This window comes from Poecile atricapillus, chromosome 5 (genome assembly GCF_030490865.1).
Source record: "Poecile atricapillus isolate bPoeAtr1 chromosome 5, bPoeAtr1.hap1, whole genome shotgun sequence".
NCBI lineage: Eukaryota > Metazoa > Chordata > Aves > Passeriformes > Paridae > Poecile > Poecile atricapillus.
Genome location: NC_081253.1, coordinates 32,222,112 through 32,510,469, shown reverse-complemented (window position 1 = coordinate 32,510,469; position 288,358 = coordinate 32,222,112). Strand labels below are relative to the sequence as shown.

The 288,358-nt window shown below is 39.9% G+C and overlaps 1 protein-coding gene across 2 annotated transcripts; it reads left to right on the top strand.

Annotated features, from left to right (window-relative positions):
* The first annotated feature begins 89,945 nt into the window (after positions 1-89,945).
* On the top strand, positions 89,946-242,934 carry ZNF804A (zinc finger protein 804A). Of its 2 annotated transcripts, none has more exons than XM_058840564.1 (4): positions 89,946-90,083; positions 205,352-205,495; positions 234,585-234,715; positions 237,086-242,934. In XM_058840564.1, the coding sequence occupies exons 1-4, from the start codon at positions 89,973-89,975 to the stop codon at positions 240,366-240,368; spliced, it is 3,669 nt and encodes a 1,222-aa protein (XP_058696547.1). In that variant the 5' UTR covers positions 89,946-89,972; the 3' UTR covers positions 240,369-242,934. The 2 variants fall into 2 exon arrangements, with proteins under 2 accessions (XP_058696547.1, XP_058696546.1); XM_058840563.1 differs by lacking the exon at positions 89,946-90,083 and adding an exon at positions 204,473-205,253.
* The last annotated feature ends 45,424 nt before the right edge of the window (positions 242,935-288,358 follow it).

Genomic DNA, 288,358 nt, shown 5'->3' with positions numbered 1-288,358 from the left:
GTGTATGTAACTACAGCCACATATAGATATAACTCTGACATTCCAGTCAGCAAGAGCTTCCACACAGTAGTGGAAGGATAATTTCAGTTAGCAAGCAGAGTTTGAGGCAAAAAAGAAAAAAAGGAAACTCTGAGGGGAACTAACGGGTGAAATGAGAGAGTTTTCTGTAAGTGACTGCTTCCACATGATCACAATGAGATTATGTTTAGTTTCTCAGGAGATATGTCTATGATTAAATTTCACTCCTGAACACCCTGGGTTCAGTGCATGATTGAGTCACCTTGAATCCAATGACCATTTAAATGAGAAAAATCATGTTCAACATAAAAATAATAATTTTTACTTCACGTAACTCATTTATAACGTGCCCCTTTCTGTTACACACTGCTACCAGAAACATTTCAAACTGTTGGAAAATACGTAGGAGTTCAAGTGAGAATGAGATTTTGCTACTTAAGTGTGCAAAAAGTTGAGTACTAATGTTCACAGCATATTTTTTAAGGAGGCTTTCTGTAATGCAGGGCAAGTCTGAGAGAAGGAAATGTTAATTTCAATACACTCTGGCTGGCAAAGGGAGCATCTGGTCCTTAGGTCTGCATTGTGTTTTTGTGGCTTGATCATTCAGTGAGGTGCAATTTTACCTCGGAGTAGTTAAGTATAGCTATGGGGGGAAAAGGTCGTGTTCCCAACATTTACAGGATTTGTTAGAAAATACTGAACAATCTTCTGTCAGGTGCTGAAGGTCACCAAGGTACAGACTAAGCTTTGTGGAGGTCAGAATCTGCCCCTTTCTGAGAAAATTCTGCTTTGAACTGAAAAAGCTTCATTAGAATGTAAGTGGCAAAGCAGAGCAGCCTCCTGCGGTTCATCCCATCCTCGCACAGTGACACACTGAGCTGTTGCTGTGGCAGAGACAGGACCACACTTCATAAGATTAAATCCTGTGATTTTATTTTCTTGTTCTTATATCTCTCTCAGCATAATTGAGTTATGGTCTGAGTTTAAACCTTTACTTTAGTCATAAAAAACAAAACAAAACAAAAAATCCAGAACGAAGTGCAACAAGGCTTGGAATTCTCCAGTCTTATCAAATTTTTATCACTGGCACGAGCAGCTTGAAACACAACCTATTATCAATATCAGGTTTTATTTATCCTTGTGCTAAAACCATTGATGTTATTGATCTGCTGTAGGGCTAATTGCTGCTCTGTGTAATCTAGGAAGTTGTTACATTGCTTTTCTCCATGGCACTGATGTGTTTCAAACTGCAGATCATGAGCAGCATAGTACAAATGCTAATAATTCCTTGGGTGAGATTTTGTGCTGGGGAGATAAGGATAGTTCACTGTCGACTGGGAAGGAAATTCTCACCACCACAGGGTTGTGCTTCTTTCTGGCCCTGTAGGAAATATTTGCATTTCCACCCCTTGTATTAATTTTTAAGAAAAGGGGTTAAAAAGGTTGTCCTGTTGTATTAATATCACTAAATATTTTACTTTACAGCTGTGAAGCTAAGCTGAAGTGAAATGGAGAGCATCTTGTAATGAGTAAAGGCAAGGACTTTATGAAAAATAAGAACTCATTTTGTGTTGAATATAGGGGGTTTTATACTTTTTCTTTTCTGATGCTAACAATGAAATACTTTTTCTTCCTTCCTCCATTTAAGTGATGGTCTAGAGTCACACGAGCAAACCACAGCACTAAGGTAAGTAAATTATAAAACTTGAGATATTCACTACAATCATATGTGGCAAAACCCAATGCAGATTATTGAGTTGTCAGCAGGGAACTCTGAGCAGAGGTGACACTGCCTAAAATGGGGTCCCAGCAAAACCTGAGATTTCTGTACCATTTTATATAAATATGCAGGGTCCAGGCCTGTTTCTGAGAGCAAAGATGGTAATTTTACACATCTGTCTGATGATGATGATGGAAAAGAGATGCATGATGATTATCAAGAGGCAATAGCTGATATCCAAAAGGTTTTTAGCAGTTGACACTCAACTGTTTTAAAAGATGGAAAAGTAGCCTTGAGAAGTATTCCTACGTAGTCAATGCCAAAAAGTTAATATTCATGGAAAAGCCACTACAAAATGATTGCAGCAATGTTTGCAGGTGATTCAGTGGCCAAGTTTTTTTTGTGGGAGGGTGGTTTCTAGATTTCTATCTTGCTGTCTTTCCATGGAGCCAGGGATTGCATCTTGTGCTGTACAGAGGGGAAGAGAAAGGAGGGATTGGCAAAGCAAGGCAGGGAAGGGGGAGGGAAGGTAAGGGAGGGTCAGGCAGGGTCAGGTAAGGGTTGGCTTGGCAAGGAAAGGGTGGTGGAGGCAAGAATAAGGCATGGGAAGGGCAGGTAATGGGTGAGTAATAGGCAAGGGAAGGGGTGAAATGGAGTTAGAGGCTGTAGGGAGGTAGGAGGCTTGAAAGGGTTTGGAGACTGGAAAGCAACATGTGGCAGTAAAAGTGGTGGGAGGCCAAAGAGGTGTGGGAATGAGTGAAAGTGTGTGAGGCAGGGCAAGCAGAGGGCAGAAAATAGTGGAGGCTGAACTGGTGTGGGAGAGTGGAAATCTTATCCTTATGGCAATCTGTGGCTGTGTAATTTAAGGGAAGATTTAAAATAAATTACTGTTTAACTTGTAGAAAATGACTTCATGAGGAATGTGAATAAACAGCTGAAAATACCAAATATTAGTAGCCTATAACTTCCCTTTCAGTTTTCCCATAAAAGGTTAATTATTTTTAATTATTTTAATTACTTTTAATGCAATTATTAAAGGACAACAGGGTACAGGAACGAGGTCAAAGAACTTTTACATCAGTTAGATGCTTTTAGCTCAACAGGATCTGATGAATTTTTCTCTAGGGCATTTCAGGACTAACTAAAGCAATGTCTGCGCTTAAAATTGGGTAAAATCCCAGAGAACTAGAGAAGTCACCAAATAAGCCTTATTTCCAATGACAGATGGAATGCAGAGACTTTCAGGAAATATTAAGCAGGCAGCCTAATTACAAAAAGCAAAGAAAATGCTGTAAATTTAAATAATCCATATGTATATATGTAGAAACTGAGAATAAACTGCTGATATGGAGGTCTGTCAAGAACAAATCATGTCTCTTCTTTGACTGCTCATAGCATGTTTCAATGAAGAGCACATGAGGTGAAGGCACAGTAGCAGATGTAATCAAATTTTGGTAAAGGTTCCTTTGTAGCCATCCATAGCATTTACAAAAACAAGCAATTAGCAATGGGTTTAGGAAAATTGTGTAGAATGTGGCCACTTTATATAAGGGACAGACACTCACTCCTCCCCAAATGAAAATAGGTACCACTATTTTCCTGTGATGATGGAAGGATTTTTTTCTTCAGGGCTTGTTACTGGACAGAAATCTGTGTCCTGTAAGGTAGTGAATCTTGTAGAGTGTCTGAATACATTTTTATTCCATTTCAAAGTTTTACAGTATATAAGAGCTGGTACCTCATTGATTATGAATAAGTAAATTTGCATAATAACTACATACAATAGGATGTATGCCAACCCAAGAGCTGCTATGTCCTGCAGTATAAATGTTCTGCCCTAAAACTTTTTATTCATTTTGCTTTGCTTTTATTGTAGGAAGTCTTAAAAAAAAACACCACAACAGGACAGGCAAATTAATGACAAAACTGGCAAAACACATTTTCCTTCAGTGGTGTTTTGAGAAGGTTCCACACTCCTGGGATTTAGCAGTACTGCCCTTTGCAATCTGTGATTTTCCTGTTTTTGCTATGATAGGTGATTAAAGATCGATTAGGTTTCAATCTGAGCATGGTTTTCAAGTAGATTTGGAAAAAAGCATAAGGCCTCTAGAGTTTGTATCTTCAGTTCCAACTTGAATGCAGGGTTTGCAAAGTCCCTCAGCAGCAAGTTAATATGACCATTCTTTATAATTCTGAAATATTTTTTTATGTCTCATTGCCTGTGGTTTTCATGATGTTTCTGGTTTAATATAGGGTTTTTTTTCCTCTTTTCAAGAGTTCAGTGCCATTGTTGACCTAAAAGCAAATCCCCAGGCTAGTGACCTTAACAAAATCCATGGGCATGCTTGTTCTGGCAGTAAGAAGTGTCCTTTGAGACTTACCTTTTTAATTTTGGATGATGTTTATTACTATTATTATATGCCATAATTGTACTGATTTAATTTCTCTGTGCCTTGGAATGTTACATCATTGGGAAGAAGGCACATTTAGGAGCTGAGTCTGAAGCCGGTTTTCTGTTTTGTAGGAAGTAACAGTTTGCATAAACTGACTTAAAATTTTAACACTCAGATGCTGTGGTCCCAGGAGAAAATTCCTTTACCTGTCTCCTGGGCAGTCAGCTGGACACATCTCCCATGAAGGTGAAAGTGTCTCTGAACAGCCCCTTGGTGTTTTCAAATTTCAATGCAGGACTGGTCTACCAGGATAAGTTTCCTTCCCCTGAGTTTGTGGTTACAACAGGGGCACTACAGCATATCTTTGTAACAGGAAACAAGGTTTAGAAACGAGTATATCTCTTATCTAAACCCACCAGATGCATTATTTCTTTTAGATTAACCTTTTTTACAATGTCTGAAAATTTTTTACCTCTTTCTTAATGGAAGAGATTCTGATGTTCTCAGGAAGAGCAGATTTGTCAAAATAAAAGTAACTTTATTAAGTTCCACTATATAATTATAATATAATTTTAAAAGCTCTGCCAGGCCCCACACAAAGTCCCCAGATCTTTGTCTCTTCTTGTCTTCAGTGATTTAGGACTTGAAGTGAGATTTTAAAAAACTGTTTGTTTTTGAACATTTCTGTGCTGCTCATTAATAAAAAGAAGTTTTGGTAATTAGGCTATGATGACAGAAACTAAATATGCATCAAGGAATCCCATTAATCTCTGAAAATGTAAGTGATCTTTTTAGTAGTGTTTTCATTCACTAATACTAATATCAAATTAATAATATCACACAGTGACTGCCAAGATTCTCCTCTCCTGTGTAAGGGAAGTGGAAAATGGTATTATCAGAATTCTTCTGCCATTTTACAGAAGAAAAGGCTGGAATAAACACACACACAAACCCAAAACCAAGTAAAAAAAATATCAACAAAAACAAAACCAGAAACCCCAAACAAGAAAATTCCCTGAACTTGCATGGTACAGTGGGTTCCAAGAAGCATTGGAATCAATAACCATTGCCCTTGCAATCAGTCCCTCACAGCATACACAGGGCACAATCCATAAACTGCTATTTGCATAGATTGGGAATAAAGTAAGATTTATATTCAACTGGTACTGGCAAGATTAAAAAATCGTGGGCTTCAGATGGCTGACAACAGTAGAACTTCAGAAGGCTAAGAGAAATCCAAAAGGAATTGCATCTTTTAGTGACATTGATACAGTGATGTAAAATAATATTAGAAGCACTGAAATGAAAGGCATAGTTCCCACAGATGTTTTGGAACGTGGCATCCATCATGCTCTGGTGTAGATGTGGGGTGGGAGAGGTTATTCTCAGCAGCCAACTCCGAGAAAACTGCTCTCCCTGGATTTTCTTGCTCATTGAGCTGGAAGAGGATGGCTAAAATGAAGAGTTGCCAAAGTAGCTTTTTAATTAAAATGCAATTCCAAACCCTTTCCTGGAGGAAATTTTCTTTTGTCTTGAGAGGGAATGCAGACCAGGGGAGATAAGCTGAAGCTCATGTTTCTGAGTAGGTTCTTATGTGCAGTTTACTGGATGTCATAAAGCATCCATGCAACAGTAAATTTAATATAACCTTCTAAATTCCTGCTGTCACACAGCCACAGAAGGCCTGAGTTTCAGGTTTTCTGTGGCCTCTTGATGCTTTTGGAGCAGCAAGAAGTGACCCTGTACCAGGCAAAACTGCTGACTGGGGAATATTGCTCTTGGCATAAAGCTGGCAAAACATCTTCATACTTTGCCATGGCAGTCCCCAATTTTCTGTCATTTTAGGAATGGGAGAGGGGAATTAGTCATTGGGATGGAGAAGCCAGGAAGGAGGATTGAAGCACATGTTGTCAGAGATGAGGATGGGATGGCAGATGTGAGACCTAAATTTGTATTGGTGGGAAGCCAGGGCACAACATGCTCCATCTGTTCCTGACTGCATGTGACGCAAGCAGCCATGAACTCTGTATTATTAAGTGCAATTTACCCTCTGGGGCAGGAAATCCCCCTCTCAGGAGAGGAGAATAAAAGGGACAAGACTGGGAAAAAAAAAAAAAAAAAAAAGGATTTTTTGTTTTACATGTTCCCTGGATGCGGAATGAAATGTGCTGAAGGGATGTGAGAGTTTTCCTTGTGGTGTGCAGTGAAAGTTGGGATTATGATCCCTCACAAGAGCAGCAGCATGCAGCTGAAAGCTGTGGGGATCATGCTCGGAGGAGATGACCTTCCCTAGACAGCAGTGAGCTCTCAAGAGTTTGTCAAAATATATCACATGTGTACATATCTCTGCCTGCTGCAGGGGAAAAGCGATTTCTGTCTGTTTTCAGCAAGACTCTTCTGTGTTCGACAAAAAAAATTTCCCCAAGTAGCCTGTCTCTTTGAACACTCCTCAGCTCCCTTCCTATCTCCCAGGCTGCTCTTGGCTGAACTAAAACAAGTTCCATTTAAAACCTATCCAGATTGCATTTTTCTTGTTTTTCCTGAAAGCCTAGACACCTACTGTCCATGGGTAGTGAGTGAGCTGAATTAGAGTCTGTTTATGAGAAACAAAAATGTATGCCATATTTTACAAAATGCTGTGCATGTCCTAATATTTTGCATTGTAGGAGCTTGGCTGCAGTACCTCACAGAAATGTGCATTTCCTTTCCCTGGGAAACAGACTGCCTCATTGGAATAAAGGGGAAATTTATGCTGAGAATATAAAATGCTTCTGTCTATCTTACTGTTTAGCTTAGTTTGAATCAAGACAAAAAGAGCAATGAAAGAAAATTAAAAATAAGGTTTTTGTTACCCCTTGAAGTGACAGAGAAATGCCCAAACCATATAAATTTCAAGATCATGTGATGTCAGTTAATTGACCTGGAGAACAATGCACTACAGGAGAATAGGGTGGTCTTTTTAGGGGTATATAATCAGAAGTTTCTTTAAAGAGAGATAAGTGTCAGGACTGGCTTCGTTCTGCACAAAGACTGAAAATGAAATATTCTTTATTGCTGGAGTCTTATAGAGTTTACAGGAGCATAGAGAAAAAATAATCATCATAAAAGCAAGAAAGAATGATGTGTTTATAAAATGGAAGTGTCTGTAAAAACAGCTGGTAGGTGATGAAAGAAAGAGGTAATAGACAAAAGTATTATTGTTTCAGAAAGAGAGCATGGAGATTGAATTAATTTCTGCTTATTGCCATGGACACAGCTCCTGATCTAAACCTAAAACTTTCACCCCTGCCCTGTGATAAATGCAATGAATTCCTTCAAGTTCTGCCGAATAACAAAGCTCCTGGATGGCAATTAATAAAATGTCCTGAAATTAATTCTGATATATTACAATGGTTCACTACAATTGATTATGTTACTGATCATATAAATATAATTTCCTCTGCTTTATAACAGGAAACTTATTCACTGGAAAAATGGTCCAATAGAAATGGTGTGCCTTTCAGCCTGTTGCTGTGAGCGTGTGGATGGTGATGCAGCTGTATCTCAGAAATAACATAAATGCCCCTGGGATTGTGCATTACACTCAGCTTCAATTGTGTGGTCTTTTGGCTCTTTCCACTACTCTCTATAGCAGTTTGGCAACTTCTTGGAAAGTTCTTGATTAAAGTAGAAAATGGACGTAAGATTCAGAAAGTTTTGATACTTTTTAGTATGTCTTTGATCATCTTGAGGTTCTCATTTGGAGTATCAGTCCTGAGAGAACAGGTGTGTTTGCTTGGCCCCAACAGGACACCTTGCTGTTCAAAAGGAGACTGGGTAAGAGGTAACCATGTAAATCAGAAGGTTTGTCTTTGATGCCAGAGGAAATCTGCAGTTTGTTACTATGCCCACTGCAGAGGCACTTTACTGATTTACTGTAATACAAGGAGCTGCTCCTGCCTGTAACTTCACATGCTCTCTGAAAGCATTCCCACATCCAGGTGGGATCTGGGAATACAGAAGACCCTTGGTGACAGCACCCAGCTCATCCAGAAGTCTCAGAACACGCCACCTCTGAGGGATCTCATCCTGTGGGTGTGTCACGGTGGCCTCATGCCTTTGAACGGGGGGACCTGACTTGTGCTTTTAATTCAATTTGAGGAACCACAACCTGCATGGTCCAACACATTTCCTGAACATCCAGAATGTAAATTACTTTGCCATTGAAGTATTTTTCTTTCCTTCTATTGAAACTTTTGGAATGTCATTTCTGAAATTGGGCTTTCACTGAGTCACAGCCATTTTTCAGTCACCCCAGACTTAGAGGGATTAGCTCGTAATTGAAGCTGCAGAGCCATAACCAGAGGGTAAACTCATCAACCTCGTGCATATATATCTTATTCTATACAGTAATTGATATGCATTTATCAGATGTACCTGGTGGTCTGGGGTGGAGGGGACTTTTGACATTCCTTTTTACTTTCAACTGCAGCAATTTCATACTTATTATTTAAATAAAATAAAAAAAAAAGAGAGCGTTTTCTGTTAATGCAGTCTGTCCTTCTATGCTACCTGACATTAGCTGTAAACTAAGATGGAAGGATTTGAATAAAACAAGCGTGAACATAACCGAATAATAGGTTATTAAATTTGCAGGAAGACAATAGATATTTAAATTAAGGAGACATCAAAAATCTGCATATAAAAATATTTAGCGTAAACTCTACAACGTCTAACAAGATGAGACAAGCAAGAACTCATCAACAGAGGGAGGCTCTAATTGGAGTGGCACAGAAAGGAAGACAAAGAAAACTGGCTTTTCAACCTCAGTTGCTTTTTTTAGGGAATGAAATTTGTCAAGAAACCTAGGAGAAATCTCATTCTGCTGTTTACTGCCCTATCATCAAGGTAACAGAACGAAATGTGTTAAAAGAAAAAAAAAAGGCATTAAAGAAATTCTGCAAAAAGAAACAGCAATCTGGGATAGATGGAAATGCTCCCTGTGAGTCAAATTAAGCCTTAGAGCAGTATAATACTCTCTTACGTGTTATCTTCATTAGCGACTATTCTGCATCCTATTTAGCGAGTATTTCTGTGAGTGGCAGAATGCATGACGCTTGATTTTCTCCAGTGCCATCTGTCGCAGGGAATGTCTAATAATGGTTTAATCTGCTCTGTAAACACTTTTTCAGTGGGAGTATTAATCTGCCTCTCTCTCTCTGCTTGCTTGTTTCATGCCACCTCTTCTGACAAACCTGGGAGCTTCACATCTCTGGTGCTTCTACCCCGTCTCAAATAGGGTTGACCATAACTCCTAGGCATGGCTGGAAAGTTTGGTGTTTGGAGAGTTACAGGGTGGAGAATGATAGCTAATGACAATCTATTAATTTGGATTCCTTAGGAAGAAGGGAATTCTGAGCTAGGTTTAGAAAAGGAAACTTCTGTAACAGGTTTTCTTGCATGCATTTCCAGGAACGTGGTACTTGTGAACAAATGATTGCTAATGCAAAATGACTGCAAAAATTCATGATGCCCAGTTTGACCAGAACTGGCTGACCACATCTTTCTGTGCACTACAGCATTCCATCTGTCGTTAAGAACAAGCACTTATGCTCACAGAAAATGTCCTGCACTTGGGTCACAACCACCCCTGCACAGAGATACAGGCTGGGGGAAGAGTGGCTGGAAAGTGGCTCAGCAGAAAAGGATCCAGGGGTGCTGGTCAACAGTGGCTGAACAAATGAGGCAGCGTGTGCCCAGGTGGGCAGAAGGTCAATGTCCCCTGACCTGGATCCAAAATAGTGTGGCCAGCAGGAGCAGGGCAGTGATTGTCCCTCTGTGCTGGGCACTGGTGAGGCCACACTCGAGTGCTGTGTCCAGTTCTGGGCTCCTCAGTTCAGGAAGAACATTGAGATTCTGGAGCAGGTCCAGAGAAGGACAACAGAGCTGGTAAAGGGTCTGGAGCACAAGTCAGGAGCAGCTGAGGGAGCTGAGGGTGTTTAGCCCAGGAAAGAGGAGGCTCAGGGGAGATTTTATCTCTCCTTACAGCTGCCTACAACTACTGCTCTCTCTGTTACCAGTGACAGCTCCTGAGGGAATGGTCTGAAGCTGAGTCAGGAGAGGTTTATACTGAATATTACGAAAAGGTTCTTCACTTAGAGGATGGTTGAGAATTGAGCAGGCTCTCCAGGGAAATGGTCATGGCACGAAGCCCAGCAACAATTCGAGTCTGGACAATGCACATGGTGTGACTCTTGGGGTGTCCTGGGCAGGGCCAGGAGTTGGACTTCAGGATTCCTGTGGGTCCCTTCCAGCTCAGGATAGTCTGTGATTCTCCTAGGTTCTGGAAAGGTGGGGGTCAGTCTCTTCTCCCAAGTAATGAGCAATAGATGAGAGGAAATGGTCTCGAGCTCTGCCAGAGGCAGTTTAGGTTGGACATTAGGAAAAATTTCTTCAGAGAAAAGAGTTGTCAAGCACTGGAACAGGCTGGCCAGGGAAGCTGCTGAAGCACTATTTCGAGAGGTATTTAAACATTTAGATGTGGCACTTGGGGACATGGTTTAGTGGTGGACTTGACAGTGCTGGCTAACAGCTGGACTCGGTGACCTTAAAGGTCCAACCTTAATGATTCAATGATTCCATAAAGCAATTCCACTAGCTCAAGTGTGGTGGTGTTAATCCTCATTTACATGAGCATTTCTGACAGAAGACAGCAGCCCTCTGCACCTCATCTGAAAATATAATTGCTCTGTGCATTTAGAGATTGATCAGATCCTCCTGGAGTCAAGGAAAGGCCTCCCAGTGATTTCAGGTTTTGGGCACTTGTTAGAGACTTTTCTTTCATTCTGAGCTACAGATAAATAGCCTTAACAGCAATGATCAAGCAGTGCTGGTCCTGTTTAGAAGATGAATTTGCTGGGGAAGAGAAATGAAAGTTTATGTGAGAGGTACTGTAATCTAAAGGATAAACCATTGTTTTCTTAACAGCAGTAGTTATCTCAGTAGACCGCACTTTTATCACTGAATAACAAACCATCTTTAAATCTCTGCTCAAAGTTGGCTGCCACTAAAATACTTGTAATGCTTTGAGCAGGTAGGAAAACATGTTCATTAAGGTCAAGGATCAGAGTCTTCTCTTTGGTAGGGAAATCTCCATCAAGTGAATGTCTCTATTATGATAAAATAAGGAAGTAAACTACAAGAAGGTCATTGACTGTAAGAAGCAATTTTCTAGCTCTTATTGCCTCTGAAACTCTACAGTGTAATTCACAAACAAAAGCATAAATCAACAGCAACCTTTTCCAGCAGGTTAGCGGAGAATGGGGAGAGATGAAGCCACATAACACAGGATATTAAATTGCCATGACCAATTTTCTATAATCATTCTTAAAAGAAAGCAGAACATCTCTCCTTTACAATTACAAAGATATTTTGCAAAATCCTGCATATTTTAGGAGTGTTTCAGAGCATCCAATGTAATAACTCTTTCTGCTGTGAAAAGTATGAGCAAGCAAACAAACAAATGCAAGCACTCATATATATTCCTCTGCCACGCCAGTGAATTTTCCTATCACATGCATGACTGCTCCCTATTCTGGCACTTATTTTATCACAACATTTACAGAGGCTTCTAGGCCATGAACAAGTAGTTTCAAGAAAAGTATGTAGAGGCTGCCATGTCTCATAAATACAATCCATTTTCTTTCATCTCTTGATAGTATTTGCTCACCTCTAACAATTCTGCAGACTCAGCTGTTGGGAGTATTTATAAATTGTATAGGTTTGTATTTCCCAGCGTCTCTCACAGTAAAAATTATCTCAGTGTTTCGATGCCTCTTCGGTGAGAAGCTCTTCTTACAACCCACACAGGCATATATTGTTTGCAATTAAGCTGAATTTAATAGTAGAATCATGACCTTCTGAACTTACATTTAAACTTTGAAAAATTGTTATTTTAATTTCAGGGCTTTGTTAATGTGCTGGAACTACATCAGGGTATCATTGGTCCAAGCTGCTCACACAGGTACCTTCCCCTCTGACAGAGCCCTCACAAATGCCCCAGTCTGTGGGTCATGAGTAGTTTTTATAATGCCACCCATAGTGGCTGATGAAATTTAAAATGAGGGTGTGTTTTGAAGGCTTGGGGTAATTAGTAAAAGAGGAAAACATTTATGCCCATGACATAAACCTGTGATGATTTGGTGGAGCTTCCCAGATAATTAAGGAATATTTTTTGTGTGTATGTACATGTAAGTTTATAATTAATTAATAAAATGTGCTGTAAAATTGTCAGAAATAGAAACTGGCACTTGAGAAGCTGTCAGTGAAGGAGAAATTGAAATGAAAAATAGAATGTAGAATGTAAGTATATTCAGTAGCAGAATCATAGAAAAAATCTACTCCCATATCTTGAAATTAAACTGTATGTCCTCTCTGAATTAATTTTAAGGAACTTTAGGACATTCATAATTAACTTTACCCTTCAGCTTCAAGTGCAATAAGTTACTTTTAGCTGAATATACAATTCTGTTCAATGCCAACATTGGACATGAACATTTTTACCTGGCAGGAAATTGATAACACAAAAAAGCCCAAAATTTGGAGGGAAAACAACAGGTTTAAATCACTGTTTCAGTAAAGTGGCTATAAACAAATTTCAGCCTTATGGAGTAGGGTTGGTCCCCTGCAGCCCCAGGGCTTCTGACAGCCACAGCCCAAAGGATGTGGCAGGGAGAAATATCCCTCTGACATTAACAGCACGTCCAAGGGAGGTATGGTGCTGTTATACTGGTTGTTCATAAAGAATATTTAACATTCTGGAGAGAAAGCAATGCAATAATCTGGAAGAAGCTGCATATGGCATCGAGTGCCAATTAAACCTCAGTCCTGCTGTGCTCCTTTAGACACAGGCAGAGGAGGATGAGGACATGGGATCTGTGGTGTTCTTCCCTCTGTGCCAGCATTGCTCTCTTTCTGTGTGCTCTTTGAATGTTTTGCTCGTCCCAAGTAGCACTCACATTTCCCCCATCTGCTTAACTCATCATTCAAATTACAATTAAGTTCAGAACTCAGTGTCTTGCACACAAAATGGAGTAGCTAAGCAGGAGCATCTTTGCCATACAGAAGTGTTGTCTTCACAACACTTACAATTATAAATAGTCATGTTCAAGTAAGTAAACAAGAGAAGAAGAAATAAATGTTTCCTTCGCATTCCATGAATTTTGCTGTCTCCTTTCTGCTGGGTAAAACTTTGAGAAGGACCTTTATTTCCTGCCAGAGTTTGACTTGGATGTATCTATAAAAGTTCTCTTTTTTGAATCTTTGTTTCTCTTTAAGAACCATTTCAAAAAGGAGGAGATACTTTTTTTTTTTATTTTTGATATAGCTATTCTAGGCAAACAGTTCAGAATACTTCACCTGTGAAATTAAAGTGCAGAAAATAACTAATAGCAGCAAAATACTGTGAGCAATTTTTTTGTTTGTCTAGGACAGAATAGGAAAATTGCAACAAAACCTCAGACAAGCCTATTTCTTTGATATTTGTGATGTATTTTTGTAAGGTAGGGGTTTTAAACCAGCAGCTTGTGGAGTGTGTACAATAATTTTTCTTTTTATCTGAAGTAATCTTATACACAGTCATCTGTGTAGTCTCTGGATAAAACCTTTCTAAATGAAAAGTGATGAAACACAAAACGAGCAAACATTAACAGGGAGACAAAACCTTATAAATGTAAATGATGACTAACAGCTTTTTTTCTTCTAAATATGCTGATTTCATATGTAATTGGAGGAATAATCCATGTTTTAGAAATAATTTTAATATATTTTATCTGTTTGCATTTTAAGTTTGTTTTGTTATGATATTCACTCCTTCTTAAAACTGCCTTTTGCCAATTTTTTTTTTTTTTTTTCTGATAGGACAAGGGGGAATAGCTTAAGCTGAAGGAGGGTAGATTTAGATGAGATACTTGGGAAGGAATCCTTCCCTGTGAGGGTGGTGAGCCCCTGGCACACGGTGCCCAGAGAAGCTGTGGCTGCCCCTGGATCCCTGGAAGTGTCCAAGGCCAGGCTGGAAGGGGCTTGGAGCAATCTGGGATAGTGGAAGGTGTCTCTGTCCATGACAGGGGGTGGAATGAGGTGTTTTTAAGGTCTCTTCCAGCCCAAACCGTTCTATGGTTCTGTGATGTTATTCCACTGCCAGCACTCTGCTCCTCAGTGGTGCTTTTATGGTGGGTCCAGGTGAGGTTCACCTCACTGAATTAAAATTCTTAAAGATCTTTGAAATTTAATTTCCTTGTATATAAATAGAAGGGCATTGCCAGCAGGACCCCTGTTTTCAGCTGAGAATCCCTTCCTGTAAATGATCCCAAGTCTGCATAGCAGTGAGGCCATTTCTCTGGAGATAAGTGAGGCACAGATCCTCTGCTGGCTCTCCAGCAACTCCTGAAGTGCAGTGCACACTGTGAGAAGTGCTTCATCAGTTAGATCAGAAGCACAACTGGGATGCTGCTCTTTGATAAATATTCAAACTTCCTTTGATAAATATGACTCTAAACTTGAGGCTGCTGGAAGAGGCAGGAGGTGCAGGATGGAGGAGGTGCAAGTGGTGATAATGTCAGGGGAACTGAATGTTATTGCAGATAATGGTTTCCTCCTTCTCTGGTCATAAACACAGGGGGACAACAGACACCTTTATCAAAAGGCAGAGTGAGCTCAAATGCCTTTACTTTCATAAAATAAATGTATTTACTTTCATCCTTTTTACTTTTGGATGATGTATTAGTGAGTCTTAACAATTGAACCCGAGTATCTCCAGTACATTAGCAGGTACTTACCCAACTAAGAAAGCTATGTGTTCTAATTTACCCTAGATAATAAAAATTTCTCAGAGAAAGGCAACGTGCTGATTCATTAAAAAAATATGTTTGACTTAGATTTTATTCTAAAGCAACTTTCTTAGCAAATGCAAGTAAGTTCAGGTAGAAATAACAAGTATTTTTGGTGTGTGGCCTCCAGTGAATAGCAATAATTGCAATAAAGCCGTGGTAGAACTTTAGCATGTACTAATTAATTTTGAACTTCACCATTCAGTGAGTAAAGGCTACAATTTGGGTAGGGATGTCCTAGAGTGCTAAGTCTGTAAATTGGTAATTTGAAGCTCATTTCTAATAAAGGAGCTGCTGAACTCCTAGGAATATGTGACACTGTACTCCCAGGTACCAGTCATTGAATAGCATAACTGATTTTCATAACTTTTTCCATCACAAACTGATGGAAAATTATTAGTTCTATGAAACATTTCATACAGCAAAAAAAAAGCTGTTGCATATATATGCACACACCCTCCTTTCTGTGTAAGTGACAGCTTTTATTATTTTATTTCGAATGCTCAAGGTTGCTTTCGGATCTTACAACCACTATTCTTTCAGTCTTGTAAATTATTAAAATTTTTCTCATGATTAGAGGAATGAATTTGAAAAGCAAATCTGTGAGAATAGGAAGAAATGAATATAAAGAGCTTTATTTGAACCTCCATAAAGGTGAAGGGATTTTTTTCCTGTGGACTGAATTACAGCACATTATAACTCAGTTTTTATTGTAAAATCTTTCATATATTTTCGTACTTTTAAGTGAGTGAAGACTGGGGGAGAGAAAAATATAAAACAAAAAAGAGAAGTGGATGAATAGATCTTGATTTATTTTGATTAGTTGTAATTGGACAGTAAAAAAATATAGGATTGACTCCCTTAGCTGGCTATGGTTGAACAAAAATTCGCCATAATATAGAAAACTTGCAGTTCTGTTGCCCTTTGTAATTAGGGGCACTTAAAGATATAGAAAGGATTCAGGGTCATTCTGTTTCTTGGGTAGAATTTAGGTTTTTGAACTGCTGGTGTGTGTTTGGGTCCTCACACTCTCCATAATGAAGAACATTGTTTAGGGTATTATAGATTTTCTTTTACCAATGGAGGAGCTGCTTGAACTCTCACCCCTGATATTCTATGGGGAAAAAAAAGGTGAATTGCAGACTGGAGAAGCAAGGGAGAGGGGAAAAAAGAAGAGTGATGGTGTTCTGATCCTTCCCTGGTAAAACTGACACTATATTTATGGCATGGAGTTCCCTAGCTCCAGGGAGGAGAAAGCCTGCTACTCGCTTGTACACAGAGATCTGTCAGAGGTATTCATCTTGAACTTTGCCCACCTGGTTATTACTGCATCAGGATGAAATATTGGGCATGGCTTTCCTTGTGAACAAGAGGAAAATGAAAAAAAAACCAACAAAAAACAAAACAAAGGAAGGAACAGAAGTAGAATACAAGTTGAGATTTTTCTTACTACATAAGCTCTGTCTGATGTCTCCCATCTCTCCCCCAGAAAATGCAATTTGGAATAGAGTGTATTAAAAAAAACGCTTTAAAGAGCCTTCACAAATTGTGCAGTGCATTTATTTATACACATTTCACCCTGACTCATTACACATCATCATGAGGCTCCCCAGGCTACGCATAGAAAGAAGAGCAGGCATAAATCAAACTGGATGCAGCTCTTCCCTTCAATGATTTTCAGATTCCACCCTACCCACCCCCACCCCATGATGGACACAGAGAACATATTTTTTTCCTTATCACTCACAGAAGGAATATCATTCCTTATATTACCATTTTTGTTATCAATAATAATGATAATCCTCATTGCATATGTAGCTTAAAGCAGGATATAATTGTGGTGATGCAAGCAGTTATTTTTTGCCATTTTTCATCAAATCTCTTGAGAATTTATCTTTCTAGCAAGTAGTTGATATTAAACTTTTCTGTCAACTTTTAAGATGAAAAGTTTCTGCTAAATAATTCTTGAGTGCTTCATCCCTCTGCTTTTCACTCTATGTATGGAAAAGAATACAACCTTTAAAGCATGCAACCCAAATGTATCTTTTTTCTTTTCCTGTGGGGAGAGTATATAAAAAATAAATTCTCTTTGAATAGTCTATTGAAATCAAAATTGAATTCAAAGTCTTCTGAGGAGTTTTTTTTTTGCAATCTGTATCTTCAGTAATTTTAACAAATTCCCTGTGGGTGGTATTCTTTCTGCCTCATTTTAGGCTTATCTCCTGAAACAATCTGTCTAGACTCTTTTATGTTCAATGAAGTGAGAGAGGTTTCCCTGGAGGATGGAGCACATGGTACCTAAGAGAGTGTTCTGCTTTCAATTTCTCCTGAGAGAAACAGGATTCATCCTGTCCCTTGTCAATACAAGGACATTTTCAATATTTCACATTGATGACTGAGTACCTTTTAGTCAAATTTTATTGTCCTTTTGTGTTGAGATTGGTTGCTTTGTTTGGTTTGATTTCCTAATAGAGATGCTGATCTTTTAGGTATTCAGAATGTGTCGTGGAAGGGCTCTGCCTCTGTAAGCCAAGAAGTCAGGGACTCCCCCACGGTCTGTGTGTTTCACCAGATATCTGACAATATGCTTTCAAAGGGCTGAAAAAGCCAAAATTTTGGCCAAAATTTGAGTAAGAAAGCAGTTTTTGGAATGTGACAAAGTAAATAGTTTTGATATGAGAGGGAAATGTCTACCAAGGGCATGAAAGGGAGCTCTTGATGGACCAATATGCAGGATGCTGCTGCTGGGCTTCATCCAAGGCAGAATGAAGTTAGTTACCTTTTTTTACTTATTTATTATTTTTTTTCCTCATTTCTGATGTTGCTCAGTCTCAGTGTGGAAGAAAGTGAAGATTTAATGAAAATGACAGGCAAGGCTGAGGGGAGGTAAGGTCCCCTCTCAAATCCACTAAGTGATGAGTTGAGTCAACATGAGTCAAGATTCAACTTTATTATTTAAAAAGAATTATGTGAGGAGAGAGGAGGGGGAAGAAATGATAAGGGACACCAAAACTGTTCCAAGTGTCCTTTGCTGAAGGAAAGATGATTCTTTCCTGCACAGACATCTCTCAGGACTTGTCTTAGGATGTGTTTGTCCAACAGCTTATGGATCCTGCCAGGATGCTCCCAGCCCACATTTTAGATGTCAGTGGAGGTGAGAATTGAATCTCGCTGTTGTTCAGGTTGGTAAAAATCATCCAAAATTGTAAATATTAATTAACACTGTTCTTCACCCAGTGGATACTCAGCCTGTATAGATCAAGAGGAATTTTTTTCTTATTTCCAAAGACTATTATGAGAAGGGTTCTTTTTCACACCGTTTTATGGTCGTGCTTTAAAAATTTGTTTAATTCTACTTGATCAATGCTGATCTCAGTGCTAAGTGATTTGGGGTTTTTTCCATCTTTACTTTTTTTTTAAGGTAAAAAATACCTAAGCACACTTTCCAAATGGAATGTTGCATTTGTTAAAAGTCTTTGGGTCAAAAATGTTTCTTTTTAATACAAAAATCTGTAAATTGCTACATCTAGCAATTTTGAGAAAAGACAGAATAAATTACAACTCTAGCAGTTTAAAATGTTACAGTAGAATATAAAACAAAAGCAGGTGATCAAAATCTGTAGTTGTAAGGACTTTCATCTTCCTACCAGTAAAAATCATCAGCTTGGGTAATGACAAAAAGAGATTTTTCAGGTTTTATGCAGTACAGTCCCCTCTTCTTTAATTTTTTTTTTCTTATGATAGCATGATTAAAAAAAAAAAAAAATGAATTGAAGTATACTGTATATGAACTTCGAATAATGGTTAACAACCACCTATTCCAGTTGTCCTGCACCACTGAATAACTGAAACATTTTGGAGGAGGACTCAAAACCCCAGGCTTTTTGCTTTGCTCACAACTTTCCCAGCTATTAAGACAGATTGCTTCTTTTTGCAGCTCTGTGGTAGTACTGGCTGTCTCTTTGGTGTACTTTTTGAAAGAATAAATGTGCTCCAAAAGGAATTACTGCCAGGAGGGAGAGTGCTTCTCCTGACAGCTCCTTGAGCCGTCAGCTGGGGGAGAGTTGCTGATCCTGATGCTAATTCAGCTCTCAGGGGTTCAGTCAGCTCCCACTGAGTATCCAGCCCCACGTGAATCTTCAGAAAACAAACAAATAGATGCCTGCACCTAAATTTGGTGACTTGAAGATTGTACAGGAAAACTTTCATGAGAGTTCTTTGGTCATTGATTCCAACTTGCAGCTGCCCACTGGTTCAGGTCAACCTTCTTGGAGAGGCACTGTTGTGTTTTTCAGCACTGTTCCCACAGCTGAACAAGATAGAGCCTCAGTTTATAATAAATCTGTGTAAGTTAGATAATACTAATTTAGATAATTGCTTTAAATTAGGAGGGCACTTTCTAAATTTGCTGATTATATGTAAATACAAAAATATTATTTATATGAAAAAAATAGGAATAAACAGATATAATGAAGAGTTAAACCTATGTATCTGAGGATACAGACCAGGTTTTCTGAAGAAGGCTTTCTGAAAATGCCATTATTTTCACTGGAGAGATCTCTTACAGCATCCACTTCTTGTCTTATGTTAGATCTGGTCCCACCAGTTGTGGTCATCTACTCCCCCATTCACCGTGTTGGTCACTGCTGCTCTGCTTCACAAATGTGTAAGGTCTTAACCATGATGGATATCTAATATCCTTAATGTTCAGTTAAAAACAAAGCACCTCACCCCAGAATGCTTCAAAGTAAATTTCATGTTTTCAAGTACAATTTGGCATACTTTTGGATGATGAAAACCGTACAACTAATTTCTGTTTCTGGAGATAAACATGTGTAGGAAGAATAATTAGGTAATTTTTAAAGGCTGATGGCAGATACTATTAATCTATTTAATTTTGGTTTAATAAACTCAGGTACAACACATGGGTGAGCTTATGCTGCTTGTGTTAAAGTGGTAAATATGAGTATAGCAGTTACTAGACAAATTGTTTGCATTATGTATGTTGTTCTCTACTAAGTGTCTGACATTAGACTGTTGTCATAATTCTACAATTTTTCTCAATGTTATTTAAGTAATAACAATTTTTCTCAAGTTCAAGATACCAAATATTTCATTTCAGCAATTTAAACTGAACAACATATAAATCCTCACTTGTATCTGCAATTTGCTTTGAGCTAGGCACTGTACAAAGTTTTAACATTTCAGTGTATGAAATTTTCTTTGAGAACTTGCAGCCTAGTCATGTAAGGAAGTTATTCAGCTGGCATTAAATATTATTTTTTTTCTTTGCAAGATTAAGTACCAGTTTTCCTCTGGTGTCTTGACAGCATCTTCTAAGGAAACCACTTTTGACAGAGTTTTTGAATCATATTCCCACCAACAGTGGCATAAAAAAGCCATGTAACACTATCTCTTTATACTGTTTAAAAGCCAATGAGTTTCCTCTCTCCCTCTGTGTGATCTGCTCTGTTGTGATGCAGAAAAAACAGTTCACATTTCCCTAATTTTTCAGTGATAAACCATGTTCTATATTGATCAGTAAGAGTCAGCTGGTAGCCCAACAGTAATGTTTTATGTTTTAGTCTGGTGCAAAGAAGAGAAAAATCTTCCAAGTATTTGGTGTTTCTTTAGAAACATTTGGAAATCTGCTGGGAAAGTTGGCACCAAATTTAGTTTGCTAACATTACAGGTAAAGGAGAAAATTGTGCTTGAATGTGTAAAGAAAACAGAGGTTTAATTACTTGCTTTTTGTTGCTGTTGAAATTTAACTTATTGAAACAGCCTATCATTGCTGCAAGTAATGGTGCCTGGAAGGGACTTTCTGTTTTCTTTCCATCATTAAGGGCTGCACAGCTGAGCAGAAGTGAAAAACAGAGCTTTTATTAATCTGTGTTGAAATTCCAAAGAGGTGTATTTCAAGTGTGAGGTTATCCATCTTTTCCTTCGTGAAAACATACTTTTTAAAGGTGCCACTGGGAATGGTATCTACACATGGATATGTGATTTTGGAGCATTGCATTTGAGTTGCATCACATCATAAGGAGTCACTGATTTTCTCAAAATTCATAATTCACTGAAGTTCTGAGAGTGAATCGTGTGAATCTCTTGATCCAACATCTCTCCAGTCCAACAGGTTTTTTTTTGCAGAGTCTGGTCTAAAAAGCAAGTCATTAATATTAACTATGATTTAACTTTGTTTTCCTCTGAAAGTATCTCATTCAAGAGCAGGAACAATATCATGTGAATTGTCAAAAAGTTATAAATAAGCAAATGTTTAATTACATAAAGTTTGAAAAATAGCAGTAATCCAAGTTATTAGCCAATAATAAAAAAAAAAATAGCAAACATTTGCATAACTGAATTATCAGCTAAAATCATACTGTGTTTATCTGTGCCTATGACAAAGTTGATAAGAAATAATAAATAAATTAAAAAACCCCAGACATGCTTTTCGGGAAACCAGAAATACATGTTCCAGAAGCTTTTCCTAGCACAGGCCCTCAGTGAAACTAGATGGTTTTTCCCTTTAATTGAATTTCTCTTTCAATCTGGTTGGTGTTTTGAACTGCTATTTAAAAGCCTCGTCTCCAGGGAAACAAGATCTGTGTTGGGCCGAGAGACTCTGACTGACAAATTACAGTGTGGTTGTAGTCAGGAAAAGTGACTCTGGAAAAATGAGACTGTGGGCTTCCATATTTTTCTTTCTCTGGGATTTCCAGCTGCAGGTGGCTCAGCTGATGTGTCAGGCAGTGACTTTTCCAGCTGCCAGTGTTTTGGGTCCTCATGGGAACAGAGGAACGAGCTCTGCCGTGGTTCTTCCTCTCATTGCCCTGCAGCAGAGCTGCCACACAAAGTGGTGGTGCTACCTGTGGTCTGCAAGGCAAAGTTAATCTGGGTTTTCCTAATTTTTAAACAGGGAGAGGACATTTGTTTGTTTCAAGCCAGCCCAATTCATCCTGATCCTCGGTTAGAACAGTGCGTTGTTTTCACCTTCTGGGACTATAGCTTGGTGCAAGTCTCACACAGAACAGGTTAAGTACATAACATCTTTCTACACAGATCAGCTAGATACCTTAAATAGACTGTTCACCATTTGACAGCGCAGAAGGAATATTTCTCCCATGTGTCTGCGCATATATGAACTAATTTTTTCTAGGAAAACTGTTGGTAGTGTTTCAAAATCAGATAAACCTCATGAGTGGGAGTGTTGCTCAGTAAGCAATGGCACAAAAGTCTGGTTTTTTTCATTGTCTCTCATGATTTTCCCTCTGAGAGAACCATTTATGCAGCTCAGCGAATTATTTTTATAGTTATACTTTTGTATTTCTAAATGTCTTTGATTTTTTTATAAAAATAAATGTTTAGGCCACATACATTACTTTTGGACTAGAATGGCTTGAGACTTTTTATGGTCAAGTAGGATCTCATTCCGTTGCCTTGGAACAGTCAAAAGCTGAGTGAAAAGTGCATTGTGAACTGGACAGGTGAACTTCACCTTCGTGGTTGAAGAGTTGGCAGAGGAGCTTGACCTTTGGTGCAGAGTTCTGCTGGGTATTTTTCATACTGACCTCAGCTCAATAAGTGTTCTGGGCCAGCAGATCAGGGGACTGAATTAATATTAAGCCACCCTTGATTTTCTGCAGAAACAAATGGAAGAGGTTGAGAACTTGCCCTCTGTGTTGTGGGCAGATGAAGTGCAGCTTTGGGCACTAGCTGAGCTCTCCTCATGCAAAGAGGGAATGGTTGGTACCCTGAATGCCTGTGCAGTGGCAGTTGTCTTCTGGAAAATATAATACCTATTTAATAGAGCAATTTTAAATGCTCAGGTTGGGTGAAACTCAATTATACTTAACCATTTCAAGCCAGGAAGCAGATATTTTAATCAAATTCAATGAGCTTTCTTTGTTTTATAAACCAGTTGCAACATATTAATGATAGCAATTCTGTCTCTGTTCCTTTTATTCATTTAGAAATCTATTATCATAAACCCCTTTTTGTTTTATTTTTCAATCAACCACCATCAGACGTTTTATATTTCAAATTTCTTCACATAAGCATACCATTATTCTAAAATGATCCTTTCTGCAGATGAGTGTTGCACTAAAGTTTCCCCTGATTATTACTTTTGACATCAGTACTTTATTGAATTAGCTGTTTCCAATTTAATTATACTTGCTTCATTGTCTAGGTCACCTTTTAAACAAATTCATATCAGTATGAAATTGCTGTTATTACTGAATTGGACTATGATGGCTCTATGCTCATGAAGAGAATTTCTCTTTTGTTCACATTTGGAAAAGTTGAGTTAACAGTAATTTATTAAAATGGTTTAGGAATGTATTATTTCTGCTTGTAAAAGTGGATATAAATAATGTTTTCTTGTTTAGTTTTTTAAAGAATATATGTGAAACGGTATTATTAAGAAATCCTTACTTTAATTACTGTTCACTCCAGAAAGTGAAATGGGAAAGTTTTTATTTCTGAGATATAAAATAAGTGTGAGGGCTCTACAGAACCAAGCAAAGACATTGGTCTTTGAAGGGCATAAGGTGTACAGAACTTATCCAGCTGATGGTAGCACTTTTCCAGTTGATGTTTAAGCTTCCAAGCCTTCCTGATAAACTTGGATGAAAATATCTAGCCACAGTTGTTTTAAGATTAGGTTTTATACTCATATTTGGCATAACAAACACTGGTCATAAATAACTGAACCAAAATGTAGGCGGACAGGTTCAATGATAGATAGAACAGTTATGACAAAATAAATCCTAATTTTAATAAGAACATATTGGTAAATCAGATTCCTTATAAACATCTTTACAATCCCATTATCCTCTCCAATTGGGACATGCTTTTTAACAAGGTTGTATAGAGGATTTAATGACTTGTATTAATAAAACTAATGCCATTTATATTAACTAAAACAACTGTTGCTACCACCAGGTGGTCAACTAAACACTTAATTTTTTTTCTTTCCATTGTGGATGTCATATCTGCAGAGCTTTGGTGCAAACAAAATACAGGTTTATTTTAACATCCATTTTTTGAGGTTGCATGAGTTTGTTTATATATGACTGTTTTTCTTTCTGCACTTTTCATTATAATATTCCCATAGTCAGTATTAAAATTTTAAAGGCTTGGATTTTTTTCATGGCACAAATATATATGAATGAGTTTATATGTATAAATATTTATGTGGTGATGCACATGTGAAAGGGGCCAATCTGATTTTTATTTATGCCTCAACATATGTTATACATGAGGTGAAAATCTGTGTATATTGTGTATCTATATTTATTTTTATTTTATACATACACATAGGTGTACTCTAGGGGCTGTCCTTGTCTTCTCTTTCTCGTCTCTTTTCCCTTCTTTGCTCCCTTTTTTTAATCTCCTTTCTATGGGAACACTTATCTTCCTTTATCAATAAACAGTTTTCACATATAATGCTGCTGCCCTTTATTTTCGCCCAAGGAATCTATCTAAAAGAATTCTGCCCAACTCCCCCTTGTACAGCAGGACAGGACACCATGTAATATCAATTTTTGGAGTGCAGAAGTCAAGAAAGTGCTGGCTTTCAGCTAAGCCTAATTTAGAAGCCAGAAAGATAAAGCTGAAAAGATCTATTATACAAGAGATTAAAAATGAAAGGTAGCCAAGCCAATGAGGATGGGATGTCACATTATAGGGGTGACAGGACTGGGGGGAATGGCTTCCCACTGCCAGAAGGCAGGATTAGACGGAATATTGGCAAGGAATTCTTTCCCCTAAGGGTGCTGAGGCCCTGGCACAGGGTGCCCAGAGAAGCTGTGGCTGCCCCTGGATCCCTGGAAATGTCCCAGGCCAGGCTGGATGGGGCTTGGAACAGCCTGGGACAGTGGAAGTTGTCCCTGCCCATGGCAGTGGGCAGGATGAGATGGTCCCTTCCAACCCAGGCAGTTCTATGGCTCTGTCATTACTGAGATGCTTTTGCATGGTTTTATCCCTCTCAAAGAGGTTGTTCTAAACACTTTTTTTTGTACATTTATGTGGTATAAAATATCCTTTACCTCATGGTATGTCCTTTAGCTCTATGCAGTGGCACGTTCAGATCATCTGCAAAATGATGGCAGGTTAATAGCGAGTGACAGAGTCTGACTGTCCTCCCCTGTGACTGAACTTCAGCATTTTGAGGCTCTGTCCTCTTAGGTTTTGTTTCACTGCCTCCCACATTTATTTCTCAGCAGGAGGGTGTGAGCAAGGCCTGCTCTGCTTTAAGAGACCCAGTCAAATAGATTTGGTGGCACCTGGACTGTGACTTCTGTACCAGAGTAGCCAGGGATGAGCTCTTCTGTGAAAGAAGACAGAACACTTTTTCTTGGTTGCTGGACATGGATTACACAAACCCAATCCATGCTGGGGTTTTTGGACATGTTCATCCCCATGAGAGATGCAGAATAATCTGGCTGAATTATGCTGACCTTCAAAGGAATAAGTGCTTACTCTCATTTAGCTAAAGCCATATGGAGCCTGGCAGAAATTTTCATATGTATTAATGTTTGATTGCCAAAAAATTGCTAAAAAAACTGCTAAAAAAAATCACTTGGGACTGATGTGCACATTATTAACCACTTGATCTTTGGTATTTGCTGTATATCCAATGAGCTGGGAAAACACTTGTTTCTTATGGAGCCATTCTCCATGCTGTCAGAGAGCTGAATCTGAGATAATAGAACCAGCAGCTCAGCAGTATTTCTTGTGCTCAGCTTGAAAAAGATGTTGGAAAAAATGTCGTAGAGTTTTGCAGGAAACTTTGACATTTCATAAACAATAACAACAATGTCTTTGAAAATGTCTCTTCTGAATTCATGAGAAAGTTTGAAGATGGGTGGAAATTTCTTCTAAGGGAAAAAAAATAAACCCAGCATTTAATTTACATTGACACAATTCATTTGACAATTCAACCTTAATAATAGACTAGGGTATGCTGTTAGGTTATGTTATGCCAAATCATATTTTAAGGAACAAAGCCTTTTCAGTCAGCAGCTGCTGAGGTTTGAGGGAATAAATTAGTTTTGGAAACTGCGTGTTAATATTTGTCCAAAGGGAAAGTTGTACAGATCATCTGTTTTCTGGGGCATCTAAAAATATTACATGTTATGAGTTAGAAGAGAAGTAAACTTCAAAATGTTAAAATCTCACGTAGACCAAAAATTCTTCTCATCAGTCAGCCCTGCTCAGTGCATATCTTCTGACATATTTGCAGCCAAAGAAGGGACCATTTATCACCGTCCCAAGTCCTCATGCTAACAGGACTTAAATCATCAGCATCAAGCAGGAGCTGACCAGGTAAGATACAGGAGATACCCTGCACTTAAAAACAACAATAGTGACATCTGCAGACACTTCAAAATCCTAAAGTTCTGTACTGGGGATTAAGAAGTACGAGCTTCACATTCTGTGTGAACAGGGAACTTCCAGCTGATATGGCTCCTGCTTAATATGATCTCTGCTCTTTATGGGAAGAAAGGGACTGCTCTGCCCAGAAAAGTAGAAAATGCACCTGCAAGAGCACTGACCTCACAAGCTGAGTGTGGGGGCTGCTATGGGAAATGGTCTTGGGGCAGTGATACAGCCTGGAGCAAGCTGGAGCACACGGGGCATGGGATTCTTCCTTTTGGATGAGTTTATTTTCTTCCTCTAGCTTCACTCTGAGAGTGCCAGAATACTTTAGTAAAAGGCAGACAATACAGGAAATAACACAAGAGATAACTTGCCAGAGAGTTTGCTAAAGTAATAGATATTGAGAATGAAAATATAACATGCTTTGGAGAATCACACAAGGGTCAGCAGTACCAACCTGGCTTAACACTCACCGATAAATAAGCTGGTTTATGTTGGATTCCCTCATGGGGAGTTTGTTTGGATAAATACTCTAATTTCAGTGATGAAAATATTTAATAAAACATAGTCTTGACTGGATGCCTAGTGTCTTCAGACTTAGGGAGAGATTCAATAAATGAGGCACTGCAACTTTTATTTAGTGTCTTCAGGTGGTAAATTAACTACAAGTAGGCTTCCCTATTGTTCAATGAAAGCAATAAAAGCAGAGGAAGGATTAAAAACAAGACACTAATTTACATCTGAGTAAAGGGGCTAAAGAGTCAGACACCCTATCCTTGGTATATAATAATATTCATATGAAGGCAGAACTTCATAGAAATTAAATTGAACTATAGAGAATATATTTGAATATATGAACAAACTCCTTTATAAATCTATTTTCCATGCCACTAAAACCAGCATGATTTCATTGCTTTACTTTTAGAATATTCTTTGCAACTGAAACTAAGAAGAAATTTGGGGGTTTTAGGGCCCTTCATCTGACTAGCAGATCACCAACTGATGCAGAGAAATGTCTGTCCACTGAAGTCAGCCCTGGCTTGCAGTTAAAGCAGTGGGATAATAGTTTTATGTGGGCTCTCTTTTCCATGATTCATGCTGGACAAGAGCAAAGGGAAAGAAATTCCCTTTGCTTTGCCCTTTGTTTTTGGTGGATGTGTGAGAAGGGGCTTTACAGGGGGGGATTGGCAGCTACAATAAGAGAGAAGATCCAGCCTGGCTGGAAAATGGGTGGGCAAGAGTAGGGAAAAGGTGGAGAGTAAAAGCTGTGCAAAACCACTTTCCAAGTGCCTGGGAAATGATCACAAGCTCCTTCAGGGCTATTTCTGTGCACCTTCAATGCCTGCGAGGGGTGGTGCGACCTCTGCATAGGCCCCCGCTGTGGAGGGAGCCTCACATGAAAGCTCAGCACAGAGCTTTTCCCTTTCTAGGAAGCAGTCTTGGGAAATCTCTGCTCCCCTCAAGCATGTTGCCATGAAATCAAGAGGAGTCCCATTCCTTTGTCTGCTGAGTTCACTGTGAGGAGCACGACAGCATAAGCATCTCTTCCTGGGGAAGCTGAGCTGAAAAACAACGTGACAGACATGGAGAAAGAGGAAGGTGCAGATGGGACCAAGGGGGGCAGGAGAAGATAAAAATACCAAAGTTAGAGAAAGAGACACAATGCCAAGGCTTGTGAGAGTTGGACCATCTGGTTCTGTTGCAGCACCTCTCCATGATCGTCTCCTCTCTTTGCTTCTCTTTGTCAGCAAGAGGAGACAGAAAAGTGAGGTGTAACATGAAGGCTTTGGTGTAAAACAGATGATGAAGTAGCCTGCATCAAGTAAAGCTTGTTTTATTCCCTGTGATTTGCACAGGCTCTCTCAGCAGTGCAGGCTGTGACAGTGATTTGCTGCATGCAGATTTTTCTCTGCAGCAATCGCTGTTTGCAGCCCCTTCCACGTGGAGAAAGTGATGCTGGTGCCTCATGGATAAATTGGGAGTCCCTGGAGCAAAGCTGAGCCTGCTGATGTTTTACATGCCTGTGTCTAGTTCAAGCCAGCTTGCATGACAGCTGGTGACCTCTTCTCCGGAGCTGTGTGACACAGGAAGGCTGAGCCAAGGGGTGCTCCCTGCACCCAGGCTAGTTCAGAGAGTTCATCATGGAATACAAGGCCTTTCACTTCTGGGTTGCCTGTCTTGGTCCAAAACGACAGCGAGAGCTGTGTCTGTATGGCCTGTGTGCTAAAAATGGTTTCTTTTCCTCTGCTCTGCAGTACAGCTGACACATCTTGCAAGGAAGAGTAATGATCCTGTGACACATAAACCAGCCAGAGGGAATTGCTTAGTTTCCACCAGGTCATGATGGACATGGTTTGGCATGTCCAGGTAGGAGCTTGCTATGCCATTGCCTCTTCTGAAGCTCCTCGGGAATAAAGAGCAGCCCTAAGTCTCAGTCAATCTGGCACATTTAATGGGCACTAAATTGACTTGGGAGGGATGGTGAAAAAAGCATTTGGGAAGCATATAATAGATCCAAAATCATCTTCATGCCTGGAACTGGAGTTTCAATGTTTACAACAGAACAGAAATTTGACACGAAGACAAATTTCAAGCAAAACAACCGCGGGGAGAATGTAAGAATTCAGCAAAGCTGCTGGCAGGCTGGTAGGAGATGGGAGTGCTGAGTGCACTCTGAGTTCTGCCTGTGAGTAAAAGTGGAGCCTGCATGGAATTCATGCCATGTCCGTAAGAAGCCCTGCATTGTTTAGCATTTGACATGCAGCATTATAAGGATGGCTGAATGACAGTCACAATAACATGTTGCATTGTTCATAACAGTCAGGTGTCAGCAAAATGGATTGATATCTAATAGGGAGCACTGCAGGATTCAACTGAATGTGGTAAATGTTCTGTAATATCTCTCTGAAGTTTCTTGCATTTTCCTGTGGTGGTACCTGAGAGAAGTAAAAATATATGTGTTAATATAGATATTAAAGATCTAGCAGAGTACAGATACTAAAAAATTCCTGTCTAGGAAGCTCTGTGGGAGCCATATTCTTATTTACTAGTTCCAACCCCTCTTGACAGGATGCAAATTTCTATACTTACGATCAAAATAGTGTTTTCAAAAATGATTAAGGAAAGATGCAACTGCCACAGGGAATGCAGTTCCTTGTTGGGCTGACCATAACCATGTCAAGATTTTAGGAACAAATGGAATTTCTTTAGCCCAAGTCAGTAAAGTTAACAAAAACTTAATATATTTTATAGTGCTACTAACGTGAATTTGCCTTAATAGAATAGGAAAAAAATCTTTGGCCTCTTATTCAAGACTTCTAAAATAGAAAGGCCTTGAGGATAAGAGCTTTGTAGAAAACTCCTTTTCCCCATAAGAATAGTCTGCTGCTGTCATCAAATTCTGCTGCTGACACAGACCCAGATGAGCTGTCCTTGTTTTGGTATTTAGTTCATATATGTTTAAAAATCTGCCAAACTGTCAGTGAAGGTTTTTGTTCAGGCTTTGTGATCAGGCAATGGCACCTTCTTAGTTTAAATCTAAGCAGAAATCTGAACAAACCCCTCCCAGTCACACAGACTCCCTGTCTTGTATGTGAAAGTTAGTTAAGTGATATGAGAAATTTTAAGTATCTTTTAAACACATCCATTTGATCCTCTAACTTGCACATATTGCAGGTGAAATAAAATGTCCAGTGTGTACTCTGGCATTCCAGGAATGTGATTTGATTTGTTTTGTGGTGTGACTTGATCTTACCAAGAGTTCTTTCTTCATAGAGCACTGGCATTTGAATAGGTTTTTTTGGCTTGACTTTGTTCCATACAATCTCTATTGTTGTACAAAGGTATCATTAATTAAAACAATTGTCCTACAGATAGATGCTTTTGTTTGGAAACTGCTCTTGGTAGGGTCTCAGCTTTCACCAGTGTGATGTACATAAAAGATTAGTCTTAAATACAAATTTCTATCTATGGAATTCAATGACTTGATGGAAACACACCCTAAGAAAACCCTGCAATCAGTGGTGATAGCACAGTCTGAATTTCACCTGCAGTAGGTTTGGTCTTGAAATCAATAGCAGAGAACTTTCTGCCCTTGCAGGCATCTGTTGTTGGACAAAGGATTAGGACAATAAATGATTGCCTCATATAATCTCTTTGGATATGCTCTAGGAATGAGTGAGTGCAGAATGCTGTAACCTCTGCTACAGCAGCACAAAAAGCAGACCCAGAACCATGCAAAGAAGTAAAAGTAGTAAAAACTATTGGGTTTGCATGTCCTGGGCAGAGCAGTAAATCTGCTTTGTCTGATGCATAGTTGAGGTAATTAGAGAGCAATCAGCAGTGAACTATGACAAAAGCTGAAAATCAGCATTCCCTGGGGGAACTGTTGGATGTATTTTGACCCATGTATGGATGCACAGACCTGGAATGCTGGGGATAGAGCTTGTTCAATTTTATGTGCTAGGCACAGCTATTTACCTTCATTTAGTGCTTTTCTTGGGGTGGTTTTCAAACCATTTCTGTTTAGGAAGGAGAGCCTTGATTACCATTGATAGTCTGGGCCTTGCTAAGTAAACATGACCTAAGTAAAATATTATGTTTGATAGCTGAGATATTTTTATTGCTGGTTTCTGAATTCTGTCGGTGTGGAAGATCAAAGGAAAATAAAAACTACCTCTTGATTTTGCTTCTCTTACTGGTTTTAAGAATTTGAATATGCTACTCTTGGTGTTACCAGTGATCCTACCTGAATAGAAGAAATAGATGGTTGAGGTGGTTATTGTATTTTGTGATTCTTAAGGTGCTTTTGTAGCAGACTAACTCACTAATAGGGTTAAGGTATTTCTGGGTTGGTCATCCTGGAGAAGAGAAGGCTTTGAGGAGACCTTAGAGCACCTCCCAGTGCCTGAAGGGGCTCCAAGAGAGTTGGAAAGGGACTTTGGGCAAGGGCCTGGAGAAAGAAAACAAGGAGGAATAGTTTTAAACTAAAAGGGGGTAGATTTATATCAGGTATTAGGAAAAAATCCTTCCCTGTGAGGGTGGTGAGGCCCTGGCACAGGTTGCACAGAGAAGCTGTGGCTGCCCCATCCCTGGAAGTGCCCAAGGCCAGGTTGGATGGGGTTTGGAACAACCTGGGATGGTGGAAGGTGTCCCTGTCCATGGCAGGGGGGGTTGGCAGTAAGTGATCTTTAAAGTCCCTTCCAACCCACACCATTCTATGATCATGAAAAAGGGGGAGATTGAGAGAGTCCAAGCTGGATGTGATGTTTTAATAAAGATATCTGTACCAGATGCTACTGGTTCCCCAAAGCAAACTGGATAGATACAAGATATTAAATCAGAGGAACCAATATCGCCCTTTTACCTCTTCTGAACTTTGAAGTTTTCTTTTATCACTGTTATGAAGAAGAAATATTGTTAAGTTCATGGGGGGAAACAGAATTGTTTGTACATCATGAACACAAATGTGGTTTGAGGTTTATATTTTTCCCTCAAAACGACAGCGAGAGGCCTTGCAGATGCATCTTTAAAAGCTCAGAAGTTGAGTTACATGCATCCTAAATAGCAGAAAATTGCAGAAACAGTAGTGTTATGACTTAATGGCTTTGCCTGAATCAGCTCCAAGCTGACACTGCAGATGCCAGAAGAGACTGATTAGTATGAATATCAACACTGTAGCTGAGATTCTCAAAATAACGAACTGAGGAATTGTCAAAGATAGGGCTGGACAAAATACTGGTGAGATTAAAACAATCATTAGTACTGAAATGCTCAACTGGAATAAAAGGGGCCATTAGGGTGCAGCATTAGGGTGCAGCTTCCCATGAAGCCTTAATACCTTTCTGTAATTAAGAAGCCATTTGCAAGCTAAATGCTGGGCAGTGTTATTGTAACTCCCACATCATGTCAGTTAAAACATCATTAACATGTTTGATGCACTGTGAGGTAAATCAGAGATAAACTGTTCAGGTCTAACAACATAAATTTATCATTTATTCTTTTACAGAGTTTGTGTGTGTGTGTCTATTTCCAGTTCCAGCGCTCCATGGGAACACTGTGTTTTTCCCTGAGTTTCCAGTTCACAGTGGTTTGGACTAAAAGTGGGAGGAAAAGGTTCAGTTCTGGGTCCTGCTATAAGCTTACTCAGTGATCCTGTCAGTCATTTTTTTTCCTCCAATAAGTCTGTTGTTTTTATGTGTGAAAAAGAAAAAAAAAAAAGTGATTTCTATATACAGAAATTGGAGTATTAGAGGTTAAAAATGTTGTTATTCAGTTATATCCAGATATATATACACACGCATATGCATGTGTTATCACCCAAATCATTGAGCTTCACACTTTGACAAAGTGTACATCTGTTTCCTACTGCTTTCAACAAGATACTCTCATTTATTAACATAAGAGGAAATGGAAGCAAATTCATTGCTAGTTTTAGCTTAAAATGTTAATCTGATTCCAAGTTTTCCATGGAACATTACTGGTCAAAATATTGAGGGGGTTTAAAATATGTATATACCCACTGGATATTACAGAAAAACTGGAACAAACATTAACAGAAATTAAACACAGATCTAAAGATCTGTGAGTCCCAAAGGTAGAGATCAATAATAAATTAATAAAATAGTTCAAAAGCATGCAGAAGGATAGTTCTTAAATTGATCTTAAAAAGAAAATCAGGGGTTTCAAGTAGAAAGCAAGAGGAAAAGTGGGCTCAGATGGAGACAGCTGTATTTGGTACTGTACTACATGTATTTTAATACAATAAATGTAATGGTTGTTCAGCATGATAGAATAGGGATTAAATGGTACATGTTTCACATGTATAAAAGGCTTTCAAAATGCAGCAGTGTTTCTTAAGTGTAAGCCTTTCTGGTGGCTTTGGATGGAAGAGGATGAAAACAGTTCAGTAGTCTTGAGCTTGAGATTTATTTCTCCATTTAACTTCTTTGTTAATTAGTTCATTTCACTAACTAGCCATTTATGTGATGGATGATTCCTTAAGCAAATGCACCAACAGGCATGCAAGCTTGGAAATAGTTTTAAGAAGATCTGCCAATATTGCAGTTTGAGGTTTCAGGGATTAGTGATTAGCTGATTAATATGTACATTTATGTTCAAAATGATAACAGCCTGTGGTATTGAAGATGTCTGGAGTTCACTGTTAGCACTTGTTTTTTCAAGCTGGAAAATTATCTAAAAGGTACCTAACTTAGCATGTTGTCAATAAATAGGTATAAGGCTTTATATATAACTTGAAATTATACATCAATCACAAAATAGTCAATAGTCAAGGGAAGTAGAGGAGACTATAATTGATTCTAAGAAAATATAGAACAGTGCCCAGATTTACTGTAAAAAAAAGCCAAGTAAGTTATTTTCCCTTTTCTCTGTATCCCAAAAAGTGTTTTTAAACCCCTTTGTCTTTAGGGAGTGAAAACCTGGACCCACTGAAGTCAGTGGGAGTATTGCTATTAAATTCAGCACAACCAGGATCTCACCTTGGGTTCAGGCTCTGGGAGTTCAGCAGGCAGAAGAAATGAAGGCATTTAGCTCTTGATATACGAAATAAATCTTGCCGTGTCAGATTACTGGATTATGGCTGGTTGATGTTAACGAAGACAGGTCAGATCTTTCTGCTGAAAGCCCCCTGATTGCTGTCATTTGAGCCAAACCAAATCACTGTTCCTGACTAGGAACATGGGATTTACAGAGTGTACCTGAGTAGTTGTGATCCCCTGTGAAGTGCATCGGTATGAAAACAGATATTACACAGCAGCACTGATAAAGTTCATGCCTGTAGCTGCTGACAGCCAGAAAAAAAGGTGAGTGTGTTAGGGAAGAAAGGAGATCCTGTCCTATTTTCTCTCATAGTCTTTTCTTCAGCACTCCCTGTTGGAGATGTGGGAAGTAGTTTAAGCAAATGCGTTTGGACGCTGTGTGGCATTTCTTGTCACTATAAGGTTTTGAAAACAACATTCTCCCCTTCCTTCCCTTTTAACTGAAAGTATGAAGTGAAAGAGGAAATATATAAGTCCTGAGTGAGTGAGATAGGCAGCCCTGTTCCCAACACCCTGGATTTGGGGATGCTGTGGAAGTTTTCATGCAGACAAGATGTCAGTATGGCTGAGATATTGCAGCAAGAAAAGCTGCAGAAAGGAATTGTGGTTGATCACTTATTCCTAAAAGTCTTGAGTTTCTAAAACACAGCCCTGTGTCAGCCAGGTGTGGGTCAGGGCTCTTGTAGCACTTGTGTCTACAACTGCCTGTCAAACATGCAATTTCAGTCACATCCTGTACCTGCAGTCCCTAGCATCTCTCTTATTCCAACCACTCCCTTCCCAAACCTGTGTCCTTGCTTTTCTGGCCCATTTGAAACCTGCAGTTCCTCTCCAAATTAGGTGGCAAGAACAGGTAAATGTGAGGTTTGCTGTGTATTCCTCCTGCCCAAGGTTGCAGTTGCAGCTCTCTGTTATGGAATCATGGAGTGGTTTGGGTTGGGAGGGATTTTAAAACTCATTCTATTCCAACCCCTCTGGTGTGGACACCTCTCACTGGAGCAGGCTGCTCAAAGCTCCAGCCAAAATTTTGTAGCTTTTTGATATCAGCATGGGCTGCTTCCTGTATTTCCCAGCACTGTCTTATCCTTAACTTCAGGAGCACTCACCTACCCTAGCTACAAGATGAACTGGAGAGACAGAAGGAAGCAGGGAAGGGCTGTGTGCTGAGCACTGGGGAGGATCTTGTTGGTGAAAGAAGCCTGCACATCCTCTTGGTGCACTGCCTTTCTGGTGAGTGTTAGCTGCTGTCACCAAACTGGGGGCTCCTGCTTGTCTGGGAACATCTCTGATTTGATTTCATGTAAGGAACGAAATACACAAATAACAGAGCTGTGTGAACTCTATATGTACAACTTAGTGCTTTGAGTGAAATGTCCCACAAATAACAAAACAACCGGGGAATCGATAGAGTCCTGCTGCAGTTATGGAATGGGACATTTATTATTGAGTAATGGAAAATAAAGATGCAAATAGGGTTATCTCTGTTCTGATTAGGGTGAGCATGAAACCTGAGTGAATTTGGTGCTTGGGAAAGGAATGGAGTTATGCAGAATACTGAGTTCAGTCCCTGCTTTGCTGTGTGCCCTGAGGGTACCCTGCTTTCAAAGGTGGTGAGGGAAAGAAAAACTATCCAGAAATGGAGTTTGAAACAGGGTAAACCAGAACTCTGGATAATGCAGTTTGTTAGTTTGCAACTCTGCTTTGCACCATAAACCCTAGAATTAGCATTGCTGCTATTTGAGCTAAACTATGGTAGAAGAAATACCTTCTTTTCCTTGACCTTTCTGGAATTATTGAGATGATTTCCTTTTAAGAACATACAGAAAGAAAGGCTATAAATATGGAAATATTCTTATGAACTAAACATATGTTCTTGAATCTAAAATAAATCAAGAATTCGTTGAACTCTTTAGTGCTTCTGTTGAAAATATCAGATTATTTTGGTCCAGACAAAAATTGAACTTAAGGAATTAAATTAAATCAGCATCTCTAAAGTGCCAGATGTCCTATTCATGTATTTTCCTTAAGATATGCATCAAATTTGCAAGTGGATCAGAAGACAATTGTTATATTAAATTCTAACTCAATAAACAGATGCTGAAGGGTTTAAAAAATAATGGATTTTTTCCCCTTTGTGGAGCAAAATTGAAATGATGAAAATGCAGAGTAGTCCCAGGCAGTTTCACATGCTTCTGCAGTTGCAGTATTTCTGATTTTTTCAACATAATAAGTGACAATGAAGTTCTTTTCCTATAGTAAAGGAAATTTATGAATTGCAGAGAATACTAGAAAGAACTTTTAATGAAAATACTGCAATACTAGTATGCTTTTATGGTCATCTATAGATCTCTTTATACATTTTTATGAGATTTACTATTCTGCATTTTTTTATCAAGCTTTTTTGTTTGCTTGTGGAAAAATTAATGCAGATTATTCAAGTTTGAAAGATTTTTTTTCCTTTCCACAAATAACTTTATCTCTTTCTATTGTTAAGAAATACTGTCTAGAAGAAGAGCCTTGTGCTATTGCACTATACAGATAGAACATGGGATAGGAAATAAAGATGATATGGAACAAAAATTTTAAAGCCAATTTGTAAAATAAGCCTCAAGGGATTTGTAAACAGTTTTGCACATTATTTGCTCAGAAGTATCTGTTTTGGATTGTTTCATCATTTTACGGTGTGATCAGTGGAATCTTAGTCCTGATGTAACTTCTTGGAACACTTACACTGTCATCATTCTGTAAGTTTACAGAACATTTCATCCCCAGTGCCAGTCTGAGCGTGATGAAGAGTGTTTGGCATCATCATGGTTTTCTGGATGTGAAAAAGGGCCGACTGATTTATCTGATAGAGCCACTTTGTTTTTTGTATCAATTAATAACTGTTCAAAAGCTCAATCTGAAGCTGATATGTTGAGAAATTAACAGATATACAATCTATAATCCCACTGCATTTGCACTTATTAAAGGCCTGTATGTTATAGATGATGCATTTACCCCTAGAAATCAGTGTGTAGCAAGGGATACCTCAGAGCTGTTGGAATAGATTGTGAAAATACCTGGGAGGAAAGCTGTCCTCCCAATTGCAAAGTCACTCCAGCCCCCTGGCAATATGGATCAGAAAAATGAATCAGGAAATAAAGTACTGGTTGAAAACCAACACTCAGAAAGCAGACGAGGTACCACACAAACAAACTTTGCAAACTTGCAGAGTCCTTGTTCTCTTGTTATTAATAAGGAGCTGTGGAGGTTAATTTACTCTCTCAGTGGTAGTTTTATGTGTTTTCCTACACACACAAGCTCTTTCCTCTTTTCTCTCACTTTGATGGTCTGTGTAACAGTGACAAATCCTTTAAATTCAAGAGTTAAAAGAGAAATACTGTTAAATTCCATGAAAATCTCTGCAGAACTTTTCCTTGGCATAAGTTCCAAGAAAGTCTTTTGTCCTTATAGCAACCTGAGAACAAGACCCATCTAACTTGGGAAAACCCCCCAAAAGCCAACATTGCATGGCCAGTTTTGAGGAATGGATCTTGAGTTTAGTTTTGTTGTGGTGAGTTAAAGAAAGGTTCACTATCAAAATGATTGGCAGAAACTAAACATAAAAAAAAATAAAAAAAATAAGAATCAATGTTTTTTTCCACTGTAGCAAAATCCTATGAAGAAGAGTCTTGCTCTACCTCACCTCAATTCCTCAGGTTGTAGTAGGTACCAAAACTCATGGCTTCTGATGTAATAATGGAATGAAATATCTGCAACAACACAGATGATGAGTTCTAGCTGTGTGAGAGGAATTTCAAAGTAGGTTCTCCTTGATCACTTTTACAAGACTTAAATATTGTCCCACAAGATTAAAATACAGTGGGGTGGGTGTGATGGTGGGGAAGAAAACCAAAACCCCAAAACGCATGTAATTAAACAACCCCAGCCAATAAATGACTGGATAATAAAAAGGCAACAGCTAAGAGAAGCTAATTAAATGCAGTGGGCCTAAAGACTGTTAGCTTTAAAAAAAGTGTGGTGGTGTAGGTAAAATTTCTGTCTTTCATTTTTACCTCTGAGCTTCCAAAAAAAGGATGTCTTGCTGTGGGACACATCAGAGGTAGGTCTGGCTGTGTCAACCATGACCCGACATCATAAACATCAAAATCATCCCATGTAAAATCAGAACAATTGCTCTTTGGGCAATTTCAGACCTGAGAAAACATGGGCTTTAATAAAAGGAAATGTGGTTGTTCCTTTTAAAAGTAAAGTTAGTTCACATTTAGCTGTTTTACACACATAAATGGAATACAGGCACTGAAAAACACCAGGTTTACTGTTAAATGAAACTTTACTGCTCATCCTGTGCTACATAAATGTGACAAGAAGAGAATATTCCCCATGTGTAGTGTCAATTGTGTGATGTTTACAGTCTGTAGAAGCTCATGCACTGTCAGATGGCATCCTTGTGCTTTGTCTCTCCATACCCAGGTGCCATGCTTGGAGAGAGTAGAAAGAGAATTTTAACATTGGTCTTTCTAGGCAGATTTTATCCCCACCATCAGTGGAATGACAATTCAAGACCTCACCAAAAGAACTAAAATAGGGTGGGGCACAAAGAGCAAAGTCTTTTTTTCTCTGTCTTGGAAAGAAAAAAATAAGATAAACAGTAAGTGTTTATCCTCTCTGTTTGCATATTCCCTCATTCTTAGTAAAGGTAATAAAATCATAAAAGCTTGAAAATGGAGGCCAGCTCTTTTAATTTATCCTTCTCTAGTGGCTCCTTACTTCTAATTTCCATGTTTTGAGCTTGCTTAATTAAATCCTGGGCAGGTTACATTATTACACGTAGCCATCATAGATTGTTAGCTAAATGATACTGTAATTTATATATCTTGGGCTGTTTAGGGACGTGTATGGGAAATTAGAACAAAATATGACTACACAGCTTTTATTTGTATGCAAATTTCTGCTATTCTGCATGCAAGCACTAGAATTTCTAACCAGACCAATAATAAAAAATAATTAATGTCAAAGTTATAGCAAGGAACAAGAAATGATCTTGCCTTTGTAGAGTTTTGTGTACAAGTTGATAGAATGTGGGTCTTTATAAATCACTACTTTTGCAATTTTGCCATATTTATATGTACACATATGTATGTATCTGGTTTTTAAACTGGGTGTTCTTATTCCCTGAATAAACATAAAAATCAAGGACTTTTTTTGTCATTTGTTCAACATTCCTTTTTACATGCAATCTTCTGAAGCCCAAACCAAAGTGAAAATGCAGATTAAATTGCCAATTTAGTACAACTGTTGAATTTTGCACATAATTTTTCCATTCTGATTCTGCCCCAGAACACACATTTGTGTACTTGTTAAAGGAGAGCTATGGTTTGAGCCCTAAATAGCCTCAAAAAAGTCCAAAGAACTTCGAAGAACGTGTTCTGTAAAATTCCAAATTAAAACCTGGGCTTCTGTGCACTACCCTCTGAAATGTTCCTCGCTTTTCTCTACAGAAATATCTAAAATGGAGCTACTGAGCACACAGCAGTTCTAAAAAAGCTGTTGCAGCCAAGTAGAAGCACGAAGAATTAGGTTAATATGGATAAGGACATTAAAAAAGCCATGAGTTAATGTATATTTGTGAGTATTAAAAACTTGGCTAGCTTAGGATAAAATGGATGCATTAGATGAAAAATATGGTTTAAAATTGCTGTTTTAGTGCAGGCTTTTAAATTTCTGTAGCTTTAACAAAGATAGAGACAACATCTTTCTCTTTATTGAGGTGGCTTCAAAATAACAGCGGAGTGGCTGGTTTTGACATCTCAAAGTCAGACAAGTTAAAAATATTGCAACTTCCAAAATCTTTGTTCCTCATCTGCAACCAAGAGCTCCTAGGGGAAGTTATGCCTTTAAATGCAGGGATTCTGTAACGGGTGGATAGCATTAGCCAGGCTGTAGTGATAGAAAAAGATTCCCGTAAAAGAATTTGTAATCCCACAGTTTAGGGGCAAAAAAAGAAAAGTCTCATTTGTGTTTGGGTTGTAGCCACAGGAACTTTATATATTCTCTTTAGAATGACCAGGAAAGCCTTGTGTCACGTGGGCTTAGGGCAGATGATCCATGGAACTAAAAGGATGGGAATTTTTTCAGGCAGTAGGGTGGTTGTGGTCCTGGAAATCCTCAATACAAGAAGATAAAACCAATTAGATGTAATTACTCTCCTTAAAGAATTATGCATGTTGCTTGTGTGTGAGTGCTCCTGAAAAGTGGATATTTGAAGTGGAATGGATGATGTTTATAGAATAGCTCAATAAAAATTTTAAATTTCCCAGATAGAAAGTACGGCTTTGGTAAATATATGTCTCTGGATCCTGCCAAGCAGTTTAAAATGGATTATAGGTTCTTAAACATATATATAAACATATATATATATGTATCTATGGAATATGCTAATGGAAGTGTTTTAGCTTCTGGGTTTGGTTCCCATCAAGTCAAGGAACACTTTTAAGTTGTAGGTATAACTTCCAGATGAGTCTTAATATTCAATCTAAACTGGGGCAAAACTGGGTTCTTTCTATGCCATTGGTTTAATAACATGCCAAGTAAAGTTCTGTATAAGTAGAAAGGGGATATCAAAATGTGGTCTGCAGTAAAATGCTTGCAGAGACACTACTTGATGATCTTGGAGGTCTTTTCCACCCCTAGGTTGCCATGATCATCATACAGGGCTTTACTCACTCATTCCAGGTGCACTATTCTATCTTTGCATGTAAACTTGTCCCTTTCAGTAAATCTGCATGGCACATAAACTGTACCATGGTCCTGAGGAAGTATAACAAAATACAGCAGATAGGTGTGAAAACCTTCATGGTTTCATTCATTCACATCATACATATGCATATTTTATTATTTTATATTTATTTATATTTTTGTTATTATATACTATATTTATATTTTATTCTTATATATTTTATTATTCTATTCTATTCTATTCTATTCTATTCTATTCTATTCTATTCTATTCTATTCTATTCTATTCTATTCTATTCTATTCTATTCTATTCTATTCCATTCCATTCCATTCCATTCCATTAATTATATATTATATTAATTATATTATATTATATTATATTAATTATATTATATTATATTATATTATATTATATTATATTATATTATATTATATTATATTATATTATATTATATTATATTATATTATATTATATTATATTATATTATATTATATTATATTATATTATATTATATTATATTATATTATATTATATTATATTATATTATATTATATTATATTATATTATATTATTTTGATTTTAATTTATTATTTATATTTATACTTTATTATACAAAATAATTGTCATCTCTAGGGCAGGGGGCTTAAATGCAGGATCTGTAGCATACCCTCTTTGTGAGCTTTGTTAGACATGAAACATTGGGATTTGGACTTTGGTTTTGGACCTGCTTGTGCCCCTGTGTACAGGGTACATGATTTAAACCATTTGTCATGTGTTTTCCTTCCAGAACTGGAAATAAAACTATAGGTTCATTTTCCAGTATGTGAATGTCTAAAAATCTTATTTAAGCCTTCATCTACTTTTTTTTTTAAATGTCAAAATTAAGTTCTGATTAAGTTGCAATATCTAATGACTGCCTTGGTTATTTGCAAAGTTATTTTCAAATGGATTAACTAAAATAATATAACTTAAAATATGATCTAGATGGTGATTTAATTATAAGATTTCATGTCCCTTTTAAAAACAAGCAGTATATGATTTAATGAAATTATCATATCTATTTGCCTGCAAGCATTTCATTTCAAATTAATCTTTAGACCTGGTGGCTATTATTTTCCCTGTTGTTTCAGAAAACCAGAAAGATATGAACTCGTGTATTCTATTGAATTTTTTGTTATTCCATCTGGCTTTCGAGCTCCCTGAAGCACTAATGAAGGTCAAGGAGTTTCAGAGTGAAATGCAATCCCTTCACCTGGAGTACAGAACCTGCTAGTACAATAATAACAGAAAATATCACTTTCTTTCTAGAGAATATTAGATTGCTTCATAGCTGAAGATCAGAACAAGGATGCTGAAAAATAGAAATGCCTCTTGGAATATGTTCTGGTACTTGAGATTCTAGTGGCTGGTACCTGATGGCTAAAGCTTATTGTTATTTTACTCAGGAGGAACAAAATGATCATAGCAATAGTTAAATGCTGACAGTAAAAATAAAAATAATTAAATGTCTTTCCGTTGTGATCCAATTCTAGCACAGGGAGCTCAGAAGTACCTCTGGTACAATAAAAACCAGATGTAACATGAATTCAAGATGAGTACATATGCATGCCCTAACTTTAGGCTTGCACAAGCATTCAGTGGGGCTGCTTGAGTGCCTGAAGAACAGGATTATATTTGCTTTAATGACCTGCTGGAGCAAAGCAGCATGGCCATCTCTTTTTTAGGATTCATTCTCATGCTTCTGCCCAGCAGGTTCTGCCAAGTGTTGCAACAGTGCAGTGCAAATTGTGGTTTGTTCTTCAGCATCCTGCATCTAGGAAAAAATGCAAAACAACTCATACCTACACAGTTGCCCCTCAGATTTATAGTAATGAATATTAGTTCAATTTCTTTCCAAGAAAATTATGGTCATGGATGAGTTAAAGTTCTGTAAAGCAGAAGTTTTCCACTTATTTCTTCTTTTTTATTGGACAGTGTCATGAAGACACTCTTGAATTTAGAATGTTGTTCCATCAGTGTTCATATTTTTCCTGTTTATTTAGTTCACTGCTTCCACTGCCTGCAGTTGATTCACAGCTCAATAACACTTCCCTATCAGGGGAGCATATGTAGAAATAAAGGGGGGAAAAAGAAAAATGCATTTTAGTCAAAAGATACTTATTTAGGGAAAAGAAAGAATGTAATTAGAAGAAGTCTCGGAGGTCTGCTTCATGTTGGGACTCAAATTCTACAATGCCTAGATAATAGAATACCTTATTTTGCTGCTTTTCTACTCTGTGTTGTGCTTCCCTGCACAGTGCTCATCACTACTGACCTTGCATATATTTTATAATTGTGATGTTCCCTTCAGGTGTGGAATCTTCATCAGGGAAATGGAATGCCTTGCCCATGATCTGAAATCATGTAAAAGTAAAGAGATAGGAGGGATAAACTTTAGAGTGAGGTGTCTGAGTCCTCCTTTCTCCAACAGAGGAGAGGCATGTACAGAGGCTGGGCACAGTGTGCTTGTTGGCTACGAGCTCATTTCTCTGTGCTTAGCAAAACCTTAGCCAAATCTTCAAATTTGGAAGTTGTACAATTGGCAGATGCTGTCATACTAAATGAGGAGGAAATTTTCAGTCTTTATTCTAAAGGCTGCTCCAGTAGTCCCCCTAAATTACATAGAACTACACGGGTATTAAAAGTGTATTTACTATTCTGTCACATTCACTGATAAGACAATATCTATAAAACAGGAAATAAGGAGTTTGAGCAGCATCATTGTAAGAAATGCTGTTCTGGTCTCCTTCCTTTTGCTCTCTTTCCCTTTGTGGCATTTGCTCTGCACATCCTGGGAACACTGTATGCTGTCAGAGTGAAGATCCATTTCACTCAGTAATCCCTTGTTTCTTGAGCTCTCCAGTGCTGGATGCCAGGGAAAGATGGAAACTGGAGATGAGCAGTGCTGTTCTGTTGGAGGAACCTGGCCTGCAGCACACCCTGGCTCAGAGCTTTCCTGCATTAATGGTGGCTCTTTAAAATTTAAGTGTTTAATGGGAGGTATATCCCTGACTCCAGTGGATCCTGGTGCTCACAGTTGTAATGGTAAACACCTTCTCAACAGAACAAGCTCCCCCTCCACGTCCTTCCTTCCCTCTACTTCCCTATACTCCTGCTTTTTAGAAAGTATTTCAGTATTTTAGGGAGTTTCCACGTCTTTGGATGCTTATCTTTTGCTCTTCTTACTTTAAGTCACAAAATTATTTCCTGGTGCCTCATGCTGATGAAATCGGTTGTCCCAGGGAAGAGAGGCCAGGGGGAAGGCTGTGAAAAATGAAGCCTTTATATCCCCACTGAGTGCTTATAAAAGTGAGTGGATAGGATCTTAATAGCTTTTTAAATACTGACCATCTTGTACCCAGCCTTTGATTTTACCTTCGGAGCTGGAAAGCTGATGGCAAGAAATACAGTTCTGATTTACTATATTTAATACACTAAAAGTTATGAAGAAGTTTGCAGAGGGTAAAGCAGTTGCAGAAAGCTGCTCCTTCAGAAGTGTGGGTGCTTATCTGTGCTAATTAAATACAGAGATGGAGGTGTAAATCTGAAGGGCTCAGGATTTGTTCCAGTGCCGTATTTCCCATTTCCATACAACCTAGAAATTGCATTTACACATTTCCTTCAGGCAAATATCCTAAGCACAAGCACATAACGTAATAAACTGCAGATAAACTTCTGTGATACTGGGTTCAAAAGGAAAGAGGAGAAATTAGGTCAGGTATTGGGAAGAAGATCTTCTCTTGAGGGTAGGCAGCCCCTGGCACAGGTTGCACAGAGGAGCTGTGGCTGCCCCATCCCTGGAAGTGTCCAAGGCCAGGTTGAACAGGGCTTGGAATAAACTGGGATAGTGGAAGGTGTCCCTGCCCATGGCAGAGGGTGGAATGGGATAACTGTTAAGGTCTAATCTAAACCATTCCATGATTCTAAAGAGATGTGATTTTAATGTCTTGTGTAAAACTAAATATCACCTTTGTTTTAGAAGTATTTGCATTTGTATGTTGGCACTTTTATCCTCAAAACTGAGAACATAGAAAATTATTTTTAAAAATATTTTTTTCACACACTAGTGAAAGGCCTAAAACTCCCATCCAACTTACTTACCTGAACATAAACTTGCAGGTTTTGATCAGATCAAATATTTATTTTTACCTGCTGAAAAATTTTGAATTTGGATTACTCTGACTACTTTTGCATAATATATAATATTGATTTCCCATAAGTTTATTCCCTGTGTTTTCATCAACTCAAATGTTACAGGTCTAAATGCTTTTGTGGAATTTGACGAAATGTGCAATTCTTCTAAATACTTTTATATACTGGAGTAAAAGACAATGCAGGGTTCATCACTCAGCCTAGGGAAAGAAAAATCTTGCTCTGTGCATACACTTCAGTACTGGTCTTGAGAATTTTCAGAAGAATCTAGTTCAATTTATTACTGACCTTAGTGATGTTTTAGTAGCAATGGTCCAGTTTCAGTATTGTGAAATTTTAGGATTTGTTTTTCAAGCAAGCTGGAATTTACATCTCCCATTGGATTTATAATAATATTCTCACACTGAAATCCTTCTGTTTCGGGCTGGGGGAGAAGGGGAAGAGGAGGAAGCTCTGCAGAAGGTTTGGTCAAGAACCCCAAGCAACTTGTTAGATGTATTTATATTGATGTGTTTTGGGACTTAATAAATGAAATGAATCCACTCTGTTTCAGATGATGGGATGAATATCCTGATGTCCTCACCCAGCACACTCCAGTAGAGTGTCTGATTTACCTGTCTGAGATGATGAGCAGAACCTGAAGGAACTGACAATGTAAATCTTGAGGACCTGTAATTGCTAATAAAAAGGTAAAACCACAGTTTTGCCATAGGTAAGCTTTATATACTTTGTCTCACAACGTGGGGATATTCTGGATGTTGTTTATGGTTGTTGTTTGTTTTTTTAAGGAAAAGGTTTATGGTTAAGTAGAACTAAAAGACCAGCAAGTTGTGATTTTAATTTTTGTTCTGTATATACTTTTCCCAAATCAGTGTTTAAGTGCCAGGTGCTACACTCTTTTTAAGCAGATCTTCTACAATAGAAATTGCATGAATTTTAACTTTCCAGAAGTTTTTGGAGTGGTCCCTATAGTTGCTTCAAAAACATCCATCTGCCTTCCCTCTCCCCAGAAGAAGAGAACTGTATTTCACTGTTTGAATCATTGAGTAACAGCACAGGAAAGCTGTACACCTTATAAAGAGACAGAAAAGTTATGCATTAAAAGAACCCACCTCTGTGAATCTGACCATCCTTCTCAAATAACTTCACACAAGCTGATCTGTAAAATAAAGAAAGAGGAAGAGTTGGGTAATGCTTCCAGAGGGCAGTTTTGTAATGCTGGTGTTGCTGTGCCTTTGGCTGTAGTTTCACTGAAAATGGCCATTCAGTCTGTCCTTGACCCTGAAGGAAATGGCAGGGCTAAAATGGGTGGGGAGAGAGTCACAGCAGGGTGATACTGGCAATAAAATCTGCTGCTTCTGCTAAAACACAGGGTATTTTTTTATCATCATCAGGATTAAAGTATCATTTTTTTGGGGTTAAAATTCATATCTAAATTTATGCAGATTAGTAAAGACTAATAATAATTAACTAATATCCTGAACAACTCACAGCATTGTACAAAACATCTCAGTCCTAATAACTGCTTTAAAATGCCTCTATTAATGCTGTAATTGCAAATGGGCTCTATTTGATTTTATTATAAAGAGCTATCAAAAAGGTAGGGAGGCAGACAAGCAGTCACGCTTTAAAGTCTGGAAATCTTAATTTTTTAGCAATGAGAAGCTCCCCAAAGAAGCCTGATGAGGCTGCCCACACCCTCTGAGCTTCCCATAGCTGCACCAGGCTCTGAGGTCACTGGGTCTGATGTGGGTTGGAGCTGCCTTGCAGCAGATCCCATCACCCTGCCAGCAGCACAGGCTGATTCAGGGAGCATGAAAGAAGTGTTTTGGTGCTGCTTTGGGTCTTAGCTATCATCTTCAACTTGTATTTGTGCCGTGGCTAAACTGCTGTGCTGCTGGTGTGATTTGCTGCTTGAAGTATGTGTGGAGCCGGTTCATTAAGTACAAGCAAATTGCTGAACTGGGCTTTTTTTAGCTGGTTAAAGGCCAGAAAAACAAACCAAAAATGTTCTTTTTGCAGGGAAAGGATTTTAGTGGCTGGTCTGCCATGGCTGTGGACTTTTATTGTGACCTTTCAAATATGACATGAGGAACTGTAGCAGTAACTGGGTGCCAGCACCCCTCTTACCTGCTGCTGGAGCCACCTGGAAGGCAAAAGGCTGACTTGAATGGTTGTGAGCAGGTCAATCGTGTCTGTACTCAGAAATTGTCCTGCAAAGGCCAGGATCCCTGCTCTATGTGTTGTCTGTGAGGTAGCTGGTTCATTGAGAAGGTGCAAGGGAAGGATGAATCATCTCCAAGTCTGCCCCTGAGAATCTCTCTGCCCAGCAAAGGAGCTGAGCAGCTCCCTGTGCTACCTTGGCCTGATGGCAGAGTGCTCCTGCAAAGCACTTTGGGGGGGGAATGTTGTTTTTTTGATATTCTGAGTGGGTGAGACTCTACAGCTGCTCCTTGAGGTGATGTTCCTTTGGTCTGCAGACTGTCGAGCCATACCCAAGGGAAATTCCCTCCATCCTTCTTGCTGAATGTATGTGTTTTCAGGAATGCCAGATCTCTGAGACAAAAAACAACAACAACAAGAACCACCCCTCCCCACCCCCCAAAAAAAACCCCACAACAAACCAACCCCTCAAAAAATACCCAAACAAAACAAAACAAAACAAAACAAGTAAACAAGGAAGTATCTATTTTTTTGGTAGACCATACTCCTCAAAGAAAGGTGGAAGCTTAAGGAAATTTCTCTTGTTAATATGGTTTTATTCCACAGGTGCAATGATTTTGAGGACATCAGGTTACTCATCTTTAAGGCTTGTTGGGCTTTTTTCCCCCCTCAAATAAAATGAAAATATCTGATCTTGTGGATCACCGTGATCTTCAGCCTTGTCTCACAAATTATTGTTCAGTGTGAATTCCAGTGGTGAATTCCTGGATTTATTTGGGATAAATGCCATGCTTGGAGCTGCAGTCACTGCCAGAGCAGGAGTTTAAGCCCTGGATGATTCTGGGGTGAGACACCTGCGATAATGTGAATATTCCTCTTGGGTATGGCAGTAAAGGTTTCCTCAATAAATGGATTTCTGGGAATGTAGTATAAACTTTAATGTCTTGGGCCTACCAACAGCAAATAGTGACAGCAGCTTTTAATACCTTTTACTAGTTTCCCAAGGAATAAATGAAATGCTTGATTTAAAGCATTTGGTTAAATTAAGAATGACAGAAAGAGACAGAATTTCTTGATTCCTTCGTTATCTTGATATGTTTGATGTTAAAGCACTTTGTTTGAAAAATCTATTTTTATTCATGCACAGATTCAAAAAACTTAGAAACTGAAACATTGTTCTCCCTCTGAGAAAATTATTCTTATTGTCATTAGTCTCTTATTGTAAGAATAATGGGGAATATTTTTAGAAAAAGAAAGCAGAGAAAATATACATTCCAGAAAGCAACCAGAAAAAGACCATTTTCTTCTCAGATGTGAGTACTTAATATTATTGTTGTGTTTTTGACTCTGGACCCTGAATTTATTACTTTCTGCCTCATCCCAGAGGATTTGACTTCATTCAGTGAGCAGGACAGATGTTTTTGAGAATGGTATATCTTTTATTTTTGAAAACTTCAGTTTGTGTATGTCTATTTTCTCTAATTAAGGGTGGAAAGTGAGGTTTAATATTTAAACAGTTTAATATACAAATGTCAACATCACTACTTCAAAAAAATATTAGGAAATAATGAATAAATTAATAGCTGTAGGAGGACCTTCAAAAAGCTTAGAGGTGCCAACATTACACTGTCAGGGTGTTTTGAATTCTTCTGTGCAGTTGTATGCAGGTATTTAAAGTACAGAGGTATTTAAAGTTGTGACATGAAGTTCTCTGTTAATGAATCAAGTAATGCAATTAACATTATCCACAGATTGCTCTTATATACAGGAAACCATCTGTAAGAGCATTTGCACTGCAGTGTTATCATTTGGTGTTTAAAATGCTATGAAATTTGAGTGTGGGACTTGCAGATTATACCTATAAATTACATCTGTCCTTCATGAGTGGCTCTGCCTCAGTGCAGAAATATGAGTGCATTTAAAAGGACTCAGAGACTCTGAATTTCCTTACCTCTTATTATTTTAAGTGAAGAAAACTGTAATTTTGCTTGCAGTTCACACTTTTGCCAATCTTGATTCTTTGAGTGGCATTGAGAGCAAAGAGGGAATATAAGCATCCTACTTTTTCATAAACACATCAAAGGAAAGAGTAACGTAAAATGCTGTTTTACAATCATAAAAATCTGCAATAACTGCAACTAAAAATTGTATCTCTCCCTGAAAATGTCAGAGAAAGATTGCTCTAAAACAGCAGCAGCCCATAGGTTGCCCTTGGCATTTGATAGCTTGATGAAGGAAAGAGAGTAGTTTGCACCACTGGCATCCTCCTGCAGAGAACCTGAGGCAATGAGCGATTTCTAGATGGTCTTTGTGACACCTTTTCATGCTGGGCTGTGTTCTAGGAGAGGCAGCCTCTGCTGGAGGCTGTCCTGGTAGGCTGGGCTTTCCTCCCCTCTTGGTAAAGCTCTGCTCTGCTCACCCAAAGGGATGCTGATGATTGGGCAAGCCTTGTGCCTGGCAGGGCCTCTGTGGGAGCTCCTAAGACAATATTTGGCACTGGAAATACTTTCCTGACCTGTCACAAGAGTAGTGAAGAGGATAAAGTAGATTTGGGCTCCTTTTAAGCATACTGGATCATTTCAGGTTCCATGGCCTTTGGAAATCATTCATCCAAAGTATCTCTTCGCCACATTTAGTACAAGATTCTTGGTTACTACTGCAGTGGCAGTTTAGAAAGGCAGCTTTTTTTTGATGTTCTAGGAGTGAACCAGCCTGTTGCAGTCGCTCCTTGCCCACTCTAACCCGAGAGCCACCTGAGTACGCTGTGGGGCTGTTCTTCATTTCAGTGCTTGTGTTCTGCTGAAATTTAGAAAAGTGTCCAAATGAAGTGTCTGCTTCCAAACACTCCCACTGCTGATTGCACCTTTTGATAACACCATTACATCTGGAACCTGAGTTCCAAGCAGGGCCAAGATTAAAGGTGCGATGTAAAATTGTGTCTAAGCCTGTAGTGGATCAGAATAAATTCCCATAAAGCATGGGATTTGGGAGCTATGTGTGTTAGCATCCCCAGTCTTCTCTTGCAAGTCTTACCTCTCTACAAATTGCTTTAAAGTTTTGGGAATTGCTGTTGTTTATACCTGAGAGAACAGGGCGTTTCTTTCTTAAAACACATTAGTTTTGCTAAAAGCCTCTGTTAAAGTATTTTTTAAGATAGAAGAAAGATGATGAATATTTCCTTCATTTTACTGCTTGCTCCGTCCTTCCCCTTGCTTTTCCTTGTAGTGAGGCTCATCAGCTTTCTGGCTGTATGGTAGCAGTATATAGATTTTGGGTGTATTCCATCTTTTTTTCTTTTTTTTTCCCCTTTTTCTCCAGAGACTCTTGGAAAGCACCTGCTAACAATGTTGGGCTGAACTTTGCTGCCATGTTATTTTCAGTCAGACCCCTGAAGGGACAAGGGAGTGGAGTGAGCCACTACCCTGGGCATGTTCTCTGCAGGCAGGTTTTACAGCTGGCTTAAATATTTTGGGAAGAGAGTAGAAAAGAATAAGCACAGAACAGCCAGCTGGAAGTTTTCAGACAAGATCTGGGGTGAGTCAAGGCAGGGCAGCAGTGCCTGTCCTGCTGGATCTGTGTGATCTGAACAGGAATACAGCTCAGAAACCTGGATCTGAGCAGGCCAGTGGAGCTGTGATTTGAACAGGAGACACCAAAGAGAACAGCAAAGCCAAAGCTCCTGGGGACAATTGGGTGGAAAAAAAACATTGCACAGGGGATGGTGGGGCTGTCAGGGTAAGCTGGAATGATCTGGAAGTGAGCCAGGGGAGATGCTGTGTGAGTGAGGTGCTGCCAGAGAAGCTGTGCAGGCAGCAGGGCCAGTCCTGCTGGACAGGATGGAGAGTGGGCTCAGGGGAGCAGCAAAGGTGGGAAGTGGTGATGGGAGCACTCCTGGGCACTGAGGGCTGAACTCTGGGCAGGCAGGTCACAGAAAACAGGGCAGGCTCTGCTGCTGTGGGGGGTTTATGTGTTTATTCCCTTGCAATGAAATTAGAAACTGCTCTGGGGGATTGGACCCAGTGAGACATTGCAAGAGTTCGTGCTGAGGGATCAGGTGTGGGTTACACCTGGCAAATCCACTTGGAGCCAGTGCAGCTTCTGCCCTCCAGCACCACCCAGACACTCCTCACAAAGCACCAAAACAAGAAGCCAAGGGGGTGGCAAAAGTTCTGAAGTGTTAGACAGTCAGGTCTCCAAAGTTTTGTAAGGAATCTTACAAGGGTCTTCTTCAGTATCTTCTGTGGCCATGAATATCCCAAGCTGTCCCCTCCAGGATCTCCTTCCTCCCACAGCTCTTCCCCATCAGAGCTGAAACACAGAAGTATCTGTGTGCTATAAAAATTCAATGTATGCATTCAACAAACTACACCACTTCTTCTGTGGAAGAGGAAAATAAGAGAAGTTTTCTTCATTATTTAAAATAGATAAATTTTTATAGTCTTTAAAAAACTAAACCCAGTTTTTTAAAGACTATAAAAATTTATCTATTTAAAATAATGAAGAAAACTTCTCTTATTTTCCTCTTCCACAGATGAACATTTAGTGTAAACTTAAGTTTTTAGTATTTCAACTGAAACCTGACAAGTTTAACTCAGTTATTTCAGGGAATTCAAATATTTAACTGTTTAATAATGTGTGCCTTTTGTCTTTTGAAACATGACTTCTGTTTTTAACTTTTTAAAAAGAAAATAAAATACAGAACTAGTTCTGGACTTCAGTTTTTACTTTGAGGAATGTAAAATGATTCCTATTTTTACACTAAAAACTTTGCCAGTAGCATGCATATTTTTGATCCGGTTAATTATTTGCTGTTAATATATTTTGAATCAGGATTTTAAAGCATAAATTATGAAGGAAAATATCACTGGAATATAATGCACAATGTTGATGTAAAAATTAATTTATTTCAGGTTGTCAAATTCTATCTTTAATTAAAGTTACTGTATTTGCTCATTTCTGGGAGGTTAAAACCTTCAATGATCTTTTCACTTCTAATGTGGAAGCTCATAACTGTATTATGGAGCTTAGGAAGGTATTACAGAGGTCAGCTGATAAAAATAAATGTAACACATCAATTCTCTCTGGAAAGTTTATTATTCTTTTGAGTAAAATGACTTTTCTTCTCAAATTTTTAAACCAAATCTCTTTGGTTTAGGGTATAAATTCGAAATCAGTTAGTTTTTTGCTTTTTAAAGGTGGGTATACATTGGCATTGTTTTGGTGCACTGCATTTTATTGTGACATATTTTCATCAGATAACCTCTTAAAAGTCTGATTACAACAGTTATAGTCCTGCCTTTGACAACCTAACTGGTATTTTCAAAAGTTTCATATAACGTGTTTTCCTGCAAAGCCAAATGTAAGTCTGGTAATCCTCACTTATCTGCACTTCAGTGTTTTGCATAAGAACATCAGCTGATCTTTTATCTCTGTGTTTTCTCATATGAACTTCAAAAGGAAGTTGATGCAAATATCACAGCAATGTGAAAATGCTCCAGAAATCTCTTGTGCTTGCTTAGTGGGATCTGAAAATTTAATGTGCCTAGGTATAATAATAATAGTAATAACAATAAATATATTAATAATATATATTAATATTTCTTCCTATTATTATTATTATTATTATTATTATAGGCGTTGTTCTGTCTAGGAATTCTTTTCCCATTGTTGAGATAACATGACACAAGCTGGCACAGAGTTTGATTTTGTGTTTGTGTATACCTGGCAATTGTGGCAGTGGATTTGGCTGCCTTTTGCTTGTTGTTTGGAGGGTTTCTTTCTCATTGGCTTGCTTTTGGTGGCATTGCTATAGTTAAAAATCTAATGGAGAGGAAGTTGAAATATTAATAATAAATGTTGGACCTTGTTTTGTTTTCTTGACAAAAGTGCTCCCTGTTTCCAGTGATCTGCTTCCCTGGTGGTATTTCCACTCAATGAAGCAGGTCCCATGTTCTGGGTTCTGCCAGGGCATCGTCCCTCATTTCCATGGCACTTTTGCTGTAGGAGCTGGAATGTTTCAGCAGCCCAGAGCTGCCCTTGAATCCAGAGCTGTGCAGAAAGTTGCCAAGGGTTGGGCACAGAGAAGCTGTTCTCTGGTGAGCGCTGCTGCTGGATCAACCCTTGGCTTGCCCAGACACCAGGGCTGCTGAGTTCCCAGTGAGAAGGTTTTGGATGAGTGCCCTTGCTCCGTGAGGAGTGGGAACACAGCAGCAGTAATTCCTGCAGGGCCAAGGTGGGAGGGTGGTGCTGAAAGGGGTCAGCACCCCAAAGGCTGCACAACTTTGATGCACAGGCATTAAATAAGCAGCAAACAGGACAGAAAAAAATCTGAAAAAAAGAAAGTGATTTATCAGTGTTGAGGAAAGGTGCCCTTGAAAATACTACACAATGCTTGGAGTCTGTTTGTCTTCTACCTGCCTGCTTCTCTTGACTTTTCCTTGAGTTTAGCCAGCTGTTTCTCTTTCTGGCACTAATTTTGGCTGGATGTTCAGATGCCTTAGTGCCATTTCAAATATTCGTCCCTGTACCACTTGTGCTTCATCTCATGCTGTGTAAAAAGCTTTCAGAATGGCTTCCTACAGGTGTTGAATAATTTAGCTGAAAAATGAAACTTGCTGAATGCCACAATCAGTTTTAAGTATATAGAAGAGTTGCTGATAAGAATGACCTTTTCAGAGAAGGACTTTTGAGGAAGGTTCTCTTCATCCCTACAGCTCGCTAGAGATTTCATTTTCCCTTTAAAATGAATAATAAACATTAAGATTATCTTATTGCTGCAGTAATAATAAGGCTTTATAAAGATTGATAATGTTGTTAACAACAAGATTAATAAAAGAATGAGCACTTGATCATCAAATAAAGAAGTACTTAAAAATAGTTTGGACACCAGCACAACTAAAGTTGTCCTGAACTCCAACTTCTCAGGATTTGGCAATTCAGGTTAATAAAACTGTGTAAATGCTGTAGGAAACTCAGCATTTCTCCTTAGAATCTGTGATTCAAGAGTTTTATGATACTCCATGGCAAAAATTCACTGTGAATTAAAAACACAGTTTCTCTGCTCTAATTGTTAATATTTTTAATTTTAAGGAGGAGGGGGTAAATGGTGTCTTAAAATACACATTATAAAGTGTAATGTGGTGAATTTATTATTGTGTTTTGAAAAGTTTGGCCAAATAGCACTTGAAACCAGCCTTCATTAAAAAAAAATTAAAATACTTAAGAGTGCAAATATAAGTCCACAAGCTGACATAATATCTTCTGTTATTATACTTTGGAAAGCAGGGCTGCAACCCACCTGTTTTTAATTGCATATTCATAAATGTAATTCATAATTACATCTTCATAAATGTTCCTGATACATTCAGGTTTTGTTTTTTTTTATATTTCATTTATCCATATTTAGAAAGCAGACTTACCGTTCCTTCAGGGCTGTGCATGACAACAATGCTCATTTTAAAAGCATCTACTTTTAACTCAGCTTTGTATAAAGCTTGCTGCTCTGTGCTTCACTTAGGGAATAAAACAGAAATTAATCTGGAGGAGAAGCTATTCATCGTGAACCTGTCAGCTTCCATAGTATCTTATGGATTTTAAAGAGGTATTTTGAGCTACATTATAAAACAAATAATACCCTTCTTCTGAAGGAGGGGAAAAAAAAAAGTTCTTTAAATAGTGCTGTGTTGTCATGAAATATGTGCTTACATTCAGACAAATCTGCTTACTTTTAATAACACCCATGCTTTTATAATATTCTGCCTTCATGAAATTTCTCAGCGGCCGCTGAAGCTCCGCTGAGGCCTGTGCTGATGGATGGCATCGTGAGGCCAGAGCCAGTTTTACTGGATTTATCTGCCAGATTCCCACTGAATCCATGCAGTGTGATGAAAAGAGCACCTGGAAAAATCCCCTGCTGCCTTTCTTGTAGAGCATCATACATCCAACTCAGCCTTAAAACTGTTGAATAGGTCACTTCCCTGTCTGGGTAACAGCTTTGCTGGACGATAGAACAGGGGGAAAAGATGTCAGTGATGATCTTCCCTGGGGATGCTTTGGGTTGAGGGGTGAAAATCCGATCTGGAGGTGATGGGTGTGAAGAATTTTATTTTTCCAGCCTCCATGCAAAATGAATACCCTTAGGTAGAAAGCTGAACATGCTCTCTTTAGTGTGGGGTAGGAAGTTGTGTGGAGACAGCTGGGATGGGGAGATCTTACAGTGCCACAGCCATCTGGTGACTTTGGGGGGCACACAGCTCTGCCTCTCCCCGAGCTCAGACAGCCACATGGTGCTATCATGTAGTGCCAGTGGGGGCAGATCTGCTGGCTTTTAGATTGATGTTAAATTAAAGATGCTGTGGAGTCAGCCAACTGACCCTTGGGTCAGGAAAGGGAAAAGGAAAGCAGATGAGTTTGTCACCTTGCCACAGGGAAGGAAGTTGTAACTAAAGGTGTAATTCTTGGTGTTTAACATTTTCCTTTCTGCCTTCTTTTTAGTTTTTTCTTGAGGTGTTTTTTTTGGTTTTTTTTTTCAGTTCCTTTTGATTTAGAACTGAACATGAGCAAATAGTAACACCTGGACACAAATGCAGGTAGGAGCAGCCTTGGCTGAGGCTGCCATTCAAGCAGCTGGATGTGGGTTAAATACTTTCTAGGCCATTTTTTATAATGTCTTATCTTCATCTATCAATATAAAGGATGGGTAAAGGCCCTTGCTGGCTTCATTCTCCTGGGTCACCTTATTTTATTTTACAGTGACTTGTGACAGATAGTTATGAGATGAAGAAAGGGAGGTCTTGCTTGTAGCTGTGCTCCTGTCCTGGCAGATGCTCAGAGAGCTCAGGGACAGCAGTGCCAGCTGTGCTGGGAAGGGATCTTTGCTCATGCACCATAATGCATGGGAAGATCTCATTTGTCAGAGTCATTCTGGGTTATTAATTGGGAAATTAATTAATTGGTATGTATTTTCTCCTCTCATTTGCAACCAGAGCTTTTTTCAGCAAAGAATTGTGGTGCTACCCTGAGGCCTGAGCTTGAGCAGGCTGTTTGTAACTACTGAAGTAAACTATTACCTGCAGCTGAAACCAAGTCTAAATCTCTGCTGAAGCTACAAAAGGCAGGGAGGATGTTTCCATGAGCAGTGTATGAGTTACACTGCAGATCTCTGTAGCTAGTTAGGGATGAAGTTGTTGAGAAGAAGAATGTGGTATTTCTTACAACTTTTAAAAAACATTCAGTGCCTTTTCTATTACAAATTTTGTGATTAACACAGTCCTGCAATTTATTTCCAAACTGTAGCGGTGTCCTGGGTTCAGCAGGGATAGAATTAATTTTCTTCCTAGTAACCAGTACAGTGTGTGCTTTGGATTTAGCATGAGAACAAGGCTGGTAACACAGGGATGTTTTAGTTGTTACTGAGCAGTGCTTACACTAAGTTTTTAGGGTAAAAATCAAGGATTTTTCAGCTTTATACCCCTTCCCACCAGTGCAGAGGCTTGGTGGGTACAAGAAACTTGGAGAGGACAGAGCTGGGGAAAGCTGACCCCAGCTGACCCAAGGGGAATCCCAAACCATGCTGAGCAAATAAACCATACTCAGCAAATAAATTAGTGGAAAAGCTGGCAGTGCTGCTCAGGGACTAGGCTTCAGTTAGTTCATAGTAAACAATTGTTTTCATTTGCATCCCTTGTTTTTCTTGGAATTTCTTTACATTTTTGCTATTTTAATTTTCATTGCAATAATAATAATAATAATAATAATAATGATAATAATAATAATAATAATAATAATAATAATAATAATAATAATAATAATAATAATAATAATAATAATTTTATTAAAGTTATGAAGTTGCTTTTAATTCAACCCACGAGTTTTCTTTCAAAGTCTCTTCCCAGATGGGGAAGAGCTTCCCATGGGTTTAACCCCATGCCTTGGGTTAAACCATGACAAGTTTGGAGTGTAAAAGGATGGTTGAATCTGCACTGAAGATGGATGAGAACACCCATCCATGGCTACCAGAGATACAGACACCACATGTCTTGAACATTTTCCTCTGAGTTTTGGGACCAAATCCCCTGTGCTCCTGCTCGGTCGTGGAGCCTGGTGGAAGCTTTAATGGGATTGTGCCCCAGTGAGATCCAGCTGCCTCATGGGGGTGAGCTGCCAGGTTGGGGGGTAGGTGGCACAAAGACAGATTGGGAAAAAGAGCTGGCAAACGTGGAGAAAGTCCTTAGCACTCCCAGCTCAGGGGGTACACCTGCTAGCTTTGGATGCAGTGTGGATACTGTGTAATCCTTAGGAATGCTCAGGTGTGGTGCTGGCCAGCAGTGCTGGTCTCCATTGGAAGGACAAATACTCTTCCTTCCAGTCTGGAGCTGGGTGTTTGTGCTGGCACCAAACCCTGCTGCTGTAATGTGGGATGTGGCTCACAGGATTTGCACAGAAGGCACAGAGCTCAGGAACCAATTCCAACACTGTCGTGTCCCTTCCTTGAGATCAAGATTTATCTTTCTTAGGAGAGACCCAAAGCCTGGATGTGGCTGACCTTCCTGTGACAGCATCTGAGCAGTAAAAGGTTTCTTGGTGTTTCCTTTTGCAGAAACTTCCCCTCCAGCAGTTTTTCTCCTTTCAGCACTCGCTGTGCTGAAGCCCAGTCCCTTTCCACCCTGACCTTCCTCCTGAGCCTGGAGCTACGGCTCTGGAGAGCCCCATGTGCCTGTCTGATGGGAAGTTCTTTTTCTCTCTTATCTGAAATGGTCATAAGACCAAACTCAATCTGGTATTAAAGAGGTGATGTCAAGTAAATTCAGACAAATATTGAAAGACAGTGGCTTTCTCCACGTGCCTGCTATTTTTATTGCCTCCTTTACTACAACAGATGAAGCAAGTAACTAAAGAATCTACTGCTTGTATTTTAGCTCTAAGACTTTGGCTGTAAAACTTCTGGTGGAAATTTTACAACACAATTGAAAAATGATGCAGTTCTCTTAAATAAGAATTTTAGACAGTTGCAACTCTAATGTGTCTGTCTTGCAACTGCTGCTTAATATCACATAAATCAAGTAGCATTATGAGAATGACAGTAATATCAGGGGAGGGACTATGTGCCCAAGTTGCTAGCATAAAGTATTAGAAATAGATTAATCTTATTAAATTTTAATATAAAATAAATTGCATTTGCAATTTATTAAGATTCTCTTCCTGGGCTAATACTCTTCATCTGTAGCATCCCTCATAACTGATCTTTATGCACAGCTTTATTTAATCAACAACCTGGCCAACTGGAAGAAAAGAAACGGAAAAGTGTTTGTGATTGTAACTGTGTATCTCTGAACATTATTTTCATAGACTTATTTGCTCATTTTTTCTTCTTAGATCTCATGCCCTGGACCTCCTGAATTCACAGTTTTCACAATATACATGACCTTTGCATCATCAATGTGAGTAACAGAGCGTCACCTTGAGCTAGGAAAAAGCAAATCAAGTAAAAAGGCATCAGCTGGTCCCAGTTTGGCCATCCTGCACTACACATTGTCCCACACTTGGGACATGTGGGTTTGTAAAAATGATGCTTTTTAGAAGCAGCTTTTCCATCAAGACTCCTCAAGCGTGGAAATGACAGCCCCAGTAAAAAGAACTTCCCAACTGATTCTCATGTGAACACTTTTAACCTGGGAATGGCAGTAATTCCTAACCTGTGATCCCTTTTGGCTGAGGTCCCTGCTGTCTTAACAGGAATTTGGTGGAGTACAAATTTTAAGGTAGGCAAAATCCAGGAGCTGTCAACTCAGTGTGTGGCTAAAGCTCAAAGAGAGCTGATGTGCCACGTGGATTTCCTGCTTTTTGCACTGACAAATGCAGGTTCCTTCATAAGTGGTAGGGCCATGTAAGGAGATCCTCTGGTAATTCTACATTGATCAGTGCAATGGAAAGCTTTACCATCTCAACAGCATTGAGATACGTGGTAAAAGTGAAACGGGTGCCACTTCTTTTCCTAGCTGCAATTGGAAAGACTTTCCACTGTGAGGAATCAGAGTTTATCTCTTACAGAAATTTCCAGGCAGTTTGTGGCTATTTAAAAAATATACTTTTGACTTTTAGTTATAGACTGTACAGAGGAAACATTGATAGGAATGGCTGGATTCAGAGAGTTCCAGTCAGAGCTAAATCTAATTATAAATATTGAAACTCTGATTAAATTTATTTAGCCAGTAAAGCTAAAATCTATCAATACATGTCTCTTGAAAAACACAGTCTTTGAAGGTTTGCATTGGATAATGTCCACTTTTTTTTCAATTTTTTATCATGATCATAGTGTTTTTTTCCAGATGCCCATTTTGTCAGTTCCATCACACCCTGTTTATTTTAACTTATCATATCTCAGGTTAAATCTACCACATTAACTGCAGCGATCACAAACCCTAGTGCCTGAGGCCAGCTGTGAATGCCACTGCAGCAAAGCTGTCACCACTGCTTATCCAGACTGTGCAGAGGGAAAGCCTGCTTGAGATGTGCAGCTCAGACAGTCTAAGTTGTCTTCTTGCCTTTAATCTATTTAATTTTTCACAGTAAAAATATACAGTAGTCATGATCTCATATCTGAGTAGAAGAAATGTGTATTTTCACTCCATTAAAATAAAGGTATGCATGAAGTGCAGCAGTAGAATATCAATGTGTAGATCAGTCACATTTTTCATGAACTTTAGGTAAAAAATTTATGTTCAAGACCAAAAAAAATGCCCATGGCTGCTTATGTCATCCATCTACACCAAAATTTCATATCTTCAGTATTCTCTTCAAAGAGCTTAAAAAAATACTTAATGCTGAAGGTGTAACAGCTACTAAAATTGCCTTCTTGATGTGACTGCAAAAATCCCTGTTTATTTCCTACTGGATCATCTATCCATCCAAAAGCAGCTTATGCCAGTAAAGTTTCATTTGAATACACACTCCTCCTGTTGCTTGAGTTTCAATTGGGCTGATGGAAGGCAGCAGCTCTGTGAGTGCCAGCAACCACATCTATTTTACTTTGCTTAAATTGGAAAACAAGAAAAGAAAGATCTGAGTAACTGAGCAATTCAGAGAAACCTCAATATTGTCTTCAAATACAGTATTGGTTGATAACTTCATACTTCCCTGGTTTTCTTCAGTGTTTGGTTTGTTGCTTTTCTTCTTTTCTGCAGAAATGACCTTCTACATTGAAGGTTGTCCAGCCTAAAAATACGTGTCCTGCTTTTATTTGAGAAACACCTGCTTTGCCCTGGTGCTTAACACCTTATTTAAAAAAAAAAAAAAAAGATAAAACCCTCAAAGAACAAGAACAAGAACAACAAAAAGGATTCACCACTTTTACTTGCAGGAGACAGAACAGCCTGACTTGGCAATATGATATCTGACTTTCTTCCTAAAACTGGTGGTCAATGTTTTCAGTACAGCTATAAATGTTTGCTAGTGCAGCTCCAACATCTACTTTTGGCAGTTTACTTTTTTATGTAAGCCCATATAAATGGGCAATGTAAAATTATTTTGTGATATTAGTACCCATTGACAGAATACAAACACAGAGTGCTTGGTCCAGTGTTTATCAGAGTAAAGTTCTCCTTAGAATGGAAACCTGCAGCTTTTGATCTGAGGGATGAAAACTGTTGTGACATACTGAAGCAATCAGTGGAAAGCCATGTAGAAATTGTCCAGATCATTCTCCTCACCCTCTTCCCACCCAAATGTAAGTGCTTACATTGTAAGTCTCTACACATAAAGCTATCCATGATTTTGATTATTTACAAGGTAGAAAGAGGCAGCCAAATCACTATTTATCTGTAATTGTGTGCTTAGATTCTTGGATTTAATGTGCTCTGCATTTTTTTTTTCCCATTCTTCAATTGTAAAAGTATCCTCTCCTCCTTTGTCCTCTATTTCCATTATTTCACCTGCTTTTTTTCCCCCTGAGAACAACATTGTGCTCCTATTGATATTTGAAGCAAATTATTTGTCTCATTTTCACAGTGTGATTTCTTATGTCTAATAGGAAGAAAAAATTTATTCCTTCTTTGATGTCTGTCTTGCCAAAACATGCAGCTGAAGAACCTTTCCCCTCTCTTTTTCTATGCACCAACCATCTCATTGTGACTCTGTGCCTTTGTTGTCTCTGCAAGACATAACTTAAGTAACATCATTCCACTTCTGGTGACTAATGGTTTCTATTACTAGCTGTTTCTTATTGGTGCCTTATTTCTTTCTTGATGTAGTTATTCAATTCTGTCTGAAACATCTTTCCCCACCGTAAATGAAGGTCTTTTGAGGAGGTGAGGGATGGGAAGAGCAGGTACCACCTTCAGCTTTACCTCTTCCACAGTCTGAATTCCCAGGTCTGGCTGCCTTTTGTGGACTAAGGTAATTAGCCAAAGACCTACTTCACTTTTCATGGAGCATCCTTAGTGTTCCCAGACAAGAGGTGCTGCCTCCTGCCCCAGTCCATGCTGCCACTCCATCCCTCAGCAGCTCCAGTCTGGGAGCCTCGTGTCTGGCTTCAGCTGCAGTGCACCAAATCCAATCAGTGGCTGTAGATCGAATTAGTTTGCACAAGATGACTGCATGATGTGGTTATATCTTTTTCCTGTTCCCAGGATGATTAGGCCACATGTGGGTTTTGTTGTCTTGGAGTTCAGGGCACTCTCTGCACCAGTCCTTAATAAACAGAAGTATTTAAGGATAAAGTGCTGCTGTTTAAATTCCTGCCAGTATTTCATTTTTATTTGAAGTCTGTCTAACAAAGACACTCATGACTTCTGCAAATGGAAGCAGTCACGAACTCATCTGAGGGATCTGTGCAGATCCATCCAGAGCAGCCTGGAACTGTAGCAGAAACCCAGCCTTGACAGCGAGACACGAATGCTTGAATAAGAACAGGAAGTCTGTGGGGAAGGATCAGTAAAATATTGATTTAATTAGTACTGCTAATTTCTTAAACAAGCACACAAACTTTTTAATGAGAAAGCTACAGCTTTTCAGCCTGCTCTTGGTATATTCTGAATAAGACCAAGCTACTGGCATTGCCAGCACTGTAATTTATCTGCAGGACACTTGAATGGTTTGAAAGCAGACAAGGTGTTGGGTACTTCAGGAAAAGAGTAGTCTCAAGATGAGTGTTGTAAAATCAAAAAAATCTAAAGAATTTTCACAAAGTTAATTAATTATAAGTTCTGAAGTGTGTTTTCAAGAAATGCTTTACTGTATTTGGTGATGCTGTGGTTATTGACAGCCTTGGTAATGCAATTAGGCAGCCAGTGAAGCACTGAAACTGAACAATCAAAGGAAGTCACATTAAAAAGCAGAATAAACAGCCTGGTTTTTACCTATGGTGCATTCTGTGGACTGTGGTAATGCTAAGCAGATATGGGTCATTACTGGAGAGCTGAAGAGATAATGGTCCAACTTTAAATCTGCAGATTAGCTCAATTATGATGATGAAAAAGTGAAATCCTGCCAGGGATGAAAGTAGGACTGTATCAGAGTTGGTTCTCAGGTGTAGCTTTGTCCTGCCCTAGTTTGGTTTAGATCGCAGATTAGTAGTTTAGATTGTTCACATATTTTTGTTAAACTGACATTAATTTGACATTAAACAGGTTTCTTGCATTCAAAATTAATGTTTGATTTTTGAGAGTTGATTGTAATAGGACCAAAAGAAATTTATGTGGGAAATAAACATAGCTCAAGATAAATTTATTTTTAAACTTGAATGAATATGCCCTTCCCTTTCCCTCCATTTCCTTTTAAAATTATTTTTATCAATTCTTCAGTTGTATTCATGCATTAATCAGAGTATCCAAAGAATTAATTATTCTGCAAGAACATGGAGACTGTGTGTAAAGTACTCCATCAATTTTGCTATTACATTACACAGATGTACTCTGGCTACCAAGGTTGTATTTTTGGGTTTTTTTTGTGGGTTTTGTTCTTGAATTGCCAATGTTTTTGTTGGTTATTTTGTGAATTGGTAAAAGGATATTGTCATCTGAAAATTTTCACTAATTTTATTTATTTATTTTTTCTTTTTTTATTGTCTACCATGTTAGAAAAAATGCTTTCCATCTAAAAATGACCCAACAAATTAGAAAATGAGAAAGCTTTATTTTTTTTTTCCCCCAGGAAATAAAAGCTTGACATTTTTTAGTGTTGTATCTTTGAAAACAATCTGCCTGTCTGCATAGTTGTGTTCTTTATTGTTTTTATTTAATTTAGGTACAACTTTTAGTTTAATTTATATACAACTGATCTGTTGTCATTCATTTTTCAAAGTTTGCAAGCATCAAGCAGACTCCTTGAAGAATCTGGCTTAGTGGAGTGATATATTTATCACCTGACATGACACATGAAGAGCCCCATGGAAGTATATTGACTGAGACTGCTTTGCAAAGTAGCTTGCTGGCTCTTTCATCAAAAGAGAAGGAAGGAGATGTTATCAAGGTGTTCTGTGGAATAACTCATTAATAAAATATGTTTAAAACCGAATGAGCCCTTCAGTGTCTCTGTAAAGGAGCAACTGTGACTATTTGGGAAAGGGGCATGACAATATTTCTGTTGCTTCTACAATATGTTTCTTGCTAAGGATGTTGACAATTCTAATTTATTTCTGTTCTCTGGAGCATATTCCTTGAGCCAGCAAAACAAGCAGGTGGGGCTCTGGTTTCCTGCAGCATGAGCTATTACTTTAAAGCATTTTGATTTTTTTGTCACTTGTCACCCACATACTGCATTCTGCAGAGGCACAGGAACAAACCAGGGAAGAATTAGGCAATCTTTCATCATTTACAAGCAATGTGATGCTACTCTGCTGTAAGTGCTGGCAGAGAACTGACAGTTTTGAATTGAAGCACGACCCAGGGAGACCTTAGTGCTCTCTTCACTGTTATTAAAACAGGAATACCAAATGCAGTCCTTGATTGCCTGACCTTGAGGGGCTCAGGGATGCTGGGCTTAGCCCAACAGTGATGGGACAGCACCTGGTACCTCTCAGGCTGCTGCAGAAGTGATGAGCCAGAGGTACAGCGCTGAGGATGATGCTGATGCACAGACTGGAGCAGGCAGACACAGCCTGGATGTTCAGTGCATTCACCAGAGCTGCTGGGTACCTCTCGTCTCAGAGTGCAAAATCAGCATTTCTACATGAAAAATACGCCAAGAGGTGTCCTTGACTGAGTTGTTTAGAAGACACTGTTGTCTTAGTGGGAGGGCAGACTTTTCCCTTGTTTTCATTTTTCCTGTTCTATGGCAAGTGTGGCTTCTCTCCATCCCACATTACTGTAATTTCCTTCTCCTGAAGCCAGTGGAGATTTCTTGCAGTTATTCCCATGCTGAGCACCTTTCCCCTGTGTCCCACGCCACCTCTAAGTAAGAAAAAAGGAAAACAATCTATGTTTCTCAGAATGTTTTACTGCCCATTTTCTTTCCTTTAACGTTCCCACTTTAAACCTTTATTGGCTGAGTGGTGTGACCTTAGTTTTTTAGTGAATTTAAACGACCTGATCCCATTAAATTTTGTGATGGTAATTTGAATTTTTATTTTACAGTGTAGATAATCTAAATGTTAAAGGTGGTGTGGGTTTTTTAAAAGTAGGAATGTAAAATGAGTCAAACGGAAGGGTTTTTCCTTAAGAATTAGGTCTGCATAAGTGCATACCAGATAAATATATAAATGCAAGACTGAAATCTATTATAGAGGATGTCAGAGTGATTAAAGTTATCTGGGAAGTTATTAGCAAAATCATCATTACACATATGATATTTTAATTCTAATTTGACCCATTTAAGTGCTGCATTAAAAAAGGTTACACAATGCAAAAATAGGCAAGATACGTCTGCTTGTACTGGATGCTTATTGCCTTCTGTCTTTAAAATTATAAGATAAAGAAATAAGGCAATTCAGATGATCACCCAGTGTTGATTTTTGCAAAGCACAGAGGATAGACACCCTCTTCTGTTGGTATCAGAAACTGTTGGGTGTTTCTGGTGCAAGCACTGAAATTAGAGTAGAATTCTGAAAAACATTGCAAACTTTGTCCTTGTGGATAATGTGCAAACTGCAGTCACTGTCAGCGTCAGCTAGTCTGTAACACTGGAATTGCTGCCTCCAAGAGTGCTTTTCCCTGTTTCTGTTCACATCTTCCTTTTGAATTCCTGATCATGAAATGCCTTAGAGGCATGCATGGAATATTCCAATTTGGATACATGTCTCCAAGCCATAGGAAAAAAAGCAAGGTATTGAATAAAACAAAGCAGTTGGAGACTCCTCACATCAATGTATAGGAAAAAGAATGTGGGCATGTGACAGGTAGAGGGGATTAATAATCTCTTTCTTCTGCAACCCTTGTGTAATCTGTTCTCTGTTAAAAATTCCCCCTGCTTGTTAGCAGGGGAGGTCTGGAGAATACCCTCGCACAGACACAATGCCCAAAAATCTCTGGAAGTATCACACTGGGTGCTGTTCTGCCAGCAACTTTGGAAGGAGCTGGATCATAAAGCATCCTATTTTAAAATATAAGATACTTAGATTTTCAACAGAGTGCAATATTATAGATAAATGTGAAATCTTCCCTAGCATAAATTTTCATTTCTGAATGTGCTGGGATACTACAAAGGAGAGCTTTCACATCTGGAAATGCCATGACATTTAAATGCAAGGGGTGGGAAGGTGAACAAGTAAAGAAGACTTCATGTTTTGGGGAATGGGGAATGAATACTTTTGTAGATTTTTAGTAACTTTTCCGGGTATTTTTAGCACAAAAATTATTTGGCTGGGTTTTCATCAGGACTGTGAAATTTCATAAAGTTATTGAATAGAATATTTCACAATAAGGAATTACTCCCTTTGTTGACCAATGCATTAATATAAAACCATCACAGGGAAGCTGCCCACTGCTGGAACTACTCTCATTATCTGCATAAAATTGGTGCATAATGTTATTCTCCCTTCATATCAGGATTCAAAACAGTGAATAAGCTATGAGAAAAGAATTCAAATATATATTTTTTTTTTGTCAGTGTAGGAGAAAAGGAGGATACCCAGAAAACATTCTCAGGGAAAGTGATAAGGATGACAGCTATTATTACAAGTGCAATTGAATTTGCATCAGTATAGTTTGATGCTGGATTTTCCCCTCCCCTGACTTTGACAGAAGGAGAAGCTGGGAAGTGCTCAGTACTGTACTAAAGATGCCTGGCAAAGCAACAACAGCCAGCAGTCTTACTGCTTATAAAACTGCTCCAGCCACAGTGGTTTTAACTCTTAGTGGTCTCTCCTGAGCATTCAACCCACTTTGTGAAGTGGAAGCTAGGGAAATAGTTCAGTAAAATTGTTACATTCTCAGTACCAGCACTACAGAGCCAGAGAGACCAAAGCCTTTTGGGAAAAGCCCTGGCTTCCTCAGAAGGGATGGATGCTGGAAAAGGTACTCTGGCCTCTGGAGCAGCACTGGGGCTCAGACTCAGTTACATTTTCAGAACCCTGAGTGGGAGGTCATGCTGTGCTGGGGCTCTGTTGTGTCTGTGCTCTCTGTCCTTGGCTCATGATGATAATATTGACTAAACTCCAGTGCCTCTCCTCTGCTTCAGCTGCCACTTAGAGAACTCACTCCAAAGTGCCCTGCAGATCTTGACCAGCATCCCCAAATCTGGCAACTGAGGCTGAGAATTGAGTACTTGGCTCCTATTAGTGTCTTTGTGACTGTAAGGATGTTTGAAGCCAAGTTGAATATATCCTTATGAAGTGCTTCATAAGCTGTGGAAATGTCAGGTTCTTTGACCTTGTTTTTCCTTGTGTAAAAGATAATTAAGGATGGTGGTCCCAGCTCTTGGTGTAGCTCTGTTGATGGCAAATTTGCAGGGATGGGAAGAAGCTAAAATTTTATTTAAATTACGTGGTAATAGTGCAGTAACCTTGGGTGCCTGTGTTGGCTGGACCTCCTCACCATGTGGAACCACATCAAATGGAAATTTTATTTCTCCTCTTTTGCTGTTTTGGGGGAGGAAGCAGTCATTTTTTGGGTACAGTTCATGCTGTATGGCTTCTGCCACTTCCATGTATGGGTTTGTCTCTTTAGTCAAAATTCATGGAAGGCTGTCCTCATACAATATGTAAATCCCAAATGTTTTCCCAAAATTTCATTTTATACCAGCTTTCTTGAAGGACATATCTATACTTAATCTGCAGCTGGCTTGTCATCCTTTAATCATAAAAATAAAAAACTGCTTTCACTGCTGCAAAAATTACCTGTTGTATATAGTGACATAAACAAATGCCTCAAGACAGAATAAATGCTACAATTTTGTTCATCTTTCCTACATATATACCTGTTAAAGTAGAAAATTTTTTAAAGTAGATATGTGCATCTATCCCCAGACAATTAGTTGATTTAACAATTTTGTTGCTGAAGTATCTCAAGTTTCCAGCATGCAATAATTACGTTTGAGTCTCTAGGAAAATGGTTTTATAGTAATGTGGGAAGATTTGGTTATCAGACAGAAGAACAGAAGACTTTTGTTAACACAGAAGAAAGTCACTGACTGCTGGCAAGGTTGTGGAGTAGAAACTGGGAGAAAGATAAATACCAGACTAAAAGACAAATTCCAAAAATACCCATGAATAATAGAGTTTCTGAAATCTCCTGAAATGTTCTTGCAAGTGAAGAAGAAGGTTGTGCAATGCATCGAGTTACTCCTGATTTTATTTTTCCATTTCTGAGTCTATAGGCACAGGCAGGACTCTGTCAGAGGGAATAACAAGAGGCCAAGAGGTGCAAGTAATTTCACATCCTAAAATTGAGGAGATGCATTGTCTCTCCTGTATGCTGGTGTCAAGTGAGATTACCCTGCTCCTAGACCATTCCAGAGAGATGTCTGCCTTCTCCAATTTAGAAACCTAATAGAAGGGATTATTCCATAACCTCTGAGTAACCTTTTCCAGAGTATGCCAGTGGATGAAAAGGGGTACACAGCACAGGTTTTCATCACTGTAAGGGTCTATCCATTATTTTCTGGTGTTTTCTGAATTAAAAAGTTGCAGGCATTTAGAATAGTCCCTTTTTCCCTCTTATCTTACACACTTGATGTGTGTCATTGTCTCATATTCCTTGTTGGCAGTAACAAAGTTGCCATGGGAATATTGACTTGAAAAAATTAGCACTTGCCTTTGGTGATAGAAATATCTGGATGTTAACATTTCTGTGCTTATCTTATGCTATGAAATTTAAATGTCTACAGTAATTAATTCAATTATCGGTTAAAAAATGTGGTTGCTGCTATTACAGCTCAGCATTGCATTTCTCTGGCTGGGAAATGCTTCAGAGAAGTTAATTGGTTGAATGTCCTACAGTCTGATCACTTAACCTGACATTGGTTAAGCATGGCATCAGTGGAGGAAATTTTGTTTTATGTATCTTCTAGAAAAGCTTTAAGGTTTTTCTCTGTATCATCTTAACCTGACCGTAGTTTAACTTCAGCCTGAGACTTTACATCTACAGCAACACCACTTTCATTTTAAAGGGCTTTCCCCAAAATACCCCCATGTCTTTTCATCTTTTTACATTGTGCCAGTCCTTGTTTTCTTCCTGAATTTAATGACAAGCCTCATTTAGAGAAGACAGAAATAAAATGGCAGCATCTGTCTCCTCCCAGATTCGTGGAACATTTGTCCTGGCAGTGCTGGAGTTGCTGCAGAGCAGTCGCTTGTTTGGGCTGCTGAAGGCTGCCCAGACCACCATGGCAATCTGCACTCTTCATTTTCTGTCTCAGACTCATTAAAGGTCTAATAGAAAAAGAGAGATTAATCACTTTGAAGATGAGAGAGCAAAAAAATCCTTGGACCTTAAAAGAGCACAGTGATAAACTGTGACATTGTTGCATGGAAAACTCTCGAGAAGGGGACAGAAAAAAGGGAAATATTTAATTCTTGAGGCTGATTGAAATCAGACCTGTTGGAAATCACCATCTCTTTTAAGGAATGGGTGAAATATGGCAAATGTTCAAGGAACAGTGCCATTTTGTTCTGCTGAACTCTTTCTTAAATCTGGACTGGTGTGTGTGATAGTTCTCTATTTTGTTTTCTGATCCCCAGACTTCACTGAAAAAAAAGAAAAATATTAAAGATTTGTTTAAAACAAACCATCTATATAAAAAAAACACAACTGTTGGGGCACCTCAGGAGCATGTTTGCTGCTGAGGGCTAAAGAAATCTTCCAGACACCTTTGGGAGCAGTTTCCCACTTCAGTCCACAAATACAATTTCTTTCTGCTTGCATGGCTTGCTCTGAAAGCCTGGGCTACAGGATCTCGAGCAGAAAACCTCAGTGGCGTGGGCTAGCATTTGGCTGTGACCAGAGCTGAGCCTAAATTGCTTTAATTAAAGGCTCCTCCAGTGTAAGCTGCCATTAGTATCCATTACTGCAAGATTAAAGCCCGTTTATTAGGTTGTTATTGATGGAATTAAGCCGACTGATCGGGAGCAATTCAGAGCTGAAATAACTGTCATGCAAAGAATGAAACCACTTACTGGTAATATCACAAAATGTATGGATTGGAATGCAATCCCACTTTAACAAAAAGTGGACAGCAAAGACCTATTGCAAAGCTCAAACATTTAATCTGATATAATCTCACGGCCCCTGGAAATGGACAGCTGCTCTTGTAAGGTCGCTGTGGCCATGGGATGCTCCAAAAAATCCTACCAGCTCTGCTGCTACATTGGGGATCATTTCTGGATCAGACATGGCATGCACTTTTCAAGCCACTTCCTCTGCACCAAAATAATTTCCTTGGCCATGGTGGAGGATGAGATGGAGTCCAGCAAGTTCCTGAAGCAAATGCCAAAACTTCAGAGCCTAAGTGCCAGCTGGAGCCCTGAGCTGGCTCAGTGGGGCTGCAGGAGATGCTTTTCCTCAGATGGAAGATGCCATAGGACACAAAGGAGATGCCAGGAGAATGAGATCTGGACTTGGTGCCAACATCACTCAGGCCAGAAGAACAACTTTAATTGGCCTGTCATCCTGTCTGTTCCCTGCTCCTGTTTCCCCTGTGCCATCTGAGGAGACAGAACCAGCCTATCCTTCTTTCTTTAATTGTTCTCCCTTATTCTTCAGAGAGGTCTCTCCTGGTCTAACTGCAGGTGATCTATAATTAAAATGTCATATTCCACACATTTTTTAAGCCATCTGGCCAAGTCTCCAGGACAGAAAAAGGTGGGACTGGGGGTGGGGATATGTTGCACTGAAGGGCTGTTTTCTGCCCGAGCCTAAATCAGGCCGTATGTTACCTCTGGTGATGCAGGGATGCTGTGTGCTTACAAAGAGTTCTGAAAAGCCTTTGCTGGTTCTGACTGCACTGTGCTGACTTTGGTTAGCAGCCCTTCTGGTATGCTTTGGAAAGATAAAATGAAAAAAAAAAACCCAACAAACCTACCCCAAGAAATATACTTCCTTTTTACTGTTCATGGTGATTAATGTGAGTGGCTTTTCACAATCCATTTCCAATTAATTTTAGTGAAGGGAGCTCTGCTGGCCTGTATATGAACTAAACTTCATATTAAAAGATTATTGAAGGGATTGCAAGCTAAGGATTGAACACAGGGCTTAAGCTCCAAACTAGCCATCATGTGAGTCACCAAAAACCACAGTTCCTCCTCAGTGTGAGTCATTCTAATGACACACTTGGAGCTAGTGGAGCTCAGAGCCTAATCCCCTCTGCCACCAGCCTCAGCCGTGCCTGGAAGAAAACAAGGAGAGATCACAGCATGGAACACGCTTCCAGCTCCCAGGTGATGGAGCTGGAAGGGAAATAAATGGGTATTTCAGGGCTTTCCATTTCAGGGCTGGGACTGGGTGAACAGCAGTCGTGCTGCAATCCACTTCAATCCCCTAAAATCAGAGGCACCTTTTGTCTCTGAGAGAAAGAGAGGAAATATTTTGCTCTCCCTGTTTTCAAGCTCCTTTGAATACCTATGGTACAACTTTATCTCATCCTTAGTATGGCAAATAAAACTCTTAGTGCTTATGAGAATGCAGTTATTTGCTGTCCTTGCTGTTGCAGATTTATTATTTTCCCTCTTCCCTGAGCTCTAATGTCCTCTACAAATATAGTTGATGCTGAAGAGAAAGAAAACTTTTTTTTTTAATTTATTTTGATAATTATATCATAGGAAACCCCATGGATGCTGGGAAGAGCAGGAGTTGACAGACAAGCCTTTACAAGCTTAACTGAGAAGCAGAAAGAAGAGGAATGCATTAATCAGCACTGTCTCCTGTAGTTTTTTTTTCTGCTAATGGCCAAGATATGCTATAACTCTAAAATAGCTGATTCATTCTTCCCCTTTTATTCTCAGGATGTGGTGAGAGCTGCAGGATGTGATGCCAAGTGCTGGCTGCTGCCTGTCCTGGAGCTGGAGTGGCCATGGGGAGATGCTGGGATGGTGCTGACTTTAATCCAGAAAGCAGTGACAGAGGGGGAAAAGTATAAAATTTTGTCTTCTGAGGGTATGTGTGTTAGACAAAACCCTTGAGATGGAGAGAGTCTGATGTGAGAAGGGATTTCTGTTGGTTGGTGGGTTGTTTGGTGTTATTTCCTTTAACCCAAGTGTAGCTAGATTTATGATGCTGTCAGGCCCTCAGTCTCTTCTCCTTAGTGCCTTATCCCTGGCAAGTGGTGATGGATACTTCTTCCCTCCTACATTACCCGTATCACATTTGAGAGACTTTTATGAAGACTATAGGGCGAAAAAAGTGGGAAAACATTGTAAGTGGTGTAAAAGTTATATTTGTCTGAGGGAAAATGAATGCTGTTGCTATTTATTTTGAAGCAGCTGGTACCACTTTATTTGCAAGATTTGTGAGAGACGGGGGGGAGAAGAGGTTGCACTTTCACAGCCCTCAGATACAGCTCAGTGGAAGAGAAAGCACATTTGCATCTGCTGGCTGTAGAGGTTTCCAGATGATTTGTTGTGATCCATTCACTGAGTGGAAGGGAAAATGTTATATATAATATATGTGCTTTGGTGCAAATAAAATACAGAAGCTGTTGGTCATCACTAAAGACCCCCACTGGAGTTGAATCTTTAAGGGCTTTGCAGCAGGGCAGTGCTTCCAGGTGATATCAGCACGGCAAAAACATGGATTTAAGGTTTTGGGTTACTGTGGGCATCTGCATGGATTGAAGCCTTCTTTGGGCAAGCAAGGAGTGAAAAAATAAAGGGATGCTTCTTGTAGAACTAATCCAGGGCAGTTGTGACAGCAGTAGAAATGAGATCTCACAGAGGCTGGGCAATAGTAGAGTCTCAGGTGTTGGAGAAAACTCTCTCCTGAGAATTTCTTTCCTGATAATTCTGCAGGTGATTCTCTCTTTGTAAAGCATGTAAATTTGGACCTCTGTAGTGAGAAGAAAGGGATGGAAAGAGGAAATTGTAACTTCTGATGTTAGAGATTGTATAATCAAAGTGATCACTATGTAAGCCTTGCTTTGCAGGTTATTACTGACTATTATTCTGTTGGAAGTCAAAGAGAGGGTGCCTGTATTAGCAAAAAGAGCCCTGATCAGATGGAGAAAAATAAGATAGAAAGACAGAGAGTAGCTATACTGAAATATATAATCCCACAAGTAGAAAAGCATGTTTCACATTTGCCTGCCTGTCAGTCACGTAGCAGTTTAGCTGCTCCGTGGGCCTGGGGGATCATGAGTTAAAGGCTGGCTTCAGCCTGCCAATCTGGCCTCTATCTTGTTAGGACAGACCAAAGCTGCACTTACTGATCCAATTCACCAGTTGATTCCAGAAATGCTATACAGGGATTCATGTATATGGAGCTTTATAGCAGCTTTCTGTATTCCAAACCTCTTAAACCGTATTTTGGTGTCGTTCAGATTTCCCAGTTTGAGAGAAAGGCTGCAAATCTGTCATCAAAGAGCTCCATGTTTCACCAGTCCTTTTGAAAGGAGGAGGAAGATTTGAGTTGAAGGTTTACAAGTCAGAAATTGGGGCTTGGATTGCTTCTGGAGCTCCTTTACATGGCGTTCATTCTCATTAAGAGATTAATTATCATCATCTGACTCTGTACCCTATTTGTAACTTTGGATTATTCATTCTGGATGCATGTGAATTTTTTGGTGAAATTTTAATTCTTTCTGGAAAAGAATGAAGGCAGATTTGAAGATGAATTGCCTGGAAAAAATGTATAGATTTGGCTTTTACAGCTGCCATATTTCAAAATATTCACCTGGATATGGAACAAAAGCAAAAAAAGCATTTAACATCTCTCCACAATTCCTGTTTCTCATCCTTTCCATCAGATGGCATTTCCCAACTCTAGAAAGAGATAGTACATTCTCTGCTGTACTAATTCCATCCAGAGTGAATGAAATTGGTGCAGAGACATTTGCCCCTCTGGCTTTCTCTGTTCTCCCCCTAAAATGCCTCTTGCATAAAAGCATTGTGGTGCACAAGTGGTGAGTGTGCACGCTTTTGCAATGTGTGGACATTAAACCAGCAAGGGATGAAAATGGACATGCTGTGAGATTGGGAAATAGATTTGTATTTCCAAAGGAAGAGAAAAGGGAATTACATTAATAGGACATAATGGCATTGTTTATTTCGGCATTAGTGTTGTATGACTTTTCAGGTACGTGGCAAATTGGCTTTGATTTTTAGCTTTCTTTATATGTTGTGTTACCCCAACAGCACCATGTATTGCAATTGTTTGGAACATGTTTACTAGTAAATACATTTATAGGTCTTATTGTAATGGCAATTATTGCAATAACACTGAGCTGTGAATGAACTGTTGTGTTTAGATGCCCACTGGGATATTGTTCATCCATTCTCCACTAAGTCTTAACTCTCTGCTGTTAGCAAACTTTTTATACTTGAACATCAGGGGATGATCTTGGAGGGGTTTTCTTTGTTTCTAAGTACCATGAAGGAGAAGAGTACAAGTTATTACTGTTTAATAAAATAATAGTTTTTTAATAAAAAACTAAGAGTGGACCACAGAATTCAGGGCAACACTTTCCTCTTTACAGTTGTTCTGCTACTGCTAAGTATTGACTAGCCAGCCAGTTCGATTTTAAATAGAAAATAGCCTTGTGCCAACTAGGAAGGCTCTTCATTAAAATAACAAAGTACAGGGAAGTGGTAGCTAGAAACAGCTTGTTCAGGGGGACCAGGGCCATTTCCAAATAGGCAGAAGGTAGCCCTGAGCAAGATGTGAACAATAAACTGTCAGGAAGTGGTGAAAGGAAAAGGAACGGTGAATTTCACCCATTAAATTTCCTTTCCGATGTGTTTGTAACCTATTTGCCTTTTCTTTTCGCTTTCAGTTGATTTCAATAGTGCACAAAGAAGACTTTTCTGTCACTCAGAGCTATTGTTCCAGAGCCTTGCGGGGGTGGAAGTTGATACAGCATTAACTTATGTCATTAGACTGTACCAGCACTCCCAGCCTGGCACTATTTGCCATTAAAAACACATTTTTGTCAGCAGTAACTGCTTTTCATTAGGAGTGGGGTTCCTGAGTAGATTCTCCCGCTCTTTGGCGAGGCAACCTAAGCTGTATCGGGGTCCTGATGATGTTGCTGTTTCACTCATTTTGCCAGGGGAATTCAAAGATTTCTTTTCTAGGCGGTGTCCGAGCTTGCATGATTCTGTTTTACTTCTCCTTGTGCAAAGCAATCACAGGGAGCATGGCAGAGGAAATTACCAGCATGAGCAGGGAGTTCCTTGAGCAGCAGCTGATCCCTGTGCCAATCAAAAGGGTTTTGCTCTTTTCCTGCCTATGTTTGCAGGGGTCCATGTGTTATTTTGGATCTGTGGTGTGTTATAAAACAAGAGCTTGCCCATAAGAGCTTGACTATGATTTTCATATGCCCCACAGTCTCTTGTCTATAATTTACTAGTATGATAATCATTATAACATCCTTTATAAGATGATACATTGCAATCCAGCAATATATTATAAAAGCATTAATATTTTCTGTGTTCCCTGGAGGTGAAAGTGGTGCAATAGTTACAGATATCAATATATTTGTCATGCATGGACAGAACATATATCTGTGTATCTAAGTTTCCCAGCTGAAAGATGAAGGCTCCTTTCTTGTGGAAACAGGCTGTAATCCTCATTAACTCCAAGAGCAGGATGAGGCAACAAATGTGTTGCCATGTGCTGAAGCAAAAGGCTTTTTTTGTGGGTTTGTAGGATACCAGCACAAACTGTAAGAAATTATATGTCATTGTGTGTGTGGCCTACAGGAATTTCCGAGCTAGAAGGAGGTGGAATAGCAGGGGTGGTCCTTGCAAGCACGTCAAGAGCTTGAATGAAGCTTTCTACATCTAAAGGCTCGGGTTAGAGAGAGGCAAGGATGCTGCACACTCTGTTCCAGAGCCATGAGTCAGTCCCTGTAAGGTCAGTGCTTAGCAGGGCTTGGAGGAATCCTGTAGTAATTAAGCTGAAATCTTTAGTGGAGTTTGCAGCTGCTGCGTTACTGTTGGCAGAAAGCTCATTTCTGAAAATACAGCAGAGAGAGTTGTTATTGTTGTTGTGGGCAGCAGGCACGACTGAATCCCTAAATAACTGATGCCTGTGCTTAGCTGTCTTCCTACTGCAGTGGATTTCCTAATCTTTGCTGGTTCACTTTGCTTCCCAACAGTGACACTGCTTGCTTGCTATTTAAATGCTGTTAATGGTCAATGGCTGGTACTGACTGCAACTCAAACGAAAACAAATGCTGAGGCCTCTGATTTAATTGCTTTCTGATGTACCACACTCTGTCTGTGAAGCAGGTAGCCTCGTTCCTAGACAACCTCTGGCTTAGTCCTGGTTCTAAATCAGTCAGCAAAGCCATCCAGACCTCCAGATTCTGATTCTGCTTGTTACCAGCAGATTTGCATTTATGTATCTTGGTTTCAACAAACTCCTTGAAGAGGTTTTGAGGCTTACTTTCCTCGGTGTGGATCGGTGCTCACTGGCTTCAGTGGGGCCCCTCAGTGGTGTGCATTTAAGGATGTGAGTGTCCTTTCCAGAAGTATGGCCTCATCATTTTTATGGATCTCTAAATTGCAATGTTTGTTGTTGAAGGCAAAACCAGCAACACTATCCCTAATGTAATATTCAACACGTTGTGGAGCTTTAAAAGAAATGGGGAAAAAAGTGGTTTCTGTTAGACCCTATAGGATAAAATGACCCAAAACAGCAAAACCACTCCTAACTGGAAACTTCATCAAAATTATTGTGAAAATAATTTGGCAGAGGGAAAGTAAAGTCTGTACCAAAGCACTGTAAGTTTTCCAGTGGAAAGACATCTTCTGTTGCTGATTTGTATCATATTTTGGGTGGTGATATAGGATGCAGATGGACAGCAGTAAATGCTGCATGCTGCTAATTAAGTTTTAAACATTATTTAAGGAACTTGAGAGAATACATGGCTACCAAATGGAAGATGATTGTTCACTGATAGGATTTGAAAATGAATTTAAAATCCATAACAAAAATTGAGGTATATGCTCTATATGCTTTGTTTTCTACACTGGTTGTGAATGCCCTTGCAAAGCTGTGCAAGGACGACACTATATAAGTTAGGGGTTAAATAACTTTCTTATTATTGTTAATTTAATTTCCATTTGAACTTAAGCCCTTTCACCTTCCCATTCCTGGAGGAAAATAAAATATATTTACCATAATTGAACTGTAGCTTAATTTCTTTAGGTACACAATAAGCCAGTGATCTCTGGAGAATGTGCTTCTGTTCTAAGCAGCTTATGAACAGAGGAAAGCATTAAATAATAACGCAACTTTCAGATATTTATGACTGCAGTAAGATCACCTGACATTTGAGGCTTTATATTTTTAATCTGAAATTGAATTAATTCAGGGTATTTGGTGGTTCTTAAAGTATTCCATGCTTTTTAAAATTATCTATTATATTTTCTCACCTTGTAGCTAAGATGCTTATCTAGTGCTCCACCAAATAAAAGCTATTAGTAAAGTACCTAAACTGTATGTGATTTTCTAGAGCTGATAAGATTTTGGAAAGTAAAGAATTTTACATAATACATACTGGAATTGTTTTTTATTGTACCCACATCAGGCTAAATTACCCTTCTTTACAAAGAAATCTGCATTTGCCTCTACCCAGTGTTGTCACTGGTGTTTCTGATGGTCACTTTTCCACGTTTATGTGTCAGAAGGCAGCTGAGGAAGTTTTTTGGGCTGAGATGTGTGCTCATGGTCAGGCTATGGCAGCCATGGAAGAGCCAGCTGGGATCCAAGGGCAGCCCAGGCATGTGAGTGCTGTTTTTCAGCTGGGCCCTGAGGAGCAGGACTTGACCCTGGCTGTGTGAAGGAAATGCTTGTGCTGATCTCTGGCTGCAGCCTGTGGCACTGTCCCAGCATGACTCCTCCTGGGGACGCTGCTTCTCCAGCACCCAGCAAGGGCTGGGACCACGGGCACCTCCTGCAGCCTTCCCAGCTGGTTTGTGTCACCTCAGGCAGCTCTTCACCCCTGAAATGGGGAGAAATGGTTGTGTAATGTCCCACATGTGTAATAACCTGCCTTGCCATGGGATTGCTCCCGTGATGTGGCACCTGGGTGTGATGATAGAACATCTACATTCTTCATCAGAGCATCCTTTTGAGCTTGTGGGCTGGCAAGAAGCTTCATCAGAATGTTGCAGACAGGAATGCAGGTGTTGAGGCCAGGAGAGGAGTAGCTGGAGCAGAGGGTGCTCGGGCTGAGCCAGTTGTGTTTGTGGAGTTCTGTGACCTTGTGTTTGTGATGTGAAGGTGATGGGAGCCCTACCCCTCATCCTACTGCATGTCTGTGCAGAGCATGTTTGATCTAAAAACTGCTGGAGGCATTGTGAAAACCAGGGGTGGCACCTTGTATGTACCAGCACGTACTGCAGAGACGTGTGTGAGCACAGGAATTTCCCCTGCTGAGCAGGGCTGTGCTCCAGGGACCTCTTCTGAGGCACCAGATGCATGGTCATGTCATGTAAACACGACCCAGACAAGCAAAAAACTGGGCTTGCTGCTCATTAAGCATCTTTATTACAGTGTGTCTGAGTAGTGATGAAATCCAAGTGCTCTGTACATGAGGAATATAAAATAAGGACTGTATGAAGAAATAAATGCTCTTTAATTCTGTTGTCTTGAAAACCAAATAATTAAGGTGATGACAAAGATGGCTTTTACAGTCTACTTTCAGAAAAAGGAGGAAACAACATGCATAATGTTCCCCAAAGGGAAGGACAACTAGATACAAAGTTTTTTAGGAATAATTTTCACAAAACCTTTTCTGGAAAGGTTTTCTCAAAACCTTTCCCAGGAAAAAACAAATCACAGTTATATTCATAGCCTGGATTTTATTTAGTTCCTCACTATTCCAGCATGACTATAGCTCTGGCTGCTCTTAGCAAAGTTAGGAAATGAGTTAAGTTCAGTATTAATATAGGGAGTTACATTTGCAAAGCCAATCAAAAGCTTCACACGGTGTTCCAAGATACCGGAATCCAATTCACAGGATTTGCCAAAGCTCTATTTTTATTTTGTCTTCATCTGATGTTATCAAGGTTGTTCATGTTCCAAAAATGGATGAGTTTAGCAATAGCTAGCAGTTGGTAATAGGAGTCAAGAAGACCAAGGCTTTTAACACATTCAGAATGTTTAATTTCCCCTCCATCTGATGATAATAACTTAACATGTAAAAAGAAAATAACACAAAATTATGTGGATTTAAAAAACCTCCCACGCACCTTATGGAATTAAAATACTGTGTGGGCCTGGAACCACGAGTATGTTCACTAAGTATGATCTCCAGAAGCATGTTATATTTGAGAAAAAAAATTAAATGAAAAATTAATCGTTACTGTTTTATCCAAACACTTCACTTTCCTAATATTTTGCCGTGCCCATTAGGTAATCACCCCATTTATGTTTAACTAAATTGTTTTTCTTAGGGTGGTATCTGTAAAATTTAAATATCTGCTTATACATTTGGGGTGTTTCTATAATTGGAACATAACATTGCAGTAAGTCTTGAAGCATGTCCAAGAAAAGGTCAGGTTTTGCTGAAATTTTTACTTATCTGAAGCTTTTTCACGCCAAAATGGATTTAAGTGTATAGTCAGCAGAGTGTTTCTGTAAGGTGGGGTGATTTTGGTTGGAAGTCTGGCTTCCCAGGGAGAGCTGGCACGGCACCAAGATGTGCAGTGTGCTTTGCAGAGTCACAGAACAGCCTGACGCAGGAGACATACCGGAGATAAGTGTGGGAAATCCTATCTGCTTCATCATCCCAATAGATGTGGAGAGCGCGGAAGAAAGAGCCAAACCCTTCTCAGAGATGTTTCTAGGAAGCAGTGTCATAAATATATACTATAGATGCTTTCTGGGAGCTTTTTTTTAAAAAAGAAAAAAAGCATTGGGGATAGGGCTCAGAAATTGTTAAAACAAGGTGGGATGGCTGCAGTCTTACTCTGTTCAGGGGTACATATGTTAGTGTGTTTTATCAATAATTAGCCTTTTAAAATTTATCTAATTAAAATGTAAGATGGCCATGGAAGACCGCTCCTTTTAATGGCACTCGTAGTGCTGTACAATGAGAGCAGCACATGCTGCTGTACAGCATAGCCACAATAAACAAATCACCCTGTTCTGACTGTTGGGACAGGTATTTTAGATTAGAATAGGAACACAAGGAGGAGAAACTGCAAAACCTGCAGAGCAAAGATGAATCTGAGTGGGGGGGAGCCCTCATTTCCTGTGGCAACTCGACTTAAATTGCTCCCCATTCCCCAGCAGAGCAAGTGCTCCCAAATCCAGAGCACTGCTTGGCTCCCTGCTCCCAGAGGCCCTACAGGGATGCTGAACACACCTGTGTTGTTTGTAAATGCTCTTTATAGCTTCCCTGCAGGAAATATATCACCATGTGAAAAGTACAAAATTTTTGTGTTAAAATGTACTCATTTCCTTGATCAAAAGGGCAACGTTGCTCACAGTGAACTCTTTGGAAACTCTTTGAGTTTATCTGGAAATAACATTGTAGTTGGCAGAGACTAGAAATAGAATGGAGTGTGGGGGATTTAGTAAATATATTTAGGATACAAGAGTCAGGAAGGGGACGCAGAATGACATGGCAAAGATGTACGTGCAAAATCCAAATACATATAAACCAGGTTTTTCTCATAGTGGTGGTGGCTTTAGTAAAGAACCTTTATGACACAGTTAGACTACAGCCAAGGATTAAATTTCAAAGAAATTTAGCAATCGTTTTTGTAGCATGTACACTCTGACAGGTTTCATTCATAAACCTCATCTACCAAGAGCGTTTTACAAGGTATTATTACAGAAGCACTAAAAAGATGCAGTAACTGTGAGGAGCTTTTTGCCAGAAAACATTTCCTGAAGAAGACAGTCATGCACAGCAAACCAGAAATATGCTGTTTTTTAAAAGAGTTGTATATAGAAAGCATCTTCAGGAAGAGGAGAGGGAATGTTATCTTCCTTAGGTATACGCCTGTTAAGATATTTTTATCATGTACTGCAATCTAATGCTAGATCATGTAAGAGGGGCTTTGCACATTCCTTTCTCATTTCTGTTAGGAAATTAAATCCTGATAAGGTTCTATATGATGTCTCTTATCACTCTGTAAAGTAGCAATTTAAAGACCAGAAACACATATGGTTTTTCATCTTTATGATCCAATTTTGACCACTGGAGTTTGTTTCCTGCTGCTGTTTTCAGGAGGGCAGAAAATGCTTTGTCCAAAATCCACTTACTTCTCTGCTGGCCTTCAGTTTGAAGAATGTTCTGTTAAATCCTAAATACGTGGTTGCAATATTGAGCAAAAATTGGCTTCCTGCTAATAAATTAATACAAGGAGTATTTGGGTTTCTCTTGGCTTCCTTGTCAGTTCCTCATGTGAGGGGTGAGTAAACTCCAGATGAGAAATGGTAAGAAACCACACTTGGCAAAATGAAGCAACAGCTACCATCAAAGAATTGACCGCGCTAGAACTGAAGCAATGAGAAACCTGTGGGTGTGAGGAGTGTGTGGCTCCTATAAAAAGCCAGGATGGGCTTGCCAGGCAGGAGAGAGTGCAAGGGCAGCCTGCAGTGCCAGTGGCAGCCCACAGCTCACTGGAGGAGAGCATCCTCCAGTGGAAAACCAGAAGGATGAAGGAGCAGCAGCACAGGTGTGTGCAGACTGTGCCCTCCATCCTTACGCTCAATCTCATCTTCCAGCGCCACTCCCTGAACGTTATTTTTATTCTCAAATACCCTCAGTGAGACAATTTTGTTATACCTCCTGCTTTTCAACCTTTAGAGTGTTATTCCAGAACTAATCCATGTTTTGCTTTCTGAAAATAGCAAGGAGGACATAATGGAGATGAATATCCAATCAAAAAACCTTAAATTGCTGTTTTAAGGGTTGAACTTTGGACATAATCTGCCTGCAAGTAGATTACACTTATGGTCATTTAGATACAAACACACTTTTATAAGAGAATTATTCACTCAGGAAAGTGTGCAGAGGGAATTTAGAGAAGATGTACAAAAATAACTAGGAAGCTCAAGGAATCAATTTATGTTCAAGTATTAAAGTAATGACAATAAAGCTTTACCAGCAGAAGCTACAGACACTTCAGTGTCTTGAGGTAAAGCACGATTATTTATTAAAAAAAGGGAGAGAAACTCTTGAAACTTATTTTATTTCAGTGTTAGATTAAATAATTGATGGTGATTTACAAATGACAAAAGGGTAGCAGCAAAACCATTTAAAAGTGGCAAGTTTAGGTATCATGAGGGAGCGAGGAAATGTCCTGGCAGTGTCTGAATCTACCAGGCTCAGGCTTAATAAATACAAGGTACCAATTCCAAGATGGGCTTCAAAACAAGTAGGGTGGAGGTATTTTTGTTGGTTTAGGAGGTGGTTTGTTTGTTTTGTTGTTGTTTGTTTGTTTTTTCCTGTTTTCCAACCAACTCAAGATCAGCAAATTTAAACATAATGTTTCTTCCAGAGTGGTGATAATTTGAGTACAGATATTTTTTATCTTTCTGCATGTTTTTTTGGTTTGGCTGTTTTTTTACAGTAAATGCATTTTCCTGTAAAGGCTGCAGCACATGGGTTCCCAGGGAATAGTTCAGTTGTGTTTTGACTTTTAAAACATTTTATACTTTCTTTTCCTCTTAACTTCAAGCATTTATAATGCATTAGGGTCACTGGTTCTAGTGGGAGTGCTGATGTTAAGGTTAGTTCAAGGGTAATTGAATATATTTAGGAGGTGTCAGGATAGAAATTCTATAAAAGTAAAGATGCTTTATTTTGAGTGTAGGTCTAGATACTAGATATCTTGTATTAAATTCATGTTTGTGTGGAAAAAAGACAATATACAGTTACAGGAATATGTCATGTGATACTGGAGGGTACATAGTAATAATGAAAGTAGAAAATTAAGCTCCTATCTATCTAAACACACATAAATATATTTATATATATGTATATGCATACATTGTATCATGATTATGTAAAGGAAGTGGAACACAGTCTTTTAAAACTGGAAAAGGTTTATCTTCGGTGACACTTCCCATACAACTGTCACAAGGAATTGTAGATCCAAAAAGCCATGTGAACATAGATGTAGAGTCCAAAAACCATGGAACTAACTTTTTCCACTCTGATAATAAATAAATTATGTCAGAGTGCTCATTATTTTAATTAAATGAATGTGCAGTCATTAATAGTTGTGATACCTCATTCCCCCATCACGCAGACAAGAAGGATTGTTAATTCAGGGCTCAGCAATACAAGAGCAACATAGCTCCAAGGCACCTCAAAAAATCAGGTGAAGGAAAAAACTGTTCATGTTGCTGTATGGACACAGATTTGTAGCTTACCCATGGTAACTGTCTTGATATTATTTTTAATAGTATTTTGCCTTGTCTTCTGATCACACAGGTCTTACAGATACTCAAGGAAATGTGCATTTGGTTAAACTTGGCGTGATTTATATAGCTTGGAGCAATGAGTAAGTTCTTACTTAATTAAATGAATTATGTAGGCATTTTTTAATTGTCCAAATGCCAAACCAGATACACTGGGCTTTGGAACTCCTCCCTATTTTTAGAGCAATACTGACTTTGTTTCTTACCATGCTTTTGTGGGTTTTTTTCCAGGCTAGTAATCTACAATGGACTTGAGCTATTTTGATCTTTAATTAATCATATAACTTATTATAATATTTTAATATTATAATAATGATATATTATTATAATATTATTATATATTATAATAATTAATATTAATCAAATTAAAAACAATATTAATTGTAATATTTTGTGAATTGGATTAAATTCTTTTGATAGTATTTTAACATGACAATTTGTAATCATATTCTTTTGCTACAGCAGACAGATTGGTAAGTCATTAGTTATTAGGGAAAAGAAATGGTTTTAATGAATAAACAGGGCCTTTCAGATAGGAAGCTGATAGTGTCAAGCATCACCCAGGAGGGCCAAAATAAGGACTTCAAGGCTATTACTGGACTGCACATATCTTCCAGTATTTAAATCATAATTCATAAAAAACTGTGTGGTTTTAAAAGTATGGCAATGCATCGTATTATATAATATTAGAAATATCCTTCCCCAGCATGGGTTTAATACTTTGTTTTGGTATTGTTGCAACCAGTGCCTTGTGAAAGTGAACCAGTTAATGCCTGATGTGATTTATGATGCTTTAAGTTGGGAGGTCATAACCATAAATATTGTAAAGGGCTTTGATTTTCAGATTATGCCAAACATTCCCATTTTAAAAAATGGATCTCACTGAAATGTGTAACGCTGGGAAAGTAAACACAACATTTTTAATTTAATTTCCATTCTCTTCTGTGACCATTACAGATCACATGAAAAAGGAAGCCATCACAGCATGTCATATCTTGAACTCGATGAAATGTATTACAATATGAATCTCTGGAGCATTTTTTTCCTCCAGTGGGGCTCTAATTTATACTTGCTCACTCAGGAATAAATAGTGCTATTTTCTGACCTGTCATCTGTCTCACATCAACTCTCTTCATCTTTTACACTGAGAAAATGATGTAGTTGAACTGAATGCTAAAGCAGCAAACTGTGTTAAGATTAATTTTCCAGTCCAGCCCTTAAAATTTTTAGAACTATTCTATTCATCCCTTCATTACTGTGACAGTAGATTTCCAGTGTGGCAAATGCACACACGGGGTAGATGGTACATGTGTACAGAGGGTACAGAATGATTGAATGAACACAGAAATGAGTGATTACTGGGGGTGTTCTGAGTTCTGCTACCAGTTCTGAACTTCCTGATCTCATTACCACCACCCAGTGGAAAAGTCTGGAGCTCCTGGTGTGAACTTCAGCGCTTCTTCCCACAGAAATCCCCAGTGCTTCAGCAAATCAGCCCAAGCTCACCGATGTGAAGTTTCTAATTGACTGTGGAATACTTTTGATAAAATTTTTAGACTCCAGAATTTTTAACTCTGGAAAAAAACTGTGTGCATGCAGACAGGGAAAGTAATCCGTTTGTAATAAGTGGCCACAAATCATCTGCTGTTCTAGATCTCAAAATTTACAATTCACCTCTTTGTGAATTTCCTTTTATCAGGTTTTCCCTTAATGCTTCATTTATTTTCGTTAAAAGTTTTTCATTTTTAAGTACCTTGGAAATGTTGTATTTTAATTTAAAAAAAAATTATTTGGTAAAAATGAAAACTACATTTTGTAGTCAACTGCATCTCCAGAAAAGTAAAAGATGAAGAATGGCTACTTGAAATCTCTTTGGATATTGTTTACAGTGTTCATGTGTTGTTTGCTGAAGATTTTATGCAGCAGTTAGTTGGGAAAAGTCATGGAATGGTTTGGATTGGAAGGGACCTCAAAGACCATTTGAAAAAGACCATCCTAAAGACTCTCCTGCCACATGCAGGGACACCTTCCTCTACACATGGAAGCATTGCCTCTGAGATAAAATCCAGGTTTTTTTCTTATGTTTTTTCATAATTTAATTTCATTCATTCTGTTAGGGTTTGGATTGGATGTTTGGTTTGAATGAATATTGGGAAACTGTAATTCCAGGACAGCCTGTTTCAGGGATTCATTTTCCACTTGCTGGCTCCATTTGATTTTCACATAGACACACTCTGTTTGATAGAGGATTTGCTTCTAAGGCAATGTTTAACATAGCACAGTGAATTGCATTTTCAGCATTTGAAATGGTCAAGAGTGGCTTGTGCAGCCATCAGGTGTTTTCTGGCCTTTGCAAAAATATCCTGCTGTTTAATACTATTATAGTACATCAGTTACTTGTTGGTGTCATATTCAGTATGTCATTTGCGGTTTTATTTAAAATTTTTATTCGTCTGGTGTTTTTTTGTTTGTTTGTTTGTTTGTTGTTTGTTTTGTTAGGAATGGATTAGGGCAGAAAACAAAAAGATGAAGTGTGCATGTTAGGGAAGTTATGCAGCATAAACATTAAGAAGGGAAGATAGAGAGAATGGTGTATTATATCCAGTAACAACACAGTTTTTCCCAGTAAAATCCTAAAGAAGGGGTAATATTGGTGATTGGGAAGAGCAAGGGGTAGAAAAGTGTTTGCATTTCTGAACACAGGAATGTGGTGCTAGGTACAGGTGCTACAGGGATATGTGGAAAGAGGGAGAGGATGATTCTTGGCTGGACAAGCTTTTTCCTGGAGCTCTTCTGAATAAGCAGTGCTATGAAATTATGTGTTTTGGAGGGAGCAAAGCAAAGGAAAAAAAGAGTTTTAATAAATCTTTGCTGCTGCTTTTGAGATTGAGCAGAAACACTAGTTCAAGCCTTCACAGTCCCTGTGACATGACACTGGGGCTGCAGCCCATGATTTGGCTGCGTGCTGCAGGGCTTTAAGGCACTGCTGCCTTTCCTCAGCTCTGTGGTACCAGCTCTCCACTCAGCTCAAGTGCTGGAACAGGGAGCCCACTCTGATATCCTCACCCACCATGAAGGATGTGCTGGGAACTAGGCTACCAGAGTATCCCAGTTTCCTCTTTTTCCTGCTGTTCCACCCCCACAGCTGATGAATGAATGCAGTTGTAATACAGCTTATAATGTACATTACCCCATAATGGCTTTTAAAAGGTACATGGGATACTCCCAGCTTTCCTCGTGCTTAATGCAAGGATGATGAGTGTCTGAAATAGGGAGACACATAAAAAAGGCTAAGTGAAAAGGGAAAAAAAAAATAGGAGCAATACAAGGAAGCTGAAGGTGCAGGAGATGGTAAAAAGGTGTGTCTCAGGCAGCAGATTACTTACAGGGAGATATTCTTAGGATTAAGTGAATTTTGTTGAATTCAATAAGAATTGCTATGGGAACTTAATTGAGTTTCTTGTGACTTGAGCATGGATATTCCTTTCTATCCTTGATGGGTATGTTTCAGGAGAAAGTGAATGATTTCTCAGGATATGTTAGTTTAACATGCTTTAAAACCTGTTAACCAAAAGACAATTGTTTATACTCCTGAATATTTTTTCTGGGTTATGCCAGGACTATTTCATAAATAATGACTATTATTAAATATTAGAATGCAGAATACTGCATATTCACATGGGCAGAAAAACAGTAGAATGCACAAGAATTAGTTTAATTTGTTCACTGGCTTCTAGTTCACAAGTTTCACAGAAAATCTGTCAAATCCATAGCCTGTTTCTTGAGTTGATATTTGCTTATTCCTTATACAGGAACAGTCCTTGGAGATTTTTCCCAAATAGAAGAATAGGAGAATGAATAAATAGGCAGCACTGGTTATTATTATATAGTAGAGATTTGAATAAATAGCATATAAACAGCTGAAACCCAGATACTTACCCAGGAGAACAGGACAGAGATGGAAATAGGGAAGATTGATGGTAGGTGGGAGCCATAGGGTTAGGGACTGATGAAATTAGCAATTTATTAAGAATAAAGTATTTGGGAAGGAAGCAGCATCTTAAGTCCATGTGATCATAATAAACAGAATGAGGCAAGAAAATTTAGGTAAAGGGTTAAGATAGCAAACTATCAGAGATCAATCAAAAAAAAATAGGCCAATGAGAATAAGCAGGACTAGAAAATATGTATTTTGCTTGTTAGCTGTTATTTAGTACTACTTGTCCTTTGTTTATTCTGTGCTTTGGAGGAATCAAGTGGTTTTTAATTGCCTGTTGTTTTTTTCACTCCATTAATAGAGGAGGATAGTGATTTTCATGAGCAGAAGCTATAGCAACTTTTAATGCTGTTGGTCAATTCTGTTTGGTACAAGGCAGAATGAACCTTTGAAACCTGAGCTGTGGGAGTAGATTATTTCTCTGTTGCTACAAGAAGATGTTCCCAAGTGCTTGGACTCTGAAGAAGAGCGTGCAATGAGTGCCTGCATGTCTCTGAAAGGCCAGAGAGCAGCTGTTCAACCCTGAAAGGGCCCAGGTATGGCTGCAGCAGCTGTGAGTAAACGTGTCAGCAATGTGTCTGTGCAAGGATTTCAGAGCAAAAGGCTCCAGTTCTTTGAGATGGTGGATGTGTGGAGCTTCATTCCCAGGCAGGAGGGTCCTCACATATCAGTAATGCTCTATTTAGAACGTGGAAAAAAAAAAAAATTCTAGTCTAAGATGGATTTTATTTATTCCCAGGAAAGAGTTGCCTAATTTTATTTCTTGGATAATTTATGTCTTTTCATTGCTTTATCCTACCTAAACTTCTGACATTTTTGAGAGATAACCACACCCATGATCCTGTCTGAAGTGGGAACCAGGCCTGAAGTGTGCTGTGTTGTTAAATTTATCAGGTATTTATAATATTGACTTGATTTTCACATGGCAACGAACTTGCCAGTTATTTCTAGACGTACACGTACATCCTCATAACCAGAAAAATCGTGTTACTGCGCGTGTACATTATCACACTCTTTTTTTGGCTGTAAGCAGCAAATTCTGATCTCTCACCTGTGTCTCAGCTATCAAAACTTTCCACTTTTGCCCTTTCCATAGTTCCTTCCTAAGTACTGAAAAGGCTAAAGAATGAATGACACCTGTCAAAATTCACTGTGTACGAATGGAGGTAACGATAGAAGATGTTCATCAGAAGGAGGCACATCTCAAAAACTGGGGCTTCCTTCAAGGGTGCAAACACCAGAGACAATAATTTCTGCCAGGGGAGTTTGTATGTGTCCCCATCCTGAATCTTCTGGCAGCAGCTCATCTATTTTGGAGGACAAGATGATAGGACACTGCTATTATGTTGCCAGCAGTAAATGCTGACTAAGGGACATGTTCAGATGTTACATCCTGTTTCTGGGCTGCTTTTCTAAGGTGTTCCCTCTTTTGGCACTGGAAATTTATCCCATCAATTTTGATTTTTACAATCCAGAACAAAGGTAAAGGAGGTTGGGAGACGAGCCAAAAGCGTTTCACACCTCGCATGAGAAAGCTGCAAATCACGGGGATCTTATGGGGGGGAAAAAACCCCAACAAAACAACAAACCACACTAAAGCATCTTTCTAGTAATCACCTTACACTGTGACAAATTCTGGTCCTGGAAGCCAGCTCCGATTTGTGTGCTGCAAAAAGAAAGGAACACTTAGGCTGGCGAAGGAGCAGGGCTGTGCTATAGGTACCTCACGCTGATGTACCTGATGGTTTTTAGTCCGCTTTGCTGGGGGCTTTGTAGAGCTGAGCGAGTACATTATACGGGCGTTGGGGCTGAGGATCGCAGAGTCTGCGCCAGAGCCTGCAAGAAACCATGGTTGTTGTCCTTTTCCTTGCAGCCGCCCCAGCCCTGCGGGGCCGGCTGTGCAGAGCCGCCGCCGCGGGCGGCCCGGGAGCACGGTGAGTATCCGCGGGGAGAGGCGGGCTCCCGGGGAGCGGGAATGCGGCCCCCCGAGGAGGAGGAGGAGGAGGAGGAGGAGGAGGAGGAGGAGGAGGAGGACGGAGGGATGCCATCCCAAGCGCTTCCCGACGCCGTGACCCAGAAGTTTTGCCAGCCCGCTCCCGGCCCCGCAGCTTGGCGGGATGCGGAGGGGATGGTGTGCGGCGGCCGCAGCCCCGCAAAGGGCGGCACGGAGCGAACCCCGAGCGGGGATGAGAAATGAGCGATTTCCCCCAGTCACGCTGTCACGGGTCACAGGAGCCGAGAGCGGCGGCGGCCGATGGAGCCCGGGGAGCGGGGGTGCTGCTGCTCGCCGGGCAGGTGGAGGTGCCTGCGAGTTGCTTGTTAGAGAAACATGTAACAAAAAAGAAAAGGGCGCGGCGGAGGGCGCGGGGGCTGCTCGGAGGATGGGGAGGGCGGGAGCGTCGGGTTGGGGGCGTCGCACCCCGGGCATCTCTCCATGCCCACCCCTCGCCCCCCCAAATCCCAGAAGAATCGCACTCGTCGTCGTCCCCACCCCCGGAAAAAGGAGGGCACACCCCACCTGCGGGGCTCGCTGCGGCTGGGGTGCCGGCTCTGCCCTCTCCCCCCGCCCGTCCCCCTTTACCTGCCGCCGGCCCGTCCGCGGCGGGGGCAGCGGGGCGTGGGGCGGTGGGTGGCGGTGGAGGCGGCGTGTGACAGATGTCCTCCTCTGACAGCGCTCGGTACCAGCCCAGTGGCTCCCTGCCATTGGCTCAGTGCAGCCGACCGGCAAGGCTGCTCGCTATAATAGCACTATGCCTGCCAGCGGCGGCGGCAGCTCGCTCGGCTCCGCCGCGGCCGCCCCGCCGCGCATCCTCCCCCTCCTCTTCCTCCTCCTCCTCCTCCTCCTCCTCCTCCCGCGGCCGTGCCGCGCCTGAGGGGCCGCACCCCCGGCCCCCGCCGGCCCCGGCACCGCCGGCCCCGGCCCTCCCCGCCCAGCCCCTCCGAGCCCGGCCTGAGGAGGCGGCCCCGGCCCCATGGAGTGCTACTACATTGTCATCAGCTCCGCGCACCTCAGCAACGGGCACTTTCGCAACATCAAGGGAGTTTTCCGCGGCCCCCTCAGCAAGAACGGGAACAAAACTCTGGTAATGGCTTCTTCCCTTGCCTCCCCCTTCCTCCTTCTCCTCCTCCGGCTGGCAGCGGCGGCTCCGGGCAGCGGGAGCCCCGGCCGCCCGCCCCTCCTCTGCCGCCGCGGGGACGCGGTGCCCTCGGCTCCCGGCCGGGGCGGGCGCTGCCGTGTCCCCGCAGAGCTGCGGCGGCTGCGGCCGGAGGGACAGCCCGGGGACCCTGCTGGGCGGGGAGCTGCAGGGCCGGGGCTCCGCAGCCCGGGGGAGGTCGGGGAGAGGCGGCCGCCGCCCGGCTGAGCGCATCTCCCGGCGCGGGGGCTCCCCGCTGACCGTCGGCACTGTCCCCACCCCCGAGCGGGGACAGCCGCAGGTCCCGCCCGGACGAGTGCAGGGAGGGATCCCAAACTTGTCTCTTCGCTCCTCCGAGTCGTTTGGGTGCAGAGGTGCGTTTGATCGGGCGCAGCCTGAGAAACCATCCGCGGTTTGGTTTGTTGGCTGCCAAGTTCTCTTTAGAAGCAGAACTCGGGGTTTGACAGGACTCTGAGGGTTGAGGCAGTTTGGCTTAGGTGCTCCGGAAAGTCTGCACGGGCTATTCGGACTGTTTCTGAATCCATCCTCCGTACTTGGGTATCTTCTGTTGGGTTTCCTATGGTTTTGCTGACTTGCTCGAACTCGCTTCGTGCTGTTGCTGAACTTTAATGGAAGAGTGAGGACGCAATAGCCTTGGCAATACATGTGCCTGCTCTGATAAAAAGGATGAGGGATAACGGCAGGCCGGGTTAGCTGCATCACGTAACATCTCAATCACGGCACAACACGGTGTGGACAGATGTCTGGAGAGGAGGATGGAGCTGAAAGAGGGGCTTAGCTACGTTGTTTATCTCTCTCACCCATCACTGACTTATTCTGAAATCCCCTTTGGAGGAGACGGAGCAGAACATACTCACCACATTCTCGTTCCCTCGAATGCACGACCTATATTGATGGGGAATTTACTGAAGTACTTAACATTTGCTAGAGTTGGCAAGCTTGCAATTTCTCCCTAAATAAAGAGATTAAAGCAAGTCTGAGCCAAGTCATAAAAATAGTAACTACTACGAGAGAATCTGAGGCAGATTTTTGGACTGTTTCAAATGTGAAGTTCCTGCTTTCACGTTGTAAATCTTTACAATTTTATTTGCTGTGGATTCTGCATATTTTTCTGTTAGGGATTGCGTTCTTGGAATTTTAAACAAGTATTTGTAGTATCCATGAGATGGCAATATGTGTGTAATATTTCACTGTTACAGTTGCAAACCTAAGACCTACTGCAGAAATATTTGCTGCATTTCAAATAATGGCATGATACATCACCTTCTTCCTACTAACAATTTCAGTAAAGATGCATTTGGCAGGACTGAGAATACTCTGATGTAACTTTTGGACTGTGTATTGTCTTGCAGTTCATAATGGATTCTGCTTCAACAGCATTTTGTTCTTTAATCTTTTCACTTGACCAAAAAAAAAAAAAACAACCCAAAAAACCAAAACAGCCCTGTATTCTCAATATTCCTGATTAATTTATTTACTGGTAAAATTATTTGCAACCAAAATGTTTTGGGAAAGACTGGTGCTAACTTCATATTCAAGTAAAAATAATGGTGTGGGCTCATGATGTGCTCATACTCTGGAAGAAAAAAATGTACTCTGGGAAGAAATTGAACTCAAATCTGCTCTTTTAGTGAGACAGATGTGAGGGGAGACAAGGAGGCATTGGCTATGGGACTGCCGTGAGAAGTTTTTGCTGGGTTGAAAAGGAAGAGTTCTTGATGTTGGCTCTGTGGACAGCAAAATGAAATCCTTCCCCATGGTATAGATGCAGGTATCAAGGCTTGTGTTTCTGTTCGGGCTATTTTTTAATTTGTAGGAGGTAAAGGTACCACTGAGTTGTGATACAGGGCATTACTAGCTCAGACTGATAGTTCTGAGGTGCTGAAGTACATTTCAGTGGGAAAATCAGATGTTTCATTGTTTCAGAGGATTGGTCACTTTCACTGTAAAGAAGCTTCTCAGACTTGGAAGGATGAAAATATTTCTTAGTGTAAGCTAGGATAAGCCTTTAGAAATTCCAGTAAGAACACAGCCTTTTAGTATGCTCTTCCTGTCTTCCATCATAGAGCAAGACTAGGAGAAACAGCAATCTGTAAAGCTAAAAATCAGAATTTTTGAAGCTGCTCTGACTCAGACGTATCTTCCCATTTGCTAAAGCATTCATTGTCTCTTCATCTGAGCTCCAAGTATTCTGAAATCACTGCTTTCTCATAAACCAAGGAGAACCTGAAAACAGCCTCCCTTCATATGGTGCTGAATTGCTTCTGTGCAAAACTTACATTTGTTGAGTTTTGGTTCTCCTTCAGAGTTCTGCCACCACACTCTTGTCTAGAAATAAAGATGAGTGCATGTTTTTCAGCAGAGTTTCACATCATGTAGAAAAGTGAGAAAGGCTGGATCTAGTCAGATGATGTTGTGGTTTCAAGATGATTTTATGTGGTGTATCTTCACACCTGAGCTGCTCAGGTTTCAGGGGAGAAAGCTCCTTGGGTGTTTTCACTGCTGTCCCATCCTGGAGTGACTTGGTATTGCCCTGAAACTCTTTTTTTTTTCTGCCCTGCTCTCCAGGAGAGGTCACTGAGTGATTCTTTTTTCCTGATTGTTTGTCTCTGCTGGTGATCATTATGTGTTTGTCCTCCTCCTGCATCCTGATGCAGGATAAGTCATTTAAAACTTCATGAAGGTTTGGTTCAAAACTCCCAGAATACTGCAGGAGCTGCAGCAGAGCTACAAACCCTTGGTCAGCTGGTAGGGAATATGGAACAGAAAGCTTTGGCCTCCTATAAAAGCTGCTCAGTGGAGAGCATCAGAGAGTTACTTTTTGGTAGAAGAGATGGAACAACAGTGCTTCTGTTGCCTTGGTCTTTCTCTAAGGCACATCTGTCTCTAATGCCTCCTGAGGGGGGGCTTTGAGATGGGTTTTTGAGATGGGGTTATTTGGAAGGGGGAGAGAAGTACTTGAGGCATAAAGATACAAACTAGGAGGAGGATGGGGAAGGCCACAGGTCTGCTCCTCAAGATGAAATACCTCTTCAGGAAAGAAGAAAGGAAAGGCTCATCAGGAAAACCTGAGCTCAGAGAGAAGTGAGAGGCACAAGAGGGAACAAAGGAAAGGGTGGATTTAGGTAACTGAGAAAACAGGTTACTGTAAAAAAAAATTAAAATTAAATAAAATAAGAAAAAAATTGCCTGTGATTGAAACTTTAGTCAGGTGGAGGTAGGAGATGAAGGAATGTGTATCTGCATGGAGTTTTGGGTATCTGATAGCTTTTCCCAGCACTCAGTGCATGTGGTCCCTCCAGCCCTCTGGGTAGCTGCTGGGGTAGGGATCCCTTGCCCAATTAATCTGCTGCTTCTTGTCAGGAAAATAAACCTGAATAACCAGTTGAAGGGAAATGGGCCCCTGTGGAAGAACAGCCTCCAAAGTCTTATTAAAATGTAACTTCAGAAAATGGAGCAGTATGGTTAAAAGAAATTGGTGCTGGTTGTGATGTCAAATAAGGCTTTATCCTCTCCCTCTGCAGTTTCTATTGCCTGAAATATCCTTCAAATATGCACAGTCTGCTAACAATAGCTAATCTGCCACTGGAGTGCTCCATGGCAGCTCTTTGGAAGGTTTTTTTTGTTGCTGGAGTACTGTCTAAGTGAACCAGCTGACATGTGGTCTTTGTGTGGCAGATGGTTTCTGAACAAGAAACTCAAAACTTACCATGTGGGTCAGTACTATGCAATGATGTTTAAAATTTCTAGTGCTCTTTCTGCATTTTCGTGCTTTTTGGTGTTTTAATCGATGAGTATTGGCTTGATTGCTTGGCCATTTCATGTCAGTGTCCGTCCTTGTCCTTGGTGACTCTGAAGTTTTCCCAAGGATGTTCTTTTTTGGCTGTAGCGGTTTATAAAAATTGCTTTGCTACAAACTCTTGGTTTTGCCTGTGGTCCTGAACTTTTAATGCACTTACTCTGTTATTTTTTTAGGCCTTATGTTATCGATGCCAAATTACAGTAGTCTGTCTTTGTAATTCATCTTCCTTGCTGTGGCTGCTGTCTTGCAGTTTATAATCTCAAAAAGTATTGAAACTTGTATGAAAAAAACAGCTTTCTAGAGAGAGAAATCAGTTGTTTGGAGTCAGAACCACAGGCAATTTTTTAAATTCTTAAAATGTCTTTCAGGATGTAAACCCCAAACCATTTTAAAGTATTTAAACTAGTTAATCAATAGAATTTTTGGTTGGTCAGCAAGAGAACTGACTCTTTGATCTTCTGAGCAGCTGGTATGTGGCTGGTGTCTGAGTATCTCCTTTTTCACCTTAAGATATTGCACTGGTGTAAATGGCTTTGTTTTCTTGAGATTTACAGTGGTGGAGGACTGGACGTGTGGGGCTCTTTCATTTCTTTTAACAGGACAAATACATTTTCTCTGGTGGTGATCAGAATGAGTAAGGTCTTGTCACTTGGCTGAGGAGGTCAGGGAAAAGTTTAGACCTCTGTGTGGTATAAATTGCTACTGTAATTCTAGTTTCAAGTGCCTTGGTGATACAGATGGGAAGTAGGTAAGATTAGAAAGGGCCTGATAAGCAGTTGGTTAAAGGACCAAATACACCAAACACAGGAATCTATTTTTGTGACTAACAGTCACCTCTATATGTGCTGAGGTTTATACTTTGGTTAAAAGTATGAATACAGGGGACTCCAGGGGTAGAATGGAAACAGTGGTGCCCAGGTCCAAAGGAGGCAGTCACAAATTATTTAAAACTGGAGTCAAACTCTGAACTCAATGCCATAAAACCTTGCAGAGAAGATCTCATGAATTTCAGGTGGCTACCTTGTAGTACAGCTTTGTGCCTCCTAGCCAGCTTGGTTATGACTGCAGGGATATTCATTAATTAATAAAGTAATTAATTTGTTTATAAGTCCTTTTAGAACTCCTAGGGCGTGCCTCTACTTTTATGAAAACTCCATGGAGTTCAAATACTGTCACACTAGTGCCCTCTGAAAGTGCCATCTGTTGCTCAGGCTGTCTGCTGTCTTTAGCTCCTTTACACTTTGCAGAATATTTTTGTATTCCCACATCTACTAAAGTAAATAGGTTGTAGTGGACATAAAAACGTATTTTATGAGAATTTCTATTACAATTATCCATTCCCTACTACATGAAGAAAGTATTAAACTAAAACATTTCTCTGATGAATTACAACTGCAGTTGTAATTCTGCATGATCAGGATAAATGTCCATTGATTTCAAGCTATCTAGTACACACATAAAATAAACAATACTTACCACAGGTTTATTTTAAACACTGGTAAAATGACATCCTGCAGTTCTGTTTGCCATATTGTATATTACCAGTGGCTGGAGGGTAATTTTTCAATTCTATCTTACACATGCAAAATTTAATGGAACTATTGCAATACACTGTTTTTCATCTTTAATGATGCAGAGTTTGTAGGGTTGAGTTGCTAGGCCAGAGTTGTATTGGTTAAGGGAGAAAAATCACCTGTTACTTTCTTCAGTGGTTATGTTCCCTGTGGATCTGCTAATGCTTTTTTTTGACCTAAGTTCAGAGCTTGAAAACCTTCACATCTTTTCTGTAAGAGAAGCTGAACAGCCCTAACTCATTAAAACATTAAAGCGGCAAAATAAATTCTGCCTAATTTCATTTTAATAATTAATAAACATTACTTAGATCATGATTGAAAACCAACCACTCAGAAGACAACAGAATAGACTGGTAAAGTTTAAGGAGCAATAAAATCATAACTGTGTCCTACTTCTAAAGTCCATTTGTTGGAACTCAGGTGTCTTGGTTTGCTTGTGTGAGGCTGTCTGCAACAGTTCTGGTTCAAAACATTATCAGCAGGCGTGTTTCGGTGAGCTAACAGGAAACTATCATCATTTAAGTGCATTTCCAGAGCCATTCAGAGAGGTGTCAAGGCTCATGCAGCGAGATACAACACTCCTATGTCCATCAGACTCTGTGTGACTCCATCATCTGGTCCAAAAAATAGCAGGAGCTGGAGTCCAGCACGCAGCAGATTTAAATTGGGGCAGCTTCTGCTTCAGAGCTATTACTGAGCAGACTTTTGTACTGTAAAAGCTTATTAAATGCATGGTAAGCTTCAAACACGGTATTCTGTTGAATGTAATTAGACTATTACCATGGTTAAATTAGTACACTTGTTTAGTTTTTTTCAGATCGAGGCCTTAAATAATAAGTCTGAGGAGAGCCTTTGCCTGGAGTATTTTCTGATGCAAATATCCATAGCAATCTCTTAGCTCTGAGATACACAACATTAATTTTAACACGTTGCTCACACTTGGAAAACGGCATTGCTAACATATTGTTTACCATGTTGCTAGCTGGAAAACAGCAAGTTGGCTCCCGTACTTTCAAAACCACAGATATCTTTGAAGTCTTTAAACTAATTAGAATGAGACCTTTCCAAGGTGCAGATTGCAATCCTAAAAGTCTCGCCTTTCCTGTGGGCTCTGGGGAAATTCAGGTTTCTTGACCTTCCTATCAGCAGGGATTCACTGTTGAAAAAGGAGTTAGCTCTGAGTTGTGGGTGCAGAGGACACTGAGTGGGGAGTGGCCTCTTACCTGAGTTCAGTGGGGTTTTGTGTGGGACTTGACTAAGTAGCTGCAAGATCTCTGATGCCCCTATCTGGTGACAATTGCAATATTTCCTTTTCTGAATGGCTTTCAGGCATGTCAACAGGAACAATTATTCTCTGCAAAAATCAAAGCCATTGAACAGATCCATCTTAAAATGTAGGTAGGGATGAGTTTAAAGAATCCCACAAAATCAATCCAGAACATTTTCTATTATTTAATATCTGAATGAAGTTAATAATTATTTTCAAGACAGATTCATTATTGTTGCCTGGTGCTAGTGGAAAGTGAGTTGATTTTTTTGTTTGCTCACTTGTGATTCAATTGTAAACATGGGAGAAGGAGTGAGCCTTCCTTATTTGGCTATATCTGGCCAGTCCCTTAAAAACAAACACTCATCAGACCCTTCTATATTTCCACACATTTTTGGAGTGAGAACAAATGCTTTTCCCCCAGCGTTCTTCAGAGACTGTTACATGATGAGCTGTGACTTACTGTTGTTTAAAAAAAAACCCAAAGTAAACAAAACAACATTTGCTCACAAGGAGACACAATATTTGTCATGTTTAACCTTGTTTGTTCAATGGAGATAAGAAGCTGTCTGAAGGCGTCAGGAAGCAGGAGATTTTTAACTCATAGTGTAATTAATTTATTTTGTTAAAATATATTTGCAGTTCCTTTCCTCTGAGGACTGGCCGAGGCAGGGGTACAGAAGGGGCAGAGGGTTTTGTTTCTCCCTTGGCAGAGGATGTTTGTTCTGAACACTCTGAGTTGTGTGAGAGCATGAATTTCTGTGGGAAACTTGCTCTTTTTTCTTTTTAATTAATTCAGAGAGTAAATCTTCAAATATTTTTAATATGGAATTTTAAATGGGTGGCAGTTACACAGATAGGGGTGTAAAAAAGGAAATGCAGATGCTTTCTTCACAGCTGTAGGAGCAAATCCAGAAGTAATGCCTGGAGAGTGATCTCTGTATCTCCCACCTGCCATTGCTTCCCTGATTGCATGTGATGAAGAACAGGTTTTGTTTTAAAATTCTGCAAATGGCTTGGAGAATGTTGAGAATTGGTTGGAGGAACTGAGATTTTTGTTTGTTTGTGTTTAGAAGCTCATCAACATTCTTGGTTTGTACCAACGACTTAGGACTCGTCAGGCTTTGACTGTGGTGATTTGCATTTTGTAAATGATTTTTTTTTTATGTGTGTGAAAATGATATTTTTAGCAAGGCATCTTTCCCCAAATAGCAAGTGTTCAGGCTACCTCCTCTGGGATCCAGCTGAACTCGAATATTCATGTAACAAGATTTCTCACAGCCAACATATAGCTTGATTGCCTACATTGGCCAAGTCCTGGTCCTATTGTTTTCTTTCAAATTTAGCACTGCACAGTATCTGTTGGAATTTGCCTCTTTGCCTTCTAGAAATAGGTTTCTAGACTTAGGAAAGGAGCTTCTTTTCCATTTAACTGATGGTATACTTACTCAAAAACTACAAACCAGGGTAGGTGTCCCTGCCCATGGCAGTGGGGTTGAAACTAAATAATTTTTGAGGTCAATTCCAGCCCACACTGTTCCATGTTTCTGTGTTCTGATACCTGTGAGATTATAACTGACTATATTGTTTTTCTTTTCTTTTGATAAATACATCTTGATTTACAGAATACAATTGTTTAAATACCTGCAATTTCTAAGTGTTCAATTTCTGCTGCAACTGTTCTTCACAGGAAACCACAATACCCATTACAGAATGAATATAAGCTACTCCTTCATCAAATGGATTTTGATAAAATGTCTGGAGTTAAAACTTGGGGTACACTTGGGTCTGTAAAGGATTATGATGCACAGGGGGTCTGGCCAAGCAGTCCATGAAACAACCTGAGCCTAAATTTATTAAGCAAAAGCAAAATACCTTATTTTTTTTTATATTTTTATTAACTAGTCATTACTGAAATGTATAATTATTTAGTGAAGTTTGCTTAAAGATGTTTAATTGTATTGGATGTTTTGTCTTCCTCTGTTGGAAATAGTTGGCTTTCTCATGAGAGAATATAACACAGACAAAGATGTCCTCAACACCTAAATGCCAGCACCTAAACCTGCCTATCCCAGTTTTGACACTTAGTTCTGAGCCTGTTTATATGAGTATTGAACACTCTTTTGGGTTGGTTTTTGAATTGAAAAAAAAGAGGGCAAAGTAAAGAAGTTGTATACATATCTTTATACCAGAAGTTTTGGGCTTCTTACATACTTGCAGCATAGTACACTGGAGGTTGTAGTCTCCTTTTTTTTTTTTTTTTTTTTTTTTTTAAGTATTTTATTTTTACAAAATACTCTTTTTTATCAAAAAAAAGGTTTTTGCATTTGAGGTTTGCTTAAAAGTAAGACTCTGGAAACTTAATGTCATTGAATAAATAACATTATGCTCTTCTATATGAGCAGTAAACAACTGTTTCTACAAATAAAGCAAGTTTGTTAGCCTTTTTTTTAAAGCAAAATACCTTATATGATGCTAGTTTATGAAGCATTCTTAAAATAGAGTCAATGCTTCAGAACAGCATTATATATATAGGGTAGCAGTGGAATATACTGCTGAATAAATAGGATTTCTCCCTTCTCTGCATTGATATTTCTAATAGCAATGCTAATTTTTTCTGATAGTTTTATGGAAATATTTCATGAGGGAGAAAAATCAAGATAATATTTGCTTGTCCTTCTGCTGTGCAAATGAGCCGGTAAATCATCTGACACCTGTTTGTTTGGCAGATAAGTGAATTTGCATGAACTAGCAGGTGGAATTAAGGATTAGAAAGAGATGAAAGCAGTTTGAAGGGACTGCTTCCAAAGGTCTGTGGAGTTGTAGCCTGTTGTATTAGTAATGCTGAGCAGAGAGAAAAGCTTCCCACCAACAGGATGTCAGAAACACTTGAAGTTTTCTTTATGAAACACCTTGGAATGCTCGTGGGTATGAAAGTGTCGTGGCAATGTAATTAGAAAAGTCCAGCAAAACCTGGTGGCTTCACCACCAACTCCCTGTGGTGATTGTGCCCAGAGTGGACCTGCTTTATAAACAGTGGAGAATTAAAGGAGGAAAAGTGGAGCTTTTCAGTGCTCTGGTGTCTGAAAGGAAACTGCAGCGAGCTGTGTGAAAGAAGCCAAAACAGCCGAGGTATTTAATAGAGAGAAGATGTAGAGCTCCCAAGTGATAACACGTCATTAGTGAATAACATCATGACAGACCTGGAGAAAACCAGGACAAAGGTTTGCCTGGCCTTGTCAGCATCTCCATGGCAGCAGTGGCACTATCTGTGATGTTTGTTCAGGTTCTGGTTCTGGGAAACCAGACAGACTCGGAGAATTTTTGGTCAGTCAGGCTTGTCTTGGAGGCGTGTGATGGGAGGTAACAAGTTCTAGTTAAGAGATGGGAAATCCTGATCAGATACAAGGGAAAATAATAAATTTGAGGGTGGTCAAGCACTGGAAGGAGGTTCTGGGAGGAAAGACTGTGGCATCTCCTTCCAGGGAGATGCCCAAAACTTGGCTTAGCAGCATTAATTTAATTGACTGTGCTTTTAAGCAAAGTATAGGACTAAACGTCCCTCCGCTCTCAGTCAAGGTTCCAATTCCACATTTGATCCGTAGAAGAGTGGCTTTTAATTGTATCCTCTGTGGTGAGGTTCCAGGCATGTCACTGCTGTGCCCTGCTCCCGACCTTTTGGGACTCCTGGGTGCTTCTGGCTTCCCTGGTCCCAGGTGACATCTAACTGGCAGGAGCAGTGCCTGTGCTGATGTTCTCTGGGGAGCTCCAGGTCTGAAACACAGCGCTTGCTTCAGCTCTGAGTAACAAATAAATCAAATGCAACCATTAAATCTACTTAGGATTCCTTTGCAGGGATTCCCGAACTGAGTCATGCCATGTGTAGTCAATGACCCAACTTGTAATTAAGAAAGATGATGGAGTCGGAACTTGTCCAAAACTATTTCATGTTTAGCTCTCACTCTCCACAAATTGTGTGCATTATCAGCAGTATTTTATTGATTACACTTCTTCATATTGAAAATTACTGGAGTAATTTTGGAAAGGCTTTTAAAAGGTACTCAGGAACACAACTGATAGAGAAATTGAATTGTTGTCATTAGAACAGCTTTATGCAGAGGCAAGGAAAACTCAAGCCAAGCATTTTCTAAAGCATTATATGCCACAATCCTTCATCATAGATGGCTTCAAAGAGGGGGAAAATGAGAAACAAGCTATCAACCTTGTCTTGTTCAGCCCACAGAGCTCTTGCACTGTGGGATGGGCGGTATATGCTTCCACAGTGTGAGTATTTCCAGGAAATTGATCAGATATTTTGCATCTTTTCATACAGTGGGTGTGGTATATACTTATTTCACATATTTATATTTTATATGTATTTTTATATTATCATACATATACAATATTGTTAATATATACTCTGTACATTCAAGCCCATTGTTTAACACAGTGGTGTGGCATCATACTAATTTCTTACAGCTCTTGATAGTCGTGGAGAAAACATGATCCTGAAGGAAGGAAGTGCCAGAGTTCTTTATGAGTGGCTGAAATTGCCTTTTCTGTGAGAGGGGCCTTGTTGATTCAGAGTCTCCACTTAGCTGGGGCTGAGCAGAGGAGTAACCTTGGAGAGGTTCCCATAGAGCAGATTGGGGCATCTGAGGATTGTGGATGTCCTCCCTCATCCCCATCAGGGGTAGCAGAAATTTTGAGCTCACTTTGAAGCACCCTGGTCACTGCAGGCCAGGTAGGTAGTGGCTAATGCTGTGTTGTAGCCACGAGATGAATGTTGGATCTATTTTCAAACCAGTTAGTAGAGTAACTAGAACCATGTATAATCACTTCCTTCAAAAAAAACCATAACCAAACCCAAACTTGTCAGAAGTTTTACACATAGTAAACGTGAAAGCTACAATATGGAATAAATTATCAAATGGCTCAAGTTCAGTGTCTTTTTGAAGGCTATGGGGGGGTGTGTTGAGGAAATTGCACTTGTATTTTACACCTGACAAATTGAATTACAGCAACAAATCTGTATAATTACAATTCAGAGACCAGGATTTCTTCTTGGAGTTGGGTAATTAGAAGCAGGACTATGCTTGAAGGTTCAGATTGGATTCTTAGAAAGAGTCCCTTACATGAACATGACCTGAACAGAAATCAGTGTTTTCATCTCCTCTATTTTAAGAATTTTGAATCATAATGCAAAGTGACTCATCCATTATTTCCTCATCTCTTCATCAGCAAGACGCACAAAAAATTATTCCTTTGATTGTTTCCCACCAAATGGGAAATCTTTACAGTTTCTTCTCTTTTCAGCAGGCATTCATAAATCCAATTAACATTAGTGAGTCTCACATGTGTGCATCGAGAGAGAAACAAATGGACCTTTTGTCTCTCCAAGTATGTGTTTAACTGCAGAAAATGAAATTAAGGGAAAGCTTTTGGTGAATCATGGGTTACAAAGCTGGTAGCTCCTGCCTCATTTTGCAGTCGCTAACACATTCCACTGGTTCTCTCTCCCCTGTCAAGGGTCCTTGTAGGAGCTGTAAATGCAGGATGAGCAGTGCTGCTGCTAAGGTGGAGAGCACTATTATTACCTCCAGTTCTAAGATGAATTACTAATAGGTCATGTTTTGAACGGAAAGGCAGGATTGCAGTAGGGTTAATGTGACTGTGCTTCTGTCTCATGACATTACTCCATGGGAACAGAGGTAGAAAAAGTAAAAAATATTAATAGCTCAGTGACCTATAAAAAAGAAATATTTAGTGCCCTTCTTTTGAGGTTCTGTTGTCTCTCTGAAGAACGGGATTGATGTTGCAAGAACTTAGTGACATCTTGTGTTATTTGGCAACATTTCTTATTTACTTACCGGCACTCTTAGAGCAGCTACGACTTTCCCAGTGACACAGGTGGTCTTGATCAAGCTCAATGCTGTTAGGAAGTGAATGGGGTCTTAGAAAATTAAATACTGCCTCTAGGAAAGCATCTGCTCCTGTTGCTGGCAAAACAGTGTAAACACAGGGTATTTTGCTTAATTTAATTCGTTGCCAATTAACACCAACATTTGATTACTGATTTGGGTATTGGGGTTGGGAAAGAAGACTCCAGCTGAGGAAATATTTCCTCGAATTTGGCAGTGCTGAAGTTTGGGGTGGGGTGGGTGGTTCACAGCAGTGCTACAGCCCACCAGAAGTCCCACTGAGGTCCCCCCGCAGTCCCCCACCACCCAAAGCTGCTGTGTGTCCCCAGAACACAGTCACAGCTGACATGTGACAAGGTTCCAAAGAGCTCAGTGCAGTATAAATACACCGAAACCATATGGTCTATCAGAATCATAATATCACTTTGGAGGTTTAGAACTAGCGTGTTTATTAGCTGTAATCACTTCAAAATTTTCATTGAAGTGAACAGCTCCAAGTACTCAATATAGTAGAATTTCCATACAGACCTTTCTGCAGTCTGGTTTGGAATAGAAGTCACCATCATTCAGCCAAAGAAAGAGCATTAGAAGGCTCTTTGAGCATCCCCTGTGTCTGACAGCCATCCAGTAGGATGATGATTATGCTTTGACAGAGCTATAGACTACGAGTGACTCCATATAAGATGATCTAATGTGTACATCTATATGGGATGCTCTGTGCTTTAAAATAACAGTTGTTGGACTTTCCTGCCATAAAGAATTTCCTGAAGCTATTGCTATTTTGCAACTGTGCTTCGTGTTATTTGAAATTAAGCCCGTTTTGTCCTGACTAATTGCTGTCTCTTCGATGGCTACATCCCTCAGATATTTGTAAGCTGTAAGAATCCTCATTACTTGCACCTTTTCCAAGTTTGGCATGTTTAGCTGTTTTTCTTTCTTCATATATCAGTTCCTCTAGTTTTGATATTGGCGTGGCTTTTATTTGAACTCTCTCCAGCATTGCAACACAAATCTATCAAAATGCCTCCCAGTAGTGTGTTTAAAAGGTGAAATTAGAAGGATTCCATGGATGTTGCTAGTGGTTCCTTGGTGTGCAGGTAGCTGGGGGTGGATTGTGCAGTCTGCATTTGTTGTGGCATGTGCTTATTCTATACATAGTCTCACTAGCATCATTGGGACCACTCACTTCATTCTATTCTTATCACTTCCCTATTCCCTCCTCCACTCCTCAGATTCCTTGCCACAAATGCAGTGTTTGGCTGTGGGCAGAGTTTTTAGTTTTCTGGAGTCTCTGCTTGTGCTGTGACTTCTCTGTTGCCTTTGATGCATCCATTAGAATTTTCAACTTCTCAAGGAGGTGCTTTGATAAATTCCGGGTTAAAACACTTGTAAGATAGGCTTGTTTGTATTTTGTAAGAATAATGTGATCCTTGTCAGGAGCTGACAGATTTATTTCCTTCTGCACTATTAATTGCTCTAAGTTGTGTATGTGTGTGGATATATTTGTTCATTCTCTTGTGACAGAAGAGAATTAAACATGAATTACTTCTACACAGAGACATAAGTTTTATTTCTGACCTCTTTGTCTTTTAATCCTTTTCTTCTTTCCTCCTGGTGTGTTTTTTTTTTTTCTCTGTCTGTGGAAAATCTCCTCAGCTTGGTGAGCATTTTGTGTTGTCCTGCCTGGTGCAGACCTCACCTTGGTGGTTCCATTCATTTTGTAGCACAGCTCTTTGACCTCCCAGTCAACTTCAGCTGACTCTCTTCATATGATTTTTTGGGGGATGATCTGAATCCACTGAAGGTTTATTTTTTGGGGGAAAAAACCCAACAACCTAACTAAAACTTGCTACTTTCATGGCAAATATTTTGAAATGCATGCATTTTTGTTGAACTTAGATCTCACTCTTGATTCTCATGCAGTTGTACAATTTAATTTTCTCAATTTTGCCACCCTGACTAGATTGTCATTCTTATCACTTACCTACTGCAACCATCATTTCTTCATAGACTGAATTTTTAAAATGACAGACATAAATTGAATGAAGTTGAGCTTCACAGCAGACAAATGCTAGTCACTCTAAATGCATTTTTACTTCTAAAAAAATATGAGAGCATTCAAAATGTGTGGTTATTTAATCTGAAGAAGCATCTTGCTTTTGCAACATCCATTTCCCATAGATATGCTGTAGACTGCCAGGCTGCAGAAATACACATTATTGTCAACTTTTTCATAATGGGATTAGCTCTTACATCTGCCTGTTCTCTTTCACCCTTCATCACTGCAGGGAAGCACAGGACATAACTCGCTGTGGTTTTGTGTTGCTTTGCTTTGGGGTGACCCATCTGTTTTCTTCTGTTCCCCTTTCTCTGTGCTGGGGGTGAGGACCCTGTAGGGTAGCACAACCATGGTGCTTTCACTCTGGCTAAAATGCCAAGCTTGGCCATTAAAGGAAGGAAAGGAAGCATCATAAAACCTTAAAAGGCAGTGCTTTGATTTGTGGATGAATCGCTGATGAATTTTTACGCATGCTTGAACACTTTAAAAAATGAAATAAAATCCTGGGGTACTAAGATTGCCTGGGGGATGATCATTTTTATGACAGAGCTCTGTATTTGAGAAATACTTGGAAAAAAATAAACAAATCTAGTGATTACTTTCCTTGAAGTCACTGAACACTTGCTTTGAGGAGAAAAAAAAACCCAAAAAAGTTAAACTTTGGTATTTTATGTTTCTTGCTGCTTGATTTCCCTGTTCCATTTCTTTTGCATCAGTGATTTGGAGGACTGGGGGCTGCCTATGACTGTGTTACTTGCAATTGAGAAGATGATTTGTTAAATGCAGTTCTGTTATGGTCCCTGTACTTCTTCATGTCTCTCTGTCCTAAGCTTCTGGTTTGGTTTGCTTTTCTTTTTCATGTACCTTTTTCCATATTTTTGCTTTCTGCCCTAGTGCTTGCCTTTTTTTTGTCTTTGAGCTTTATACCATTTCGTATCCCAGACCTTTCCAAGGTATTTTTCAAAACTGGATCCCATTTTAGCAGTAGATTAACTGCCTTTGCTCAGTCTGAAAATGAGAATTTGAGCTCTGAGCTTTTGTATTGACATTCATGGCTTTTTTGTCAGAAGTAAAGAAGCTTTTTTGATTATGTTGTAAGAAAAGGTCTCTAATACAGTCTTAATTGCTATGCTTGTTAATTTGTTAGACCTGGTACAGATTTAATGATACTGTTGCAGCTGGCATTTAGCTGATTGGAAAAACATGGCAATTTTTGTATTTAGGTGTTGTAAATGAGAGAGTAGTAAAACTGGTTTATGCTACTCTTATTTTGCTGCTTGCAATACTCTCCATTTATTCTTATATTCATGTTGAACAAGCAGGGTGTGATAGCATGACAGTGAAGATACCTCTTCTAGAATTTTCTTTAATGTTATTTTTTGGGTGTGGTTTTTTGGTTTGGTTTGGTTTTGGGGTTTTTTTGGTAGGGTTTTTTATTATTTTTATTTTAATTTTTTTCCTGGACAAGGAGATAATGGCAAAATTGAAGTCTGTTGTTTCAAACTGTTCTTTCTCTTGTCAGGGAACACTTCACTGATTTGAATTCATTTTAGGGTCAGTAAGATGAAGACCTGAGCATTTGCTGCTAACACAAAGATGCAAAGAAGTTATGAAAAAAGGGATTTTGAAGAAATGAGAGGGGATGAGGAAGGGAAGTAGGACTTGGCTGGTAACAGAGAGTATGAATTGCTTCGGTTGCATTGCAAGGAATGCTGAGGTGGGGCCAATGAGGGCAGTGTCCATACTGGAAAGAAAGATGAACTCTTCAGAGAAGTCTCTGACTCTCTGGCCATTTCTTGAACAGATCTCAAGGACCTGTGGCAGGATGTAGCTTTGATGAAGTTAGTTGGGAATTGCTCCTCGTGTTCTACTTGCGAGCTACAAAACGTCAAAAAATGAAGGAGATACTTTGAAGTGTACACTGAAAATTTAAAATCGATTAAACTTTGTGTTTTCTGGAATGCCCAGAGGAAAAACAAGATTGTGAAACTTTAGACTCTTCCTGTCAAATCTCATTAAAGCTGTCTTGATCAGTGTCCCGTTGCTTTTTCCAGCTTGTCTCCCACAAGGGCAGTATCTCCAGATGACAGTAACAATCCAGTACTCTAATAAACATGTGTGGGGTAATTCTGTACACTTGGTGTATTCACACTCAGGTGCTTGCTGTCCTGTGTATGTGCATGGCAAATGGTCAGCTCTGAGCAGCCCAGCACCCTGTGTACTCCTTCATCAAGCTGATGTTCGAGTGTGTAGCAAAGCTAAATGGCTGGAAAGCAGCTGCCTTGTTCAAAAAAACCACTTAGTGAGACATTTACTGAGGAGGTAACATCTTTAAAAATATTTAGTGCCACTCGAAAAAGCAACTTTATGAAATATTTAAGGAACAGCTTCTTTGAGGGGAAAATCTAGCAGTTTTTGTGCAGTAATGTTGCTATCTTTTAATGCTGTGATCACTCAACTGATAGGAAGAACATCTCTTCATTATTTAATACTTAGATCCACTTAGCACCTATAAATACAGTTTGTACTGAAATATATAAATTGTTTAAAAGTGTCAGATATCAGAAGAGAACTGGCTTCCTTACTCTGTATTAGGTGTTAGACTACTAGCTAAATATGTCCAAATTGCTAGGCAGAGATCATGGGCCTTTCTAGCACTTGAACACAGAACTCCTGACTGTCTTCATGTAACCAAAGAATGGCGTTTTTGGAAAGACTCCTGATTATGTAGTGCACATTTCGCCTGCTTAAGCTGTATTAAATGCTAATTTTCACTATTATATTTATTTTTTGTAATGAATGCAATGGTTTTTCCGTTTCCTTTAATGTTGCCTGCTTGTAAATTAAATTTATGCCCTCGTAAATTCATACATGCACTCAAATCCTCTAACATGCAAGCTTTTGTTCGTCTTGAAAACACCTCTTTATCATCAGACTAAAGTCTTATATTTTGAGACCAAGATGTGTACCAGCCATTCCCATCTCATCCTTCCTGAAGCAAAGTGTCTGTTTCACTCATTTTCAGTGTTTGCAACCACATATTACAAGTTGTCAGTAAGTGACAGCTTTTAAAATATGGTACTGTCTTGCTTTTCCAGTAATAAAATGCACTGTAAATGAGATTTCTTCTGTGGTCTGCTCTAACTGGGCAGTGGTGAGTGAGTCATATCCTTGTTTGGATGTTAGTATTTAATATACATTTATATATTTATATATATATGTATATGCCTTTGGTTACTTTAGGTGTATCTGACCCATTGAAGAGCCCAGAGATTGCTCCAGTTTCTACCCACGTGGCCTTCCCTGATCCATGCCAGTGCTTGGGAGTCAGAGGAGGGATCCTGCTGCCTCCTCTGTCAGTAACTGGTGAATGTTAAAGTCACTTGTGGGGCTGCAGGAATGAGCCCAGTGCCCTGGCTCAGCCCTGTGTTATCTGAGAAGTGATGTGCACCCTGATCCAGTGTATCTCAGGCAGGATGATGTGAATGGCCTTGCATTGCCTCCAGTTCAGGGCAGGCACGAGGACAGCTCATGTCTGTAACCTTTGAGAAGTTGGGGCTGCCCATCTGAGCTGTAGGAGCTGCCCTAATGTGGCTTCAATCACGTAGAATTATTTTTGCCAGTGCCTGCATTTATAATTTATTTCAGAGAGAGGCTGTAGTTTGGAAGAGAATCCCCCTTCCCCCTCTGGCACGTGTTGGTGTGATTTGTGTGGCAGGTCTGTCACGGGGGAGCTGGATGAAATGAAACTCTGTGATTCTACCCAAGTGTAAGTTAATCCAGCAGTAAAGGTCCAGACCAATGGCTGCCCTTTGGATAGCTTTGGAACACGTGTGTTAGGTCTAGGAAGTTGGACTGAATCTAATTTGCAGTCCCTGATCTGCTTATGGGACGTGTTTATTTACAAGAGTTGCATCAAGCTAGAGATTCATCCTCTTGTGCAATTTCTTTATAATGTAGATGTGGCCATATGTCTACATATAATGTAAGCTGAGCTATTTCCAGAATCAGGGTTTTACTCTGTAGGATAAAAGTGCAATTAGATATTATGCTTATAATAGTTATAATGTTTCCTTTGCAGTGTATTAGGTGATAAAGCAAGACAAAATTAAAACGTCTAACATTTTTTATTACGTGCTTGCGTGCAAACATTCCCTTTTGCACAGATGCACACAAAGCACACAAAAGTTCTTCCCTGTGTTGCTGGCAGTGTCTGTTTTAGCAAGTAAGGAGGCACAAAAGAAGCAGGACTGTAGAGCAAGAGCAGCAAACCCCCAGTGTGTGTGTGCAGTGATGGACCCGAGGGCATTTCCTTCCTGCTGGCTCTGATCTGCTCCAGAGAGGCCAGCAGCAGGTGTGATGTGCTCAGCACGTCCTGGAGCACATCTTCCAGCTTCACCTGTGTGCTCCAGGACCTCTCCATGGTGTGAACCAACACGTGGCAAATGAGAGCAGTTGGGATGTCCCAAGGCACCTGCTGTGGAAAATAAAGCACTGATGCAGGCACATCTGCTCGTGTGCTCCCTTCTGCCAAACAGTGTTTACTAGAAGCAGGTTTTTCTTTCAGGTGAGAGATGAAAGTATGGGGCAGGTGATGGTATGAAAGCCTGTAATGTCTTTTTTAATTTATGTTTGCAGTTGGGCTTGCTTTTTCTCCAGTAGAATATTCATGTGTCCTTTGAAATTAATTGGTCTGCTCATCAATAAAACCAGTGGGGATCTCATTTAAGCAAACACCCAAGAATTAAGCTTGCAAGAAAAGTTCAAGCAATTCCAAGCATTTGAGAGCAGAATCAGTGCCATGTCTGTCTGTCTTTGTTCCCCTTGAATTGTGTCTTTCTGGCTTCATTTAGGGGTAATTGCATGAATAGGAAGAGCCACACCTTCACTATCCATCCCTGCAGTCCCCAGATCTCTTAGTGATTTTATCTTTAAATAGTTTATCCTTTCCAGTTCACTTTATTGAGTGGAGTTCACAAAACAAACCTCGTGATTTTCACACTGCATATGTTTAATTCCTAATCTCTTTCCATTCAGGATTGTATAAACCAGGTGAAAAACCAGGCACAACCTTTAAAAACATTATTTTAAGATGGAGAAGCATTAAGGGTTTAACTACCTGACACTAGGCAGAATTCATTGTAGAAGTTCAGTAATTAAGTTAAATCACATGGGCTTCAGGGCCAGGAGAGGAGCTTGGCACCTACAGAGCAGAGCTGCTCTCTTGCATTTCCTTAGCAGTTGTTCCCACATCACTGAGTCAAAATAATTTTGTGCCTCTAGCCAGCCTTCTTTTAATCATCTCCCTGGGACCCAGGCATCTGCAACAGCACAGGGAAAAAATGGATTTAGCTTGAGGATTTTAAAATAAATAAATAAATCCAAGGTGCTTCTGCTCTGGGCCAGGAGCTCTGGTGGACAGTGTGGGGTGTGTGAAAGGTGTGACTGCTCCTGCTCTGCCTTGTGCAGATGGGACAGGCTTTCTCCTGGGTGAGCTCTTTGTGTGGCCAGAGAAGTGAGAGCTTCTACTCCTCGTGTGTGTTCTTGTTTCAGAGCCTCCTCCTCGCTCTGCCAGCCTGAGCAGCAAAGGTGTTTCATCAGAGTTGGTGACAAAATGCTTGTTGACTTTAAAGCTCAGGCTCCTTCCTCTTAATGTTGACTGTTTGTGTGAGCCTTTTTTCCATGATTATGTAAAATCTGTGCAAATGTTTGCTTTAGATGATGAAATGTGTACAGCATGAACTTCTGGGATATTACTGCTCACTATTGCTGTAGCAAAATGCTGAGATATGTATAAAAGGCTGCAGTAATTGTTAGAACATTGAAGATTTACTGCATTAAGAGACTTATATTTGTGAAATTAAGGAAGATAATGTATCTGTAGGCTCCTGACTTTTTCTGAGAAAACCAGTAAGTGGCCAGGCTTAGTTTGTGTATAAAAGCATTTTACACAGAGTTTTAAAGATAGCATTTTCCTGTCGAATGAAGTACAGGTCACTTGTACATATTTTGGATTACAAGGTAGCAAGGTTGGTAGGGAGGCATTTTCCTGTTGTTGCTGATGTATAACCTGGGCTGGCAGCTCCCCTTAACAACTGGAAATAACAGCCCTAAGTGGGGTGATTGTTACCTGCCTGTGCCAGCTCCTTCTGTTCAGCTGGCTTTTTGCCCAACTAGAAATTACTCAATAAAAAATGAGTAAAATATATGAGCCTGGAATGATCTTTATAAAATCCTTCCCCAACTACCTTCCTTATTTTACCTTCAACATTTCCTGTTGTTCATTGGATCACTAATATTATCTGTGAAGTTAAAGTTAGGGAGAAAAAAAAAAAAGACCGGCTTTTCTCAATTGTAAAGAAGCAGATCAACCTTATTTTTTAATAGATGTGTAAGGTGAAAGAATAATACACAAATTCTGATATGAACTTGAAGTTTAATAGTGGCATAGCTAGAAACAGTCATTTATGAACCAATAATCTTGATAGAGTGGGGAAAATGTTCAGTTATGAGAATGAGCAAGACCTGAATTTACAGTTCCAGTGACATTCTTTTAAAAGAAAAACCAAACCAAACCCAAACAACTCTTAATTTCTTTTGGCTTTAGTAAATATTGTGTGGGTTATAAATGAACACTTCTAGTGAAAAGCCATCTGTAATGCTGTATATTTCAGAATATTTTGGTAGAAGTGTCACCACTGTGACTGTTTGCTGACACTTGCTAGAAGTGTTCTGAAAACCTGGGGTTTGGTGGCTTTTGTTGTTGTTTGGTTGTTTTTCTTCGTTAGTGTTTTTTGTTCCATTGTGGGTTGGTTTTTTTTTTTTCCCCATTTTCTGTCTCTAGCTTTAGATTTTGATGGAGAAGGACTTGTGGCCGGGCTCACTCTTTACAGGTGCATCTGAGGAAGATGGGTTGGCTGTGAGTCAAGGCGAGCATAAGGACAAGAGCAGTTCAGCACAGCTGGGTGCAGGAGTGGGAAGCCAAGGCTGGAAACAGCCCTTGGCCATGTCCTGGCAGGCAGGAGCGTGAATCTGATGACTCCCAGGCAGGGTGGGAGGGTGCTGCAGCGTCTTTGTTGTGTGACATTGGAGAAACCTTGAGCTGATCTCATTTTCTTTGCCAAAAAGCGGTTTATTAAAAGCACTTTTGTATTGCAGCTTCTTGCGATTCCAATAGAAAAGTCCTGTAATTGAAATGAAGCTGCTTTGGTCTGTATCCTGAATACATCTGTTTGATACTGTTTGAAAGAAAATGGGGGGAGGGGGAAGAAGTGTTAGAGGAGATAATTAGAGAAAAACTAATTAAATGCATTGCTTTGTATTTTTATGATCTCACTTTGGAAAAGATGCATATTAGATATTTTTCACTACTGCCCTCTTCTCTCCTGCTCTCCTCTATTTTGTTTCAAAGATGCAAGTGTTTTATGAAGGATGATTTTAAAATATTTTTTCAATGTTTTGAGATAATTCTAAATATTCATCTTTTCTACCAGTTAGCTGGACTCTAATCTTCTTGAATGCAAATTCTGATTAGGGCATTCAGATAAACCAAAGGCTCAAGATGCATTTAAGCAACGGACTCCATCTGAATTCTATTTGTCTCTCAACCTCTTGAAAATTTCCAGTATCTGTTAAATACTGGGAATTTCTTTGAGAGGATAGAAATTCCCAGTACCTGATCAGCATTTCTGGGTACATCTCTGCAGCTTGATGCCTGGGGTGTGAGCAGCCAAATGCTTGGTGAAGGAGACAGATCCCTCATGCCTCTGTCCAGTACTGCTTAATACTCGTGTCCTTTTTGGTCTCATGGAAAAGCAACAGAGTACACATGCAGGCAGTTCAGCCTGGAAAGCAAATGGGGAGAAATTTGCAATTTTCCATGATGATTTAAAAGCTGCAAAGCTGTGATAAAGTTGCTATTACTGTTCTTTGCATGTAATGTTTGTTGGCAGGGAAAATGTTTCCTACAGACTCCTGCTCCCAAGCTTCTGACACACCTTCAGCCCAGGTGCTCCTGTCTGTAGTCCCACAGGAACACAGCTCTCAGTTTTTAGGGGTAAGAAAGTAAAAAGGAGGAATAGTAAATAACAACTGAAACAACACTCCCTCCCCCAAACCCCAAACAACCCAACCTCCCCAAATTCAACATGATCTTTATATAGAAAACGCAGTGAGAAGCACAAGAGCTCATCAGCTTCTTTATTCTTGTCTTGTTGGTCTGGAGAAGTGGAGAATTTTCCCTTTTCCCTGTGGGTGGATTCTCATCTCAGAGTGAGCCCTGCTCTACCCTGCTGTGGGGAATTTCTTTTGCTTTGACCAGTTCTGCTCTTTGCAGGTTGCTTGCACGGCCTTGGGTTTTTGCTTGGTTTTGGTTTTCCTTCTGTTTTATTTAATTGGTTTATGCTTCTAATTCAAAATCTACCCATGGAGTTTAGGGCGTATAGCATTTATATATGGTAGTTTAAAATTACACCACTTTTCTTTTTTCCCCTCCCTCCAGATCCCTCAGTAATTATAAGAAGGGTAGATTATTTTATCTACAGCTTTTCCAGGCACAGTAATTTAGTCTAGAAGGTCACCTCTTTGCTCCTATTCAAAAATCTGTTTTTGCAACTTTTAACTTTGTATATTCCTGTGGGTATTAGCCTAATAAGAGAAATACAGGGAAAATCATAATGATTTTATAGAGGTCTGCTAAGGATGGAAGAGTTTAACTGTTAAGATAATAACTGTTTTACATTAATGTACCTTACTGACAATTTACAAATAAATCAGCCTGGAAGTAGAATAACCTTAGAAGGCTACAAAGCAGGTTTAAAGTAAATATTCCTGGAAATGCACTGTGTGAGCACAGTCCCACTCATCCCTGACACAGAACTTTGAAAGAGATGCTGGTGCTTTACATTCCTGTCTTTTATTACTACATAATGAACACATAGACACGGTGCACCTCACATGAAGATTTTTTTGTGAGCTGTAGAGGATCACTGCCAATTCTGGCTGGATTACATACACAGACTTTTTATCTGACTTTTATTTTTTATGCCTATCTGAATGCAGTTTCTCTGGAGCACAGTTGGGATGAATTCTGGGCTGGATGACAGACATCTTCAGTTCAGAAGACAGGTATTAGTCAACTTTGGGCAAATACAGCAAGAAGAGAATTCTGCTGTTGGGTGGAAGGTGGCACAGTTCTCTCTCTCTCTAGTTTATCCATCCGTCCTTTGAGTTCTCTGCCAAGCTTAGAAACATGTTTGGATGTAGCACAGATCTCGCTCTTCATTGGAATGTGAAAGGACACCTTTGAGCAGCAGACTTTGTATTGAATCCCACACAGCCTGTCTGTGTCAGCATTAAACTACAGCTGCTGTTTTCTGTTCTGCCAGCAGCACAAATCCAGCATAAAATCCCTTTCACCTGTGTCTCCATAGCTGAGCTAGCCCAGGCTTGAGCTCCAGCGGTGACTCGGTAGCATGCAAGATGGGCATCCACAGACATGGATGAATGCACCTTGGGCATCCCCAGAGATGGATGAATGCATCTTGGGCATCCCCTTTGGAGGACTGGGATCTGCTGAGCCATCCTTGCTTTAAGAGTGTGCAAGGGAATAATTGATTTCTGTGAAGCAGAGCAGGAGAACTGGAAATACCAGCTTTGTCCTTAAAAGGCTCTGGCCCTCATGAACTGTAGCTCACCTTCATCTGTGCTGTGGCCAGCTATCTACCCTGATGAAATCATAAAATACGTGGGGTTTTGTGTTAGAGATCCATAATTACATGATTTTATGTTCGTATCTTACATGCTTTCAATTTTAATAGCTTTTGGAGGCTATTTAAGGGAGTTCTTAAGAAGGCTTTGAGTAGTCAAACTGTTGGATTAGAAGCAAGTACAATGGGAAATAATCAGTATGAGCTACTGAGGTAAGGTGGGGTGGGTGAGAATGGATTGGGGGAGTTGACTGTGTTAGCTGTCATCATTTGGGGAATTAGAAGAAAACGTACAACCATCTGTGTATTTTTTTCAATCACTGTTATTGTTGCACTGGAATAGAAAAGGGTCAGTGTATTCTTTAGGGCTGTTGGAAAGGTGAATTAAAAAAACGACAGCAGTTATTTTTACAGAGAAGAGTGTGGAGATGGCAGGAAAAAGCTGCCTGTGACCTGGCTGGGGATTAAATAGAGCTACAGCACCTCAAGGGAGATAGGGGTAAAGGTTTGGTCATAGGTTTATCCAGAGGGACACTTTCCCAGGAGAGGGAACTACACCTGGGAACAGCCCTGACAGCTTAGCTGGCTGATACTACTGCAGTGCATTGGGCTCATGCTTTCATTCCTGAGGAATTTAAATTCCACTGCACTTAATTTTTAGTTCCTATCAATGCCATAATTTGAAGCAGCCTAAACTGGTTAGTTTATGGTATATATTCACATATTTGATTTAGATTATTATTTAAAGTTTAATGTATCTTAGTCTCTCACAGCATGAACCAACATTTAAAAAAGGATGCAGTTCAAGGAGAAGCTTGTAGTTCCTAGTCAGTCATGGCTCAGGTATCTGTTCTTATGGCTATTAAATGCTGCTTCATACCTCTGACTGGGGAAGGCATTTTGGACTTTGCCTTAGACCTATGTTCTCTTTTCCTCTCCAGTGTTTATTTGTTCCTCTAAGCTTTCTACTTCTAATGTGCTTCTTCTGTTGTGTAAGTCAGCTTTTCCCAAACCCTGGATTTGTGGGGCTGGGCAGACATGTAGAGCTGGCTGTATATCTGGCTTGACAAACCAAAGGAAAAATTACTGAACAGTTCAACTGGGAAATAAAAGTAGTGTCTATTTGGGCAGTTCTTTTTCTTTTCCAGTTCAGGGGAAATCTGACATGGAACACTATTCAGTAACCACACTATTCCCTACTGCTTCCCATATTGCTTATGTAGAGATTTAAAGGAAAATCTCAAAGAATGAAGTGATTTGAACAAAGTATGAAGCAGGATCGTTTTTTCTTCCTCTGTAATCTTAATGTCTGTTAAAACATCCACCACACCGGGGCAGCAGTCAGCAAGCGTAGGTTGTCTGAGCTCCTGCTCCTGTCTCCAGTATGGAATATTTGGCATTCTGGAGGAGACCAGATTTTGATTGCCTATGTGGTTTCTTTTGAGGAACACTCATCTTCTAATCTGGATTAACAAGCAGTTTCTAACTGCTTGGGTTGGTGTGTATGAAGAGAAGAAAAGACAAAAGAAGCGTGTTACCAGCTGATGCTCCTGTCAGCATCTCTGTCTCCAGTGTTCTCACACGAGTCATGAGAAGCATTTCATGGATATGCACATGGTAAATTAGCCATGTCTGCTTATCTGCCAATGGCAGCTCTATGTTTTCAGTTCTCCTATTTCCTCCTCCTCTGGATTGCTGATGTACAAAAGGTAAATTTCTCACTGTAACCTGTGCTTAGAAGGGGGTTTTCAGGCATTATGGGTTAGATTCATTTTCACTCCTCCAAGGTTCACATTGAATGTAAAATCCCTCTCTTGGTGACAGCTGTGATGTTTTGTGCCATTGACTCTTTAGAGTACATGGTGGCAACCTGGTACTGCAGGCTCCAGAGACTCCTTCCATTGCTTTTCTCTCCATCAAGTCCCAAACCTCACTGAGAATGGGCCAGGCTATGAGTGAGAGTATTTGTGTGTATTATTTCATATAGGTTTTAAATGGTGTTAGCATCCTGATAGCCTAACTGATAAAGTGTTGTTTTTTGTTTTTTTTTAATTTTGAGATTAATCAATTATTTTGGTCTTTTTAGAGCTGATTTTAATGGACTAAAGGAAATTTTGTTTCCAAAAAAAAAAAGAACCAACAACAGAAAATTCAGCTTGTCACAGTGTAGTGGATGCCTTAATACAAGAATGGCTTCTGTAATATTATTTAAATGGCTTGAAATAAATAAGTGCATGAGAAAAGCAAAAGTCTTAGGTGAAGTATTTTGCAACATGTGCTTTCTGGCTTAATCATGCCCATCCAGACTCTTGAGGAGGCTGCTGGGATTTACATGCGAGTTGAGGAAGTTCATTATGTACCTAATGACTCTTTCAGGTTTGGTCCTTATATTTTAAAGCAGTTGTTATCCTCTGTAGATCTATAGCGTTGATTTAAACTATTGTGTGACAAATCCCATTAAGGTGATGAGTTTGTTATAATCTGTAATAAATCCTTTTGGAAACGTTGTGATTATCCCTGACGTTCTCTCAGCCGATAGATTCTATCATGCAGTGAAAGTAAATTAGTCTGGTGAGGGAGGGAAAATGAGTAAGAATCTGAAAGTCACGTGTGCAGTAAAACATGCTTGGAGTGTCTAAAGAAGGAATACGAGTATCTTTTGAATGATAACATTCCATCAAGGCTATTAAAAACCAGAGGGAATGTAACTTCTTCTTCTTTTTGCTGTTTGGAAAGGCAGCACTAGACGTGCCCATGGTTTTTGTCCCCGTGCACATTCTCCTGATGTGGAGGGCAGTGTGTATCACTGGCCTGAAATGGTCACTTATGGTCCAGGCCCTGCATGTTGAGAAGATGGACAACTGAATATCTCCATATAAAGAAATCCTGATTTTTGTACATACACATTGTGTATGTGGAAAAGAGCCAGTTAAAAAAATCTGACCTAGGAGAACTGAAGCATCTGGCTACAACATTATTGAGGAAAATGCAGTGCAAACATGGGGAAAAAATGTAGTAATGTAGATAAATTAATTAATCTCTGCATGTCTTGGTAAGAGGCCCAACTTATTTGTAATAAATCTTGGAGCTTTTTCAAGATGGAAGTTCTTTTGAACTGTTAGCTTGTATGCATGTCTGACAAAACCTATAATTAGATTGGCATACTGAGTACGTTCTGGCCTCATCATATTGAGAATGCACAGTGGCTTCACCAGACTGAGGATGGAATAAGGGTTCTATTGAAGTCAATAAAGTATGTATATAAATGTTAGTAGGGTTAGTATTTTATCTAAAATTATGTTACAGAATTGGCTACTAGTAGCTAGTTCGGCATATTACAATTAATTTAAATATTATATTATTGTTTAAGTGACTTACAGATCTTGTATTAAGTACAGATGAGTTATTCATTCCTGTTTTATCTTCCTAAAATAATTACATGGAGAACATTTCCTCCAAAAAAACAAGTCCAGTGTCTACATACACTGGCATTAATTAACATCCATCTGTACTTTATGTGTGGGTAAAATACACGTAGGTGCATATGTATATGTGTGCTTTTTAAGTATGTACAGGTCTCCTGCTCAACTCTTAAGCTTCAGCTCCATAGTTTAGGTTGCATGACCCTGAACTATTGGCACAAATATTTTATTGTTACAGGCCTACCAACATATCAACCTGCTTTGTTCTGCATGGATTAAACCTTTCAATGTTATGTTTTAGTAAAGCTGTTTTGAGTGCTCCTCACTGCTTTAAAGCCAGCAGTGTCAGAAAGCTGCAGGTACATTCCAATGTCCAAAGTATTTATTCTTTCTGCTAAATCATAGAACCCTGAAATGCCTTGGATTGGAAAGGATCATCACCCTGCCATGGGTGGGGGCACCTTCTACTAGTCCAGGTTGCTCAGAGTCTGCTCCAGGATGGCCTTCAACACCTGAAGGGATGTGGCATCCATAAACTAAAATATATATAAAATAAATGTAGTGGTTTTGTTTGCTTATTTGGTTTTCTTTTTTTCAATGAGAATAAATCAGACAGAAAAATGTTTCTGCCATGCAAAGATTATACAGCATTTCAGACTTTGATTTTCTCCTGCTTTAAGTGGTGACCTCCAGACTGTCTGATGAGCAATGAACAGGGCACAGAATAGTCATTGTACTGTATATTTTTTTTTTTCTCTTTGAATTTTAAGTACTAGAAGCAGGGCTGTGTGTAGAAGGGTGAGGGTTAATGTGTCTTTTCCATGATGGCAGTGGGTTAAAGGAGGGAATGGGAGAGAGGAGTGAGGAAAGGCTGAAGAGATGCATGGATGGTTTAATGTTATTTTTAAGGGTGAGTAGTGAAGGGAAAGTCTGCTGTTCCCATAATCTGCCAATTAATTGTTTTCATTGTTTGATTGGAGGTTTACCAGCAGGAGGTGGGAAATGTCAAATAATCAAAACATATTCTCTTGAAATAATATTATTTCTGGTAGGGCTCTGGCCAAAGCCTTCTACCAAACTCCTGTTGCACCATGTGCTCTGGAGCTGGGAGATCCTGTAGAAACTTGTGTTGTGTAGAGAGGTGTTCCAGAGTCTGGCTGGTTCTAGGGTCAAAGCAAAGTCTGCTATTTAAACCAGTAAAAGAATATTCTTACTGAACGTCCTGCTCTTCATTGCATTGTCTTGGAAACAGATCCAAAGCTCCAGAAAATTCCTCTGTAATGTTCCTTTGGGTTTTTTTGAGGATCTTAACTGTCAGAGGATCTTTACTGTCTATTTTTGAAATGTGGTGTCTATTACCACCAATGTTTTTATTTAATTTTCTTATTAGTTTTTTTCTTTTGACAAGGTAGCAGTTCTGTGCCTGGGGCTCCCTGGGAGTTTTCATAACTTGCTTTCTCCAGCAGAACTCAGCAGATACCAGCAACTTTTGTTACAGCTAGTCCTTTTTTAAAAATCATTAGGTTTATGTGTATTAGATTGCATTTTGCCAAACAAACCCTCCAGGATTCTGTGCATATTGAAGTGATGCTAAATACTGATAATTTAGGAGGAGCTGTCATTCTGCTGTATTGTTATACTGCAGCTTCTTAAGAAAAAAAAATAAATTTTGACTATATTCACAATATTTAGTCAAGAACTTTTCCTCCTAATTTTAGGAGGCAATATCTTTCATGTACCCTCTCTCAATCTCTGTTTCTCACTTTCTCTCTCTCACAGTATTTAATTTCTATGCCCTTCCATTTGCAGTTACTGGGTATCTCCTAGAGAAAGAAATGGCCAAGATTACCAGAGCAGTAGGCAGCACTTCCCCAAGATTATTTATTTTTACCCAATTTGCTCTGAGTATTGTTGCAGTTTCTTAAGTCATTTGACCAAAAATTTTCATGTCCTTTGAGAGGAGGAGGCAAGATACTGGGAGAAAAGCTGATGTGTCCTTGAAGATGCCCGTTTGAAAGCCTTTAAAACTCATCAGGCTTTCAATTTCTCAATTGAAAACTCCCAAATTGACCTCTGAGTGTTTCAAAACCAATCTCAGAACACCCAAAATTTCCGAGCATCTTTCACCCTGCCCCATGGAAGGGCAGGTGTTTCATCAGCATTGCTCTCTGGGAAAAGATTCTTGCTGCTCAATCCTCGTTTGTGTCACTGCTAATTGTCAGCATCCCTCACACCCACTCCTGGCTGACTGGATGCTCCTTGCAGCAGTGAGCTGATGGGAGCACCTCGTTAATGGGGGGTTATTTCCTTTGGTGCTATTTTGTTTCATTAGAAGACTTCAGATAATCTAAAATGCAGAAATAAGCTCCATTAGGTAAATGGTGAGTTTGTGACCTTTGTGTCTCTCGGCTCTCTGCTGTTATTTAATCCAGCCACGTTAATAGGTTTGCAGGGCTTCATGCTCTGAATTGCATTGGAAAAAATTCATGTTAATAAATTTGGCCTGTGTGTGAGGACAAACTTTAGGAATTTAGGTGCTGAATTATTTCCAGGTTTACATGACTATTGTGATTGTTACGAGCCTTCTTCACGGCAAAATTATTGTTAATCTTTACAACTTAAATGTTTGGATTCATAAGTGTGACTGAAGTGATGGATTGTCTCTTGATATTTATCCATTCATTTTTAAGGAAGTACTTCCTGAAAATTCCTTTTTACCATCTGTCCTTAAAAACCTAGCCATGCAATGCTAGTTTCAGGCAGCTTGGACATGTCCCTCTCTTAAATTAGTAAATGTGATGGTCTATTTGCTTGTGTAAATATGGATCTGGTAACTCAGCAGCCTTTAGCAGCAGTGGGGAGACAGATGGCCCTCCAGGGATGTTTTGTGTTGTGTGAGGTTCTCCACCTCGTGGTTTGAGGTTCTCCACCTCGTGGTTTGAGGTTCTCCACCTCGTGGTTTGAGGTTCTCCACCCCACGGTTTAAGGTTCTCCACCTCGTGGTTTGAGGTTCTCCACCTCTTGGTTTGAGGTTCTCCACCCCGTGGTTTAAGGTTCTCCACCCCATGGTTTGAGGTTCTCCGCCTCATGGTTTGAGGTTCTCCACCTCGTGGTTTGAGGTTCTCCACGCCATGGTTTGAGGTTCTCCATGCCAGAGTTTGAGGTTCTCCACCTCTTGGTTTGAGGTTCTCCACCTCGTGGTTTGAGGTTCTCCATGCCATGGTTTGAGGTTCTCCACCTTGCGGTTTGAGGTTCTCCACCTCGTGGTTTGAGGTTCTCCACCTCGTGGTTTGAGGTTCTCCATGCCATGGTTTGAGGTTCTCCATGCCAAGGTTTGAGGTTCTCTACCCTGTGGTTTGAGGTTCTCCACCCCACGGTTTGAGGTTCTCCACCTCGTGGTTTGAGGTTCTCCACCTCGTGGTTTGAGGTTCTCCACACCATGGTTTGAGGTTCTCCACCTCGTGGTTTGAGGTTCTCCACCTCGTGGTTTGAGGTTCTCCACACCATGGTTTGAGGTTCTCCACCTCGTGGTTTGAGGCTCTCCACCTCGTGGTTTGAGGCTCTCCACCTCTTGGTTTGAGGCTCTCCACCCCATGGTTTGAGGTTCTCCACCTCGTGGTTTGAGGTTCTCCACACCATGGTTTGAGGTTCTTCATGCCGTGGTTTGAGGTTCTCCACCTCGTGGTTTGAGGTTCTCCACGCCATGGTTTGAGGCTCATCCTGGGCCATGGCTGCTGAAGGCTCTGCCACTGGGTGCTGTTCTTGGATCTGATCCAGCTGGGGTGGAACTCCTGGAGAATAAATATTGCTTGGGAGAGCAGAGAGCTCTCAGAGACCTATGAGATGTGACAGCATTCTGCTTAGCTGATAAATTGCAGTGTAGCAGGAAGGATGCTACAATGAGTATTGATTTCTTTTGTGCATAGAACTCATTTTGCTGCAGCTTGTGAATTGCCTTCATGAGCTGACAATCCATTAAGGATCACTTTGTGTGTCTCTTCCTTCATTATTGCTTCTTTTACTGCTTTCTGCTTTACTGCCTTTAAAATACATTGTCGAGGCAAAAATAAAATAGGTACAGGAGAAACTCTAATAGGAGCAAAGCACTTTGGCTCTTGGTAAATTACTTTATTGAAAAAAATATTTTACTAGGGGACAATCAACAAAGACTAAATAAATTATATGTTAAGGATATCAAGGAGCTAAACACATTATATTAAAATTATTTTAGAGTAGGGTAACTCATCTAATGACCGTAATTTTGTGTCATGAAATGCATCTTTTATAGTAAGGTTGTTGTTCTTTTTTCCCCTAAGTCTTGAAGAACTAAAATACCAGTTTTATGTGGGCATAATTTAATCTTGACCATTCTACATGGCCAGTTGGTGCCTCACATTTTGAATATGTGCCAGTGATACCTTCAGAGATGCAATGCTTGATTTCTTTCATGGACTGGAGGATTGGTGCTTTTTATTCAGAGTAAACAGGGAAGCAGTATGTTCCTCTACATTAACTTTTTGCTACTTCAAGGAGTAAACAGGGAAGTTATATGTTCCCCTACATTAATTTTTTTGCTATTTCAAGGAAGTAGACAAGTTTTGTGACAATAATGCATTAATAGTAAAATAATATTTTTTTGCTTGAAAATGTGGTATTTTCCTTGGTCACGTAATCACACTGATTAGGTTTTGTCATTATGTGAAGCATTGGAATTAAGAATGTCTAGATAAGGCTATCAAATGTAGGAATAGAAAATTAAGAGGACCAGTGTGTTGTGCTCCATTATGGAAAAAAGTGTATTATTTTTGTCACCAAGTTAATTATTTAAGTTATAATAACTTCACATGTGCATTTGTTTTGTATAATTTTGGGGCTGTTTTGTTTGGTATTAAGCAAGTCTTATCCCCCCCTAGATCTCCTTCTGTTACCAGTGTCCCAGTTTCAGGGAAGGATCCTGCCTCTCTGCAGAGTGATTTGTGATGTAGTGGTGGAGAACTCCACTGAGAAGCTGGACTCTGCATTTTTAGGGAACAGATGTTGCTCTTGAATGCTGATTTAAAAAAACAGAGCTAACTTGTCCTGTGGCTATTAAAATTTAGTTTAATGTAGTTAGCTACACGAGCAGGGTGGCTTTCACTTTACAGGATTTTTCTGTTTATCTGGTTTTGTCCCCCAGCTTGGACATTTGTGTGAAGGTCTGATTCATCTGCCTCCTGCAGCTTTTGGCAGGTCCCGAGTTCTCCTGCCAGGAACCTTGGCTGCAGTTCCTGCCAGGAGTTCTCTGCTAGGCAGTGACCACATTAATAGTATCTCCTGGCTCCCAGTGCAGTGCTGCTCCATGATTTCTACCCAAGGGACTCCAGGTACATCAGGCTAAGTTATTTTGTGCAAGTGCTTGGCCAGACTCTTCATACTTCTTCTTTTCCTCCCATCTCTTCTTCCTTACACTTAAGATTTTAGCATTGGCTGATCTCTATCTTCCCATTGCCTCTGGTTAGTGACCTGAGGAGTAAGGTTCTAGTCATAATCTATTAAAAAAAAAATCATAATAATAGTTGAAACCATTTGGAAGCTTTTTTGGTTTGCTTGGAAGACCACAGCAAAGGTACAGAGGTAAAATGAATTCTTGCTTTCCTTAAAACACATGGTATTGTGGGGTGCACTACAGGCCTTCAGCCCCATCTCAGGAGAGGAGAAAGAATGAATTAGATAAGGATTTCCAAGGTGAGATTTTCTAGAATAGATTTAAATCTGCATTTCCAGTATGTCATACAAACGAATTTGGGATTTTTAGTAGCTGTATGAGTGAAGAGAATTGCACATGCTCTCCCAACTGCGCGTGCCAAATCAGGAAAGTTTTACTTTGGTAAATTAGTTGTAATGCAAATAATTTCCCAACTTCTTTACTAAGAAGTAAAGAAGTTTTTTTGTAATAAACCACGCTGTCCTGGTGATAGGATTAAACATTTTAACTACTGCACTGTGGAAGTGGCTCTAACTATACCTGCATGGATCCTTTGAAAACATAATATATTTTTTTTTAAATGCGTAGAAGAGAGCTTGGATGCTGTTTATAAACTCAGCAGCATACTTTTTGTTCTATATTTACATTGACCTGACTTTATTGTCTGGATTTCAGTTAGTTTTGTTTTTCTTTAATAACCACTTTTTGTTCCCTCTGTTGTTTTATTTTTTTATTTTTTTTTTTTTTAGATTTTACTAATGGGAAGAGCTTTTTGTTTTGGGATTTTTTAGTTTTTGGTGGGTTTTTTTGTTTTGTTTTTGTTTGCTTTTTTTTTTTGTGGGGGGATTTGACTTTTATTGGTGTGTACTACTACAGCACTCACTTTTTTTTATTTGTTTAGGGTCAAATCCTTGGCCATGTACATGGAGCATCAAGAGACACAGAAATAAGAGGTTTGTGCCATTTCTGCATCCCATTGAGTGTCAAGGGGGCTGGAGGCACCTGCTCCGTGCTCAGGTCCTGTGTCAGCAGACACCTCATAAATCTCTTCTCCTCCCCTCTGGTCGTCACTCAGGCAGTCAGACTGGGAGCTGGGGTTGGAGTGGGCTGTGATTCCCTTGCAGTCCCCTGGAGATTCCTGTGGAGGATGGTTAAGGAGCAGCTGCTTAATTCTCTTTCCCTCAGCCTGAGCCCTCTGGTGTTTTCCCCTGACCTGTTGGATGTCGTGGGCCAAACTGTGGTCGCTTTTGTAGCGTCATCACGATGAGCTCAGAGCTGTTGAATTCAGTTTTCACTTCTGTTCTCCTGCTGGTGTGTGTTAAATGTGACAGGTTTTGCTGTGTACGTGTGTGTATGTCTTTTGTAACAAATCAGCAACAACTCCTTTGGTGTGGCTTTGGGGAGCTGGGTAATCTCAATATCCCCAATGTGAGCCAAATGTAGTTAAATCCCTGGTTTTGTGCCTAAGTCTGGCATAAACAGATTGGAATAGATTGGAATTGCAATAAAACTGGCATAGATAGATTGGAAGACTGTTTTTTTTTTTTTGGTCTAAAATATGGGATAGCTTGAATTTAATACATGCAGTACACAACTGTTTTAAATAAAAACTAAGAACTGTAAACTCAACATATGAGTATAAAAACTCTACAGTAAGCATAATGCCCCCCCCCCCCCAAAAAAAAACCCAAACAAGAGTCTGTGGTGTGGAATGTGTGTTGCAAGATGCTCAGCAAAATGTTTCAGTCCAGCTTAGTTTTACCAATGTATTTACTAATAAGCAAAGAAGTAGTTGTGTGTTTCTTCACAGTGAGTAAGAGCTTTCTCAAGTAAGAAAGGCAAACTGAACCTTGTGAGGACTTTCAGTGGGCTCTTACAAGCCATATCCAGAAGCTGATGGTGGGCAGAATGAAAAAAAAAAATAAAAGTCTTATTTCAATTGAAAAATTCTTTTATCTTTTGTACTTACCACTTGTCACACAGGCAATCTCCCCACGCCTTTTCCATTTGTACTGACGTGCTGGGTACTGATGTTTCTGGTTTTGTTTGTGCAGAAGTAGTTTCATTATTCAAAACATTAGTACGCTGTCAGTTTAGTTCAGCAGTTTGTGGTCTTCTCCTAATGCCTTTGCTGATTGTTAGACCAGTGCCTCAGCCAAAATCAACATATTTTCATAACATCTGTTACAGTTTATCATTTAGAGGATTGAATCTGGTAACTCCTCAAACTCTTAGGTTAGTTCTTCATTCACAGTGCAATAGTTTCTCTGTCAAACAATTAATAAAAAAACCCTTTAGAAGTGTTTTTTCCACAAAGTCATTCATCTCCCAGTTTCTACTGTTATCAGCTATAAGGTTACAAGGATTATGCAAAGAGAACAAATTACTGATGAAGTATTTGGTGATGTATTTTTTCCTTACAGACATTAAACCTCCTGTAAATTTGGGATTGGCCACTTTTGTTTTTAATATCCCTTTGCCTAAAGGAAACTCACTGCTGAAGGATAAAAGAAAAACAGCTTTAGTACCATGCTTGGATGAAGCAGGTCTGCTTTTGATTTCTATTTATTGGAAATCTTTCTGAGTGTTAGCTTGTCCTTACAATTCCTAACAGGCTCTTTTTTAGGCAGGGATAGACTTTGATGGCTGTGTGTGCCAGTGAGTTGGACATGCAAAACCACCATGTGTGGTGTTTTGTGGCACTTGTGAGAAGGTTGAGGAAAAAGATCACCACAACAGTTTGTTCTGTACAAAACTAAATCCAGCACAGAGCAGTGACTTTCCCCAGGCTCAGCTTTATACACAGCAGAAATGAAGCAGCGTGGGCTTGAACTCCACATCGCCAAATGAAAACGGGAGGTCTAAAGGAAGCAGAGAAATCATATAAAATAACCATTCCAAGGGGAAAAGTACTGATTTCCCTCTGAATGAAAAGAACACAGCAAGGTGAGGCAGGTAATGTGTGTCATTGTGTGAACCTGCTGTTTGGCCAAGGCAGGAGGGTGCCCAGGCCAGAGGAGGGCAAACACCCGAAGCTGTGTGTGCTGGCTCCAGCCAGGACAATCTCCCTGGTCCCCGTGCTTGGATGCCCTGAGATGCAGCCTGGCAGCAGATGGTTGGGACAGGATGTTCTCTGGCACCATCCAGCTGTGCCCTGACTATTTTAGGGGATATTGACACATTACAGTAAAATTCCTTTGAAATTCCCCTTGTTAAATCTATTTTTGTGAGGTGTGCTGTTTGAGATGGACATAGCCAGTTTGAGTAAATAAAATCATTAGCATGAAATAGCAATTAATTTGAGTTTTATTTCGTTTGCCTTGAACTCAGGTTCTGTTCCTAGTAGGCTGATTGCCTTAATTCAGTTTTATACACCAGTAATTTAAAATATTTTGAAGTATAAACTTCCTTTATAGTGTCATGATACTGAGAAGGATTGCAAGAAATGCATAACTAAGAAAAACTTGAAATAATATGAGAACAATAAAAAGGGCAGAGGAATTTTAGGGAAAAGTTATTATTTAAGTAACTTTCAGTAACACACAGTAACATAATTTCAAATATTTATCTCTGAATTGTGGTGATTTGGAATGATTTATCTGTACAGCAGCTAGGTTAATGGGAGTTAATCTTACTTTTTTGCAGTATTTATATTGAAATACTTGTCCTATGTTCTGAAGTTCTTCTGAGCTTTTTAAGTCTACATAGATAATTCAATCCCTTTTACCCATGTGTCAGTTTAGGCTGTGAGGTGATGATTGAAAGTTGGGGATTAAGAAAATATTCAGCGTTACTTGTTCATAACTGTGATAGCCTTATTAAGAGAAAAAGCACCTATAATAGTTGTAATGCTGATTCCATGGTATGAATCAGATGCTGCTCAACTTCCTAGGTCTGTTGAGCTTTATTACTCGGTGTTTGAATTAAAATGTGCAGCTGGTCATTAAGGTGTGTGTGGTCAGGTTTTATTCTGACACCCTTCTGGCAGTGGTTTTTGAGGTGACAGATCCACGTGGGGACTGTGTAGCGATGGCCTGGAATGAAAGAACATGCAAATATTGGAGGAGACCCCCGGGGCTTTTGGCCATGTGAGGCTGCTTTGTGCTTCAGTGAGGATGTTGGCTTTGATTTCTGTGGCTTAGTGGTTTAACCTGGATGCAGGAGATGTGAATGCACCTCATGAATTTATCCTAGACCTTGAACAGGGAAGTTAAAAAGAAAAAAATAAAAAATTTAGATGTGAACACAATTAGTAACTAACAAACCCCCTGAGTTACTTGCAGCTTCAGTTAGCTGTGGTGCAAAAAACCAACCAACCAACCAAAAACAAAACAAAAAAAAGAGAAACATTTTATTTATTTATTTTACATATTTTTGTTTTGTTAGATACATCCATGGGAAAGTAAACTGTCTGTGGCACACTGATTAGTGGAATGGGACCACAGTTTTTGTCTATTGACCTAAGGAGCTAGTCTGGATATACTAAATATACTGAATATACTAAATATAACAGAATATATATACTATATATAACAGTGCAGTGATAATGTTTGCATGGTTGAGTGATGCATATTAAAAAAAATATATATACTGTAAAATAATTGAAAAATAAATGAAAAGTTGTATAGCTACTTTGGTCAACCAGAAGACAGCCTAAATTTGAAATATGACTTCTGTTAGTTTTCACATTCTGAACATCTATCACAAAAAAATCTGTGTGATTGCACATAAATATATACTGATAAGCATGAAGCATCTTTTCCCTTCTCTAATCATTTTTATTTCAAAGCTTAAAAAAATTATTTACAAATTAAGAATAAATGTGCTAAATTTATCTTAAAAACAGGACTTGAATCGTAAGCATCTGAAAAATGATTCCTTTTGAGTGGAAATGAGCTGTGATACAGGCAGCTGTCATTGCTTTTGCTGTAAATTTATTTTCCTAGTGTGGCACTGCATTTACTCTGGAAAATATAGTGTCATCAGGAGTTTCTTCTGGGCAGCCTGAATACAGGTTTCTATTTTTGTGAGCTGTTCTGTACCCCTCTCACCTTCTGGTCCCCTTTTTTGTGGTGGCCAGGTTGTGCACTCCAGGCAAGAGGTGCCATCCACCCTACTCTGCAAAATCTTTATCCTTGTGTGACACTCACCTGCTCTTGTCCCTTGGGCTCTCCCTCCCAGCAAAGCTGCTGGGCAGCAGGGCTTCCTTCCCTCGCCCATCCTGCTGTTCCAGGTGTCCCCTCACCTTTCCTGTGCGTCCTGGTTTAGGATAAAATTTGGGAGAAACCCTCTGAATGGCGTCCCTCCAGGAAACAAATTCAAGCAGCCCCTTCCCCAGCTGGTTCTGGGAAAGATTTCCTTGGAGAAAAGTGGTAAAAAACCTGTTTGTTTAACAGAAATTGAATAATATTAAACAATAAAACCTCTTGCTGATTGAGGAGATGGGAAATCCAGAAAGTCTTTGCTGTGGGCTGTAGCTGGGCTCTCTCAGTCTCTCATCTGTCCCTGTGGTGCTGGAAAGTGCCCAGGCCCTGGTGGGCCACAGGTGTGAGCTCCCTGTGTTTGTCTGGGTTTTCAGTCCAGAGCAGGTTTGAACAGATCTGAGGAAAAAGGCAAAAAGCAGTCCAGGGAACTTCCCTGCCTCAGGCAGCTAAAAACCAGCTAAAAGCAAAGGAGAGCTCTGTGCCGCTGTCTGTCCATGCTGCAGACAGCACAGTCCAGGAGCAGCATGTGGGGGAGTGAGTGCCACTTCTGGACACAAACTGCGGCTTCTTCTTCCCCACTTTGCCCTCAGAGCCAGTCTTAAAAGTGCAGAACTTAATATGTGACATAAACAAGGCAATTTGGGATACAAGCATCATAAAGTCACCCCAGGACACTGTGGAAGGGGACCAGGGTGTGGCTATCCAGGGAGCCACTGTAAAATCAGAACTCCCAGGGATAGGGTTCACAAGTCGTGGTAAATCTTTCGGGTTTCTGTGAAGTTGTAGACCTGATGATAATTCATATACTGTATTGGATAGATGCATGTGTGTTAGTATCACTTTTTTTGTCATAGACCTTAAGAAGTTTGAAATGTCACTTTTTCCCCCATTTCCTGAATGATTTTTTTGAAACAGCTTTGATGAGCCTGTTGGGGGTGGGAATTACGTATTTTGATGTTTTCAAAATATTAATCTGTTGCAAAACAACTGCTAAAATTCTTCATAGTGAGCTCTTCAGTACTAGATAACCCACTTCCAATCTGGACAAACTCATTTTCCACTAATACATGCAGAGCTGCAGCTCCTTTGCATATGATCCATTGGATGTATTTAATGCATAACTCAGAGAGATGCTGGAGATGTCTGGTGGCAGCAGAGTTTCTCCAGAGTCACTCACAAAGGAGAACAGGGCTAGAGAGTCTTGGCAGACAGGAAGGTGCTTGGCCATGTTTTGTCAAATTATTTTAAAATCAAATTATTTAGTTCTTTTTGCATACATTTCAGATCAGTAGAAAGAAGATAAAAAGTGATGCTTTTTGGTTATTTGAGAGATCTTAGAGTGTTCATTTTCTGCCAGAAGACTTGACTGATCGAGAAGTCAGCAATAGCTTTGCTATACCTCCTAAAGGAGAATCTGGATTTGAATCAGTTATCCCACAGGCACATTGCTTTGACAGTTTTAGTTTGTTTTTAGCCAAATCTTCTGATCTTTTTTCTTAGGCTGTGGCTTTCAGTGAAATGACTGTATTACTAAAATAATACAAAATTTACTTACCACAGGTGGTTGTACACCCTTGTTCAAGCAGCCCATTTACTGAATTTACTGGAGAACAAAATCCTTGATAGAATATTTTCCAGGGTTTACAGCATCCTATCAATAATGAATAGCCTCCCCAACAAGTATTTAAGTTCTAATGAAACAACCCAAAAAATATTAATTAATAAATTATAGAGCTGTGTTTTCACAGTTTTAATCTGTTTGCCTTTGGTTTTAGATAAAGACTCCCTGCTGGTTTGGGGTTGTTCTGTTCTGCTTGAGATAATAATCAAATAATGGCTAATTCAATACAATGATCAATTCAGTTGCAGATTAGCGTAGCATTCAGCAGTAAAAATAAATATCCCAAAACTGTACGTACCCAAAGTAGTGTTTAATTCTAATACAAATTGCGCTGGGTGTTTTACAAATTTGCATGGCTTGTTTGCAGTCTCGTGGTCAAACCGAGATAATGAGATCTAAACACTAGGATTTAGGTTTAGGCACAAATAACTCAGTGTCTCTAAAGGCTTTAGGCTGCCTTACATTAATATATGCAGCTCTTAAACTTTGCGACTTCAATCCCTGATAAACGGGATTTTTAAAGTATGAAAAGAGCTTATCATGAAAGAAAGAACACTCAGTTTATTGTTCCAGGTAAAGTCTTTTAGAGGTGATTACTCTCTCACGAAAACATTGTGTTCGGTACTCTTGTGGCACAGGCATCTGTCACTCAAGCAGATGTCACCCCATAAAACTGAAAATGCAACTTCTTTTTCCATTCTCTGTGGATAAGTAAAGCCTTCAGGTTGATATACTCAGTGACATTTGTTTAAGTGACAGATGTTCACGTCTAGTAGTCCTCAACGGGGAGGTGACCTTGTTGTCTTAGTGGGAGTTCTGTGTCAAGTACTGTAATTATTTGTATGCAGAGAATATGTGTGCCTTTATGAAGGCTGAAATTCCTAAGGATCTTTTTGCACTCCAGGCTGCTGTGTGTGCAATGGAGAGGCTTGGAATTAGACAGCAAGGTTGCAGCGTTTGGCTCTAACCTGCCCTAAATAAAACAAGATTAACTCAATGAATTCTGTAGCTGTAAAAAAAACACAGAACACCAGAGCTTTAGAGAATGAGTGCTGCAAGAGCAGGCACAAGACTCAACTTTTTGCGCTTGTGCTTTTCTTCTCAATGGTCTAAATGTTAGGATCAGTCCAATGTGGAGGATTCATTTGCTGAGGAAAGTCAGTAGCTGCATGTACAGAGATGGCAGGCAGAAGGTTTTTAGCCTGAAGAAATGAAATCTCCAAACATTTCTGGCCAGTTTTAACTCCTGGTGCTGTCCTCACCAGGCAGATGTTTAAGCATTGTTTGCACAGAGCATTGTCTAGGAAAGGTGATGGGAGCTTTTTCAGCACGGTGGATTCGTCTCAAATTAGCTTTTGGATGAGTGCATTCACTCAGGGAAAAATAACAGTTCAGATGGTTCTGTCCTCACTGCCGTTGTCTCTGGTAATCATATCAATTTCTGTGCATACATTCTGAATTTAATGCTTGTTATTTGTCATCAAGATATGCTGAGTCTCCAAAATTTCCTCTTTGGACAGGCAATTTCTACTTAACACTTCCTCTTGGGGCATGACTCATCTTCATTCAGTTTCCCCAAGTGATTTATTTCTGCCTCCCTCAGCCCCTGTGTTTTCTAGCTGTTCTTAAACCTGTACCCAAAAATTCTGTGACAAGCAGTCCTAGAACATACCTGCCTGTGGTCTCAAAACTGTCACCTCAGGCTTCCAACTTGATTTCATGCTTACTAATTTTTCATAGTGGAAACTAAACATTAATTTCCTTTTCACCTTCCCTATGTCATTTCATAACATGCAAATCCTGAAGAAGATACCCACACATATTTGGGATTACTGAGATGGGCTTTTAATTGAAAATTCAGAGACAGTGCCTTGAACACCTTGATCTTTACATATGAACTCCTTGCAGCTGTTATTCCCAAGTCTCTGTGAAGCAGTACAAAAGTGGTTTACATTTGTCAATGACGTTTGGGTTGTTGGTTTTTATTTTAAAAGTGAATTAGTTTCATCAGGAGTTTTGCAGTTGAATTGGAAGTGCAGTCAGTATTACCTCTGGCATGTTCAGCAAGGATCTTGGGCTCTTCCTTCCAGGGATTACACTGTGTTAGGGAGAATCTTGGGTTTGGTGATAGGCCAGGAGAATGACTGCAGCAAGAATTCACTGAATTCTGCAGGATGGGTATCTAAGCATAAAAGCAAACAGAATTTTTAATGAAAAAAGAAGGTCAACAAACATCTGTGTAGGAATATGCTCATATTTACTACATGAGTACGTACAAAAATGTGGTAGTCATGACTGCCATAAGAAGATTACACTTCCAAGAGGTAAAAAATGAAAAACAATGTTTAACCATCTGTGTCTGGGTGCTCAAATGAACAGTGGCTTGTTTTGTTTGTTTGTTTGTTTGTTTGTTGTTTTGCTTATTTATTTGTGGAGCTTTTTTTCTGTCTTTTTTCTTTTGGTTTTTTTTTTCTGCTGGACTTAATATTCCTGTGCTTTAATTTCTTGTCAGCAAACTGGGATTAACAGAACACCTCAGAAGAATGGAGTGAAGGTTAATATATTAGCTTTAAGCACTATAGAAAAGCTATTGAGAAAATTAAAATAATGCACTGTCTAACTCTCAATTTGCATTGTGTGCGGTTCCAGGTTTGGTTTTCGCTAATGTGAAAAACAAAATTCACTCTTTAAAATTTTTAAAAGTTGAATAAGGGATAAAAGGGATAAAATCCAGTGCTGGGGTGCTTGGCTATCTGCCAAAAGCACATCCTTAGCTTAAAACAATGTTCTTTATATACTGTTACGTTACAGGGGGTACATGCATAACTCATAAGAGTTTATACATATTTAAACATTCCTTTGAGTTTAGATGTTCTTTTGCTTGGTTTTAACCTTTGACTTGTCTTCATGCCATCTTGTAGATGAAACCAATATATTTTATTTCTTCTCGTGGTTCCACCCTGTTGTTTTTACACTCCCTGATAATGAGGAGTCAGTAAATCAGGTGCTGGTTTTTGTCACTATTATCTTATCACTCAGACAGTCCACAAATGGGAAATAACTGCCTAATTATCTTACACTATTCTCTGAGTTAGTTACATAAAAGCATTTTAACATCACCTAGTCTCTATTTTAATATTATGCTATGGCCTAAGATAAATTTATCAAATTGCTCTTTACTATTTATATAAGATACATGGTGCATACATAAACTAACAGATTATACTGTACCAAAAAACAGTTAAAAGGAAATATAAATTGTACCATATCAACATCTTTGTGATTAATAATAATATGCAAATGTTAACACATCATTTGAAAGCCATTAATATATTGTGTTTTATAACACTTCCCTTTTTGATGCAGCTCACTTGAAGTATGACTTACAAGTCTCAGGCTGTTTGCACATAAAGATTTTGCCCACAGAAAGTTTTGTTGACTTAACAAATCAGTCTTCTTAAGTGAAATTTTAGCCAGTTTTGTTGTAATAAACAGTTCATAGGCCCCAAGATTGTGGTGTTGCCTTGTCATGTGGGAGTTGACTGCAGAATCCAACTTAGCTCTTGTCTATGTATTTTTCATACTAATTCTTCTACTATTTAGCATATAAAAATTCATTTAGTATAGTAAGTTCTCATAATATCTGTTTTCATTATGTTCTTGTTTGTAGATTGCACTGAGGAGCTTCTTAAACAGACAAACAAACCCCCAAACATCCTTTTTTGGTAACAAGACTGTTGTTTCAGAAAAGATGCAAAGTTTCTTTTGGCACTCTTGAGGAATTTTCCCCGCTCTCCAAGGGTAAACCATTAAGAACAATTAAACAAACTAAAAGGAACCCCAAATTTCTGTATATTTATTAGGAACACTTATGAAGATTTGTCATGTACGATTCCTTACAGTTTTCTAAAATATAATTGAAAGTGAATTAATCTTTTATCTTGATGAGAACCAAAATTATTAAAACTAGTCTGAAAATAGACTGCTGGCGCAACAGAATTTGAAGATAGAGATTTTTGATAGCTCCACTATTTTCTTAAGGTATGTTTTCAGTGCAGTACATGAAAAAAATGAAGCATATGGTGTCAACTCAACAATATTTTTAAAGATTTTTTTAGTCCAGACTTATTTTGATGGATCTATATCCTTTTAGTTAAGAGACTGCATTTGTCAAACATATCTTAATAAATTTTATTCACTATAGGAAACATATTCAAGTTAGTGACCTGCAAGTTTTTATATTAGCGGGGAAATTGGTAACTTTTCGCATTCTTGCGTATTTTAAGCTACTGCAGGGACCTGATCTGTGAAGAAGTCTGTGTATACATTTCAACCCAAAGCAGTCTCTCAGGGGAGGATTTTTATCTTTCAGCTGGGTATATGCTCATTGCATGAGTCATCAGCCAGGTGCTGATTTTTTTGACTGTTGTAAATGTATCCTGTTATTTGATTTCTACTAAGAGGGAGAAAGACAACCTCTGTCTTTCTGTACAACTTCACAGAGAAAGAAAACATAAATTGACAAGTACTGAAAATCTTTGATATGGTTCTGCTACTCAAGTTTCTCTACTTTTCTAGGCAGTCTGACCTTATTTTCCACCTCTTGCTTATTTTCCTTTACAGAAGCACAGTATCTGCATTTTCAGAGCATCCTTTACCTTAATTTCCTGTCTGTGCATTTACTGTTCCCTGTCTTATTTTGGTATAATGCTGCCTCTAACATTGTTTTGTTAGAAACATCTCTTTAGCAACTTAGGGAAGAGGCATTTCAAGGCATCAGAAAGCTTTCATATGAATAACCCATTTGAACTTGATCCTGTTCCATGTGTGGTTATCCTTTGCTGTCTGGTTATGTTTCTGAACCTTTTCTGGATTTGATACATTTAAGTATGAGGATCCTTCTTGATGCTAACATGCCAGCTATTTGAAAGCTGTTTTCCATAGCAGATGACTGTACAGAGCCCAAAGAATTTTCAAATCTTCTGTGGATGTATCAATGCTGATAGGAAAGATGGTAAGACAGCTCACAGAAAGAAGATTGCATGCAGTGTGTTGTCTAGAGGTTTGATTCTGCATGGTTTTTAATGATCTGTACATGATTGAATGTTTGTATGTTTTAGTTGCTTGTACTTCACATGTGGAATCCTGGTTTAGCTATTGGGTTTTTTACATGTAGAGATAAAAGTAGAAGGTACAGTGTAGATAATCCACCAAAAAGACATGTTTAAGTTGCCCTGAATATTTTCTCTCTGTCCATGCTCTGCAAAGGCCGGATCCCTGAGCTGTGTGTGTCAGCCCCTAGCCAGAGCTATGTGGCCCTGTGGGAAGGGGAAGGATGTTATTTTTGGCATTTAAGTACCAAACCTTCCAAATAACCATCCTCAGCACCAGTGTGAGTAGCAGAACCAGGGCAGTGATTGTCCCCTTGGCACTTCAGAGGCTGTGTCCCAAATGCTGTGTTCAGGTCTGGGCTCCTCACTGGAGAAAGACACTGAGGTGCTGGAGCGTGTCCAGGAGGGGGGAATGGAGCTGGGGAAGGGTCTGGAGCACCAGGACTGCCTGAGGGGGCTGGGGGGGCTCAGCATGGGCAACAGGAGGTTCCAGGGGGAACTTCTTGCTTTTTATAACTCCCTATAGGGAGTTATAAGGAGCAGGGAACCAGGTGGGTGCCAGTCTCTTCTCCCAGGCAGAAAATGACAGGATGAGAGGAAATGGGCTCTGGTTGTGCCTGCAGAGGTTTGATACTAGGAAAAACTTCTTCTCCAAAAGGATTGTCAAGCAGTGGAACAGGCTGCCCAGGGAAATGGTGAAGTCACTGTCCCTGCAGGTGCAAAGCTGTGGCACCTGGGGACACGGGTTAGTGTGGACTTGGCAGAGTTAGGTTACTGATTGGACTTGATGATCTTAGAGGTCTTTTCCAACCTAAATAACTCTTTGATATTTTCTGAAAATGGTTCTCTTTTCCATCAAATGTTTGTATTTGGATTATTTTCAAAGAGTACTTAAAATCTTTTGGGAAGGTGCCATTTGTTCACTCTTATAATTTTTAATTTCTTCCCATTTTCTCTTAACACAGCATGACTTTTTTAATATGACTCCCCTCCCCTAGCTATGACCAGCTGTGACAAATTATTTTTCATCAGCCTGTGTGGCTTTTGGCAGACCTTTTCTGCAGTCAGTGTATCTGAGGGGATTGCTGCTACATCTATCATGGCATTGCACAGCTCATGGCAGACACAAATACTTATCTCTCAGGGCATTATTTTTTCCCTTTGAATGCCAGTACAGATCTTTGTGATGATTTTAAGATGTGTTTGAGCCTTTAACAGCATCACAAGCAATGCCAAGGTGACTGTTTTTTACCACTCACCCTGACAAAGCAGACTGCAAACATTTCCCAAGTTACTGCTCCAAGCTGCTGCCAGCGCAGTGTCTCTGGTGGTGCCGTGCTTTTGGCTGCAAATACGGTAACATAATAAGGTATAAACTGATATATAATGTAATATGGAAATTCAGGGTACAAAAATGTACCCCTAATCCCACTCTGTAGTGTTCTGCTTTCAGGATGAGGAATGATGCAAGGTCTCCAAGAGGGATACACCCTAAACATCTCACCTTTCCTATATGCATCCTGTCCTGCTCGTTGTGCTTATTCAGTCATGAGGGAGCTCCTCAAGCTTCTCCTCCCAAGAAAGGTCTTGCCTTGTAACTTTTGCTGTAAGTGCTTCCCTCCCATTTTCCTGGATGCTTTAGGAACAGCTCTAGCTTGACAGTAAATTTTTGGGGTAACCTACCAGTAGTGTATAGCAAGTGCTGGGTGCTGTGGGTTAGGTGGAACATTCACAACCCACCCTTGGTGTTCTGCCAAGGGGTGTCGGGGCCCAGTGTGTTTCTGGGGGTGCCAGCTCATGTCTGCAGGAGATGATGGATGCTGCATGTGGAAAGGGGACACAGAGCTTCAGGGAGACAGCCCTGAGCGAGTGCATGCAGCAAAAACCTCTTCACCATCATCCTCTGTACACAGGCTCCAATTATCCTGCTTTGCTGCTAAATCCCATTCGCTTAAAAACCTCACTGCGGGCATGGGGAAAGTAGATTAGGATAATTATTAACCAGGAGTCCTCTGTCCACCTTGCTTCCTCATCTGGAAGAAATTATCCCCTGCTTAAGTTCAAGTGTGTTAATTGCTCTGCAGCATAACAAGCTCTTAATCTTCAGGCTTCTAAAGAAGTGTCCTCTTGTGCCTTCAGATTTTCATCATCTTTAGGCTTCTTTGCCTGCTTTGCGTTGCTTAAAAAAAATAAATTAATTTAAACTCTTGCCAATCTATAATAATAAAGCTTCAGAAAAAAATTCATTATAATTTTTTGTAGGTGATTTGTGAAATAAATATTTACTGAGGGCCGTTCCATTTTAGTGCACTGCAGGTGCTACTTTGAAATTCAGTCTTTGTGTATGGAAATATTGCAGTTCTTTCCACAGATAACTTTAATGAGGGACCAACATTTTCTCTCTAAAATACTTTTTCTGACCTGTCCAACTCCCATTTGTTTTGCGGCCTGTGCAGATATATATTTCTATATTATTTTATATTTATGTAGGTAATCTGCTTAAATTCAGGTTATCCTACTGCAGGCTGTCATGCCAGATAACACTTAGAGTGCCAGAAAAAAAAATAAATATTACACTCCAGTAATCACTGGGATGTGTTTTTAATCTTCTGGATCAGGAGAACAGATTGTGACCACTGACTTTATGTAGCCCTCAGGCTCAGCCATCTAACACAGCCAAGCTGCCCAGGGGTGGCTGTGGTGTGAAATGCTGCAGTGTAAGAGCTGGTGTTGGTGTTTCCTCCGAGTGCTGCGCTGTGTTCTTGGGACACCGTCAGGAATTCAGCTTCTCCAGTGCTGAATGCTGAACTTGCATTCGGCGCTGGAGCTGGAATTCAGCACCAGTTCAGTTTAGCAACATGGCATCAGATTATCTGTGCATTTGCTGCTTGTTTTGTCAAGTGTGTTAGGGTTCTTAAAAAATAAGTGCATCATATTTTAATGTGCCTTTTCTTCAGCAGTAAGTACAGAAATTACATTTAAAGACGGTATTTCTGTAAGCTGACATGATTTGTGAAACTCACGGTCAATTAAACGTTCCAAGCCTATTGTTTGTAAGAGGCTGAGCCAAATTTCTCGTGGTGCTTTGAATCAGAGATGTCTAGCAGTGTTTATGCCTGGGAAGAGCTCAGTCTGCTGGGACACGCTTAGCCAGCCCCCAGCCGTGTTTCCAGGCAGGGCTGTAAACACTGCAGTGTGTTTTACTGCTGCCTGCCAGGGTGTGGGGGCTACGCTAGGGCAAGGCAGGCTGTTAGTCTGCATCTCTCACATCCCTGCATTTGACTCTATTGGAACCTGGTTTAGGATTTTTTTAACGATTCAGCAGTTAAATAACAAAATATATCATTTGTGATGGGGAGGGATTAAAGGAGTTAATGGCTGTGTTTGCTTTCAGAGGCATGTGTGCCTTCCATCAAAATAAATTAGTCTCTCAGGCTTCTGAGGAGAGTATTAGACCTAACATCTTAATATATTCTAAAGCTGTGTGTCTGAGAGAAGTGAATTAAAGGATTTTAAATTTCTAATTACTTGAGATGTAATTAATTTCCTCCTTTTTCTTAAATAAAGTTAGATGAGAAAGTGTGGTTTAAAAAGGCAGAGAGGATGTGAAGAGGAATAACTGTTATCCTTTAAGAACTGCTGCAAAGCACCGAATTAATTTTATTCTGTGCATGACGGATTGCCATAGCAGGGCTTTACAGATACCAAGCCAGTGCTTCATTTCTGTTTGAGAAACATTTTTTTTTTCTTCTTTTTGCTGTTGTGAGGTGTGTAACATGCTGAGGACCAGCGCCTTGGCCTTGCAGAGGGTACCTGGAAAGCTCTGTCCCAGGTGCAAGCCAGCTGCTACCTGAGACCCCTGTGCAGGGATGTGAGACTGCAGCAGAAATAACTCCTGACAGCGCAGCTAACACCACAGTCAGTTATTCTGAGTTGCCCTCTCTGTAAGGGATGACATCTGACTGGGGTTTTGTGGCAGCCCTCAAGATTTATCAGTGCTACCTGATCTCCCCTTTATATCCTGCAGTAAATTTAAGGAATTCACAGCTTCTGACTTCTGTCTGCACTGCTGGCACCAAATGTCAGTTTTACTGAATTTCTCAGAGATGTGTTTGACTACACACAGTTTGGTGAGGAATCCACCCAACAATCCCCTCCGTTTTGACCAATTAAGAGCGCTCTAAAACTAATGAATATAAATTTTGTAAGAAGAGATGCTGCATTGCCTTTAGATACTCTCAGAGCACTGTCAGTATTATCTCTGGGTTGCAGAGTAGCTGAGTGCTGACTAAGGGCTGGAAACCCTTAGGTGCTGCACTCTGCTGCTGCAGTAGTAATTGAAGATCTGTCTGCTAGGATGTGTCTTTCACATCTCAGTGCTTTGCTTTTGGAAAAAGGAAGGTGAATGAAACTTGGTTATGGGGACTGGCAAAATTTTACAGCAGCAGCTTGACAGAAAAACAAAGCCTAGTCATAATGTCGGTAAAAGACATTGGAACCTTAAAAGAATGTGCTCAAATTAAGGTGAATTTCTTAATTTCACATTTTTGTGCCACGAGCATTAACTGTGCGCAGGTATCCAGAAAGTGGAGGTTAGCGGGATCAGATTTGCAGAAGAGCCTTTCCTATCATCCAGAAGTACAAAATCCTCTTTCTTCCCATGTCTCTGGGCTCTCAAGAGAACCCACACTGACCAGAGATGAGATTCTCTCACAAACCCGGGCTGTTTTCCTCAGCATCCTCGTACACAGGTAGTCCCAGCTGCTGGGTGAGATTGTGGCTTTCAACTCTAAGACAAATAAACCCTGTTTATTGACAGCACCTTCCAGGCCAGTCACACCTGCAGTGACCTCAGCCCTGTCTGTGTGCTGGGCTCAGACTTTCAGTGTCTGAGTGTTGTGCTGGAGGGTGCTCGTGCAGAACCACTCCTTCCCAGCTCTGCTCAGGCACAGCAGTGAGGCAGGGTTGCAGTCAGGCATTCTTCAGTCAGTTTTTCAGCAGTATGGTGCTTTATTGGAATTAAAAGCCAAGATGGTGACTGAATTTTTCCTTGCCATTTTTGGGTTCTCTTCAGTGTTCTTTTACAAATAAGAGTTTTTCCCCTCCATCTTGCCACATTTATGTATACCCTGGATAAGTCATCTTCAGAGAATTAGCTGCTCATGCCAATGAGCATGTGAGAGATGCATGTGAAATGTGCTTTTTTGGGTATCTTTTGCTTTGTTTTCTTCTGTGGCTTTCATTTTTTTAGATCTCATGTGACATCACAAGGCTCATCTTAACACCAGGGTAAAGTCCTTGTAAAGGTTCAATTGCCATCCTAAACTGCAAAATAATTCAAGTTATCCACTGAAAGAAATCTAATACATTTCTGTTTTGAAGTGGACAAAGTAACTTACTTTCACTTTGTTTGCAAAAACAGTTTTACACAGCTCTCAGAAACTTTTTCTCCTGTGGCTTTTCATGTGATTTCCTCTGTGGAAAGCATTAGCAGAAAAAAAAAAAAAAAGGAAAGCATTGGGAAAATTAAAAAGTAGCTTACAACAGAAACTAAACAATAGTTTTCAACCACCTTTTATCTTATTAGCTGTTGGTTTTCAATTGGCTTACCTGATATTCATATATACAGAGCCTATAGATCTGGAATCATAGGAATGACAGGATGCTTCTTGCTCCAGAGTCATTCTTTGGGAAACTATCCAAAAGAAAGTGTTCTGCTGTACTGAAATGGAGATTTCTAGCTGGCATCCTGTACTATAATATTTATTTTCTTCCCAGTGTGTTCAGCTCTTATTTCTTGCTAAAGACTTTTCTTCTTTCAAAAATCTTTCTTGTATTTATGCTGCTGTCCACAGCTACTGGGAAACAAGCTATCTGAAAACTTGCAAGTCACTGAAATAAAGCAAGGTTAATCTCCAGTGTTTTTCAGCAGCTCAGTGTCATTGACAGCGTTTATAACCTGCTCCCAAGAAAGACCTAAAGCTTTAAAGGAGCGAGGATGAAAGTGTAACATACCAAAGTAACAAATGCTGCATAATGGTGGGGTTTTCTTTCCCCTTCTTTGCAATACTGCATCTGCAGTCTCAGCTCACTCCAGCAAAATGGCAAAAAGGAAAATGTCCATTTAACAACCTTCCTGCCACCACAAATCTGTATTTGGAAGCATTTCCTTACACAGGATGAAGTGGTAAAATAATTGTCAGAGCTGTTTAGGTCAATATGTCCTCTGCTGGGATGAATAATGATTCCTCCTGAGAGGAACTGTGCTTGCAGGTTGAGAACGTAGGCAGAAGATCTTGACTCTTCCGGTCATAAAAAAGTGTTAAGTTATATTTTGGAATCAGGAGTAATTTTGTCTAAAAGAACTGTGGTTGGGTAGGTTTTTCCATGGTGCTGCAGTGCTGTGCTTCACAAAGCATCAGTTCCACAGTGCAGCTGGGAGCTGTGGCAGTGGTTTGCCTCTTGCAGGGGAGAATGCAGGCACCAAGATTAAATCCCAGGGTGAAGGTGATCAGCAGCAGGAGCAGCACCACAGACACTGATTTTGTGCTGCATTCTCCTCTGTTTGTCACCTGAGGGGGGCCTGACATCTCCAGTGTCACAGATAAGGCAGAGTGGGGCTCTCAGGGCAGGATCTCCATGAGCCAGAGGAGTGCTTGACTGATTCCTTATGAAGCACAGACACCTGGAGCTTTAGGGCCAGGTCCCCTCCAGGAGAAAGAGCAAAGATGATCCAAAGCCTCTCACATCCTGCTGCATCATGTGGGCAGAGACAGCTGGGGTTTGTGACACCTGAGACGTGACTGTGTACCAAAATGCCTCCTGGCATGAGTCTGCTTGGTGAGAAGGGCAGAGGGGAGTCAAATTTCTTGCTTCTTAAATAATTTTGGGCTAATAGAGGAAATGAAGTTGTGCAGTGCTACCAGAACTAAATAATGGTTGAGTGATTGTGCCTGGAGAGCAAACCTGAGGTACCTGGGAGGCATTATTGATGGAAACTGGGTAGTGCTTTCTAACACTTGCAGGTGCTTGGCTGTGCTTCCCATTTGATCTCATCCTTTGTGCAGAGTCAGCATTAGTTTCTCAGAACAGCAATAGAAACTAAAGCTGAATGACACATTGTAGGGAAAAAAACCCTATTTACTGCCAAATTTGCCCTCAAGAGACAAATAATCAACATATTTGTAACCTGGGCCCTATCAAAAGTCTAGATGTAGGCATTGGTACCAGTCACTACGTGTTTCTGTCACGTTGGCCTTCTTTGTATATATAGATATATATATTAAATGTCTCACAGCCTGTGTTTAGTTTTTAGTAGCTAGATATATGCTAATAAAACTCCCCCACACTAAGCAGTTATTTTATTAAATAGCTGAACACTTGGTATATGATGGACTAATTAAGGTGAAGAATTAGGAACCTCACTACTGAGAAAGATAAAATTGCTTTGTCCTTTGTGATTCAGAAATAGAAGTAAAATCAGAAAACCCTAGTTCAGGGCTCTCATGTGATTTGCCTGGGTGGAGAGGCAGATGCAAGTGAAATAAAGGAAAACTGTGTAGCAGGGCAGAAAAGGGGATATTACACAAAGACTGCAGAGCCTGCCATGGCAGGAAGCAGATGAATGCTATAAAGGACTCAAGAAATGTTGTGAAAAACTCCGGGGCACTGCAGAAATAAGCCCTGGAGTCTGTTATTTCTCAGGGAACTATTCCAAGTGATCCAGAGCAGCCAGGGAGAGGCTGCTAACCGTGCACTTGACCTTGCAAAGCCAAGAGTGAGCCAATTGCTAAGTGCCTGAAGTACCCAGAAGGCAAGGAGGCTCGATGGAGGGATGGCTCCTCCAAGAGTCAGTGTGCATCATGTCCAGGAGGGAAGGTGGTGAAGATCCACTCTGGTGCTGCACTTTGAGGTAACTTCAGCCCACTCAGCGCTGAACTTTTGTGGATGAGGAGTGAGGAGCTGGTTTGAGGTGCCACAGGAGGGCCATTTGAATTTTTATCTTTTAAAAACCGTGCAAATCCTGAATTCTGGTATGCTTCAAGTCAGGCCTCAGATGTCAGAATGTGCCCTGCAGATTTTGCATAGTCAGACACTCCATAAATACAGTTCCTGGGGGATGTGTCTACAGAACATTGTAGGAGGAGTTAGAGCACAACCAATAGCCAGGCAAGGCATAGTTCTGTATTCTGCATGTTTTTGGTAGTTTTGCTTTATTTTGGAAAGACACTGGCTGTGGCTGAATATATAAAATTGCTGAATTGCACAGGCAATTATTAGTGTGAAATGAAAAAATTTACCACTGCTGTAATTTTGTGTAATATTTTTTTTGGTTAACATTATTAACATTCTCAGAGTTGCTCAAAGACCTATATCCAAAGTTTTTATCCCCTTTAGAAAAAGGGCAGTTAATTCCTTTGTGCTCAGTGAAGTAGGGACATCTGCAAATTATAGCTCTGGTAGATAATTGCATGTTTTGGGTAGCGCACTGAATGCGAGTAGAAATACAAACTATGTTTAGTGATAAATATATCATCCAAGTCCTGCAAAATAAGCGGACTTTTGTTATTGCCTTCTTAATTGCAAATAGCATAATTGAACTAGTTCTTCTGTTTGAGTCTTTCAGTTCTCTTTTCAGCTTGAAGTGAAATTTGAGGGTAGAAAAAGCCCAGCACTGGGGTTCTTTTGCCCAGAAACTACCAAAGTGCTTCTTGCTCATCAAAAGTATTATTACAATGCTTGTGGTAGCTTTTAGGGGTTGCAGTGTTTTGTAAGCCTGGGTGTTTCCCGCTGTAGTTTCTACTGTGGAACAAATTTCAGTAGAATCGTAACACAGATGTTTAAATAGTGCTAAAATACCTGTGGAAAATTCCTTTATTAGAAGTCAAATGAATTGCAAAATACTCGATAGCTGAAAGTAAATTAAATTTTTTTAAAATTTAATTTAATGTAAGAATTTGTAAGCAATTTTAAAAATATTTTTAAGCAATTAAAAGTATTCAGATTTTAGTGCTTCTCTAATACTGTCTGCATATACATAGCCCACCTAAGGGTGCTGCATGTTGGGTTTTGCTAGCAGAACTGGTGGGTGGTGCATTTGTTTGTAAGGACTTGGCAATATTTAAAAAAAGCAAGCTTTTCTTTTTAACTCCTCTGTTTTGAACTCAGAACACAAGGGGTTTGAAACTTGGCTTTCCTTGAATTATTTATGATGTGGAAGTGCTAGACTGTGTGCTTTAAAAGTAAGTGATAAGCCAGAACAAAAATGGCTGTGGTGTCGCCTTGTCGGCACATCTGCATTTCTAAAGATTAGGCAGAATTTGATAACAGGCTAAAGATTGTTTCATTCTTTGAGAATTCCTTCTCTTCATCTACGTTGTATTTCTGGAGCTGGTATCCATGGCAATTCACAAGGATGCGAATTAGGAGCCGGGCTTGAAAAGGTCTATGAGAGTTCTTATTCAAAAATACTTCACATTACTTTGTGAGTTCATATATTGATTTGAACTGTTGTCAGCAGTGTATTTCAAATTTCCCCCCTCCATGGCTCGTAGATTTTTTAGTTCTGTGGATTTTGGTACCATTTTTGTGACAAGTCTGAAATCCAAATGCATCTGGCTTACACCTGGATGTTTTTACAGCTTAGAACAAAATAGGAATTGGGGTTTAGGTGAGCTGTAATGGCTAAAGATGGTGATTTAAAATCTCAGTGATCTTTTAGTTATGGGGGAGCAGTTTATAAAGTTTAATAAATTTACTCATAACAATATTTAAATTCTAAGCCTCTTCAAAGTCAGGTGTACTAAATCTTGTCTGAGAAGGGGAAAGGATCACACAGGACAAACACTTCCTAATTTGAATTTCAGGTATCTTAGGATCTAAGAGCCTTTGGTGTGAGCCAAGGATTATGATTTACTAAGTCATTATTTCCCCAAGACTGTCTTTTCTTAAAAAAGGATTTATTTGTCTTTTACTTGGAAGTGTTATGAGCTTCTGTGCTGTTCTAACACATTTCTGAGACATTCCTTTAGCCCAACTCAATGATATTTTGGTTTGATCAATAGGTCTGTGTTGCTGTGAAGTTATATTTATTCTCTATTTGAGTTTTCATTAGATACAGGAAATAGAAGTTGTTTCTCTCTTTCCATTATTGTTCTCAGCCATGGGTTTATGCCTTCATCTCCCCTTTCTTGAATTCCTAGTTCCCTTGGGAGCTTGTCTTATGATTTAGCAGCCTGAGGGAAATAAACAAATGTCTGGACTGAGCTTGTTAACTTCTTTACTTGATGTGAAGCATACTTTACAGAAAATTTGTGATTTCTACTCTGATTATTATATTCGGTACTTTTAATATACATTAAATATTTAAGTTAGGGTTATTTTTAAGCTCTTGGCAGAGCTGTATTATGGTCTAAACTTCATCAGCAAATTTAATGCTGAAATTCTTAGGCACAGTAGAAGGAAGAGTATTTCTGGAATGCAGTAGGTCATAGTACTTTGGCTTTTGCAATCTTTAGAAATTGTGTTGGTGCACGTGTAATTTGCTCCAGATGAATTGTATACCTTAGGATATTTTTTAATATATTGTGAAATAAATTTTCTTGAGGAGCTTGGTTGCAAGCCCAGCAAACTCATTCAGTTTTAATTCTTCCATCAAATCTAGGGAGACTAGGGTAGGGTTTGCCTTCTAACCAAATAATTCAGTGTTCTATCATTTTTTCTCTCACCTTTTCTGTATACATTTTTTTTTGTCTTTTCTGTTTTCATGGTCTGTCACAGTCCATTGCACTCACTTAACATCCACACATCACAGACTGTAAATCACAACTGAATTTTCCCCTCAGAGAAAGCTGATGGACGACATTTTGGTTGCAGGTACTTAACTGTTAGTTAAAAATAGATGGATTAATTCTGGAATTTACAGCTATGGCACTGCTTTTTAGAAACAAAAACCCCACAAATGGTTTCTTTTGGGAGATGATTAGTCCTGGAAGTGAATCACAGGATGGCTGAGGTTGGCAGGGACTGGGTGCAATCCTCCCTTGGCCTGCTGGCTGTCATGCAGCTCAGGGTACTGGCAGCCACCTGGGCTGTGAGGACAAGCTTGGTGACCACCAGATCCCGGGGTTTTCCTAAAACTTTGCCAAGTTGTAAGGATTTTCCCATTGCCTCTGTCTAGACCTGATGGTAGAGCACACCCAGGGCTCTGCTCGCTGTAGTCAACAGAAGAGCAGCCCTTCCACACTCAAAGGGAGGAGAGTAAAGGTTTAGGGAGTGAGGATGCATCATACTGAACCTCTGGGGAGTGACACAGCTTGCAGAGATCTTGGAGTTCTCTAAAATCAGCTGACATGAGCACTGCTTGCTCAGTCAGCTCCAGAAGCTGTCTCAGCTTCTCAGCAAAGATTCTTTAGGAATTGCAGGGTTGGACATGGGTAAGAGAACAAAGAGAGATGCCAAGAGGATTGGATCTGTGGAGATTGTTCCTGCTGCTGGTAGATGTGGTGGGCCAGTAAGTAATCTAAATGCATATAGAATGATGCTTGGCATGGCTTGGTGACATTTGCCTCTCCTATTAAATTATTCAAGGGACATTGTTTGTACAGGTCAGCAAACCATTAACCTGAAAGCAAGCTGGTTTTTGTTAAGGTGTATCGAGCTATAAAATATTTTGTAGACATAATTGATTAATCTAAATATTTAGTTGGCTGTGTTTTGGTGTGTTTTGACAGTTAAGTGTTACATGTTTTTTTTTCAGTACTGTGCTATAAAAGAAATCTCACTTTCGTGAATAAATACTTCATTGATTTCCAAGTCATGCAGATTTTCTTGGCTTCTAAAAACGAAGCATTTTTCCTTATTGCATTTTCATTGATTCTTTTAATGTCTTTATAGTTACTTTTTTTTTCCTAATACATCACACAGTACAAAGCACTTCCAACTTTAAAAGTAGCCTTGTGTTCCCTGGAAGTGCTTCTTTATGTAAATCTCTGCTAAATGTTTAGGCTGAAAAAGACCCTGTAACTGGCCCTCTGCCTGAAAAATGATGAAAACTTGATGAAAAACTATGCAGAAAATGTAAAAATGCTTTTCTTGACTATTTAAAAAATAATTTTGATTCACTGCTCTGTTTGGAGAGCACCTGTGTCGGTTGCAGCATCTCTGGTTGCTTTCAGGAGGAGCTTTTGACCTAAGTGTTGTGCATTTTCTTGCCAGTCATTCTGCACTGGGGCTCCCAGTCAGAGTGGCCACAAGCCTTCACTCTGGGGACACCACGAGCCCACACCACTCCCACACATCTCCTCAAGCACCTTTCTTTTCCAAGTCCTGAGTCACAGCTCAGTCACCCAGGTGTTGACTTTAAAGGATGACAATCCTTTAAAACTTCAGGGTTCTCTGACTTTGGGGAGCTGAGGCACAAATAAATGGAGTGGGTGTGATGGAGTGCCTGAAAGAGAAATTTAATGAGAAATAAACTAGGGACGATGCCCATAAACTGTGCACAGTATAGGGGCAAGCTCTAAAGACCAGGACTAGGGCCTGACACAACAGTAGGTCTGAGGGTATGGGCTTAATCACAAACTGGGGTTAGAAATATGCAAAATACTGCAATGAATAATGGCCAGTCAGGGGAGAGAACTGGGAATATTCATAACCTTATACAGGGTGACTTGATTAACATGTTAACTGCCTTAAACCCTTAAACAAGCCCTTCCAAAGGCTTGAACTTAAAGCCTGGTGCTTCAGGGGTGAAGTCTTTCTGTCCCTGCATCCCAGCAGGGCTGACTCTCACACCCAGGACCCCTGAATACCCCTGCAGCTTTATGCTGCAGGCATCTGCTGCCCCAGCAGCAATAAATCTATTTATCTCAGAGCCTCTCCTCCCTAGGTCTTGCTGTCATAGGGCTCTTGGGGAGGCATCCTGCTGCATTTGGGATTCCTGAGCTTACCTGGTGCTGCAGGGTTAAAACTTCATGGATTTTTGTCTTGGGATCAGTAAAAGTCTGAGTAGAAAGTTTAGGAGACTTTCTCTTCTGTAGCAAAAATTCCTTTTCACCACTAGCCAGGCTTTACATATCTATTTGTGCATTCAGTTTAGCTCTGATTTCAGGTGGAGGCTTTATTCCTGTTAACCTATAATTTGCCTAAAATCATCCCTAATGCTGTCCAAATATGCGATTTTATTTAGTACTAATTAAAACATGATTAGAAGCTGATAGCTATGCTGACAAAATGTGTATTTGTCACTTGTGGACTCAACAGAATCGCAAATCCATGTTTTTGCCACTTAGTATTGATAGCACTCTACAGACAATTTAGACATTGTGAAGCCATTCAAAACTGCTCTACTAGACTGACTTATTAAAAACATGTTATCTAATTCAACAGCTCATTGCTTTAAGCAAACCAGCTTAAACCGCTGCGTGTGGCACAGAGCTAAAAAAGAAACCCAAACCAATGAAAGATTAATTTGTTGGGCAGAGTTGGTTGTTTTATTACAAGAGATCTTTGGCATGAAGGAAAGTCTAGCTTTTATTTTCTGTTACTCAGAATAGTAATAAGTTTGTTGCAGTTGATTTTACTCTGCTTTGGTGAGTAGATGTAGAAGATCTCTGGCTTCTGAAGGAATTGGAGAGCTTTCAAGGGTCTTGGAAAACAGATGTTGATTTGGGCTTTAATACATTCAACCTGTGCCTTCCCCAGCTGTTGCACCCCTGTTGGAGGATGGAGAATAACTCATCCTTAGGAGCTGTTATGGCAGGGATGGAATTTCCCAGCCTGCTGTTAATGTGATAAACAGGGATTTTCCTGGCACTAGAGCTGCACATAGCCAGTGTAATCCTCGCAGGATGAATCAGAATTCAACAGGAATGTCCCCAGTAAAGGAGGAAGATTGTGCAGGTGCTGAAGACTATAAAGCAGTATCAAAATACTGAGGAAGATGGGATAGTTATTTGGATTATGCTGGTTGCTTTGAGGTTTTTGGAGTCTGCACTAAGGATGAAATTGTTCTCCACGATTTATAAGCAATATGAGTAACTTTGACATCTAAATACCATAGTGATTTAATGTGCTGGAGGTCACAAAGGTTCTGTTCCACAGATTCAGACACTGAAGTTGTGATGTCTTCCAAAAGTGTCATAGAATCATGAGTGGACTGGGCTGGAAGGGACTTTAAAACTTGTTCCAATTCCTCTGCCACAGGCAGGGACACCTTCCACTATCCCAGGTTGCTCCAAGCCCTGTCCAACCTGGCCTTGAAAACTTCCAGGGATGGGGCAGCCACAGCTTCTCTGTGCAACCTGTGCCAGGGTCTGAGCACCCACACAGGGAAGAATTTCTTCCTAATACCTGACCTAAATCAACACTCTGTCAGTGTCAAGCCATTCCCCCTTGTCCCACCACTACATGCCCATACAAAAGGTCCCTGTCCAGCTCTCTTGTGGCCTCTTTAGGCTCTGGGAGGCTGCAGTATGTGGTCACCATGGAGCCTTCACTTCTCCAGGATGAACAGCCCTGACTTTCTCAGCCCTTCCCTACAGCAGCAGTGCTCCATCCCTCTGAACACCTTTGTGGCCTCATCTTCTCTAGCTCCAGCAGGTCCATGTCCTTCCTGTGCTGGGGTCCCAGGGCTGGATGCAGCAGTGCAGCTGGGGTCTGACCAGAGCAGAGGGGCAGAATCATCTCCCTCAACCTGCTGGTCGCTCTTGATGCAGCCCAGGACATGATTACTTGGGTCAGTTCCTGTGGCCTGTTTAAATTTCTCTGGACTAAAAGACTGTGAAGGAATAGGTCTCGTTTATGGAAAATAGTGGTGGCTGCTGTAGAATCTACAAGTTTGTTTTGTGAACCTATGCATGTACCTGTGAACAATGGACATTTTTAGTAAACTAAATCCATTTATCCACTGAGCCTCCTGGGAAGTGTGTCTGTGACCTGAGGACTGGGCTCTGTATACGCCTCACATTTGTGATGTGGGTTTGTTTTGGGGATTTTTGCTTGGCTGGTTTGTTTTGAATGTTAGCTTTTCTTCCAGAAATAACTAGTATCTATGTCTGCTTTTTTAGAAGTACTTTTCTTGAAACTTTCTGTATCATTAGTAATATGTTGCTGGTTTCTTTCCCCTAAGTTTACTCTCTTGAATGGCAAATGTTTGTTAAAGCTAATAATTGTCTGAATGTAAATAGGGAAACAAGAAACCATTAATCTCAGCAAACCACATTTATATCTTTGGGCAGTACCTCTGATTAATTAGAGTATTTTGAAGTAAGTTTTCATTGCCTTCTCCATAGAAAGGTAGCTTTGTACTTAAAATCCCTTCTGGCTTCATGTTACGGGAAGGGCTTGACCGCCAGTATTGAATGGCTGCTGTTCTTCCTTTGTAATTCTTCACAATTTTCTCATGGGCCGTGTGAGTTGAACACTTAGAAGCTGCTTTTACAGAATGGATAACCTGTTGTCATGAAAAATCTGATTTAAAACTGTTAAATAGATGTGAATGTTGTCCATGAAAATAACAATTAGACTGGAACCTTGCCAGCATCCCTCTCACGGGGTCTGAACCAGACACTTTCGATGGAAGAAACACACAGAAGCAAAAAATCATTTTATTATGTTCTTCCAAAGTCTATTAGTGCTTTAGTGGGCTTTTTCATACTGCTTTTCTAGTAGGAGAAAGAAAATTATTACTCTCTGGAGTTATTCAGCATTGTGGTTTTTGATGGGAAATAGGGGAGGTTAAAATACCATTCTTAGTCTGGAACCTGCACAGACATCTGTGTTTGTACACGCTTGTATCCCTTCAAATTGTTTCTGTCTGCCTCTAAAAATACTGCCATGTGCTCTGTTTGTCGTGCAGAAATGAAATTTTCTCTAATGTCCAACATCATGAAAAATTTGATTAAATATCTTAGGATGGATTTGTCTTTCAAATGTTTGCTATCATTTTAGATTATAATGACTTGCAACAGCAGGCAGAGACATCACCTTCATTGTTTGTCTCTCCTTTTCCCCCTTCTTTCCACTTCCACGTCTCTCCCTTCTATTCTGCTTCCATTTCTACTGTGGTATGATAAACATATCCATGCTCATTATTGGAACTCTGATCTGAGCAAGTGAGTATAAATTTCCCTTTGGCGGAGATTTTGGGTTGATTAACTTAGTCATAAAGGAAGAAGGCCAAATTGCCCTCTGCATTTCCTGGATGGCTGATGAGAGTGCAGTCATTATTGCCTCGTAATTATACTGCAGAAGAACATATTTTGTACTTTCTATATGATCCTGCATTGACAGAATCAGGGCTGTGCTCTTCTTGTCCTGTTTATGCCCATATCACTCACATTTTCTCAACAACAAAAAGAACAAAAAACAAAATAAAACAAAAAATCACAAGGCTATCTTGGTCAGTGCTGCTGACTGCAGAGATGCATGCATTTTGAAGAAAAAAATGTCAGTATTGTGAACAAAATTAACCAGGAGATAACTTTTCTTGGCCAAATGTGGTTCAAAGTTGGCATCAGAAAGTGGTGCAGGTTTTCAAGACTCTGCAGTGTTAAAATTCCCTCTGTAAATCCAGTCTGCTGGTTAGCATTCCTGCCTCTCATACTAGTTCCACTCCTGACTTTTTCTCAGGGCAAATTTGGCAACTTTAATTTGCGGTGCTGAGCTGTAATAGATGTGTTCTGCAGCTTTCACTGAACGCTGATTGCTGTGCTGCTGCTCCCAGTGAGATCACCTCTGAAATATTTGGGAGTATCAGCTGGTGTTCTACATTTCCTTGCAGGCTTTTACCTTGGGCTATGCTGTTCTCTACAGATGTTAGCCCTTGGACATGTTAGATTAAAAACATCAAGTGAAAAACGTGAGGAGCTTGGGATTTAGTGCTGATAATTCAGGAACCAGTAGGATGGCGAGGATAGCTGTGTTATTGCAGCTGCGGGATCCCGAAGCTGATAAAGTACACACACTGAGTTTTCCTAGGGAGTTCATAATTTTGCAAAGCTTTCCTAATGGATTAGATCTGAAACCTGGACTGGGGGGAATCTAGGATGTTAACAAGTCTCCCAATTTTATATCTGACTCATGCTCTTGCTTGGGCTAATGTAGAGTTTCACAGAATTGTGGAATGGTTTGGACTGGAAGGGACCTCAAAGATAATCTTGTTCCACACCCTGCTGTGGGTCAGGGACACCTTCCACTAACCCAGGTTGCTCCAAACCCCTTCCAACCTGGCCTTGGACACTTCCAGGGACGGGGCAGCCACAGCTTCTCTGGGCAACCTGTGCCGAGCCAGGGTCTCACCACCCTCACAGGGGAGAATTTCTTCTTCACATCTAAACTAAACCCCCTGTCTTTCAGTTTGAATCCATTCCCTCTTGTCCTGTCACTACTTGCCCTTGTAAAAAGTCCCCCTCCAGCTTTCTTGTAGGCCATCTTCAGATTTTGGAAGATTGATGTTTAATTTTTTTTGTTTGTTTGTTTTGTTTTAAGTATTTGTCATTCCTGCATTCTAGTACATAAAAGAAACTATTAAGGCTTTTGCCACCTTCCTTTCTACTTCCCAGGAAACCCTGTCATCCTCCTGAAACTTTGAGGATTGCATCAGGCAAATTTAATGGGTGTTGCTTTTTTAATATCTGCTAGAATGTATTTGCAAACCTGTGTGTCTAGAGAAGTACACTCTCACCCTGTGAATTATTTCTTCTCTATAAATACATCTGCATTCGTATGTAGTGTGACAACGCAGGCATGAATGTGTGTCTGCTCATATACATGTGTGCATCCCTGTTTCTGAAAGTGAATATAAAGTCAGGATTCTCCTCTAAAAAAATAAGGTTCTCTTGAAAGTTTTGTAATTTGCCAAGGGATATGGAAGCTTAGTTGCTAATTGCCTCAGAAAGTTAATGGTCTGTGTTTGTGGGACCCTCAGTTTTCAGACCTTTTGAAATTATTGCAGCATAAGGGAAATTACCAGTGTTTTTAGAAGCTTATGTGTGTTAAAAGCATTCTGTAAAGTTGCATTAAGTAGATTATTACACTTTTAAATATGATTTCTGCCCTTTTGAAAATTTTTTATTTCATCCCTTGAATTCAAGAAGCCTTTCTTTCGACTCAGCAGTTGGTAACATTTAATTTTCTGTCATTAAATGTCTTTGGAGATGTGTTGACATTCCTGCTTTTCAGAATAGCATTTTTACTTCCTGTCATCAGCCTGTGTGTTATAAAGCACCATATTAACCTTTCTAGCACATTTAGGTGTTATACAAAATACAATTTTTATGGAGTACTGTGATACTCATTAAAAAAGTCGTGCATATTGTGTGAAAGAATTGTCTGAACACTAAAATTCAATCAAGCCAGCCATAGGTGTATATATCAATAGTTTCAGGGTACAGCACATAATTTTAAGAAACCCTGGGTTGCCTTCAGGAAAAACCCCCAAACCCAGACTCTGGACTGAATAGACTGTGTTGGCTGCCCTGGACTTCTCACAGTTTTGTAAAGGTTTTGTGTTGGGTTGAAAGAGCCAGCAAACACCTAAAGGAAGTGATGGGAGAGAAGAAAAAAGTTCACGTGCAAGACTTCTCACCAAACACTTATTCATGACAGATGGCTCTGATGTGTGAGCAGTCAGAAACAGCAAGGGAACAGGTTTAACTGAGGGCAACACGTGTCCTAAAATGTCATGGACTTGGTAACCACAGAATATTCATTTGTTACAGGGCTTCGTGTGTTTTCACAGCTATTTAAAAGTACCAGAAATTGTCAAAGTGTATTCAATCTCTGCTTACTCCAAACATGTTACATAGTGTGAGTACAGACTTTACTGTGAGGAATTGTTCCAGCTTTGTGGGAGTGTGTGCTGAGGTGATGGAAGGTACCTGGAGCTGGTGTATCTGCACAGAGCTTTAAGGACTGAAGTGTTTAAGTGCTGAAATCCTAGGTCAGGTCCCCATAGCAGTGGCAGTGCAGCACTTTTCGTGCTGCTTTCAGCTGCAGATTCTTCGAGCAGAGGTGATGAGTTCAGATCCTGAGGCACTGGGAGCAAGCTCCACCGCTCCAGGTTTCAGAGCAGATTTGGCTGGCAGCAAGTCAGATGGAAACTGATGATGGAAATTCAGAGACTTACCCTGTTGTTGTCTTTCACTCTTTATATGAGGTCTTTTAAAGTTCCTGCATTCTTAATTTGTGGCAGCCAGCTGAGAATGCTAATGACACTATCTGATGGTGATCAGTGACTTTTTCATGTGTCCTCCTAATCATAACCTTAAAGTGATTCATAAACTCCAAACACTACACTGGCTTTTAGTTCACCAGGCAGTTAATTGTCTAATACATCTGGAGAATAAAAATCCAGCAATCAACCTTTATTCCTGTAATTGTATGACAAAAACAAAGTTAGTGACACGGGGGAAAGAGACTAGTAAAGGCACAGTGTTTGCTAGGCTAGAAAAATAATTAGCAGGATTTATTTTAAACTGAAAGCATAGAGAAATATTTGGGAAACAATATGCAAAGTAGATGAATAAGGGATAAATGTGATTTTTAAAATGGATGTTCACAAGTTTTGACAAGCGAATGGTTCAGAACTCTGGTTCTTTATTCATGTCATATTGAGATAAGGTCAATCTTAAGGTGAATCCAGGCTGGATGGTGCTCTGACCAACCTGCTCTAGTAAAAGTTGTCCCTGCCTGTGGCAGGGGAGTTGGAACTGGAAGATTTTTAAGATCCCTTCCAACCCAAGCTATTCCATGATTCTCTGATAATCTAATTCTTACATTGAAACTGTAAGCTTACATTTTAATTTCTGTTCAGTAACCAGAACTAGAACTTTCTGTCCAAATTCTGGTGGTTATGGTCAGGAAGAAGCCTGACATAATGCACAACCATTATGTTTATTGACATTAAATCCTATTCTTTGTGTCACCTGGCAGTCAAAGTCATCCTATTAAACAAGTTGTTTTCAGTCCAAGAAAGCAACTTACTCTGGATTATTTCTGTTTCTAATCAGTGAAGGTCACAGGCCCCTAACTCTACTTTAGTCCTATTTCTTGATGCTGTTATGTGGTTCAGAGGCATCTGTCTGCTCCTGTTTTCTGTGGGATATAATCTATCTTGTCTGAAGACATATCTACAATCACATTCTGCAGCTGAGGAGAGATTTTGCCAGGCTGTCACAGATGCTGGAGAGAGCAGATCACTGAGAAATTCAGAATATAAAAAAACTCCTCTACGGCATACAGAAGTGGGCTCTGGATTTTGTAATAATAGGTGTGACTGCAGGCTGCTCACTAAGCTTTATTTTCAGGTCCCAGGTGGTTCTGAAAGCAAATGTCAGAGCCTTATTAAATGAGTTAACATTATTGTTTGGCAGAAAAAGTCAAGTGGATTTTTTTTGTTTGTTAGGGGTGTTTTAAAGAATTTTTTTTTTTTCCCCCTGTGTGATTTTGCTTCTCAATCTGAACAGGTTGGCTTCCTTGTGGAAATTTTGCCCTCATTCTGTCTCAGCCTTTGTCGTGGTTGCAAGGGGAAAATGCAGTAATAGGTGTCACAGTTTTGGTGTGATGCAGCTTAAGAGAAGCTGTCTCAGAGACTGCTCTGCAGAGTCTGTGAAATGATCTGACTGTCTTGTGCACACACTTCATGGTACTGTGTCTGAATCAAAGCTTGCAATCTGGGGAGCATCGCTTTTCTGCTCAGATTGCTTCATGTTTAGGAAATACTGGGCAGTACCAAGACAATTGTAAATGCTCTCGGAGCCTTACCACGTGGAAATGGTAATTCCCTCCCCACATCCCTGCTGGTTTATGGAACAGAATGCTGTGGATCTTCTTTCTTCTGAGCATGCTGCATGTGGCTGCCAGCAGGAAAACAGGCTGGCTGGTTTGGTTTTTAAGAAAAGAGGAAGGAGAATGAGGGAGCTTTGTGATGGTGTTACAATGAGTTCATGAAAAAAAACCTTAATTTTTCGAGAAACATACAGATATCAGATAGAAATCTGCAGATACAAATGGGGTTGAGAAAAGCCAATGACTGTAATAAGGAATACAGTCTGGGAAAATTAATTTTGCAGTAAAATACTGTTGGTTTATTGTATATCCATGCTGTCACTGTATTGGTGAATTGCTGCCCTCAGATTTCCTTGATTGAGACAAAGTCAGTGTTGGACACTAGACATTTGTAAGTGGAGAGAAAAGATGAGATATAATAATCCATATTCATGGCCATGAATATTTATGGCAGTGAATTTTGTCATTTGTAAGACAGAAGTATCTATGCAGCATAGCTTTCATCGCTGAATGACGGATTTGATAGATTTCAATGGCTTGTTCTGGACATGCTTGACAGGTTGGGTCTTTTTTGATTCATCAGTAAATACTGAAAAATTAAAAATTTGCAATTTTGCTCCTAGAACATCAGATCATATTGAGGTTTCAGATTAATCCACTCTCATGCAGTGAACCAGTAGTCAGATTGTTGCTTTTGAACATCTGGGATACCTAGTGCTCTTTGCTGTTGCAAATCCCTGATTTTTAGCTAAAAGGGGGGTTTCATGGCTCCTTTCACCTACTTTTCCATGACGAAAAGCTTGTATTTTTATATTGGTGTGTATAAACATATAGCACTTAAGAACAATGAAACACTTTTATCAGATGTGGAGGACAAAAACACAGTGAAAACTGGAAAATGTGGTTGTATTTCAGTGCTAAAAGCAGTGAAAATGGAAATCCTCATGTTCCTTCAATCTCATTCCAAAATCATTCCAAATTATGCAAATCACGTTCACTCAAATACCACTGATACTTAACTTCAGTTATAAATAGAAATATTTTCTATTTATTGAAAGATGAAAAATCCCCCATTTTTAACAAAGAATTACAATAAACATTGTCTTCACTTTATCTTGAACTTGCTTAAAAGGACTGTAGAGAAATTTCCTCTTTATTTTTCTTTCTCCCTTTTAGATTTGTTTTTTCTTGTCTTCCTTAGCAGCTCCATGTTTTTTTGTTTTCTTGTGAATATTAGCACCTAACTAAAACCTAACTTACTGTAAGACAAACCCAAGATTCCTAATAATTAAATTACTTCAGATTCAGATGCAAATTTGACCCAACATACTGTAAATAGTATGGTAAATTTGTATGTAAATCTGTCTTGTATGTAAATTTGGGTCTTAACAAATTTGTTTGAGGAACACTTAATGTTTTTAGTTTATGAATGCTGTAAAGCAGAAGGAAGGAAGCAAATCTTGTAAAAGATGATGCAGGTATTTTGCCTTTATTTTCTTGCACGATTTTAGCCTGTGGCCTAAAGGAGTTTAATCTTTCTGGAGGCATTTGTCTCCTGGCAGAGGTTTTGGTGGATTACAGGATGGGCTAAACAAGAGCAGAACAGCTGAGGAGGAATTGAAGTGCCCAGAGTTTAATAAAGGATGGAATAGGCCCATTGTGAAGTTAAACTTACTTCATATTTGTCTTTAACAAGCACTGTTTATGTGTGTTTAATTAGGTAAGTTAATGACTTAGACTTCCTGATATTTGGGGTATAGAGATAATAGTTGATAACAATTAATTTCCTAACTCCTCCCTAGTGCCAAACAATCTTCAAAGGCTTCAAAGGTTTATCAAATTTGGTGATAGGAACTTGGAATATAAGCCTCAAAAATTGAGCACTGTAAATTTATTTATTTGTTTAATGTGGGAAGAGTGGTTTTTCAGGGAAAAAAGCATAAAGAATACCAAGTTTGGATGAGGAAATCGAGGTAAGTGAACATGCCTCCAGGACATGAGGAGTAATGTTAACATGGTAGCTTAGATCCTCTGGGGGAGCTGTGTTGCAGCAATTTGTTCCTGAATTAAATCCTTAGGCTGCACCTTTAAGTTTCTTACCTGACTGATGAGTAGCAAACATGAGAAAGCAAATCCTCTGCTGCACAGACACTTTGAAGAATGGATTGTGTTGTATAATGTGCCAAATAGGCTTAAACAGATGCTGAACTGGACTGAAGCTGTGGGCAAAGGTGGTCTCTGGTGTCCAGCTAACCCAGCACTTCTCCATCAGCATCTTCCAGAGGAGCTGGTAACCAGTTCAGAGTAGAAAGCTGTGTGAATAATAGTCCTGGGAAATCAACAGCTGCCTAGGCTGCTCTCCCAATAAACCTGTCATACTAATGCTCTGCTCTTTGGGTGTAAACATTCCTTCATCCCTAGGCTTACCTTTCCAGTCAGTGTCCATCAGGGGAGAAGTGTATTTAGGAGATCCCTGCCTTCCTGACAGCCCACACAGGACAAATTTGGCAGCGTTTTTCAGCTTGGTTTTGCTTGTTTTTCATACTTACTTGTGTAAAGTCATTTACATGCCCAGCATCAGGCAGCTCCATCCACAGCGTGCTCTTGCCTGGTCTGAGCATCCTCAGTACCAAGTGGAAATTTATGAGAAATTTGTAGCTTTTAAAATTTTTAATTCACTAAGAAAATCATTAAGTGCTCTGAATTCTCTACTCAGAATTAGTTAAATAAAATGATGCTAAGAGGTGTCCTGTCATTTTCCACATTCAGAAATGGAATAATATATTATACTTCTATGTGCCAGTCTTAGATAGTAATGAAAATATATCGAAAGACTGAAAATAGTATTTCAATCAAAGACTATGAAATATTAATTTTCTTTTGTGTCAGGAATAGAATCCTCTGTGAATAGTTCGATTCTTCCCTTGGATTTCTCTCAGTATCAGGCTAGAAATTGGTGTTGCATCTTATTTTCTTTTCCCATAGTTTAGTATTACATAATGAATGTTTTTGTATAGTTCACTTTGCACACAAATCCAGTGTGTGGATTTTGTCCTTTTACTCTGTGAGGGACTCACTGGAGAGCATAACTCTCTCTTTGTGTGCTGTTTTTAATACTTGTCTCCTTGTTCTAAATGGGTTATTTTTATTAAATCACTTCTTTATCACTTTCCCTGAATGAAATCTACATCCCCCTGAAGTAACTTGACGTCTTAGAATGTACTGAGCTGGAAAGGAGCCACATGCATCATGAGAATCCAGCTCCTGGCCCTGTGCAGGACATCCCAGCAATCCCACCCTGTGCCTCAGAGCTTTTCCTAAATGCTTCTTGAGCTCTGCCAGGCTGGGTCTGTGACTACTTTTACCATCTTTTTAGCCTTATCTTTCACTTTACTTTATTTGGAGTTGAAATGGGTTTATTTTTTTTTTATTTTTAAGCAGCATATTTGACCTGAAAAGCCTGGCTTTGGTGCTTAGAAAAGTGTTGGGAAAAAGGTTTTGTTTTCAAAGATTTTGGGAGATCTTTTTTTTCTTTGCTTTGAACTGAGCAGACCCTCAGAATAATCTTGTCTCTCACCTCCCAACAACAAGAAAAGAATGTATCCTCAATATTTTCTGGTCCCTTGAGGTACCTGCTATTACCAGGGTAATAGCCCTCCCTGCAGCACTAGAGTGCAAGGTCTGCACATCTCTGAGCTCAGCTGCCAGGTAGAGTTATATGTCCTCAAGTGCAGAAATTGAAGTTGAAATAAAGAATTAGATTGTCTCAGACAAGAGTGCAATCAGTGGTGAGAAACCGGGACTATAACTTTCTTAACATAGCTCTCGTGATTTATGTTGGAAGGGAGGTGGATTTAAGAGAACGTGCTGACATGCAGCACTGGTGTTTAGCAGCAGGCGTGGGCTGATCCTCACTTTACAGTTTCCAGCTTCTCTGAGCTGGTCTGTTCCACCACATGTCTGTCTTCTTCCTCCCAAGCACTACCACCAACCTCTTTGTGACCACCCCTCCTGAGAACACCTCAGATGTACTAGAAGTAGTGTCATAAACTTAACGAGGCTGTGAAAGTCCTTTATGAGAGGATTTCTTCAGGCTGCATATTGTTGATGATTCCTGCAGTTTAATACATATCATGCAGAAACTTGTTCTTAAGATGCTCAGAGTCTCCATTATCAAAAATAGACTCGAGGGAAGAAGGTATCGAGGGAGACAGGACAACCTGTCAGCAGCCTCTTAACATATCTGGTGGGAAGTTCTAATTTACCATCAAAGTGGCAGCGACTCACTTGGTGTGAAGTGCCAAGGAGACAGATGGCAATGTTGAAATACTCTCTGTTGTGCCTATCATCAGGTCTAGTAAAAAGAAAACTCAGGAGTAACAACATGTTGTAGAAGAGTAAATAATACTTGCTACCACTTTTTTATAGGGAGTGAGGTTGTTTGTTGGAAGCTGCTGATGTAAAGCTGATCTGGATTCTTTAATATGGATGGAGAAGAAGTATTAGGTAGAAAGACAGGTTTATATTAATGTCTTACTACCTTGGAGCAGATAAATTAAAATTTCATTCCTGTATAAAAATATTAACTTTAATGTTTAAGTTCAGTGGAAGCAAGGAGGGAAGTAAGATGCAGAGTGCTAGTGGGGATAACTTTGCTTTGGCATTGGGTGCCTGCCTCTCTGGCTTTGCTTTTGGTCACGTCTGGCTGATGCTCTGCTTGTACTGTTATATTGGGCTCTAGAGGCAGCAGCCCCTGCTTTATCCCAAGAGGCTTTATAAAAGTAACATGGGCACATGTGAAGTGTTAATTGGTCTATCACCCTTATCTCAGTGGGAAGATGAGGCTTTGCTTGAGAGGAAATATTTGCTTAAGTTTTTCCCTTACAACAGGGACCTAAAAATCAGGATTGAGTTCTGTGCTGTCCCTTCTGGCTCGGTCCATGGATCTGGGCATGTCCCTTTGAACCTCTCTTTTTCAGTATGTGGAATAGTGGTGCAGTGGTACCAGGAGTAACAGCATTAACTGCAGTCATTTTTTCACTGCCCTGATGCACTTGGGTATTTATTTGTAGGTGGCATCAAGTTCCTAAAAGCCGCTATTTGGAGAATGTGGACACTCCTCTACTTCCTCCACATCTTTTTCTAGCTGCTGAGTAGCAGCTTTCTGCTCTGAGTCTTAAAGGTTGATTTCTAACACAGAAGGAAGCAGAAAACTAGGAATTAGCTTGTAGTTTTATAGAAGTATTGCTTATTTCTTTCTTATTGTTGCAAGTTGTCTTAAAAAAAAAGTACTCTCAATCTTTGTAGGACTAGCTTCTCTCTGGATAGACAGGCAAAACAAGGATAATATAAGGTACTTGTAATGATGAAATGAGCTTTGAAGGACACACATCTTAAATAATTATATATGTTAATGTTGATGTTTCTGGTGGCAAGCTGATTTGGTATCTGCATTTCTTTGTCTGGTTTCTAGTCAGGGCAGTGATTCCAGCTGGACTTTTGAAACCTGAAGGAAAAGGCCATGTTAGACCCAAAGACTTCTTTTCCTCTCTGTCCTAATTTCTTCCTGTGCAAAGATACAGAGAGCTACCACTATTTAATTTCAAGTGTTTTTAGATTCCAAGCATATTCTTAATGTAACGTATTGTATGACCTATTTTCCCTACTTCCACAGAAATATTTTTGCCTATAGTTTTGGTCTGTTACACACATTCCAATAAAAATTTAATCTTGTCTTAGGCTGGGTTTTGGGAGGGAGCAAGAAACAGTCCATGAATGTATGCTTGACCCTTAGGAGGGATCTTTGGTTGCATTTCCAGCTTCAGTCAGATGTTAGGGCTTGGTATCTAAGGACTGTAGAGAATCTGACCTGTAACATATTCTGCAAATTAATTTTAGTCCTTCCTTATGGCTTCTTTTAGAGTTACTGAAGATCCACAGGTTGCCTTGTAGGCAGCAGCAGGAGAAAAGCTCCCCTTCCCTGTAAATGTGAAATGTAAAATGCTCCCTGAAAATGAATAGTTTATGGTGTTCCTGGCAAAACACATGTAGTCCCTCAAGATTTCTTTGTTCTCTCCCATCCAAAACAGAAGGAAAAGCACTGGGCAGATAAAAATGGGAGGCATATAGGATGGGTTAGATGCTTGAATTTAAAGACTGGAAGGGGAAAACAAAAGTAAATAAGACAGACTTAAATTATACTTGAATAGCAAAGATTTATGCTTTTCCTTTAAGAAGTGCAGATGTATTAGTAATTCCTATCCCAAGGACATGTATTCCCTGTTAATGATACAAGGCAGATGAAGTGCAGCTAAATGCTTCCCTATTTAGTTTAGTATGTTTTCTATAACCAGGCAAGTAGGACAGAGATGTTCTGCATTATAACAAGCACATCATTAAAATGACAGATGACCATAAAATTAAATCTTGCTGTTCCATGGGGTATTTTTGAATGTTAAGTGAAAGCATCTGCAACTGATTATTTTGTCATTATTAAGCTCAAGCAGTCCAGAACTTTGAGTTTTTAAATGCAAGTTCATCTCTTACATCGTGTATTTGAGATGAAGTAATTAAATAAAAAGATTCAATCTATTTTTAATAACGTAGACTTATCTCACTGATTGATTGTGATTACAGTCTGGGTTGAGATCTTTCTATGCATGTATTGTTTTAATCTAGAGGTCTGTCTGGCAGTCTCATGAGTTCAGTTTACATGGAAGTGTGTTATCACCTATTTTTTCATTTCTAAGCCTGTCTAAGAGCAGCAGATATAGAGGCACAGGAGAATGCATCTGGCCATTACATGTGGGACAGAAAGAAATATTGGGAGATGAGGAGACTGATCTAACACTGAATGAATCTTCCTGTAAACTTGCAAGTCTTTTATTTGCCAAGTGCCTCTAAATTGTGTGAACTTAGCAGCTCCCAAGATGCTATATTGCCTGAATTACATGTGTAAATGGAAAGTTATAAGCCCTGCTTTCAGACTAGTTTGGTGCATGATAACTAGTGTCCAAACAAGAGTTTCTCTTGAAAGCCACTTTTTATAAATACAGCACTAGCTGTAGTGCCTCATCACATCTCACAATGCCTGGCACACAGCAGGCACCCAAATTTACCTGGGTTTGAGAAGCCAGCCACAGGCAGGCTTCATTCTGGATCCATAACTGGTGACTTCCAGATTTCTCTGTTCCTTGATTTTAACTAGTACTTACCAACTCTGATTGGAACCTAGAAGAGCCTGAAATGGAGTATTAAACCCAGAATTGATTCAAGTCATGGGGATGGGATGACTGCATCTTCATACCTGTGTGTATGGAAACTTGAGTTTCCACTAAAGCTAAAATTTTGTAAATGTCACAGGCCTGCATTTAGAAAGCAGCTTGGTTTTTTTTTCTCCTAATGGCTAATTGCATATAACAATAACATTAGTCAGTAGTAATGTCCTTGAGCATTTAATTTCTCTTTACCATTCTAAATGATACTCATCTAATGTGAACACAAGCCTGAAGATGGGTTTTCCACCTGAGAGGCTGTATTGTGTGTGGAAAATGTGGTACAGGGTAATTTATTATACACTGCTAATAAATTTTAATATCTTGTCCTCTGTGTACTACTCTGTCTGTGTAATATAAATATATGTTTCTAGGAAGAAGAAGTCAAAAGTGATGGACCCAAGGAAATGGTAGGTCCAGAGAGCCATTCACTGCTCTAGTATTAATAGGATATTAAACTATGTCAGTTGACTGGGTAGAACTTGCAGTTTAAAAAGTCCAGGTTAATCATATTTTTTTTCCTCTGAGTTAAATATAAAACAATTTTTCTTCCAAGTGCCTACAAAGGCAAAAAAAAGAGATGAACAAAAGAAACCATCAAACCCCTGGAGTGACAGTATAAAATAGGCAGTGTTTTCTGACCTGCTGACCATTTGCTGCTTTATTTACTAGGGCCTATTTGCTATTAAAAAAAAATAAATCTAAAACAGATCAGCAAATTGTCCTGCAACCTCAGATAATCTGTACAACTGAAGGCTACAATTTTAATATTTTACAGCCTTCTTAAAGACATTGTACCTGCAAAACCCACAGCTATAGCAATCAATTGATTGCTAAAAGTTATTATCCCCCTAGGATGCTTTCCTTTTCATATGCGCTAGAACATTAAATTTAAAAATTAGACCTGCTGTGAAACTAACAACAGTCTTCAACTGAAAAATGTCAATCCACTTCAAACAATTTCAAGAAGATCCTATTTTGCCCTTCACTTACCAAAAAAGAAAAGAAAAAAAAATAAAATTGAGTCTGAAGGGGCTGTGCAGCGCATCCTCACCGGAGGCCAGATCCCGCCTGACTGTGGGTGATGGAGACCTTGAGCGTGGCCTTGCCCCTGTGCTGCTTTGCTGCAGCTTCTCAGGGAAGGCTGGGAGGTGACAGTGGGACATTCCCCAGCTCCTCTTGGGAAGGTGACTGGAGCTGAAGGACTTGGTGAAGAGAGCTCCCCACCGAGCATCTTCCTTTCCTCATCCTGCCTGACAGTTTACATCTTTGGTGAGGCTGAGCTGCTGGGTTTTTCTCAGACCTTCTGCCAGCCAGCACAGGATCAAAAATCAGGTGCTGTGTGTGAGAAAACCCTTAGTAACTCTTACAGGTTCGGGGATGTCAGCACCTGTGCCCCGTGCTCTGGAAACTCTCTCAAAGAAGCTGTAAACATTCAGGCTGCCTTAGAGGTACAGCTCTCCAAGAGGGTGAAAAAACAAAGAATTTCACCTGGAATGTCTCTGAGCTGAAGGATGTGTTTTGGAACAGTATAATGGAAAAGGCAGTTGCTAATTAATGAGGGATATTTGTGTGGGTCAGTAGGAAAACAAAAGGTGTTTCTTCAAATTTTGCTGTACCTTTTCCCAGGTTAGCAGAGGTGCAATAGATAATAAAAGAAAGCTCATGCTAAAAGCTTTTAAAGTTTGTATTTTGCCAAGCCTACTTTTGCATGGTATTTTCTTTTCCTTGCAGTGTTATGCCAGTTCTGATTTTGTGCCCTTTCATATTTCACAGTCATTTTATGAATTGCCCTCATCTGCTGCTTAGTTTCAATTGCAGTTGCCATTTTGGTGTCTTGCTAAGAGTTTCCAAATTGCTGTATCAGCTCTCAAAATACTGGACAATCACTAGTCTGACTGAAAAAGGAATTGGAGCATTATTCACCACATTATTTGGGAAGAGAGGAGCTCCACAGCATGCATTGAGGCAGATCCAACTCTGTCTCCTGCAGAAGCCACAGAGCTGCATTTTGTAAGACCATAATAGGTTGTTTATGCTCATTAACTTCAATATTTTGTGCCATTCAGAATAAATCCAAAATCGTTTGAGTTCAAAGTGGAACTGAGATAATTATTATTATTATCATCTATAAGAATTCGAATCAAATTTTCCTTACATTTGGAAGTGTGACTTAGTTCTGGTTGCTTCTCAGCAACATATAAAATTGGTCAAAATTAACTCAGAAACATGTTTAAAAGGAAAAAAAAAAGTCATGTTACAGGCAGTGTGTTAGATTCATCTCAATTAGCTTCAGGCATCTCCAAACTGAGGAGGATTTCAGCTCCATTTCACACGCTCCCAGTGGAAAGTGCCACCCTCCCATTTTAACCATCTCCAGTAAAAAGGGGCCAATGCAGACCTCTGCTACCTTCTAATTTTTCATTAACTGCAGAGGAAGGCTCTGAAATGTGAAGGATAAAAACCTTGTTTGTTTTTGGCTGAAAACCCTGATGTAGGAGCTTTCTAACAGGACAGCGTTCACCTAGAGGAATATAAAAGTTTCCAGTAACTGTGAAAGTCAGACGTGTTTGCAGTAGCAACTTTGCCAGACAGAAAACTGGTTTAGAAAGCAAGGCACATGCACGATTCAAAACAAAAACTCGATATTTGCAGGATGCCAGGCTCTAGCAGTAAAGGGGGAAGCTGGCTTCCTTGGAAATGGGCTTCTTACGAGGTTTGTCATCTTTCCTGCTGACTGTCACTCCTAATTTCCACACTGAGCTGTATTCAATCAGGCCATACAACAAGTACATGGAAGTGTAACAGCTAAATCCTGTGAGAGTTTTCTGCATGGGAGCAGTGAAGGAGGAGAGGTTTAAATAGCAGCACTGTGGAAAAGGGAGATGTGAGGTAAAGTTTGCTATGAATATGGAAGGAACAGCTAGGTTGAAAGTAGTTTTTCAAAATAAAACATTGCAAAAATTAGGTATGTTTGGGAATCATAACAATAATTTTTTTTCAGAGTGAGCAGGTAAAAAAATATATATATAGATATATATATATATATGTATTTTATTTTTAATATTTTTTTTTATTTTGTTTACTCTTTGATGCTAAGCTTAAGATAAATGATGTGTGGTACAGTGCAGTTCTGTCAATGCTGAAGTCAATGTCGGCCCATTTTCATACTGGTTTCTTTGAATGATCAGTCTCACCTTGGCATTTAACTGAGATTCCGATTTTATTAATTTATTTTTAATAGTATTTAGTTCAAAAAATCCAAATAAATGAGAAATTGTTGTGGTTTTTTAACCAGCAGTGCAATTTATCAGCCGTGTTTGTGGAAGTTTATGAAGGCTCATGTCTCTCCTGGTTGGAGAAAGAATTCTGTGGGTCTTAGGAGCTCAATTACTGTCATGTATTTCTTTCTGAGTCCCAGGTGATGCACACTATATTTGTGTGAGAAAAAAATGGAAAAGCTCTTCAGGTTTGCTGCAGCTCATCATTTTGAGTGAGAGTTTTTTGTGATGATGTATGAAAGACATCTGTCATGTGCTGTTATTCATTGCTCATGGGTAATAACAGCAGTACTTTGTATATGTGTAACTGTTTTGATTTAAACTCTCCCAAGTGCTTTATATAATAGACAAATACAAAAAACCTGTCAAGACTTCTGTGACAGCACAACGTTCAGTCTCTAGAAATGGCCACATGCAGTTGCTGAAGTCTAACCTCTAATCCATTCCAGCTCAGATGCTGCCCAAGCTGGTTCATGACAATTTTCAAACCTTTTTCTTTTATACTAATTTTCCTAATCTTCCCTCCAGAGTTTTTAGCATCCACTGCATCCTGTAGCAGTAAGTTCATGGTTTAACTACAGTCTGGGGGAACTCCTTCTCCTTTTTTTTTTCATCCTAAACTGGTCTAGTGCTCATGTCATTAACTGGTGAGTGGTTCCTGTGTTAGAATAATGAATAACTGCTCCCAGCCATCCATCCTCTCCACATTATTCATGTTTTTAAAACAATTTCTCCCTGATTAGAATTGGAATGGCTACACAGATATATGGGATTTACTGTACCTTAAAGCCTTGTTTCATTTTTGTAATATATATAATAATACACATTTTCTATCCAGGAAAACCCTTAAGGCTGGATTTTCTTTATTTCAGCTGAGTAGTTTTCATTCTGCCTCTGCTAAGTAAGCTGCTGTTTACATGAGCACAAGCAGCAGGTAAAGTGGAAAGGAACAAGGTATACATGTGGCTTTTATGCTTGTACAGACCCTCTCAAGATCAGGGAATAAAGAGCTACAAATAATTTACAGCTGAAAAGGCAAAAGTAAGAACATTTGCAGTAAATACTAATTTTTAGCTTGATGTTCCTTTCATGTAAAAATAGCAGAACTTAAGATATCTGCAAAATGTATTGAGTCCAGAACAGAAAGAAATCCTTCAAATACATCTGTATAGCTCGGAGGCCAGATAGACTGTGCAGTTAAATAATGATTGGATTTCATTTATTTACAGGGGATAAACAAGTGCATTTATGCAATGTCTGTAATGAAAATCTTGCCTGTTTAGGAATTAGTGTTGCTTGGGTTTTTAAAATTTTTTTTGTTGTGTGTGTTTTTTTGTCTTGTTTTGCTTTTTTTCTTCACATGATATGTGTAGGATCTGCCATCCAGAGTTAGGGTGATTTTCTTTCTTCTTTGCTGTTTTAAAAAACAGTTTCTCAAACTGTAAAGTAAGTCTTGTATTATGCAAAGAAATGACTATTGAAAAGGAAAATGCACCCTTAGGTAGCATTCAAAAAAGCAATATAATAAGAAAAATGTTTTTGCAACGCCTTGAAGGCCAAGTCTCTCTATATGTTAATAATAAATGCCCCAATTTCCCAGGAATACTATTTTTATAATATAGTTTTCCTGCCTTAGGTTTTATCTAAATAAATTATGCTCACTGTATGCTAAAATTGGAATAGTTTTGTAACATCATGATTGAATCTGTGATAATTTACAGCGTGTCATAGCTTTTCTCTGAAGCATGAGAATCACTTTATCTGTGGTTGTCTGTGGCCTAATGGGATTAACATTGTTTTTTCCAAGTGTGTGCCCTTGTGATCTTCACACAGTGTGGACTTTTGTGGTGTCAAAATGGTTATTCCAGCACTTTGGAATACCTGGAAAAAGCTTGGAGGGGCTGTGCTGATAACAAGAGAGAGGAGCAGTGTTCTTTTCCCAATGTTCAATAATTTTTTTCCTACTGCACACTGGAATTCATTAAAATCAGAATAATTCTTGTGCAGGTTCTATTCTTTTTGTTTCCAGGGAAAATGTGGAATTGGTGGCATGAAGCCACCTATAGCACCTATAGCACAGACCTTTTTGCAAGTCACCAGAAGGACATTTGGATTCATTAATGCAGGTTGCCTTTGGAGCTGGTTTTGTACTCCCCTTTTTCCTGGTCCTTTAATCCAGCTGAGCATGGATGATGTTTCCTGCCCTGACTTAGCATACCGTGTTTAGCTGTTTTTGTAATGGAAAAACCAAAAATGTGTTAGTTGTTGCTTTCATGGTGTTTTCATAACTTCTACAATACCATGATTTAAAAAAAAAATAAATAATGAAATCCTTAATGTCTCTTTCACAGTTCTAAATAAAGCTGTTGTCCTGGTTCAGGACAGCAAATTTTGGGAAGAAAATCTGGGAAGAAAACAAGCATCATAAAATCATCCTTGGACAGCTATAGAAAATTAAAAAAAAAAGAACGAAGTAAATCTTGTAACAAGGAAAATGAAACAAAACAAGAGAAAGGTGTAAAAGACCTTCCCTTTTTAAAAATACCATGAGATAGAATCTCTCTGGCAGTATCAGAAATAATGAAGGTGATATGGAAAGGTGCAGTGTTTCCAATGGTGCAGTTGGTGAGAAGTACAAAATCCTAGCAGGAATTGCTAATGTAATAAATATTATTAGGTGGTGTCCTGTTTTTAGCATTTTATTTATGATATTCCTCCTCCTCATCTATCTTGCCTGGCTTGTCATATTAAAAATTGATAACTGAGGCTTTCCTGAACTTCTGTCTGCCCCAGACCCTCAATGTAGTGAGGTTGTTCTGTCTTTATCCCACCCTAATGAGAATTACTCATTTCAGAAAATCCACTGTAGAACTGGAAAAGAACTTTCCTTTGAAAGCAGCACCCAACTGGCCTCCTGTCCTGTGGGTGGGGAGATATTCTTGACATGAGCTGCTGCACAGAAGAGTACTGGAAAATATGGCATTTGAGATGCAATGTCCCTGGTGGAAGGAAGTTTACTGCATAAGAGGAGCTGGTCTTTCAGAAGGGAAATTTTAGCCAATGAAGCAGTGAAAATAACATATGCAAAGGGAGAAAAAACATTAATTTAGGGCAAAACCAAGATCCTGAAAAACAACATTAATCAATACATCAAAGAAGATGAAAAGAAGGAATGCTTTGTCTTTGTGCAAATGTTAAGTGCCTGCAATAAATAAAAAGTAATGAAATCCCTAATTTATAATACATTTGAACAGGTTGCTAACAATCTAGCCTAATGGGAAAATTCAAGTGATTGAAAGGCTGAAAACATATTTAAGTGGGGAGGGAAGAAGAGGAGAAGTGGTGGCTTAAATATGTGATATCTTTATGGAGTAACTCTCTGGAATGATTCACAGCTAGGTGATGTGGAAAATGGGGATCTAACTCACCATGTGCAGAAGGCCAGCAGCTGAGAGCAACAGGGCCAGTTCCTCCTGTAAAGTTTAGGAAGAAAAATCACTATTATGAGAAACTTCAATTTGTATGATGCTACTGGAATCATGCTGCCTTCTAACTATTGTTTGTGTTTCTTAAAAAAAATAAAAAAAATATATATAATGTACATAAATTTAAATGATTAATCTCCTTCTATGAAATCAGATTTTTAGAGAGTTCTGTGATAGGCCTTATTTTCACAGATAAAGACAAAATTAGTGGTGGTTGAAGTACCAAAGGGAGTAATTAACCAAAGTACAAAAGAACATGCATTAGCTGAACTGTGAGCTGCAAGAATGAATTTAGAAAATCTGTGTGATGTGCATAGATATGTCCATGTGTTCCGGGCACTGAAGGGGCTGCCTTTGAGAACAACTGGGGCACTTAAATAGAGAACTCACTGAGAGCAAGGTATAAAAACAATAAACCAGACACAAAAAGCCAAGGGTTAATTAATGTTAATAAGTAAGAATCAGAATCCAGGAATTGTAGAAAGCTACGGAGGAATGTGTGTGTGTAAACATACACATACACATGTATCTATAGTACAGATGTATATGCATTATCTACATCAAATATATTGTATATGTATAGAAATACACCTCTAAATAAATTAATGGTGAGGTAGGATCAATATTTTAAACTCTTCTCTTTTCATTTGTACCAGAATTTTATATAAAAAATAATAATAATATATATAGATAAAACAAATTAATTGTAACTTTAAATCATGGTTACTTAATTAGTAATAAAAATGGGAAGTGTTTGAATAATGCCATAGGAATGAAAAATAGAAGAGTTTGAGAAGATAATGCAGAAATGTCAGAACTTCTGGGTAAGTATTGGTGTTCTGTACTTGGAAAAGACAGCAGAAGAGCATGACAAGGTCTCATTACAATTTTAACTAAGGATTCTTAATAATGGAGAGTAACACTGGGAATTTTGCAATCAACAGGTCTGAATTGAGAGTTTCTGAGAGTTAGAAAAAATCTGTTTGAATCATGCTCTTGAGTCAATTCTGTTGATTTTTTCTTTTTTTTTTTTGTAGAGTGTTGAGGAAGTTCCAGATGATGGGAAGAAATCTAGTGTTGTGCCAATTAGAGGGTAAATGGAAAGACTCAGATAATTATAAGTCTCTCAGCCTGACATTGATCTCAGGCAAAATAATGGAATGGTTTCTAAAGGACTCAATTAATAAAGAATTAAACAAGGGAAATATAGTTACTGCTAATCAGCCTGGGTTTATGGAAAACAGACCTTGTCAAATTTGCTTGGTATCATTTTTATGGTATTACAAATTTGGCTGATGTAATAAAATTCTGTAGGGTACTGACTGGACACAAAGTATTGATGAAAACCTGTAAAAGCCATGTGCTTATTTAGCAGTGTAGAAGGAAAATGGGTAAATTCAGAGCTTTATGCATTGAAGGATGATGTAAGTTGGAAACAGACACGGGTTTATTTTCTGTTGAGCCAGACACTGTACTTAGCACAGAGCTCTGTCTCCCTGGAGCGTGATGTATCCCACTATTCTTCTCAAAGTAATGAGCACAATCAATTACTGGTAAAAGTCTTTCTGGATCAGATGTTGAACTGTGAGCAGTGTGTTTGGATGCTGTCTGATAGCAAGATTGCAGGTCAGAAGCATAGGTGAGGACTAAAGGGATGTAAGGATGGTAGGTGACAACAAAATCATCTTTCTATTCTTTTCTCATTTTATGTTTCTCTTCAATTGACCAGCTGGGTCCTTTTGTTGATTTCTTTGAGGCTGCCTGTTAATATACATGTACAGCACCCAGCAGGGTCAAGTGCTCTCTGGTACTTCCTAGAAATGGGAACTGTGATGAAGTAATTCTCTTCTGGCAGCCTCTCCTGTTAGAAAAATAACTTCAGAAAGGCTAAAAGAGAACTATTTGTTGTTAGCCTATATGGAGATAAAATTTAACAACCATTTTTACTGAGTCCTACTACAATTTTTTCAATCTCTTCTTAGATAAATCACTGGCTTTGCTTCCCAAGAGTTGGTTCATTAAAAGTAGATCAGAGTATTTTCTTTCATATTGGTTGTTTGTTAGAGCTTCCTGGAAACATTAATTTCTGTTCTTATGAGAATTCAGATCTTGAAGATAGAGCAGAGAACAGAAGGAAACATTCCAGATTTCTATCAGCTGTGACTGATGAAGAGTTGCTGAGCAAAGCTGCAGGAAATTTCCATACATTTGTCGTGCCCACAGGTTTTATGGGAAGTCTGACTGTATTCCTGGAGAGCTTTCATGGGAGTGAGGAGAGGTTCTCCATTAGACAAATCACCTAAAGACCACTTTAGACAGCACATTTCTCATCGTGATGTCAGTTGGGTTTTATTAATACTTCATGCAGAAGTGGAGAACACAGGAATTTTTGAAGCTGGGTCAGCACTTAATGAGCTGTAAATAGGGCTTATCTATATTCAACCCTGTAGTTGCTTGAATAATGAATTTTGAATAATTGACTTCACTTCATGTTTCTTTTAGATTATTTTTTCTTTTTTTCATTTATAAACAATTGACATGCAAATTCTTAAGTCGAAGTAAATAAACATTACATGGTAGAATTCATCTAGGGGAAATAATTTATCCTGAAGTCATTATTTTACAATATTCTGTGGGCATATCCATTTGTAAAAAAGTCATGCATGGAAAAGATCTGGATACCCCTGTGGAGATTCATGAAGTTTAAACCATTTTTATTATAACTTCATGAATTTCTTTCAGAACAAAGGAGTGAAAGAACTACAAAAAGGTGATACACTTCTATTAAAAACATGGTAATTCTCTAGTTAAGATGAACAAAAATACATTAGATTTTAAATTTCTGCAAATTTTAACATTTAGGTACTGCAGGAATTACTGTGAAAACTCCAGTGCCAACTTTAAATGTGTAGCTTGATACCATTGCTCATTTATGTAGACACATTAATTACGTTTTTAGTCCCGATTTCTCTGAAAGGCTTTTGCCAACAGGTTTTGAATCCATTTTAATAAGGTGTGCAAGGTGAGAAAAGTATGAAAGTAATTTTGGATGTGAAAAGATTTTTGTGTAATTTTTTATTAAAGGCAGGAGGTACAGAGGAGTGTGTTCCCTCGCCCATAAATAATGAGGGCTCCTACTCTCCCCCAAAAGTCACAACAATTAAGGGTTTTGTAAAATTGTTCAGATGCAGCAATGAATGAGCAGCCATTGAAACTGAAGGACATGACAGCTAAAACTGAGAGAAGAGCTTGAAGTCATGGGTAATTCAGTATGACAGAATACCAGAATACCGCTGAGGCCAAGAGCGTGATGAAAGAAAAATCAGCGTCTCTGCCTTTAGATCTGCAATTAGAGGAGATGGAATGTGAAAATGGGAGTAACCTCCCCCCACCCCTGCCATTTCTTTAATGAATTTAAAAATAAAAAGTGTAGATAGGAGGAAAAAGAAAATTTCTTAGAAAATGGTTATTTTTCCAGCATCTTTCATGAAATGGTTTTAATGACCTGGAAAAGATCTTTTAGTACTGGTGACCAGATGTTAAATGAAAGATATCGTTGGTCTGCCCTGATGTGTTTGTTCTTCTCTCCCTTAATTTATTTGGGAGATAAGTAGAGAAATTTTAGAAAATGTATAAAACACACAGAATTTGCAATTACAACAAAGAAAAATTTGCATTTAACTTTGCAGTTTATGGTAATAAACTCGTCAATGCCAGTGTCGATTATTGACTTGTAAAGTAGATAAAATATATGTGCAACTTTCAGAGTGCTACTAAAACCTTGGTCATGCAAAAAAAAAGAAAAAAATCTGTGAATGCATCTCCAAATAAATAAAGACAGTTTAAAAATTCCAAGTTTTATGTAATTGCAGTACCATCTTAATCTGGTAAAACTCAGGTGCAATCCTAAATGTAATACATATTTTTCTGGGTTTCACGTATGGAAAATTTGTCAGCCCAATAGGGAGATAATTTTACAAGACAGTATGAATAAAAATAATGTATAGTTTTCCCAAAAATTGTTTCCAGAAATAAATATATCACGGGTATGGGGATGTTCATGCAAAGAAAGGCATCAGCTTTTGTCAAAACAATGTAATGTTCTAAGTTGATTTAGTGATGGTTATAATCAGCAGTAAATTATAATCATGCTAAATGATCAGATTTGGTATGTGTAAGTGCAACACAGAGCAAAAGATACTGCAGGTGTTTGTAAAGTGAATAAAGTACTCTGATAGATTAAAAATGCAGTGCTCAAAGTTTGAAGTGTAATTTTTTTCTCTGTCTTTTATTTTAGTATAATTTTAATAGCTGTCTGGATTTTTTATTTTTTTTGAAAGAGACAAACCTGGCATTATAATTTGGGGATCTGTTTCAGTAGAGTGTAGTGATTATGTGTGTGTGTGTGTGTGTGTCTGGAAACTGTGGGAATAAGGGATCATACTGTTTTAGAAATCAAAATACAGAATTATGCTCTTAATGTTAGAGACATGGGAGAGAGGAGTTAGAAGCGTTGCTGAAGGCAATTATCTAGAGACTTGCTAAACTTAGTGAAGTGTTCATATTAAATATACTAATTCCCCAGGCACTCACTCAGCTCAGGGAAGTTTCCTAGGTTTCTCTACATTAATACTGTTAAGAGGAAAGGCAGGGAAGCCCGGTCAGTTCGGGAGGCTAATGGGAACAGAACGAAGAGAGCGGAAAAGATACCTTCATTTTCTGTTTGTAGAGGATTGAAGACCTTTCTTCTTTCAACTTCTGCATGAGGGAAGGAAGAGAACTTTCCAAAAACACAAGATGAGACCCCCAGTGCTGAATAATGCTGCATTGTGGTGACTGGATGTGCAATGATCCTTATCCCACGGGCCTTTTTGCTTTTGTGTGCTGTCTCCTCTTCCTTTTGAGCAATGCCATCCTCTCTCTTGGCGTTCTCCTGCTCCCAGTTTTTCTGATTTTTTGATTCTTCTTTCTGATTGTCTATTCCTATTTGCCTGTTCTCTCTTTTATTTCATTCTGCCTGAGCATTTGGAAACTAAATGGGTGTTTGCCATCTTAGTATCTCTCGTTTTATTGCTGCGTGGATTGCTTTGGTTTTGGCTGGGCTGGTTTCTCCCCCCTCTACTCTCACACATCTGGAGGAAAGAAAGGGCTTCCCAGAGAGTTTCTGGGAGCATTGCTTTGAGTTTTCTACCCTGTAAATGGATGAAATGCCTGAGCAGTGTTATTTTTCTTCTGGTCCCAGCTGCGGTGTGTAGCTCTTAGGAGAGACTCTGCAGTGCCCACCTCAAAGGCATGTGCCCAGAGCAGACCACCACAGCAATGCTGCTTTATAAAGGATCCTGGGAGTTGTGAGATAACTGCAGTTTCAAAGATGTAATGAAATAGGCTGCATTTGTTCTGTGGATAGGTTTTTCCTCCTGCAGAGTGCTGAAACGCTGAAAGCATAGCTGTTGGTCTAGGCCTGCCTTGTCTGCAAGTGTCTCATGTAAAATAGCTCAGCTAGGACTATGTATGAAAATACACATTATAGGTGAGCCTGTTCAAACCTTTAAGGAAAGTGACAGATGAAAAATTACATATTTCCTCTCTACTGTTTCCTGGCATTTAGATTTATTTGGCTGATGCTACTTGCCTTTATCCATGTTGTCCTAGTGCCTAGGAGCCAAAGAGGTTTGATTTGTGCTGGCAAAAACAGTGTATGAAGAGTAGGTGAAGCAGAGGAAGGGAACACAGACTTTAACTCCTCATCAATGCAAGAGACTTCTGCTTCTTTTCTTTTTCCTAAAATATCATCTGCTTGTGCTACCTCAAACACAGTCTTTCCAAAGGCAGAAAATGTTACTCCTAAACGTCAGAACTTAAATTCATTTATTAATGTTGATTCTGACTTATATTCTGGTTTAGCTAGTTTCAGTTATATACACTTTTTGGGGTCAGCAAGCAACACTAAATAAATATGGGTGTGATTCAGTGAAATCACACTGGACAATGCTGGACAGCAGTTGGACATTGAAAACATCCTTTATGCTTTTTATGAAGATATTGAGGTTTTGTTAAAAGAAAGCATGTTATGAAAGCATGTTAGAGGCTAGAAGGCAAGATTTGGTAAAAAAAGGGTTTTTTTTCTGCAAAGCATAAACACAGTGTAATCTAGGATTCATAAAATCCGTGGAATTTTCCTTCAAAGTATAGTTAAGCCTTTGATGCAACTCTCACCTTAAAAGTTAGAAGCTGAAATTGTCATCTAGATTCTGTATCTGTATTTAAAATTACCTATTATGATTAGTTGCTTGGCATAGCATTATAATTGAAGTATTAAATAAACTGTATAAGTATGCTTCTTTTTATCCATACAGTTTCTTTGTGAGGCTGAGTTTTAAGGCCTGAAGTCTTAACAAATTAATCAGCTTTCCACAGCAAAGCAAACAAAATTTCCTCCCATGCATATTTTAAGTAATCCAGGCTTGGGGGGGAATGGCTCAGTCTTTGGGGATGGTGGCTTCTTTTAATTTCTGTGTAATTCTAAATCCTTGAAACTAGAGATGAGGAGCAGAACAAGAAGTGTTGCAATGCACGGTGTTTTCCTCCCTCCTTTATTAGTCTGTGAAAAGGTCGTGCAAGCAAGAGGCTTTTGTGCTGTGCTGCTCTGGAGTGGAACACTGGGGTATGGTTTGGAGATTTATCACCACACAGGTGAAAATAAATTCCTGTGAAAACTCTGTGGCCTTTGCTTCTCATTGATTGTTTTTGTATAGATAATTTCTTTAGCTCTGTTGTCCCCAAGCAGCTGGAGCTCAAGCTTCCAGGACTCACAGACATTTCCCTGTGCCACACTCAGATAAGCGAGGTTGTAGCCATGGAAGAAATTAATTGGTGAATCTGTAACTTGTGATGTTTCCTTTCCTCTGTATGGTAATTTCTTTTACTGATACAGAGACATTTTTGATAAGACCGTGGAAACCAGATATTCTGAATGTGTTTGTCCATAGCTGCAAGAAGATGAACTGCATGCTACCTGCTAAGCAAGGCAATATACATTTCTTTTTGTAACCTTTTGAAATAATAATTATACCTGCAGCCTAGAGTATTCTAAATTGTGCTGCTATTAGATTTCTTTCTGAATAAAGACCACTTATGCATCCCCTGTGGACCTGATCTTGCAACCAGGTGAATGGTGGTACTCCCATGTGCTGGTTTTGCATTAATTGACATTTGGTGAGGAAGGAAGAAGCCGCCCACAAAGATGATTTTTTCTGGGAGGGGCTGCTAAGAGCTTCCTCTGTGCCTAGCAAAAACCAGTGGCTTTGGCCACTGCCAGCAGAAGCCATTGTGACCACCTGCAGGCCTGGGTGAGATATTGACTATTTCACTGCACAGATGAGAGCTGCAGACCTGGATCCTCTCTTGAGTGAGAGAAAAAAACAGAGTGAAGACACATGGAGGAAAACATGAGGACACAGAAGAATGGGTCAAGTCTCAGATGGAAGGAGAATGAGGAGATACCACGGTACTGATCTGAAAGTTCTTTTGGTAAGGCCATGGAGATGGACTATGATCCACTAAAATATCCCCTTTAATTCATGAGATGGGGGATGGAGTGTTCAAACTGTAAGTGTGAGCAGAGGCATCCGTAATGAAGCCAAGCAGATGTTGAAGGGGCTGTGATCCCATGAGAAGCTTGAACAGAGAGAGAGATAAGAGTGATGAAGACCCTTTGCCCCCAGGGAAAGAAGGGGATCTCTGTTCCCAGAGATGAAGCTGATCTCAGAGATAGATGAAGAGAACCTTTGGTTTTGAACAGCTCATCCTTAAAACACTACCCCATAAGCTGACATGGCCCATGAACTCAGCTCTGGGAAGGCTGTGAAAATGGGAGGAACTTCAGGATTGCAGATTTTCCAGGCTACTGCTCTTTGTGGAAATTAAAAAGCCACGAGAGAACTGTTTCTTGTGGAGAAGACTCCATGGCATGGTGAGAGAAACTCCTCTCCTTACAAGAACTGATAAAAGACTCTTGTAGAGGGGGTAACTGATTTAAAATCCCAGCTTTTGTCTCTACTTCGTCAGTTGGGAAAGAAAAAAAAAACCAGGCAGGGTGAGGAAAAGTGTTCTGAAGGTTTTATTCTAATTTTCTCTCTTTTTTTTTTTTTTTGTCCTGTTAATAAAGTTTTCTTTATACCTTTTAAGTTTTGAGCCTGCTTTGCCCTCCTCCTAATTCATATCTCACAGCAGGAAATGAGTAAATCATTCTTGTAGGTGCACTGGTGATTTTAGCCAGCGCTAAACCATTACATTATTTGGTGCAGTGGCTGGGAAACTCAAATTGGTGAACCTCAACACTACACAAAATTGGTGTTTCTGTGTGGTTTTGAACCAAAAGTGCCCCACCCCATGGGTAATCTCAGTCAGATGGGTGCCCAGCAGTGCAGGGATCAGTCCCAGGGGTCCTAAGCAGCTGGATGCTGATCTACACCTCAGCTACAGCCACAATCTCTTGCTATTGAATAGAATGATGTGAGTCTGAATAGCTTGCAATTAATTCAGTGTGCTGGAGCCAGATGACCAAGATGAAATTCAGCCTTCATTAATGTTTCTGAGCTCTAATTTATACTCTGTATTGCTGTAGCATTTTACTTTGCTTGCAAGGCTTTGCACTGCCAAAACCTGCTTTTCACCATGAGCTCTGAGTCTCCCACTGTGTATCTCCTCTGCTTTGGTTTGGAGAGTTGGAGTGAAAGGCTACTTCATCCTTCATCTGTAGCAGATTTATGATTAGGTTTTAATGCAGTAGCAGGTGTCTTTTGAGCATCAGCAGGTACAGTGTGCTCTTGCTTGAGGGCAGAAATAAAGGTGTTTGGGTTTCAGGTGGAGAGTTGTGCCTTTAAATACCTCTTGTCTCGTTCAGTCTGGAAAAGGGGAGCTTTGGGGTGACCTGACTGCAGCCTTCCAGTACCTGAAGGGGCAAGGAGAAATAGGGACTATTTACAGGAGCCTGTAGTGATAGGACAAGAGGGAATGGATTCAAACTGAAAGTTAGATGGAATATTGGGAAGCAGTTCTTCTCTGTGAGGGTGGGGAGCCCCTGGCACAGGCTGCCCAGAGCAGCTGTGGCTGTCCCATCCCTGGAAGTGTTCAAGGCCAGGTTGGACAGGGCTTGGAGCATCCTGGGACAGTGGAAGGTGTCTCTGTCCATGGCAGAGGGTGGAATTAGATGAGCTTTAAGGTCCCTTCCAGCTCAGGCCATCCTATGATTCTGTGATTCTACTTCTGTCTGAAAAGGTTTTAGATACTGCACTTTTTACAAGACAAACAGTGAAATATCAGTGATTTCTGAGACTACAGGATGCATAATTGTCTCCCATTTAGTTTCCATTAACAAAGCACAGCCACTCACTCTTGTCCTCCAAACCCCAGTTCTCTCTGATACATGCAGGCTCTTTTATATATACACCTGTATTTGGGACTAGAGCTGCAGTATTACTTGTGGGGGTGGAGGAGGGTGTTCAAAGCATTTGGAAGAATTGGAAAAACAGTTAGATTTTACTGACTACACAGATAATAGAGTCACTATCATCGAAGTGGGTATAGATTGGATTTAGCATTTCAGTACTCTGCAGTTTTTCCCTATGTCACTTAAACAGTAGGTGAGAAATCAATGTAGAGTGTTCAGCTGAATTACTCACACAGTCAGAAAATGTTATTTGAGCTGATAATTTTAGCCTGTTTCTCGTTGAATAGGAAAGAGTTAAAAATTGCCATTGAGCAAAAAAACCAGGCATTTGAAGTGTGGATATCTGACCCTGATGTTCTGAAACACAGAGAGTAGAGAGGAAATTGTTCCATGAAATTGGGATGAGTACCTCAGGATGTGGACCTGAGAGGGAAGTTTGGGTCAGTCAGTCAAGTCTTTGCAGAGCAGCATCATTGAGCAGGGCAAGCATTGCATAACTCATATTTTAAACTCAAATATGCTTTTACAAGTAACACTACTGCAAAAAACTTTAAATTCATTCAGCTGCCAAGATTTGCAGTTCTGAGTTAAAAACATGTATGTGAGTTTAAACTTGAGATTTTACCAGTTAGAAATATGCTGTTGGAAGTGGTTATTACTGCATTTGTAAGCCAAGATAAATCTTATACAAAATAAATGACAAAAGACCTTGGTAAGGATCACCTGCAATTTTTTTCTGTATATGGGCATTAATATATTTATTGCAAAATGTAAGTGAATATTGTATTTAAGCAAATTTTTAAAATGAGATACTAAGCATTTTCCCCAGGAAAGAGCTGGCATTTACTAGTCAAAGGCAGCTGACTAGTGTCAGGAAAAATTAATCTACGCTCAGCAGGCTGTTAAAATAACTCCAGTTGCAAGGGGTATCAGGACATGGTTCTACAATTCTTATTTTGAGACAAGTGTTGGCTTCCAGATATTTTTTAGTGTTGGTAGGTCAAGCAGAACTTTTTTGGGTTGCCAAAAACATTTTTAACAGACTTCCAAAGTGAAAATTAACAAGGTGGGTGGACTTAGCTGCCTATAAATAGAAGATCTAATGTATTCAGTGCTCTAAAATATTTTGTCTGGCCAGCAGCTACTGCTCCAGGAATGTGTGGGTGTTATGTAGGTCCTGTCAAGTTACAGACACTCTGGAGAATCAAAAAAACTGCCTCATCTCTAGGCTTGCTAAGGCAACTGAATCCCATTATGTCTCAAGAAAAAACAGCAAGTTTTTCCTCGAGGCAGAGAGGAAAGCTGTTCATTACACACAGTTTAAAGGCGATGATTAATGCCTGACCAGAAGTATTACGCCTTATTATTTCCGATACAGCAGTAAAATGCCAAGAAGGGTGTTTGAAAATGTAAAACATGAATGAGAAAGCAGACTGTTTAAACTGGAGGGCTGTTTCATCATATGCAAGTAGCAAATGCTACTTTTGGTAGACTGCTGTTTGCCCAATGTACTTTGAATGAATACGAGTTTTGCTGATTTCTCAGAGTATATGCTGCATATAAAACAGCTTTGGTTAATCATCATTAGAACACGAAAATGGCATTAAAGTACTTTCTAAGTACTTTTTATGACTTTTCTGCATCTTCCAGAAAACTTGTGGCATAAGCAGAGGTGTAATTAGTTCAAGATGGGATGCAGAAAAGCAGGGGTAGATATTCTGTAGTTAAAGACCTGAAAATGTTTTCCATAAGCTGCTTCTTGTACATTACTGAGAATTGCTCAGCTACCTTTTAAAGTTCTTTAAGGATCATGAAATCAGGGTGATGGAAAGATACTTTCTATGTGTATCATTTGTATTCCTTCCGAATTTGCTACATTATTTATGATGCAGTCTTGAAATTATAGTGATCTTGTATGTAAGGAAGTCTGACATTGTAAATTCAATGAAGATTTACCTGCCTTGAAAAACAGATGAGTAGATGAGTATTCTTCATCATAAATATATTATATATAATCATAGCAAACCAGACATTTCATGAAATGGTGCTCAGTGACTCCAAAGCATTCCCTTTGACTTGACTCAAGCAAACAAAATTACATGTGTTCACACTGACAGTATAAAGAGTGTGGGCTTTAAGAACTCTTAAAATGTATTGTACAGAGGCAGGAATATGTCAAAGATGGATATGTACTCTTTTTCAGTGACTCTGTGGTTTCCATGTGCATTCTTAAAATGTGGAATTTATTACACCCATTTTCATCTAAAAGGAGTGAAACACTTGGTAAACTTTGCTGCACATCTTGGAAATGTGCTAAACACCAACTCTCTGTAAACTGCACTTCCAATTAATGTTATTTTCAGTACACACACAGAACTTGGAGAGCCAGTGTCAAAACACAAGGATGGATCAAAATGCCTGAAACCCGGGAAAACGCTGTATAAAATACCAAAATGAAAAATAATGCGTCAAACACGTCTCTGAGAGCTGTGGCAATGCACAGCACCTGACATGAGACTGGTGTTTCTGCCAGGTATCCCAGACAGGTGAGCACCATTTCACATCTCTCACGTTCCCTTTTTCCTGACCAAGAAACGAGGCCATGTTGCGTGTGAGTGAGTGCAGGCTCCCTCTCTGGGCTGCTGGAGGCTGAAGCTTTCACACTGCATAAAACACTCAAGAATATTTTGCTTCATGTTCTTGTGAGGGCAAAGGGACAAGGTAATTCTTTCTGAGCTGTGGGTCCTGGCTGTTGTCAATGGAGGCAAACTCTGATGCTCTGCAAGTGCTTTTTGAAATTTTTATTGGTATTACATTGTGTTAAAATATTATAATACCGGTAGTATGAATGTGTATTAATGTTCACATTTTCACAAGGGGATACTGCCTTTGATTTGAATGCTTTTGGTAATGTTAGTTCATTCCTTTTGATAAAGGTAGAACCAGGAGCCTTTGTAGAAGAGTTAACTTTTGGTACCCACCACAGAGCCTGTACTTAGTATCTCTTCAATATTTATAATGGGAGAAAAAAGAAGGGGGGAAAAGTTAAAAGTAAGAAGCACTAACGAGAAATTATTCCTAATCATATTACTATTCCTGAGGCATAACAGAATTCTGGAGAAATCAAATTGCAGGATGCAAACCTCGGGTGTCAACTTGTCACTATGTTACATTTAAAGTGGTTATTAAAATCATTATGCTATCAACCTGTGAAGTTTGGGCATACCAAATATAGCAACCTACTTAATTGCTCAGTATTTTGCAGTGAGTGAAAGAAAGGGAGGTCGCAGTGGAGAGAACGGTGTGTTTTCAAGGTACCCTAAAAGGCCATTTTTCCTGTGGAGTAAATGATGCATTTGTTGTTCAATATGACTTTAGTCTTTGAAAATAAAATATTTTATTAGAAATGCAGCTGCCTACATAGCTTGGAAATGGTTTTGTTGAGATCTTCCAACCATGCAGCACAGTGCATATTGATATGACCTGGTAGGTCTAATTGTGTTATTGGCACTGCTGTTCTCTTGGGAAATCAGGTTAAAATGAACTGATATTGCCAGAACCTGTGTCTAGAATACTTAGGGTCAGGTGTCAAAGTCTAAATTCCTATGGGAGTAAAGCTGGAGAAACTCAACTGAACTTCAGGTTTATATTTGTATATGGAGCAACTTGATTCTTGGTTATCATACTGGTAGAGACTGGGCTGTGAAAAGGCTGAAAGGTAGGATAAACCAGTAAATTACAACATTGCTACAGTAACTACATAAAGCAGGCAATGAAAATGTATATCTGGGGAGTGGACAAAAAAGACAAAAACCCAAACTTTCACCAATTAGTTTTGAAGAGCACATTTACTCAAAACGGTGTGTTGCCTCCATAAAAGTGAAGAATGAGGAAAAAATTAATTTCTCCAAATACCATAAAGTTATTTGCTTTATTTCTTTGTATTGTTTGTCTCCATTTCCTTAAAACTGGGATTTTTTTTTTCCTTGTCCTACACCAGGCATAGCATAAGGCTGCTGGTGCAGAACCTCAGTTGGGATGTGGTAACTTCACCACACAGTACCTGATGGCACTGCATTCATTGCACAATCACTGAATTTTCAAGGTGCCATTCAGATTCAGTTTTGGTTTAAGAGCTGGAGGGTAGTTAGTCCTTCTTGTTTACCTGTTACGTTTCTAGATTTTTTTTAAAAATGCAGGAAATTTAGCTGCAAGCACTTAAGTAATTTATTGAGCAGATTTCTACAGCCTGTGGATGTCATCCATCGCAAATTTTCCTGTGTATAAAAAAATCAGAGAAAAGAAAATATAAACTTGATCTCCTTTTTCTCAAATCTAATTTTATGGAGATTAGGCCATTGAGAAACATGACTGGAGGTTAGCATTCACCATTTGTTCTTTTTCCCCTTCTGACTGGCAATTCCTGCTCTGTCACGGTATGATTCATTAAGACAAGCATGTACTCTTCGGTGAAAGATCTGAGTTGAGGAACATGTGCATCATGTCCTCTCCCCAGGATGATTTGTTGAAGAGAATGCAGTTTTTGTCTGCTGAAAGTGTCTGCATGTGCTCCCTCCTTCCATCCTGCCATGGGAGCTGCTGGCAGTGGTGCTGTGGGTGCATCTGTGGGTTTGGGAGGTGTTTGTTGGGAGAATGGACGCTGATATTGCATTAATTAGCACAGCTATTACCAATGTTAGGGTGGGTGCTGATATTGCATTAATTAGCACAGCTATTACCAATGTTAGGGTGGGTGCTGATATTGCATTAATTAGCACAGCTATTACCAATGTTAGGGTGGGTGCTGATATTGCATTAATTAGCACAGCTATTACCAATGTTAGGGTGGGTGCACTGGGAAATTCAGGCACACTGTCCAGTAGGGAAGTAACACGGTATCACCACTCTTGTTTCAGCTCTCCCTGCTTGCCAGTAAGTTGGTCTGGGAGGAGAGCACAATAAGAGATCCTACAGACTATGAAATATCTACTTCCTTCCTTCACTCCCTTGTATCTTTTTTTTCTTTTTTAAATTGAGATACCATTTTCTCACTAGAGGCGTTTATTTTTCCTGTAAGACTTTCTAGTAGAGTTGTAATTATTAGCTGTATAGTCCCTACAAGGAAACTTGATGTACTAACACATACTCCTTTTTGTGTAGAAGACTTTCACCCTCCTGTGAATTTATTATTTAATTTTGGGTTGTCTCTATTTAGAATTAGTTAGCACACGTGTATAAAAGTTATTAATATACCCACTCATCCAAACGAGGGATACTCTCCCTACTGTGATACACCACTGTAATTAATTCAAGCACACATTCAGGAAACTCATGGTCTTATTTGAAGCTAATAAGATATTTGTAACATAAACATAAACTTTTTCCCCTGGAAATCCTGTGCTTTCTTGGCATCTCACTCTTGAAGGCAAACTGTCCTTTTCTATGTGTATGTACAGTCCCGGTCCCAGCAGATGGACCTTACTGGCATTCTGTTCTTACATCAATATAGATGTAAAATATTGTCATTCAGGAAGTGACTGGAGTAGCAGACTTTTCTTATAAAATCTCAGACAAAGTCAGCCCACAATGAATTTTAGCATTTGCCATATGACATCCATTTAAGAAAGCTGATTTGCAGCTTCTGTGAGTAGCTGTCAGAGATAAAACTATCCCTTTATCTCTCAGCTGATACAAAACTTCATTCTAATACAAAAATCATGTGAAGATTATAATTATACCAAGGCAAGTAACTGCAAAAAATTGCCCATCCTCTTTGGAAGGAAGGAAAAAGAAATTCCAGGTTTTGAGAAACTGTTCTAGTGGAAGAGGTTTCTGTGCTGAGGGCAGGGGGTTGCAACGAGGTGATCTTTAAGGTCCCTTCCAACCCAAACCATTTTGTCATTCTAAATTGTGCCATGTTTATGTTTTTTTTTTCATTAGTTTCAAACCATATTTATATTAGTTGTTCGGACTGTACCTAGAAAATCACATAAACTGTTAAAGCCAGCAGGGTTACCTTTCTGTTCCTGTGAAATAAAGGCAGAGTAAAAGGGCATGGCTGAACTGAGTGGGAGTTCAGAAATTCATGGCTGAATTTTCTTGGGAAACAATAGGCAGTGCTGCAGTGGCAATAAAAGACAGGCCTTTGTTGGTATGGCCTGCTTATATGAATTTATGGTTTGGTTATATGAATTTCTAAATTTATTGAGAAAAGGTTCAAATTCACTTCCAAATTGAGGAAAGTGGCTGCTGTGTTGGTGGGTGGGTGCCTGAGGGCTCTCTGGGCTCCTCAGTGCCTTTTGAAGGCTCATTTCTAGGAATCCTGGTATATGTTGAGGCCTGCTGACTTGCAGTGCCACTCTGGTTCTCAGGCAGATGTAATTGAATGTAGCATCTCCTGTTTGCCTTTACTCCTTGTGGTGGTGCTTCCTAGAAGTGTTGGGATAAGGGAGAAAGAAAAAGGACAACAAATTATCCATTTCCTTTTGCCAGTTAATTTCATCTTCTCAAGTTTGGCTCTATCAGCTGTAATTTGATTGCCATGAAGCCTCTCAAAACCTGTTTGCTTTGGAGCAGCAAATGTTCTAATGGAAAACTATTCCTTTAGATTGAGCTTTCAGGATGATGCCTGCCCAGCCTCTCTTGGGCTTTGGTTAGAAACACAAACACAGAATAAATGCCCAAGGTGAGTTTCTGAAGAGTGAGTGTGGCTGGCTGAGGCAAATAGCCCAAGCTGATTATGTGCATCACTTTCTTCCACTGCACTTGACCCCGACACATTTTGCAGCAGACAGGTCCTCCTTATTCCATCACTGCCATGGTTAAAGACAGTGGCCTGTCAGCTTGTTTCTTGCTGAGGTCAAACACATCAAGCACGGTGGGACATCAGCATGATCAGATCTGAATTGCTTGCTGCACCGATTTCCAGCTGTATTGTAGTTTAATATCAAATCTCCTGGTTTCCTTGCAGGTGTAAAAGGCACACTTGGTGTTGGGGGAACAGAGGGGAAAAAAACTGTGAGGAGTTTAAGTTTTCAGTCAGTTAATTACTGATCTGAACTTCCAGACCAGGGAGAGCTGTGTAGGCATGGATTGCAGCCACTTATTGACTGAATTCACTGGAATAGAATAGAATAGAATAGAATAGAATAGAATAGAATAGAATAGAATAGAATAGAATAGAATAGAATAGAATAGAATAGAATAGAATAGAATAGAATAGAATAGAATAGAATAGAATAGAATAGAATAGAATAGAATAGAATAGAATAGAATAGAATAGAATAGAATAGAAGTTATTTCCAAAAAGTTTTTTTGAAAGAAATGTTGGTGATGCAGTAATACAAGCATTGATTATGCCTGTGGAAACACAAAATATTTTTTCAGAAATATTTCAGACAAATATCAGCATTTTAAGACAGCTACATCATTTAGAATGGACTGTTGAGTGAGTTTCGTGGTCCTGTGGGAGCTGTGCACACAGAAATCTGCTGAACAATATCAGTTGTTACAACTTTTGTCTGACTGTAGCCTGGTGCTACATTTGTATATAATAGTAAAGCTCCCAAAACTACAGCTTTTGTCCCAAACATGTAATATTTTAAACAATAAAAGGGGCTGCATATTGAGTCTTAAGGTTGCCTTCAGAAAGCTAAACTCAAGTTTTGTCTTGCTTACTGCTTTTTTTTTAAGCATCACATTGCAGGACACTATTATTGACCTGTTGAGATTATTTTATATATATATATAGAGAGAGAGACTATTATTGACTGTTATTGGCTGTTCTTGTCTTTGGGCTGGGCAGTCTTATAGAAATTAAATATTTTTTTCCAGATATGTCCTTCATATCTAGACAAAGAAATGAACAAAAAATGGTTCTTGAAAATGGGGGTACCATCTGTAGTTCCTTGAGACTGAGCTTTCATATCTTCACTGACTTTGAGGTCTTAACTTTCCCTGGGAGATCTGGTTCTAACAGGTTAGATTCCATAATTTAGAAAAAAATTGCTTCCCAACATAAAAGCTATGCAAACTCCTAAACAGAATTTCATGCATCCAGAGCTGAGAGGAAAATGCAAACATGTGAAGTTTGGAAATTCAACACATCCTGTTGATGGAGACTTTAGAGGAACTTTTTTTGCTTTGATGTATTACTGATTTTATCAGTCCTGATCAAATCTATGATTTATATGCTAAAGAAAGTTAGTATCTGTAGTTCATCAGCACTTTTCTTTCCCTCAGTCTGTTCCCTTTTATTGAGAAGCTTTTCTTTGCTATTAAAAATGGACTGAATCTGTGCTCTGCCAAACAATTGGAATGAGAGGGAGCTGAGAGAACAGTCCTTAGTTCTCCCCTGTTACCTGGATATAAATGGCAGGAAAAATCAGCTTCAATGGGCTTTAGAAAGATGTGTGAAATGAGGGAAGAAAGATTGCCAGGAGACCTTCATTCTGTTGGTTTATGTTTCAGAAAAGCTGCCTGAGAGCCCACCCCTGCAGAGGCTCTGGGAAGGCAGCTCCTTTTTGTGCTTTAATTAGTGGAAAGGTAAATGCTGTTTTCTTGGCAGGTTTTGGCAACTCCTCAGCCTTTCATTCACACTTGTTTTCTGTTGTCATTCTCTAAGAGAGCTGCAGCGTGCTTGGGGCTCCTTTAGAGCCTTGACAGGAAAAGTAACTGATGTCCCAAGCATGGAGCCTCCCACCGTGCTGTGCTTTCTGCCACCTGTAACTTAAATAACTGAATCAAATGGCAGGGATCCTTCAGCAGGAATACAGGAGGCTTGATTACTGTTGTACCAAGTGCTCTTGAATTTTTGCAGGTTCAAAGCATTTTTTCCAGGTACTCTTACAGTTTGTGTTCACGTATTTTAAATGAGGAAATCTGTTCACCCCAAATATATCACTTATCATGTTGCTAATATATGTAGTTCAGTATTATAAACATGGAATAAATCCAATCTGAAGTGCAGTCTTTAAAATTATGTCAAGCTACATCTGTTGAAACGAAATCTGTAAAATTGCTTTTCCATGATGAATGCAGGCATGGACGATTTCTTTTTAAAATAAAGATAAAATTAAAGTTGTTATTTGCATTCACTCTGCTGTTTTCATACGAAAAGCCATGAAAAGACCACAGGGTGATCAACAGTTGGAGTGAGCTGTTGCATGAGTGTAGCTTTTGCAGGGCATCTCTAGCTTGATTCAGGTCAGGTGGGCTGAAATGAAACCATCTGAAGCAAGTCTCATTTTGTGTGGCATTTAACAAGTGTGAGATGATAATTGCTGTCGCTGAAGCATGACTGCTTTTGTAATGAACACTTTCTGCTAGCGGCCAGGGCATATAGCTCTGTGTGTGTAACGCAACATGCTTTAATCTTAAAATAATTAGTAAATTTGCAGTTGAATTTATTGTTCAGCCAAGTTCTATTTCACAGAGGTTCTAGCTTCTACAGTTAAATGATCAGTGTTTGCTTTTAATTACGTAGCACTGGAGAGATCCTGTGAAAAACGAGGTTCACATAATTTTTCTAGAATTTAAAAGTTTAATAAAAAAAAAAGACGATTAGGAGAAAAAAAATAAAGTATACAGATACAGCCGGGTGTCTCTGCATTCAGCCAAGAGAGCACACCTTAGTGACAAAGGATTGTCCCTTAAAAACAGAACCCTACTACATATCCATAAATTCTCATACATATTCAGACATTCTTCTTAGGATCTTTGGTGCTCTTCTGTTTAGTTTTCTCTTGCCCCCTTCCCAATAGATCAATCTTCTTGGCGCCATTGAGATTTACATTCTCTGATACCAGAAATGCAATAAATTCCACCCCCAGAGTTCTGGTCACTGCTGTCTTCATCTGGATAAGACAGTTTACAAAAGAGAAAAAAAAAAGGGTCTCCAGCTATCTTGTTCAGTCTTTGGGTTATACAAACAAAAGTAGTTTTTGTTTTAATGCTATGTCATAGCTTTACCTATGTGTATTATACCACTATTTCTAAGTTTCATTAATAACAGAAATAAAGAAGACTGTATTATTTCAGCTAAATTTTCTAATCTTATACATATAATATTCATTATAATACTTGCGAAAAGCCAATAATATGATATGCATTTATAACAATCCTGTACACCTTTTTTCTGTATACATTTTGCTGTATACATTGCTGCCTACTATCCAAATAGTTCTGTGGGCAATCAGATCTGGAGAGCAGGGGTTTAAATTGCTCAGTGCAGTTAAGTGCTGGCCCAGCACAGTTTGCTCTCTCCCCTGTGCTGTTGTGTCAAATCCCTGTTATCTGATTTTACAGTGGTGTTAATGTGGCTCTCTTGTATTTAGGTGCTATTGCTTGACTTCCTCACCTTTCCATTGATCTCGCCCATGGGTGATGCTGGTGTCACCTTTCTGCTCCTGTCCAGTCAATACCTTCAGCAGTGGATTAAGAGCTACTCCCCTCAGGCTGGAAAAATAAAAAAAAAAAGAGTACAGGAGCATGGCTTTGCTGTGGAAAAGGTACCCCTGTGCCAAGAGCAGAGCTGGTGGGGTGCTCCTTCATGTGTGCCAGGGCTGCAGAAAAGTTGCCAGCTTTCTTCTGACATCAGTAAATGCCAGCATATATGACATGATCCTCCGTTCAAGAATTCTTCCCCCAAACTCAACCTAGTGTTGAAACCCTAAAATGCAAAATTAGGAGTACTAAAGTGTATCTGTATATAAGAAATCTTGTATATATGTCACTTTTGGAGAAGGAACAGGACTTGAAAGTCTAAAATTTCGCATTATGTAAGCAGAGACTGTTTTGAAACATTATTTTAATGTTCCAGAGGTAGGGACCCAAACCATAACATAATAATAAATCATAATAAATACTACTATAATCAAAATAATAAAACACCTGCAACAGAACATTCTCAGTATAAGAAAACCTTTGAAGTGAGGTAAAAAATGCCATGTTTTGTAGGACATAGTTGTTACATTTATTTTCAAGAACATTACTGCCTGTCCTTCTGATATCTTCAGCTCCCCAAAATAAAGACTGAAACAACTAATACTGGTGCCAGGGAGCTCTGAGATCATGCAAGCAGACAAATATTAAGAACTTGCATTTTTACTTTACTGTTGAACTGTTTTTTGTCTGCTACTCCTCTTTGTGTCTCTATTACTTTTAAAAGCTATTTAAAAATGCTTTATTTAACAATTATTTGAATGAAATAAAGAATATTATGATTAGAATCAGGTAGGGAGAGGAAAAGATATTTGTTAATGGAAAAAGTAAAGGCTTTCTGCTGGTAAATATCTTACCAGCTCTTGAGAAAAAATGGTGTAGAGAAGCTTTTTAAAAGGTCAGTGAGTTTCTATGAAATTGTTCTGTTCACATTGCTTTTAAAATTAAGTGTGCAAGGTGAAGATTAAAAGCTGTATGTTCAGTGGCTGGACTGCCGTTCAAAGCAGAAGTCAAACACTGGCCACAGGAAGAGAAAGGAGTAAAAACTTTTGCTTCTTCCCACCACTTTTCCAGGAGCTGTTTTTCACAGCAGTAATTTCATATACACCTCCCTTGGCAAGGTATTTCCAAAAAGCAAGAAGTCTCTAGGTAGAGAATGTACAGACACCATCAACATAATCTGTAAGTAATCTCCTGTAGTTAGTTCTTGATATTTCCTAAAGGAATTCAGCCAGGGAAAACACGTAACTCATCTATCTCATGCTGTGGCACAGGGCTTTGCTGCTTTATTCCAGGTAAAAATCCCATTTTCCTTTCCTGCCAGGAAGGTGTTGGTCACCTGGCAGCCTGGGGTCACCTGGAGCTGGTTTTGGGGAGCATCCCTGGTTGTGGGATGAGTTTGAAGCGATTCTTGCTCTCCATTTCAGCTGCTGCTGTAGGTTTGTATTTCCATGAAGGTGGATGCTGGATTGAGTTGCCCAAAGAAAGGTTTTATTTAAAAAAAAGACATAAAACAATACTTCAACTGCTTTGCTAAAAAGATTGACCAGAATGATTTAAAAACCCAAAGTGATGACCACCATCCCAGCTTCTCTGCATCACTTGCTCACTTGTGATTACTGAGCTGGAAAGCCCAGTTTTAAGGTGGTGGGGATGGGGACACAGTCATGAAAAAAATGCTTCAAAAACCTCACAAACTCAGGATGCAGAAAAAATTACTACAATCAACAGCTTTGTCTCACATTCTCAAGGAAAGAGTCCAAATAAAAGCAGGATACTGCTGAGCATTGATTCTTTTCCATGCATTTTCAGCCTTCTTTTTGAGGACACAAATTGTTTTTCAGTCTGCTAAAATCTGTATTTTTCTACTATTATAGTTAAGGCATTTTTTTAAACTGCAAGATTGCTAACAGCTGCAGCACCTGTTAAAATTTCATATCAACATTAAAGGTTTAGATTAGAATGACCTTTTCTTTTCTTTGTATTAAAATCCCTTCCCTGAAAAATTAGTGTTTTTCTCCAGGTTGCAGGTATTGATTACTAGTGCTGTTATTTATTCATAATTAGAGGTACAAGAAAGCCATTTTTTAAAGCTTGAGCTAAAGCCTTCTGGCATTTTTATTTCAATGTCTTTTCACAATAACCTTCAAAAGCCTGTACATAGAGGAAGTGCACTTTTTAAAGAGCTGTAAGAAAATCAAATGGGCCAAATTGGTATTAATCTGGTTTTCAAATTATGGGCTAACCCACCTCAAAAATGTTGTGGCTGATACAGGAGTGCAGTCAGTCATTTTGCTGGGGCTTTGGACAGTCTCTATATGAAAATGCAGCTTTGATCACAACAGTATCTGCACAAACCCCAGCCAAGAACCAGCTTTGTTCTGATTTTTGATGCTAAAATTACAACTTTCTCTTCAGGAAAGTAATTATTTCTTCCCTCCCCCCCCACTTTCCCCCACTTTTTCCCACTTTTTTTTATGTTACATGAGAAAGACTCGAGCAGCCAAATATTAGAAAGATTAGAAAGAAGCAATTTGGCTTAGAAAGAACTATATAGATTGTGGAGAGTGACAGAAGCTGTCAGTATTGATTTTCTGCCACTTTCCTGTTTGACCTTTTGGATTGCAGCAGGCACTCTTAAGAGGATTTAGCTTGTACCAAATTAAAGATATCACAGAACAATTGCTGACTCATATTGTGGAAGCTGGCTGAGCTCTGCTGCCATCAGTGCAGGGCCATGGTCATTACTTGATTTAATGTGCTCTTGGAGATCAAGTTGTTTGAAAAAATGGAGTTGCCATCTGCTTTATTTTCACACACATGCATGTGTGTGTTTAAACATATTATTTTAAACTTCCTGATGTGAAATTTGACATGCAAAGTGATCAAAGTATACACCAAAAACACTGATAAAACAATGCTTTAAATATACATCTGTAAAAGCTTCTTTTGCATTGTTGAGGATGAAACTGGAACAAGAACCCTAAGTGCTTTGTCTTCATTTAACACCTCTTGGCAACAATTTGACACAAAACTTCAACGTGAGCATCCTCTTCTGAGTACCCTTCCACCCTGTTTGGAGGAAATAAATTGCTTGTCTGGAGTAGTTCAAATACTTTAATCTCTTTTAATATTCATGAAGTATTTTGCCATATGATGGAATTCAGTTTGTAGAAATAGTTATTTTTTCACTGTATGCTCAAAATATATATAATAAACATGGAAAAATAGTAAGTAGATGAATTCCTTTTAATTCTTAGGACAATTTTAAGAAGCAACATGTTAGCATGCAGTTTTTTTGTTTGGTAAACTGCGTGCTAGATTAATGCATTTTAAAGTGGCACAGGAATATTGTGAATGTCTGTGCCGAGTGTTTCTTCTTAAGATAAAGATAAAATTAAAGTTATTTGTGTTCACTCTGCTGTTTTCATACTGAAACCCACAGGAAGACCACAGGGTGATGAGCTGTTGGAGTCAGCTGTTGCATGAGTGTAGCTTTTGCAGTGCATCTTAATCCATACATGAAATGGCAAACCCATGTCACCCTCAATTAACAGAGGAGCAAAGGACTCAAGGGTTTATGTATATTCCAATATATAGAGCCTAATGGAAAAGAAAAGCAGGCTACACTTTGAGGATACTACTCATTAATGTTGTAGTAGCCACACATAAATCTCAAGCCCAGAGGAGGTCAGCCTATGCTGCAGTTGCTTGGTTGTGCCATGCTCTGCTGAAGAAAAAAGTTGGAGATCCAAAGTCTGAGATCCAAAGTCGAAGATCCAAAGTCTAAGATCCAAAGTCTAAGATCCAAAGACCTTTAAGTTTTGGGCATCCATATATTTTTGTCCACTCACCACTACTTAGCACCACTGTTTTGAGCAGGCTGTGCTAAGCTCTGTGTCCAGACTGTCAGATTGTTTTTTTTTACAAATAGCCATATTGTGTTGATATCAATTTTTTGTTGGTTTACTACTAACTGTAGCTAAGCTGGAGTGCTGTTCATGTGACTCCTGAATCAGCCTCCGTGCAGATAGATACTCTTGCTGTGTAACAAAAATGATTCTCAGGTTTAGAAATGCTAATTTTGAATGCTAATTTTGCATACATTCCTCTGATGATTCCTGCTGGGAAGCCTGTTGTGCAGCCACCAGTTTCCATGGTGTGGGGCATTTGTCAGCTGTTTGTTTCTTCCAGGCAACTGGAGTTCATTTTGGGTAAAAAGAGACAATTTTTGGTGGGGCAGGTGTGGCTTAGGACCAAGAAAGAACTGAATAACGCAAGGAATGAAGTATTTGCGTGCAAGAAATTGTTTCCTGTTACCAAATACCTTGAGCTCACCACCAATGCTGGCATCTTCTCAGCATGCACTTGTGTCTAGTGTGTTGAGCCATTCTTTCTCCCTTACAGTCTCTTTTCCTGGTTGTGTCAGAGGATCCTCGAGGCTCAAGGCCATGCTGCTGTAACTGAGCAGTTCACAGCCATTAAACAACTTCTTTGTGAAGACTGAAAAGATCTTTGAATCTGTAGCTTTATGGAAAATGAAAAGTGCAGGCTTGTTTTTTCCTACAGAGCACATGACATTAGGAGGCCTTGATTTTAGTTTTTGATCATTGCATTAATTCCTTTTGGAACTTATACTTTTGTTATTGGCTTTGTTTTCCCCCGTAAAAAGGTTGGTTGCTCTTGGCCATCTCTCTCAGTTGTTCTGCATCTCATGCAACCTCCCTGTTGTTCCCTCATGGCTGCTGTTGGAGCTGGCTGTATGAATTGATTCAGATTTGAAGTAAACATTTTTTTTCCCCCTCTTTTTAAGCTAGATCAGCTTTCTGGTTTGTTTAGATAAACGTGTGCTCCTGTAAACAAGCACTGAGCAGGAGTAGCCAGGCACAAAGAGGAGGCCTTGCTGTTGAGGAGGAGGCACCTGCAAAGCATCACTCCAACTTCTGGGAACTCTAAAACTGTCTTTTTTACTCTTCAGAGTCCCAGGAGCAGAAGGAATCTATAGGCACTTATCTATTAGAAATGGTTGGTGATGTACATGGAATATTTGAAGTTTCAAACCGGACCTGATAGATTTTGCAATGTCCCTGTTTCTGGGAAAAGCCAAATCAAGTGGATTAGCTCTGCTCACAGAGGGTTTGTGGTTTAGCATCTCCTTCTCAGCTAGCTGGTCTGAGCCCTGCAGTGTGTGACAGATTGGCAGAAATAGTCCCTCAGACTTCTCTCAGATCTCAGCCTCTAGTCTGCTCCTGAGCTTTTGTCAGTGTATATTGAAAATGTATTTAAAACCCAATTTCGTCGGCTGACAGCATGACAAGATGTCATTCCCTGAATTTTTGCTCAGCTTCAGGGGCTTTTGACAGCGTTCAGTGCAGAAAAACAGGACAGGAAATGCGACAGTGTGACTCAGGGTGAGTCTAAATGTATCATTTCTGCTAAGGTGTGAGCTTAGGTGGGATATTTTTGTGGAAGCTCTGACTGTTTTGTGGATGCAGCTCGTTTTCCCTGCAGCTCTCAGAATGCAGCTAATGGTCAGGGGCAGCTCTAGATGAGGAGCTGATGATGATGGGCTCTGCTTCACCTCCTCACCTTTGTCTCTCAGGCAGGACTGCTGGCATCACAGCCATTCCCAGCATGGCTCCTGCTGCTTTTCTAAGAATCCCCTTGGAAGTGGTGGCAGTGGTAATCATTTTTAGGTGTTTTCCATCAGTTTGTGTACGGATACTGCATGTCAGGCGCTGGAGTTGGGCTGTCCTCGTGGCAGGGTTGGCTGTTTGCCTGAGTAAGTGGACAGCAAATAAATCTTTCTCGTGTCATTTCAGTTTCTCCCTGTCAGCTTCAGAAGTGTTTGCCTAACCATCTATCTTGACACATGGCTGTACCACAGTCCTTTGTTTTCTCCTAATCTTCTGATACAAAAATGAAAAGTATCAAATCAACAACATTTTTTTTTCTTCTCTCCTGTGGCCAGATGAAGTGAACTTCTTGCTTTTAGGCATGTATGAACCTTAGGTGGTATTTTCTCCATTGTCTTTTACTTTGATTGAAATTATTGACTATCAGCTATCCAGCTGTACAGCCTGAAGTCTTCAAAACAGAAGTATTAGCATTCACATAAAGTAGCTATTCTCACGAGTTGCATCTATTCATACAACTTCTTATACAGCTGAGGGTCACAACAATGATAAATGCTTTGTTTGCCATTTGTTTCTTACACAAAGAGTCAGACAAACTCGTTAAAACTCATCAGGAAAAGATATTTGCCATGGGTTGCTGGCTCCTGTATATAGCACAGATTGCAGTTTTTGCTTCAGCAGCAGCTGCACTTACTCCAATATCCTTTCTTTCCTCCTTATCTTTTTTTTTTTTCCCAACCTGAGATAATACAGAAGTTTGCAATATGTTTTATTATGTTTTCAGAGAGAAGGAAGAGCAGGCCCATCCCATCTCAAAGGTGCTGTGTCTGAGGCTGCTACAAGGTCACTCCTAATTTAGCTAGCATAGATCTGCCAGGGTGAATCAGGACCCCTCTTCTCATTGTTTGGCAGCTTAAAAAAAAAAAAATCTCAGAAATGAAGGAACAGGATCTTCAAAATCTCTTTGTGCATTTGCAAAGCACTGTTCTCACAGTCTCATTTCTCTTTGCCTTGGTAGCATTGCTGCCTTTTCACTTAGACCAAGCGTCCTCATCATGCTCAAATACTGATTGTGAGTGGGATTTTGAATCAACTCAAGAGCAGAATAAAACTTTAGAAGGATTTTTTCAAGTACTGTTCTCTATGGCAAATTTAAACTTAATCCCATTTCCCATTAGGGCAAAGTTTTTCACTGGGTTTCTGAGTAAAAAGATTTATTTGCATTATTTAATGATGCCAAAAGGAGTGACACTTTTTTTCTTTTCTATTTTCCTTTTCTTTTTTCTTTTCTTGTTTCTTTAGATGAAGTGTTCTGACTGTGATAACACTAAGGACTAATTTTAGGAAAATAAATATTTACTGCATCATATTGCATCAGAACACAAATCTTAAGCTCATAGATATTCATAATTAGACAACTGAAGGAGCTCAGGAGAGTAATTCCTAGTGGCTTTTGGGGTTTGATGTGGTTGTGGGGACTTTTTTAACTAGAAGTTCCCACCCTGTACCATGTGTTTTGTTTATTAACCAGATGTCTGTGTAGGGCATGGCTCTTTCCAGTGGGATAAACCCATAGAGAGCATCAGCTGCGTGCCAGAGGAGATTGGCCTGGTTTGCAGCTGGAATTGTTTCCTGTCCACATCCAGGACTTGTTGGGCTGACACAAAGAGCTGCCCAGGAATGTTTCAGAGGTACCCAGGAGTGTTTCAGAGGTACCCAGGGGTGTTTCAGAGGTGCTCAGGGGTGTTTCAGAGGTACCTATGGGTGTTTCAGATACCCAGGGGTGTTTCAGAGGTGCCCAGGAGTGTTTCAGAGGTGCCCAGGAGTGTTTCAGAGGTGCCCATGTGTGTTTCAGAGATACCCAGGAGTGCTTCAGAGATACCCAGGAGTGTTTCAGAGGTACCCAGGAGTGTTTCAGGGGTACCCAGGGGTGTTTCAGAGGTACCCAGGAGTGTTTCAGACGTACCCAGGAGTGTTTCAGAGGTACCCAGGGGTGTTTCAGAGGTACCCAGGAGTGTTTCAGAGGTACCCAGGGGTGTTTCAGAGGTACCCAGGAGTGTTTCAGAGGTACCCAGGGGTGTTTCAGAGGTACCCAGGAGTGTTTCAGAGGTACCCAGGAGTGTTTCAGAGGTACCCAGGAGTGTTTCAGAGGTACCCAGGAGTGTTTCAGAGGTACCCAGGGGTGTTTCAGAGATACCCAGGAGTGTTTCAGAGGTACCCAGGGGTGTTTCAGAGTTACTCAGGGGTGTTTCAGAGGTACCCAGGGGTGTTTCAGAGGTGCCCAGAGCTGAGGTCTATGTCTCAGTGGTGGGCAGGTAAATGCTCATGGCACACAGAGCACATAATGTAGGGCCAGTCGTGATGGATCCCCCAAGCTGTAAAAAGACAGTAAATTTGCATGAGAAGAATTAATGGTCTGGAAAGCCATAGTGAGGTGGAACCACAAAAAGGGTCTGTAAAGAAAAGTCACTGAGCCTGCTGTGGGGGTTTCCAGGAGTGCTGAATTCAGTGGGGCACCGTGTGCTCCTTGGTAGCTCCCAGCTATCACATTGGCTCTGAAAACATCATTGGTTGAATTTAAATATGGCCTGAAATGCCCTCAATAGGACAAATGTAATGCTTGAGTTTTTGAGATGTTGTTTTGTATTTAAATAACTACATATCGGATTTTTTAAAAGTAGAACAGATTGCAGTTTTAACCAGTCATGGGTAAATTGTGTTCTTCAAGGGAATGAAATGAGACAATTAATTCATTGCCAATTATTTCAATTTGTGTATTATATTAATTTTGGCTTTCTTAAAAAAAAAATAAAAAATATAAACAAAAGCAGAAAAGAGAAAAAACAAAAAAAACTGTTTTGAAAGCTTAGAAAAAAAACAAACCAAACAACACTACAGATGATCATGCTAAAAATCTTTCAGAAAAGAAAATTATTACAGTTAAACCAAAGCTAGGGAAGCTGAATGCAATAATCACCAAGAACTCTCATCCTTGAAAACATAAGTATGCAAAATTTCAGGTGTAAGTTGTACCCTAGGTCAATCACGTGCTCCAAATTAAATCTATTTAATATAGGGTCAAATTTTCTGTTTCCCTGATGCCTTGCCCAACTTTACTGGCAATTTTTCCTAGACCAAAAACTAACTTCACCAACTCATTAAAGCTTGACGAGCTCCAGAGCAACTTTTTAATCCAAATTAATAGCAGCCAGTCAATTGGCAGTCAGTTAACCTGTGGTAAAATAAACAAACAACTGGCCCTAACCCTGTCCTTTGCCCTTCCTCAGGTCCTGAAATGCTTATAAAAAGGTGGTGATAACCCTTGGACTGAGGCACAAACACTGACATCTGTTCAGCATTCGGTGTTTATGCTCAAGAGGGGCTTTCAGTCCATCTCCAGGGCTGTGAGTTCTGCAGGGTTCAAAGGCACTTCATTTACTTCCATGTGTCAGTGCAAGAATCAAATAGAGGAGCTTGGTTCTCCCAAAGAGTCTAATTATGTTAGACACTCACCTGTCAATTGAATTAAGTCAAGTAGCTATAAAAATCTTCAGACATCTACATGCCTCCTATAATGAAATTAAAAGCCAAAATGTTTTAAATCCCAGGATGTTTGAAAATCAAAATTCTGCTCTAATTTAAAGTGAGTGACTCGACTATTTAACGTGGAGGAGTAAGGGAGATGAATACCAGGCTACTTCTTCCCTTGCTTATCGTTAAGCAGCGATGAACATTCAGTGAAGAAGATAATATCTGGAGCTAAACCATCTTTCCTTTCTACAGCAAAGCCTCCTTCAGTTCCACTCTGTCAAAAGATTAGTGGTAGAGATGTGGTGGATAAATTTTTCTTCGCTATAACTAGACCTGTGTTTTTCCATAAGCACTGATAAAGAACTCCTTCTTAATACAGCCTCCCAGGCAAAAATGTGTGGCCAGCACTCTCACCTTACAAGTGCCTGCTCTGCCTGCAAGCAGTTTTTATAAAGCACTAGAATAAATAAATAATTCTACAGGCCTGTGCCCAACAGTTAGTTTTAATGGCAGAAAAAACCAATCAAGTGATTTTATGAGCCCTAGTTAAAAGTAATTATACACTAGAAGTGCTTTAAGTGAGTGAGACAGACAAATCTGATAACGAATTGCTGCCTCATTGTAAGCTTCCTTTCCAGTTAATTCAGTCTCACCATTGCAGGACACTGTTCTGCATTGCTTTGCTCTCCACTGAGTCCAGCTTTGGCCCTGTTCTCATCTGTCTCGCTCCATTTAGTGCAGGGGGTGTGGGATTCAGCTGCTTGCATCAGTAGGTGTAGGGCTAGCAAATGTGGTGCTGCAAAATCAGGATGACTTCAGGAAGTAAACAGCACTAATGGGAATAAATTTTGCTATTTCATTCTAATTTCACTGTGTTATTTATCCTAATGCCAGGGTGTTTACCCAAACACAAAGTACTGTCTGTGTGTTTACTGGGAAGCTGAAAAACCAGTTTTATAATAATTTGCACGTCTTCAATAGCATTTTCAAGTATGCATTTTTAGCAGAATACTGATTAGCTCTCCTGTATGTAATAAGTGTTTTGGTAGGAGCTGGCTGTCTGCAGGTAGTCTGGAAGAAAAAATAAAGGTAGTGTGGGTTTTTTTCAGCCTCCAGTGTTGAATTAGTATGGGATACCTCTCCTTTTTGGGCCCATCCCCATCCAGTGCAGTGAAACAGTGGGGTCACTGCTGGAAACACCTCTGCCCAAAAGGAGAATGTCAGGAGGGATCAAGGAAATAGCATTTGTGGCCTTGTGAGTTGTAGTTATCACCTCCTACAACTAATGGGGAAGCTTCAGGTAAGGTAATCAGAAAGACCCAACAATTTTCTTGGTAGTTATTTTCCCAGTCAGCTGTCAGTCTCCTCACTGAAACTCCCTCTGCCCTGCTTGGAAATGAATCTGGCAGGATCAATGAGCAATTTGATCCATGTATTTAACTGTCTTTTGCTCTGGTCTCCCTGCCTTGATAAGGACAGGAACCTTATAAATAATTAGATTTGTTACCAGACTGCACTAATATTATTAATGTATTCTATTTTTTAATTTATTTCTTCAAGTACATCAGTGGATGATGTATAGACTGCTTGCATGAGGAAAAAAAAGTGCTATGCAAAGATATTAAAAAAATTCTATATACTAATACCAAGATTGATAGGAGATGTTAGTAAGTTGTACATTTTATTCCAGAAAACCTGATTCCTTGTGCTGTCTTTATAATACCAAGTAAATATACCAGAAATTAAGGAATCCTTTGTTAATTGTGCTCATGGATGTCACAGTTAATTAACTATTGGGAAGTGTGCTCTTAAGTTGTGGCTGCTTTTTATTTTTTAGTTTTTTTGGTAACAATATATTTTTAGGCTTTTTTTTCATATAAATATAGCTAATGGGAGTTTTGCAAAAATCAAGAGTATTAATTTGATATATTTTTTTTTTTTTTTGGAAATTTCTAAAATACAATTTTGCTTTTTTTGTTTTAGTTATTGCAACAGGAAAAAAAATGCTTTAAATATTTTTTTTTCTGTGAAACAAGGTTACAGTGGAACATCTGTCAGGTCTAATGGGTGCTAATCCAGAGGATCAGACCAGAGCAGCTTAATCCTCTCTGGGATGACTATACCAGTAAATTATCCTGAAGAAGGGGTTTATTTCTGTAATACGCTTTGCTTTGCAGTGACTGCAGGCCTGACCCTTTTAAGTCTACAGTAAATGCAGAATGGCTTACTGCAATAAAAGGAGCTCACATTTATTGTAAAGTAAGAATATTCACACTAGTAATCACCGTGGAATAGATAATGTATTATAATTTCACATTCTTCCCTTTTTTTTTTTTAGGTCTAGCTGACCTTTCTGCAGATAGTACGAGCTTGAAGTGCATGCCATAAAAATATCCCCTTGGCTGAGGCCTGCAGTGAGCTCTCCAAAGTTATCTGTGCAGAGTTCAGCACTGCTGTAGTTTGCCTTTGTCTCTCTCTCTCTCCTGTAACGGGAGCACAAAGTCCAGTCTGGTTTGTGACAGCCCCTTTGTGAATAAAGCCTGCTTTTAATCCAATTTATCAGATGTTTGCAGTAGCATTTGCACAGGCTTAAGGCTTTGGAGGATGGAGAAGATGGATTTAGAGAAATAAAGCTAGCTGATAGATGGGATCACTTATTAGAGATCTTTCATATAAATTATGAAAAATAGCTACAGTGAATTATAGCTCTAGGCTTTCAGATAATATGCCTTTCAGGAAAAATATAATGAAACTAAGTGACACTCAGTTCTGAGTTTTATTACCAGGCTGAATCATAATTCAAAGTTCTTTTAAAACTTCCAGGATGGCTTGCAAATCTTGATGAAAATGAAACCAAGCTTGATGATATTTAACCAGTTTAAGTGAGTTTCTTGGCTGCTACTTTACTCCAGGAATATTCCTCTCCAGGAAGTTTCCAGCTTATTTCTGTCTGCAGTCCATGGCCCGCTGCTCTCAAGGGCCAGGGACTGCAATTTTTTCCTGTCAGTTTTTGGGCAGTTATCCTTCATCAGCACGGGCAGGGACAGGGGAAGGCTCCTCTGCCAAGGCAGAATCGATAGTAAGAGCCTAGCAGGCAGAGAACCAGCAGCCTCTGCTCGCTTTCCAGTCTCTGCTCATCCTTGAAATCAGACTTTCCCCATTCCCAGTGCCAACCAGCAGCAGGAGCAGGTGACTCAGTCCCAACCCAGCCCAGGGGATCCCAGGGCGACAGAGAACCTCCTGGACACCGTCCTCTAAGGGTGTCCTTAAGGGGTTATTTGTGTGTGCATGTGAAATACATGAGGCTGAAGTCTTGAGGTTTGTCCTGAGCCGCTGCTGCCCCTGGAGAAATGGGAAATTTTTTAAGTTGGATGAAGTTTCGTAGCTGCATAGAAACATCTGCCAGCAAAATATTATACAGCAGCAAAGGGTGATAAAGGAGTTGTACAAAAGTGTTAGTTTAGTGCTGCATCATGATTTTTAATAAAAAATCTGAAAAGGAGAGGGTAGAAAACAGTGACTCTGAATGGATTTGTGCATGGCACTGTGGTGTGGCATGTTCTTAGATCTTCTTTTGGAGACTATGGAAAGAGTAAGCAGAGGTGATGAGTGGCCTTGGTGTAAGGAATGCATGAATAAACCAGAACTGTGTCACTCAGGGAGCAATACCTGAGAGAAGGTGTGGTGGGGGTACATGGACTAAACACTGACCCAGTCAGAGGGAATAAAAGGTCTGTATTTATGACCTTTTCCAATATGCAGCAGCTGGAACCAGCAGAATACAGGTGCAAAGCCAAGGGAATGGTGCTTAGTTAAGAGTCACTTTCCTTAGTTGTACAGACCAAAATCTTACAGAGGTTTAAAAGGTTGAACCAATACAGCCATTTACATGTTCCCAAGGTCAAACAGTTCTGGTTCTTGTCATTTACAAGTCCCTTCTCCATGCATGGTTGAGCCCCTTTATTGTATTCCATCCCATCTACTTACATTTAATTTAGATGTGTTGCCATTCTTTACTTACCTTTGAAACTGTGATGTACTATTGTAATGTAAATTTAACCCCGTGCCCAAAAAAAACCCCAGCTGAAGGAATTTAGTGATAGAAACCCTGATATTCTTTGCAGTAAAGTTTTCCATGGAGTTCCATTGTCCCTGCCTCATTAATATGCATTGGCATGCCAAATCTAATTGCATTCAGGTTAGGTTTTGCTATGAAAAAAGTATATTGTTTCAAAAATGGTGCTTTGTGTCAAGGACACCACCAGTGAAGTTACATAACTTTATTCAGGGTATTTCACAACACTAGTAAATCTTACAAAAGTTTCCTTGAGGGTTAAAAAGATCTTTATGAAAAATTATTATTTAATTCACTGTTCTTGTCTTAGGAACCATCACATGGTGTCTTCTTATTTATATATATATATATATATATATATATATATATATATATATATATAAATATATGATGTTCAGTAGTATTCCAGAGTTCCAGTAATTCCCCCATATTCAGATTTTTCTTTTTCATGTTTTAATAAACCCAAATTAGGTGTCCTCTCTTTGTAGATTACAGGATTTATTTTTAAAGTGTTTCAAGGGAAACACTCCTTAGGGTCTTCATGCTATTTCCACTGCTGGCATCGTGGTAATACCTGAAGTGGTTTAAAACCTGTAATCTTTACTAGTTGGTACCAAGAGCTAAGTGCAGAGTTTCCAGGTGAAATTTCTACAGTGCATAAATGTATTTTCAAGTGTGAAGTACCGCTATTTCTTGCAATAAAATGCTAACTCACTTTGGATTTAAATGGAACAGATTTTATGAAACATCACTGTAGAAAAGTGTTAGGAATCTGTGAATTTGTCATGTGTCAGCCAATATTCAAAACACCACTCTCAAGTGACTTGTGTAATTCTATTAATGGACAAAATTTTGGTGAGGGAGTACTTCAGTTTGGGTATGAATCAACAGTGTTTGCTAGCAGCCCAATCATGCTGAAGTGTAGTTAAAGTGCTACTTTAAATAATAACTACTTTCTGGATATAATTTTAATTTTATGACTACTGTTCCTATCTCCTGAGAATAAACAACACTGTTATGAATATATTCTAATCTGATAACATAAATTTTCCATTTTAAAGTCCCCAAAATATATTGGAAGTATATGAGTCGCCAGCTGTGAAAACGGCAAGCAAATAGAGTCTTTTTCTCCCAATTAACTCAGTTTTGGATGTTCTGATTACAATATTATCTTTTATCTTAATCTACCTGAACCAAAGAACTCACAGTGAGTAAGCTTTGAGAAACAAATCCAAGGGGTTTATTTTGTTAAGCAATATTTGACATGTTTGGGATTTTGGACTGAGATTCTATCCCAGGCTTGTCAAAAGCAGGAGCCACTGCACTGAGGTTATCCATGTTCAGTGTTTAACTGGTGTTACACTAATCTGGCATGACAGACCATTTCCATGCTCTTTCACAACAGGCAACATTACCATCAGTTTGTTTAGGGGATTAAAAAGTCTTGTATGTAAATTTTTCATAAATGACGAGCAGAGTTGTATGTGATGCATTGGTTAATGCAGGGTAAGCAGAGATGGGTGTGTCCTGATATGGGATGACAAGCACAAAGTGATGAAGACATTAATTACATCTGAGCTGTGAAAATGTTCCTCATGTTTCATATGTACAGGCACCTAGTGGTTTCTTTAAATTTCTGGGTTTTTTTGTTTTGGTGTTTTGTTCTGGTTTTTTTTAGTAGGCAAACTTTCTTGTAAAAGCCTTATAGCTAAATAATGGCCATTTGTACCTTCACGCTTATTGTGCTTGAGTATATTACTGAGGAGCGAGGCTTGGATCAAAATTAACTTGAAAATAGCCTTCAGCATGATAAATATTTGTATTTAAATGGAACCCAGGGAAATCCTAGCCTCTGACAGAGCCCTGAAGGGGAGCTGGCAACTGTATAGCAAACTGAAGTGTGCAAATCTTCAGCCTAGCAGCAGATCCAGTAAATATGTGCAGTGTAACACAGCAAATATGGGCAGGCTTTTAGTTACAGAGGTATGTAAATGTTTACAAATATGATTAACTGCAGAGCACAAAATCCATTCTCAGCATCAAAGGCAAAACTAAAATTACTTTTTCCTGCCCCCCTCCAGGATTATGCTGAAAAGAAAAACACGATAGCAAAAGCTCTGGAAGATCTTAAAGCCAACTTCTACTGTGAACTCTGTGACAAGCAGTACTATAAACACCAGGAGTTTGACAATCACATTAACTCTTATGATCACGCTCACAAACAGGTAAGAGAAATCTGCTCAGTACTTCAGCTTAGTTTCAGATAGAATAATTAGATAAGCTGTGCTTCAGATGGGCTGGGAAATCACGGTTCAGTTGTCCTCAGATGCGGATTCTGGAAAGCAGAATACGCTGTTTTCTTGGAAACAAATCTCACTGTGGAGATTTTGCAGTCAAAAATTCTGAGGTGGGAAGAAGGAGAAATCTGAACAGTTTAATTGTGAAGAGAAACAGGGAATGATGAATAATAATGAATAATGTGATTAAAATTGTAAATGTGTAATTTCCTTCTTAGGAGTTTAGTTTTTCACAGAAATGCTGTGGTGTACTTCAGACGCGACTCTCTGCAAAACATTTGTTGCAACAGATGTGTATAAGAAACCTGACGTGCTCTTTGGTAAACTTCTTTTTAGTGCAGATACAGCTCTGAAACAGCCTAGGACTGCTTAAATGAGTGCAGGTACGGTTCTGAAATGAGCTATGATTTTATTTCAGTGCACTGTATTAAAGGGTGTCAATGGAAGGATTCTGTGTTTTAGCTTTAAAGCGTCGCTATTTGGGTTTCTATCACTACATGGCATCACTTTAGCTCCAAGTTTTGTGTCTGACTTTGGTGAGATAAAAGCAGTACTTACACAGAATGAGAGAGGCAATGCATCCCAGGGCAACATCCTGATCTGCAGATGTGTTACATCTATTTAATTCAAAAGGAAAGACAGTGCATCTTGATGCCCATGAACATATATGTAATGATAATGTAAAGATATGTAATAACTGTACAGAAAATTCCTACATAGGCCACTTAGCTGGTAATTATTCTGTACCTTTTCTGGTTTTTTATCTGGTGAAATCATACAGTTGTGGATCTGGATTGATTTCTTTTCATTCTAATTGAATCTCCCTTTTTCCTGTTATTCTGCTCAGGTATAGCACAATATATACATGTTTTATATCTGTGTTACATAGAATAATGATTTGCTTTTTCTTTTCTTTAGCACTCATCCCTGAAATATTTCTCTCTCTCTCTCTCTCTCTCACTGGTATTTTTATTTAGCCCATAATTTACACTGTCAGTATGAGTGTTAGGTTTATTTTGGAGAACTGTGAAGATGTGGTCCTCAGCAGCAGCAGCAGCAACCTGTGAGAAGCTGAAGGGAAAGATCCATATTAGATAAGAAATTAGCAGTTAGCTTCATTGCATCCTGTATGTTTATTATGAGTTTTAGTTAAAGTACAGCTGGAACTGATTCTTTAGGTGTTCCATTGATGGACGGCAGGAAAAGAGAAGTTATGAGCAGAGCCTTCCCCACTTGACCTCACTTAGGATTTATATTTAATAATTTTTAGTGCTGTGAGCACTTTGAAATAATGAGAACCTGAAGGCTCCAGTCCTTGTTCATCTACTAAGTATTGATGAAAAATTGATTTTGAAGCTGAGGTCAGGTGTGACACTGAGTAGGAACATTTTTCCAGTGTTTCACATGGTAATTCTTGTTTTTTTTGATGGTTTTGGGCAGGAGAGGGTGGGCACTGTGCCAGCCTCTGATGGAGCATGGCAGATCCTGCCTCTCCATCATTTCTGCAGGGGATCTGTGTGTCTGTGTTTACATGTGGCTCTGTGGATGTGTTTGGTGACACATCTTCTTCCTCTGTTTGACATTCACAAGTCTAATCTCCCTGCTAGGAAACAGAAAAAAATAAATAATACAGTTTTCAAGTAGAAAAAATTGTACGAATGCTTGTTTGGCCAAAGAAAAAATTTTCAGTAATATTACTGTCAAATAAAGCTGTTAATTCCTGAGATAAAACATTGGGTTTAATTCTCCTGGAATATGGTTTTTGTGGTGGCTTCTATTAGTGCTATGAAGAAAAAACATTCCTCTTCCCATATTTTGTGTGTAAAAGGGGGCAGGCAGCATATGCTGCAGCAGAGGCTCACTCTGATTTGCTCTGTTTTCGAGAACTTCACACCAAATGCTTTTTTTGGGTGGTTTTAATGAGCTTGCTGAAGACATGTGCAGGTGCTACTGTTGAATGCTCTGATTTTGTCCTGAGACTTCCTATGTCAGTGGCAGAAGTTCTCCAGCAGTTCAGTAGAGATGAGAGGAGCTAGTAATCTGTCTTTGGATTTTGCTTCTTTTTTTTCTTTTAATTATTTTTTAATTTTTTTTTTTTAATTTTTTTTCTTCTATCACACCTTCCTACAATAGTAGGCAGGTAAGGGGAAGCACTTAGTACAAAGAGTTTCCCATTACCCAAGGACAGTTGTAAGCCACTCTGGTTTCAGTGATCCCAGCACCTGGGAGTGGTTTCTGTATGATCAAATGGATGAAAGCTCTGCCTAAACCTGAGTTCATCCTGCCTTTTCTGAAAAGCCATAGTTAATCCAAATTGTGCAGTCTGTTATTACACCGTCTAAGCCATGGGAGGGTTTGGCAGAGAAAATGTTCCTGACAGCTCCTGTACCTCAGTTCTATTGCAGAAGAATTTCTTTCCATCCATTCAAATGTTGCTAGCACACAAAATTTACAGGATTTAAAGCAGAAGATTTATTATGTGGGTTTTCTCCACTGGCTGGGAGGCCCTGTGCTGTCAGGTGGTGATTGTGTTTTGATTTGCTGTGAATTAACAGCTTCTGAGCACCCACTTTGAGACAGTGTGAGCACCTTCTGAGCAGTCCAGGAAGAAAGCACAGGACTAGGGTAAACCCAGTTTTATTTCCTAGAACCTGAAGGAGTTTAGTGTCTCAAGAGCCCCACTGCTTCTGTTACTGTTTTCCTGTTCTTAGCTTTTACAATATTGTTTGGAGAGCATATCTGTAGCCTTTATGAAATACTCCAGGAACAGCAACTTGCAAGCTGTCAGTGGTAACAGAGAAAAATGAACTCTCTGCTTTGCTTTGAAAGCTTAGAAAAAGAAAAAAAACAAAACAAAACAAAACCCTAACAAAATAAAATGCTGGTGTGTTTAAAAGCAGCAATGTTCTGAGTGCAATACAGAGAGATGAGCAACTGCTATTATTTCGTATAGCAATGAGGGAATTGCTATTTGATAATGATGGCCTCAACCCACAGAAGGTGGGATTTGAGACCCATGCCAGGGCTTTAAAAACACATGTCTGACTCCATGCAGCATTTCCTACACCTCTGGAAGGAGCTCTGTGAGGGGCTGGAAGGCTCCTTGTGGGTTTGATAACGCAGCTCAGGCTCTGGGTGAATGACCTTCAGCTCAGAGCTGCTCGGTGAATTGTGCTGCCTGGTGAAGAAATCTGCAGCACACAGCTCGGTCCCCTGGGCCAGACACTCCTCCAGAGACTTGTGTCACTACAGGGACAAAGAGGGGTTCAAAAGTCTCCATCCCAGAACTTCTGCTTAATCACCTGATGCCACTCCAGCTTGGTTTGCCCTCCCAGGAGGAATATTCCAAACACCAAACAACAACAATAATAGAGAAAGCTGTGATGAAAAAGAAATAGCCCTGATGTATTTGCATCTACAGATGAAAGTACAATCAATTAAGTAAATTGTAAGCAGGAATTTTTCCCCACAGAATCTGAGGTCGTTTCTCAAACTGTTTCTGTCTGGATGAAAATGATCTCTGTACTCTACAAATGTATTTAAAATTGTACTCGGGGAATAACGCACAAATTATGCAGGAAAACTAAATTAGTAGATGTCCCCTTTCCCTATTCCAGACACAGATCTCTCCTGTCTACATTTTTCTACTCTCTTTACATCTTTCTCTTTGCACATTCTTTTGACATCAGTGCCAAATAAGCTGGAGATAATCTCTATTCACATCAGAAAATATCAATCTCTAGTCAGCCAAAAGTCCAAACTTGACTAATTTTCATGTGTTTGAATAAATATTTTGTGGAATATGGGTGGAGAACAAGAAATTTGGAAGTGGAAAGGTGTGATTAGACATAATAATAATATAACCCCCATCCTTTTACTAAATCTGTACCTCCTATGAGTTACAAGGCATGTAAGGTATAAATTAAGAGCAATATAGCACATTTGGGATGCCACTACTCCCAGCAAAGATAATTGGATGTTAGCAGTTGTTTGAGCCTGCAATTTAAAAACAAAGCAGCGAATCCTTGCAGTCATCATTACAGCTCTTTGTAAGAGCTCTCATTGCAGAGTTATCCCCTCTGAAAAAGAAAAACCCCATCTCTTCTCCTTGGCTGGCACCTGCAGAGGGTGCACTGCAGTGCATCTGGCACAGCCCAAGAGTTTGCATCTGTTTGCAGGGAAATGGCACCAGTGCTGGGAAAGTTACACACTTGGTAAAAGTGTTAAATTGACTCTTTGCTGAGAGCCAGCAGTATTTTATGCTGTATTTTTTCAGGCCTGCTTTTTGCAGGTTAGCTCCCCCTTGCATGCAGGTTTTGAAATGCAGAAATAACGATTCCCAAAAAATACCCGTTGTCTTCTAGAGCACTGTGTCCAGAGCTTTGGTGTAGTGCAGGATAAAAACTGAGGAATTTCAAGAATTTTCCTGAAGATTTGCTTCATGAGCAAAAAGGAAAAGGTGGTGCACTGCATGTCAGATTTCAGGCATGTAGGCATCTAATAAGAGATTTTACAAAGTACCTCTGCTGTTCTGGGATGAGGGAAGTGCCCGTACCTTGCATGAGTGAGGGGTGGCTGCATTTCTGCAGGGAGGATGAGGAAGGGCAGCAGGATGCAGATGCAGTGCCAGCCACTCCACCCTCCTGGGGAGAGCGTGAGCCTGGCACTGGATGGAGCTCCCAGTGCCATCTTTTTGCATTCCTTGCAAGTGAAAATAATTATTTGAGATACATTTCAGTATTTCTCTTCTTTATTTTCTTTTTTTTTTTTTTCTTTGAGGCTACGTGACTTCTTATTTTTATATCAGTGACTTTGTTATTTTTAATATAACAGAGTCAGGTCATTTGCAGCTGAATTTTCTGGAATGAAGGAATCATATATTCCTTCTCTTACTTTATCATGTTTCTTATGTTAGAGTTATGTTATACATCTTATGTTGCACATCTTGGTGTGTCCTCGTGGGCAGGCAGTCTTAACTACCCAAGCACAGCAGAAATTTAAACATTTGTGCTTGAATCAATCTTGTGAAGTCCTTTTTTACTTTTACTGCTATCTCAGGATGTAACTTAGCATGTCTTTCTGTTATTTCCTTTTTCTCCCTCAGGAAAACATCCTCATCTTTGTAGCCTTTTTCGATATTAAGGGAACACAAACAAATGTTCAGCTGTGCATTCATATACATAAATGTTTTTGTAATGCACATACAACCCTGAAATGAGCCCCTCCTCCCCCAAACACTCTGTTCTATCACTGTATTTCAGGTTGGTTTGTCTTTTTTTCCATTAAGATTGCATTATTTAACGATCTTTTGTGGTTGGATTGGGGGTTCTGTGGGGTTTTTGAGTTGGTTTTTTTTTAGTGATAATTTTCCTTTTAAGTTTTAAGCACTTGTGCTGGTATTAATGCTAATAAGGGTCATCAGCAGGTCTATTAATTCTAGCTCAGCGCTGCTGGGAGCACTGGAGCTGAGCCTTGTGATAGACTTGATGCTTCCTTTGTCAAGTCCTTTAAATAATAAAAACAAGCAAAAAGCCTTCTGCTGTTGCTGTGAAGAAGTGTCATGTGGCAGAAGAGCCAACATGATAGGAGCCCACTCTGCCAGGAGGGAGGGAGGCAGAGTGAGGATCTCACCCTCTGGGATACGGGATGTGTCCGGATCGTGGCCCCAAGGGGAGCATTTTTGGGAGGATGGGCTGCCCTGCTGGGGGTCACCCCTGCTGCCACATGTTGGGGGATTTGGGGTTGGGTTTGGTGTGGGCAGAGTGAAGAAAATCAGCAGGAACTGGGAGGTTCAGGAAAAGAGGATGTGCAGTTGTGTTGGGACACAAGGTTTGGCTGGTCTGTTAGTAACGTGTCTGCAGAGGAAGGCTGCCAGTGGGAGTCTTTGTTCCACTTTACAGAATGCATTTTAAAATTAAATAGATAAGTTCTGTTCTTTAGGAATATTTTACTATATTTAGGGAGAAGCTTCACACACTCTTTCCTGGATGAAGGAAAAAAAAATTATTTGTTTTCCTTCCAGTTTTTGTATTTTACCTATGGAATTTAATCCCAGCATTTGGCTTCTTGGTGGGTATCAGTGTAACAGAGTGTTCAGACATTCTTTAGCTCAAAACTTGTACTGATGGGTTAGATGAGGATTTTTTTGAGTGAAGTATTAATCCTGCAAAATCCAATTTTGTTGCCAATGAGTGTTCTGTTTTCTCATTACCAAAAAAACAACAAAAAAAAGACATATCACTATGTCCCTGCCATAGTAATTACAAGAGAAAAGATACTGTGTAACTTTTTCTGTTTTCGTGTTTGGGAAATTCGATTCCATAATAATGTTTGATTAACTAATTGACTTTCTTTTTTTTCTGAAGAAGTGTTTTTAGAGCAAACACAATTATATTAGAGGAGTAGATACCCCATCTGTCCCAGTAATAGCCTGCAAACAGAATATTAACCCCATGCACTGACACTGCTGATTCCATGAGGAGTTGTTCTTTACTGCAGGAGGAGCCTTACCCCATGGCAACCCTTCCTCAGATAAGAAGCTTAGTATTTATCCTAAGTTATTTATTACTTTTTTTTCTGGTTATGAGTTATTGCAGCCCTCTAATTTCTGTCCTTTTCGATATCCAGATCAGCCTGGTAACATGAAATTAACTAACATTAAATTTCCATGCAAAATAATTAGGTTTTTTTCAACTGCACATTGCTCATTTATTACTATTTTCCAAATCTAGATGGTCACTTCGGTGAGGGGAAAAAAATGACAGCACCAATGCAAACTGGGAGGGAAGGAGGGAGGGGAGTAAGGGACAGGAGGAAACACTGTTTATTCCATACATCCTGCATGTTCCTCTCCCTGGCATGCATTTATACTGCTGTGTGGCTCATCCTTTTATTTAAAACCCTAATCATATATTTCAGTCCAACTTGATCCTTTTAAATCAGTTCATGAAAATTTCTGCATGCAAGTTAGCAGAACTTGGGGCCAATTTTAAATTTTGATTTACCATATCAGGATCTATCAGGTTCCTGCTGTTTGGCCAGCACTATTGCAAAAGAAAATAATTTCTTCTGTTCATCACTAAGATAAGAATGGACACAATAATTAGGACTTGAAGATAGGAAAAATACAGTTTTTTTAATTCATGATTCTGAGGCATTGTGTGTATTGTAATGCATCTTTTGACATACGGTGTTTGGATGGGGAGAAATGATTAAAAACTTGTACAAGCATAGAGATCAGATGATGGTTTACCTATCAGTCAGGCAATAGATCAGCTAAGCAATTACCTACAAGGAAAATACTGCTCTTTATTTTCCTTTCTGCTTTAACAGAGTCAGTCTTCCACAATTAATTTAAACTTCATTATGGCTGCAAAATTCAAACCAATCAGCAGAATACCTCTTCTGCAGTTTTCAGAAATTCTAGATGCAGTTCCACTGCTGTCCTGAAAGTAATCAAGGAGATGGTAGATTAACTGTAAGTAATGAATGATATGAAAAGCATTTTGTTACTCCATGATTTTGAGCTGTCAAGTGATTAAAAAGAAAGCAAAGGAAAAACTAATACATTCCTAGTAGTGTATTAAATTCTGACCCCTCAAGGTGAATAATTTCTTACAAGATGATCTAATTAGCTGAAATGATTAAGTGGTGTATGTCAGTGGTTAGTACTCTATGCCTGATCCTGCAAAAGCCACCTTGCAGTTTCCTATTTGCTAGCAAAAAGGAGTTTCAGGATATTTTTTTGCCCTCTGGGAGCTCTGCTAGTATTCTCCTTCATGCCCTGCAGTTTGTGCATGCTGGTTTCCATGTGAGATCTCATTCTTTGGGGAGAACTGAGCAACCTTTTCAGTACAGACCACAGTCATTCCTAGGGTAACTATTGCAGCCTTTGCTGATCCTTGCAAAATCAACCCTCCATTCAGCTCAAAAAAAGCTTGTTCTTTTTTTAGTGGTAGCTCTGACCTGTTGCAGCTTCGTGCTGCAATCAGCGCTGCCTTTTGGGAGGAGATGTGACAAGGCAAACCAACTACATGGAAGTGAGAGTGTTTTTTTCTCAGGAGCCATGGCCCTGCTCATCCTGCAGCTGGGGACAGAGGGACAGAGGGACAGAAGGACAGAGGGACCTCTCGGGGCCAGGGGTGAGCTCCAGGTATGAACACTGGGGTTTTATTAGGCACAGTAATGCTGCTCTAGAAACAGTCATCACTTTTGTTCTGGATATTTTAATTTATTTAAAATTTATTAAAATTTATTTTATCATAATTTAATAATTTTGTTTTATGTTTATTTAAAATTTATTAATTTATTTGGTTAAAGAAGTGTCTTCAAGCTGCTAAAGCGCTCTAGGATTGCTCAGTGGAGGCTAAAACATGAACTCATCGTTTTCTTCTCTTTTTTCCCCATGCAGTCAGCACAGTCTTGGCTGCAGAGCCTCTGCTGGCTGGCTCTTGCTTCAGTTTGGATTATTATTAATTAGTGCTCCAACTACAGCAAGGGGCTGAGTGGCTTCTGAATTGAAGCTTTCCCCACCCTCACAGTGCAAAGGAATGAAATGGGAAAGGCCTAAATACGGTGAGCATTTGAAGGGACAGATGAGGAGGCAGGAGTGTGTCTGTTTTGTTTTTGGCACACAGGCAGCAGCCATGCTTTGAGAACATTTCAAGAGCCAATAAAAAGGAAAGTTAGAAATGTGCCCCTGCCTTATCCTGCTTGTGGTTTGGATTGGCTGAGGCTTTTCCTTCATTTCAAGGATCCCACACACTTTTTCCAGTCATACCTCCTGGTTCTCTGTGTTTTCACCCAGTCTTGTTCATGACAAACATCCTTGGGACAAACCTGAATGGTTCTGTAGAGGACTTCTCCCTTTCTTCCAAAGTCTCTGTGTGGCAGAGGAGAGTGGTTCAGCATCACACAGTTGAAAGTGTGATAAAAGTGTGATTGAAATGGTGTCTTTTGGTTGAATGATTGTTAAAAGAAAAGATTTTTAAGGCATTCAATCAGCAGAAGACCATGTAAGTACAAGCACTGTACGTGACCACCTCCCTCTTGGAGAAATCCTTCTTTCCTTGAATTGTCTGTTCCAACAGTAGCTTGCATCTTTTCTTAAATTAGAACTGGCAAGAGACCCATGGTATACTGTAATATAAATTATAAATTACATTAATTCAAGTTCATTCATGATTAATGGAACTACTTTTTAAATGCCTGGCTTCCCTGATAGCACTTACTGTTGTTGTCTTGGTGTGCAGTCTTGATATACATAACGATAACAAGGGAGGACACAAGTAAGCCCTGTACCTGTACCTCACCTTCCCTTTTCCAGCAGTGAAATTCAATAAAATTGAAAAAAAAAAAATTTAATAAAAAAAACCTCAAACTTTTTTAATGCTGAATTTTTAAACTTTATTTTAAACTATTTTTTTTAATTTTTATTTTTAAATTTTAAAGCTGTTAAGTGCTTGCTTGCACTGTCATGTGTATGCCACATCTGGTACAGGATCTCATTGTGCTACATGATTTATAACTACAGAGAGACATATCTTGCTTCTTACAAATTGCTGGTAATGAGAGCTGGAAACCAAGCAAGAGGCTGCCAGCGATGGGGTTACAGCAGCAGCAGAGGTTAGGGGTCATTATTGCAGGCTTCCTTAACACTCACAAAGGGGAAAAATTAGGAAAAAAAAACAAAATAGGGGAATGAAGCATTAAAATGGTGCTTATCAAAGTCACTCTTAGTTGTTTTCACTGTCTTTGCTAAGTCAGGCTCAGGCTGTCAGGAATGGTTCTTCTGTTTTGTGAGACAGAGCCTGCTGCCACCTCTTCTTCTCTCTCATCTCTTCACAGTCCCACTTCTCAGCCCCAGCAGGAGGCTTTTCTTCTCTGCCATTTCAAGACTCATTTCTTGCTTAATGAATCCTTCTTTTCCCTTTTGTTTGGAGGAGAGTACAGCACATGCTGCTGATGCATTACTTCATATTCTTCCCTCCTTTCTGCCCACAGTTTTGCATTTCTGAGGAATACCTAATTAGTACGCTTTGCATCGGCCTAACGCATGGAGTTGGTTAAAAATTATGGATTGTATAATGAGAAATACATTAAAAACATAATCTAAGATAAATTTTATAGTCTAGGTGTGAGCTTTACGTGCTCACTGAGTAAGAACATGTTTGAGTTCCAGCCTGTCTCACATCTGCTTTGCCTGAAAGGCTGACACCTGGTCACTGAGCGCTTGCTGTTTGCCTGGGAGCTCTAGTCTGAGTTACTCCTTTGTGACCAACACCTTCAAGTGGCCAGAACCAAGATAACTGAGTTCAGCTGGGATCAAAAAGAGGAAAAAAAATAAAATAAAAGTCTCTGAGGGGCAGGTGAAATCACTGGGGGATTAGCAGCTAAAAGAAGTACTCTTCAGGGAATATTTACAAGGAGATTTTTTGTGTGCTCAGATGCTTAAAAGTAGGTCAGGCCAGAAGCAGATGTCCATCCATCCCATGCCAAAAGTCCTTCAAGGCATATGTTATATACCAGAGGATATTTTAGGATGCTTTTACTTTTTTCCTAAACTAAATCAAAAAACTCAGAGTGAGGAGGAGTGACTGTCCAAGCAAAGCTTTCATTACAATGAGCAATAGAATTTGTAATGGTGGGAGCTGGGCAGTCTTAAAATGGCTTAAAATGATGATGATGATGATGAAGTGGGGGTTTATTTTGCTTAAATAATGCTAGATAATGTCTTAAATGACAGCTAGTCTTTTTCAAATGTCTCTGCGGGTGGCAGGTTTTCTTTCCAAGCACCGTTTGGGTATCTTGCTTTGGCTCTGCACACCTGCCTGGCTGTGAACAAAGGGAAGCTAGAATAGCTAATGACTCATCCCTGCCTCCTTTCACAGGAAGATCAACAAGGCAAAAATAGTGTTGTATCATTTTCCTTAAGCAATAGAGAAAATAGTGCGTATTAAAAAAGTGCTGGGTCTGGAAGCTTCTCAGTGCCTCAGCGTAAGACATCTAAAAATCCATGTGTGTGTCTCTGTTGGAGAACAGCTTCACAGGCTGCTCATTGGGCTCCAAAATGGGCCAAAATGGGCTCCTTTGCAAATCCCTCCAGCTGCCATCTGATATCTTGACCTGTTATTTATTGTTAAGGCAACTAAGAATATCAAGGTTCAAGCAGTGTCCCTATTTTCTTGGTCCACTGCAGAAGTTGATCAATTCTGCAGGTGAAGAAAACCCAGTCCCTGTTCTGATTTTATTTTTGTTTTGGTTTGGGTTTTTCTGTTGGGTTTTTTGGTTGGTTTTTTTTGTTTGTTTGTTGTTTTGTTTCTTAAGTGGAAGTAAAGAAAAGCAGAAGCAATTTCCAAGCTGAGCTGACTCTTGGGGCGAGGCTGACACAAGCAAGTGAATGGCTGTGCATGCTGTGCCAGGTCTGGGTTTGATGGGGAGTCAGAGCGAGGGGAACAAGGGTGGCTGGGAGGGAGCAGTGCCCTGCCTGGCCTCACTTTTGTGGAGGGGAGAGCTCTTCTTCCCTTGGGAAGTGGCTGCAGCCCTGCCACAGCTGCCCTGGGTAGGTGCCTATCACTCCCTGGATTTTGTGTAGCTGGAGGATGTAAGGAAGTGGGATGGCATCCCCTCCTGAGCTCTTCTGTCTCTCTGAAAACTCAGCTTCTGAGCTTGCTGACATGGTTTTCTAAAGACTTTCCCAGGACAGTAACTGTAAACATAGATATGTGTACATTCTTTCTGTTACACGTCTTGTGATGGGCATCTCTCATGGCCAGTGCAGTGAGAAAGTGTTATCCTGACCACCCAATCCCTGGCTGTGGTCAGAAGCCTATAAATCCTGGGAGGAAAAATAAACTTTCTCTTCTTTTCACCACACCTCTAGCTGTGTCTGTGTGATCTATTCATCTTCAGCAGCAACACTCTTCAAGCTCTCATTCACACATGTGCAGTTTGGAAAAACAAGGAATAAATAAGTAAACCCCACAGAGTTCATAATAAAAAACCTTAAAATATTAGTCACTTCTGGGAGCACAGATGATTTCTGGGGAGTAAACTGCCTGGTATAGTGCTAAGGAAAATATTTTCTTGCACATTTGTAACTGCTGTCATTGACAGTAAAATTGCTTGAAATATAAAATAATGGTAGTGTGTTGCCTACCATGACAAGAACTGTAAGAGGTTTTGACCTTTAGTAGGCTTTAATGGGTGCTCTACAGAGGAACCGACACTTCCATTTATTAACTTGTAATTGTCCTAAATAAATCCTGCTTTCTCCCCATCTAGTGGAATGATGCCTAGGGTATGTTAATTGTGCTGGCTCTTCTCCAGGCCTGACACCTTGACAGCTCTTGTCAGCTTTTAAAAGTTATTCCCCTATGAAAACTATACTAGTTATTCTCCCATAATGGCCTTGCCAGTCATCTCTTCTGTGTTTTTTAATTCTGACATCAAAGTTTGCACTTAACGGTGACCCCTGACAGGAGAGCGTTCTCTAATGATGAGCAGTAGGTCAGTGCTCCCTGTTTTGGAGGAATGTAAAAAAAAATTCAATCCAGCACATTGGTTAGCAAGTGTACACCTGGGACTCCTGCCCTACCAAGGCTCAGGTATTTGCTCTTCATTAAAGAAATGAGGTTGTACAGTAAACTGATTTATTAGCTGTACCACCCAGTGCTCTAATCTCATCAAATCTCACACTGTGCAGGACTAGAGCATCTCATAATTTCTAAAAAAAGGCTGCTAATTAACATTTATGTGCTCCAGGACATGGTGGTGCTGAGACTGGTGGCACATTTTCCTTGTAGTTGGCACTGGAGCAATATAATTGTGCTGATGGAGTTGCTGCCTTAGAGATGTGAACCCGAGACCTTGACCACCACGGTAATTGCAGTTCTCAGGCTGCTTATCAAGGAGAGAGGGTTGTAGCTCCAGCTGTGCACTGGCCAAAATCTAGGCAGGTATTTAGATCACCTCATGTTAATCCCCCCTGCAGCTTCAGCTGGTGGCAGCTGCTTTTTCTCTTCCCATCTTTGGTGCAATTGCTGTGTCAGAGAGCTGCCACTGTCTGAGCCCTGAGCAGTTGTGTTCCATTGATGGTACAGGGCACTCTTCAACCCCAGTGCCTGGAAGAGAATAAATCCCCCACTGTAACACTGTAGAATTGATTCTGACTGCAATTACAGGTTTTGGGTAAGTAAAACTACTACTGTCTGTGTTTGAGTGCTTGAGGCACCAGAAATCACTATTTCTGCATTTGGGTTACGTGTCAGCAGATGAACAGTGCTAATCAGATCACTTTGAAGAGAACACAAGTTAAAGGAGATGCTTCTCCTTCCAATTGCTGAAAGTGGAGTAGCAGAATATTATTTGGGACAGTCTGATGTGTTTTGATGGAGGGTTTTGTTGTTTTCTTCTGATGACTTCTCAATCATGCTCTAGAATCGAAGTTTTTCTTCCTGACTTGGAAAATGGTGAAGTTACAATAATGTGGGGATCAGACAGTAACTAAGAGAGGCCAATAAACTATTGCTCTTCAGTACCTTGACTCTGTTAAGATGGTGTAATTAATGGTTTCGTAATGCTCAGATCCTCAAGAGTGAAAGGCAAAACTGTGAAAATCAGTAGTAACTAGAATTTGCTTTTCATATTCTCTCTGGGCTGAGCCTGCAAAACCAAGCTGCCAAGTCTGGCTTCCCAAATTGCCAGGGCCAGAAACACCAGTTCTTAGCAAATATGACTGTCAGCTCAGATTCTCCCATTCCTTTCAGTATTAAGATAGAGAAATGAAAGACTTTTCCATCCTAAACCCAGTTCAGAGGGCCATTACGACAGATCAGAAATAGCTGAGGAGCTGCACAAGCCAAGAAGGATCAATATTTTAAATTTGAACTGGTATAAAAAGTAACATGACTGAGTCTTTCCTGAATGTCACATCCTGTTGGCTGTTTGCTGGTGGAAGACAGGGTCCTCAGGCTCTTCTCTAGTGTGTCGCTGGCTGGAGGAGTCTTCCAGGCTGGAAGTGGGAGAGGGGCTGGCACCGAGCAGGAATCTGGCCACAGATTGCAGATGTGCTGTGCACAGGGCACCAGCTGGTGTCCTGCAGGTCAGCAGGAATTTCAAACAGCATGATTTATTGTCAGTGCTACTGCCCCAGGCAGGAGTGGGAGTTTGCAGCGTCAGGGCCATGCGTCCCCCTTGTAGGCACATGAGATTCGTTCCACAACATCTGGTAAAAGAAGAGAGCAAGTCACAGCTCTGCTAATGCATCTGCCTGTAAGGCTGTGAGGCTGCTGCCTGTCACTGGATCAGACTCATGACTGCCTGGTGGAGAGCACTAGCTCTGCTTTCAGGAGCCAGAGCTGCTGGGGACTTGGGCTGCTTAAATGTGCATGGGTTTGATGAATGGACTCACCTCGTGCTGCTGTCAGGTGCAGCTGAGTGTGTGTGGTGTCTCAGGGAAGGCTCTGAATATCTGGTGAGGAGCCAAAGATCCAAATTTAGGTTTTGGAGGAATTTGTTCTCACACTTCACCATCTTTACTGATTGAATGAAGATTTAACAGTGCAAAATACTGATATTTTAATGCAAGAGGTACTTTAAAGTATGCAAAAATGATTTAAGCAGTCCTTATATTTTGCATGGAGATAAAATATGTTTTTTCTTCACAAAGGAATTTTTCACCCAGTGTCTGATTATCTTTCTTAAATTTTAGAGGGTAAAAAAAGTGCTGAAACCTTAGTGTAAAATGTAGGTCGAAGTAACTCCATTCAATTTATGCAGCAAAATAAGATTCATGAGAAAAGAAAACTATGGAGCTTTAACCAATTTATTAAAACTGAGTAGCTATTACTTTAGTTTTATTTTCAGTGATTTTTTTAGCAAGTTATTTCCTTTAATACAAATTTGGGCAGTGGGATCAAGAATGAGCTTTAGTTGTCTGCCAGCAGCTCACTTGGGGACCTGCTTTCTCAAAATTTGGGAGACTCCTAGGTGCAGGTTGTGCTGCACAAACCAGGCTCTGCTGCTTCTTTTGCAGAGTGGAGAAATGGGAAATGGCCCTGAAAGAAGCCCCATGTTTGCCTGCCACTTCATCTGAAGAAATATTTTGAGTGATGACACTGAGCTGTTCTCCTGCCTTGTTCTGGGAGTGCTCAGTGACTTTGCTGCTCTCTGTGCCTGTGTTAAGACAGGACAAGATGAAATTGGCCACGGAGGTTGCAGCCCATTCTAAGTCGTCTCAAATCAGAAATGAGATGCAGTTTCAGAGCTGTGCAAGGTTTTTCATGGCAGCTGCTTCCCACTGACTCGATTTTCAGGCAGAGTTTGAAGCACAGGCTGTTTTGTTTGGCACCTTGGGCTGTACAATAAATCTGAGTGAGGGCCAGAAATGGTGAATGGGTCTCCTGCTTTTCTTTGTTTGAAGCCTGTTTGTTCAAATCTTCCTTTAATTGCAGACAATTCTCAGCACTCCCTCTATTATGCATTCACATGTTGAGGTTTTGTGCCACTCTGGTAAGGATGGTTGGTCTTTCAGCTTAAATTCTGCTGAATTGTGCCTTTTACTGTAACTGGAAGACATTTTAATGTGTCTAGGCATAAGGGTAGTCTATAAGTCTTGTTCAGGGGCTGCTTAAGCTTTGGAACATGATGAATTCCCTAAGCCTTTTTCAGTCTCTCTGTGACTATGTAGTTGCATCCTGCACAAGCAGGCAAGAAACAGTTTTGGGGGATGACATTTTGATGAATGAATTTAAGAATTTCATAAAGGATGAGTCACTTTGATGGCATCGAGAGAGAGAGAGAGAATTCCAACAATAAATCCAAAATGCATGGAGAGAAAAAAGTGCTGCTTTTGTAAACCTTTCCTAAGCATCATCTGTGGCAATTTTGCCAAAAAAAGGAGAGGATGAGGAAGGAAAAAACAAGTGTTTTCCTGACTTTTTTTTTTTCCTATCCCAGTCCAGAGGTACTGCAGCAGTTTCTTAAGAAATCTTGAAGCAGGAATGTGGGAATGTTAAGGCAGAAGTAACAATTTGAGCCCAGCCCACTTTAAGGATGTTGTGAAGACTGGGAACAGGTATCTAAAACATCTACATTTCCACAGGAGATAACCTGGGGAGAAAATGGCCACAGTTTTGGTAGGATAGAAGGAAATGTCATTATTTGCCTCTGTATTTCTATAGCTATTTGTAGGAAAAGAAGTACATAAAGAAATTTTAACCCAACTTTGTGAGAAGGTTTTCCTCTGTTCTTCACCAAAAATGCCCATAAGACTTTCTAGAAAGAAAAAGATTTGTGCAGTTGAAAGAATAAAAAGACAAGTACTTTGGTGAATCAACCAGGAAAACAGGGTGATCACACACAGGCTGCTCCTGTCAAATTAAAGACCAACAAAGACACCTGTTTCAATTCAATAGTGTAAATCTTGTGCAAAAGCAGAAAATCTGGTCTGTAAATACTTATTAATTGTGGAGTGCTCTAGCAGTGCTTGTGAGGTGCTTGAGGATGGTGAGAGGTTTGTTTGCAGGGCTGGGAGCTCTTACAATAAGATTATTTTTTTTCTTTTCTTGGCTTTGTAGGAAGAGCAGGCAAGGGTTTCACAGCTCTCATCGATGGTTCTTAGTTGCTGAGTACTTTGTTTCTTTGAGTTTGCAGTAGGGAAAGAGAGGGAGGCACTTTTTAAACTTTTGTAAGCATACAGTTATGTTGACCTTGAGATGATAAAGCTTCTGCTCTTATTTTCCATTTTCTCTGGCAATGCTTTATCCAGAAATACCTTCACATGGAGTACAGAAATTTTAAATCTGTCTTCTGCTGAGATATACAGAAGGTCCACCTAGTTAATTGCCCATTATTTATGTCCCAGATAGATGGCTTTTTATGAGCTATTTTTTCTTCTTTTCATCAAGCCTTGAGCTTATGGCAGTTCAGATTTCAGAGTTCAGTGCTGTAGGTAGTGCTCTGTGCTTTCTTCTTTGGAAATTGGAATTGTATCATGCAAGTGGGATGTATTTCTATCCTTGCTGTGGTTATTGTGAAGAAAAGGTACAACAGGATAATGTCAGTTTTCCTTAGGAATTGCTTTCTGCCTGTAAGACTGTGGACTGAGATTTGGGTACATTTCCTTTCGGTAATGAACTTTACGTTATTAGTTAATTATTGTTTTTCTTAATTTCCTGGTGATTCTTAATCAAGGCCAAATTATCTCCTGATAGGTTCATATCTGACTGAGGTAAAGAAATGTTGCAATGAATTCCTTCTGGGTTATATTGAAACAGAAAGCTGGACCTGCCAAACACCTTCTGGACTTAGGAGGGTGAAAGAAACACCCCCAGCATGCAAAGGCAGGAATTTGTTAGCTTAGCTTGAACAAAAGTCCTAACAGCCTACTGGAAGAATTACTATTAGGCCAATTATGATCATACAGGCACTTACAGTCCAGATTATCTAATTATAAGAGCTCATTCCTGATAATGATACAGATATAATAAGCTTTCTAGTGTCTGATTCTTTCCTAGTGTTAATGGTCCTCCTGAAGAAGAAAAGTGAGGTGTCATTACAAGTTGTCAGCAATGTGAGTTCTTCATGTGGGGGGAGTATGATGTTGGTTTCCTCTTTTCCAGGAAGAAGGTGAAGAGTGTTGATGGTTTCTTTCTCCTCACTCAGGTCTATTTGGGGACATTTTTATGTTTACTAGCACAAATACATGTTCCACTTAGCTGCTGTTTGTCTAGTGCTTCATGATAATGTAGTCAAGTTTGCTATAATTAATAATTTATAGATAATATTTTTTTACATATGTTGGAGGCTTTTTCACAGAATCCCAGAGTGGATCAGGTTGGAAGGGACTACAGTGGGTCATCTGGTCCAACCTCCCTGCTCAAGCAGGGTCATCCCAGAGCACATGGCACAGGTTTGGGATATCTACAGTGAAGGAGACTCCCCAGCCTCTCTGGGAAGTTTGCTCAGTCCTTGGTCACTGTAGAGGAAAGAAGTTCATCCTTATGTCCAGCTGGAACTCTCTGTGCATCAATTTCTGCCCACTTCTCTTGTCCTGTTGCTGGGCATCATGGAGCAGAGCCTGGTCCATCCTCTCACACATCCCTGCAGACACTGGTGGACAGGGATGAGGCTCCTCCTCATCTCCTCTAAAGGCTGAGCAGCCCCAGCTCCCTCAGCCTTACCTGAAGAGAGATGCTCTGGTCCCATCATCATCTCTGTCACCCTCCTCTGGACCCTCTCCAGGAGCTCCACGTCTGTCTTGTCAGGAGAGCCCAGAAATGGACAGAGCACTCTGCATGTGGCCTCACCGTGGCTTCATTTCCTTTTTATCCCTGAACTCACTTTTATCCATATTTTAAAGTTGCATTCCTCTAGCAAGCAGTAATGTAGCATTAGTGAGTTGTTTATAGCTCTGGGATCCTGCTGCCATCCCATTCCTTCCACATTCAAGGCCCCTGCTGTGAACTTGTGCATGTCCTTTTGGGAGTCTCTGTCACAGTCTGTTACAGTCCTGCCTTCCCACAGCAGCCTCCAAGCTGGGCTTTGCTGATAATTAAAGGAACACTTTATTAACATAGCATGGTGGTACACACATCCCTGCTCTGCAGTTACTGACATTTCACTCTGCAGAAGCACTGAGGCAGTAGATACACATAAATACAGAGTTGCTGCCCAACATCTTTATTTTTTTGTTTCATGGTAATGTCAGTGGTGTTTTTCCAGAGTTACTTTACAACAGGCTTAATCTACATCATTGAAACTGAAAACACAAATCACAATACTCATTGATCTTGCCTTGCAAGATGCAGCCTTTATATTTAAGATTTTTTTTTTTTGTAATCTGATGTTTACCTCCAAGGACTCTGTGTGTGTAGTATTGCAGGTTGGCTTAAGGACAACTAAGATTCTGTCTGTGCTACTTTGCTGTGGCTGAGACGTGGCAAAATTTGCAAAGGCTCATTCTTGTCTCAGTTTTCATTGGTCAAATTTATGTTCTTTGAGGAAGCTTGTCATGGTCCTGGGATAATGCTGGCAAGGACCAGATCCTGCTGATGAGAAGCAATTTGTGAGCAGAGGCTTCGAACGGCTCAGTGATCCAATATAAAAATGATGTGAGAAACGGATTATGATTTAGTTCTGACATAAAAACCTAAAAGAGAGCTCACTTTGGGGCAATTCATGTGTCTCCTTCAGCCCATCACTTATTAGTGTATCCTTCAAGAGTTATGGGAAATAACCTTTAGAAGACCAAATTGCAAATATTAATTCCTCATTTTGGTCACTGCACATTGTAGAGAACAGGAAGATTTAAGATTTGGTAGGTTCATTTCAGTCTCTGTGGCAGACTTTCCTAAAATGTCAATAGCCAAAGAGGTGGAAACCAGAAAACATAGACTAAAAATGTCTGTTATCCATTTTTAATTTGCTTGTAGAAAGGGTATTGTGTCCTCCTGCAGCCAGGATGGAGAATCAGAATAGCAGCAGGATCCTACAGAGAGCTTTAGTGCTGGGGACACGGTGACCACAGTGAAAAGCTGATAAATGCCAATGGGCACACTGCTGTTGGAGGGCACTGGAGTGAAGAGCTGTTGGATGGAGTCTCAGAGAACTCAGAGGCGCCAAGTACATCATTCATGCAGAAAACAGCAAAGTGGTCTCCAAAATGAGCAAAAAGCAGCTTTAACAGCTGAGCCGTGCAGTCTGGTGTGCTGATGGGAGTATCCATTTTGTAACCTGATCCCACTGCAGAGCCATTCTAAAGAGAAATCCAATTTTCCCTCTCCAAAGAAGTGTAGAGGTGACCTTCCTCTGAGAGGACTTCTTGGTGAAGAAGTGGTTGCTCCTGTGAAATGGTTTGTGGAATATGAATGCCAATCAGACAAGGATTTTTCCATTAGCTTGGAGCTCGGTGGATAGCTTCTTGAGAAGAAGTGTTGTGGAGCTGTCAATATTTATGCATAGAAAATTGTAACTGGACAGAAAATAAAGTATAAATCAAAATTTCTCATTCAGTGACTGGTGCCCACCTGAAAATATCAGGAAGCAGTGTCTCTTTGAATCAATATTTTGGTTGCAGTAAAGCCAAATTATATGGATATGGATATGCAATGCTCAGAAGGATTATTCTGGATGCATAAACTTTGCTGCTGGAGTGAAAGGAATAGTGGTGATAGTTCTGTGGGACCAGGGAATGGCACCTGGTGTCTGAAGTGATCCACGCTGGTTTGTCCCTGCAGAGCTGGCAAGAGGAGCTGTGGCTGCTCAGGGTACCCCACAGATATGGTCACCTGGGTCTTCCCCTGGGTCTTCCCAGAGGGGTGGAGTTAAGACTTTTTCTCTAACAGTGTTAGGAAGAAACATTTCTTATCAGGATTTACAATATTGCATGTGGTTTTGGTTTGTTTTAGTGTTTTTTTTTTTTAATTAGAATCCAAAATGGTACAGGAGGGTGGGTAACTGGGAAGTGACCCTTAGAGAAGTGATGTGTACCAATCTTGTCTTTAATCTTTGTAACTAAAGAAGCTTTCTTAAGTGTTGCTGAAAACTTGCATGGTGAATTTGAAACCTCTTCTCACCATGAGCTCAGCAGGAGTTTCCCCACTGACTTCAAGAGATGCACAATCAGGCCTAGAATTATTAAAATAAATACCCTTAAAGCAGAGACTCTGTAACCACTTTCCAAATGCAGAAGCCTGTGTCAGCTTCATGCTCTTTTCATTATCTGGTAAAATTATTTTGATAGGTGAGATGCTAATTCTGTATTTCTGTGTTGTTTCCTTTGTGTGTCCTTAATATTTATGGAATATCCAGCTGATTTTTGCTGAAGCTCACAAAAAAATCCCCTGCAGCTTGCAATAAGCCCAGGCTGTTGTTACACACGTGGTTAGTAGATATCACAGGGAAATATTCAGTGTGCAACCCTCAGCAGTTCTGCAGGCTTAAAACAATGATTTTTGCACAATGGCAACGCTGCAGCCATTAAGTCAACTTTAGAAAACATAGTTATCTTAAAACAAAAGGAACAGGAGTGTTAATTTATGCTTCATAACCTGTTATTTCTCAAAGTCCTGGAGCCTTGTTCAGCTGTAAGCCTCGGTGCTATCTGCATCCTGCAGCAGGGGATGCTGGAGAGGAGAAATGCACAGGCACCAGAAGGGTGTCAAAGCAAGTGAGGCTTCTTGTGCTGGGAAGAGCGTTAATCATCCCATAATGAAGTGTGTGTTTGTTTCTGGCAGATAATTTGAGAAAGAAAAGAATATGAGCTAAGAAATTTCTTTTTCCTTCTATTGCTCCTGTGTACATCTTTTGCGGTTACATAATCAAGAGTAATTAGTGAGATATTCATCAAGGATAACTGGCTTTCATTTATCTTACAGATGCAAGTGTGAAAAATATTTAATGTTCTGATTTTCCTCATGATTCTGAAATGGTATGGTTTTCATTAGATTTTGCTTTTCATTTTAAGTTCAAGAGTAATTTATTTTTTCCCAATAAAGTTAGGTAGGAAAATCTAACTTGAGACACCCTACGAGATGCTTTGACACAAGTACATAGTCTCAAAAACTAATTATGTTTCATGAAAAGTTAATCTCAGACTTTATATTAGAAAATTAGAAACAACCAATATGAATTTTCAGTTGTATAACATAATACATGTATTTTATATATATTGGTAGGTTCTAAATGCAAAAGCTGTCTCAACAGTTCTCTTTTGCAGACTCCACAACAAAGTGTACTACTGTGTGCCATAGAAGTGTGCTCATGAGCAACTTAGAGTTGTTTGAGAAAATTTGCATCACATCAATTAATTTAAAGTTAGTGAAAATCTTCTGAGTCGTGAAGAATCTCATCTTCTCATCACCTGCCTCCTGTCAGGCCCATGATGGATGGATAAAGCAATACCAACCTTCCTCTCCTCTTAACTGATCCCCACTGCCTTCCCAGTCTGGGATGATGCTCCAGAAAAAGAGCAGTTCCACATCTACAGAATCAACCTTTTCAGGAATATTATGAGCTCCAAAACTTGCTGTTTTAAAATCCTGCATGTAACTATGTGTGTGTTAGATATCTCCTAATATTAAAAGACCATCAGGAGGGAATGGCTGCAATCTGTGGTAGAAATACAAAGGGAAAAAGGATTACTCACAGCCTGTATGTTATTTGTTGTCATCATTTACAGTGTGGCACAAAGTTGTGGAGCTCTTGGTATTTAAGAAAAGGTTTAAATTTTGAAGCTCAACATGAGACACAAATAGCCATAGGCAGAGGCAGGCAGAAGCAGCTCCTAACTTGGAACAAACTGAGAGTTATTGCTAAGCCAGCAATAGATTAATGTCATTTTTTAAAGGCCTCTTAAAAGGAAGGTGAGTGCCCAGTGTGGTCCATAGGCTGGAAATGTGAGGAGGTAACTCCTGCACAAGACAGAAATCCTACAAATGGTTGTTTGGAAGGAGTTGCTGCTTTCTCACTCCCCAAGATCAGGTAAACCAGGGCTTTTCACATTCAACTCTGGGATTTCTGCAGGGCTGGAGATGCCCCAGTCCCTCTTGCTGGTGTCCTGGTGTCACACCTCCCTGGCAGGAAGCTTTCCCTTACCCTCATCAGCAGCTCCCCATGGAGTGGGTGTGGGTCACTGCTAAAAATACCCCCTTGTTCCTCATCTCTTTCAGGAACCTATCACAGCAATTAATTCCATAGTGGCAGCATGAAAAAGAAGGAAAAAAAATCTATTAATTTCTTCCTTCGCTTACTTCTTCTTTTTAATTTCTCCTTTCTGTGGAAATGACGTGCTTTGTGTAACTTCTGCTAGGGAAGGCCTGCAGCACTAGCAGGGTAAATTCTTTGGGTATTACAGTATTGTTTTCTTGAAGCTTTAATTTTTCCCTCTAATCTTTACAAGAGGAGAATAATAATAATAATAATAATAATAATAATAATAATAATAATAATAATAATAATAATAATAATAATAATAATAATAATAATAATAATTTAGTATTATATTGTTATAATTATATTTCTTATATGCAATTATTATTATTATTAATAATAATGATAATAATAATAATAATAATAATAATAATAAGAAGAAGAAGAAGAAGAAGAAGAAGAAGAAGAAGAAGAAGAAGAAGAAGAAGAAGAAGAAGAAGAAGAAGAAGTTGTAATAAAAAGTATGTAGAATTGAAGACCAGAGGACAAGGGAGAGATGCTGCCCTGTTGTGCTGTGTAAAGGGGTCTCCAGCTGCAAACAGTAAAAAATACATATACTCTCACAAACCACTGAAGACAGAAGGAAACTAAGTGCATTTTACATCTTAGTAAGCAATGTTTTCTAATTTAAATGGCATATTTCATTCCCCATTTGAGCATTTACAGGTGTTACATGAGCTGTGTTCTAGTCAGTTATTATTTATAATTGATGAGGCTCGATCCTCTTTGTGAAAGACTCTAATCTGGTTTGGTGTGACAAGTGTTTATCTGATGAGTTCTTGTCACTCTGCTCTGTTTGCTGCACCATGATCCACAAAAAGCAGCATTATCCCATCTCAGCTAGCAGGGAGTGACTGGCAGCAGTCCTGCAGCATTCAGAGACAGGGGGAATATGCACAGCTTCTACAGTCATCACTGGAAGCTAAGCAGCACTCATGGTAATACTCATTACATATCAAAGAGGTTTTTTTGAAAAACAAATCAAATACAAGCAAAAAAAAATTATATAAATATATTATCATAAAATAAATATATATTTATTAAAAACATGCTTTTTATCATGTACAGATTTAGAGGGAAGAGATTTCTTTAAAAAAAATAAATCCAAATGCCAATTTTGTCCCACTTCCACCACTACCAAGCCATGTTGCCCATGTTTAGGTAATTAGGAAATTTCTGAAGGGCAGGAAGGGGCTGCAGTGGCCTTCCAGCTCCTTTCAGGGTGCAGATGGAGTCATAGAAAGGAGAGGAGCTGGGGAAGCTCCTGCTGGACCTGCAGCATTGAATAGCCCATGTCCCCATGATCCCAGCCTGCTGCTGGCTGGGCAGGTGGAGAAGGAGTGGGCTTGGTCTTTTATTTTGATGAGTTATTTTTAAAAGCTAAAACCACATAAATTAATGATTTAGTGACTACTGAGAATACAGTCATTTCTCCTGATAAAATGAAAAGACAATAAAGCATCCACATTTGATGTCATGGCTGTTAAATTCTGTAATTTTATACTTCCATTGATCAGAAAATGAATTTATGGCCTGTGTATTTTCAGCACTGTAAAAATACACGTAATTTAATTGTTCATCTAAGGTCAAAAGCAAATTAGCATTATAATATCTGAACTGCACTGCTCTAAAATCCCCTGGTAGACATCTTTCTGACTCCTGCAATTATAAAAACTGTTCCCATTGGTTCTTGACCCTGTTAAAGCTGTTCCTAGATAAACTTTGCACGGGTAGTTTATGAGAGCCTGTTTGAATAAGCAGTCCTTTGGTGATGTCTTTGTGCTGGTGGGATTGCTGGTTTTTCTGTGGGATATTTGCACCACAGAGCCTGTATCAATCCTGATGCTTGCTATCATTTCCCCTTTGGTCTCATAAACTCTGTTAAAAGTCTCACTGCTTTTCTTCAGTCAGTTCTGACAACATTAACTTATGTGTTCAAAGTTATAAAATTATTTGAGGCTGGGGGTTTTGCCCCCCCTCATTTTATCACCTTGATGCCATGGTATTCATGTAGGTTGAGTTTCACTAGTCAGCCTTTATGTGTTTTTGCTGTCCTGGGTCTATTTATTAATTAATTCCTTCTCTGTGGTCCATTAGTTTAAAGGGCTATTACTACAAGTGATTGAATCTTGAGTTTAAAAACAAAAAAAAAACCACCAGCAGACACTTTTCTGGGTGACAAAATAATGATGTAAGAGATGCATTTAATGCCATAATGTGTCTTTGAGACATCCTCTTTTTTTGAGAGGATTTGATCCTTGCGGGGATTTCAGGCACCTGGCTCTGGCAGCAGGATCTGGGCTTGTGGTTTTGCTATTATAAAATGCAGGGGAGAATTAGGAAAGTCATGATTAGGAAACCTGGAATTAGGAAAGTTTTTGAAAAGCAGTGTGCTGAAATGAACTGTCTAATATGAAAAGGGTGAAGAGACCAGGAATGGGGTTCCTATTGGTTTTTCTTACAAGGATTCCACTGATTTTTCTTACACTTGTCTTCCACAGCAAGTCTGGGAGCAGCAAAGCTTTATGTCTGTGAGTGAAATGCAGCCACACCTGAGCTTGGAGCTCCTGTGGCCATCTCATGGGTATTTTTTATCTATGCACAGGTACACAGGAGCCTGTAAAAGTCCTGTTTTTCATCTAGACTGATGAGCCTCAGCTCAGCATAATGTACCGAGTGTGCACTAAGATACCTGACTGCCTCTTTTAGAAACAGGTGGAATATTTCTGCTTCAGGCCCTGTGTTATGGTTAGATTTGTTAAAATAATCCAGCTTCTGCCCCAGGGATAGCAGCCAAGTGTCAGGATCACATTACAAGGCTGGAGAATCAGGGTCAGGCTTCCCATCCCTTCAGGCTGGGCAAAATCATTTGAGAGCGACAGCGCCCGTGCTCTGCTCCTCCAGCATGGGGATAATGATGAAGGCATTTGGGTCTCATGGAGAAATGTCATTTAATTATTCATTGTGAACTGTTGGTTGAACTCTGCTGGCTGGGTCACACGTATTTTCAGCTGCTTCATAAGCAGAGGAAAATGCCTGCTAATTATTTGCCTACTGATCCATGGAAAAAACCAAACATAACAGGCATTAAACTAGCTATTGAAGTTAGCATTAGTGAGCAGCTCTGCCACATGAAAAGTGGACAGGAAAAGATGGTTTATAGGTACAAGTCACACTGGTTTTTCTGTTGCTGCTATTTACTTTGAACAACTTTAAGGGGGTCCTTCTGATGCTAAGAATGCACGGACTGATGGAATGATTGGGTGATATCTCATTTTCATTTGCATAATTCAAGTGAAACCAAGGATTTGCAGCTAAGGGCAGCATAAATGCAGTGCCAGCAATCCCGACTGAGTGCAGCATGACTGAGTGCAGTAAGGGAATGCAGGTGATGATAGTTCATCACATGGCTAAAAATACCAAAGTAGGAAACAACTACAGCATCAAAAAAAAAAGAAAAAAAAAATTGAGGGGGATGCAGTTACTCATTTAGATGATCTTTAATTTAAAGGAAATAACATTTTTTCTTAAAACACCAGGTGCTTGTCTTGTGGTTCAGAACTAGATAGAATTCCACTTAGACAAGCATTTTCAGAATAAAGACCTCAGGAGCTGGCAAGGTATAATCTTTGCAGATTGTTAAAGCACTCCATGAAAGACCGAGATACCAGTTGTGAGAACAAAAAAAACCAAAGCCCATTGTGTAAATTGTTCATTTTCTGCTAAGAGCAGTTTTCTGTGCCAGGAAAGGGAGGGTGTATCTCCCAGGAGGTCTGACAGAAGGGGAGCTCTGGGACCAGGAGCTCTCCAGAAGAGCTGAGCACACAAAACTTGTGCCACATCTACCTGTAGCCATCCAAGGAGAACAACTTTATTACTTAAAAACTGAGAATAGGCGTGGAGTGCTGCTAACTTGCAGCAGTAAGAGTAAAGGGTTCAAAATCTGCTCAGACTCAAATCAGTAATTGTAATCATCCCAGTAACTGCAGGAAAGTACTGAAGCTGGGAGGTGATTATGGATTTGTACACACCTCAGCTTCTCCCTTTTAACCGTGTGAGACAGCACCCTATTATCTTCCTTTTGTTCCCTCACTTCTCACCTCTTTCCTTAGCATTAGAGGGGAAAAATACCCTGAAAAAATATTGAGCTCCACAAAACGCAATTAAATCCTCTCTTTAAGTGCCAAGAGCTGGAGGTGAGGAGGGGAAGGAGCAAATTTGGTCTATTCTCTTGTGCTTTGAGTGCTCAGGAGTTGCCTATGAAATGAAGTACTTCAGGTTTCGTGAGTGGCTGGTTGGAAGCAGGGTCAGTATCAAGCTATCTAGGAAAACAGGAGTGCACAGGGGTAAGATATGTTCAACAAAGATGCTCCACATTTCAAGTATTCTTTATCTGGGAAAAAAATATACATCTGGTTTAGAGTGTAGTTATAACCTTATACTGTATTAGCACAATAACACAAATTTTTATCAGTAGAAAATTTTGATGTATAGAAAATATACATGGTGGAAGATGAGATTACATTTCAGATTATTTTTCTCTATCTATCAAGGATATCCAGGCATTTGAAAAACAATGCAAAACTTGAAAATAGAAAGCGGTACTCATTTTTCTGCAAGTTTGTTTTCTCTGCATGTTTCTCCATATTTATTTATTTCCATTGAGTGGACTGCCCAGGTGGTGTTACCATCACCCAAAATGGCAAAAACTAGTGTGAGACTGTCCTGGAATATCTCAAGCTGGTTTGGACCCATAAGGAACATGGAGTGCAGCTGTGTGCCCCTTGCAGAACCCTCTAACACGAAGCCATGTGTCACCAGGAGCCAGCTGGTCCCTCAGCTGGTTTTGCTTCTGCAAATCACTGTGGCCACTGTTCATGGCCAGTCATTAGCCCTGGACACTAGAAAAATAGAAATAGAAAAATAGAAGCTTCTACTGCCACTGCAGGGTTTGATTTACAGCCTTGGAAGGAGCTTGGGTTAATGCAATGATAAAGGCACACAGACATCAAGCAGAGAAATCATCAACTTACATTCCTATAGTTGCAAGTCAGAATATGCCATAAGTAAATAAGAAACTGTATTGGGTAAGATGGTGGAGGGTTTTAAACTGTAGTAGTGTGATTTTATAGAGTAAGCCATGAATCTAGGTGTTATAATAGAAGCACATGTGTGTACATGAGCTAGCAGAGCTTTGGGTGAAGGGCAGGCACAATGCAGCAGAACTTAGCAAAGGTGATAGGTGATAAAGTCAAAATAAACTCTGTGTCAGCTGTCCATTGGACCAAAATGTTGTATATTGCTGTGTAGCAAAGAAACTGGTGACTACCTTTGAGCTAGGGCAGATTTATTACTCCTCCAAAATCTCATGCCTTGAGACTGATGCCTTATCTGATTTATCTGAGCAATAAATCATCCTAACAGCCTCTCTAGTCCCCTCCCTCATTATTTATCCCGACAAGGGGGTAACAAGTGACTGGGTTCTTCCCAGAATTGTGAGATTATGGTTTTGTGAGATGATGTCATGGGACATAATCAGGGCACACTGAGGACCAGTGGGGTCTGGGACCTACTGGAATGCATTTTGCTGACATGAAGAACCAGGGAAGCCCCTGCATATTGTCCTCCTGTGGTATAAAGAAAACAAGATTCCCTTTTTGTGTGGAGAATCAGAGCTGAGCACTTCCATTTCCCTCCAAAGGAGCAGGCTGGAGATAAAATCACATGTGATCCTGGATTACACCTAGGTATCTGTATAGCTGCTGTGTCAGACACCAGTGAGAGCAGGAAACACAGACTCCTTCAAAGGGACAATCTCCCCATTTCAGAATACAAGACTTCTCTGTCCATCACATCCCTTGGAGAGCCCTGCTGGGTCAGGACCCCAGCATCCTGGGCAGAAAAAAATCCAGATTTAACATCATCTGGAGGGGTCAATAGGCTTTTGAGAGGCTTTGCAGAAAAATACCTGGGGTGGTCTCCTTTTTTTATTGGTATCTCAAAAAAGCAGTTATGCTGTGGGGAATGTTTTGGGGAAGAACCGTGAGCAAAATTCTGGGTGAACTTTGCCTCATCCCACTGAGGCTGGTCTTCATCATCACAAAAGCTGTGGTAAAATTTCCTAGGCTGTCTCTAACCCATCTCTGGCATCTCTAGGTATTTTGGTTGTTCCCTTGAAATCCTTAAATTTGTTGAATGGCTAGGTTTGGAATAATTCATGTGGTGACCACTTACCAGCAAGTAACTGTCATTACAATGTTTCTCATCCCAGGGGTTTTTATGTGCATTATGTGGCTGTTTGTTGCAGAGACTGAAGGAACTGAAACAGAGGGAGTTTGCTCGAAATGTAGCATCTAAGTCACGAAAAGATGAAAGAAAGCAGGAGAAAGCCCTTCAACGTTTGCACAAGCTAGCTGAGCTAAGGAAAGAGAGAACGTGGTAAGTCCATAGCTGCTCAAACAGAAAAAAATACCTTTAAATAAGCCCTCCACTGATAGCTGATGCTGTGGGACACAGGAGACCCTTGGCTGTAGCCACACACACACGTTTTTAGGGTGTTTCAGAAGCGTTCTGTGAGCAGTATTTGTTTCACACTGTGTGCAGGAATTGATGTTTAACATTGCTTTTTCAGCTGAGCTAAAATGACACGTATTTCTAGTTTGAAAAAAAGATGTGTTTCATATATATTTCATAAAACTGGGCACTTTGGTTGAAAGCTGAGTGAACTAGGTCATGCATTTGCAGGCTGACACTACTTCATTGATGAGGTGAGGAACACAGTCTGTCTCTCTAGGATGTAACAGATCTCTGCGATTTAGTTTTTAAAATGCTCGCCTGGGAAAGCATCCAGAAACCTAGCTTTAGATCTCAATAGCTGGATTTTTTTCTATTAAAAGGTAAGTGCTCCTTTTCCCCTGCTCAGCAGTGTTTACCTCCCTCTGCAAAAGTGACTCCCTGCTACTCGTACATTTTTAGTATTGTATCTAGGCAAGCTGTTGAAATTAGTACTGAGCTTGCTAGTTGTGACTGAATTCTCAAAATATGACACAGTTCTGACACTGATAAGCCACTGAAAATATATGTACTTGTCACAGTGTAATCTGTGAAGAGAAAAAGAAAGAAAAAAATGTCGATGCTCATGTGCAAATATTTTCTCTTTATTCAGCCTCCACCCCCACAGATGAACTAACAGAGAAGTCCAACCAAGCTGCAGCTCTTGTTCAGAAATAGTCTCTTTGTCCCTAGTTTGGATGGTGGGCAGAGTCCTGAAACAAAGTCTGACTGAGCAGGTGGATGGGGCATGAATGCTGTGGGGTCTGTTTGACAGGAGCAACACAACACCTAACTCTTCAATCCTCTTACCATAACTCATGTGGAGAATCTTTCTCCTCCATGAGTGTTTTAACTCTCCATATTTTATACTTGAGTATATTAGATATCATTCCCCCTAAACATGCTCCAAAACCTGAATTTTGCATATTTCATGAGCAAGAGGAAAGAGGAACTTACTGTTTTCCTTTTTCCATGCTAGTGAAACACAGATTTTTCAAGCCTTTGTTGTTTTTAGATTATTTGGGTTTTTTTTTTAAATATCCTTTTTGCTGGCTCCTGAAGGAGAATTTCTGACCCTAATTTATCTATTTCACAATTGCTATTTATTAACACTGAGCATCCTTACGGGTGTGACATAGACAGACACATAGGATATTTTAAACTGGCATTTTCTAGGCTGGTTTTGTAGAAGTCACTATTTTATTCTGTGAAAGAAAGGATTTTTGTGTGGATTTAAAATATATTTCAGATTTATAAAGAACTGGGCCAGGCAGGAATTCTCATGAGGAATTCCTTTCTCATAAAACCTCTACCTTAATTTCTAGACTTGATGGGGTAAAGTCATTATTCTTCATCTCAGCAATTCTTGGGGTCCGAAATGACACTTGGAAGTTTTACCAATGACTCACCAGCGAGTATTGCCGTGCACTGTAACACAGAGAGATTTGGCTAGAACAAACAAATGGTTTTAACATAGGTCCATTACTCCTAGTGCTGGGCAGTTTCTGTGGATTCTGGAAAATTGTCAGCTTAAACACTTTTTGCATTTCTCTTTGCTTCCTATTAAGTCAAATAGAACAGATGGGAAGAGGGCATGAAATGAAGAACAGAAGTAGACAGTGATAAATTTTTTTCTCAAGAGGGATGAATCACTTTACTTCTGTCAGCTGAAATCCTCTCTCCAGTTTTATTTCTCCATGAAAGAAATTACTGAGATGGTTTGGTTTGTGCACACAAACAGGATGGGAGCTGCTGGGGGGTTGCCTGTAGGCAGAGCAGCAGTCACTGGAATGATGACTATGGGGGAAGTGCTCTATGAAGCACTCTCTGTTTCAATATATTGTGTAGCATGAAGGAATGTAAAACTGCTATCTGTAGTAACAGCGTTGTAACCATGGTGGTCTGCTGGGAGGAGAAGAGAGATTTCTGTGGAGATAGACAGTTTCTCCTTTGGCCAGCCAGTGTGTCCAGGAAAAGTTAACTATTTTGTAGGAATATTAGTCCTTCAGCTGATAACTTCACATGAAGAAGCTAGGAGCATAATATTTATTCATTCTCTTTTTTTTTTTTTTTTTACACCAGATCTTTATTATAAAATTTGGCATTTTTTTTTGTAGTCTAAATGTACATATCCACACAGTCTTCCTCTTTCCTTAAAAAGCTCCTTTAAATACCATTGTAATACCATTGTAATGCCATGTTTCTGTCAGCAGTTCTCTGAACAGTCTTGACTCAAAGTTTTATTTTCCTTCCTAGTGCTCCTGGAAGTGGCCCTATGTTCAAATCCACTACAGTGACTGTGCAAGATGATTGCAATGAAGTCCCCAAAAGCGCTGCCACAGATTCTGCCAAAAGCCAGGATTTCAGCTGTACATTAGTGCACGACATGCAGAACTGCAAAGACATCGCTTCTGTTATTCCTTCCGCTCCTGGGGATGCAGGTGGTCACCAATCCGACGCTAACAAACGCGGAGATCAGGTTCAGAGAGCTCAAGGACACAGAGTCGGGTTCTCCTTTGCTTTTCCTAAGAAAGCAGCAGTCAAACTGGAGTCTTCAGCTGCTGTTTTCTATGAGTTTAATGAGGAAACCTCCATGGAGCATGGATTTAGCAGAAGGAGTAGGTTTGTTCCGGGAACATGTAACCTTCAGTCTCCTTCAGCAGCAGAAATAGTTGTATGCCCTGAGGAGAAACACAACTGTTTTCACCCACTGGTGGAAAAATGCACAGAAACAGCAGAAGCTCCTGAAGCTCAGGAGCCAAAAGAGCTGTCCAGGGAGGAGAGCAGGGTGCTGGAGAGTCCAGCTTTACCTCCTGCCATGTCCCACTCAAAGCAGCCGGTGTCCTCGGGCACGGATGGCCACGGTGGGGATGTGAGTGCCGCTGACTCGGGGGACCAGGCTCTGTCACCCTGTCCCTCTGCAGACACTGCTCAAGCCCTGCCCCTGGACGGCAGCAGGCACGAGCTGCAGGCCAGCAGAGCTCCTGTGCAGGAACCTGGGGAGGATTGCTCCTCTCTGCAGGATGTTGTAGAGGAAAACTATAACGATGGGAACAGTGATCCATCTGCAACTCAAACTGAAATAAAAAATCTGGGGGAAGATGCAGTAGTTCCACCGCCATCTGAAGAAGGCAGTGGAGCCCCAAAAAGCAAACCAGACGTACACAAGAGACCCTGTCAACCCTTTGTTCCTGTTCTTAGCAAATATGGATCAAATATTCTTCAGTGGCCATCAGAAATGTTAATTTACACAAGTACAGATCCGTCAATTTCTTATAGCTGTAATCCTTTATATTTTGATTTTAAGTCGTCAAGTGTAAATGAAAGCCAAGAAAAGCGCAAGCATCAACCAAACATACCTCATTTGCACCATAAAACTGAATCTAACCATATCTTAGTCTCAGATTTTACAAAAAGACCTAATTCAGAGTGTGGTGATTATGAAGTAGAAGTGAATAAAAATGTGTGCAACTATACAATACCCCTGTTAAGTGATGTTTCCCTCTTCAGAAATTGTGACCTTGCAAAAAATCCAAACAAAGTGTCCTTGGATGAGTCATTCGGGATTAGAAAAATAGAAAAGTATCACATATCTCCTAACCCCTTACGACAAAACACTGTGATAGATGAGAAATACAACAAAGTCTGGATCAAAGAAGGCCATGAAAAATGGCTTCACAAAAGCAGAAAACGGAAAAGGAGAAGAAAATTATGTCATTGTCATTATCATCACTGTGGAGACACAACAATAGCAGAAATGGAGATGTCTCCAGTAACTGAAAAAGAAGTTACTTACAGAGACGAAAATAAATATCAGCACTTCCAACATAATGCAGAGAAGTGCAGACATGGTGCAGGAAATAGCTGGTTAAGTGCAGGCGAGGTGCAGCAGTCACAGCCAAAATTTGGCATTGAGAAGGGTCCTAAGAGAGTCATGTCTGCATCAGATCACATACACTGGGACAGAGGCTGGTGTGACTTTTGGAGTGCAAAAAACAGTGGCCAGCACCATGGTTGTAAAAGACCACACAGAAAGAGCAAAGCGAGCTCCCGGAGGCAGGCGAGGCAGCTGGCTCCGAGCTCCAGGAGGCACAGCCTGAGGCACTCGAAAACCTGCTGTAGCTGGAAAGTCAGGAGGTCAAGCTGCTGTAGCCCAGAGCATAAATGTTCAGGACAGTGCAGCGAGGAGAAGGGGCCGAGTCAAAACCAGCCCATAAAGAGAGGTTACAGCCTTCTGACAGAGGAACCCGAGAAACCTCGCCGCAAGAGGAGGCAGCACACCTATTCCTCTTCCTCGGATGAAAGCTCATGTGGACAGGCATTATCAGCAGAGCAATGTATAAGGCAAGGACACGCTTTAGCTACCTACCACAAGGCAAAAGGGAAGCGCAGGAAAAGGAAGACTAGAATCCATCAAGTTTCCCTTGACAGGAGTGCAAAAAGCGAGCCCTCTGAATCTTCCAAAGAAAACTCCGCAAATTCTGTGTTAAATGTTTTGGGGGACTTACTGACTCGAGACAATCTAGAGGAAGCTAACGCAGCTCCCAAAGATGATGGTGATGATAATGCAAAAGATAGGGATGAAACAATGGAGCTGGAGGAAAGCAAGTCTCCTGTAGAAACTGCTGGCCCACAGGTTCTGGAAGATGATAAATCGATGGCGTGCGCAGCGATGGGGAGCGCGCCCGCCACGCGTCCTGAGGTCACCACAAGTTCTGCTGCTGCTGCTGCCCCCGAGCCCAGTGCCACAGCATCTCCTGCCAAACAGGGTGCTCCCCAGGAGGGAAAGAAAAAGGAAAATGTCGACGGTCGTGAAAATCAAGCTCGTTACAAAGTTCCCGTCCCCAGCAGACACTTGGAACCAGCTCCTCCTAAATCCTACCTTTGCCATTACGAGCTGGCCGAGTCTCTACCGCACGAGAAGATGGGTGAGGTGGCGGGCGAGTGGGTGCAGTGCAATCCCGGCATATTTAGCAGCCCCCCGCCCTTGCCCTTCAAAGAAGCACACGTGAACACCTTTCTAAGCACGGAGCAGTTAATAGCCCCCTTCCCCCTGCCCGAGCAGGCGCTGATCCTCCCTCCCGACGGCCGCGAGAAGTTCAAAGAGCTGCCATCGGAGGCCTATCAGCAGGTGATGCCGCTGGCCGGCAAGGTGAAGTTCGCCTTGGCCCCTCCGGCCATGCAGCCCCCGGGCTCGGCGCTGCCGGGGCTGCCGCTGCCGCCGCCGCTGTGCTCTACCTCGGTCACCACCATCCACCACACCGTCCTGCAGCAGCACGCCGGCACCATCAAGCTCCTGCAGCCCCAGCAGCAGCTCCTCTCGCAGCTGCCGGCTCTCTCCAGGGCTCCCTTACCTCAGGTGCCGCTGGGGCCGCGGCTGTGCCCGGCGGGACACGCGGCGCTGCTGGCCCCGGCTCAGCTGCCGCTGCTGCCGCCCTCGCTGCTGCCGCCCGCCCCGCTGGCCTTTCCCCCGCACGGCGTCTTCCCGTCCCTGCTGGCCCCGCACCCCGCCGTCATCCCCCTGCAGCCGCTCTTCTAGCGCACCCACCGCGGGGAAAGGCCTTCAGCTTTTCTCAAAAAAAAAAAAAAGTCCCGCTTGTCTCAAGCTTTGCAGAGCTTGGAGTGATCCCGGGAAAGGAAACCGGTTCAAATGTTCCTCGGGAAGCATTTCCTACAAGGGTAATAATGATGCAACGAACAGATGTTCACGGCGAGTTCAGACCTATACTATTACTAAAGCACTGAATAGTCTGATCCTAATTATGAACTATATATATATGTGAAAATCATGTCTTAGAATATGTATAATGTATATAAAATATATTTATAGTTCTATAACTTATGTTGTAAAGTATTCACTTTTTTGTTTTTTATCTTTGTGTATTTGCACCTATTTAATGTTTAGACAAAGCTGATGCACTATGTTTTGTACTATGTTCTCTGAAACTGTAAATCTAGTGACAAACTATCTCTTGCAATAAATTTTTGTTAACTACTTAAGAATATCTTTCATTATAAGCCTCATGGATGTTGTTCTTCCATGTCCTTCTGCAGCTGAATAGCATCTTCTGCCCCTGCTGTGCTGGGATAACCAGGTTTCCTACATGTCAGTGATTTATCAGGGGGGCTTAGGGGCCAGTACCTGGCGGGCAGCTGTCTCACCAAGGCACAGAGAAAGGGTAATAGATGTGTTTGTGTCGGAGGCTTGATGTCACCGTGACAAATTTTGCCCGCTTGCACCGTGTGCTCACGCTGCTGGCTGGTGGAGCTGATCCCTTTCACACTAAACCACAGAAAGGCAGTGTAACAAATGTAACGCTGGTGAATGGAAGGGGAAAAAAGGCCGGTATTGACAGCAGCTTGGCTTTGAGGGAATATTGCTGGTAGTGGAAGGGTAGAGCCCTGGTTCCACTGAGCGGTTTCTCTGATGGCCCACAGGTCTGTCGGAGAGAGGTTGTTGCTGCTGGGCAGCGTGTGAAGGCAGCAGGAGCACAGGAGCGTGAAGGGGAGGTCAGGAAACCCACCACTGACACGAATTCTTACCTCACCCCCCTACTTCCCGCAGCATTTCACTAAAGAAATAGAATAACACAAATTAGAGATTAATTATAGTAATAATTTACTACCATCGTTTCTAACTGTATTCCAGAGACTTCTCCCTACCTCTGCAGCCTTTTCATTGCTGTCAGACCTCACACAGCTTTAGCTGGTGAAATCTCCTTATTTGCTTTAGCATGAGGTATATCAGACCCGTGCCTGCGACAGTCCAGAATGAAAGCAGAAGTCACTCATCCCTTTGAGTTAAAACAAAGTGTTATCATGTGAGTGAAGCCAAGGATTTGCAGCATGAAGGTTAGTGCTAGAAGTAGGCTTCCATAATAAAAGGTAGGTAGGCTCTCCCAATTAATGACTTCTCTTCACCTTTTTATATACGATAATAAAATCATATAAAGTTGAACTGAAAGAATAGTGAATTTTAAGTATTCTTAATATACATTGCATATTAATAGCTACAGATGTTAACCATTTGCAAAATAATGCTATATCTTACAACATATATATCTGGATCTTATTTTCTGCATCGGTAGCATTAGAACTTACCTGTATCAATATTGCAAGTTTTAGTATAATATTACATTAAAACTGTGGCAAACATCTTGCCACTATGATTTCAGAGCCAGCTGCTCGAGGGACGCGAGCTTCCCATTTAGCAAAGGGCTAAATTATGTTAATAGGCAAAAAGAAAGAGCAGATGAACAGCCAGGTTCTGGAGAGTGTCTGGATCCCCCACCTGAGGCTGCAGCAGGGAGTGGGAGTCAGGGAGCAGCCACCCCTGGAATGCCAGAAGGAAGGTACATTTTCTCCAGCTCTAACTTCAGGTGGATGCCCATTTCTAGTTGTGTGGTACCTGCAAAATACAGGACTACAGGACTTTATGCTCCTTCTTTATCTCAAGAGTGTGCCTGCATAGGGTGTTTGTCTCCACTACCTCCTGTTGGAATCTCCATTGGAAGCGGGAGGGCTGTCCTGGCTGATCTGGGTCCCTTGGCTGACGTGTCCTGGCTTCTGCATTCTGCCCTCCTCTGTGGGAGACAGCACACACACTGCCCTGGGTTCTGATGTCCCATCAAAGACAAAATCCCCCTCATCACAGAGCAGTACATTAAGGAAAAAAAAAAAAAAAGGAAAAGAATCCACATAGGACAGATACGGTTGCACATTCTGGCAGATTAAAAATAGCCAGTTTAAAATTTTCAGTTGCAATGCTCATTGAAAAATCCCATCTGTGAACTTGAAGACCACATTTTTTTCACCAAAATGTTCCAACAGCTTTGAATTCTTCTTTTTCCTTACAATTTAAATTATTTTAGGTTGTTAAACAGTGTTAAGACATTGCACAATTCTTTATTATCTACTGTAATTGCTGTTCAATAGTGTATAAACTATTTAAAATAAAAGAATAATAACCATAAAATGTAATAATTTTCTAATATGGTATTGCCTTTAATGCTAGAACTGTTTGTATATGTGACTTCATATGTAAAAGCAAAAGCAGTATAAAAATAAATCATAAGTTAAGTTTCAAATTGAACACACTAAATTAAATTACCTAATGAAATATTCTTTTGAGTTTCTGTTTTATTCTTAAATACATAACTTCTAGTAAGTTATATAAGGGTAGCTGTTCTTCTTTTGTATATTTTTTCTGGTATTTTAGATTAAATGTGTATTTTTATTCCATAAATTGGTAGTCTGATTTATAAACAAAAACTATTGCAAGTGCTAAATAAGTGAATTTTTATAACTCTAAATAAATTCTACCCAATTCCTCAAATCTAAGTAATTTGCATCTGAATTTACGAATTTGCACAGATCTAGTGTGTCTATGCTCCTGGCCACTTTGCCAGATTTAGAATTTACTGGGATTTCTTCCTAGTGCAGGCAGTAAAAGTGTTGCTCCCAAGGGGCAAGAATTAGACCTTGGGATCAAGCCCTAAGTGAGGTTAGAGATTTTGGTAAGTGGTTTCCCGGAGCAGCTCTGCACAGAAGTGCCTGAAAAGGTACTCTGTTCCATTGAGAGGAGAAGAATATCTTCATTTTGGTCCTTAGAAAGCTGCAGCCGGCCCAGACTGACCATCCTGGGGACATTCCATTTCTCAGGTAACGTGAGCCATAAAATAATGGTCCAGAGGAGCTCTTGGGCATTAAGGAACGTGAACCTTATGTTGTGAGGGACAGTTTGGAGTGACTGGGCTCTTGTCTTGTGTCTCTTGTGTCTGGAAGTACACAGAATTTTGCAAATGTTACCGATATATGCAAAGAATTGGATTGTTGGTTTGGTTTCCTTCACAATCTAGAAGCTACAGGAGCTGTTAATTTCTGGGGAGAAACCACCAGATTTCAGATTCTACATGAGTGAGCAGTGGGCTGTGGCCACGGAAGAAGTCACAGACCTTGGTAAAAGAAACATTTTGTGTGGAGGATTATTGAGTGAGAATGTTTTTTACCTTTCAGTTTAATCAAACAACAATGAAATGGTTATGAAGCAATGCCTTCTTTACCTGAAATGTTAACTTTTTATTAGCTTGCCAACTTTTTGCACTTGTAAAAGAATCCTTTGGGTATGGTGTTGAAACAAAGCTTTAAAAAGCTATTGCAACATCCAATTCTCTTTACTCCTGTACATGATGATGTGCTGCTAATACAACAGCTCACATGGCTATAATTTTTCTGACAAGTTTATTTTCTGTAACTGTGCTTTTCCCTCAAAACACATGTTTTCCATTATGATAATATTTACTTGATATGCTGCGGTTAAAATACAGCTTTAAATATATTTGTTCAGGTTCTTCTTGGTGTGAATTTATGTACAGCTTCTGGCTTTTGGTTTGTGACCACCAAAAGTCATTCATGCTGCAATGCCAAGGGTTTTGCTAACTCCTCCAGATTAAGGCAATACATTATGACCACGTGAATGTATTTTGAAGACAGTTCCTTGTTTGTAAGTAAGGTGGTAAATTTTAATCTGATGGCTATTTTGCTGTGGTGCTCAGAGTCTACATGTTCTAAACTCCATACATTCATTTTCTGCTCTCCAATTACTGTACATTGCCTAAAGGCTTGTGTATGTGTAGCAGTGCACACATTTATGCAATATGCCTGCCAGTTGTAAACTATTACAGCGCTACATTAACGCTCTTTGTTGAAAGTAAAGACATTTTTACTGTATAAAGATCACCGGATATTTTTAAATTAACATGGCTGACTATCTAAATGTGTATGTTATTTCATAGATCACTTTGATTTAGTATTTGCAGCAGGCATGGTTTTGTGCATTATGTCCTTTCTATTTACTTCAGGAACATTATAAAGTTTTCCCTTTGTGACTGAGATTAACAGAGTTTATTGGGATTTGCCTATTTATGAAAACAAACCAGGCTATTTTATTACTTTCCTCTGCAATTAATGTACCAACTTTATGAATTATAAGACACCTTACTTTTGCTTTGAGCTTCTGTTTTATTTTATGGATATTATAAAAGCCTGGGAGAATTTCTACCGAGTCTAAATTTTGACCCGTTAGTGAATTTGTGAAACCAATGGAGTCCATGGAATTTTGCCATTAGTGTTACTGAGGATTTATTTTGGCCAGGAGCATCAGGCCTCTTTATTTATTAAAACTGCCTAACACTTGCTGGTTTCAATTGAATAATAATTCCGTAAGGTGTGACGAGGAGCACAATCCAGTAAAGGAAAATGAATCCATTTTTAATCAGTCTTCTGTGGGAACTGAATAGTACAGATCATACCTGGGACCAGGTTCCTGAATAAACCTGAAGCCCTTGGGAGGGGATGCTGATGGAGTCATCCTACCTTAGAATTACTTTGTGAAGTTTCCCTTTACTTTGTGAAGCTTGTCACACCTCTCTGGGGTCTGTGGAAGGAGCCCCTCAGACCCTGCACTCTCTGTATGGGCATTAAAATCTATTTTTGGGCACCACATCACACCCATCCCTCCATCACTGCCACGCTGCCCAGCCCAGTAACAGTGAGCTGTGACAGTCTCCTACCTCCTTTGTTGTCAACTTGTTGATATAATTAATGACCACAAAGCTATACCTTTACAATTTCTGTTCTCTGAAACATGCACCTTCTAGTCTAATACCAAAGAGGAAAACAGTTCATTGGAATATTGATTTCTCTACCTGTACAGGCTCACTTAGGAATTTTAATAAGTAGGACTACATTAATACAATTTGCAGGTAAAATAATGTGTTGCTAGTCTTTATTTTTGCTGGGATAAGATCAAAATGTGTGAACCCATGTAGAGAAAAACATTAGTAAGCTTCAAATGTGAACCCACGATGAATACAGTAATATTTATGAGAATTAAAGATGGTTACTCTTAAATCAGAACTGGTGTTTGTTTGCTATGAATGAGACTTTTTTTTCCCCCAAAAAGAAGCAGCAAACAGGATAATACTTTTGAAAATACTTGGTTTTAAATCAGCTGGGTAGGACCTGTGTATCTTTCTCATGAGTGAGAAACAGCAAGTAAGTATTGGACATTAAAAATCCTACATGTCATAAGGAAAAATTTTACACTTCTAGTGAAGTCTTACCTTGATTTAATCCAGTGAAACCTGCAGGAAGAATTAGGAGATTCATTTAAATGAATATATTTGCACTACTGTGAATACAGAGAAAGTGAAGCCCAGCTCAGGTCCTAATTTTTTCTTGCAATGTAACTCATATTTAACAGCGTAAGTAATTTGACCCCAACCCTTCTTGCCTGTAACAAACTCTTCTATAAATGGCTTTTATGTCACCAGAGTGCTGGCAAGAGTGACAGTGAAATCTCTCCTCTCGTCTCAAAAATACCTGCTGAAGCAATCACTGTAGGAGATGCTGGAAGGAGGAAATCTGAATTGGACAATGCCTAAATCATACTTTTTCCTTGTAAGTGGAAATGGAACCTTATTGCCTTTTAGTGTTTATAAATCTACAGGTGTGCATGTGTGTGTGTATGTGTGTGTGTTTGTACACATGTACAGGTTACTGGTTTAGGATTCTTCTTTTTTCTAGGCATAGTTAGGTAGCGGTAAAAATATCTTATTAGAAATGTACACAGCAGAAGGGAAGTAATCATTGAAGGGAGGAAAATTGACACAGAATAATAAGGAAAAAAGTGGTTAAAATATAATGAACCCATCTTTTCCTCTTATGGGTGAAGTTGCATGAAGTTATTTTGCCTGCTTTTTTATTGGCTGGCTCTGTTTTGTATCTTTTTACCACAGAAATTAGCTGTGCTTTTTGCCTCAGCTGGTCTGTCAATCCATCAGTGTCAAAAAAAAAGTCAGGTTAGCAGGAGAAAATCTGCATGCAATTTGCTCTTAATAAAGTCCCTTTTCTCTCTGGAGAAATTATTCGTAGAATGAACCCTCAGTGTGCAAAATAAGCCCATTGCTTTCCCTGCCACTGCCTACAGCTGCATGTTTGCTCACATTTTGCTAACTTGTCATTCTCCAGGAGCAGGAGAAATGAAAAGGAAGTTATTTTCTTCCAGTGTCACCAGTTGAGAAGGCTCAGGTCTCCAACTGGGTTTCCTCAGCTCTCTTGGATGTTGGTGCAGTTGCCTGTTCATGGCACAGGTCAGCCAGGACTCTGTTCTTGAAGCCATGGGAGGAAGCCCAATCTGGGATGGGGGGTATTTTGTGATTTATTTTCCATAAAGTGGTGTGGGCCATTGAACGTGTTATTGGTTAATAAAAAAGGCAAAATGCTATTAAGGTTGCAAAAAGCAGATTAAATAGAAGCTAAGTGTTGGGGTGAAATAAAGAATGTCGATCACAAAAAGTTTCACCAGGGAATCATCCAAGAAGAAAAATAATAACAACATTTTATATACAATATAAAATACCTTTGCATAGACAACATCTGTGCAAAAGAAAAAACCAGTCTTGAGTCACCAGTCATGTACTGGGAGCTGAATTTTGGGCAGCAGGTTGTTGAGGGAAGCAGTGTTGTATGGAATGTAGGACAGTATGCACAGGGGCAGCAGGAATTGCTGCTCTGAAGAAGATCTTGCAGGACAATAGAAAGTGGCTTTGCTTTTGGAGGGAAAAGAAAGACAGGGATGAGGGGAGCCAGACCTGCCACTATTCATGGAGCTGGATGGTGGCACAAGGAGATAAAAATGCGGCTGGCTGGAGGGGAGGCACTGCTGCAAGTGTTCTTAAAGGCAGCTGTCATCAACTGCTCAAGCCTGCAGAAATTAGTGATAATTAATCTCTAGAACCCCCCTGCCTCCTTTTATTCAATTATCCTTGGGAGGTACTTCTGCTTTTGACCCCAGGATGGCGAGTGCTGGGCTTTGCTGCCACAGCACTGAGCAGCATTAGCATGGGCGGTGGCGTGCAGGAATCCTGCACTGATGACCTGCAAAGGCTGGAGACACAATCACCTATGTGGAGTGTTTGTCACAGAGAGCAAAATTGCAGGGAAACACGAGTGGGGGCCAGTGCAGCTGCATGGGTAGGAGGTTTTACTTGAGCTGGCAGTGTTCCAGGCTCTGTGTGCTGCTGCTGTGTCGCAGTGTGATGTGTGATATCAAAGCTGCTTCTCCCCATCGTTTTTCATTATCACGCAGGGTTATGAGGCTTAGCGGGGCTGAGAGATGCGATTCGACACGAGCAGCTGCGTCAGCAGGAGTGCCTAAATGTGACACAATTCTCCTCAAACGCTGCAGTTACCAAAACATCCCTCCTTGTGAGATGTTTTTAAATAAAACTACATTAAATAAAAGCGATGGCAGTGCTGAGACCCCTTTCCAGCGAGTGTGGATGTCCGGGGAGCTGGGTAGGACCTGTGTATCTTTCTCATGAGTGAGAAACAGCAAGTAAGTATTGGACATTAAAAATCCTACATGTCATACATTGCTGGTTTGCATCAGCACCTTGCAATGGGGAGGAGCTGTGCAGGGCTAAGCAAGTATTGCCAGCCAGTTCTGAAGCACTGAATTTAATTCTAGCAACAGGAAACCCTAGTGGTCATCAGGGATTCCCTCTGTGTGACCACTCAGCTGTCTGAAATTCAGTGGCCTCGTAGATGGAGAAAGCTCCATAGAATAACTGGAGAGCTTTCTTTTCATCTTTTAAATCCATAATGCATGTATATACATATTGTTAATAATTCATATAAGTGGAGACATCTTGCCCAAGAGCACATTCCCCTGTCACAGGAAATAAATTGTTTAATGATGTCTAGGATAGAAATCAGAGGCTGGCTCTAAATCCAGCTATTACAGAACAGTACTAGACATGCAGCGCACACTTCCATAAACAAATAAATTCATTACAATTTAATAACAGTGGAAATAAAAAGTGTAAGGTAATTTAAATAATTTGCAAAACAGAGCCATATTTTATCCTAAAGCCATAATGCCAAGTACTCACATTCTCAGGAATTCTTGAAAGACTTCAGGGCTGGACTTAAGTGCAAGTAAACAATAAGGTGGAATTTTCATGTTATCATTGTGGCCTAAATTTACAGGGAGGCAAAATTCAGTTTTGTGGTGGTAGTTATCCAAGCCTGGGTGTTCAGATGGAAAAGAGTCTGGGAATGCTCAGTTTGGTGCTGGCTCACTCAGTAGGTTCAGGTGGCATGATGCAGAGTAGTGGCTTCTGGGATTTGACAGCCAAGTTCAGGATCTGCAGAGCCTCCCTGCCACTGAGGAAAGGCAGGGTTTGGAGATACCAGTGGTGCACTGCAGAGGTAGGAAGAAAGGTGAGGAGGAGAAACAGGGCATTAGAGGCTCCAACTGCAGTAGCCTTGCAGATAAATTTTGCAAACTGCCTGCACCCTTTGGTTGTTGGTCAGTTTAAGCACCTTATTTTCATATGTTTTAAAACAAAACAAAAAGTGGGATTTGTTTCATGCTTAGAAGTGGGTAGTAACAGAAGATTCAGTAGTGACTAACTTTTTGTTTTTCTAATCCCAGCAACTGAAATATCCCTTATGATGGTGAGAGCTCACTCAGCTGGGTAGTGTCCTGTCCTGCTGGTGTTTTCCCTGGGAGTGCTTCTCTGCAGTGGATTGCTCCTGGCCATCAGAAACAAACATACCAGGTGACCCAAAGTGCTCATGCTTTAAATATGTTCCATTTTCCCTGCAGTTTGGTGGATCTACAATACACGTGGACCATTTCAGTTGGGTTTTGTGCCAGACTGGGAATTTTTCATGGTGATTCTGTTACAAAGAATTTTGTTCGCTCTGTGGTAGTTCAGCTTCAAATCATTTTTTGCTTCTCCTATTGAATGGTTGCTCTGTTTTACAAGAATGATCATGAGCATCTTCCCCTGGAGCTGAATTAGGTGTTCCTCTAGGTGATGTGCAACTCTTTTATGCTGTGGTAACAACAACATCATCCTGGGAGAGGGGCCCTTTCCTGGTCAATGTTCTATTAAAATAGTAATAAGTTGGTACTGGTTTAACTTGAAATCTGCATATCCTCATCTGCAACAGCTGTATCTGGTTGAGCTGCTCTGAATATGTATTTGTAGCCTGAATATTGGTGATTGAGAGACAGGGACATCTGAGTTGAGATCAGAAGCCAATTTTATTGAATATACAGGGCACTTATATAGGGTTTGACTTGTGTGGCACTTCTGGATTCTGGTTTTGGTAACAATTTCCATTGATTACACATTCCTCATGACATCAGTTACCTGGTAATCATTACCAAGTTTCACAACACATCTTTTGGTCACTTCTACCCCAGGGAGCAGTTATCTGTGTCTGTCTCTCCCATGGTTTCATTAGGCCCAAGATACCAGGCTCATTTATCAGTTCCATTGTGCTCTCTGTTTTATCCCCCATACCTGGGCTCATCTCTCTCAGCGAGTTTTTGATTCTGTGAAGGTTTAGCTCAGAAATCTCAAGCCAGCCTGGATTTTGAATTCAGGATATTCAGGTAGGCCTAGATTTGACAGCTTTGGGGGTCTGACTGAAATTTCTGGAGCCAATAAATGGTTCTGCAGGTTTTTTCTGAGACTGCTGAGACAATTTTTACTGTTCTCTTTCCACAACCCTATCACACTGACCATCAGCCTCACACTCAGCCACTTCCCTGAAGGTTTAACATCCCAAGCATACCATATGTGTGTACTAATAACCACAACAATAAAAATAAAAATAAAAATAAAAATAAAAATAAAAATAAAAATAAAAATAAAAATAAAAATAAAAATAAAAATAAAAATAAAAATAAAAATAAAAATAAAAATAAAAATAAAAATAAAAATAAAAATAATGGGACCTCAGACAATTATTTTCCTAGAAGATCTCACCATACTGGAGAAGATCCTGGAGTAACTAAATTTGGTAATTTAAAAAATGCTGGCTATATTCTTTTTCTTTTAAAGTCTGTGCAATATTTTGCACATTCATTCTCCTTTTGCAAGACAGGGAGATTTTAAGAGGTGCCTTTTTCTTGATGTTTGTCAAAGGGAACTAATTTTTTATTCAATAATACATCTTTTCTTTCAAGTCATCCAGAAATTCTAATATATTTGCTCTGTTATGCAATACAAAAATTACTATTTATACCAATGGATATTTTTTCGGGAAAAAAAAAAAAAAACAAAAAACCACCTTTCTTCTTTGAGGGTTCAAACATGAATTCTAGTTTCCTCTCAACCCTTCTTCTTGTGATGCTCCTTGTCAGATTAATGTGTTTTAAAGCCGTCAGTTGGTACCTGAGCTGTCAAAAAGGAAGATTAAAACCACACCTTGCTTTTGGGGGATTTGTTCTGCATTGCAAAATGCAGAGGAAGAGAGAGAAAACCTTTCCTGCTGACTGCTGGCATGCATCTGAGGCGTGCTGCCTGTGTCATTCTGGTTATGTTTTGGGGTTAGGAAGCAATTTCAGTTACTGTCAGCCTTGGATATTCACACTAGAACAGATTCACGATTGTGAAATGGTTATTATTTTGTGAGGAACAGAATGTACAGAAAGGAAGGGTCATGGGTTTGATTTTTATCTCAGGCACAAACAGGGCGTATGACTCAGACTGGAACTGTTGCATTTGCCTCCTAAAGTAGTGAATACACTCACCTTATACAGTTAATCAGTAGATGAAATATCCTTTTTAAACCTTTTAAGTTACATGAAGTTTTCAGCTAGGAAAAAGAGAAAGACACAATGTTTTTAATCCTAACAAAGTCAATCTGTATTTTTTTTCAGATATCCTTTCAGAAGAAATTACTGTGCAAATCCTCGGTGTATTTTTTACACAAATTGAAATAATTTCTGAGAGAAACACAGAGAATAACCCTTGAGTTCCAGCAGCAAGGAGGCATTCTGCAGCAGCTCCCTTTGGTGCCAGGTTCTGATGAAACCATAAAAAGTGGCCAAGGCCATAAGCACTGCAGAGGTTTGGTTCAACAGTGTTCACCAGTTCCTCTAATCCTGCTTTAAATCAGTTTTTCAGAACCTGGCTCCTATTCTCCTCTCAGACTGAGTAATAAAGTGCATTCAGGGGAGATGATGCACATGAGAAAGTGCTGCTCATTTCACAGGACTTGAAGAATAATCCAGGACTATATATTTCTCTGTTGTTTCAGTTAGTGTTTAAATGATTCAGCCATCATTTTGGCTATGCACTTAATATAGAAGGTGCTTGATTTTGATCTAATATGTGTTCTTAAGACTTTTAAGACTGTTTTTTACAGTTTTTTAAAGTAAGAGCCTATTCCAGTCTCAAGAACCATAAACAACTCACCTTTCTGGATATGGATATATCACCATACCTTGTAGTCAGTTTTTTTACATGGAGCAAAAAAAACAAAACAAAACAAAACAAAAAACTGATGTGGGAAAACAACCTGGAAAAAAACAGTGAAATCAAACAGCAGATCCCAATGCACATATGAAAGATAGGTATATGTTAATGAAAGATAGGTATATGTTAATGAAAAATCAAGCATGTAAAATCCAGATATTAATTTGCCCCTGTGCTTGTTTTGTTGAAATTACAAACTATGCCAATTTTTTCCATTCATGCTGAATACCAATTAGCAAGACAATAAAAAGCCAACTGAAACGAGAGAGACCTTTACTGTTACTGGCAGAATTCACAGGCAGAGTGGTTTCTTTCACTGGGATATAACGAAAAGAACTGGCTTTTTGGGTAAGGTTTTGGCTGCTTGAAGTCAGTAACCCACAGCTCATTTTCAGTGTGTGTTTTTGTAGATGCTGTGTAGGAAATGACAGTCTGACAACAGATGTTTAGAGCTACTGTATTGGATTTTGCTGATAAACAGGCAATATTTTGTTTCTTATAAATAATTGGATCTTATAAAGAATCATTTGCTCAACTTTGATATGTCACACAACTTTCTTGAATTGTTCTTTGGTCTAGTGCAAAATAAGATAGTAAGTGAATTAATTGCAGATTTTTGAAGAAATATTTCTTGTTAGAATGAGCATGATGACCAGTGATTTTCTTTGTGTATGCAATAGGTAATTTCTGTGCACAGATTTCTTCCAGACTGAGAAATGACAACCAAAACTGCACATGAATTTGGAGCAGGTCACATTGACAAAATGTGAAAGTGTGTTCAATTATGCAATCTATAATTTCCCTTTACCCTTCTGTCCCAGGTGGGTGTTGTGTGATGGGATGGAGTACGCCTGGTTACCATAGGAATGCAATATGCAAAGAAGCTTCTAAATAGAAAGCTGTTAATTTAACTAAACTTTTATTTATTTTTTTTTTTATGTCACTGCCTAATTACATTCATCATGCAACATTTAAAAGGCAGATATTTGGAAATAAGCTTCAGCCAGCAAAGTTACAAAGACCCTGAGAAAACACCTTGAGGAAAGGCAAGTGTGTTTCCAGCCGTGTGTAAACGTGCCGCTCAGAGGGGATAAGTGTTTTTATCTCTCTGCTACAACCTGCTCTTACAAGATAGATACAACTTCTTGTCATGGAGCGCGTGCTACTTGATGGGATCTGAACAGGCTCTTCATGCCCACTGCCTTCTACTCTTCATCAGCTCTGCTGTCATGATGAATGTGTTCCCTTGCAGCAACCTTAATTGTTTTTTGAGGGCTAGAAGAGTGATCATAATCGCAGCCGTTGCGAATTTAATTCTGATCTGTAAAGAGACTGCGCTGTAAGCAAACGTTTTCATTTTGAACGCTTAAATCAATGGTTTTCAATTACAAATAGAGAACCCAGTAGCTGGAAATGTTCCTTACCAGAGGGTAGATCCTACCCCTATTAGTCACTCACATTGCCTATTTTTCAGACATTCACAGCTGAAATTTTGAGCTCTGGAAATAAAGGATGTGGTATCTACAAAAAACTTTCCAATTGTGGATGATCTCTAACTAATAGATGAGTACAGATAAAAAAAGCAGGTTAGGTCGCCACTTTCTCTTGAGTGCCTTGCCATAAAATGGCATTTGGGCTATGGCTGGAGTGGATAGTCTCATTTCTGAGACTTGCCTCTTCCCTGTGTTCAAAGTTTGTGTGCCACAGAGGTTTATTTCTACAGCAACGTGCTGCTCGTGTCTTTGTCGTGAGCTGTTGATGTTTATTGCTGTTCCTCCACCCCCAGCTTACAGCAGTGTGCAATTCTTTTGTGCCATGAGGGAACCTGCAGGGGAGCAGCTGCTGATCACAGCAATGCATGAGGAGAAATCCCATGCATTGGAGCCTGGATCAGACACCTGTGTGCTGCCAGGGGTGAGATAAAAATGAGTGGGCACGATCTAGTGACCCAAAACAAAAGCACTTTAATCAGGAGACAATAACAAACCACAACAGCCACTGAGAATGTGAACAAGGCACTAGAAAGGCGAGGGTGAGAGGGCTACAGTAACTTCTATAAACTATGGTAGGGGTGGGGGCTGAAGGAACAGTACCAGCCAGGAGTGAAGATTAGGAATATGCAAATAACTGTGGCAAATGTAAATATTTGTTGTAAATAGCAACAGGGGAAACAAAGAAGTTTCTAGTAACATTAACATAATAACTCCCAGGGGACAATGCAGGTAATATTTTATTCTCCATGACTGAGGGGATTTTTCCTATGGCCTTAAGTCAAAGCTTTCACTGACCCCCAACACCATCTCTTTAAGGAACATAGACAGGAGCATAACTTCATTTAAGCAACTTCACTTAAATTCAGCTTCTCACTGTGAAATTCAGAGAACAGAGACAATAGCAGCAGTAGAAAAAAGATGGAAATTCCCAGTTGAAATAATGTCCAGAAGTTGCATTCACTCAGTGCCAAAGTCCTGTGCATGGCTCAAGTCTAACAAAGCTCTTCACTGAGCCAGTTTGGGTAAGTGCACTTTACATATGAGTGAAGAACATTTTGGGTAATTTTTCTTGTGTTTCCTCCCAGATATTTGGGGTTACAGTGTAAATATTCTGTCTTCTCTAAGCAGCTATTTACTTTAAATTGTCTCACGAATTTAATGTAGCTGCTTTTGAATTTTGGTGCTGTTCACTGTCAATACAGCCAGTGATGGGTGTCTGTAGTAAATGCCTTATTGTCTGTATATCAAATTACACTGACACTTCCATCTAGCAATCTGGTCACCTGTATGACAGGGCTTCATCTACTCTTTGAATTTTGTAGTGATAATGGAATGTTAAAGAAGATAAAATACATGTATGGGTTTTTATTTAGATATACATTTTCACTTTCAGTCAGTGAATCATCATTTAAAAAAAAAAAATAGACAAATTGCAAAAACTTATCCCTAAAATCATCACAACTGCCTCAAAAAAAAATAAAAAAATGCTATAAAGCAAATTGTACATGTATGCCTGATTTGTTTCCTAATAAAACAGATTCCAGGTAGTATAATGTTGCATTTTCCAATTATGAAGGATAACAGAACTAACCATGATGACTGATTTCAGACACTTATGCTTATGTCCCACCTTATTCACTTTATTTGACCAGACAGCCTTGCCATGAACAATTTAGAGAAAACCCTTTTTGTTGGTTGAAAAGCCAGATCATAAAACATATGGTGATGTGAATTGTAATGTACTGTAGCTAATACTGGTTCAGTATAAACTGTTTAATAATGATCATCATCAACTGTTTAACAACATAGTCAACTGTTTAATAATTGTCCTTGATAAAATAGTTCTGGTGGGTTTGGGAATGTATTAGAAACGTTGGTAAATATTTATCACATTATATATTATTTATTTGTTTGTTTGTTTGCTTAAAATAATTAAGAATTATATGGATATCAATGAATCAACACAAATATTCCAAAACTTGTGAGAAAACCCACACTGCCCTGATGTTGCTTTTACTCTTGGTGTGATGTGAAACCATTTCTCAGTAATGTAAAGAAACACTGTTCAACAGTGCAGGGTGGCATAATTTAAAGCCTTAATTAAATATGCATGAGGGAAGATTAAATCCATTTTTGAAATGTTGAAATATATATTTTATTTAGTACATTTGCTATTAATTTTAATCTTAGTGATAAAAATATATTGATAGAATTTAAATGAAAATTTCTGTTGCAGCTTAAAGCTCTACATAGAAATGTGTGGGGGTTTTGATTTGCCTTGGGGTTTTTTTGGCAGGGGGGTGGGTGTGTGGGTTTTTTTCATTCAGGTAATAATGCAAAAAATTACTCAGAGCAGTGGTAGAATATCCATCCTTAGAGGTTTTCAGGATTGAGGTGGACAGAACCATGGCTAACCTGCCAAGCTGTGTGAAGACCACTGATCCTGGTGATTTCATTAAAAGCACACTGCTGAAAATCAACCCAAACAGAAATGGGACAAGCTGAATCTTTTCCATGGAGCAGGGATAAATCAGCATCTCCATTAAGCTCTGTGACTGCCAACTCACAAAAAAATCATAATTAAAATCCAGCTTTGGTCAATGGCACTGAAATCCCAGATTATTTTCCAAATTAAGAAAAGTTTTAACCAACTCTGTGTATTTTCCTTCACTTTTTATCACTGGTACAGAAATCACTCATGAAATTCTGAAGTAGGGGAAGGAAAGGTGGCTGTGTCTAAAGACACATGGCAAGGCATAAAATGTGAGAATTTTCATTCTTTCTGTAGTTACCAGTAACTTAATGTTTTCCCTGGGTGCACTGTTGGGGTAGAAGACATTTTTGTTTATGCTTTGTGTTTAATAGTTTAAATTCATTTTTGACAACTGACATTTTCTAATCTCTCTGGACTTGATCAAGGGTAGATTTGTTTTTTAAAAAAACACAATTATGCTATATATTTATTCACTACATCAAGTGAAACCTTTTCACTTTTAGGTGCTTGGGGAATTACTAGTTTTACTGATGATTATTTTACAGTTAAATTGTATTCTATAAAATCAAATGGGTCAAAGGTTTACAAAACTCTTTTATTTTATTTTATTTTTATTATATATTTGTCCAAGTAATTTAGGATGCAGTTCAGTTACAGTGGCAGAGCTGGTCTCACTTTGGCTCAACATCTCAAGTTTCAAGTTGTCCTCATGGTCCCATTAGATCATCTTATTGATTTGCCAGGCATTGATTTGCTGGCTGCTCTGCCAGCAGCCATAAGAACTCAGTTTGTTTGTGTTCCAAGACACTGCTCACACATTAAGTTTGAGGAGTAGACTCTTTTCAGTCAGATTTCTCTTTACAAGTATTTCTACCTAGAAACAAAAGAAAATGTATTTAATGTTAGTTGCATTTCCCACTGATGAATATCTTAGGCAAAGAAATTGGAATTAACAGATTCATCTTTGCCCAGTAATGTATTATTCTTTATTTTTTTCAAATTTTAGTTTGCACATGCATCAGTTTTCTAGAAGAGGTAATTGTATTCAGGCTTTTCATTTTAGTCCAAAGCTGCCATGCTTAGACTTTTGCCTGAACTTGCAAATATTTTTTGTGCAGCACAGATTCTAAGACAGAGATAGCTGAGCAGGCAGTCTGCAGTGGGATCCTCTGCAGCAACAGACCCCACAGCTCTTTAGCAGGGAAATGAGCAGGAAATCCATTAACTCTGTTTCCTAGAGCAGCCTTCCCTTTGCTCCTCTCCAAGTGAAGTGACAGAATATCTGTGTGAACATGGGACAGCATCTTCAGGGCTCCTCTCTCCCCAGTGACCCTTCACCTGGAGGTGTCCAAAACCAGGGTGTGGATATGGATATGGATATGGATATGGATATGGATATGGATATGGATATGGCCCTTGGGGATGTGGTTTCCAGGTGAGCATGGCAGTGCTGGGATGATCATCTTAGAGGTCCTTCCCAACCTCAGTGATTTTATGTTTCAGGGAAAGGTATTAAAATAAAGCTTTTCCTCCTTGCAGGTTGATCTGCTTTATGGAAAGAAACTCGGAAACCTTCAGCCTGTTGTTTTGATGTGTCAGTTATGCTCTAAATACATTCTCTCTGGCCATTGCAGAATTAAGAAAAATTGCCCAAGCTGAAAGAGATTGTGAGATGGACAGGTGAAGGGTTTCAGCCACAGCCTGAAGCAAAATGGACAATAGAGAGGCTGCTGAGGCAGGATGCAGGGAAGGACAGAGAATTTATCTGTCAGTTTTGATATAGAGAAGGTGGTGGTTTTGGAGGACTCCAGGCTCACTTCCACATCTGGCTACTGGAGTAGAAAAATGAGGCTGGTTGTGTTCACAGAGTATTGGGTTTTTCCTTTAAAGTCAAGAAAGGTATGACAAAGCACCCAGGAGGCTTAGGGAAAAGAAAGCTCTTCTCTGTAAAGAAACACACTTCCAGAGCTGCAAAGTGAGCCAATATTGGAAGTTCCCAATGGCTGAAATCAAGATAAGTGCCAAAAGTAAATGTAAGTGCAGAAAGAGAGGGGGAATATCAGAATCGCTGGGCTCTCAAGACAGGTGGCAAACACAGAAGGATAAAACCTCTCTACTGGTAATTTTCAGGATATAAACTATCAATTCCCTCTATTAAGCATTTTGCTACTGCAGTGCTGAGCCTTTTGTCACTTTTTCCAGAAGCACTGATTACCTGGCATGCCGAATATCATTATTTACCACATGTCTTCATGGGCTGTCTTGTCTTCCATGCTGGTTTAGTGTACCAACCTTCCTGCTCTGTTATTGGCATGTCAGCTTTGATTACTCTGCCTTTAAATGCTTACTACAGCAAAATGACTTTGCAGTGGATCAATGTTTAGGAGTATCCACATTCACAGTATGTTCCCTGACTGGTGCATAACATGCATTTGATTTCAAACATTTTAAATGTCAGATTTAGGGTTTTTATGTCTAGATATGAGTATTTTTATGATTTAATCACTAAGGACAGCTATGCTTTTATAAACATAACTTTATATGTGAGAAATCTCATATTAATGCAAAGATAACATCTTGTTCTTAACATCAACTGTTAAATTTTATAACAGTAAATTTAGAAGCTTACTTAAATGGGACAATCCTTTATAAACAGTTTGGTGAAGAGCCATAGACCCTGTTGCAAGAGAGTGCACATGTGATAAGTCATACATATACCTAAGATGAGCCATAAATAAGAATAGCTCTGCCTTGCTGCTTTTGTTTGAGAAATCCACAAGACTCATTACATATAAATATAAACTGTGAGCCGTCTTTGGTGCAGAATTTCCTAGTTTTTCTGGGGAATCAGACAATGGAGCTTTTGGAATCTTAAGTGTTTCTTATCAACTTGCCAAGGGGAAGCTCTGCTGTGATTACTTGTAATTCAAATATGATCTGCCCACGGCTTTGGCCAAATTCCTCCATTAAGAATAGAAGCAACTGTACCTTGCAGTTCCCCACTGTCTCATCGAGCTATTAGCTCTATCTTCCTACTACATTTCACACCTGGAAGTGCGCTTTTAAAAATAAACCCTAGTTCCAATGCCATTCCTCAATAAAAATTTCTTTCATGCTTTTGGTTTCCTGCCTCAGGAAGGATGGAGAAGCCGGTACCACACATCAGGAAAAATCTGGGAGCACAGCCAGCAGCAGCAGCAGGAATGAAAGCCAAACACTGCGATTCCAACCAGAACAATTCCTCCCTCCTCCTGCCATAGGAACCTAAAAACCCCCCTGGAAAGTCTTGGAATCAGGGCTTTTCTGAGTAATGCACACCTGTGGGTTGTGTACCTTGTAAGTGCAAGGTAGTCACTTGTGTTTGTTTCTTTTTAAAACAAAACTGGAGTTCTTTGGGTTCTCAACATGGAACACAGTAATTATTTTTTGTTGTCTTTAAAGGAAAAGAGCCCAATAACCTAGTTAAGTTTTGTAAGGTGACTCTATATAGTTGAAATGGAAAGTATTCCCAGATATCTTTATGGCCAAGTTCTCATATTTGCCACAGTGAGCTGAAGCAGCACTACTTACGTTTTGAGCAACCCTGAAAAAAACAACATTGACTGCGCTTGAAGTCTTATAAATGAGTATTTTTCTTCTTCAGTCATCCCTGTTTTGTGTTCCACTGCCAGTAAGAAGCTTAACTTGAAGATAATTCAATAGAGCACTGTGTCTTAGAGCTCCAGCGACAGGCGTGAAATTGTTTTATCTTTTTTGTTGGCGATGCGCGGCGCTCTCCGGGCTGGCGCGCTCACCATCTGCTGCCGAGGTAACTCTCGGGATACTTGTCAAATTGATTGCACTCAGCAACGGCGGAGACACAGGAAAAATGGAGTTCCTAATTACATTTTGCCAGGGAGCTTGTTTAACTCTAGGAAGTGGTAATTCAGAAATAAATGGCTTTGGTGGACATCTTAGAATCTTTAATTAACAAATTACTCTATTAACACACACATTGTTTTCCAGGTGAGTGAGATCATTTGCCCCTGGGGCTTTTTTTTTTTTTCCGTATGCCTTCTGTTCCTCCAGCGAAATATGTAACAAATTGAAGTATTCATTTTGATTACATAAAGCACATGGGTATACAATTATATGAAAAGAAAGATGACATTTGTTGCCTACCTTCCCTAAGGTCCCCCTACAGGCTTTGCCCTTCACTGAGAAAATAAGGCATAAAGTCATTAGAGTACATGCTTTTTGTTTTTCTTTGCACATTATATTTTTGGAAGGGTATGTTATCAAAGCAAAAGCCTTTGCTAGAAACAATGGGATAATGATTCCTTACAAAATAGCACTAAAATAATACGTTTTCCTCACACAAGTTTTACATTCTTTCATATGTCAGCTGTGTGTTCATTTTGGAGCTTTTAGGAATGCATTTACCTAATGTTACCAAATTTATATAATAAATGTATATTAAAGAAATTAAATATTAATGTAAATATAATCAGTTTACTGCTTAATTTTATTAATCTTTTTTTGCTCATTATTTTATGCTTTACTAAGCAATTAATTTAATTAATTTGAATCCCTTTATATGTTTTACAAGAACACTTTTTGTATTGTGAAATAGTTTTTCAGCATATACTAGGCTGGAAGAACTAGTTCATTTCAGTCTCAATATTTATTGGAGCATTAAATGAAACATTGGGAGAGAAAGTTAGTTTGCATAACTAAAATGACAACATCCAAAATTTATATAAAATCACCAGGATTTTTTTTTAAATACATTTTTTATGGTGAAACATGCAGAGGAATTTATTTGGAAAGAGTTCAGAAAACTAATTTGGGGTAAGTCAGGAGTATGTGAAATAGTTGTGAAGAAGAGTTTCCTTTGTTTTGTCCTTCATGGGACCTGGATCTAAACTCTTTTGAGGTTGTGTTCTTTTATTCCATATCTCCTGTCTTGGGGAATTTTTCCTTCTTTCCTTCACCTAGCTGGTTAAGACAAGGACTCCTGATTTTTTCTAGACCTGGCCTCTCTCCTGCTGCATTTTTTAGATTTGTTTTCTGGATATCTTGCAGAAATTCAGCCTGGGGAATTTGACATTGACCCAAGCTCTGGTTCCTCATCTCTGCTGTCCACACGTGGGGATGATGGGTTGTGTCTGAATTCATGGTAACAACAAGTGATTCCCTCTGTAGATTGCTTTACTCTTGCTAATTTAAAATGACTACATAAACCACTTGGAAATCATGCAGGTTTTCCTTCCAGTCTCAGCAAGAAACCTGCCATCCCTAGAGAAGACTAAGCTAGAAGTCACTGTGACCGAGAAAACATCATGAAACCACAGACAGGAAATTTGACATATTTTTCAGAACCTAAGCTTTCCATCATGCTCCAAGTAAAAGAACATCCCATGCTTTTTCACTGTTCTGAGCAATAGAGGAACAGGCATTTGTGTGCCTGTGTATCTTTGTGAGCTTTTGTGTTTATTTTCAGCTACAGAAAATCTGTTTCTAGCATCAACAGTGTGTTACACATATTTCACATTGAACTACTTTGTATTTCAACACCTGCCTCCCCTGTATTTTTCTCTGGGAGGGCTATGATGAGTGCTATCTTCCATATTATTAAAGGATAACACGAGCATTTGCTGGCATGTCATTGTAGCAAACAGTGACTTGTAGCTCCTTTGAAAATTCACACGCGTTTTATTGCTGCTTGAGAAAATAACACACATCTCCACTGCAGTTCTAGTCATTTTCCTGATTGCTAAAGGATTTCCCCTCTATTACCTCTGCATTTTCTGTGTTGCCAGGTGTGAAATGAACAGAATCATAAAGTCAGGCTGTTTTGGAGGAAAAAACAACAGCATGATCTGTGCTGTTGAAATGGCAGAGTACTGAAAGTGGAAAAATGCTGGTAGCTATTGGCAATCCAACCTACGTGACAGATAGTAGAGTGTGAAAGACATATTTGCCAATTCTTGCAATTAAAGGCAGTTAAAATATATATTACTGCCTCAGGAAAATATTTCATCTTGTCCTTACATTTCAGTATGTGCTAAAGCCATTCTGAAAGCAATAGGACTGCTACACCTAGCTTAGAAGTAAATAATATCGATATTTAAGTGTTCCTTAAATATAGCTGGGCTGCCAGGAGGTGACACATTTGCCAGTTGCAATGGGAGTTTCAGCAGTTACAAGGTCATAGGTTTGATCCACTTCTGGTAAAACCAATTGTTTAATATTTCCATTGGATTGAATAGCAGTTGACTCAGATAAAATGCGAAAGTCAAGTCTAACACTGGCTTGATCAGAGCTGTCTTGGAGTTAGGATGGGGAATCTGGGTTGGGAGGGTAAAAATCACCCAATTACAGAGTGAAAAGAGAGCTGCATGGGGAGCCAGGGTAACAACTTGGACATGCAAAAGGTGTTTATAAATTGAATTATTTGCAGCACAAGAAAAACACCTGGGACAATTCTTGCCGAGGCCAGTGAAGTTAGAGAAGCCTGGGTAAGATATTTCAGCTGAATGCATGACTAATGCACCCAAATGGCTCTGACAAGCCCCACCACCCCTGCCAGGGAGGCTGTTTGAGCTCAGCCCAGGATGCTCCTGCTGTGTCCTGCCAGTAACATCACGAGATGGATTCCTCTTGCTTGAGGTGCTGGTTTCATAGACAGCTTAGGTGAGAAAGTGGTGAATAATGTGCTTTGGCTGGCTCTGTGTGTTCTCGCTGCCTGAGCTATGAATGGGGTAACACTTCGTTCAGACAAGGTGCAAACACTTTAAATATATTACAGGCAGCTAGAGTAGAAGAGATTTCATTAAGATTTCTTTTTGAAATACAAGGTGTTAACAAAATAATGTACTTCTTCTATTAAAAAAAAAAAAGTTGGTGAGAAAAATCACTTGTGAAAACCTTAGCTAAAGACAAATTAGAGTGAAAAGCCTAACAACAACAACAGAAAGAAGCACAAGAGCTGAAGCTCTGAATGTTGTTGGGGGATACATTGGGTGCAGGGAGCTGCAGGTCAAGCTCTGTGTGCAACCCTGAGACAAGAGGGTGAGAATTTCTCACCCTGTGCCCAACAAAGGACACCTGTGGCCCAGCCAGGTGAGGGACACCCAGGGACACTGCAGGAGCTGAGGGCTTGGGGGGAAGAGCAAGGCTTGTGCCTTCCTGGGAGGGAATGAAAGCCCAGTGGGCTCTTTGTTCTGGGTCCCTCCTCAGAAGCACTAGCTCAGGCTGTTATTTTGTTATTGCACCAAGGTTTAATTATTTTAAGGACTGGGATGTCTGGGACTCTGCTAGAGGAAACCTGGTCTGGCTGTGAGTGGGATGTGCAGGGAATGGACCCTGTTGGCTCCCTGGGGCCACTGCTGTGAAGGATTCTGGTGTTGGGAGAGTGACTGCCACAGTGGCTCCTGCATGGCCAGACTGGGAAGTTCCCTTTACAAAGCTTTAGATTTATAATCCCTGTAGGAAACACCCTGATCTGTGTTTACTCAAGCAGACCCTGTGGGCTGATGCCAGAGGAGAGAGATCATATCTGGGTCTTATGATATGGACAGATTGACAGAAAGGGAGAGAGAGGGAGAAAGAACTGGGGAGAGTTTTTTGTTTGTTCCAGTCAGAGCACTAGAAAGAGATTAGCTGGTCTAGAGTATAATAATTAAAGTTTTGTGTGGTGTTCTTTACACAAGCACAAGAATTCCCTGTATTCACAACCTCTTTAGTAAGAAGCAAGCTACAGGCAGCTCCTTTTTCTCATTTACTCTTCTTTCCCACCTTATGAGAGAAGAGTGAGGAGATGATGAGCAGCATCTGGGATACCTTTGTCTAGACAGAACTGTTTGCTTTTTATGGGAAAAACTGTTTTTCAGGGTCTGTGTGTGCACAGTTCCTATTGCAACAGAAACATCTTTTTGATATGGAAGCCATACAAAGGAATAACATTTAATTATAATCCATTATGATTTATAGCCTCTGAGAGTGGGGGGAAAAATGAATGCTAGAAGCTTATTGGTAAGGGAGGTCAGGCAAGGAGGAAGCTGCAGGAAAGAGCTATCAGTTATCACTAAATGTCTTTTGAGGAGACTTTCCAAGTATTTGTAATTGCCTTAGAAGGAAAGCAAAGTGATCTGTTTCTGCCTATGAGGACTGGTAGGGTAGACACCTATTTAACATGCTGGGCTATTGAGAGGATAAATAGAGCAAAAACATCTATGCAGGCAAATGGAAGACAGGCTAAGGAATTTCTAGTGAGGCTGTTGGTTGGTTGGTGCTTGTTTTTATTTGTGCCTTTGCATTTGAATGGGTTTTAAGAGAACACTTTTAATTCTTCCACTGTAAATGTACTGGAGAGCATGTACACAAGGGTAATGAAGTTTTGGGTGCTTTATAGTCCTTTTGGCAGGTGCACCCATGCACCTACCTATGCACCATGAATTGGACCTTTCCACCATCATGGGTTTCTCGTTTCCTGATCTCATCCTCAGTTGTGGTTTATCCTTTAACAGGCTGTTCTGAGGCTATGATTGGATTTGACATCAAGTTTGATACCCTGTGTTGTCCTGATGGCTTTATGTTTGAGCACAGGCAGCCTTCTGGCAAGCATAAGCGTAGATTCCCATCTTTGTTACCATCTCCATTTAGGTGCTGCGCTCTTGGCATGTGGGCACCAGCAGATGCCATCAAGTCTAAAGTGGCATTTGGCACCTGTGTGCCAGTGCCCTTAAGAGGAGGGACTTCCTACAGAAGAGCCACAGCTCACAAACTGCCCATCTAAACTCATTTTGCTTGGCACCGAGCAAACTGGCTCCGTTCTGGGCGAGCAGGCGCCGTGCCATGGCAGCAGATGGGGCTGAGGGAGGGGAAACCTTGTCCAACCATGAAGTGCATGTGTCTGAGGGCAGGGTTTCCAGCCAGCAGCATCAGAATGGCTCCTGTCCTCAGCTCCCAGCTCCAGTTTGAGCTGCTCAGTGGTAGATTTTGTCAGTCCTCGTTTCAGCATGTGCTGTAGTTATATTGCTCTTGACAAAATTATTTCAGCCTGAACGGTGCAGTTATACAGCAGGGCCTGAGAATTGTAACCAACAGACTCAAAGAATTATGATCTTTATACTTGTGTGATACCATAAGCAGAATGCTCTGTTTAATATTTTGTAACACTTTCTCCACGGTTAGTTACTGAAAAAAGTTAGAAACTGTCTCACACAGGTGGTAAAAAATCACGAGCTAAATGCAAGGGTTGTTAGAACATTTTAAAATAGGAGAAAATACATGAGTTTGTTTGTGGCACTGGTAGAAAAGGCAATGTTCTAAATTAAAACAATATTGCAATCCATAATTACCTGTTTGTTTCTTACACCAGTCACAATAATGGTGTGTTTTTGAGGCAGAACAGAATTAAAGCATTTTGTGGAGCTGGTTGCCACACCTGTGATCCAGCAGGGTGCCTTAATGCCCTCTTTTATCACCTGATAAAAGCCCTGAACTTGCATTCTGAGTCGTATGTTGTCTATTTAAAAGTGATAAATCCTCAAAGCCGCTACTGAATCCACTGATATGGTTATGTAAGCAATGAGGCACCCATTCAACAATAAGGCCAGGGAGTGCAAGACAAGAATTCCTCCATACTTCATTGGGTAAATATTGCTTTACAAAAAGCACAATCATCCCTGAGGTATTGCATATTCTGATAAAGCCATTTTGGCTTCTTGAACTGCTGTAAGAATAAGCTTAATGTTAACACTGAGGCTGGAGTGACAGGAACAGCAGACTAAAATCAAAAGAAAACAAACAAGGTATAGACTGATTAAGATATTCCTTGGTCTATCTATAGTCATCACACAAGGCAGCTGTTATTCTCATCAAAACAGCAATTTAATGACTTTATTATCACTGTGGTGGCATCATTTGTTTTCATGCTGTTTTGTCACTTCAAGAGAGGTCATTTTTCATACCCTCATTCAAGTACCAAAGTAAGCTAACCACATTTTTTTTTTTTTTTTTCAAGTTTTACTCTACAAACTCTTCTTGAAAGGCAGAAATACTTGGGGCCAGACTGATACAGTTTTTTGATCTGTTTTGTTTCTTTTAATTGGCTCCCAAATCAGAATGTCATTTGGGAAGATGCAAAGAGCTTAAATACGAATTTTTCCTCTCAGCAGAAGAGGGGAGACTTTATGGATATAAAGTTATACAACACAAAAGTAACTGCCCTGGCAATAATAAAGTTAGTTACGAAAATGAGTAAAAGTAAGTATAAATATATAGGATTAAGAGGAAGCTTTGCAATTACTATAAAATACTGTTGACTTGTGCCTGGTGTCAATCTCTGCTGAAAACTTTGGGGAGCAATTTGGGGTGTCCCATTCCTGGCACTGTCTCTTCCTGTGTGTCCCCAGCATTGCCCCTGCAGCCTCTGCCACTTCCATGTGCCAGAAAAGCACGGATGTGCAGGTCCCACACTGTAGTAAGTTTTCAGGAAAAAATACCAAATGCAAACAGTAATTGTATCTTGGGACCTGTGGGGTCTGAGGAGACTTGGATCTTGTTTGCTTGGTGTCACTTGGTTTAATTCAGCAGTTTTGTTTTGCACTGGAGGAAAGTCTCTGGGGGCAATTGCATTGCAGGTACATTGGGCTTGGAATGAGCTTTTCAAAAATCCCCATATGATCTGTTCAGGCAGCAGAGATCAACATCCTAATGCCCTCAGACACTTGGCTTATTTTTTTTCTCTTCGGGGCGAAAGGATTTCAAATATTATCCCAAACCCCTGGCTACCTGTCAGAAAATACTTTCCTTGGGAAATACAGAACAAAACCAAACTTTAGCAAAGCTGCTGAATTTTCTTTCAGCTTTGGGATTCGCTGCAATACCCCTTACACAGGTCTTGCATCTTGTGTAGTACAGAGCCATTGGTAACAACAGCAAGGAATTGACTGGGGATCTGTTTTCCTCTAATACTGGCAAGAAAAGGGAAAGCTGAGACCAGTTAAGGCAAAGAATACAATACCAGCTAAAAAAACACAAACTCTCCTGTTTTAATAATACTTTGATTTAAATGCATTGCAATGTAGCAATGCTTCTTGTAGCAGGAGAGCACCAACACATTGTATAAGCCTTGCTGACTGAATGGTAATTAATGCCCATTCATAGAAATATATTGATAATATGTTTGGCTTGCATAGTGAGAGCTAGCATATTATTTTAGGATGGGGGTTTTTTTTGGCCTTCAGAGTGGTGCTGCATATTGAGGTTTATTTCCCTCAGCTATTCCATTACCAGAATGAAATGCCACCAGTTAATAGGATAGCAGAGTAAATGTCACAAGCTGAAGGGACCACAGGAATGTGTATTTGCCACATGTAGAAGCTGTACTTTATTACAGTGCAATGTGGAATTTATGAGCATTGCTTTAATATTCTCGATATGCCTCTCTGGTAATATCTGATATATTTCAGTGCTCAAAGTCAGGATACTGCAAAATCAGCTCCCTCTTGCTCTCTGTGCCTTTCTTAGGTGCTTTGGAGCTATACAGTCCCAGTAATGCACTGTCAACTTGGGCAGGTAAAGCCAGCCCCTGCATGTTATTTATTGGCCTGTGAATGCAGATTACAAACACACTTTATTACCTGCTAATTTACCACCCACTGGCTGAAGGATGGCCAAAGTCTACTGTTTTTTCAATGGGAATTCATTATGCCATTAACCTTTCACTCCTGTAGGCCACAAGCAAGAATCTCCCCAGTTAAATCACTCCTGTAGTAATGCACCACAAATAAAAACAATGATTTATTGCACCCCACAAAGTCTAATAAACATAAATTATATCCTAATGCTCTACATCTCGCAGATGATTGTGTGCACAGCGAGTTACTCTTTCCAAAGACTGTTCTGAAACACATTAAGTAAGAATCGTGCCCATTTTGGTGTCTGAGGTAATGTTTTCATATTTTTCATATTTTGCATTGTAAAATCACCAAAGGTGATGGGGTTTCTGTGTTTAGTTATTTTTTTGTAAGGAGGAAAAAGAAAGGGTAAGGCAACAGCAGTTTTCCCCCTCTCCTTTCAGCTGTTACTGCTCTTCTGTGTGGATGGCAGTGAAGGCATGACACGTAGTCCAAGAGTGATCCAAAACCACATTTATATCTCCCCTTCTCCCAGTCAAAGCAAAACTTTCTGCAAATTTTCTAGGGTTTCAATAAATGTTTTGTGACAGGGTACCTCTGCAGTGAGTGCAGCGTGACACTCTATCAGTTCTGTATTTTCTGCACCTTTCTGATAGCCTAAAAAATCTCTCCTGCCCGTTTCAAGCATTGCCAATTTAAAAAAAAAATTCTTTGCAGTATGTGACATTCACCTTGATACCAGTGACATTCAGAGAGCCTGCTGATTTTTAAGCTAGTGATTAAGAACTGTCTGAAATAGTTTCACACATGGTTTGTAAATCCTCAGTCAGAGCTTTTCCATCAGTGCCGCTGTGAAATATTCCTCCTTGGCTTTGCAGATGTATTAACAAATTCCTTTGCAGGAGCTCTGTCTTGAAAATGAAATAATCTCTTCCTTCTTGTAAACATTTATTTTCTACAAATACAAGAGCTTCTAGCCAATGACTGTAATATAGCACAATTTTGCACTAGGTAGAGGTCAACATAAAACATGACAAAAATAAACTAAAAACCCAGAAGTTTTCCCCCCTCAGAAAATTGGGTAGTCCCCTGTGCTTAGAGCATTAAATACAAAGGTGTAAAAAATCTGATCAGAATGATCTATTTACACAATTTCAGCTGATCACATAAAGCAGCAATCGACGGTGTAGTCTCTCTATGTCTGAAAGGGTTGCAGAAAATAAGGACATTTATTCTGTTTGTCTTCAGAATGGAATTAGTACAGCTAATTTACATCTTTATGATGGTTTGCATCTACTGAGGGATGAGGGGGAGAAGAACCAGTGTTGAACTCCTCTGAATCTCAAGTCTAAGTTGTTGCCATCATGCTCTTAGTGATGTTATGCCCCTTTGATACTTTTTGGCTATGGAGTTGGATTTCAAAACAAGAAGAAAGAGAAAACTGCAAGGAGTTTGTGCAGTCATGACTGCAAGCAGCAGCAATCCCAGTGTGCCCTGACCTTTTAGGAATGCTGTTGTGTGGAAGGTAGACAGCATCTCATAAAGACTCTTCCATTTGGCTGAGTGTCCACTTGCTAAATGAAAACTCTTTTCTGGAAGGCTTATTTTGCAAGGTCTCGCTTCCCACGTTCTGAAAACTGTTCTCAGGAGCACCCAGCTGAAGGCAAGGTGCAGTCCTGTTAATCTTGTGGATGGAGGCACGGGATAACAGTGTCATTGAGCACTCCTGTAAGCACTGGGCACTTCAATCTGTATTGTTCCAAACCCCAGCTAACAATACATGTGTTGGTTTGGGCCAGAATTTGGCTTAAAAATTTTGGTTAACTACTCTAAATGAAAAGAACTCCCCATTTATATTCCTGCCAATAGGGCTGAATGGTATGTTCAGAAGTAGCATCCAAGGAGCCCAGAGGACAATCCCTCGGGCAGCTGCACAGCTGTGCCCAGAGGTCTCCTTGGACTAAGAGCACTTCTAGATCACTTAGTAGGCAATAATCCAGTTTAATCACATGCTTGAGGGGGAAGAAATTACTTCAGTTAGAACCTCTTTATTGTTAGCCTGATCAATTTATGTTCATTGTATAGCTAAACATTTTTTTATTTATTTGAAGTGGGACTCAGCCACTGTGATACATGTATTAATAAAATTAGCGTTCACTTCTTTATCTGAAAAAATAAGGATGGTCAGTGGCACAACTGCAGTAGTTCACATCAGATGAGTCAGGGTCACAGCTGAGTTGTTGAAAGACTTCTGTATTTTTTTTGGCTGCCTGGTTTTCAGAGAGAAATTTTTGCACTCTCACTTTTCTCTCTCCTGTCCCATTCATTCAACACCTCTTGATAACTTCTGCATTTATTGGCCTGTTTCAGGCAAACTTGGCAGCTCAGCCTGAGCTGGGGTCTCATAGCTGTGAAGTGCCAAGGGTTTTCATTAAAATCATTGTTTTGGCATGTGCTGTAGCGTGCCTTTGAAGGTGGAAACATTCCTTGTTCCTCCTGCCAGCAGCCTGAGTGCCCACACGGCTCTGGGCACAGTGTGCGTGTCTGGCAGGAGAGGAAACAAGTAAAGGTGCACAGAAGAAGCTGAGGAGCATTTGGAGGTCCTGCTGGCAAAAAGAGGCAAGTGGATGTTTGTTTGTTGTGATAGAGGAGGAGTTGGGAAAGCTGGGATCAGCAGGTGAGATTGGAGGAGAAGGAGCTTGACTTGCATTAGTAGCTGGGTTAACAGTTTACAGACAGGGTAGAAGATGGATGTCTCAGATGTGCAGGAAATCAGGCTTCATTAGCTCTGCTCCTTGCAGAAAAACATGTTATTAATTGCCTTTGGTCTCCAGGGGAGCCACTAGCCTCGTTTGAAACTATTCTGCTGCTGATTGAGTGCTGAGGCATGCTCTGAGCAGAGGGATGTTTTTGATGCTGATAGATCAAACTCTGCAATGAAATCTGCTGAGATAAGGAAGCCTGAATCAGCAAAGCCAGCTTTTAAGGAAACAGAGATCCTTCTGTGGAATAAAGAAACAAGTGCTGCCAGAGACTGGAAATATGAAGTCTGTGCTCTTTAAAGCTCAGCACTCTCTGGGGCCCAGCCAAGCAGCCTGGAGGACAGAGGAGAAATTACTTGAGGATTTCCATCCAAGGAGGAAAAGAGCCCAAAGTGGCTGTGTGTGGGAGTGCAAGGACAGCCTGCTATGATGAGTGGTTAATGCCTGTTCCCGTGCTTGCAGGCTTGGAATACACAAAGCAGCAGCACTAGCAAATGCTCTACAGTGATAGGAAAAAATGGCCTGGGACTTTCTTTTCCTCTAACTCCTAATCCATGTTGAACCTGTATATTTAGTTTGGGACTTTCCACCTGTCCTTTTGGGTAAGAATTCTGACACTAAAAACTGTCTCCTGCACAGATGAAGTCCAAGTCATGGGTTTGTTTATTCTGTTTTATATCTTGAATCTCTTACTGCAAAGATCTGGGAGAGGGCAGAAAAAATGCTGTATTATTTTTGGAGAAGGAGTTCCCAGCTCTGATTTTGTTCTTCCTTCGCTTTGCATTTTTTCTTTCACTATTAGAACTTGATACAGGTCTGGTTATTATTTGCAAAGATAGCCAGTTTGTAGGTGTGCCTGCTGGAGGTGTGTGACCTAAATGATTAGATATTGCCAATTTACAGGGAAACACATTTACATGCGTGAACCCATCCACTGTACCTCTCCAGAGAAGTGCAGCACATTTATCTCTGACTCCCTCTGGATCTCCTGTGGTGAAATCTTCAACTGGATGGGCCCTGGTTTAGTGCTGCAAACTTGTGATGCAGTTATCCAAACCCCAGGAGAGCTTCTCACAGCAACTGCAGTGTTCACTTCTCATGCTGCTTCTACAGGAACAGAGGCAACAACAAACAAGTGGAATTTGTTTTGAACCACCACTCTCTTTTACAGAATTCAGGAGAATATTTTTGAAGGAATTGATAGGCCAAGGCATAAAGCATACACTACATGTACAGAGCAAGACGTGTCTGATTGGGGTTTTTAATGGATTGGGTTTTAACACAGCACAGTTGGTAATGGTGTTCACATTTTAGTTGCTCTGTCACAATTGTGAAACAGGAGAGGTCTCATATGGTAGCATAATGACATGTTCTAGAAATGTCTGGACATCCACTTAATGCCATGGTCTGGTTGACAAGGTGGTGATTCATCAAAAGTTGGACTTGATGATGTTAGAGGTCATTTCCAATGACTGGTGATTCTGTGTGATAATAGCTTAGAGGCAAAAGATATTTGGGAAGATTAGATTAGATTAGAAACTTTGGAAGGGCATTAAAACAGACAAGTACATTAACAAACTTAAAATAAGCTTTGTGTTACTTAATATTTTTTCACCGAAATTCAAAGCTTTGGCACTCTAAGTAAAGCAGAAAGTGGAAATCTCAGCACCGCTGCATTAATTTTTCAAGCCCTAATGTGCCAGACAGGGAATAAGTTATTACATCTGTTGCCCTCTGGGAGGAAGAATGAAAAGCACAGAAATGATTCTTCGCTGTTAGGATGGAGTAACTGAATAATAGCTGATATAAGCAGCGGTGTTGCTGCAGAAGAGCTTACAGCAGCTTGTGTGTCATCATTAGCAGCCAACATTTCTCTGTATATAACTAGTGTAGCAAGATGAGGAACCATGGCAGGGCTTATTTGTTCTTCTCGTGGGGCCCTTTATGATTATGGGGGAATTTCAAGCAAGTGCCTCGTGTGCAGCTGCTGATGGTCTGTGTGAGACACTTCTTTTCACGTTGAATTCTCAGCCCATAGATATCGTTTTCAGGATCCACAGGCAGAAATACAGTCTTCCATGGCAAGTTTATGAGAGCAATATGGCACTTCAAGCTGTGGTGCCTCTAGGCAGGTTAGGGATTTGTTTGCCACAAGCCTGGCTCTTGGGTGGGCTCCTGGAGATAATGAACTGTGTCCATAAAATCCTTGTCCCTCTGACAGGCAGAAACATTTGCCTGTTCTTTGGTAACTTGTTTTCCAAGGGAGAGCCCTGGAGGCCTCTTATTAATGATTGTCTTCTCTGTAAATACACTCATAAAGCTTTTTAAGTATCGTGATAACATGGGAAATAAACAATGATAACCCCAGAGGAAAATATGGGAATTACTTGTGTGTCCATGAGCTCACCTGGGAAGGAAGGTACCAAAGCACCATCCCCATGCTTCACTGGTGCCTGAAGCTAAAGCATCTCAGTCTTTTGTCATCCCCAGGAGGTATGAAAGGCTTCAGGAACAGGGCATGGAGCCAAGGAAGAAAAACAATGTGAATTTTTAGAATGTTCTTTATCTGCCCATCTCCTTGGAACATCAGCTATTACAGAGGCATGTGATGCATAGACAGAAGGGATGAAAGCACTTTAGGGCTTCTCAAATCAATGCCCTTTGTTGAAGAGGATATTAGAATGCAATGTATAGATTTTTATCCTCACCTCCAATCGATCTTGCTATAGCCTTATAGAACATGCTTTGTTGTGGGTGCTGTTGGCTTGGGGGTCAAAGGCAGCTCATCTCACCTGGTGGAACTAACTGCACTGAGGGTTTTCATGCACATTTCCCTAATTAACACTGAGCTGATGCTGTTTCTCTGGTGTGACCGTGCCTTGTCGGGGGTTCATCTGAGGTCTGAGATACAGCAGGCTGTGACAATTTAGTGTGCTGCAGGATGTGAGGCATAAACTACGGCTGTTTTAAGGCTGATGTGAGCTAATAAGTGCAAACTAAACCTTATGGAAACGTTCTCCCCCTGATTTATTGCAAACACCATCTAAGTGTTGAGGCAGCCAGGGGTAGTTATACCGTTCCCTGCAAGCGTTCTTTAATTTTCTTAATGCTTTTATTTGCACTGAGCAATGCCAGGGCAGTATCACTATGTGGATTTAGCTGAAATCAGCTTTTTTTGAACGTGGCTCACCACTCTATTTAATTAAGGGCTGTTGGAAAGCTTCCACCTGTTCTGTATAGACTAGCTGTGCCTTAAGCCTTATGTAGCTGATTTTAACCGATTGTCACTAAATCATGGCAGGTCATGTGCTCATATAACTTATATCAGCATCGTCCTTGAAAAGCCAGTGTAGCAATTCGACTGTGACATGGTTGGGAGTGAGGAATCTTCCTGGTCAAAGCACCTTTACACAGCTTTGACAGTGCATGACAGTGGTGCACCAAAGGTGAAATCATCTGTCTGTAAACACAGAACAAGCATGTGCCTCTATTGTATTTGTTGTGTAAACATGCATAAAGCTAAAAAAGAAGCCCTTTTAATACCCCTGACTCTGCTAGCTTGTAATTAGCCCTTTAAAAAGGGACTAAACATCAAACCCCCAGACTGTGCACAAATTAGTCTTTGATTCTTGAGATCTGTCTACCTTGAGAAGGGAACTGTAGTTAAAGGCATCCAACAGCTCGGGAAAGGCGAGATCTGCAAGTGTTAAGAGTAAACCAATTATAATAAGGGGAAGGTTTTCCATTGTGAAGGGTAATCTGTCTCAGAGGTAGATTAGCGCTGACATATCCCCTTTAGACAGGAAGCTCAGAACTGACAGCCATTTGGAATTATGTCTGGAAATGCTGTCAACACCCACATGTCATGAAAAAAAGAAACGTGGTCTCTTGGCTGCCTGCAGTTGCAGCCATCTGTTTGGATGGTGAATTCCTGCCCTGGGGTTGGTTGGAGTAGTTCACTAGGACTTCATGGGTGCCAAGCAGCAGTAGCTTGAAAAGAGCAGACTGTGTATCTCAATACACACTGCAGCTTTTATTAGGAGCCCTCATTCTGCATGACTGCAGCAGCATCACAGACATCCTTGGTTTGCTGACATGTGACGATGCTCACATGTCAAAGCAAAGGAGCAGAGACAAATAAAACAGATTTTGAGGTACTTGGTACCTGCCAAAATGCAGTGCAATGGGCAGCTCAAACTTAAAATAGTGTGAGACAACCCAAATGTCCTTAGGAAAGCCATCTCCTGGGATTTCTAGATGAATAGGAAAAATTACTGCCTTTTCACCACCCACTGAATCAGCTGGAATTTATGACATAAAATTGCTCATTCAATTCCAGAATGGGAGAAGTCAGTCAGAGTACCTAATTACATGGTTATTGAATATGGACAGAGGACTCTTTTAAAAAAATAAAATAAAATGTAACTGTGCCACAGAAGTGGAGAGATCTGCAAAGCTGGGAGGCAGTGCAGCTGTAAGGAATTTTATTCATATGCTGTGTGTTTCACTTCCAGTTTTGTTCAACACTTAACAACAAAATTATTTCACTTTAGGAAAAAAACGGTCAGTGATGACTATTTCACTAGGTCTTCAATATATTAATTCTGATTCTTATCTTGCTTCTCACCTTTTTCAGAAAAAAAGGAAATGCAGTAATTTTGTACCCAAATGAATCAACAGTGCAGATATCACCTTTAGCCAGAAGTGTAGTCATTGCATCACTGCTGCTCTCATTTGTGTTGTTGTTGTTGTTGTGTATAGCATTAGAGGCTTTTAAGGTTCATGTCTAACCCCACAGATTTCTCGAGAACCTCCTTGAAACAAGCTTTTACAGGACCCCAGGAGGTGACACTGTAGGTGGTGTTGGACACAGATCTTCCCTTTGCCAAAAGACTGTGTTTTAAAGTGTCTTTTTTTTCTTTTAATCAGAGAAAATTGTACACACTGCTCCACCCTTCCTTGTTTTAAGGTAAGCATTACATTCAATCTTTCTGTCAAAGAGCTGTTATCTGTCGTTTTTTACTAAGAAGCTTAGTTGCTTCTGGCATGTAACTGTCTTTACTGCTGTATTTTTAAACATGTCTACCTTTCCTTTTTTATTAAAAAAAAAAAAAAATCCTTCATTTTCTATAGCCCTGATTTTCAACACAAATATGCCGGTGACTGAGTAACGCCACCACCAACTCCCAAAGAAGCAGGAAAAAAGCTGATTTTTTTAATTTATATTTTGATAAATTTGCTTTGGATTTATAAAACACAGAGCAGATTTCTAGCACAAGCCCCCAAGTGATCTTCCTCTACCTAGACACGTCATGCTGCTGCAGCATGGAGATGGGGACACTGAGCTGCAGGGCCCAGCAAACCCAATTGTCCCCCAACCCAAACCTCCCAATGCTGGGAGGGAACAGGCTTTGCCTGAGTGCTGGTGATGGGGAGGTTGCACCTCCACGTGTCTCTGGCTCAGCTGTGACATACAATGATGAGTGTGAAGAACCTGTCCAGCTCTTCCATAGTGACAAGGTGCCATTTGCCTGTGTCTGCTGGCGGTGACGAGGTGGCTTTCAGCTCTTCCTGCACAAGGAAGGAGCGTGCCCCATCCCTGCTCTCCCGTCAGCAGAGGTTCAGGTGAGAAGGTTCTCTCTCCCTTTAGCTGGCATTTGCCATGCCCGTGTCCAGGGCAGCAGTGCCCAAAGCCTGGGAATGGCTGCTCCATCTGGGAAAGTGGCCAGAGTGCCCTGGAAGCCCTGCAAAGGGTTTTGTGACAGTGCAGCTGGTCTGAGCTGGACAAGGTAAGTCTGGCCATAACACAAATCCAATTGGGCTAGCCTAGTTCATTCCAGAACAAGTCTCAGTTACAGGTTACAGGGGACCCTCAGCCAGCCCCATTTGAGCTCAGATGCAAGCACAGCACTGGTCAGAGCCCTGGATGGAGAGAGATCCCAACCAGTCAGCTATCTGAGCCTGGGAGATTCAAACTCCTATGAAAATGGGCAACCATATGAAACCCACTGCTGTTGTCTCAGGTATCTCTGAGAGTTCGTGTCATTCCTGTCTCCAGCCAACGACCCCACGTAGCAGGGTTTGATAGATAGATATTCCAAAGAATTATTGCATCTGTTATTCTGGCCTTTTCCAGCATTACCTGTCAGAGTTTTCTGAGGTTACTGCTTGAAGCAAATACTTTCTACTGCTCCCGTTTCCAAGAACCTTTTACCCTTGACTAGACAAACGATGACACTGCCGTGTCACTAATCTTGCTGATTTTCACAGTGTTTGATAAACACTTTGGAACAGATTTCATCACATCCAGTAGATTTAATGCTTCTTTAGATAAGGGAAGTGCCTAACAGTAATACTTTCCTCAGTCAATTCAACTACAAGTAAATACTGTGTGTGATTATAGGATTAAACCTGAAGCAAAAGCCTGGTTTTGAAAGCAGTTAAAAATCTCTTGTTGAAGCTCTTCTTTCTCTCAGTTGCTGTAGAAAAGGGACTCATTTTTCCTTGACAGGTTTTCAGTTATAAAAATTGATTGTATGCTTAAAAAAACAGGTTCTTGGGAGAGCTTTAATTTCCTCTTGAAAGGATCATTTTTTAAATGGAAGTGCACTTGATTTTGGAAAATTTCAATTTTATTTATTCCAAATCTCCCTGCAAATCTATTTTTCTGCTCGATCCATTTTTCCTTTTCATGCTCGTGAAAGTTGCCATAGCTACCCATAAATTGCTGATTTTTTTTTTTCCCCAATTAAATCTCAGTAGTTATGAAGAAGGATGTTGTAGCAATGAGAGGTTTCCTCTTCAGCCCCACACCCTCTTGCTGAGTGTGTGTACTAAAGCAGCAATATTTCTCTGGCTGGTACCTACCTGGTGATGTAGAACCTCAGATGTGAGGTTCCATGCTCAGAAATTACCAGGGTGGGTGTTAATATCTGTGTGGGAAATGGTAAAGCTTGGAATCCATAATGCCCAGCATGTTCCATGAGGCTCTGAGAAAGCATTCCTATTGCCTGATGTGGCCCTCTGTAATTTAACACTGGATAGAGACCTCAGAGCTGCTCCCCAGCACTGGAAGGTGCTCCCCAGTGACTGAAACACCCAAACATTCAAAAAGGGAAAGAAAGAGGATCTGGAAGAAGCCCAGTCAGCCTCACCTCAGTCCCTCTGCAAGTTTTGGAGTGGCTGATCCAAGAAGCCATTTGCCCTGTGCCAGACTCACTCCTTGTCCTCCATGACTTTTTATGCATCATGTACAAAGCAGGATATCCAGTTTAATGTAGCAGGGAAGTAGAGCTCAAGGTGAGGTTAAAATCCACTTGCTACCCTTGGCTGATTTTCTTCCATAAGCCTGAGAGCTGAGAACTTTGCTATTGGTCCCACCAAATGAAGTGAACAAAATTTTTATTATTTCATTAAAGAGAGCCACAGCAGTTCAACTCTCTCTCCTCTCAGACAGTTCCATTTTTAATTCAATAGCTGAGGCAAACAAAAAGCCTTCCTTACACAGTTTAGTGATAACTTATCACATCAAGCATAGCTCAGAACACTGTTGGAGTGGCTTCCTGAAACTCATCAGACTTCCCAAGTCATGATTTACCCTGGCACTCCCTTGAACATTTTAGCAATGAATCAAACTTACTGTTTTCTGTTTCTATGGAAATAGAGCAGGAGCACTCAAGAAATCATCTACTTTGTCTCAGCTGGTGAACAGATGAGGGAAACACCGTCCCAAATTTTAGAGCTGGTTCAGAACCCACACAAGGTAAGAGCTTTAGTCTGAGTCTGATGTTTTAAGGACATTGTGTGTCAAGGCAGGATTTGAGGGTTGTGTCACTGCCTCCGGGGCTGTCTGGGTAACACTGGTTAATTTTATTAATATTTCTATGACATATTTCTTTGGAAAATGCAAAGGTATCGTGTATTCTTCCCTGTGAGGGTGGTGAGGCCCTGGCACAGGTTGTCCCATCCCTGAAAGTATTCAGGGCCAGGTTGGATGGGGCTTGGAGCAACCTGGGGTACTGGAAGGTGTCCTAGGTGCTTTGTAACCCAAATCTCTCAGTGATTCCATGGTTCTGTGACATAAACAAATGTTGCTTTTGAAGTTGCCATCATGGTTCCCAGTGTACTGTGCTATGGGCAAAAACAACACAGACCATATTTCAAGACATATTTTCTTTATACACAGGTGCAAAGGATGGACAAACACCTGGCTATACCAGCATTTGATTTGGCAGCTCTTACTTCAATTTAAAAAATTAATTAATTAATTAATTAATCTATGTGGGGTGCTTCATAAAGCAATATCCAAGTAGCCTTGGATGTAACTTGATCTACAACTCATGCAGCTTTTAGAAATGTCTACAGTGCTTACAGTATATGCAGCAGCATCTAAAGCCCCTTAGAGGGTGTAGGTTGCTGCTGTAAAGGGACCTTTCTGAGAAATATATGGTATTTTCTTCATGGGAGATGAAATAACTCAGTAAAATAATGGGATTACATCCTTTATGTAATTTTAATGAAGTGAAGTCAATTTTGTGGTCAACATTCTTGGCAAGGGTTGTATCTGTTTCAAATGATGGTTTATTTTAATGTTTCTTTTTCACACTGTCATGCTGGTACCCAAGGGAAACCCTTCCTGGAGCAGAGCCTCCATTCCATTTGTGTTGGACTTCCCTGGGACCTTCAGCTCACTGGAACAACTGCAGACATGTTATTAAAGCTGAATATTTGAATTAATTCTGGAACTAAAAACATGCTGAAAAACTCACATCCCAAATTTAAAATGCCAATGGCAACACTATTGTTACTTATCTATTTTTCCTAGAATTATTTTCCATTCTTCAAATGTGGCAGGCTGAAGTGTGTGACCTGGAAGATGTCTCAAATTTTGCCAAATTTAAAGGACACGGGAACCTCAACATTGCCATAGTGAAATTTGATTCTATTTTATCCCTTTGCTCACATAGTTTGTCACTATTTAATTTGAAAAACTGACTGATCCCTTTTATCTGATGTCTGTTTTCACCATCTTCATATCTTTGGGAAAAAAAAAAAATCTGTAAGAATTTTTCGAATAAGTAAGCCTTGTAGGGCTTTGGGAATCTCAGCTTACCCTTTAGATGTTTGACAGGCTGGAGAATATATTCATGTATAACAACAAAAGGAAATGATGATACATCTTCTCTCCTCTGAAAAACTGTCTGCTTAAAATGAGACTTTTAAAATGAACACTGGAAAGAAACCCTTGTAAAAAGCTTGTTTTCTTTTGACAAGGTATAAAGTTGCTTTCTCTCTTTCTTTTTTCAAGAAAAAGGAACAAATTCATTTTTTTTTCCTGCTTAGACTAATTTGAGGTGGAGGAGAAGGAATAGAATGGCTTAATTATTTGCATGGTAATTTTTGCTTTTCTGCAGGAGAGTGAACATGTGTATATGAAAACCTTTATTAATAATTCCCAGGCGTGTGGCAGAAACATGATTTGTGTCAGTCAAATATCCAAGTTATTTGTTTCATTACATGCAATATAATTGCATTTTATCCTCCTGGTTCCAAGAGCTGAATGTTGTACTGCACTTCTTTTTGCTAGGTGCTACAGGAGAGATGTAATTGAGCTTCAGTAAGTGAATTTTGAAGCTGTTGTGGAACATCAGTTTGCCCAGCTATGCCAGTGGTTTTCTAGAGAGTGACTGTGAACTTCTGGATTCTGAGTTGAAATAAATTGGCTCTGATACTTTTGGTCAGGCTGTGCTTTCAGGGGCACTACCAGGAAAGCTGAAGTCATAAATATGGGATAATAGACATAAATCCCATCTGTGCAGGCGTGCCTTTCTTTCTCTGCCTGAATGAAAGCAGGGAGAATGCAAATAATGCCCATGGCTACAAAAAGGAAATCACTTCCCTGGAGAAGAGGCACACACCTCTGCTGACCTGTCCTGCCTTGTAGGGGCCTCTTTTTCTGGCCACAAGCAGGTGCTTAACTGGGACAGGATCATCAAGGTCAGAAGGTTTTTGGGTGTTTTCAGACAGCTCTGGGTGAGTGGTTGCCAGCCCTCAGGGCAGGACCAGGCTGGAATTACCCTCACCAGCTTCAGCTGGCCTTCTGCCTAGAGCTGCAGCCCTTCAGCCCCAGAAGGTTCTTTATAGGCTCAGCCTAAAGGTTCATGTTTGGGTAGAACTGGTTTAAGGCTATCTGTTCCCTGTCCTTTGCTGAGTTATTGTTTGGATTTTCTGGACTGACTTGGCTGAGGATGACTGGATGGGTTTTGTTGCTGTCATCATCCCGGCTCTGCTCAGCTGGATCAGGAACCCCACCTGTGAGGTCAGAAACTCTTGTTTTAAGAACAGAGCAATGGGGTGACTTAATATGAACTGTGATTTTCTGAAACACTAGGCAGGACAAATGTGTACTGCCTCTTTCAGAGTTCTTAGATTTTAAACCTCTGCTTGGAATTTAGCAGGCTTACTTGGTAACAGTTAGTTGGTGGCACTTTAGCAAGTGCTATAGCATAGCTGTCTGCAGTGAAACACAAATAATCTGAAATTTAGTAGTGGATTCAAATGAAGTGTTTTACTGTGGAAGGTGTAATGCCTTGGTATTTCAAGATAATTTTTGTGTGTATGGGAAAGTCAAAAGATCTTGTACCTTATACATTGTTTTTTCTCCTGAAACTGTTTTAAGCCTAGCATGCGCAGATTCAATTCACCACCGACTTAAATTAATCAGATTTGGTAGGGAAGTCGCTGAGCTTGCTCTTCTGAGAGCTGTGTGAGTGTAAAATGTCAGGAGGCTTCATTTTCCTTGTTTCTGAATTTGTGGGGCATGCACTGGTTTTCCTAGGGAGGGGTAGAGCCTTCAGAGAGACTTTTTAAATGCTCAGGGTGTGACAGCACAGCTATGCTGTCGTATTTCCAGATCATAACATCTGCTGTGAAACTCTGAGTGCTAGGATGGTGTTGGATGCTCGTTGTTCTGGAGACTCTGGGAGGTGGCAGGACAACAGCAGTGTGGAGTTTTGCCTTACAGCCATCTAAATGAATTAATATTTCAACCTGCCCAGGTCTGCCTCCTCAGCTACAGTTTGTGAGCAAAGGCCCACTCTGGGCTGACAGTAAGATTCTGAGAAGATGCACACGTATAAAAAAACTTTAAAATACCAATTTAGGAAGCAGATTTCTAGGGACAATCCTTGCACGTTGTTTTCTGGCTTCTTTCGTCAGGCCCAAGATTTGATGCTCGCTGATACTGAGAGAAGTGGCCTGTAAATGCCTACTTCTTTCTGCTGAAGGCAGTTTACTTTTCATAGAGCACAAATTTCCTGTGATTCAAACAAAATTTCTTTCTAACCAGGTTGGCTTTCCCTCAGGCAAAAAAACCCCACTGTCCTACACAGCCATTGGACTTGCATTGGTGTCCTTAAGTGGTTTACTGTAAAAACAAAGTTCATACAAAGATCCCACATGAAAAAGAGCTATTTGCAAGGAGCTGTATTGATGGTCCTTTGATTTGTCTGTTGTGTTTTTGAGATTTAGCTTTTCTTGAGGTTTTAGCTGCCTGTTTGGCCATGATGTAAAGCACAGCTATATTTACACTAGCTGTAAATCTGATTCTGTAAACACCAGATGAAACTTAAACATGGACACAGGCATATTCCCAAACTGTCACTGCTGTGACAACACAGTTCTGTCCAGAAATGCAAAGAAACTGCTTAAATCTGCAGGGCTGTTCAAGAGCCTTGGCTAGTAAACTTAAGGGACGTGATGTACATTACACCAGGTCTCATTTTTTGGTGTTTCAGTGGATGGATGGATGGATGTGTCCTCACCAGAATCATCCTTGTCACTGCAGAGAGAAAAAACCATAAGGAAAAAGTTGTAGGACAGTAGGATTTGGGAGAGGTGAGGGTGGCACGTTGTTCTCTAGTGGCCTGTTCCATAGGCTGTGACAAACACAACAAAATTGTCCGAGAGGCTGGATGGAAGATGTTTTCAATTTAACTTTCTAAGCAAGTTGAGGCTACACACTCACACTTTTCTATCCACCTGTTCACAAACACTGAGACATGACCTCGAGTAGGCTGAGTGGGATTTCTCCCACGAAGACCAGCTCTTGAATATACATTGCATCCCCAAGTTCCTTTTGATTGCCAGCTCATGAAGTCACATATTCCTGAGTAATGAATAAATTATACTGATCTGAATAAATGATACTGTTTCAGCTCAAGGCCCTTCAGCTATGAAGGGTAATGGGCTGACACTGAACCATTCCTTTTAAAATTGGTGTAGGATGTGGCTAGATTTGCTAAACCAGGCTTCTGGCAGGGCGTGGAAAGGATGAAATTACTGTTTTCAGGAAGTGGTTACCTTCTTAGTGGTAAACTGTATTGCACATACAGTGAGGCCACACCTGGAGTGCTGTGTCCAGTTCTGGCACCTCGGTTTGGGAAAGACATTGAGACACTTGAGTGCATCCAGAGGAGGCAACGAGGCTGGTGTGGGGCTGGGAACACAAACCCTGTGAGGAACAGCTGAGGGAGCTGGGGTTGTTTATCCTGGAGAAAAGGAGACTCAGAGCTGTTCTTACCACTCCCTGAAAGGTGGCTGTGGGCAGGTGGGGTTGGTCTCTCTCTCCAGGCAGCAGCTGACAGAACAGAGGACACAGTCTCGAGCTGCACCAGGGTAATACAGGTTGGATATTAAGAAAAAATTTTTTACAGAAAGGATGATAAAGCAGTGGAATGGTTTGCCTGGGGAGGTGGTGGAGTCACCATCCCTGGATGTGTTTAAAAAAAGGCTGGATGTGGCACTCGGTGCCATGGTTTAGTTGAGCTGTTAGGGCATGGATTGGACTTCATCTTGAAGGTCTCCTCCAACCTTGTGATTCTGTGTACATCTCCCAAATTCGTGGTGGTGGAATCAAACACATACAGCCCTGGTTTCTCAGGCCTCCAGCACAGTCAGGATCCTTGCTGTCCTGCTGCTACTCTTGAAAAGGTTCCAGTCAGGGAAGGGCTTGGCTGTGAGGGAGGTTTGGAATCAAGCAAGGTAGGTTTAACATCCCACTGAAATTGTCAGTACACATTGCTCAAGTGGTCAGGGAGCTGGCTTTGGTAACGCGATATTTCGCTCAACATCTGCTCCAGGCTTGTGCTCCCCAGCAGCAGTGAAATCACTTGAAAAACAACACTTGGTAAACCATTTAGGTAATAATTAAACTCAATCAAACCTCTGATGATTTGTGGGGCAGGATGGGGGCATTGCAGTGTTGTGTCTGACTGCTGGGAATGAAGGCAGAGATGAACCACACAGCATAAATAAAGCGTTTTGAGATGTGGAAGACCAAGGCTTGTATAGGTCAGGAAGCACCAACAACTTATTTGAAGCCTGAACCATTAAAATTGACTACTTTTAAGGGACCGTTTTCCCTTTTATTGTCCTGCTTTGTTGACCTTCCTTAATCTCTAGTAAATTTTATTACATGCAATAGAAAAATTCAGACTCCTGCAAAAGGGCTTCAGGAGGGCTCTTTTTTAGGGCTATGGCTCATTTAGTTTGAATTTTGGTGGTGGTGATGGTTTTGGTTTCCACTCCCACTCCTCCAGATAGCTGTACTATGAACATTATGTACGTTCTGTAGTAAATGCATAACAGTACATTAAAGGTTTTAAGTCATTAAATTGGAATATCAGGAAAAATGCTTGAAGGGAAATGCCTGCTAAATAATACAAGCATGGACAAATATTATCTTTCAAGTGAAGAAAATAATTTTTACATCTAAAATGCTAGTTAAATTATTCCACTTTAATAGAACATTGGTGGAATGAGCAAATAACAGGAAACATGGGAACAGTGGGGGCGGTTCAGAAATCAGTGGGTTAAGGTCACAATAGCCAGATCCCAGAATCAATGCACCCATCTGGAAAGTTCTGTATCTTCCTGAGGATTAAGAAACACTTCCTTGAGAAATTTCATGAGAGCATATTTAAGTGATTCAAACTTTCTTATAGCCCCTCTTGTACAAATTCTGGGATCTAGTGGGAGTTCCATATGGGTTTTGGGTTTTTTTTTAATCTTATAATGGATATTTAAATAAGAAATTTAATATCTTTTCTGATGTTTTTAAACTAATTCTTCTCACAGCAAATATCAAGAGAAAAAGTAATCACTTTCAGGGAAAAGTACAAATTTATTTTTTTTCAACATTAACTTTGAGTGCCATAAATACAATAGATGTACAGAATAACTGTTAAGGGATCTTTATAAGCAAATGTAAAAGCAGATTTTTCTTGGATGCATTTTTCCCTTGATAGAGATTCTTAAGATATTCTTAAGTTTTCACAAAACTTTGCATATAATACATATTCAATATATTACTGAGAGGTTTGGTGTTTAAAGAATTTCTGTGTAAGAATGGGATACACACTTTGATGCCTTAGGCTAAGTAATGTGTGATTGAATCATTTAGAATAGAATCAAATTTGGGATTGAGAAATACTGTTCCATGTGAGAAAACAAACTTCAGAGCCTCTCTGTGTTCAATGTGTTGTATAAGCTTTTCTGGGCCAGGTTGCTCTTGAATTATATGGTGCTAATAGGGTGTGCTGCATATTAAATAGGTTGATAATAAAAGCAGAAAAATAATTGTGCCCAGCAGGCAAAGAACATTGATCCGTCTTTTGTGGTTGCCATCTTATTTGTGACTAAATATCAAAGTTTATTGCTGCTTTAATTTAAAAGAGTTATATCTGCCTGGCAAAGTGCTTCCTGGTTGTTCTAAATGCAGCAGGTGAGCACTGTCAGTACAGGTAAAATGAAAACAGGGCAGTTTTTATAGCATGCTTTCCTTGTGGTCAGTGAGTATTGCTGAGTGACATGTCCTGCCTCGTTGATTCTCCATCCAGTGAGCCCAGACCATCGTGCTCTGTCTCGCTCCCATGTGTGCAGGGGGGTGCCAGGTGTCACACAGTTCCCCAATTAAGTGCCACATCTTTCACCCTCGTTAATTAAAGGAAGGGAACAAGCCAACCTCACAAGTTGTGCGGGCTTTCTTTACTTTCTTTCATGTTCTCTAGCTGTCAAAATGTTCATTACTCACATGCTGAGCTTTTGTTGCGAAATTCCTCTTGTGCCTTCCCTCCTTGCACCTTTAACAATTGAAGGGTTAGGGCAAGATGTTCAGGAATGTGCAGCTCCCTTGTAAGACAGGCTAAAAATCTATCTCCTGTACCCAGGGTGTTCTAAAAGAGATCATGTTGTAGCTGGACTCTTATAGCTAGCCATAAATAGTAGATGGTCTAGTGTTTCCCACTGTTTTCCCGTTAGTGCTTTCTAAGAAATATACCAGTACTGGAGGATGCTGAGTTTAAGTGCTGCAAGTATTGATTAGTTAATGATCAAAAGCAATTCTTGATTGAAGATCTGGGTTGTATTACTAATTCATTATCTACCACAAGTGTGGATTTAAGAGTGTGTGAGCCTTGAGTGGTTACCCCATTAGCATCTCAGCTATGCAGCATTTGCCTCCTTATCATAAAACTGCAAAATCAATAACATGGGCCACTCATGCCTGCTGTATCCATGTTTTCTGCTCCCAAATACATTGGAATAAGCCATAATCTGGTTCTGTGTATATCTGGACTAGTGTAAATTGCAGGTGTAACAGGGACGTGCCAGAAGGAAGCCAGATGTGACTCCAAAGTCACACACCTGCTGCACTGTGCGTTTCATATTCTGGGCTTCACACACGCAGATTTTGGCTATGCAGAGTATGAACAGCCTGTATCAAGTGCTTCAGAGCTGCTGCAGGTGTGGTTTGACTACAGAGCAGTTGTAAAAGGTCAGACAGGTGCAGGATTTAACATCCATACATCACACAATTTCTGGCTCCCTGTTGAAGCCCTGGCAGGGTTATTTAGCAGCGCACAGGAGCACGTGTGCTGCACTGGGTGTTAATGACAGTGGAGCTGTTGTGTTTCCTTCACCCCATTTGCATGTGGAACTTGATTTGAAGAAGGTAGTTGGAATAATAAAAAGCATTATCAGTATAGTTAGTTGCTCTAATTATAATTAAAAGGTGCTAAAGCTGGTTAATGAATTCTGGAGATTGCTAGCACGTCCTTCAGTATTAACTGTGCGGGTGTGGTAAGGAAAAGGCATGGGAGAACAGCATCATAGAGCATCCCCTGAGTTTGATTAATGAGAAATCAGACATGTGAGAAATTGACAATATCTGTTTATTCACAAGGAGAAAAAAAATACAGATTTTCTTGAATTTCTTGGGTAAGGGAAAGAAATGTAAGTATAGACATTTAGAGCACAGGCAGCTGATAGCGTGTAGAAAAAATGAGAAAATCACAAAACCCCCAAACAAATAAACAAAACCAGCAGCAAAACCAACACCAGGCCACCAAACAATGGGAAGAACTGAAAGCCTTTAAAGTTAGGGAAAGAACTTGGCAAAACTGGCAGAATGAAGCATGCCTGGAAATCTCCCAGCAGATCTTGGTAACATCTGTGTTTTTAACTGGAGAAACTGAATTGTTTGTTTGTTAATTAGGAAGGCTATTATGTTGCTATGAGGAGTTTGAAATGTGAATAATAAACCTGTCATGAGGATAACCATTCACTTTTCCTAGATAAGTATTTCTGCTCAAAAGTGAGATTCCAGAGGAATGTTTTGGACATCACAGCAGCCACTGTGTTTGATATTTTTGTGTAACAGCTGGGAAAAAGCATATTATCAAGTGCCTTGAAAAAAAATTTTCTTTAAAGAAGCATTCTTTGTTATACCTGGGCATTAAATATTCCTGGACAAAAATACTTTTTATTTCAAACAAATTCCAGTTTGAGAGAAAACACCACCAGTCTTTCAAGGACTAAAAATCATCTTGCCTAGGTTTAAGTCTTAAGAGTTACGGTGAAAAATGATCTTGGTATATATATCCTAGATACAAAATTCTTTAATTTAATGAACCCACCAGAACTGAGGACAGGGAGGCCCCACAACCCCTTTCTTTTTTTCTTTTGAAACTAGAAATACCTGCTCTAGCTGTTAGGTTGCTGGGGGATAAACAGCCTACCCACAAGTGTAAAGAACAATTCCACAGGACTTCTTACATATCCAGGCAGAGAAGGATCAATTCAGCACATTAAACACTGCAGGGTAGGACACAAGGAAGGTGTTTCTCTGCACTTCATCAAACCCTTGTTATTTGTGCTCCAGTTAATGGCAGCTGTTAATCTCTCATTTGAGTCAGTGGCACTGCAGCTGTACAACACAGGAGTTCAGAGAATCTCAGAAGAGGGCAACAGCTGATGTCCTTAAGATTTGTTCTTTGATATTTGAAATATCAAGGTAAAGATCCACAGTTCTGAGAGGCCTTCAGTGCATAAATAACGAATTTTGTATGTTGGGCTTGCAGAAAAAGTGCAGACAAAACCTAAACTTGGCTCAGATGGAAGGAGGGGAAGGATGGAGAGCTGGGCTCCTGCTCCCAGCCCTGTCAGCAGCTCCGCTCCCTGTCCTTTCCCATGGAATTCCTGGCACCTCCCAGGTGCTTTAGCCTCTGACAGGAGGATTAGATATTTTGTTAGAGCAGGTGTATTATTTCTTACTAGTCAGGATCATCTGATATCTTTCAAGCAAATTGACAGAGCCTGAAGGTGTAGTCAGAAAGCGCTGGTGATTTATTTCCCCACTGATTTTCAGCTCCACTGGAACGCACAGATAAAATGCAAAAATATAACAGCTTAGAAATAACTCTTCTGTGATTATATCCAGGCCTTTCCTCTTTAAATATTCAGAGTAAATGTAAA

What these genes read in the sequence shown, in the direction of transcription:
- ZNF804A (XM_058840563.1), top strand. Translation starts at nt 205,098, where the DNA reads ATGGAACCCAGGGAAATCCTAGCCTCTGACAGAGCCCTGAAGGGGAGC. An exon ending in GCAGGCTTTTAGTTACAGAG is followed by an intron (nt 205,254 to 205,351) that starts GTATGTAAATGT and finishes GCCCCCCTCCAG; the next exon opens with GATTATGCTGAAAAGAAAAA. An exon ending in CTAAGGAAAGAGAGAACGTG is followed by an intron (nt 234,716 to 237,085) that starts GTAAGTCCATAG and finishes TTTCCTTCCTAG; the next exon opens with TGCTCCTGGAAGTGGCCCTA.